Source organism: Mesoplodon bidens (genome assembly GCF_964165515.1).
Source record: "Mesoplodon bidens genome assembly, chromosome: 2".
NCBI classification, from domain to species: Eukaryota; Metazoa; Chordata; class Mammalia; order Artiodactyla; family Ziphiidae; genus Mesoplodon; species Mesoplodon bidens.
The window spans coordinates 41,838,272-42,051,190 of NC_138177.1; the positions used below are offsets into that span (position 1 = coordinate 41,838,272).

Sequence of the window (212,919 nt, forward strand, 5' to 3'; positions counted from 1 at the left end):
TTTATTTTCCTTTTGAGAAGGGAAAAGAACTTTCCTTCAGAAGTGGGTGTGTGTTTATAATTATCCCCCAAGGACTGTAACCTTTCCTGAAGACTACCATTATTTGCTATAGAAAAACTGCATCTATTATGGGCATGTTTGTTGTAGAGAATGGTGCTTGTTTATATGAAGTTATATACTGCTTGTCACAGGTCAAATTTTCTCACTCTCCTGAGATAATTAACGTTGATCATGACCAGTGACCTTGTTATAATTAATCTAAGCACTATATAAAGTATATATTGCTAAGATGGGGGGATCTCCTTTAGACCTTTCTTCTTATAAGGTTTGTAAGTTTAAAAAATACTTTTAAATAGAAGACTCATTTTCCAAACCAATGCAAAAATCAAGATTCTTTGATAGATCAACGGATTAAGGTTGGGAATGATTGTGTTTTGTTCACCTAATGGAGAGTGGGGCTACAGCAGCACATAGACATTGGGGAAGGATGTGAGAGGGACCAACGTTCTGTGTGAGTGTTCATAGTTAGTATCCTACGGAGGCAAGAGTACCGTTTTAGAATCAAACAGAAGTCATCTGAATCCTGGTGAGGCAGGCTGGTTGCACTGATGCCCCAGTTAATGGCTCCCCTGAACTCTTGCCCAATGCAGTGTGTGACTTTGCAGCTCTTCCATCTCTGAATCTCGCCCAGCCTTGTGACTTTTTGGCCAATAGAATATGGCAGAAGTGATGTTGCACCAGTTCTGAGCCCAGGTCTCAGGAAGCTTTTTGCCTCTCTCTCTCTTTCCTTCTCTCCCTCTCTTTTCCTGGCTACTGCAACAGGAATGCGCCTGAACCAGCCTGCTGAAAGATGAGAAACCCCACGGAGCAGAGCCCAGTTGCCCAGCAATGGATAGGCTCCACCAACATACAGCCAGTCACCTCCCACACATGTTGAGAGAGCCAGCCAGGATGAGAAGAGCCGTCTACCTGGTGTTTGACCCATAGACTTCTGAGCAATAATAAATGCTTACTGCTTTAATCCACTGAGTTTTGGAGTGGTTTCATTTTGTAGAGATTGCTAAATTATACACCTGGTTCAACTAGTTACTAGCTGTGTAACCTTCAGAAGTTGCTTAACTTCTTTGAGGCTCCTTTTATTCATTGTGCTTAAACGCACATTATCTCTTTTAATCCTGACAATAACCTTGTGATTGGGTGCTATTATTCCCATTTCACAAACAAACTAATTCTTATAAAGGTTAAGTGGCTAGCCCAAGTTCACACAATACGTTGACAGCCATACAATTTTCTCATAAAGGACTTCAAAGCAAGTAAACCAAGTTTATAAGCAAACTTCGTGAAGAATTCTAAATTGTGATCTGAAAGGCAGAAAGGTTCATGAATATTAAGAGTATTCCTTACATGGAATAATTGAAAATTTCAGTGCAGAAAAGATAACCCCCAAACTGAAGGTAGTGCTGGCAGGGGCTGATTGTTTTGTTCATCAGTATTCCCAGGGTCTGGCAGAGTCCATGGCACATTAGCAGATATCGATAAATATTTTTTGAAAAAAATTAATCCATGAATGAATCCTGTCAGTACACGGAAAACATCATTTACTCTAAAATCTGAATCAAAAATTTAAGGTTCAAAACTTGAAGCATCCAGCAGACAGAAATGAAAATACCTTCATTTTCCCTCACACGATCCCTCTCAAACTGTGCAGAAAAAACTGTCCCCCACGTGATTCAGGCAGGAGCACAAAGGAGGGTGAGGCAGGGAGTGGAGGTGTTGAAGTCTTACTAGGAGACGTCAGCTCTTAGCTTCAAAATCACCCCAATGCCTTGTAGAAATTCTCCAACACATAAACCCACTTTCCTACCCCAACAGTTACACTTGGAATTGCTAATACAAGGAGAGGTCTCACTACTACATATGCATACCCCTTTGTGTGGAGACCAGAGGGGGAAAAACACAACTGGATCTGCAGAAGGTCTGGAACAGCTTCCACAGAGGACTCAAGGTTCCTGGGAAAAGTGTGTAGAGACTAATAGATAGCAATCTCGATAAAAATTTTCTTCAGGGTATCTGTAGGCAGCTGGATTTTGGATTGTAGCTCATGACAGAGAAGAAATAAAAGAGGCAAGAAACAAAGGGCAAACGGTAATAGGTTCAACAATCAAACCTGCAATTTCTTGAGTAGAGTCCTCAGCTGCCACTTCTGCTGCCAGAACCCTTCTTCCTCTTCTTGCAGAACCACCGTTTTCTTCCTAGATTTCCCAGCTGGACTGAATTCCCCCAAATCAGGGACCACATCTTCTTCCCTGCTCCTTGGCCATCCTCAAGAAGAGGGCTTGCTAGAAGGAAGATGCTGTCCATTAATTCTCAGGCATTTGCTCATGCTTCACAGATTTGGATGCCATTCAATGGTAAACTTCTTAAACTTTTTGCATTGTTGACCTCATAGGGACCTCAGGAAAACCCAGTGGAGGCTACTTTCCTGAAAACTAGGAGGTGGTTCATAGTAGCTAGCTTGATTTGGGGGCAACTTGGCTCTGATGCTCCCTCACAAGAGGGATGGGTGTGCAAAAACCCATGATCAAGTCCCATCACTAAAACAGAACTATCTAAGTAGACTGAGGGTGGGTAAACTTCCCAGTATCACAGATCCTTATTATGTGCTAAGGGATCACCAGCTATATCTCCACTTGCCTCTTACATCTGGGATTGGGGATATTCATTCATTTATTCAACACTTGAGCACTTGCTATATGCAGGCACCTATGCTGTGCTAACGATTCAAAGATTAAAGGCAGGGTCCCTGCCCCAAGGCACAGGACGGGTATATGGCTGCAGCAGTGAGAGGAGATGAGCAGAAGTGAGCAAGTACATTTGGCTGAGAGTTCAGCAAAGTGTTATTGGGGGTGGGAGCGGGATGGGGAAACCGGCCTGACTTGTACTGACTCTTACAGGAGAAGTAGTGGGAATTGGTCAGGTGGGGAAGGGAGGGACAGATATTCTTGACAAAGGGGAGCCTGTGGCAAAGGTTGAGAGTTGTTCTTTCTCCAGCACTCACTAGAGCGCCTGCATACACAATCATTGTTTTTTGGATGAATGAATTTATGGATGAATGAGCAACTGTGGATATTGGTGAGTAAATATTGTTTTAATTATAATTATAGAAAGAATAAATATTTTGCTCAGTGTTGCCCATTGAAAACAAATTTGTTTGAACAGCATTTCAATTACATCAAGAATAATTGCCCATGGCTGTATTATAGACGTAATCCAACTCCTAGAGAAATCAGCATATGCATTTTAAAAGCATAATTACAACTGACATTAAGTGACTTCCCTGTGGCTTCTTTCCTGATGACAGAAAAGTAAAAAGTTCCATGATACAGCAACAGTGACTCACCTCTCTGTCTCTGAGGACTCCTTCTCCCAGCTCAAGTATGACCTATGCTTCAAAGATGAAACTAGCCCCATTCCAAATAAATATGACATTGGACACTTCTTCAAGGACAAACATTTTATTGCAATATAGGCACTTGGCAGGGTAAATATGTCGTTACAAAGTGTTTTAAGTTTATATACTTTCTATAGTGACCAGAAAAATCAATCCACAGTGTAGATTTCTTTGCTGAGGTTGCAGACTTCAGAAGGCAAATCGTAAAACCCATTTGTTTATGGTAAAGTAAGAAGGCACATGTAGCCAACTTTTTTACCTAGTGAAATCGTATTATTGTTTTAGTCAGTGATGTCCTTCTCTTCCCCAAATTAAAATTGCTATGTAGCATATATCACTTATCGCTTTTTATAAAGAAATAAAATCACTTGTCTGAGAGAATTGTGGAACCCTTTGAAATCACTAGCTCCAATCTGAGGGTTACAAAACCAGACTTGAGAATCTCTGTAATAAAATGTAGAAGATTGAGCCTGAAGACCTGTAGTTCTTCACACTCAGCCTCTTTATAAAGCTTTTGGACAAACTGGAACCTTATCCTTGTGGTCTCTAAAATACGTTTTTTTTTTTTTTGAAAGGAGTTTACTCTGCATAATGCAAGGCACTACTGTCTTTAAGCTGCAAAGGAAAAAAATGACAAGCTAATTATTTTTCAAGGAAAATATTCTTTCTTTGTGAAAAGTCAATAGTAACATAACTAAAGTCATGGAATTTTTGCTGAAGACCATGTCTTGAGGTTTCATGCATTTCAAATGATTTGCCCATAAGAGAGATCCCCAGAGCAGCCTGCAGAGGCTTTTCGCGCTGCTCATTTAAATCACAATAACCTTGCTCCAACCTGGAAACCACTGAAGCAATACAGATAAGTCTGTATTAAAAGCAAGACAAACTCATGGTACTATGAAGCTATTCCACTCAACATGTTAAAACAAATAAGGAAATTTTAATGCACTTTAATTTACTGTTCCATCTTCAAAGGGAACAATCATCGGACTTAATCTAGTGGACTCGTCTTTTGTGAAATATGTACAGAAAAATTCCTTGTGTTCTCAGCTACATCCTTCCACTTGGTGTCTGGTCGCCTCTGGTCTACGGATGGGTAAAGGGAGGGCACTGACTGATGTTCATCCATCCAATGAAGTGACAGGTACTCTCATTTAGGGTTGGAAAAACCTCTTAGCTTTCCAAGGTGCGCCAAAAGCCCCGAAGTGAGCAAAGGGAGGAAGCTGGGAAGCTCCGGTGTGGGCTCAGCCTGGGCCCTGACCTCCTCGCTTGCTTGTCACAATTCTCCCGGAGAGAAGGGCACTCCTTGGCGAGGCTGGGTACTGCTCCTTTGGCTCCTGGCCTTACTGGGCAGCACATCGGACCATCTGGCCACCTGCCCCTTGGACTTTGGACTTGATTTAAGAGAAGACTCCCCAAGGGCAGAAAGCCCAAGTAAAAACATCTCCTTGCCTGACAGCAAGCCCCAAATAGCCCCGGCACAGCGGTGTGGTGGGTGATCAGTTCTCACATTTCCTGAGCAGCGGGACACAAGCAGTTCCTTGTTAGGCACTAGGGATATTCAAGGGACTTGAGAAGGCAGGGAGCCATTATTCAAGGCTGTGTGTGCAGGAAGTACACAGGATGACTAAACCCTAGTGTCTGTCCTTGAAGGAAGGAGCCCCTGGAGAGACAGGAAGTAAACATAATTGTAATATTCTGAGCCAAACGCAAGGACATGAGTGAGCACGGGCACCGCGGGGACCAGGGGAGGAGTGACCTCCACCTTCCTTACCTACGATGAGATCCTTCACAAACGTGAGGATCTAAACACTGCAAAAGAAGTTGAAACAATTCAATATGAGAGTATACTGATACTGATTATTTTTCATCCCTTATGACCTAGAAATCCAAGCAATTCTTCATGGAGAGGTGGAGAGGGAGACATTTTAATTCCTGGTTAAATGGTCAAACTATGGGACACATTCTTTAAAAAACTGATATAAACTACTTGCTGCTGATGATCAGAACAAGCTCTTAGGACAAGAGCTTGGGATCTAATATTAAAATTTGTGGAAGGAAACTTCAAGATGTGGAACTGGGACTAAAGCTTTCAGGAAATGATCTGGTATTTTTCTGAAGGACAAGAGGACACATCTTTTTAATCTTTTACAAGTAAGTCCATTCCACCTTTAACATTAACAGGAAAAGGTCAAGATCCATTTAGAAGACGTATTTCCGTCTATTTCCATTGAAGTGTAAGCTCTGGGAGAAAGGAGCAGTCATTTCCAACACAGTATCCCAGCACCTGGGACATAACAAGATTCAACTTGCCGAACAACTGAACAAATAATTTCCATTTCTGGTAACATCTTTGGAATTTAATGATCTATAGCTTGGTTTTTTTCTCTCTCTCTCCTTCTTCCTTTCTCGTTCCCTTTTCTTTCCCTCTTTTCTTCTTTCTTTCTTTTTAAATTCATTTTATTCACTTCATTCCCTCCTGAGAAGAAACCAGGACTGTTTCAATGGAAAGACAGAAAGTTGTCATATTTTTCCTTTTAGATTAAATTCCTTTGGTCCTTTTAATTTATACTAGACAAGCACCTTATCTTTTCATTTTTTTCTTTCTTTTTTTGTTGTTGTTGTGACTGTGCCTAACACAGCATGTGGCCTAGAATAGCTGTTCAAATGATGTCTGTTTAATTGGTAGGCTTTATGCTCGATAATTCAGCTAAGCTCTTTCTCTGCACAGTCTAAGGCTAATTTGGAATGTTTTCAGGCTTAAACATGCCCAGGAAATTTCCTTGTCTCATCTGATTTTCTCTAGAAAGTGATTAATTTATAAGAATTAACAAGATTAATTAGTAAGAAATTGATAGCACAATTGGGAAGAGGCCCAGACAGCTGCACAGACCACAACCTTCCTCCGTTTCTGCTCAGCTTCCCCTGAGATGTCTCGGGCATGATCTCTCAGGCTCTGTGGGGCTGCACACAGCAGGGGGGACTGACGTTCACCACCTCCCTTTCTTGCAGCCTGAATGTGGACGAATGCTGAGTCCTTAAGAGACCGTGAGGCTGGTATAGTAAGCAGACGGTGAAGCTGCATTTACTGCATGCCTTTGCATTCTTACAAACAATTCAGAAGCCTTGAAGTGCATTAGAAGAGAATGTGCAGAACGCTCCGACTGTCTTCTCCGCAGCACCCTCCCTCCCGGGACACCCTCAGCTGCCTCTCACCCCACACACTCCGTTACCTTTGTAATTCCTGTCAAAATGCTAAAGCAGTAATTCATGGCAGAACAGTTCCACTGCACAAAGGTTTGCCTCAGCGCTCATGCTCTACGCGCATTCCCTCTACCTTCATTACACAAATTAAGGAAGTACTTCATAATTTTGTTTTCTTTTTGTTCTGGTAACAAACTGCAGGCAACCCCTAAGTGTATCCTTGAGCTGTATCCTTTTGGCTGAGTTTGTTCAAAGAAAGACTTTTGGCAAATTGTCCCTTTCACTCCTCCGAGGGCTGCGCTGGGGGATCTTCTCTCTGTGAATCTAGGCTATAGGTGTCTGCGTCACTCTCAACCACCCACTGACACTCGTGAACGCGGGTGGCCTTACTCTCCTTTGCCTCCACGCTAGCGGTAGCCTGGGCTGTGCTGCGACTCCCTCCCACCGCCTCTTCTTCCAGAGAAACCTGGCTCTCACTGGGGCTGACGGGGTCAGAACTTAACTTGCAAACTTCTTGGGGCATAGCCTCAGCCTCCACAGCGCACCTGGGCCCTCCTCCTTCAAGGGCGTCCAGTCCGGAAGACCCCGCCGTGAGCTCCCTCTCCGTGGGCTCCCCGGCCTCCGCTGGCTCCTCTAAGGGGCCTGGGCCCCTGGCGCCCTCGCTGAGCAACCCCCAGGCTGGCTGAGCCTCTGGAGATGCCCCCAACTCTACCCCACCAGCCTCAGCCTCGGGAGAGGGAGGATGGGCCTCCCTCTCACTGACCTCACTTTCTTCGCTGTTGACCTGACTACAGGCAGCTGCTTGATTGGTCTCTGTGTAGATTTGGGTCGTTTCCTCTTCTTTTTCAATTTCTTGGGGAACAAGGGTCTCCTTACTTGTATCTTTTTCGATCTCAGGCGTGGCAGATTCCGCTGGTACTTCAGTGGTCACCGTCAACAAATTTCTGAGCTCTTTCAAGGAGCCCAAGGCGGAGGTGGGCTCTGGCTTTTCCTGGGTGGGCTCTTGGCCCTCATGAGTCTCTCCAAACTCCAGCTCTGAGGAGTGTTTGCCCAGGGCTCCTGCTGTGTCTTCTGCAGCCACAGGATTCACAACAGGGTCATCTGTGCTTGAAATGATGATCTGCCCGTCCCCATCTGGGGTCGGGCTGGGCACAGGGAAACAAAGGCTTTCTCCTTTGGCCAATGGACTAGGGACCCCTGGCTGTTTCTTTTCCCCTGACTCCTGGAATACCTCGTTACTCAGGATCTCACTATCTGGAACTTCTGGCAGAATGGCTGAGGCTCTCCTGGCAGGGCTGGCCTGGTTTGACCCTGCAGGAGTTTTTAGATCAGTTAAGCTGGACACGCTTTCACTGGGCAAGGCCATGTTGTCTTCAAATAAATTGTGTTTCTTCAGGATAGCAGCTTCCTTTATCACTGAGGGATACCAGAAAACAAAACATAATGTTAATACTCTGCCCTGGCCAACCCGGATTTTCTGATTTTTATCCAGAAGCCAAACTCCCCTCTCAGCTTTTCTGGCCATCAACATTTCCCAATTTCAAGTTCCAGCTTATATCCACCCTCTTCCAGGTGGTCTTCCCCGAAGACCAGAGCCTACAAACTCGTGCCAAACCCTGAACCTCTGTAATGTTCATTCATTCATTCCTTCACTCATTTACTTCTTCAGACAGCACACATTGACTGGACATCAACTATGGGACAGACTCTGAGAATCCAAAGATGAATAAAATATGGCCTTGGCTTTCAAGGAGCTCAAATCTATAACAGCATGACCTGTATCACCCATGGAGGTCCCTATCACATTTCATTAGCTGCTAGTATGTGTGGCTCCGGTTTGCCTACTTTGACTGAACTCCTTTAGGGCAGAACAGGCCTTAACTTTCTCTGCTTTTACTCAAAGTCCAGTCCTGAAAGTGTAATGGGTCCTCAGTACTGAGCATGCAGACAGAGCTCTGTTGATCTGCAGTGTCCAAACTGAAGGCCTATGTACCTCTAACTCAGCCCTAGAGGCCTTGAGAGGAGTCAAATTAACAATAACAACCAGTAGCTGACATTTATGACAATCAGCCTCCACCTCTGGCTGTGCAGGTTGTACAGTGCCCAGTGATCTCACACCCAAGGGGGTGCCATTCACATCAGAGACAGCATAGATGTGGGTATTCAGCGTAGTAATTTTCCAGCAGGCAGCAGTAGCATGTCCTGCTCGAACCAAATCAGTATATCGTGACAATTTTTTGACAGAGAGCAGTCAGGCGTCTGGAGGAAGGGAGCCTTTCTCTAATTTGCCCAAAGGTGGACTAGCAGTGGCCTTGACTGAGCCCTTTCTTTGTGCAGATACTGTGCTGACGTCTTTATACTCCTTGTCTCACTGGAGGAGCTACTTGGACCTGGGGCTTGTGCTTGGCCAGCTTTCTTTGTGGAGGGGTTTTGGTGATGCTCTTTGTGGAGACCAGATATACGTCTCAGGCCTATAGTTTTAGCGATGGCCCTCTCCAGCCTATTTCTATCCAAGTTTTCCTATCTACACTCCTATCCCAAACAAGGACTGATTCCATGGGACACTGGGTGCTAGAGTCTTAACAAGACTCACAGAGGACGGAGTCGTCGCCCAGTGTCTTTCTGTCCAGCTGAGCGGAGGTGGGGAATGTGCTGAGAGCAGAGCAGCTGGGAAGCCCTGCGACTGAATCACCCCCTCCAGGCTCGGGAGGGGTTGTGAGCCTGTGGCTAAGAAGAGAGCCCTTTTTCCTCTGTTCTGTCTGCAACAGCTGGAGGAAGATAGCTGTTCATGAGACACCCTGGGTTTAATCTCTCTAAGCCTTAGTTTTCTCATCTGAAAAATGAAGCTTAAAAATCTCATCTCACAGAGTCCTTCTCTGGATTGAAAGAGAAATAATATCTAACGGGCCAGTGGAGTATGAGACAAATCATGACTGCTCAGGGGACGTCCCTTCTGCCCCTGTTCTCTGTCTCCCCAGCTCCTCATGTCAATTTCCTCTTCCCCTTTCATTCCTGTTGATAAAATCTAGCTGGCCTCCCAGGGTCCACTCAGGGGTACTCCCCTCTATCTAGAGCTTTCTCCAGCACCAGGGAAAGCTTCCTTACCTTTCAGAGTTTCATCAAGGAGGATCTGATGTAAAATCTCCTCATAGACATTTTCAACATGGATCATATGGGTGTGATCTGCAAAGATGAACTGCTCATATTTCTGAAGCTCCTGTAGAGGAAGAGATAAGAAGACAAAGGGGACAAAGCATGAGATGCCAGTTCTCAGAGGAGCTATGGAAAGGACGGCTGTGACTTGTGATCCCCCCCCTTGGAGTGTGATGCATTGGTCATTCCCCTTCCCTTTCCGCAGGCACCATTCCCTGTACTGGGGACATGCTCTATGCCCTTCGAGGGGCAGACACCAGAGATTGTGATCATCTCAAGGCCTTGTCAGTGGGTCTGGGGCCCTCCTTTTTTTTTATCATAACCAAAACATTTCCTCCCTCTTCTGCTTCTGCTTTTTTTTTTTTAAATGCCAAAAGTAATTTACTAAGGTATAAGTTATACCCAGAAAAATGCACATATTTTAAAAGTACAGCTCAATGATTTTTTTTTTTTTTTTTTTTTTGTAGTACGCGGGCCTCTCACTGTTGCGGCCTCTCCCGTTGCGGAGCACAGGCCCCGGACGCGCAGGCCCAGCGGCCATGGCTCACGGGCCCAGCCGCTCCGCGGCATATGGGATCCTCCCAGACCGGGGCACGAACCCGTATCCCCTGCATCGGCAGGCGGACTCCCAACCACTGCGCCACCAGGGAGGCCCAGCTCAATGATTTTAAATGTATAAATATACTCATGTAACCATAACCCAGATCAAGACAGAAAACACTTCCATCACCCTCATACCCTTTTCTAGTCTACACTCCTCCCACCCCAAGAGATAAGCACTGAGCTTGTATCTATCACAATAGATTAGTTTTTCTTGTTCTTTAAAATTACATAAATGGAATCCTATATTCTTTTTTTGTGTTTGTTTTTTGAGATTCATCCATGTTTCCACATGTAGCAGTAGCTCATTCCTTTTTATTGATAAATGGCACTCATGGGTAAACTAAAATTGTTTATCTATACTCCTATTGATGGATATTGACTGCTATGTACATAACTGCTATGAATATTCTTATGCATGATTTTGTGGATTTAGGACTTATTTATCTTGAGTGTCTCACCTAGAAGTGAGATTGCTGGGGCCTAGAGTAGAGGTATGTTTAACTCTCTTAGGATGGGACCCCTTTTCAGGTGTGGAGAATCTCTAGTCAAGGACTCTTCAGAAATGTTCTCCTCTTTCCCTCCAACTGGCCCTGGAACTCACTGATTCTATCTAAGGCAATCCAGGCATCATGCGAAATCCTTTAACACTTCCTGCTTTCCAAGAGTCTCCACCTGGCTTGCCTGTTATTGGTATGAGGTCAAGTCGTGGATCAAAATGAACTAAATTATATCCTAGTGATTAACTCAGTAATCCTTATACCTGATGGTGCTGGAGGAGGGCTCCTGACACCTGGTTCTTAGAGAGCCAGGGACTTAGCAGTGGGATTCAATGCCTTTTGCCTGGAGGGAGAAGATTTACAGCAGGTGATCAGAAGCCACCATATTCAGACAACTCTCAGTGCTAGGACTTGGGGGTCTGTAGCCCCAGACCAGATCACAGTGGGTAATAATGGGACCCCTTTATACCCACCCTAGGGAAAGCCACAGGACTGAAGAGACATGAGCTTCCATGACCTCAAGAGGGTCTGTGAGACAGAACAGACACACAGAAAAGTGCCACATGGGAAGAGCATTGCCCAGGAACTGGACACTGCCCTGGACTAGCTGTGGGGCACTAGGCAAGCCAGGTCACCGCTCTGCGCCTCCCTCTACCTCTGCAAAATGAGGGGCACAGGCTCATGTCTGCAACACCTTTCATCTCCCCATGTGGTCTTCCGCTCCTTAGTCCCCTGACTGTTATTCATCCCTCAGGACTGGGTGAAAACACGACTCTGGGAAGTCCTCTCTGCCCCCCTAGGCAGAGTTGGGCACCCTCCTCTGAATTCTGCTATCACTCTTCCCCACAAGGCTTCTGCTGTGCTCATCACAAAGTCCACTGTGTACCTGTCTCCTGCCTCTAGGCTGTGAACCCCAGGACAGCAGGGACACTGTCCTGGCACAGCGCCTGGATCGTATTTGATACATATTTTATATATGTTTGCTGAGTAAATAAACAGTAGACCTTTAAACTTTCAACCAGCTAAATAATTCTGCAGAGAGGAATCATTTCTAGGGGAACTTATTGTGATGCGTACAACTTTACAAAACAGGTCTTCTATACTGAATTGATCAAACTGTGACATATATTTAATTCCCTGGATCCATTAAATTGGAATCCCTGAGGGTGGGTCTGGGAGAATCAGAATTAAAAAAAAAAAATCTCCCCAGGCAATTCTAAGGTACAGCTTGGGTTGAGTACCGCAGATCTTGGAAGCTGTGACTTAAAGGACCAAGGGAAACACACTTGAGTAAAATAGAGAATCCTTCTCTGAAGCAGATGCTCCCCTAATTTATTTATTCTGTAAATCCAGATGTTTTAAAATTTCTTGACCCTGATACAATATCCTTCATTACTGAAAACGCTGGGCCTTTCTCTTGAAACCAGTCTCTCTTGATTAAAAATCACAAGAGCCTCTTACAGATTGGGTACAACTCTGCGGATTCCTGGAAAAAGGGGAGCAGACTGGAAGGGGGACTTTCCTTACTCTTCTCCCCTCATGGGAGGACGTGGCTCCAAGGACCCCGAACTGCCTTTGGAATTGGAAAAGAAAAATAAGCAGAACATCTGCATGCAGACATGTCCAAGGTGGACTGAGTCATCCTTTGGATGGCTGGACTTTTCTATCCACATCAGGCAAGAGACAATCATATAGACAGATTCTTTACTGCCCTGATTTGATCAAATCCTTTTCTATGAAAGAAATATACCCTCAGAAATAAGTGCCAGGTACTAGAAATGCCCACGGTTTTCTGAAGAAAAACAGCATTTACAGAATATAAAAATGACCAAAGAAATTTCCGCAGTAAAATAACTCCTGCAAAGGATTGTAATGTTCCAATGCTTGGAGACTCTCTAAGTTGCCAAAAAGCCCTTTTTAAATTCTAAAAAGCTCTTTATCATTTGTGCCAAGAGGGAGCCGGCCTTGCAAATGTACCCAGCTCACAGATCATGTAGCGGTAGTAAAGGCAGTTGTAAATACCATTTTCTGAGTACATACCATGTTATCAGTGGGATCTGGGTTCAGACTCTGGTGGTTCCCAGCTCTGTGACTTTGGGCCCATTACTTAGCCCCTCAGGCTTCCTCATTTGTGCAATGAAGACATAAATAGCACCTCCTCATAGGGTTGTCATGGGTATCATGGAGACAATCCATACAAAGTGCCAAGCACATGGCAAGCACTTATCAAATGTTCACTGTATCACCCTAGCCTTCTCAGTCTTAAGAAGGATACTGCAAAGTATTATAATCTCCATTTTCTTGATGAAATCTAGGCCAAGAGAGAGGAAAAGTGACTTGCCCGAGGCCCCAGAGCTCATACACAGAGGAGCTGGGACTTGAACCCAGGTCTTGACCCAGCCTCCACAGTTGGCTCATCCATGACCCTGCTCTACAGACTAAGTCACATCTTCACAATCATGGCTGTCACTGGTTGCCTAGTGTTCGTGGCAGCTTTAAATGGTTTCAGTTTCATTGATTTCAGTAAGCATACATTACTGGATTTAACAGAACAAATAGCCTTCTGTAATCGTGTTACTTAAGGTCTCTTCATGGATGTAGAGGTCAAGTTTCAGAGGACACGTTGGACCTATGAGTCACACCATAATGAGGAACCCCTGGTATCCTCAGGCATTCTATGGCAACTCTTCACTTGGCTCAAACTCTGATGATTACCCTTTGAGATTTTGTCTTGTCCAAGGGTCAGCAAATCCAGCCAGCTGCTTGTTTTTGTAAATAAAGTATTATAGGAACACAGACTGCCCATTTGTGTATGTATAACCTATGGCTGCTTCAGTGCTACAACAGCAGAACTGAGTGATTGTAACAGAAACAGTATGGCCGTGAAGCCTAAAATATTTACTATCTGACTATTTATTGGAAAAGTTTGTTGACCCTTCCCTGGTCAAATACTGTTTGTAAGCACATCATGACCAAAAAAAATTTGCTTGAACTTCGTAGGCAACAACAGCAGGCTCTGGAGTAACCCATCCCCTTACCGGTTTGCACACGGACGCCAGTGCCTTCTGCGCGGTGGGAAGTGTGATTTGAACCAGCGCCTCTTGAAATATCCTCTTCCGGACGGTGCTGCTGTCATAATCATATTGCTGTCAACACAGAGATAGAAACATAGGCTAAATAGCAACATTACAATCTGTTCACTTTTGCTTACACAGAAAACTCAGCTACTCACTTCGTCTCCCTTTCCCCCCCTAATTTCTGAGGACCCTTGTGGTGTTCCAAGGTTTCAGAGATCATTCTGTGCAATTCTCTCACACTCTAAGTAAAGGTTATGACCGATAATGACCCATCTTACCCTCCCCTCTTACACATGTGGAAACTGAAGTAAGATTAAAAAAAGAGGGACGTCTGTGTTAGAAAGTTGAAGACAGAACTGGGGGATGAGTTACTATTTCATCACCCCATCCTGAGTTGGTCCATGGGAGTCACGATCATCTCCTTCCTTCACTCTACATCCTGAAAGTGGGATTGGTAGGTTGTAACGATTTCCACAAGGAAAGAGAGCATCTGGCTCACAGCTACATTAGCACCATGGCATGTTAACCAAAGAAGTGCAGTATCTGGAACTGGAAAGATGATGATTCACTCTGTTCTACGTGGAACATCCAAACCTAGAGGCCAGGGTTTGGTTTTAGGTGTTGCTTTAAAGTGGGGAAGGCACAGACAAACTGGAGCATAGTCACAGGCATGTGAGCAGAATGGTCAGGCCAAATAAAGAATGGTTAAAGAGATTTATACTGGAGATAATACCTTGGGGCAAAATCATAGCTCTATTCAAACAACCAGAGGCTACCATGTGGAAGAAGGACATGAACCAAGAGGGTAGAACTAGAATTGCCAGTGGTGAGAACTTTGGCTTAGCATTAGGAAGTATGTTCTTGTAGTTAAAAGTGTCCAGGGGGCTTCCCTGGTGGCGCAGTGGTTGAGAGTCTGCCTGCCAATGTAGGGGACACGGGTTCGAGCCCTGGTCTGGGAAGATTCCACATGCCATGGAGCAACTAGGCCCGTGAGCCATGGCCGCTGAGCCTGCGCGTCTGGAGCCTGTGCTCCGCAACGGGAGAGGCCACAACAGTGAGAGGCCCGCGTACCACAAAAAAAAAAAAAAAAAAAAAAAAGTGTCCAGGGAAGAGATGGACTGTCCTGAGAGGTAAAAATTGTGTTGATGTGGCAGGTGGCATTGACATTGGGACTATCTTTTCTTTCTCAATGGCAGGTTCAATATTTTGTGTGTTACCGTGACAAATACTGCTTTTAATCTCAATGATTTGGTTGCCAGAGTTTCCTACTGCCTGTGAGGCATTAAGTTCAGGTCTGAAATTCAGGGACCATCTCCTAGGCTCTGTGAGACTTCGATCTTCTGTTCCAAAGCCCTGCTTAGGGGAAGTAGGTAATAAAAAATTAGTGGACTAGGCTTAGGGATAGTTTTAGCTCTAAGCTCACCACGGACTAGCCTGTTGAGCTTATGTAAGTCATGTGATATCTTAGGAAGTCAGTTTCCTCATCTCTACAATGGAGACATATTCCAATGATCTCACAAGTTCTTGAGAGGATCAAATGAAACAGGTTTTTAAAAAAATTTATCTTGGCTGCGCTGGGTCTTTGTTGTTGCGCGAGGGCTTTCTCTAGTTGCGGCAAAAGGGGTCACTCTTCGTTGTGGTGCGTGGGCTTCTCATTGCAGTGACTTCTCTTGCTGCAGAGCATGGGCTCTAGGCGCACAGGCTTCAGCAGTTGTGGCACGTGGGCTCAGTAGTTATGGCTCGTGGGCTCTAGAGCACAGGCTCAGTAGTTGTGGTGCAGGGATTTAGTTGCTCCGCAGCATGTGGGATCTTCCTGGGCCAGGGATCGAACCTGTGTCCCCTGCGTTGGCAGGCGGGTTCTTAACCACTGTACCACCCGGGAAGTCCAGGTTGTTTTTAAAAAAGCTTAAAGATATGACCTATATAGGTAAGCTCCTATTATTACAGCCATTTTAATATACACTTATGCATGAAGCACATTTAAAACAATTTCATGGGCTTCCCTGGTGGTGCAGTGGTTGAGAGTCCGCCTGCCGATGCAGGGGACACGGGTTCGTGCCCCGGTCCGGGAAGATCCCACATGCCGCTGAGCCTGTGCGTCCGGAGCCATGGCCGCTGGGCCTGTGCATCCGGGGCCTGTGCATCCGGAGCCTGTGCTCCGCAACGGGAGAGGCCACAACAGTGAGCGGCCCACGTACCACAAAAAAAAAAACCAACCCCCCCCCCCGCAAAAAACAATTTCATAAAGCAGGTATCATGATGGTTAATTTAAATAGGTTTTACTATACTGTAAACTCCTCGAAGAAAGAGGGTGTGCCTTGCTTATTTTTATATTCCATGCAATACCTATCACAATCCTTTGCTTATAGTGGATAGCCAATAAATATCAAGTCCAATTGCTATGCAAGTAAGCCTGGACACGTCACTTCTGGCTGAGCAAGTGACAATGATGCTGAGGACCTGTGGTCCCTAAAGTAGCCACTAGATGGCAGAATAGGCATGAAAGTTGTGGTGGAACTGCTGCTAGGTGATAGTCACGGGTGTCTCAGGCAGGAAAGAGAAGGGGAAAGATTTGTAAAAGGCGAGGCAAGTGAAACAGAGAACTTGGTATTTTCCACTTAACAAAACAAATGGGTCACATTCTTGCTTCGTGCTTCCTACAAATGAGAGAACAATTTTACCTTTAAGACTCGGAGCTTAACCTTCTCGATGGCGACTGTGGTTTTGGAGGCCTCTCCTTGGAGATGTGGGGAAAGTAACTGCTCAAAAGTGAATACCGCATTCTCCATTAGCTAGAAACCAAAAGCAACACAGAAAGAGACCGCAGTTACAGGCTGGGATCACTACCCTCTCCAAGTCTAAATCAACTTGGAGAGAAGGAGACGATGACCACCAAAGATGGTCACTACCCTGTGGGTGACCCAGGGCAACAGGTCCTCATCCCACTACATGGATTGTGAGATGCATAGGCCCATGGCCACAGTGGCATCAGTAAGAGGCTGGGAAGCGCGCGCGCGCGCGCACACACACACACACACACACACACACCCCTATGCATGTATGTACACATGTATGTATCTTTTCTTCTCATCTCTTCTCCTTCCACCCTTAACTGGGAAACCCAAGACCGTGGGGTTGAGGATATCATCATTTCCTGTGGTCATCCCCCTCCTGTGTTCTCTGGTGCCTGTGGTCAGGGCTTAATGAAATGAGGTGGCCCTTTAGTTCTGCACCTGCACTTTCAGACGGAGGTAAACCATGCCAGCACATCTCTCGCTCCATTTCCCAGCCTCCCACCCTACTTCTCTTCCTTTCTCTGCCAGGCTGGGAAGGGAGGCAGGGTCAGAGCTCAGTGGAGACCGTGGCTGACATGCTCATGGGTTAGGGAACGGAAGTAGTTCAGATTTCTTATTCTCTGCACTTGTGCCTGTACCTGTTTCACCAGGGTCCAGTACTATCAAAGGGACTTCAGTCAAACCGTTGACCTATTTTGTTCCTTGTCTGTCTTTAATCCCTCACAACTCAGAGGTTAGATAATAAAGTGTGCCACTTAATCCTGCCTATAACTTTTAAGAAGAAAAATCTCCTTTCTTCCCCAAGCCTGTGATCCAAAAGCATCCAACACAATACCTTTCTCTCGGCACTTTCAACGCTGTAGCGAATTTATCTAAGAATCTGTCTCGCTATCAGCTCCCCAGAGTGGAATCTGGCACAGTGTCCAACCCACAGGAAGCTCCCTTCGAACATTTGTGAAGTAGAATTGTGCTCTTAACGGCTTCAATGATCACACCCTTCCTTCATTTAGAAAGCATTAGAATATGGAACGAGTTTGGGCTGTTCACTCCTGCCCTGGAGAAAAAGTTTCTTGTGGGAAAAAAAGGAACCTGTCAAGGAGACCCAAGAAATCCAAATTTAAAGCTGTGATCGACTGATGGATTGATTTACTTTTAACTAGGTTAGGGAATTGATTCAAGCCACTGGTTCTCCATCCTGGTTGCATATTAAAAGCAGTAGGGATGGGAGTGGAAGAAATTTTTTTTTAATTACCAAAAAGATAATATCAAAATCACTGGGGGTGTGGCCTAGACATCAGTATTTCTTAAAAGCTCCCAGATGATTCTAATCTCCAGCCTACATTAATAGCACTGATTTGACAAATCAAGTAATTATCAATTAATGTTACTTTATTTCCCTGAGATATCTCTTCCTTATGATGCTCATCAACATGGAAGAAAGATGAGCCAGCTGGAACAGCACAAAATATGTCCTCACTCAACATGCTGACTAAAGAAAGGGGCCTCATTTCCCTGAGCTACACTAGTACACCTGTCTCATTTGCCACACTTGTTTCTCTGCTCCCCCATCCTCATCCACATGGACGACCTCACCGCCCCTACCTCTTGCATGTAGTTCTGCGTCCTCTGGACCACCAGGTCAATGTGGGGGAATCTGAAGCGGGTCTTGAGATCCTGCAGGTGCTCCTGAAGCAGGTTGACTTTACTATAACAAGGTTCCATCTTCACGGAATCCAATGGAAGATTCATAAGCCGGTCTAGATGCTGCATTTTGGTGAAGGGAAAAATTACACACCTTCAGACTTAGGAACTATATTACATGACTATTACATATTACATAAATTCTAAACAATCACACGTTATTAGACTGAATCACTTCTCAGATCACTATATCTATGACATCTTCATTGTCTTATTTCCATTCTTGGATGGGTCCTTAGGGCAGCTCTATTGCTAGGATAGAGATTGGTAGAAGAACCAACTAGACGATGGAAGCTCCCAGGGCCGCATTCAGTGGGGCTCAGTCTTGTCAAGCTCTTGATGGACTCCAAGTACCCACTTCCAGAGCTCAAGAGTTCAGGAAGGCTCTTTGGCACATAGAACTGCTGTTGGCTCACAAGCCTCCAAAGGCTTCTTTAATGAGTGACATCCCTCTCAGAAAATCCCAGGGAGTTCAGGATGCCCCCTGGACTCTAAGAGTAAAGCCAGAGTCCCCACAGTTCTCTGAGGCTCTGTCAGTGCCCAAGGGCTTCCCTCTGCTAGTGGATGGGGAGGCAGGTGAGATAGGAAGAGGCCTAGCCTAGAAGAGGTATCCAGTTTTAAAACCTGAGGTCCCCCCTCCTCTAGTTTGTACAAGTGATAACTTGATCGATGAGGCCATACGACTTCCAGCAAGAGGACAGCAACTGACCTCATCCACTAAGGACCTCAAGTATTATCAACATAGTCTTACACTATGAGTGTTTTTGCCAACAGAATGCATCTTATTTTCAAAGCTTATTTAAAAGTAATTTTAAAATTGAATATTGGAGATCTAGAATAAACAGGAGGGTGGATGGAGAAAAAGAAGACAGAAAGAAAGGTGCTGAAAATGGAGGCCTAGGGAGAACTGGGGAGTAACACAGTAACAGGGTGATTGTGAATAATACAGGATGTGCTGTCTGAGTTTCAGGTCACAGAAAAGAGATAAATCTGGAGTTCTAGATTTCTCTAAACAAGAATTTAACAAGGGGACTTCCCTGGTGGCTCAGTGGTTAAAAATCCGCCTGCCAATGCAGGGGACACGCCACGACTACTAAGCCTGCATGCTAGAGCCCATGAGCCACAACTACTGAGCTTGCATGCCACAACTACTGAAGCCCGTGTGCCTAGAGCCCATCCTCTGCAACAAAGAGTAGCCCCTGCTCACCACAACTAGAGAAAGTCTGCGTGCAGCAACGAACACTCAACATAGCCAAAAATAAATATTAATTAATTAATTAATTTAAAAAGATACAGAAACTTGGTTATTTATAAGAAAAAAAGAGAATTTAACAAGGGCCCACTTTCATTGTGCTTGTAAAAGGAAAATATTACTCCCTTTAAGAAGTGAGTTCTGGAGAACCTCACTGAAGTAGAATTAATGACCAAAAGCATGCTGTCAAACTTGCCCCTTGACATATAATTTGTAATGTGTCTATTTTTTTAAATATCAATTAAACAGACAGGAGAGGAAAAATCGATTGGTTACCACTTTGCTCCTGTAAGATTGGCAGAAGTTAAACAAGTGATTCCCTAATGCTGACGGGAATATAAAGGAGAAAGTCCTCTGCCATGTACAATTGGTAGAATTGTAAAATTTTAATTCTTTTTTTGGGAAGCAAATGGAAACATCAGTTAACATTAGAAATATTCCTACCTTTCAACCTAGCAATCCTGTCCTAGACATCTATCCCATAGAAATAAAAGCATCAAAGTAAATGAATATATATAACAAGATTATTTATTGCAGCTTTGCTCATGGTGCTAGCAACATTTGGATGATTGAATAAATCATGGTGTATTCATACATGAAATATTATGAGGTTATTACAAAAAATGATTTAGAGCTAGAACAGTTAACTTAAAAATTGTTTCACGAGGTATTTTTGAATGAGAAACTGAAAAGCAGAGCAGTATATATAATATAATCCCATTTTTCTAAGAGCAAACTACCTAAAAAAACATAGCCTACAAAATGTGTGTGTTTTATAGGCTATATGAGCATGGAGAAAAGCACAGAACAACATATGCTAAGTTGTTAACACTAGTTTCTTGAGTGGAGGGAGGGGATATGGGGGGAGGAGGGAGAGTAAAGTTAAGTTCAAAAAAAGGCTACAATAAGAAACCTCAATATTTACAAATGATCTTGTTTATATACAATTTTGTGTATGTATGCATTAAAAAAAAAAGAAAGGGAAAGAAACAGGTGTCTGGTTTTATCCACTGACTTGTAGGGATGTCTACCGTGATACGGCAAGTGTAAAACAAAGCTGCCCAGTTATGTCTGTCAGTGATTCTCAAATTTTAGGATACATCAAGTCCTCTGGACGTCTTGTTAAAACAGACTGCTGGGCCCTACCCCAGAGTTTCTGATCTGGTAAATCATCAGTGGGGCCTGAGAATTTACATTTTAGCAGCCATATGATGATGACGATGATGGTCCAAGGACCATACTTTGAGAAACATTGGTTTTTATCATGAGTCCATACTTTTGGAAGCAAACAAACCAACAAACAGAATTTATATAAATGAGGATATACGTGTATATATTTGTATGAACAAGGGAGAAGCAGGTGAAAACACATACTATTAGTTATTTCTGGGAGTTGGAAGTGGAGAGGGCTTAGGAGTTGGGGGCGGACTAAAATTAGGTGGGTATGGGTGATGGTTTTTAATTTTGCCTTTATGTAAGTATTTTTGTATATTGTTTACCTTATACAAGCATGTTATTATTTTTGCGACTTGAAAACCATTAATAAAGGAAAGCAGGTAGATGGATGGATAAATGGATGAATGAATAATGTGTTTGAATGAATCGCAGAAAGGCTAGATGAATAGATGGAAGGGCAGCTGAATGGAAGGAAGGAAAGAAGGAAGGGAGAGAGGGAGGGAGGGAGGAAAGAATGAATGAATGCAGATAAAGACCCACAAAAAGGCAGTCCCAGGCAGACAATTCACACTCCACTCCCTGGCTTCATATCCTACCTCCTTTAGCTGGGCACTGTCTTTGGTGGTCTGAAAGTTCTGGTTAAGTTCATCCACTTCTTTTTCAAAGAGTGAGCGTACTTCACTGAATCCTGAGCTCACCGGTCCCATGAGCTCCTCCAGAATGGATGCCAGGAATGGCTGCACACTCTCTGCACAACTTCTCTCTGCTGGCTGAGCCACCATCGCTGAGGTAGGAAATAGCCAGAAAACTGTGAGTGACGGCAAAATTGGATTCAGAGGCACTGGAGCGGGGCCAGGCTGGACAGTGCCCCACAGAGCCATTTAACAGCCAAGGCAAGCTCAACTGGGCAAGACAGACCAACACAGTGAGTCCTGTGCCAGCAGTCACCAGAATGGAAAACCATCAAAGAGAATCTCTCTTTGAGAATTAGAACGAGGAGAATCTCTCCCCTCCCCAAGATTACCTCTCCCCTGGGATGACATGCATTTTTCTGCTTGGTCCCTATGACTATATAATGCCTATTACAAAAAAAAGAAAATGCCAATGACCCATCTATTTCCTATCAATCATCATCATTATAAATTCATCATTTGTCTTCTAAAAACACAATTTATTAAGTTTTAATTCATTTTTCTAAGAGTTAACCAGTCGATATAATTCAATTTCCCTCCCTGCTTCTCCAGGGCCTTTTTAAAAACTCAAGTACCATCTTTTTGTGGGGCAAATGGAAACAAATTCCAACTGGCTTGCCACTCTGCCTCCCATCCCCACCCCCAATTTTAAAACACATGCTATTTTTTCTGATAATCAAGGATGACATGCTTAGTGACAGAAACATAAAGAGTACAGAAAATCATAAAGAGGGATTTAAAAAAAATGTAACCATACTCTTACTTCCCAGAGGAAATACTGTCGTTTGATTGACTTATTTATTTAATTTTTCAACATCTTTACTGGAGTATAATTGCTTTACAATGGTGTGTTAGTTTCTGCTTTACAACAAAGTGAATCAGTTATACATATACATATGTTCCCATATCTCTTCCCTCTTGCGTCTCCCTCCCTCCCACCCTCCCTATCCCACCCCTCTAGGTGGTCACAAAGCACCGAGCTGATCTCCCTGTGCTATGCGGCTGCTTCCCACTAGCTATCTACCTTACCTTTGGTAGTGTATATATGTCCATGCCACTCTCTCACTTTGTCACAGCTTACCCTTCCCCCTCCCCATATCCTCAAGTCTATTCTCTAGTAGGTCTGTGTCTTTATTCCCGTCTTACCCCTAGGTTCTTCATGACCTTTTTTTTTTTTCTTAGAATCCATATATATGTGTTAGCATACGGTATTTGTTTTTCTCTTTCTGACTTACTTCACTCTGTATGACAGACTCCAGGTCCATCCACCTCACTACAAATAACTCAATTTTGTTTCTTTTTATGGCTGAGTAATATTCCATTGTATATATGTGCCACATCTTCTTTATCCATTCATCCGATGATGGATACTTAGGTTGCTTCCATGTCCTGGCTGTTGTAAATAGAGCTGCAGTGAATATTTTGGTACATGTCTCTTTTTGAATTATGGTTTTCTCTGGGTATATGCCCAGTAGTGGGATTGCTGGGTCGTATGGTAGTTCTATTTTAAGTTTTTAAAGGAACCTCCATACTGTCCTCCATAGTGGCTGTGTCAATTTACATTCCCACCAACAGTGCAAGAGGGTTCCCTTTTCTCCACACCCTCTCCAGCATTTATTGTTTCTAGATTTTTTGATGATGGCCATTCTGACTGGTGTGAGATGATATCTCATTGTAGTTTTGATTTGCATTTCTCTAATGATTAATGATGGTGAGCATTCTTTCATGTATTTGTTGGCAATCTGTATATCTTCTTTGGAGAAATGTCTATTTAGGTCTTCTGCCTATTTTTGGATTGGGTTGTTTGTTTTTGTGATATTGAGCTGCATGAGCTGCTTGTATATTTTGGAGATTAATCCTTTGTCAGTTGCTTCATTTGCAAATATTTTCTCCCATTCTGAGGGTTGTCTTTTGGTCTTGTTTATAGTTTCCTTTGCTGTGCAAAAGCTTTTAAGTTTCGTTAGGTCCCATTTGTTTATGTTTGTTTTTATTTCCATTTCTCTAGGATGTGGGTCAAAAAGAGGAGCGTAGTAAAGGTCCCGATTCATTAAGTCTGGATACGACATGGAAATCTGCATTTCTTTTTAAGTGCTAAGGTGATTCTCATGATTAACCAGGTTTGGAAGCAGCAATGCAGTAAAGGAAGTTTGAGTTGGAGGAGGCTTGAGCTCACTCTGTGGATGGAAGTCTAGCTTTGTGGAACTCTTTAAGTCACCTAACCTCGTACCGGATCAAAGAAGTACAAACTCATCTCAGTGTCCAGGCCCTCATTTTACAGATGTGAAAAAGGGGGCCTGGAGATGTTAGCTGATTCAACCAAGGTCACACTCTAATTTTCAGATCCAGAATTATAATTAAAATATATTTCTTTATTTTTATTGGCAAATAACTTGCTTATGGTGAGACAAATGGCCATGTTCTTATTTCAATTTGCAAAAATATTTCACACAGTTACAAAGGATCAGACTGCATCTTACTCTGAGAATCTGAGATGACCAATACTATTGATACTATGAGTAACTCACAAATATTTGAGATATAAAATATTAACCAGGTCATGCAATTACTAGGGAAAAAGCCCTTTTTATTGTATGATTCAAATATGAAACAAACTATGACTCCTAAAAATAACTTACTTGATACCAAAATGCAAAATTGTTTGCCAGGAAGATAAATGAATTATTTATAAATTAACTCTGAGAGAAGAACTATTTGAAAAGTGTCTAATTGAAATTTCAGAATAATCATGAACACGGGTAATATACATAAAAGATTTAGCAGCTGGCTGATGTCCGCTGCTGCATGGGGGCAGAGAGAGACACAGGGAGGGGTCGTGGAAGGCCATGCTCCTCTCTGCTGGATCCCCCCTTGCCTATGTACCACCATGTGCTCCAGCCCCCTCTCTGTGCCTTTATTCAGTGTTCCTTTCACCTGTGCCTTCCTTCCTCCACCTCTGCTTGTAAACATCCTACTCACCTCTTCAAGGCCCAGTTTAAATTTCACCTACTCAGGACAGCCTAATGCCTGGCACCACCACACAGCTTCCTGAACTATGGTCTGCTGGTGTTTCCTTAATGATCGAATAAATGTTACATCCCACACAGGTATGCTCTGCTATTTTTCAAGGATGCAGAGATGCTGCCGTAATGATTCATGTGTTGTGACACATTAATTCAAGAGCCATACATTAATTCAGTTGAGTAGAGTGATTAAGACAGAAAATGCTGGGGCTGGGGGCTGGGTTTGTCCTGACTGTCACACTCTACCTTTGGAATCTCAGGCAAATTACTTAATCTCTACCTCAGTTTTCTCATCTGTAAAATGGGGAGCATAAGCGTAATTACTCTGAGGGTTATGGTGAGGATTAAATGAGTTCACTGTGTTCAAAGTGCTCAGAACCCTATGTGACCCTCTGGAAGTACTCAGTAACTGTTAGCTCTTACTATACCTGTTAGCATTACCATCAACTGACACTAAAACAGTACTCTCATTGTGAGGAGCCCACATGGTTTCTTGAAGTCGAAATGGTTCCTGCTTAGGAACCGCTGTGCTCTCTGTTCTTGCCTCTTTTATGGCATTTGTAATATTTTTCCTTCTGTTTCAGTATCTGTGACATGCTTTTTATCCTCTTCTACTTGTAAAATCATGTCTTCTTCTTTGACTCTTCATAGACCTTGTATTCAGCAGGAGCAGAATAAATGCTTATTAAATGAGTCAGTATTTGTGGGGCAGAACTTAAGCCAGTTGCTTCACTCTCAAGAGTCATATGGGAAGAAATGGAGAGACTGCTACTTTAATACTCCCAAAGTTGTTTTCTTGAAATCCAAAGTCCTTTATCAATGCAGCCTGATGTGCACTTTCTTGTTTTAAAGGGAGAGAACCAGAGGCCTGGTTACAGTGTGTTTCTGACATTCTGTTTTAAAAAGACCTGATCACAATTTCCTTTCAAGGCTTCCTTTAGGAAACAAAAACTAGTCCAGGGCAGTATATTTTTCCATTTTATGTGAAATATACTGGAGCCACAGAGATTTAGGCAAGAGAGAAAGAGAGACCGGTTTAATTCAGGCCATGAGAATGGCCACTGTTAGGCTCAGCTCAGCTCCAGACAAACAGAATGTATCCGGGGACACGAGCTGGGTGTTGGCAGTTTTAAGCTGTATAAAGCATTTCAATATATAGTCAACTCTAGATCTGTTGAGCTAATAAAGGAATAAGAGATCTGGATAATAGGAAACAGAAAACACTCTGAAGTTAATTTGTATCTGGCTTTAGAAGGCATCACCTGAACAGATAAACAACAGATTCAGACACACACTCCTTTGCTCTAGTTATGCCTCCTCCAACCTCCTCTCAGGAGGACCTGTTAGAAGAGCCTGGAGCGAGCTGGGCTGCAGTATGAACAGGGCCTGAAGTGCAGAGGATAATCCACCAAGCAGAAAATCCCATTAGGTTCTAAGTCTCTTGAGCACAGGAACTGGGTCTTCCCTGTTCACTGCTAAAGCTCCATCGCCTTGCTCAGAAAGCACTTAGTGACTATTTTTTGAATGAATGAGCGAGTGAATAATTTGAAAACTGACTATATAAGAAGATTGCTGATAAACAATCACAGATGAGCTGGCATGCTTTCCCTCTGAAATGATGTTCAGTGTGGTGTGCTTTTGGGGATGCAGGAATGCAGAGCCATAGAATTTTATCCTGTCGGATGCCTCAGAGGTCATCTAAGTTCTCTTGTGTGAAAACACGCAAACTTCTTTCTTTCAAGGGCCAGATACTGAACATTTTCAGCTTTGCCGCCCCTAAGGTCTCAGTTCCAATGACTCAACAGTGCCTTTGTAGCATGAAAGCAGCCTCAGCCAGTACATCAATGAGTGGGCACAGCTGTCTTCCAATAAAATGCTATTTACAGAAATAGGTGGCAGGCCAGCTTTGGCCCAAGGGCCACAGTTTGCTGACCCCAATCTCATGGGCCCTTGTGATTTCAGAGGAGGACACTGAGGCACATAGAAGTCGAGTGACCTCCCTGAGCACACGTGACCAGCTAACATTAGAGCTGGGACTATAGACGGTTCCCTACTTAGGATGGTTTGACTTACGATTTTTCAAGTTTACAGTGGTGTGAAAGCAATAGGCGTTCAGCAGAAACTGTACCTCAAATTCTGAATTTTGACCTTTTCTGGGGCTAGTGATAAGCAGTAAGATTCTCTCTCGTGACGCTGGGCAGTGCCAGCAGCCGCAGTTCCCCGTCAGCCACCGCAACACGAGGGTAAACAACCGATACACTGACAACCATTCTGTACCCAGACAACCTTCTGTTTTTCATCTTTGGTACAGTATTCAATAAATTAAATGAGCTATTCAACACTTTATTATAAAAGAGACTTTGTGTTAGATGATTTTTCCCAACTGTAGGCTAATATAAGTGTTCTGAGCGTGTTTAAGGTAACTAGGCTAAGCTATGGTATTTGGTAGGTTAGATGTATTAAATGCATTTTCAACTTAAGATGGGTTTATTGGCATGTAACCCCATCGTAAGTGGAGGAAGATCTGTAGGATCCAGATTTATTGACTCTAAGCCAAAAGTTTTTTTCTTGTTAAAGGAAAACCCATTTTTCGCTGATTCAGATATTCACTGTGAGTCTGCATATACCAGGCATGGTACTAGGCACTAGGGATACCTGAGTGAACCAGAGCAGCATGGCCCTGCTCTTAGAGAGCTTACAGCAGGGAGAGGGCAGGAGCAGAGCCATTATAATTTGGTATGAGAAGTGCTACATCGGGAGAGGTGCAGGATCAGGATACACAGGCACCACTACAAGGCAAGCGGCAACGCTTCCTCCACCCTGTGTTGTTGAAGTTTCCAGGCGGAGGCCCTTAAGAGCACCACCGGCACGCTCCTATTTCAAGTGTTATCATCTCCTTCCAAGTCCCTCGTTTAATTCTCCTGTGAAACTAGGAATTCTCACTATGTGATGGAGCCTTAGATACACAGCTTATTTCGTTTGTAGGAGCGTGGATTATCTCCACTGACCTTTGATCTTTCCAATTAAAAAGTTCTTTGAGTTCACAATCTGATCCATGTCTGAACGGATGGTGCCTTCCAGGTCTTTCGTCAGAGCCCTGCATTCCTCCTTCAATGCACTTAATCCTTCTGAAACTTGATGCCGAACCAGGTTGTAGGCCTCTTCGAGGAGCTGCAACAGAGAACAACACATAAATTGGGGCTCTGTCGTGCGTCGGCGCGTGAGGGAGTCAAGTAGAGGCGGGTGGGTTAATCGCAGACAATCGCAACATAAACAAAACTGCACACACATTCTCATTTGTCTTTCAAAGTTTGAGTCTGTTTGGATTAGTCCTCATGTAAGTGAGACTGAGCAGACTGGGCAGTTCTCCACCCAGGGAAGGAATTACGTATTAAAAAAAAAAAAAAAACCCTAAAAAGAGAAGGGAAAGGAATGTTCACTTTGAGCAGCACAGCTGCAGAGCAAAATCATCGCTTACACCGAGCCAGGCCCTCTTTCTGTCGTTCTTCTTCCCCTTCATTTTAGGCAGGATGTCTGTCTGAAGGGTTGGCATGAGCTCCTCCATCACCAGGTTACTCAGGATCTGTCAAGAGGAAGAGAGCCTCAGAGCTGGTTCAGTTGGTGACGCCTAAATCTCAGCATCAGGCTAACTGAAGGTGTCATAACTGGCCACCCCCCGTCCTGGCTACATAAGATTGTCCTGTGCTACATGAAATCTGTTAGGTTAATAGTTTAACTCTGGGTCTGAGGCCACACAAATCTCTAGGAAGACAACCCTAGATGGTAAACGTTCTTAAATATCTGCAAGGAACAGTCACGCCTGTTGACATTTTCCCACTGGAAAGGACAAATTCCTCAATTCAAACTTCTACTAGTCAAACTAGAAGAATCTAGCCCATTTAGGATAAGAGGGGGAACTTCAATTATAGATAAGGTATCCTTAGCAAAATTGTGACGGGGGTCAGGCTTGGTTTGGGTGGCTTGAGTTCTTGTCTGTATCCCCTGACACCATCATTTCCCCTGGAGCTTTCTTGGGATCTAAGTGTCTTCATGCTCTTTGTCCCTACTGCACCCTGAATCCCACCTCCATCTTGTTTAAAGTTTAGAAAAAGAAGGGAATAACAAATACTTTGGAACAACTGGACATTGGTGGGATGAGTAGAATATGGGCGGGGGTTGTCTACAGTTTTCAGGGTGTTTTTTAAAAAAATATTGGTCCCAAGTCTTTCCTAAAATGCTGAGGTGAAGCAGCATTTTTGAGGAGTTTAAGAAGAACTTGACATGTGCAAACTCCATAGAAATCAGCAAGTCCAAAAATCAGGTTCAAGTACATAATCAATAATTCATGAACCTCATCTTGCCCAGTGGAGTAAATTCTTGTTTGGAACACATTTGCCCAAGAGTGATGCAAGTGTTGGCATGGGGAGAGTGAGCTGAGAGAGTAAGGACACTGAAGCCAGAACTTCAAATCAACGGGAAATATTGTCTTAGTTTAAAAGTATTAAATTCAAGAATCATAGTAATTGTCCAAATTCATCCTTTTGCAGAGATTGGCTTGAATCTGAGCATGAGCGTGTAAGGGATTTGAAAGATGAAAATGTTATACTGTCCAAAGAAAAAGAACATTCCATTTGGGTGGGCTTATAGTTTTCTTTTAGTCTTTCCCATACAATGTTCCAAGAAATTTGGTTCTATTTTATAACTTAAGGGATTGGAAAGGAAATATGTCTGGAAAAAAAAGGAGGGGGATGGGAGTGGGTTGAAAGCGGGGGGAGGGGGTTGGTGATGAGGGAATAGCTCTGGGGCAGGCAGAGGCCAACTCTGTCTCATCCCAACAGCTCTTCTTCCTGTAAACGTCAGCCCCACCACATCCTGACCTTGTGAGGATCCTCACCTGTCCAGGATCTGCTCTGAGCTTCCCTACCTTGGTTAGCCCTCCATGAGCAGGGTCCAAAGCCCTGGGGCTATCGGAAAGAAAGTAGCTAATCTAATAAAACCAATCATACTAATGAAGGAGTTTCCCCAACCTTCCCTCTTCAGAATAGAATCCACTGAGTTTTACCATAAGGAACCTAAAGATATCTCTCGTGCTTTAAAAAAGGGTGTGTGTGTAAATTTAATTGCTGGGATTTAACTGGGAGATTTTAAAATTCCACCACACATGTACGAAACCAAACCTGGCATTAGGTTGATCGAAACCAAGAAACGCAGGCCCGCTCCCTGAAGGCCACATCACATGTTACCTTCCAGATGCTGCAGCTGTGAGGAAGGTGTGAGGCCCAGAGAGACTGCCCTCCTTCCTGAGGCTGGCCCCATGGTCTGATCAGGCTGTTGGCCTTGTGCCCTTTGTGTTACTCAGCAACCATGGGTGAAAGAATCCATTTAAAAGGGTCACATTCAAGGTCATTAGACAAAAGCCAACCTATGGACAAGACCTAAAAAAATGTGGATAGGGCTTCCCTGGTGGCGCAGTGGTTGAGAGTCCTCCTGCCAATGCAGGGGACACGGGTTCGTGCTGCGCTCCGGGAAGATCCCACATGCCGCGGAGCGGCTGGGCCCGTGAGCCATGGCCGCTGAGCCTGCGCGTCTGGAGCCTGTGCTCCAGAACGGGAGAGGCCACAACAGTGAGAGGCCCGCGTACCGCAAAAAAAAAAAAAAAAAAAAAAAAATTTATGTGGATAGTCTTCTGGTCTTGAAACCACCCTGATCTGTGGGAATTTTGAGCTGTTCTCTTGGCCCATCTGGTTAATTTAAAGGCAAATAATAAGTATACCACATAGCTTGTACTTACATTTTACAAAATGCTTTCCCTCATGACTTCATTTGATACATTTTTTATTAAGTAGAAAATATACTGATGCTTTTACTGGTATACAAATATTTTCACCTTAATAGTCTGTCAGGCAAGTTATTCTAAGATATTTGCTTTGCCTAGACACTTGCCTAAAATAACCATCACCACGAGGGCATGCCATACTTGCTGTGTGAGTCATTACTATGAAGATAATAATGTAACAATGCTGAAAATCTTCTGAATACAGTCCCCTAGGATAGAAGGGGTTAGGACAATGTTATGATTAAGTTCTTAGCAGACATGAAAAAAACTGCAAATAAATTCAGTGCTTTAAACAAAAGATGTCATATTCTCAAACTCAGTTATGCTATGCCCTTTTCTTTAACTACTTGGTAGCTTCTTTGGGGCGCTGACCTCTTTTTCCTGTAGGTCGTAGGACGGACACTGCTTCAGCTCCACATGCAAGCGGTTACAGTGAAGCTTACCCTCACCAGGCCCCACACAGGAAAGTCTTGGAAGTTATTTCCTTTTACCAGCTTCTTAAAGGATCACCTGACATGGCTCAGAATGCATATCTGTCACAGACTGGCTTTGTGACTTGGGCCAACTTCTCTGAATGTTCTTTCTCTCGCCTGGAGGGTACTGGACAAATTATCCTGAAATGCCCTTCCAGCGCTCACATCTTATGAGTCTGTGATTTCACCAAAGAAACTTAGATTCCTGGGGGAGCAAAACTTCATGTTGGGTCACTTGATAACTCCAGATTTTACTGATTTCTTCTCTGGTTTTTGCTTTGTTTTGTTTTCCCCTGTAAGGTATTTTTTTATACAGCAAAATTAGCACCTTCCTGTGACTGCTTTGTGCTAATGCTTTATGATGTCCATATATGAACAGACCCACATATGTACCCACACACACTTCTAAGGCTGCCTTGTTCTCTGGATGCTTCTAGGTATGTCTTGCCTCACCATGATGGCAAGGGATGAGTCATTTCATGCTTTTACACCTTACAGCAATTCACACCTATCAGCCCAAAGTAAAGAGCAGAAAGTCAACAAAAGAAAACAAACTCAATACTTAACTCCCAGAAAGGACTTAGTACCTGCTTTCAATGCAATCGTGAAGGAATGTGAGCTGATGTGAGATTTTGAATGAAAGAAAAAATTAAGTACCCTAGCTAAACTCAAGGAGCTAAATAACTGTTTAACTTGGTATAGTCCCATGGTTGATGTTGATCTTTCACTGGACCAGAAGTCGGAAGCCATCATTTCCTTTGCCATTTATCCACTTAGCATGTGACCAAAACAATCAGCTCCACAAGGCAAGGACCATGCTGCCTTGTCCATCTCTGGTTCACTAGCACCCAGCATAGTGCCTGGAATATAGCAGCTCAATAAATAATTGTTGAATGAATACAACTGGGCAAGTCACTTAATCGCTCTATTCTTCCCTCAGTTTTCTCATTTACAAAATGGAAATAATAACTGCTCTACATATCTCATGAGATTGATAAAACGAACAGAGTGGGCTTCCCTGGTGGCGCAGTCGTTGAGAATCTGCCTGCCAATGCGGGGGACATGGGTTCAAGCCCTGGTCTGGGAAGATCCCACATGCTGTGGAGCAACTAAGCCCGTGCGCCACAACTACTGAGCCTGCGCGTCTGGAGCCTGTGCTCCACAACAAGAGAGGCCGCGATAGTGAGAGGCCTGCACACCACGATGAAGAGTGGCCCCCGCTTGCCGCAACTAGAGAAAGCCCTCGCACAGAAACGAAGACCCAACACAGCCAAAAATAAAAAATTAATTAATAAATTAAAATGTGTCTTAAAAGGAAACATTATAACACCAGGTTTTGGTTTAAAACAAACAAACAAACAAACAAACAAACAAAGAAACAAAAATGAACAGAGTTAGGATTTGAACATAAAAAGTACCATACAATGGCATTTTAATACTGGAACATCTATTAAATATTCATGTTTATATAACAGGCCAATCAATGGCAAATGGTTCAGCCTCCCCTATGCTTTCATTTTTCTTTTTGGCATAAGTATGGATAGTCCTTAATCCTCTCAGATGTATAAATGGATGTGCTTCCTCCAAATATCAGAAACCAAGAATTGATTAAAGTTCTTGAGTAAGTCTCAGGATGGGAAATAAATGAGTTTAGAATCCACCAAAAAAATAAAAATAAAAATAAAGAAAATAAACAAATGGGACCTAATGAAACTTAAAAGCTTTTGCACAGCAAAGGAAACCATAAACAAGACCAAAAGACAACCTTCAGAATGGGAAAAAATATTTGCACACAAAACAACTGACAAAGGATTAATCTCCAAAATTTACAAGCAGCTCTTGCAGCTCAGTATCAAAAAAAACAAACAACCCAATCCAAAAATGGGAAGAAGACCTAAATAGACATTTCTCCAAAGAAGATATACAGATCGCCAACATACACTTGAAAGGATGCTCAACATCACTAATCATTAGAGAAATGCAAATCAAAACAATGAGGTATCACCTCACACCGATCAGAATGGCTATAAGCAAAAAATCTACAAATAAATGCTGGAGAGTGTGTGGAGAAAAGGGAACCCTCTTGTACTGCTGGTGGGAAATGTAAACTGATACAGCCACTATGGAGAACAGTATGGAGGTTCCTTAAAAAACTAAAAATAGAACTACCATACCACCCAGCAATCCCACTACTGGGCATATACCCTGAGGAAACCAAAATTCAAAAAGTCACGTACCACAATGTTCATTGCAGCTCTATTTACAACAGCCAGGACATGGAAGCAACCTAAGTGTCCATCGACAGATGAATGGATAAAGAAGATGTGGCACATGTATACAATGGAATATTACTCAGCCATAAAAAGAAATGGAATTGAGTTATTTGTAGTGAGGTGGATGGACCTAGAGTCTGTCATACAGAGTGAAGTAAGTCAGAAAGAGAAAGATAAATACCATATGCTAACACATATGTATGGAATCTAAGAAAAAAAAAAGGTCATGAAGAACCTAGGGGTAAGATGGGAATAAAGACACAGACCTACTAGAGAATGGACTTGAGGACACGGGGAGGGGGAAGGGTAAGCTGTGACGAAGTGAGAGAGTGGCATGGACATATATACACTACCATCGTAAAATAGATAGCTAGTGGGAAGCAGCTGCATAGCACAGGGAGATCAGCTCGGTGCTTTGTGACCACTTAGAGGGGTGGGATAGGGAGGGTGGGAGGGAGATGCAAGAAGGAGGGAATATGGGGATATATGTATATGTCTAACTGATTCACTTTGTTATAAAGCAGAAACTAACACACCATTGTAGAACAATTATACTCCAATAAAGATGTTAAAAAAAAAAAGAAAAAGGAAGAAGAAGAAAAAGAAGGGGGAGAGGAGGAGGAGAAGATTCTGAGTCATATGGTAAAACAGTAAAGAACAGCCCACTACCACGAGTAAATGTTTTTGGCTTTAGATGTTTAATGACCATACAAAGGCAAGACACCATCTGGCATCTTCCAAATATTGTTCCCTAATAACAAATTTCACACTTGTTATTCTGGGATATGAGGGGAAATTAAAGAATAGCATTCTTGGACCCTGTATGCCTTTAATTAAATAATGCCCATACTCAGCCTCCTCTTCCTGGCTGAATCAGCTATGTGATTGGTGTCCTTATGGAGGATGAGGTCATATCATGAAATACAGTCTCCTTGTAGATTTGTAACAAAGTGCCTGGTACCAAACCAACCAAGACACTTAGCCTATGACTGACATTTAATCAGGGTCTTGGGAAATTATACTGGACCACAGGGAATAGAGTACCAGAAAAGGTAAATGAAACATATAGAAAACTATCTAATGCTTTCAAAATTTGTTTCCTTTAATTACTTCATTTATAAATCATTCCATAGATAAAGACAGCTATTGGCCAAATACTTTTCCAACAGCATCTCATTTAATTCTCACAACCCTTCAACACAAACATTGTCATTCCTATTTTTTTTCAGAGGAGTAACCTGAGACTAAGTTAAATAAGGTTGGCAGGCTTTAACCCAAGTCTTCTGACCTAAAGCCCCACCACACAATTTGCACTATGCCACACTGCTCACATTTGCTTCTAGTCTGGAAGCACGAGGTCATTTGAGAGAATATGCATTTTCCAGAAAGAAACTGGAAGTAGCTCTTCCATTGCAGTTGCAGTATTTTGGGCTGCCCTATTTAGTACCTGGTCTGGAGGTCTTTAGAGGTGTCCAATAGTTGGCTGACCAAACACTTCTAGACAATGAGAGAAATGGCCTTTGGAACCACATCCTCCACGCTTGCAACTTTTTAAATTTGCTTGTTTATTATGACCCTGACCTCCTACCACTCAGATGGAAAATAGGATCCAAAATTCTGAGCCCCTTGTTACCTGGACTTCATCCCCAGTGATCATTTCCCACGAGCCATAGTGTCCCTTCTCCTGTCGGAAGAATTGCACAGCTTCTAAAAAGGCTTGGACTTCAAATGTCGTCTGCTTCATATAATCTAAAAGAAAGAGGCAAGGGCATTTAGCAAACAAAACCACTTTATTTTATATTTTTCCATGGTTCAGAGACCTAGCATTACCTGAATATTACAAGGGATAGAATTATGAGACACAAAAAAGTTAAGCAAGTACTGAATTCCAAATTCATCTGCAGGTGTGTATCACATGACTTGCTCACTATACCAGCTGATTAATTCTATCAGTTACTAGACATGCTGGTTACGACCAGAGCAAATCTATCCCCCTTTATCTCTCTTGTATTTCCCTCAGACACCCAGGCACTTAGTGGCTTTATGCCACCAACTATAACACCTCAGTAAGGCACACTATTCCTCTAAGTGCCTCATGTACCCAAGGTATCCCCTCCCAGTTTCCCAAATAAAACTCCAATTTCTCTGTGACCTGATATCAACTTTCTGTCAAAAGGACATCAATATAATAGGCTGATTTATACAAATGAAGGATAATAATTGCTAACACATATAGCAAGATACTGTTCTTCTAAGCATGTTACATATTTCATTGAAACCTCACAAAAACCTCTGAGGTGAGTATTATTATCATCTCCAGCTTGTAGATGAGGAGACTATAGCACAGAAAGCACAGAAAGGTGAATTAATTGCCAAAGGTCATATACCAATAAGGGTATGAACTCAGATAGTTTGACACAAGAGCCTGCTTCTAAGCACTACACTATACTACCTCACATACTAGTTTTTTGATTTGCCTTTCCAAACATATTGGATTTTAAAAGGTGTTATATCTGAGAGGTAATATCCTACCACAAAGGAATAGATACCTAATGGTATAGGATTTTTAAGCATGCTAAATGGCCTTCCTAGAATTCCACAAATCATACCGTGCATGCAAATACCTTCATTTCTGCAATGGACTGAATGCTTGTGTCTCCTAAAATTCATATGTTGAAACCCTAATCCCCAATGTAATGATATTTGGAGATGGAGGTTTTGGGAGGCAATTAGGTCATGAAGGTAGAGCCCTCATGTTGGACTTAAGCCCTTATTAGACAAGGCTCGCTCTCTTGCTCTCTCTCTCTTCTCTTTCTCTGTCTCTGTCCAGACACTGGATCTGCCACTGCCTTGATCTTGGACTTCCAAGACTATGGTATTTTTGTTAGAGCAGCCCAAACTGACCAAGAGAATTTTCATCACATAAAACTAGCTCATGCGGGCTTCCCTGGTGGCGCAGTGGTTGAGAATCTGCCTGCCAATGCAGGGGACACGGGTTCAAGCCCTGGTTTGGGAAGATCCCACATGCCGCGGAGCAACTAGGCCCGTGAGCCACAACTACTGAGCCTGCGCGTCTGGAGCCTGTGCTTCGCAACAAGAGAGGCCGCGATAGTGAGAGGCCCGCGCACCGCGATGAAGAGTGACCCCCACTTGCCACAACTAGAGAAAGCCCTCGCACAGAAACGAAGACCCAACATAGCAAAAATAAATAAATAAATTAATTTTAAAAAATCTTAAAAAAAAACACTAGCTCATGGAGGATACAGTGATAACCGAATTATAGAAATATTAGCAGGAAAGTGAATTTTAGAAATAATCTAATCTAACAATAAAGAAATCAAATCTTAGAAAATGGAAATAAAGTAGGCAAAGTGAAGTGACTGAAAGGGTCAAGTCTCCTGCCTCCTGCTTCTCCCCTAATAGGACACAAAGTTCTCTTGCTAATAGCATATGATCTGTATTAATAGAACAATATTAGATAGGTCAGTTGAAGGCAGCTGATTCACTGGTGGGGGGGACGTTCAGAGCTTTAAGCCAGTAGGATTGCTCAGTCAAGGATTCAGTGGTTGATTTGGGGACTGAGCAGAACTAAAAGAGCATCAATCTGCTCTAAAAGGGGACAATCAATTAATGGATTGTAGATGACTCTTTTCAGATCGGCTTTCTAGGTCATAAACCTCAGGAGCGTGGAAAAGAGAAAATACAACTCAAGGAATAGCCTCTATAAGAGTACAAGCAAAATTCTTCACAGTGAAGATACCATGAAGCCCAGAAGCTCCACCTTCAAAAATGTGGAACAGTAACTGACATTTCTAATATCAACATAAAGATTTAGTTAAAATCTAAATCAGAAAAAGGGCATGTCCCAAGAATCAGGTTTTCAAATTGAAGTGTTTTCTTCCTTGTCATTTATTTATTTATTTATTTTGGTTTGGCAATTGATTTAGTGTTTAATCTTAGAGGTCTGGAAAACACAAGTTAAGGTCTTGGTATAAAATTGACAACAAGGGGGCTGTGATATGGGGCTCAGTACACTGGGAGGAACTATACCAATTGAGATGGAAACTGTAATTACTACATTGAGATTCAAAACTGACTCATGTGCTCTTATTTTTAACAGCTGTTTTCATTTCCAGTCTAAGGAAACAAAGAGATGGAAGAAAATGTGGTACTTAGATGGAGTGAGTATTGCCAGACCCACGAGCCTGGGAATGAGGTTTAAGTTCTTCAAGTCCTTACAAGAAGCATCAATTTACTTCTTTCTCCCCTAGCTGACCTCAGTAACCAGAGGAGGTATCTGAAATCATGGCCATACCATCTATATCTATATACATATATATGTAAAGAAAACTATGACACTCCCTCTGATGGCTGCTTTTTCAAAGACCTTTAGAGAAAACAACTGAAGAAATGAGATTTGGAGGCAATGATGTGGGAGCCAGAGAGAAGTCAAGGAAGAAGTGGAAGAGCTAGAATGCAGCAGTGGTGCAGGATGAGGCATCTTAATATAGGCGGAGAAGAAAAGTATTAGCAATCAAATGAACCATAAAGGAAATTATAGTCATTGAACAGTAGTAATGAAGTTTAAAAGAATAAGGGCATGAATCTCCATTCTGGACTCTACCATTAAGCCAGACTTACACTGGATTTTAACTACTCTTTTTCCTTATGGTAAAAAGGACCTAATCACTGATTTCATCATTAGATTTTTAGATTATAAAAGGATTAAAGTAATTTATATAAAACTTTTAGAACACTACCTGTCACATAATAAGTTGCTTTATGGATATTGGTTCTCATGATTATAAACAAAGTCCAAAAGAAACTGCCAGATCATTAAGGAAATAAAGACAAAGGTTTGCTTTGTAAAGGACAGAGCTACATTGCAATGCTCATATGATCTTCACTTCTTCTAAGTTGTTTGCAAAGGCATTGCTGAACTCAGCCAGAATGTACAGGTGTTTGAAAGAAACCAGATTTTCAGTTATTTAATCTGCTTCCTGCCACAGATCCCATGGGAACAAATTCTGGGATCATAATCACCCATGCTCCTGCCAACAGGAACTTGAGAGTTAGTTCCATGGCCCCCAGAATCAACAATGGTTTTTGATCTTTCGGCCCTCTCCTGCAAGCTGACTTAGAAAAATGGCAGGCATCAGCTCAAACTCTACTTTTCCAACATGCTGTAGTCATGAGGATGCTCAAGGAGACAGACGTGCTGGGGAGAACTTAGGCATCATTAAATGCAGCTCCTTCAATTTACGGATGAGGAAACTGGAAGAAGAAATGGTTAATTTCTTAGCTGAAGGTCACACAGCTAGCTGGTCAGAATCAGAGCCAAGAGTTGAAAAAGTGGCTCTGGCATGTCATAAGCAGCCTTGGCATTCATGCTTACTTAAATCATAGACTATGAGAGTTAGAACTGATCTCAAAGGTCACCCACCCCAAGCTCTTTTCAATGCTGGGAGCCTTCAGAATCCCTGAGACACTCATCCAGGCTTAGCTTGAATATTTCCAGTGACAGGAGGCTCACAATTTAATGAAATAGTCTTTTTTGTCACTGAACTGTTGTAATTATTTGAAAATTTTTCCTTCTGTTGAGCCAAAATCTGTTTCCATGAACTCATTAATCCTGCTTCTGCCTTTCAGAGCAAAATAGACAAGTTTACTCTTCTTCCATATGGTAACTAAAAGATAGCTGAGTATCCTTATTTTCCTGCAATCATTCTTTAAACAATATAGTTTGGGGATTTTTAAAAACTTGGCCCTCCTTTTTTCTTCCTTCCCTTAGTGACCAATTTGAATCTGTCAATATCTTTCTTAAATTTGGACCTAGACTGAATACAACACAAAGAGTATTGTCTAACTAGTGCAAATTAGGTAAAGTAGAAAGATCACTTTCCTTTTTCTGGTCCCTAACCTCTTTTTTAATCAACCATAGCATACTGTTGGCTCATACATTTCCTGTAGTCCAATAAAATCCTGACAACTTTTTCATAAAAAAACCCTTGTCAGTCTAAGCCTTTTCTAACCCATACTTCTGCTTTTGATTTTGAAGTGCAGGCTTTAACATTACCCCTATTAAGTTACAACTTACCGTGATCAGTTCAGTGCCCTAGAGCCTGCCAAAATCATTAAAAAATTGTAATTCTGTCCCCAGAGTCCCTTTTACCTTGGTATCATTCGAAAATTTGGTGGGCTTAACCTTCTGTGTTTCTATCCAACTCACTGACAAAAACATTCATCAGATCAAAGGTGAGGACAGAGCCCTGGGAAACTCTAAACATTTTAGGAGACATGTGGGAGACACATCTTGGCCATTCACTCAACAATCACATCCTCGGGACCAAGACTATTATTGAAAATAGAAAATAGACTATGTCTATTTTCCTTATTCCCTCCCTAGTTCTAATCTGTGCAGCTGCATGGAAAACTCATATTTGGGAGACATGATTAAGGACTTTTGCAAGGGAAAGAAAGCTTCTCTAGGCCCCTTGGGGACAATTATTCAGGGGGCCAGCCAGAGAGAAATCGTTTTTGGTTTTTTTCCACTTATATGGATTTACTGCATGTCTGAGTCAACTGAAACGCCAAAGCTCCAAGGCCTATGTAGTCATTCTGGATTTTGACTCTGGCTGCTGTGTCGGGACTCCCTGACTCGGGCTGGGTTTGGAAGCTGCCTTGTTATTTTATTTTATTGGTAAATGGTGCCAAGCCATGTTAGCTGATCTGCCTGGTGATTTGTGAAAGTTATGTAACAGCATTACTCACTACACTGCTATGGGGTTCATCTCACTAATGTATGCTTCCAAACTGTCTTCAGCTTCAGGTCATATGTTGTCTTTTTTTAGGAGACCTGCGGCAAGGCTGTTTGTCCTAGTTTCTCTTCCAGAGCAGAGAAGCAGCACTGGGGAAAGTAACCAACATTTACTGAATACTATCATGGAGTATGAACCATAAGAGATGTTTACACAGACTATCTCTTATAATCCTTCCAATAATCCCATTAGGTAGGAATTCATATTCCCACTTTAAGGCTGACAAAGAAACTGAGTTTCAGAAAGGTTAACTAATCTGTTTAAGCTAGTATATGGACAAGCAAGGCCTATTTGCTTCTAATGTCCTGTTATAACACTCTATGGTTTTATTTTTTATTTATTTTTTGCTGTACGCGGGCCTCCCACTATTGTGGCCTCTCCCGTTGTGGAGCACAGGCTCCGGACGCGCAGGCCCAGCGGCCATGGCTCACGGGCCCAGCCGCTCCGCGCCACGCGGGATCCTCCCGGAAGAGGGCACGAACCCGCATCCCCCGCATCAGCAGGCGGACTCTCAACCACTGCGCCACCAGGGAAGCCCCTATGGTTTTATTTTTTTAACTTTTTATTTTGAGATAATCATAGATTCACATTTTTATAAGAAATAATACAGAGATATCCAATATATCCTCACCCAGTTTTCCCTAATGGAAATATCTTGCAAAAGCTATAGTACAATATCACAAGCAGGAAATCGACACTGATTCAATCTAGCCACCTTATTCAGATTTCATCAGTTTTACATGCACAGGGGTGGGGTGTGTGTTGTGGTTTAACTTTTAAATTATTTTATTTTATTTTTTTATATCTTTATTGGAATATAACTGCTTTACAATGTTGTTAGTTTCTGCTGTATAACAAAGTGAATCAGCTGTATGTATACATATATCCCCATATCCCCTCCCTCTTGTGTCTCCCTCCCACCCTCCCAATCCCACCCTTCTAGGTTGTTACAAAGCATCGAGCTTATCTCCCTGTTCTATGCAGCAGCTTCCCATTAGCCATCCATTTTATAAAGTTATTTTAAATTTTATTTCTTTCTCAAAGTTTAGAATCATGTAATTCTGGAATTTGACTATATCACAGGGATCATTTAGTCCAAACCACTCATTTAATTAGTGAGCAGATTGAGGGCAAGACAGAATGTGATATGCATTAAAGAAAACCCTCTCATTGGAATTAAAAATGAATGATGTCTGTTCTAATGAAATGGTAATAAAAGTTTTTATTTTTATTAAAAAACTTATTTATTCATGACCAACTTAAGCAAATATTTATTACCAAATTGTAAATAATAACTCTTATGAGAACTAGCCCCAGGTTTACTTAGAAGTCCCTGAATAGTATTCTGTAAACTGCCAGATGAAAATATTCATCTACTGGCCAAATCATGTCTGTGTTAGTGAGCACAGATCTACCAGGAAGAGAAGAGGAATAAGCCAAGAAAGAATGTACACTTCCTGAAGATCCAGGGACCCCAGAATGAATTATAATGGTGTTACTCTAGTTGAAAATACAAAGATATGAGAACTCACTCTGAGGATATAAAAGCCTTCTTAAATAAATGGAAAAAAGGTGTTTCTATTGTTTTGATAGAATGTTTTAACCATGCAGAAAAACTGTATGCCTCATCTAGCTAAAAGTGGTACATCTCATGAATTTTTGACTTGTCAATAAATATTAAAAGGCTGTTTATTAACACAGAAAATGAAGTGGGGATTACTAAAACAAGTGAAGACTAACCTCATTTCCTTTAAATAAATTACATTGGTAGAATAGCTACCACTGACTTTGGAGACATCCTGCATCTAGATTTTAGCAAGACAAATATTAGAGTTTTGCATAATTTTGACTGACACACTGAAGAAATTTAGATTAGTTGATAATGCAAACAAACATAATGAAGTAGGTAAACAGCCTAAATGATGGGTGCTGGTTAAAGGGCTGATGCTACTGACATCTTAGAGGAAAACATTTTCAATTACTTAGAAAAGGTAATATATAGACAGACAGACAGATAGAGATAGATAGGTAACCAGGGTTTCACTTAACTGTGAGCTCAGTACAAGTCAGTGGTATGATACAGTTGTACATAAAGCAGGGGAGGTTGGACCACAGGAATGTGGAATATACCAAAGACAATGACGGTTATAGATAGATTCTGAGATACACTACTCTGAGCTTATCATTATATACTTCCAGCTCATGCTGAGCAACAGAATATTTTACAAAAAATTTAAAAATAAAGAAAAAAGGTGGAGTATTCTGAAGAAGACCAAGTAAATGAGGAATCTCACGGCCTTGGAAAGAAAAAACCTAGAGGGAAGAATTCTTTATCTGTGTGAAGATCTGCAATGTAAAAGAGGACTGGATTTGTTCCTTGTAGATTCCAGATACTAGAGTCAGGATAGAATGGTCCAAAGTAGAGTGTGGCAGATTTTGACTCAATATTTTGACTCAAAATTTCTAACAATTAGATTTATCTTAGAGTGAAATAGGCTCCAATAAGTTGTCAAAAGTTCCCCTCCCGGGCTTCCCTGGTGGCGCAGTGGTTGAGAGTCCGCCTGCCGATGCAGGAGACACGGGTTCGTGCCCTGGTCCGGGAAGATCCCACATGCCGCAGAGCGGCTAAGCCCGTGAGCCATGGCCGCTGAGCCTGTGCTCCGCAACGGGAGAGTCCACAACAGTGAGAGGCCCGCGTACCGCAAAAAAAAAAAAAAAAAAAAAAGTTCCCCTCCAAGAGGAAGTGCTCCATCAGGGCTGAGTTACCTTGTAGAAGGTGTACAGACTTGCTTAAATCTCTCTATTATATACTATCATGACATTGTGTACCTCCTCACCATAGCACTTAGAACAATTATAATTTCATAGTTGTTAGTATAATCATTTTAATATGCCTTTTCCCTAGACTGTAAGCTCTAGGAAGACAGGAGACTGTTGTTTGCATTCATCACTGCATCCTCAATCCCTGGTCTAGTGTCTGGCACATAAGATAGAAAGAGAAAGAGGGAAAAGAAATGAGGGAAGGAAGGAGGAAAGAAAGAGAGGAAGGGAGAAAGGGAGGAAGGGAGGGATTCAAATACTAGAGAGGGCTGGATTAAATCTCCTTATAAATTTCCTTCTAAACTGAGATTTCTGGATTACAAACAAAACCCAAGCACTGCAAATGAATCACATTCTCTTAATGAGTCTTTTCCCTACCGTTGTAAAGAATTTCTGAAGGAAATGGATGTCCTCATCCCAATGCTTCTCGGACTTTGGTGAGCATCACAATCCCTTGCAGGACTTGCTGAAGCAGACTGTTGGGCCCCACCCCAGAGTCTCTGATTCAGCAGGTGTGAACTAGGGCCCAAGAATGTGCATTTCTAACAAGCTCTCCAAGTGATTCTGCTGCAGGTGGTTTACAGACCAGATTTTGAGAAAACAAATTACAGAGAAGGAAGAGATACAGTAGAAGACCGTGGCTCTTGAATGCTTAGGGTCTTAATGAGGGTTTTCCCTCATTATCAGGTTAAGAAATGTCCCCTCTGTCAACTGCTCACCTATTTAACACAAATGAACCCTTCTACTTACTCAAAGTGATGTATAAAAATAGTACTATGACGAAGATTTATCAGAGGTATGTGGATAAGGAGCCACTTTAGGCAGGTTCATAAGGACATCATCTCATGCAACTAGAACTCTACCCGTGGAAGGGAACTCCCACTCACTTCAGAGGCAATCATCATTGTCTGGACATAAATCCTCAGATGCAACCCTAGTTAAACCTCATTTTCCCTTTTTTGGTACTCAGTGGATATGTGGACTATATCTTCTGTGGCAGCCTTCTTTTCTTCAGCATATATTATCTCACTTCATTTTTCTTAATTTTTTTCAAAGTCTCAAAGAGATAAAAATGACCTATGCTCTCATCTCTTCCAAAGAGATGAGAGAGTCTCAAATGCTGCAGAATAGAACATATTATATCCTTTATTCAAATCAGAACTATCAGGTGGGATATAGGTCAGTTCTTGATTATCTTTGTTGACTAAGGAAAGCGATGACAATGATAATTCTTAAAACTTTGTTTGCTTCTGTAATTTTATTTTATTTTATTTTATTTTTGCGGTACGCGGGCCTCTCACTGTTGTGGCCTCTCCCGTTGCGGAGCACAGGCTCCGGACGCGCAGGCTCAGCGGCCATGGCTCACGGGCCCAGCTGCTCCGTGGCATGTGGGATCTTCCCGGACCGGGACACAAACCCGTGTCCCCTGCACCGGCAGAAGGACTCTCAACCACTGCGCCACCAGGGAAGCCCTGCTTCTGTATTTTGTGTCTACATTTTAATTCAGAAGAGTCTGATGTCCCAGTGATTCACCCTCTATTAAAACATAGAACAAAGTTGCCTGATGGGGAACCAATTTGTGCTCGGGTCGTCCTCCTTCCTTACTTTAAGTGATGGCATCTCAGACCGATGCTGGTTGAAACTACTCCCTTCCTTTTCCTTCTTTTGCTCCTTCCCCAGCTCCACCACCCCTACATGTGCAGTCACATGTATGCACACGTGTACACACACCCAGAAACAAATCTTTCCCTGGGCTGCGTGAAGTAATCAATACTGGCTCTAAAGGTTTCCCCCAGGGTAACAGAAGGGAAAGTGGGAGGGCAAAGAGACTCTAGACCAGCGCTGTCTGGTAGAAATATAATGAAAGCCACATACGCGATTTTAAATTTTATAGTAGCCACATCATAAAAGTGAAAAGAAAGTTAAGATTAATTATATATTTTATTTAAACCAATATATCCAAAATATGTAAGCAATATAAAAATTATTAATGAAATAGTTTACATTCTTTCTTTTTCTTTTTTTTTTTTACTAAGTTTTCGAAATCTGGTGAGTGTTTTACACTTTCAGCACATTTCATTTCGGACTATCCACGTTTCGAGTGATCAGTAGCCGCATGTGGCTAGTGGCCACCGTGTTAGACTGCACAGCTCTGAATGTTCATGGTTTAAGTTCGATTGTTTATCTGAGTGGGGGCAGAGGAAGGAGGCAATAAAAGAGGGCACGCCACTGCACGCCTGAACGGTATTCAAGCAGCATGATTGCAAAGGAGATGTATTCAGATGTATTCCTACTCTAAATCAATAAAGAAGGAAGAAACCTGACTTTATCTTTAATTCATCATTACACACATAGCACAGTTCGTCTACCAGAATAATCCTAGGAGCACAATAATGCACAAAAATAAGAAATAAGATGACTTGCAACAAGTCCTTATATGGATTAAGGTTAGAGTTTAAGACCCTTGACAATTATATCTCACTCATAAGTCCTGCCCCATGGGCAGTGAGGAATCCTTATGGCTTTAACTTTGAGGGCTCTCTAACAACAATGCCGTATCATAATAGTTCTGCATAGTGTGGCTAACCACCAACGGACATATTAGATGAGATCATTTCCAAACAGGATACAGCCTTACAACAATCTGCTATATTTGTAGCAGCAAATTGTTCACCCCTCTCTTATGTTCCACCAAAAAGAAAAAAACAGTTAAAATGCTTGATGGATTTAGGTGCCTCCTGTTCCTATTGTAGACAATCTCAGTAGTTGCTATAGACTTGAATTACATGATGTAATCAACTCATTCCATGGAACTATTTGAAAGAATTGGCCTGATGATCTAATTCTCTTATGGTAAAACAGAGAAAGAGGAAATAAAAAGAAAACCTCAATTCCTGTGTTGGAAGTATGAAAGCTTCTGAATGCATGAGAGAAAGAGAGAGAGAGAGAACATGCATGCACATCTCTTACCTTGATGTGTTAGTTATAAGCAAATACCTCTTGAGTATTCACAGCTCTTAATGGTATTTTTACCACTAAAGAAGACATGATGGAATCATAGAACTAGAATGGACTTTTAATGTCTAGTTCATTTCTCTACTAGTAGGGTAGCATTTATTTATTCAATAACTGAAATACTACATAAATTATTCCAGACCTATGATCATTATTCATAATAGTAAAAGCTAATACTTATTAAGTAGTACATTCCATGTGTGGGTTTACAAATCAAAATTAATCAAGTTTAAGTCATTCAGAAGACATTCTCTCAGTCTTTCCATACATCACATTTTAGAACACAAGAGTTCTCGTTCTCAGGCAGTTCTCCCTTATGGGGGACCTACATTTCTCATGTTACAATTGAGAACATTTCTGCAAGTAGCATCTTCAATGGAGTTAGAAACACCATTGGAAAATCATTATTGTGTCTTCCCAGACCTTTTCTTTCAAGCTGGGTAATACAAGTATCTCTAAGATTCCTTGCAGTTTTTATTTTTCAACCCCATACTTACATTTTTGAATCTCCTCTGATAGCATTCTACAACTCCACATTTCTTAAGTTTTAGGCTCCCTATTTAACTTAATATTAATATAACCTTATTTAATATAAACTTATTTTATACTGCAGCCTGCCCTGACCCTTTCACTTCCAGCACCCTTAAACCCCCTTAATCTCCCCTACTATTTTTCAATAGCACTTATAACCTTTTATCATATTTCATAATTTGCTCATTTACTATATTTATGGTTTATTTGCTCTCTCCCCCATCGGTCCCTAACTAGAATATAAGTGCACAAGAACAGGGATCTTTGTTTTGCTCATTGCTGTACCCTGAGTTCCTAGAATAGTCCCTGGCACACAGTATATGCTCAATAAATATAGACCTGATCAATGTAAATTCACACAGTTTCTAATTAAGTTAATGTATAAGTATTCATACAGACACACGTTTCTAACTGATTGGTAAGTATATCGGGCAAGACACAATTAAATGTCTAAATTTAAAATAAATGTTTATTTTATTACAATAGAGAAGAAAGCTGGGTTATACTGGAAGTACTCATTCTTTAAAAAGTTTGTTGCTCTTCAGTAGCAAGGATTGGGAGTACTGATTATTTCTGTTTTATTCCCATATTTTTCTAATTATGAACACTAAGTCCACAAATCTAGAATATTCAGAGTTAATGTTCACTCACTTCTCAATTTAAATATAGGTATCAAATATTAAATCTATTTTAGGCTCCTAACACCTTTACCTGTATTTTAAGTTAGACCTCATAATTTTAGATTAAAAAATATTGTGCCTACATGCTATCTGGAGAAAACAGACCCAACTTCCATTTTTTAAACAGCAATTTTATTGATGTGGGTTTATTTTTGATCCCCATTTTATCCCCAATGCTTATTATGGTGCCTAAAATATAGTAGGGGGAAATCTTAAATTATTTATTTATTTATTTTTTAAATGAAAAATAACTCTGGCAAACTAGGAAAAATTTGACCGAAGACATTTGGGGGAAAAGCAACAAATACAGTGTATTCTAAAAAATTTAAAAGTAGGGAAAAAGTGATAACTGATTGATGTAGAACTGAGAAAAATCATATTTCAGCCAGAATCATTGCACCTATGGCCTAATCCCTATCATATATTCACTCACTCACCAAACACTGGTTGAACATGTTCTATGTATGAGTCACCGTGAAGAATTCTCTGAATAGAAGGGGAAAAGATTTGGTTCATAGGCATGAAGTTTAGTGTAGGAAATAACGATAAATCCAACATCTCTTCCCCAGCACCCCAAACAGCCACAGGGCAGATGTTCAATTTGGTAAAAGTGGTACAAAGAATGGCTAATTATCCATAAGACAATAAAGGGTGTAATAAATGCTATCAGAGAAAGCAAAGGGCCATGGGAGTTAAGGGAAAGGAGTCCCTCTGGTTTGGGATGGGAACGTTTTCCTGGAACAGGGAGCTAAGTGGACAAGGATAGGTTGAATTGCGGCAGGTGGCGGGTGTTCAAGGCAAACGGAGGAGCATGATCCAAAGCAAAGAGGCAAACCACACAGAGCACATACGAACTGTCCTCACCAAACAGCATTTCCTGTTTTCAAATATCTGAGCTACGAAATCTTCAAACCTGCCTGCAGAAAGGGTTTTTTAATTTATATTAAGTGCAGATATAAAATTATGTGGTTATAAAGGCTTCCAAAAGAGTACAAGGCAGTGAGCTCTGGAGTCCAAGAGGCCTAGGGGCTTCCTAACTGTGACCAAGATGCTGTTGTGTTGTATGAGGCACCGTGCAAAGGACTGAGGACAGAGACTGGCACTTGTGGCTTCTCTACAGCTGCTAGTAGCTTTCCTTCCTCTCCTTCACTCAGTGTCCTAACTGCAGCCTTGAGCTTACTTGGCAGGAAAAGCGCACATTACAGGAATACCTTAGAGATACTGCGGTTCGGTTCCAGACCGCTACAGTAAAGCAAATAGCCCAATAAAGGGAGTCACATGAATTTTTTGGTTTCCCGGTGCATATAAAAGTTATGTTTACACTATACTGTAGTCTATTAAGTGTGCGGTAACATTATGTCTAAAAAACAATGTATATACCTTGATTAAAAAATATCTTATTACTAAGAAATCCTAACCATCATCTGAGCCTTCAGTGAGTCATAATCTTTTTGCAATAGTAACAACAAAGATCACTGATCACAGATCACCATAACAATAATAATAATTAAAAAGCTTGAAATATTGCAAGACTTGCCCAAATGTGACACAGAGACATGAAGTGAGCAAATGCTGTTGGAAAAATGGTGCCAACAGACTTGCTTGATGAGGAATAGCCACAAGCCTTCTTCTATGTGTAAAAAATGCAGTATGTGCAAAGTGCAATAAAGCAAAAGCACAACCAAACAAGGTTTGGCTGTACAACACTCTAGTGTATCCCCATCAGTGTGAGTCTGGTCTTTAAAGAGTTTTTATAATCCTCCACTGAATATGACATGTAATAAGTTAATACTTTCTAAAGTAATTTATAAATTAATGCGATTGCAATTGGAATTCCAGCAGGCATTAGGGGATACTTAGCTACAATGAGTATGAATTCATAAAAAAGACTATATGCCTAAAGTAGTCAAGAAAAATATAACATGAATGAATTGTAAGGGGAAACTTCTCTTATCAGATATAAGAACATACAACAAAAATCTACCATAATAGAATCAAAATCTCATTAACATGGGAATAAATAGATCAATGAAAAATAAAAGAGAATATTTAGATAACCTAAAGATTATATATACAATGTTATATGGCAAAGATAGTAGCTTATTCAGTTATTCAATGGGGAAGGTTAGATTTAATAAGTGGTGCTGGCACAACTGGTTATCCACTAATATACATATATACACGTGATTTTCAGGCAGACTAGAGATTTAAATATTAAAAATAAAGCAATATAAAAACTTCAAGAAAAATCAAGGGAAATTACATAATAAGCTAGGGGTAGGGGAAATCTTAACAAAGGCAGAAAATCCAAAAGCCATAAAACAAAAGATAGACAGACACATTTGACTGTATAAAAATGAGACATCTTTGCATGGCAAAATATATCGTAATTAAAGGTTAATGACAATATGATTAAATTGCTCCCAAATCCCTATATAGGTCCTTGATGTATCACATCTAATCTGAAAATATCTTGTTTACATTTATTTCACAGCTTTTCCTTCTTTAAAACCTGTAACTCCTTTGAGAGAGTGTGGGTGACAAAATATGTTAACTGTATTATCAGTGCTAATAAATTAGATTTTTTCATCTTTCTCTGGATTATCTGGAGGGGTTCCATTCCAGACACATGTGTGTCTCCTATTGTAATCATATTTTGTAACTGTAAACTGACAGGTTCCTTTTGGTGTCTGTAATCCTGGTTCATTTAAGAAAGATTACTATTAAAAAAAAAAAAGAAAGATTACTATTACAGAAAGTGTAAAATTTTCTCAAAAACTTTCCCTATGCCTCTGTAGAGAAAAACATCTTTAAATAAATGTGAAATATTCTCATTTTTGAAATATGGGTGGCAAAAAACCCCAATATGATTGGCTAATGACAACAGATAAATGATGAATTTGAGAAAAATGTTTTTAATGAAGAGATAGAAAAGAGTTACTATCTGCAGATGAATGGATAAAGAAGATGTGGCACATATATACAATGGAATATTACTCAGCCATAAAAAGGAACGAAACTGAGTTATTTGTAGTGAGGTGGAGGGACCTAGAGTCTGCCAAACAGAGTGAAGTAAGTCAGAAAGAGAAAAACAAATACCGTATGCCCACACATATATATGGAATCTAAAAAAAAAAAAGAAAACAAATGGTCATGAAGAACCTAGAGGCAGGACAGGAATAAAGATGCAGATGTAGAGAATGGACTTGAGGATACGGGGAGGGGGAAGGGTAAGCTGTGACAAAGTGAGAGAGTGGCATGGACATATATACACTACCAAAGGTAAGGTAGATAGCTAGTGGGAAGCAGCCGCATAGCACAGGGAGATCAGCTCAGTGCTTTGTGACCACCTATAGGGGTGGGATAGGGAGGGTGGGAAGAAGGGAGATGCAAGAGGGAAGAGATATGGGGACATATGTATATGTCTAACTGATTCACTTTGTTATAAAGCAGAAACTAACACACCATTGTAAAGCAATTCTACTCCAATAAAGATGTTAAAAAAAAAAAGGTTATTATCTGAATTTTCACAGAGCTCTTACAAGAAAATAACCAAAATAGGGAGTGGAGGTAGAGAACAAAAAAAAGAATGAATGAATGAATGAAAATGGTCAAAGAACATCGATGGACAATTCACATAAAAGGAAATTCACAAGGCCAATAAATACTCTTATCACTCTTTTTCCCCTCTCTCATGATGTAAGCTTTACTCAACTATCAGGCAAATGACAGTTATTTTCTATTTAAGAATGAGCGCAGAAAGCTCCCTAAAGTCAACGATTGATTGGTTTCTTATGCAGGAAAAAGCAGGGCAAATAAATACTGGATAAGATGCTTAGACTCTCTGGTAGTCAAAGAAAGGGCACTCTATGTATCAAGGAGATTCACTCCCCTACCCCCATCAGCTTGTCACAGCAGAAAAAAGAGCAAAAAGGCCTATTAGTGACAGCAATGCAGAAACAAGAGTGCTCTCATACACTGTAGAAATGTGAAATTTTACAATTCATCAGAAAATTAATCTGGCAACATCTACTAAATTAAAAATACATTTACCTTTAAAGTTAGTAATTCTACTTCTTTTTCACTGCCTCAGAGAAAAAAGAATATAAGGATACATGCACAAGGATATCTATTTCATCATGAATTATAGTGGTAAAGCAGGAAACAAAGTTAGGGCTGTCAATAAGAGAATGGTTGAATAATGTAGGACACAAACCATGAAATATTATATGGCCACTAACAAATGAATCATAACTATGTCAACTGACTTGGATAGATTTCCATGAGGCCCTATTGAGTAAGAAAAACAAAAATGCAGAAAAGTATGTATCACATACTTTTAATACAGTCTTATTAAAAATAAACAGTGGGGCCTCCCTGGTGGCGCAGTGGTTGAGAGTCCGCCTGCCGATGCAGGGGATACGGGTTCGTGCCCCGGTCTGGGAGGATCCCACGTGCCGCGGAGCTAATGGGCCCGTGGGCCGTGGCCGCTGGGCCTGCGCGTCCGGAGCCTGTGCTCTGCAGCGGGGGAGGCCACAGCAGTGAGAGGCCCGCGTACCGCAAAAAAAAATAAAAATAAAAAAAAATAAACAGTGACTACAAAAACCCCTATAATGTATATATGAATATGGAGAAAAATATGGAAAGATACATATAGGGTTTTTAATATTGTTTACAGAGAAATGAAGAGAATAGGAAGGAGAGAGCAAACAAAAAAGCCTAGAATTTATGATATCCAATTTATGCATTTATATAAACTTTATATATCTTTTATATATATATAGATGGATAGATAGATGAGAGAATTTTAAATAAAATAAAACAAAAAGGAGGAAACAACATTTGTCTCAAAAAAATCATGTAGTTCACTAAGCCCTCTGCTGCCTGCAAATTGGTCCTCCTCCCACCCACGTTTATCAATGCTGCTTCTCCTCCATGTGATCCTGGGTAAGGCACCCAGCCTCCCTGTGTCCTTAATCTATCAAATGATGGCGGTGGAGCACATGATCTCAAGGTTCTCTCCAGCTTTGGCATCATCATCTGATGCCTCTGAAAACACAAGTCTATGTTTGTATTTCCCAGGTAACCATGTAGCCTACAGAAATAAACCAATAAGGGTCAGAAAGCAGAAGCAGACTATACCCCACTACCTGATTTCTGTTTTACCCGTTCTCTTTTTAAAATTTTTTCTTGACTAGGTAATCAGGCCAATGCTTATTTTCATGTTGCTGTGAAACCATCACCACGGTGTGCAAGCAGGCTCACTTGCTGTACATTGCTGATGTGCTTTGCAGCGTTCACTGAATTTCTGTTGGATGACTTCTGGCCACCAAATAGGCATTTTAAGGGAAGCGCTGGGTGCCAGTTTCATGAACAGCATGGTGAGAACTCCATTGCTCAGCAGGGAACTGAGGCCTGGAACAGGAGAAGGGACGCTGAGCAGAGTGCGTGCAAGACAATCAGCTTTCACTGTTGTCACCCCATCACCTCGCAGTTTTTCAGATGATAATCAATCAGCACCCATGTGTCCGGCACATCAGAGTCACAGGAAACTGGAACCAAAGCTGGAAATTTAGGGCAGAATGGGCTAGGGTGAGATGGCGGTGGGAGGAGTGGACAGATCAGAACAGGGACTATAGACAACAAATAGAGAGAGAGAGAGAGAGAGAGAGACAATAAGAAAAGGTTACAAGAATTGGCCCTCCTTCCCTGGTGGCGCAGTGGTTGAGAGTCTGCCTACCGATGCAGGGGACACGGGTTCGTGCCCCGGTCCGGGAAGATCCCACATGCCGCGGAGCGGCTGGGCCCGTGAGCCATGGCCGCTGAGCCTGTGCGTCCGGAGCCTGTGCTCCACAACGGGAGAGGCCACAACAGTGAGAGGCCCGCATACGGCAAAAAAAAAAAAAAAAAAAGAATTGGCCCTCTCTTGAATAGCTGAAAATAAACCCAAGAACTGTTGTGTTGGGTGGGGTTGGACTTAAAGCTACAGGGTTAATACAGGCTGGAGTTGTAGACTGAGGAAGCAGTAAGAAGGAAGACATGCCTCGATGGACATTCACAGATACGCAAAGCTGCAGGCAGTTGGGAATATGCAGTGAAGTTCAGTAAGAAGCACACCCCCCCTAAATATAGCACTGGGAGAGGGAGATGCGGGAGACATAGCAGACAAAACCCTCAAATTTCCAGAGTTTAAAAAAAATTTAACTTTGTGAACATGCTAAAATTTTCAAAATATTATAACATCAATTCCAATCATTGCAAAATTGTGACTTAGATGTCACCTCTTTTATTTATCCTCAGACATCATGAAAAAAATGTGTTTATTAGAATAGAAAATAAAAGAAAAACTGTGAATACTGTTTATGGGATGACATTACAAACACTGATGTGTCATTTTATGAAAATGTTTTTGTATCTTAAAAATAATTATAATGTATGATATGTATTCAGCATTTACTTTATGTTAGTCATTGTACTAAGTACTCTTTTGCATTATTATCTCATGGAATTTTCACAGTAATTACATGAGGTCAGAACTATAAGTACTTCTCTCTTACTGATGAGAAAAGCAAAGAGTAATAAGGGTAAATAACACAGCACATAAGTGAAGCTCCTAAGTGGTAAAGCCAGTATTTGAATTCAAAATAATCTGATTCCATGTAAAGCTCACCATCACTATGTCATAACACTCTCCACAAATAGAAAATCCACTTGAATTATGCAATGTCAAGTTTCAGAGAAAGCTTTTTTGCTTAAAGCCTACTTCGTGAAGAGACATACGCCATCACGTCCAAAAAAAAACAAAATTGTGCCCACAAACATTTCAGTCATGCAAAGTCTATGGCCCACATTGTCTGAAAATGCATGGGTCAAACTAAATATCATAGCTCTTATTTTCAAGTATTTTCTAGACCAGGGGTCAACAAGCTTTTTCTGTAAAAGGCAAAATAGTAAATGTTTTAGGCTTTGAAGGCCATATCGTCTCAGTCACAACTACTCAATGCTACCATAGTATTGAGAAAGCAGCCATAGGATACCTAGGTGAACAGTGTGGCTGTGTTTTACACAAAAACAGGTGGCAGCCAAATCTGTCCTATAGACCATAGCTTGCCAACTCTTGCTTTAGACCACACGTTCTTCAAGGCTCATTTGCCATGTTACTGCTTCAGAGAATCTTTCCCTTGAACCAACCTAAATCAAGCCCTTCTATTAAAATGTTTGGGTGCATCTTTTACACACACATCTCAATTTGTAATTTTTTTCTTTATTATTACTAGTTTGTAAACTCTAAGAAGGTGGGGGTCATATCTGTTTTGTACACCATTGGATTCCCAGAACCTAGCAAGTGCTCAAAATAAAAAAGGTGCTCAGTGAGTATTTGTTGGCAGAAGGAAGGGAGGGAGAAAGAGGAAAGGAGGAAGGAAGGGAGGGAAGGAGGAAGGATGATGGCAGCTTCTCATACTTAACGTATTTCTGCGTTCTGGAGTGGAATTAGTGTGCTTCAGAAAGCCACCTTCCCCTGCACCACTCTGACTAGCACTGTGCAGTCTTTTTTTTTTTTTTTTTGCGGTACGCGGGCCTCTCACTGTTGTGGCCCCTCCCGTTGCGGAGCACAGGCTCCAGGCGCGCAGGCTCAGCGGCCATGGCTCACGGGCCCAGCTGCTCCGCGGCATGTGGGATCCTCCCGGACCAGGGCACGAACCCGTGTCCCCTGCATCGGCAAGCGGACTCTCAACCACTGCGCCACCAGGGAAACCCTGTGCAGTCTTAATGGTATCATTAGATATCAAAGTGCCCCAGCATCCTTTTACATGAAAGGAAAACAGATTCTTACCCTTTTATCCACAGGTGCAAGGGCACCCACAGTTATTCTACTATTCAAGGAGAGGAAAGAATGATAAGATTCACCTGGTATTTCCATGTACCAAGCCAACATCAGGCCATGCCAAAGTACACAGTATTAGAAAACTGCAGACCTTCCCTTGGTGCTTCCTGTTTATCCTTAAATTCTCCCCCTGCCCAGTTAACATCAGCCACTCTACTGTGATGGGAAGAGACTAGCCAACCCACCAGGCCAGCCAGCACTGGGTTTCTTGATCCTCTTCACATCACTTCCTAGTCAGTGCACAATCTCTCATCAGGTTTTATTAATTTAACATTACATGCCTCCTCTCATGAGCTCCAAGAACTTCATGTTTAGTGGTTGACTCTCACCTCAGCGCCACAATATTGTAGGTGTTATTAGTTGACTTGTCCAATGTCCTCTGCCTTATGAAGGCTTTGAGCACTAAGGCAATTCTCCATTCCTACCTCCCCAGTTGACTTTATCTTCCTTTAGAACTACTGACACCTTATTCATAGAAGGACAAAAAGAAGACAGATGAGATTATTTTTGTTTTCATTTTGGCAGATATGAAACAGACTTGAGGCTTTACCTCCGTCATTCAGGAAGTATTGTTCCTTCTAATATAAGAAAAATGTGATGGCATACTTAGCAGATGCATGTAATAGATGCCACTCAGAGCCTTTAACTGAGCTCAAATTTAATTTTTAGTAATTTTGAATTATAGATTCAATGCCTACTTTTAATTAAATAAAACTCCTAGAAGCGAGTAACTGCACTTGTGATTTCAGAATCTGGATTGCCTACATTTACAAGAGATGCTTTTGCCTTCTGGAACAAAACAAAATATGCCTGATCCTTCTTCTTTGTGACAAAAGATAGTTGAAGATTTTTTTCCTCTCCTCAATCATTGTGAGGCCACATACCCAGTTTTCTCATCACACAACCTGGTTTCCTGACCTCGTATTATTCATCACCTCTTTGAACACACTCCAATACATTGCAGCAGCAAGAACACAGATCTATGCATGAATCAGGCTGAGCTATTTAATAGTCTTGTGAACTTAAAACAAATTTCTTTGTTTTCCATGAGTCTCAGTTTCTTCATCTGCAAAATGGGGCTAAAAATTAATTCTCCTTAGTATTGTCATGGGGACTGAAAGACCATATATCAAGCACCCAGTACATTGTCTGGCCTGGATGACATTATTCCACTAAAGCTTTTTTTTGTTTGTTTTTTTTTTTTTTTTTTGCTTTGCGGTACGCAGGCCTCTCACTGCTGTGGCCTCTCCCGTTGCGGAGCACAGGCTCCGGACGCGCAGGCTCAGTGGCCATGGCTCACGGGCCTAGCCACTCTGCGGCATGTGGGATCTTCCCGGACCGGGGCACGAACCTGTGTCCCCTGCATCGGCAGGCGGACTCTCAACCACTGTGCCACCAGGGAAGCTCCACTAAAGCTTTATGGGGAGGATAGGGGTTTCAAAAACCACTTCAATGTGAGAGAAAAGTCTGTGCAGGTGAAGAAACATTCTTGTGTTCTTCTTTTGTTAAGTTACTTATTCCAAAGTGACTCTACCAATTACAATTACCAATGTAACTGTAAAGGATTATATGTAAAATGACCACCAATGTACAAAAATAATTTTTTTTTTTCTCCTTCTGCGGTACCCGGGCCTCTCACTGCTGAGGCCTCTCCCGTTGCGGAGCACAGGCTCCGGATGTGCAGGCTCAGCGGCCATGGCTCAGGGGCCTAGCTGCTCCGCAGCACGTGGGATCCTCCCGGACCGGGGCATGAACCCCTGTCCCCTGCATCGGCAGGCGGACTCTCAACCACTGCGCCACCAGGGAAGCCCCCAAAATAATTTTTTTTAACAAAAAGAAGGAATATTTAATGGGGCACAACCAGCAAAACAATTAATTTAAATAATAGCACAATGCAACAAATTTCACTTTGCTTGGCCAGTCGTAGTAGTCAAGTAAGATAGATTTTCATGAATTATCCAAATAATAAGCTAAAGGTACTCTTCTATACCAAGAATAAAGACTAAACAGGGATCATAGGAAGTGATAAGGAGCATGAGAAGAAGTTGCAAAGTTGATGCACCTTTGGAGAAATGGAAAACAAGCAAATAATTCATAGTCAAGTGGATAGTCAAGGAAGAAAGCTGAGTCTTCCAAGGAAATTGCCTTTGCTGTTAATACAAATAAAATGTACCTTCCTCCCAACCTCTGGATAGCTTTAATAGCTACTCATCATTTTCAGATAATTCTTCAAATAATGACATCCTCCTTAAGGTCATTCATTCAGTTAAAAAAAAAAAAAAGAAAATGTGTGCGTGCTTATTATACCCCAGGCCTGGGGCTAGCGCTGAAATGCAATAGTAGATGGGCACTGGCCCAGCCTCCAGGAGCTTCTAATTTTGGGAGTCAGGAAAGTAAGCAGTCAGTGATGATATAATGTAGTTAGTATTGGGAGGAAGGAAGGATGGACAGACTGGAAGAAGGATATCAGAAGGGCTTTCATCTAGCCCTTATAAATTAAGGAAGGCTTTCCAGGGGAAATAACACATAAGCTCAGGCCTTCAGAAGATGAAACTAAGGAATCCCCAAGTGAGCTACTAGCCCAGGATTTATTCCTAAGGCAGAAAGAAGCAAAAGGCAGTGAAAATAGTGTTGTAATTCTAGGATATATTCTTTGGAGGAAAATTAAGAATACAAGAAATATAATTTCAAGATTATAATGTGTAACAGTCCATTTATTTCCAATTGTTAGCTCCCTATTATAATATTTCAATTTCATATCTGTTCCTTTCTCTTCAGTTATGAAATTCACATTTCTAAACTATAATTCAAAAAGAGTCATGTACCAAAATGTTCATTGCAGCTCTATTTACAATAGCCCAGAGATGGAAACAACCTAAGTGTCCATCATCGGATGAATGGATAAAGAAGATGTGGCACATATATACAATGGAATATTACTCAGCCATAGAATGAAACAAAATTGAGCTATTTGTAATGAGGTGGATAGACCTAGAGTCTGTCATACAGAGTGAAGTAAGTCAGAAAGAGAAAGACAAATACTGTATGCTAACACATATATATGGAATTTAAGGAAAAAAATGTTATGAAGAACCTAGGGGTAAGACAGGAATAAAGACACAGACCTACTAGAGAATGGACTTGAGGATATGGGGAGGGGGAAGGGTAAGCTGTGACAAAGCGAGAGAGAGGCATGGACATATATACACTACCAAACGTAAAATAGATAGCTAGTGGGAAGCAGCCGCATAGCACAGGGAGATCAGCTTGGTGCTTTGTGACCACCTAGAGGGGTGGGATAGGGAGGGTGGGAGGGAGGGAGACGCAAGAGGGAAGAGATATGGGAACATATGTATATGTATAACTGATCCACTTTGTTATAAAGCAGAAACTAACACACCACTGTAAAGCAATTATACTCCAATAAAGATGTAAAAAAAAAAAAAGAAATTCACATTTCTAGGAACATCTTAATTAGACCATAAGTGACTGAGATTCCTAACCTGGTAAAAGGAAAATTGTTTGAATAGAGTAGTACCATGTTCATTTAAAATCACCAAATATGGAATTAGAAATCAGAAGAGGAACCAGAAATGGAAAAACTTTAGACCACCATCTCTATCCAATGGCAACTTACTCATCTGTGCTGGGAATTTCTCTATACTTCGTCATGACCAAAGCCAACTATAAATGTCAATCAACCTATCACAAAATTAATGATATTCATGATATTTAGAACTTTCTGGCAGTCCTAAGAAGGTTTTGTTTGCAAGGTAGCTATAGAAGAAATAATGGAAGTTTTGCACTTGTTTCAGCCAACAAGAATTCAGTTTCTTTTCCATTTTAATATGTTGCTCATTGACGAGCACAAATGCAGGTAAATTGATTTATTTTAAAGTCAAACACTAAATATGATGACCTGCATCTGCAGAAAAGATACACAGTGCAGCACCTGTACTAAGGCTGCGACATCAGTGAGGCCAACCAGAAAGCTGGGATGTAGCCCCCACTACACACGGCACACACACACACACACACACACACACACACACAGACTACACATATCAAAAGTGGCCCAGCTGTAATACTGAATGCGCTTAATGAATGGCCTTGTTGCAAAATGTTGTGGCTTCTGACTAGGGTACATAGTGCCAGGAAGTACAGCTCACTCTGTGTATGTTAAGCTTCTGCTGACAAGAAGTGCTAGACGGATGCAAACTACCTATGTTCTCGGCAAGAGTGACTCATTACAATTGCCAAAAGGAGTCTACAACTTGGTGGAAAGGCTTTTGGTGCTCAAAACTTGAAAATATCTAATTTGATGTCTTAACGAGTGGAGAAAAACAGAAGAGGGGAGACCTTCAACTACCATCCTCCTCACAAAGAAGTGAAGAAGGAAAGGACAGTGGCTTAGATGTCTTACAGAAGCGCATTTGGGCTGATTCGCCATGTTCTCGGGAACCAAACCACTTCAAGTTGGGCAGGAGTGGCCTTGAAATGAGATGGAATGAGGTAAGATGATGTTCCTGGTCAACTTTCCAATTCTGTTATTCCATCTATCCTTGACAGTCAGAAGAAAATAATTCCAAAACTCTCCACTATTGATTGAATGGGCTAGCCTTACAATAGAGTCTTGCTTATAAGCAACAGCTGTATGTTTTTGGTTTGTTTCCTCCCACCAGCATCTAAGACAATGTTCTGGATATGGTAGGCACTTAATAAGGGTTTTTTGTTCCAATTTTTGCCTACCTCGTCACTTAAGGTGTCCTTTATCCCTGGCATATATGCACAAAACTAGAAGAAAATTGGTTATACCAGTCCAGGCATTTGGGCAGTCCTCTACCTTCTATGGAAAGCTAGGGAAGGAACAGAGAAGTACAAATGAAGAGAAGTCTCAGTTCTTTTCTTAGTTGGTACTTGCATAGGTCGTGCCCTGATCTCCCACAGGAAAGGGAGCTTGGTAGGGAGTGGCTTGGTCAAAAATGGGTATTATGATGTCAGTTCTCCTCCCTGACTTCCTTCTCTTTCACTCCCTTTCTAAGCCCCTTAAAATAGGAATGTCCCACTAACAGGCAGATGGTGGTCACTTGAAGCATAATTTGTGGTCTCCAAAAGAAAACACTAAAAACATATCAGGTCAAGTCAGGACTTCCCTTCAGCAAAAGCCAATATAGGAATCCAGCTGGCATAAGAAAATGCTGAAAGGAAAAAAATATATAAAGGCTAAGTACTTAAAACATAAGGAGATGGTGATACAGAAGTACCATGAATTTTCATTTTCACCCCTGCACTATACCCCACAAAATTATTCTCAGCTGTGTATTTGCATAAGCCAAGAAAATTCTGACTTTGGAAGAGCATTTTTATAGTACACAGTTTACCATGGGAACACCCATCTGGGTTAGGACACAACTTCATGCTTAAAAGCAGAGAAAAGACTGAACTTCTGTATCTCAATTGCTACCTGAATTTCAACAGATGGACATAAGCTCACTCCCCTCTCGGATAGATATTAGGAAATCAACCATGCTGGTATGGTGCAGTGAGAAGTGACTAACCTCAAATCATCTGGGCCTGAATAAGGAATTGGACTAGATTTTTTAAATAGCAGCTAGTCAAATAAAGAGCACACAATAGGTGCTTAATAAGTACGTGCTCACTGAGAAGCCACAATGGTACAGTGGCTGAGATAGAGCGTGGACTTTGGAGTCAGATTGCCTGGGTTTAAAATCTTGTACTGATCACTAGCTGTCTTCCTGGCTGCCTCAGAATCCTCATCTATAAAATGGAGATGTGATGATAATGGTGTCTACCTTACAGGACTCTTGTGAGGGTTAAATGAGTTAATACAGTGGTTTTCCAAGTATGGTCACCACACCAGGAATATCAGCAATACACAAGAACATGGTAGAAATGCAAATTCTTAGGACCCAATTCTTAGACCTATTGATTCGTGAATTTTGGAGGTGGGGCCCAGCAATCCAGGCTTTAACAGGCCTTCCAGGGGATTCTGATGCCACCAAAGTTGCAGAATCACTGAATTTATGCCTGTAAGCAAACAGCACAGTTCCCTTTGTTCCCAAGCTCACGGGAGCACTCAGGGAGCCCTCAAGACCATTAACATTTAAAGGCAACAACTAGGATAACTCAAGTTTTCAAAACCCAAGGTTCCTCTCCTCTTGTGAGAGGTGCCTTCCCTATACCCAGAGGAAGGAACTTCCTTACCCCCCAAACAGGGGGACACCAAGAAGAATCCGAACAAACAGACCATGCTAAGGTTCCTCCAGTTTACTGAATTTAGCTCATATCTTTTCATGACTTTCCACTCCTCATCACACTTAAAAACACTCAGGTTTAACGGTTTCTTCAGGTCTTCATTTCCTTATGAAGGTTCCCATGTCATCTAAAACTTATATTAAATAAATCTATAAGCTTTTCTCCTGTTAATCTGTCTTTGTCAGTCTAATATTCAGAGCCAGCCAGGAACCCTAAGAGGGTGCAGAAAAGCTTTTTCTCCCATACAGTAGTTAGAAGAAGAGAACACAGGCAGAAGGGGAAAGAGTCCATCTTTTAAAGGAGATCATCTATACACACATACTCAAGGTACAACTTGGCAGAGGGAGCTTTCAAGCAAAATTAGATAATTCAGTAGAAAAGAAAAAGGCTCACACTGGGAATGTAAAACTCAGTAAGTAAATAAAATACATCCCAGTTTTACTTGCTGTTAGATTTAAGATAATTTTCAAAAAGGAAATTCTATGAAGTTGTAGTACCCTAACTGAAATATTATAAATGGTTCAAGTTTATCACATAATTGCTAAGCACATTGTGGCCCTTCTCCGCTTTTTAACTATTAATTGAATGTCATTTCAAACACTGATTTCATATTATAAAAATCCTGACTATCAGGAATGTAATTTAAGAAAAATAAAAATTAAGTTGCTTAAAGCAAAATATCTTACATTTTAGAGGAGACCTTAGGCAGTAACCATTCTCTAACTTTGAAGGGATGCTGGTTTAGAATACAGATTTCTGGGCTCCACTCCTCAGAGATTCTCATTCAGTATGTGTGGGGTAAAGCCAGGGAATCTGAAATTTTAAGTCTCTTCACCTCCACCCTGATCCCACACCTGGTCATTCAGGGACAAGTGGTTCACAGACCACACTTTGAAAAACATGGCTAAAAATCCTTGTCTACAGATAACCCTAAACAAATAAGAGCTTCAGATTAAGCAAAGTTTTCAGAGCTGAGACTTAACCCTTTATATACAGGAGAGGTTTGAACTATTTTTAATGTAAAGCTTTGTAAGATGTAGTCCACATTTTTCTGTCATCTTACCCATAGCATATAGGGTATAATTTAATCTTGATGACAGAAGACTTTATGATTATTGTCATGGCTGATATGTGCTATAGTTGCAGACAGCATTCAACACAGAGTTGACCAAAACACTGATTCCTAAAGTGGCCCTAGAACTTGAAAATGTTCTAAGTGTCAGCTTTAGTTTTTAAGTCTTTTCCCCAAGGGCAAGGAGGCAAATGTACAGCTGCAGAACCTCAAGAGCAATAAAACACAGTTGCAAAATTAATGGGGGCTTAAAAGATGGAAGTGGCCTTTGTAAAACTGCTATTAGAGACAATTAACTTTTGAACACTGTTCAAATTTTATCTGTTGGTATCCAACAATATGGTAGGCTGTCTACTTTAACCAATCCTCTAACTGAAAATAAAAATATGTTGGATAAATTACACTGTAAGTAATATTTTAAAATGCCTTAATGAGCTGGCAATAAAGTAAGTAATCTGTTATGGGTTGCACTGTGTTCCCCCCAAATTCATATGTTGAAGGTCTGACCTCCAGTATTTTAAAAAGTGACCTTGTGGGCTTCCCTGGTGGCGCAGTAGTTGAGAGTCCGCCTGCCGATGCAGGGGACATGGGTTCGTGCCCCGGTCTGGGAAGATCCCACATGCTGCGGAGTGGCTGGGCCCGTGAGCCATGGCCACTGAGCCTGCGCGTCCGGAGCCTGTGCTCCGCAACGGGAGAGGCCACAACAGTGAGAGGCCCGCGTACCGCAAAAAAAAAAAAAAAAGTGACCTTGTTTAGAAATAAGGTCATTGTAGAAGAAATTAGCTAAGATGAAGCCATTCTGGGGTTGGTTGGGCCCTAATACAATGATGTCCTTATAAAAAGGGGAAATTTGGACACAGACATGCACATAGGGAGAAGGCTTTGTGACGATAAAGGCAGAGATAGAAGTGATGCTTCTATAAACCAAGGAGAGAAGCCTGGAATGGATCCTTCCCTCGTAGCCCTCAGAAGGAACCAACCATATTCTTGCCTCCAGAATGATAAGACAATAAATTTTTGGTGTTTTAAGCCACTTAGTCAGTGGTACTCTGTTATATCAGCCTTAGCAAACTGATACAAAACCCAAAAAACAGTCCTACGAAACTAATATAAAACACCAAAATGTAAGCCAAGCCTTGAAGCCACTTTTAGAAAAGTGAAGGCATTATTAGACCTAATGCCCTTACTATCTTTCAGCTAATAACCTTTAGCTACTCTTTTCATAGCCTCCCAGGATGCTGAGGACCACAAAGTCCCAACCTGTCACTGGCAAAACCTACCGTGGTCCCCAGGAAAAATAAGATGGAATCTAAGTGATAAGGTCTAACCTCTTCTTTTGTGCTTAGTCTAGTTTCACGTGCCTATAGGGGGCCAGGTGCAGACGCTTTGTGCCTAACACATCGGATTAGAGTTCCCAGTGAAGGACTGCTGCGCCTGATGCCTCGGCTCGGCAGGCCGCGTGCAGAAGCCCTGCACGCCATACTGCAATTCAAGACGGTGGTGGCAGGCCATGGGTAGAGATGCCCTGCCTGGCTCTTCAGTCTGGCGCACCATGCGCACCATGCCTGTGCTGCCAACTGGCAAGAACTCTGCCCCCTCCCTCCACAGACAGGACCCTCTAAAGCAACCCCACCAAGGGCCTGTCCAGGAAAGCGTGAGTTGTAGAGAGCAAGTGTCTCCATTCTTTGATCAAAGAATAAAGCTTTCCTTTGCTTCTGAACCGAAATCAATCTCATTCTATTGGCACAAGCGACACTAAGCAGGAGGACCCTTGTCAGGGCCCAACTCAAAAGGGTTGGCAACAAATCCATATAAGGTACTAAATTAAACTGCAGAAACCACCTGCATACAAATGGTCTTAGACCATTACAAGGAAAATTACCTGTCTCAAAACCTTGGCACTGAGTGAAGGAGATAAATATTTCTCATGAGAACGCATATTCATAAGCATGTGCCCACAGGCTTTATGGCCTAAATTCACATGAGATGAGTGGTCCAAATACCTAGCAGTGCCCTCAAGCATCTGGTAAGAGGTAACACAAATCGTCTCTAGAGGAATTCACCTTCAATTGGCCTCAATGTGATATAAGCTTATCATAAAAAATCACAAAGTACACAAGTTAATAAGGTGCCATGAGCAAGAATGAAGAGAAATAAGAGATAGAAGAATACAACCCATAAAGATCTCAGATGTTGGAATTAGTAACCACAGGATACAAAATATATTAAGTTTAACATGTTTAAAAATAAAAGAAGGAATTGAAAGTGTGAGTGAAGAGAAAGAGACGATTTTAAGACTATTCAGGTTAGAAAAAAAATCAAACTAGAAATAAAAAATATAAAAATTAAAACTCAATAAATGTGTTTAAAAGCAGATTACAGTTGAGAATAGAGATCTGTAGAAACTGTTCAGGAAAAAAATATGGAAAATCTTAAATAAAAGGTTAAGGGAATAAGAACATATAATATATATCTAATCAGATTCCCCAAAGGAGAAGAGACAGAGAATGAGGGAGAAGAAGAGATAATGGCTAAGAGTTTTCCAAAATTGATTAAATAATAACCCACAGATAACCTCAAGCAGTATAAATAAATAGGAAATCACAGCTAAGACACATTCTTGTGAATTTGCAGAATACCAAAGACAAAGAGATGTTTAAAAAAAAATAAGAGAGAAAGGAATCAAATTACTCTCGAAAGAACAGCAATTAAGCTGATAACAAATTTCTCGACTTAAGTGACAGAAGCCAGAAGATAGTGTAATGAAATATTCGATGTGGTGATAGGAACATAACTGCCACCCAAGAATTTCATATGTAGTGAAAATATCTTTTAAGAATAAGTATGAGATAAAGACATTTTCTGATAAACAAAATCTAAGAACGTGTGATCCCAAAGTAAAGAAAATTCTACAGGATATACCTGAGGAAGAAAGAAAATGCTCCCAGATGGAAGGTCTGAGATGTAAGAAAGAATTATGAACAAAGAGTGTGGCAAACATTAAAACTGTATAAAGCAGTAACAGTAATATACTGGAAGGTTAAGATAAAAAGATACAATTAAAATTCAAGCCAACAATAGCCTGCCTATCAGTGGGGGGCGGGGAGGGTTAGTGTTAATGGAGTTAAATATTTTAAGTTCTCTGTACTTTTTGAGAGAAAATTAAGGATACTGGTTAATTTTTGACTTTGAGAAGTTAAGTTATGCAAGCTAACAAAATATAAGTGGAATATACACATATCTATTGTAGAGCGATAATAATCCAGAAGAAGGCAAGAATGTAGAGAAAAGGCAACGGGGGATATATAGAAAATACAAAATAAGATGGTAGGTCTATATGAATAATTATAGTAGATGTAAATGGACTGAATGCTCCATTTAAAAGATTGTTGTTTTTACTAACTAGATATTCCATGCAAGCCCTAAAGAAAAAGAAAGTTAGTGTAGCTACATTAATATCAGACAAAATAAACTTGAAGGCAAAAAGCATTAAGATAAAATGGGTCATTTCATAATGATAAAAGGTTCAATTCAGTAGGAAGATAAAAATGTCAAATATGTATTCATCTAGTTATATATATGTTACAAAATATGTAACAAAATATAATTCAACTGTTAATAGAAATGAAAATAATCTACCATCATAGTGGCAAATTTTAACATACCTCTCCTAGTAACTGATAAACTTAGCATAATAGAAGATAATTAGTAAAAATACAGAAGATTTGAATGACACAATTGACACACTTTAGCCAACGGGTGTATGCAACTGTTGAATATATATTCTTTTCAATTACCTATGGAGCTTTTATAAAAATTGACCACATACAGGGCCATAAAGTAAGGTGCAACAAATTTTAAAGGATTATATCATATAGACTATATTTTCTGTTCAAAATGCAGTTAAACTAGAAATCAATAACAAATATGCAATATATATTTGGAAATTATGAAACATAATTCTAAGTAACTCATAAGTCAAAGAAGAAGAAATACTGGAAATTAGAAAATATTTAAATCTTAATGATAATGAAAAATACTGCCTATCCAAATTTGTGGGATTTAGTTAAAACAATATGTAGAGGGAAATTTATAGCATTTAAATGCTTATGTCAGGGTAGAAGGGCTGGTGATTAATGAATATATTGTAACAGTTTCTACTGTTGCAAGACGAATTACACCAAAAGCTAATGGTGTAGAGCAACAATAAATATCTATCCTCTCTCATAGTTTTTGTGGGTCAGGATTTCAAAAGCATGGCTACGTGGTTCTGGCTTGAGGTGTCTCACGAGGTTGCCGTCACATCATCTGAAGGCTTGAATGAAACAGAAGCATCCACTTCCAAGGTTGCTAGCTGGCAAGCTGGTGCTAACTGTTGGCAGGGAGGCCTCAGTTTCTCTCCACGTGGCCCTTCACAGAGGGCTGCTTGTGTGTTCTCACTAGATGGTGGCTAGGTTCTCCCAAGTGGGTGATTCAAAAGAGAAAAAGCCAGGCAGAAGCTATTCTTTTTGTGACCTATTCTTGGAAGCCACATACCATCATTTTTGACACATTCTATTTGTGAGAAGTGAGTCACTAAGTCTTGTTCACAAGAGGAGGAAAATCAGGTCCCTTTTTTTTTTTTTTTTAAGGAAAGGGTGTCAAAGCATTTTAAAACAATCACAATGAGCTGAGCACCTATTCATTGTAGAGGTGAGAAAAAAACTCTAGCAAAATAAGCCCAAGGAAACAGAAAAAAGGCAATTTTAAATGACATCAGAAATTAACAAAATAGAAAACAGATACACAATAATCTGCAAAGTCTAAATTTGGTTTTTTGAAAAAGTTGACAAAACTGATAAACTTCTAGTGAGACTGAACAACAAAAAAAAAGAGAGGAGGTACAAATAAACAACATGAGAAATAAGGAAGGAACAAGTACAGATGCTACAGAGAATAACGGGGGCACTGTGAGTATATTCTTTAAAAACAAGAGGATATTATACATAACTTTATGCCACTAATTTTTTAAAATCATAAAGAAAATGGATACATTTCTAGAAAACTGTAACCTACTAAAACAGACTTAAGAAACAGAAAAACTGAATAATCCTATAACAATTTAAAAATCTGTCAGTAGTTTAAAATCCTCCCTCAAAAAGCACACTAAATTAAGGTCTTACAGGCAAGCTCTACCAAATGGAAAAATACACTAGTAATTCCAGTCTTAAACAAACTATTCCAGATTATATAAAAGGGAAAAGTAGAGGTAGGAACACTCTAACTCCTTTTCCGAAGCAAGAATAACCTTGATAGCAAAATCTAAAAATGTCATTGTAAAATAGGAAAATTACAGGTCAAATACACAATGTGAACATTCCTTAAGACGTTAGCAAATCAAATCAAAAGTAAATTTCTATAAATAAGCATCAAACAGAAAGTGTTCACAGCAGCACCGCTAATAATAAATAATGGAAACAGCCCAAATGCCCATCAACAGTAAAATAGATACTAGAAATTATAGCATATTAACATAATGGAATGTATTCAGCAATGAAAATCAATGAAATACAGCTACAAGCAATAACACGGGTGAATCACTGGAATATAATATTGAAAAAAAGAAGCCATGAAAGAAGATGTAATAAAATTCCATAGGATTAAGTCTAAAAACATGCAAAATGATTAAACACATGTGACAGAACTACAAAATCCAGGATGGTGCTCTCTCAAAGGGAAAAGAAGTTAATAGGATCAGGGAGAGGCACATAAGAAATAACAGAGGTAACAGTAATGTTCTTTATATCTTCTGTAAGCTTCATAAGCTTTCTTTTATAGCTACTCAATATTTAATTTAAAACCTCAAAACAACTAACAGAATGAACAATAGCTCCTAGTATGGTCTCTTCCATCTCATATGCTCTAAATTTCTTTACAGCATAGGAAGGAGTACTGTAGCTCACCATTCTATAACAATAGGTGAGAATTTTCTCCAAGCTCTCCTGAATGTTGATTTTTAAAAGAAATTTGGAATACATGCCAGATAGAACTCTTCCATAATGTTGATTATCTAGCCACATATTAAAACAACCATACCATTTGCTCTGTCATTTTAATAAGTGTATTTCAGTCTTAACCATTTTCCAGCTACAAGTGAAAAAACTGGAAAGCTATTCAAGCTTTCAGTCATAATAATGTCAAAAACTGTCCTGTGGTTTTTGAATTTACCCAATCCAAATGGTAGAGACAAAAATTTTTTGCTTGAATTCACTTTGACTCTCTGGTTGTTCAATCTTTTCTATTATTGCTCCAATTTGTCACCCTTAACTACCATAATAACAAAATTTTTAGACCTTCATACCAAAATAACTACTTGGTTCCTTGAAAGTGGAGGGGGAAGGTGGGCAGGAGTCCATGGTTTCACTGAAACTATAACGTGTGTTTGACAGGCCAAAAAAAATATTCAAGAGTAGTTCCATGGCAACATAGCTTTAGACAACAAATGAACCAAAGACTATATATGAACTGGTGGTGATAAATGCTAAATGGCTGAGAGGAGCAGTTCTATTTTTTCTGGTCTCTGATGGAGACCTGTTCTTTCAGGTCCAACTCTTAAACTGTTTTGAGAGCTTCAAGTAATTTAAGTAAATCCAGAAGTATAAACACTATGAATAAAACATGTTTAGACCTATTATTTCAGCTTTATTGAGGTATAATTGACATAAAATTACAAGACATTTAAAATGTACATCGTGGTGATTTGATCTATGTGTACACTGTGAAAGGATTCCACCCATCTCGTTAATTAACACATCCATCACCTCACATATTTCTCCTTTTTGTGGGGAGGTAAGAACATTTAAGTTCCACTCTTTCAGCAAATTTCAATTATACAATACAGTGTTATCACTACAGTCACCATGTTTTTTGTTAGATCCTCAGACCTTATTCATCTTATAACTGAAACTCTGTACCCTGTTACCAACTTCTCCTTATTTCCCCCACCCCCCGCCCTGGCAACCACTTTTCTGCTCTGTTTCTAGCCTTCGACTTTTTTTTTTTTTTTTTGCGGTACGCGGGCCTCTCACTGTTGTGGCCTCTCCCGTTGCAGAACACAGGCTCCAGACGCTCAGGCTCAGCGGCATTGGCTCACGGGCCCAGCCGTTCTGCGGCATGTGGGATCCTCCTGGACCGGGGCATGAACCGGCGTCCCCTGCATCGGCAGGCGGACTCTCAACCACTGTGCCACCAGGGAAGCCCCTCGACTTTTTTTTTTTAAGATTTCACATATAAGTGATTCTATGCAGTATTTGTCTTCCTCTGCCTGGCTTATTTTAGATTAATTACATTTAAAAAATATTCCAACCCATGTCCTCAAAAGCTGTATAATCTTCCTCTACAAATAAGAGTTTTTATTTAAATTGTATAAAAACCATATATAGTTGGCTTTTTTTTCTTATTAGTCATCCATTTTATACACATCAGTGTATACATGTCAATTGCAATCTCCCAATTCATCACACTACAAGCCCCCCCGCCACTTACCCGCCTTGGTGTCCATGTTTGTTCTCTGCATCTGTGTCTCAATTTCTGCCTTGCAAACTGGTTCATCTGTACCATTTTACTAGGTTCCACATATGTGTTAATATACGATATTTGTTTTTCTCTTTCTGACTTACTTCACTCTGTATGACAGTCTCTAGATCCATCCACGTCTCAACAAATGACCCAATTTTGTTCCATTTTATGGCTGAGTAATATTCCACTGTATATATGTACCACAACTTCTTTATCCATTCGTCAGTCGATGGGGATTTAGGTTGCTTCCATGGCCTGACTATAGTAAATAGTGCGGCAATGAACACTGGGGTGCATGTGTCTTTTTGAATTATGGTTTTCTCTGGGCATATGCCCAGCAGTGGGATTGCTGGGTCATATGGTAATTCTATTTTTAGATTTTTAAGGAACTTCCATAATGTTCTCCATAGTGGCTGTATCAATTTACATTCCCACCAACAGTGCAAGAAGGTTCCCTTTTCTCCACACCCTCTCCAGCATTTGTTGTTTGTAGATTTTCTGATGATGCCCATTCTAACTGGTGGGAGGTGATACCTCATTGTAGTTTTGATTTGCATTTTTCTAATAATTAGTGATACTGAGCAGCTTTTCATGTGCTTCTTGGCCTTCTGTATGTCTTCTTTGTAGAAATGTCTATTGAGGTCTTCTGCCCATTTTTGGACTGGGTTGTTTGTTTTTTTAATATTGAGCTGCATGAGCTGTCCATATATTTTGGAGATTAATCCTTTGTCTGTTGATTCATTTGCAAATATTTTCTCCCATTCTGAGGGTTGTCTTTTCGTCTTGTTTATGGTTTCCTTTGCTGTGCAAAAGCTTTAAGTGTCATTAGGTCCCATTTGTTTATTTTGTTTTTATTTCCATTACTCTAGGAGGTGGATCAAAAAAGATCTTGCTGTGATTTATGTCACAGAGTGTTCTTCTTATGTTTTCCTCTAAGAGTTTTATAGTGTTCGGTCTCACATTTAGGTCTCTAATCCATTTTGAGTTTATTTTTGTGTATGGTGTTAGGGAGTCTTCTAATTTCATTCTTTTACATGTAGCTGTCCAGAGTTCCCAGCACCACTTATTGAAGAGACTGTCTTTTCTCCATTGTATATCCTTGCCTCCTTTGTCATAGATTAGTTGACAATAGGTGCGTGGGTTTATCTCTGGGCTTTCTATCTTGTTCCATTGATCTATGTTTCTGTTTTTGTGCCCATACCATATTGCCCTGATTACTGTAGCTACGTAGTATAGTCTGAAGTCAGGGAGTCTGATTCCTCCAGCTACGTCTTTTTCCCTCAAGACTGCTTTGGCTATTCGGGGTCCTCTGTGTCTCCATAAAAATTTTAAGATTTTTCATTCTAGTTCTGTAAAAATGCCACTGTTAATTTGATAGGGATTGCATTGAATCTGTAGATTGCTTTGGGTAGTAGAGTCATTTTCACAATGTTGATTCTTCCAATCCAAGAACATGGTATATCTCTCCATTTGTTGGTATCATCTTTAATTTCTTTCATCAGTGTCTTATAGTTTTCTGCATACAGGTTTTTGTCTCCCTAGGTAGATTTATTCCTAGGTATTTTATTCTTTTTGTTGCAGTGGTAAATGGGAGTGTTTTCTTAATTTCTCTTTCACATTTTTCATCATTAGTGTATAGGAATGCAAGACATTTCTGTGCATTAATTTTGTATCCTGCAACTTTACCAAATTCATTGATTAGCTCTAGTAGTTTTCTGGTGGCATCTTTAGGATCCTCTATGTACAGTATCATGTCATCTGCAAACAGTGACAGTTTTACTTCTTCTTTTCTAATTTGTATTCCTTTTATTTATTTCTTTTTCTTCTCTGATTGCCATGGCTAGGACTTCCAAAACTATGCTGAATAATAACGGTGAGAGTGGACATCCTTGTCTTGTTCCTGATCTTAGAGGAAATGCTTTCAGTTTTTCACCATTGAGAATGAGGTTTGCTGTGGGTTTGTCATATATGGCCTTTATTATGTTGAGGTAGGTTCCCTTTATGCCCACTTTCTGGAGAGTTTTTATCATAAATGGGTGTTGAATTTTGTCAAAAGCTTTTTCTGCATCTATTGATATGATCATATGATTTTTCTTCTTCAATTTGTTAATATGGTGTATCACATTGATTGATTTGCATATATTGAAGAATCCTTGCATCCCTGGGATAAATCCCACTTGATCATGGTGTATGATCCTTTTAATGTGTTGTTGGATTCTGTTTGCTAGTTATTTTGTTGAGGATTTTTGCATATATATTCATCAGTGATATTGGTCTGTAATTTTCTTTTTTTGTAGTATCTTTGTCTGGTTTTGGTATCAGGGTGATGGTGGCCTCATAGAATGAGTTTCGGAGTGTTCTTTCCTGTGCAATTCTTTGGAAGAGTTTGAGAAGGATGGGTGTTAGCTCTTCTCTAAATGTTTGATAGAATTCACCTGTGAAGCCATCTGGTCCTGGACTTTTGTTTGTTGGAAGATTTTTAATCACAGTTTCAATTTCATTACTTGTGATTGGTCTGTTCATATTTTCTTTCTTCCTGGTTCAGTCTTGGAAGGTTATACCTTTCTAAAAATTTGTCCATTTCTTCCAGGTTGTCCATTTTATTGGCCTAGAGTTGCTTGTAGTAATCTCTCAGGATGCTTTGTATTTCTGCAGTGTCTGTTGTAACTTCTCTTTTTTCCTTTCTAATTTTATTCATTTGAGTTCTCTCTCTCTTTTTCTTCATGAGTCTGGCTAATGGTTTATCAATTTTGTTTCCCTTCTCAAAGAATCAGCTTTTAGTTTTATTGATCTTTGCTATTGTTTTCTTTGTTTCTATTTCATTTATTTCTGCTCTGATCTTTATGATTTCTTTCCTTCTGCTAACTTTGGGTTTTGCTTGTTCTTCTTTCTCTAGTTCCTTTAGGTTTAAGGTTAGATTATTTGAGATTTTTCTTGTTTCTCGAGGTAGGCTTGTATAGCTATAAACTTCCCTCTTAGGACTGCTTTTGCTGCATCCCACAGGTTTTGGATCATCATGTTCTCATTGTCATTTGTCTCTAGGTATTTTTTTATTTCCTCTTTGATTTCTTCAGTGATCTCTTGGTTATTTAGTAATGTATTGTTTAGCCTCCATGTATCTGTGTTTTTTACGTTTTTTTCCCTGTAATTGATTTCTTATCTCATAGCGTTGTGGTGAGAAAAGATGCTGGATATGGTGTCAATTTTCTTAAATTTACTGAGGCTTGATTTGTGACCCAGGATGTGATCTATCCTGGAGAATGTTCCATGCGCACTTCAGAAGTGGAATCTGCTGTTTTTGGATGGAATGTTCTATAAATATCAATTAAATCTATCTGGTGTATTGTGTCATTTAAAGCTTCTGTTTCCTTATTTATTTTCATTTTGGATGATCTGTCCATTGGTGTAAGTGAGGTGTTAAAGTCCCCCAGTATTACTGTGTTACTGTCGATCTCCTCCTTTATAGCTATTAGCAGTTGCCTTATGTATTGAGGTGCTCCTATGTTGGGTGCATATATATTTATAATTGTTATATCTTTTTCCTGGATTGATCCATTGATCATTATGTAGTGTCCTTCCTTGTCTCTTGTAACATTCTTTATTTTAAAATCTATTTTATCTGATATGAGTATTGCTACTCCAGCTTTCTTTTGATTTCCATTTGCATGGAATATCTTTTTCCATCCCCTCACTTTCAGTCTGTATGTGTCCCTAGGTCTGAAGTGGGTCTCTTGTAGACAGCATATATATGGGTCTTGTTTTTGTATCCATTCAGCAAGCCTGTGTCTTTTGGTTGGAGCATTTAATCCATTCACGTTTAAGGTAATTATCAATATGTATTCCTACGACCATTTTCTTAATTGTTTTGGGTTTGTGTTTGTAGGTCCTTTTCTTCTCTTCTGTTTCCCATTTAGAGAAGTTCCTTTAGAACTTGTTGTAGAGCTGATTTGGTGGTGCTGAATTCTCTTAGCTTTTGCTTGTCTGTAAAGCTTTTGATTTCTCCATCGAATCTGAATGAGATATTTGCCGGGTAGAGTAATCTTGGTTGTAGGTGCTTCCCTTTCATCACTTTAAGTATATCATGCCACTCCCTTCTGGCTTGTAGAGTTTCTGCTGAAAAATCAGCTGTTAACCTTATGTGAGTTCCCTTGTATGTTATTTGTCATTTTCCCCTTGCTGCTTTCAATAATTTTTCTTTGTCTTTAATTTTTGCCAATTTGATTATTATGTGTCTCGGTGTGTTTCTCCTTGGGTTTATCCTGTATGGGACTCTCTGCGCTTCCTGGACTTGGGTGGCTATTTCCTTTCCCATGTTAGGGAAGTTTTCAACTATAATGTCTTCAAATATTTTCTCGGGTCCTTTCTCTCTCTCTTCTCCTTCTGGGACCCCTATAATGCGAATGTTGTTGTGTTTAATATTATCCCAGAGGTCCCTCAGGCTGTCTTCATTTCTTTTCATCCTGTTTTCTTCCTTCTGTTCTAGCAGCAGTGAATTCCACCATTCTGTCTTCCGGGTCACTTATCCGTTCTTCTGCCTCAGTTATTCTGCTATTGATTCCTTCTAGTGTAGTTTCATTTCACTTATTGTATTGTTCATCTGTGTTTGTTTGTTCTTTAATTCTTCTAGGTCTTTGTTAAACATTTCTTGCATCTTCTTGATCTTTGCCTCTATTCTTTTTCTGAGGTCTTGGATCATCTTCACTATCATTACTCTGAATTCTTTTGCTGGAAGGTTGCCTATCTCCACTTCATTTAGTTGTTTTTCTGGGGTTTTATCTTGTTTCTTTCTCTGGTACGTAGCCCTCTGCCTTTTCATCTTGTCTATCTTTCTGTGAATGTGGTTTTTGTTCCACAGGCTGAAGGATTGTAGGTCTTCTTGCTTCTGCTGTCTGTCCTCTGGTGGATGAGGCTATCTAAGAGGCTTGTGCAAGTTTCCTGATGGGAGGGACTGGTGGTGGGTAGAGCTGACTGTTGCTCTGGTGGGCACAGCTCAGTAAAACTTTAATCCTCTTGACTGCTGATGGGTGGGGCTGGGTTCCCTCCCTGTTGGTTGTTTGGCCTGAGGCAACCCAACACTGGAGACTACCTGGGCTCTTTGCTGGGGCTAATGGCAGACTCTGGGAGGGCTCACGCCAAGGAGTACTTCCCAGAACTCCTGCTGCCAGTGTCCTTGTTCCCACGGTGAGCCACAGCCACCCCTGCCTCTGCAGGAGACCCTCCAACACTAGCAGGTAGGTCTGGTTCATTCTCCCCTGGGGTCACTGCTCCTTCCCCTGGGTCCTGATGCAGACACTACTTTGTGTGTGCCCTCCAAGAGTGGAGTCTCTTTTCCCCCCAGTCCTGTTGAAGTCCTGCAATCAAGTCCCACTAGCCTTCAAAGTCTGATTCTCTAGGAATTCCTCCTCCCGTTGCCGGACCCCCAGGTTGGGAAGCCTGACGTGGGGCTCATAACCTTTACTCCAGTGGGTGGACTTCTGTGTTATAAGTGTTCTCCAGTCTGTGAGTCACCCACCCAGCAGTTATGGTATTTGATTTTACTGTGATTGTGACCTTCCTACTGTCTCATTGTGGCTTCTCCTTTGTCTTTGAATGTGGGGTATGTTTTTTGGTGAGTTCCAGTGTCTTCCTGTTGATGATTGTCCAGCAGCTAGCTGTGATTCTGGCGCTCTCACAAGAGGGAGTGAGAGCAAGTCCTTCTACTCTGCCATCTTGGTTCAGGCCTTATATGATGGTTTGCATTTTATGCTACACAAAACTTAACCAGTAAACAGCTACATTACCAAATATTTTATTTCCTGAGCATATCTAAACTAAAAAATATAGTCATGTTTAGCCAGTGGACAAAATACCAAGTTATCAGTTGTTGCTACTTATGAAAATAACAGACATATCCCAGGTCTCAGATGACCTCCAATGAATGGTACAGGTTTGCTTCCCTTTAGATCAAGCAAATGTATCACAAGAGTAACTTGATTTAATAGTAATGTGCTTTAATTGACCAAAAGATGAAAAATTCTTTTAAAAAGTAATGTTGAAAAGACAACATGGTAATGTATAACTGAAACAGAAGTCAAGGACTAGGTGTCAGGACAACTGGTCCTCTACCACTGACTAGCTGGGACCTTGGGCAAGTAAGTTACTATCTGAGCCTTATCACAAATAAACTCTGAGGAGATAGAGTAGGCAATCACTAAGATCTCTTCCAAATTTAGAGTTTTATGAACAGTAAAAAAGGGTCAGAAAGCGGAAAATGATAACTTCCTAAGAAAAAATGGCATATTCATATACGTCACATATTTATAATGTGTCGAGTATTAACTGTGTGAGGCAAAGAGTACACACTAAACTCAAAGAGAGACTAATCTCCAAGCAGAGAGAATCCTTTTAAATATGTTTGTTTGGGACAGTTTATGAAAACTAGAAATTGGTATCTAGTTATTTATTAAACAGTAATTAGCAAACATTTTTGTTTACAATGCATAGAGGTTTTAATGCATTGAAACAAACATACACTATGAAATACCTTTTATAAGTAAAAGCATTCAGATAGATGTTTACAAAAATTGTATTTGTTTATCTATGTCCAGTCAAACATTATTCATTTGCAGTAAAGTGTCCAAAAGAGCCCAAGTACTGTTAGCATTTTGTAATTCATAGATATGTGTGTGTATATAAATATAAGTATGTGCCATAAATTCAGACATATGTTTTCATATATTACAAAAGAAAATTCATTGAATATTTTCAGTTAAAATTTATTGATGCCCACGTCAGACACTTAATCCCTCAAGTAATAAACTTGTTTCATAAATGGTAATGGGTGTTCAAATAAACATACCAAAAAGGATTTGCTCTAGCTAATTTGAATCATACGACCCTTTCCTGTTTTTTGGGGTTTTTTTTACTTCATTTATTTATTTATTTTTTGGCTGCATTGGGTCTTTGCTGCTGAGCGGGGGCTTTCTCTAGTTCTGGCAAGTGGGGTCTACTCTTCGTTGCGGTGCATGGGCTTCTCATTGTGGTGGTTTCTCTTGTTGTGGAGCATGGGCTCTAGGCACGCAGGCTTCAGTAGTTGTGCCATGCAGGCTTCAGTAGTTGTGGCACGCGGGCTCAGTAGTTGTGGTACGCAGGCGTCAGCAGTGGTGGCACATGGGCTTAGCTGCGGCATGCGGTATCTTCCCGGACCAGGGCTCGAACCCTTGTCCCCTGCATTGGCAGGTAGATTCTTAACCACTGTACCACCAAGGAAGTCTGACACTTTTCTGTTTTAAAATTCAATTTAGGGGCTTCCCTGGTGGCGCGGTAGTTAAGAATCTGCGTGCCAGTTCTGGGGACACGGGTTCGAGCCCTGGTCTGGGAAGATCCCACATTCTGCACAGCAACTAGGCCTGTGTGCCACAACTACTGAGCCTGAGCTCTAGAGCCCATGTGCCACAACTACTGAAGCCCACACGCCTAGAGTCCGTGCTCCGCCACAAGAGAAGCCACCAAAATGAGAAGCCTGCGCACCACAACGAAGAGTAGCCCTGCTCACCACAACCAGAGAAAAGCCCGTGTGCAGCAACGAAGACCCAACACAGCCAAAAATAAAATAAATTTATTTAAAAATAAATAAATAAAATTCTATTAAATTCAGCAGCATTACTTGAACACCTAAAACGTGTAAGTGTCAAAATCCAATCTAATAAAGGCATTTGATTTGACATGGGATTTCTGGGATAAGAGCTCAGGGCATACAACCCTGACAGCAACCAATTCCAAAGTTTAACCATCTATTATAGCTCCACATTCAGCCTAACTCACTCCATCACATGCACCCTTGAATAACATAAATGTCACAGGTGATTGAACTAGTCCAAGTTAAAGCAGAAGTTTGCAAAGTGTCTTTACATGATTGTGTTCTCTTCATCAAGAAAGATGTGTTTTTTTTTAATAGTATCTTTTCCAATGCACGTGCCCTTATGCTTCCCAGATGTTCTACTGTGCCCTATTTCTTAGTGTTCATGATGATGGGAACCACTGGCGTTTGTTTAGTGGCAGTCCTGACTGTCCTTCAAGCTAGCAGAGTACTGCTGAACAAAACTTTGCCACCATTCCACCTTCATTCCAGAATCACCTTCTTCTGGTGATGGCTGCCTGACATATGACTCCTTTATTCCTCAAATCCTTTATGCTTTGTATTGACAATTCTCTCACTTACTCATGCCAGTGTGTTTATGAATTAGGCCAAACCACATTTATAACTGTCATCTCTAAAATCACACTTCAATTCTGAAATCAGGTTTACTTTAGTACTAAGTTATTAATTCATTAGTGTCTTCGAACCATTTTATGAAACACAAGATATTTGTCTGAGCGCTACAGAGGGACACAAAAGATGGTACAAGATTCCCCTTCAGGAATTTGCCATAGAGTTGGAGAAATAGGACAACTAGGCATGAAAATGAATAATGTAAGGCAGACTGTGGTGAGCATCCAATCAGTGGAACAGATAATAGGCGCTAGTGAAGTTATCCCTGTGGCCTTCATGGCAGGGGTCAGACTGAAGCTTGTTCTTAAGGAAATAAGAGAGAATTCGAATAGGTGAGGAGTGGGTGTTTCAGGTGTATGAGAAGGCCAAAAAATGTCTAGGTAAAACTTTCATTAAAAGCAGGTGGGTGGGGTAGGGTAGCAAGGTTGGGGGAGAGGAGGCTTGTACTTGAGAATAGTGGGAAATCAGGCACACAATAGCCAGTCTCTTTGGAATTTTCATCTTTTTGAAAATGGCAGTGCCACTTAAGGATTTTAATCAAAAATTGTGTTTAAATATGATTTATCTGACTGTTACACATGGAAGGAGGTGGCAGTCATTGGGAAAAGTAAGATCAACTAAAAGCCTCTGGGAATGTTTCTTATGAGTCCCAAAACAGATTGGTAGCAATGAACTTGAAATAAAATACAGAAGAGACACTGGCATTTGAGTATTATCTCTATGAAGAGGGTGAGTCAGAGACCCTGATTTACTGAATTTCACACAGACTTTGTATTCCTAAGGAACATGTTGTTTAAATACTCAACAGTAAAATCATAGGCCCATGTCGTGAGTGAAGTTAGTATTTAACACAAAGTCACCAACCTATTTTACATAAATGCTTACAGATTTTGGATACAAACATCTTTAACCTACTTCAACACACATGCCCCATGCTTCTCCCACATGGGCATATTTGCAACTATACATGAGGATGGAGGGTGGACATGTTTACAGAGCCTGTACCAGATGCCAGGCCCTCAGCCAATTCCATGACCACAGACAGGTTCTTGACTTCCCATCTGTCTCTACTCTAGATTGTGCTCCTGTTCTCCAGCCTTGTCCAGGCATCTGTCTATGAGACTCCCTCACCTGGATGTCCCTAGACTTCTCCAGCTCAACATCTGAAACACTGAACATGTCGTTTCCTTTCCCTGGAGGCTGCTCCTCTTCACACAAGGTTCCCATCTCAAAGAATGGCAGAAAACTGGGGCTCTTCCTTGGGTTCTCCCACTGCCTCACTCCGCACATGATCTATCCTTAAGTTCTATTGATTCTACTTCCTGGATATCTCTCTTATTCAGCTACCTCTTGCCATTTCCATTGTCACCTCTTTGGTGCAAGCTACCACCATCTGTAGCCTGCCAAAGCTTCCTAAGTGGCCTCCTGGCATCCCAGCGGCTACCCTCCCATCCACTGCCCACACAGCAGCCAGTACGTGTGACCTTTCTAAAATGAAAATATGTTTGAGTTGCTTATCTGCTTAAAATCCTTTAATGGTTTCCTACTGATGCTAGAATAAAGTGCAAACCCCCTAATATGCCCCACAAAGCCCTTTATAGTCTGGCTCCTGCCCATCTCTCCATGCTTGCTTGGCATCTCTCTCCTCTCTAAGCACCAGCCACATGAAATTTGTTCAGTTCCTCTAATAGTCCATGCTCTGACTCTCTTCCTGGCCCCAACATATCCTATTTTTCCTGCCAGGAACACTTTTTCCCCTTCCTGAAAATTCTTATGCCAAGGAATGATTATCCTGAGCTGGAAGGACAGATTCACATTGATAATGATCATTATTCCACATTGCATGTATACAGTCTTCTATATGTGTTAATAGTTTTAGCTATATCCCTGTAACTACAAGCACCATATTTTGCAAACTACAATTCTGAATAGGACTGAATTTTGGACAACAGGACTGTCTTAGAACATTTTGGCTTTATATAAGTCCCATTTTTTGTAGAAGTGGACATTTGGAACCCTGGACTTCTCCCATCAGGGACAAGGGGCTGCAGTAAGATTCCAAAAGGACAGAGGACAGCAGCTGCTCTAGGTACATGTCACTTGATGGGGTTGAGGGCAGGCTGCCCCAAGTTGTGCTACTCTAGCATGAGGATTATTTTGAGCTGAAAACAATCAAAGCCCAAAAGACTCAGGAAGAGCCTCTGAACTTCCCCTTTACTGCCTAAAAGAATTTAAGGTAGGAGGACTGTCCCAGGAAGAAGCTATCTCCATAGATAACTGTAACAAAGTATTGAAATTAGGAGTGGTAGACAGGGAGGAGCCTAAGCAAAGCTGTTTGATCAGAGTCCTCTCTGTGTCCCACTGTCTTTGGATGGCCCAGCAAACATTAACTCTTCCTATCTTCCTGTGAATTATCTTACTTTCCCTCAAGGAAAAAGAAGCCTCAGACCCCCAGCTCTTTCTCCTTAGTCCAGAATATATATAAGCCTCACCTTGCCTTGATGTCTTTGAAATTCTTCATACTTAAGTGAATTCCCCATCTACATGTAATAAATTTGACTTTTCTCCTGTTAACCTGCCTTGTGTCATTTTAATTGCCAGCCAAAAGAACCAAGGTGGGGAAGGGGAAATTTCCCCTCTCCCTCAAACAATGGGCTTGGTATTTAGTCCAGTGTGTTGCAGAAGATTAATCCTGTGGAGTTTTCTTATGCCTGCTCAGTGAAGGGGTGCCAAAAACAACACACACACACACACCCCTCTATGCCCCTTATGAGTGTAAATCATCTTTGAGGCACCCAGAGGAAGATCTGTCACTTGAAGGAAGGAGGAGCAGAAAGCCCTCTACTTGCCCTTACCTACCTCAGGATATAGCCTTATTGTCCAAGAGCAGGGTGTAATTAAGCCCTTTGTCAGGGTTAAATAGGAAAAAACCCATTCCATAAGGAAGAACAGGAGAAGTGGTTTCAGATTCAGAATGAATGGACATGGGTCTAGACCGTTTGAACCCAGAACTCCCGGGGCAAGTGGCCTGGGCTGTGTGGTGGGATTTGAGCACCTGGGAACCCCAAGTAACAGAAATCGTTGGCAGAACTTACCATGAAGGCAACGAGATGATCTTCCCTGAAAGATCCCTTAAGGGCATTATGCTAAGTAAAATAAGTCAGACAGAGAAAAACAAATACTGTATGATCTCACTTATATGTGGAATCGTAAAAAAATGGACTCACAGAAACAGAGAACAGATTGGTCGTTGCCAGAGGAGGTGGGGGGAGGATGGGTTAAAGGGGTCAAACTTCCAGTTATAGGATAAATTAAGTCACAGGTTGTAATGTACAGCATGGTGACTATCGTTTACAATACTGTACTGTGTATGAAAAGTTGCTAAGAGAGTAGAGCTTAAAAGATCTCATAGCAGGCTTCCCTGGTGGCGCAGTGGTTGAGAGTCCGCCTGCCGATGCAGGGGACACGGGATCGTGCCCCGGTCCGGGAGGATCCCACGTGCCGCGGAGCGGCTGGGCCCGTGAGCCATGGCCGCTGAGCCTACGCGTCCGGAGCCTGTGCTCCGCAACGGGAGAGGCCACAACAGTGAGAGGTCTGCGTACCGCAAAAAAAAAAAAAGATCTCATCGCAAGAAAAAACTCTTGTTAACTACGTGAGGTGATAGGTGTTATTGTGCAGATCACTTTGCAATGATCATACATTAAATCATTATGTTGTACACCTTAAACTAATACACGTTATATGTCAATGATATCTTAATAAAAGTGGGAAAAAAAGATCCTGAGGACTTGTGAATGGACAGATCAATAGCGGCCCAGCATCAGCTGCTAGAATATCTTGGACCTAGTTGTCAACGGCAGCACATGCTGGCCTGAGAGCCAGTGGGGCAATGACAAAGGCATACGGCCCTGGCTCTGGTCGCCTGGGGATAGAAGTCAGCAGCCTCTCCAAAGCCCCCCTCAGGGTTTCTGGCCCTTATCACAGCACTAGTTTTACACGTATTTCTATACTCTTCTGGTTATTATGGAAACCATAATGGTTAACTGGAAGTTTGTGAAATCTCTTACTGGTTTAGTCAAGATCCCACAATGAGTAACAGGCAGAGATTGAAACCAAAAAAAAAAAAAAAAAAAAAATGTGACACAGTAAAGATGGGTGGTACATTGTGCCGTCAAAAACAAATAGAGGCGAGAAAGGAGAGACCCATGAGCTCATTGGCCCATGACAGTCAAAGACAGTTCCCTACAATGTTTTGATGGTCTCTGGTTCTGACTGGAGCCACTGGAAGCTATGCCAAATCACGTTAAGTCTGCATAAAGTGAGGTTTCTGGACAGAGGAATGTGACACAGAACCAGGGCAATGTGACTAGACCCCATTATCTCAGTGCCTTTGATAACATACTGGAGAGCAGAGTGGGGCTGTGAATCGACTGAAATCTTCCATAAATGGACTCTAAATACAGGCTACATAACTTCCAAAAACTCCCCAGAGAAACTCCTATTATGTACACAGAAGGGGGAATGAAGCCAGTCCCATCTGGCTGGGTGGAAAACATTCTCTGCTTAGTGAAACTTCATGGTTCTTGTGTTTAGTGCCAAGTGCATGTTCATACTAGACCAAGGCCCTGCACACAGAGGTGTAAGTGTACGAGTTAGATGGTGCAGGCAGTGCTGGGGAATTCTTTGTCTCTAAAACATCAAAACCACAAGGTAAGATATTAATAAGGTTATCATTTTTATAAAGTCCCTAATGAGTTATGAGCCAATATTATGATGAACGTTGGTCAGGGTTGCTAGAGCAAAACAGAGTGACATTATCTTTTTCCATTAGCCTTCTATCGTTACACAAGCTAAAATCAAGAACAGACTGAGATGCATCACTAGTGACTTTTGCTCAGTGGCACTGACACTCTCAGGGAAACCTCAGAACTTTAAAGTAAATGTACAGTGAAAGTATTAGGAAATACAGTAAAGGCACAGATGGATGAGGTGACTCAACTCAAATGTCACCTGCCCAGAAAGGCCTCCCCTGACAAGCCTTCTCCCTGCTTCCCTACGTAGTAACCTCTAGTTACTCTGTAACACATAACTTTGATAACAATCAAGTTTTCTTGTGAATTTGTACGTGTGTTTGCCCCTCTTTCCTGTTTGAATGTAGACCCCAAAGAGGGGAACTTTGCACGATTCATTACTCTGTTCCTAATACCTTTATAGGTTGGCACAGAGTAAGTCCTCAGTAACATTTGACTGGTTACCTTTCCAACTGCCAAATAACAAAGAGCTCAATTATCTGTACCTGAAGGTTTTGAGGAGTCCAGAAAAACCAGCATTCACATCGATTTATCAAAAACATCACATACTGGAAAGAGAACTCTTTTTTATTATGGACCCAATAGTAATTAAATCAGTACGTAGAGGCAACATAGTCTGAAGCAATGCAACTCCAAGTGTGGTCCATGGATTAACAGCATCAGCATCCCTTGGCAGTTTGTTAGAAAACCAAAATCAGGGCCCCAGTATCAGTATATCTGAAGGTGGATCCAAAAAAAAAATCTGTTTAGCAAGTTTTCCAGGCGATTCTTATGTACCCTAAAGTTTTGAGTAACTTCTTCAGAAATAAAGGTGAAAATAAGTAAGAAATGTCATAAGGACTAGGATTTTGCCAGGGACAACTGGTACATTCTTGCTGTCACTGAGATTTTTAAAAATCAGGAAAAAGGAAGAGGAGGGAATTATACTCAAAATTATATGCATGAATATGGTGCTCTGTCTACATGTGCCATCAGAAACCTACTCCATGTCCTGTTGCGCTGAGGCTTCCCTGCCCTGACTGAACAACCAGCAAGCTGGCCACGCTCTTTGTGTACAACACCCTCACTTCATTCGATTTCCCTCTCCTTCCAGAGGCAGCACCATCCGTGGCTCTTTCTAGGAATCATTCTAACAGATGACTGACCAGACCAACTGAGAAAAGGCAGCCTAACTGGGGACCAGAGGGCAGCCGTGCCATACCATGATTTAGATGTCTGATGCAGTCACTCAGGAGAGCACTGAACTTCTTCTGGTCAGCGGCATCCTGGAAGCAGAAGTAGCCATGTCTGAGGAATGGCTGCCACAGGTACACCGGGAATTCCTTGGGCAGGACCACAAAGGGCTGCGTGTTCTCCTTCTCACTGGACGCTGAAGAAACATGGAAAACACAAAGATGTTTTAAAATGTGTATCTCTCATTTAAAATATTTATTTCAGGCTGTGAAGGTTTATTTCCGGCTGGGGGGCAGCCAATGCGATGGAAAGGTGGTGTGAGAAGTCTTCACAGGGTGGGGGAAAAGAAGAGTTCAGCTTCACCTGTCTCACTCTAGCAGGTGGCCTCACCTCCTACCCACAGGGACAACCAAGGCCATCAGACATAATCTATCTCAACTTCCTCACCAGGAATGAGCCACAAACAGAGCTCACTCCTCCCTACCGGTCCTTGGCAGTTGATGCGTCTACCTGTCAGGCACTCACCCTGCTCTCCCCCGGGCCCCCATCCCACCAGGTCTGCTCTCTGCCCTGCACTCTCTCCCGTCTCCTTGTCACTGCTACACTAGCATTTGCTGCTTTGATGCCATCAACCCCTCTTCTCACCCTAGTCTTGTTCCTGCCCCACCAGTCCCAAAACCAAATTGCCTGTTACTAATGTCATCCTGACTGCCGGCCTATGGCTTCTTCATTACCCACCCTTTCAACCCAACTGGAAACATCGGTTGCTGTCAATTACCCCTTCTTCTGAAAACATTCTCTTGACTTCCAGGGGCCCCTCTCTCCTCACGTCCTTATTGTTTCCCCTTTTCAGCTTTATTGTCTCCTCTGCCCCTTCTCTCCATCTCCCTCTTTACGTGTTGGTATTTTACCCTGTTCTGTGCTGGTTTCTGCTCCATTCTCGTCTCTACTCTCCTGAGGTGTCCTCATTCTTCCCATGACTCTGCATATTGCTTCTGCAACTCGTATTTCCTTTTCCTCCTTCCTTTCCATCATGCTTTTGCATAGAAAACTCTCATTCGTCCTTCAAAAGTCAGTCCAAAAGCCACCTCCTCTGGGGTGCCTTTGTTGGCACCACCCTCTGCCACCAGAGACAGAGTTGGGTGCTCCCTACCTTGTTCTCCCAAAATAATGTAATGATCTGTTTTCGTGTCTGGTACCCACACTCAGAGTAAGAGACATAAAGTGAGATAAGCCTCCCCAGCCAAATAATTTTCCCTGGGAAGTAGAACCACTGCCCCGGAGCTCCTAGAGGATGGAGGCTTCATCTTACTTATCTTTGTATGCTTAGCCCATAGCAGAGCCATGGGACCTAGTAGATGTTCTACTACGGTTAGTTGAATGAATAAATGTGCTGTGTTGTCCTAGGAAATTTTAAAAGCCTTAAACAATGGGACTTTCACCTCTTCCCTCAAAATCAATTCCAAGAAACTCATGTGAACCCCTTATCATTCAGATCCCGTCTAAACTTTATTCCCCTCCGTGCATTCCAATTCTACGATATTGCACTCGGTTAAACGAGCCCCAGCTTATTTCCAGAGTTACAGAAAACAAGCAGAAGAAAAAATTAGTTCTGTGCTCTCAGCCTACATAATGGGCACAATCTCAAGGAAAGCAAGGGAAGAGGGACCCAGTAACAGGCACTGAAAGCACTGGGCATACCAAGAAATGGATCATAACCATAAGGAAGGCTCCAGAACTGAGTCTTGCTACTGGCAAATGAATAAATCAAGATTGGCTTAGATAAAGAATAGATTTCCTGGGGCATACATTGGTATTCTGTTTCTGAAGGTAACAGAGTCAAATGCACTGGGAGCACAAACTTTGGCCCACCAGTCCCTAGCAAAATGCCTGGCACATGATCACATAAGAATGAATCAACACATGAATGACAACAAACAAATAAATGATTGAATGCTGTAGTGGAGACTTCTTAGTTGTAACACATCTCTATTCTCTCCTCTTTCTCAGTAATAAAACCCCTGATTTTTATTTTAGCAAGTGCCAGCATACAATAAAGACTACATTTCCAGCCTCCATTGCAGTTTCGTGTGTCACAGCCACTAAGTTTTGGCCAATGAAATGTGACCTAAAGTGGCAGTGAGACTTCCTAGAAGCATCCTTAAGGAGAGGGAATGTGCCTGCCTCCTCATCTTTTCTCCTTCCTCCTGTCTGGAATGAGAAAGCCATGGCTAGAGTTCCAGCAGCTACCTTGGACTATGTAAATCTGGGCCAAAACCCAGAGATAAAGGGGCAGAAAGCTAAAAACAGTCCCTGACATTTATGGAACTGCCACACCAGCCTGTACTGGTAATATCCAAATATTTTTAGCAAGAAAATAAAAACATATGTATTTAATTTGAGATTTTTGTGGTGTGCAACAAAGTAGATGCTAGCTAATAAAATGCCAAACAAGTGAATCACTTTAGCAAAACATGGGACCATTTTTGAACATCATCTTAGCACACTACTGTGTAAAGAAGACTTATATTGATAAGCCTCCAGTGCTTTACCTCTAGTGAGGTTAATTTCTCCCATCTTTATTGTGCCTTTATTCTTTCCAATAAAATTAGAATCACACTGCTGTTAACAGTGTGATTCCTGTTAACATAGTTTTGCGAAAATACTCTCCTTGCCCTTTCCAAGAGGTCACAATTTTGTACAAACAATTAAAAGCAACATTCACCCCTTACATTTAAAAAAGCCTTAGGAAGCCCCATAAAATTCATTCCTATTAGCCTCTTGTTGTCACTCATTTACCATTTTACAACTATTTTCCAGATACCATTAGTCTGCATTTTTTCTGAGTTGAGTTATAAGGATATCACAAATGATCTACTGTAGAATATTCTATTTTTAAAACTGAGAAGGGCACAACATACAATTTAAAAAGTCTTTGAAATGTCCAGTCTGAAGCCCTGGGCCAAATGGCACTAGTCACACAGGCTTTGTGTTTTTTATTCCTTTTCATTCCTTCTGATATATTTCATCAATAAATCAATAAACATATTGTCAGTTCTGACTGATTTCATTGGAAAGTTCTTTTGAAGTGGCTCTAAGAGTCAACGTATTGGCATCCCCATTTCTAAGTGGCAGCTCCAAAGCCAACATAACATGTAAGTAGATGTTAAAATATAATAATATGTATAGTGTACATAAAGTGCTGTTTTAGCTTGAATTACTTAGTAAGAGTTTGTTAATCTAGGTTTATGGTTCATGTACTAATCCTATAACAGTGTCATTAAAAACACTATGCTAAGCATTCTGCACTGAAATAACAATTGATAAAATAATTCTATATTGTCCCCATAAATTCCAGTGAAATGATTATACCTATTAATAAGAACCAGGGCTCTCTTCAAGAAACTAAGTAATTACTGTGCAGTGTGATTTACACAAAGCCAGATGGTGTTATTACATTATCCACAGTTCATGAATCTCTATGAAACGCTCTATTTCGTCTGAATATTATCCATCACACTCTCCACATGGAAAAAGTGAAATGAATGAGAATCAAAGTATGTTAGAGCTGGTAATGTCCTTCTAGATTTTCAATTTCAAGGCCCTAGAACTGGGAGAAACAGAAATCAGAGAGGTTCAGCAACAGCTAGGGAAAATGCTTGATAAGTGTCACAGATAGAACTAGATAAACATCCAGCCTTCAAATTCTCAGTTCAATGCTCTTTCCATGGTAGCATCCAGCTATTATTAAAGATATGCTAACTAATGCAATGCTTTTTTACACAGTTGCTATGAGTTACTGTAATGCTTGTTAAAAATATTTTGTTGATTTAGGATATTTTATTGCATATCATCCTAAAATTAGAAAAATAATATTCTCTGACAGGTCTTACTGAAAGATGGGATTATACATTTCACAGACTGGGCCCTACATATTTATTTCTGCTGTCTTGTGTAAAGCTTGCAATATATTCCAAAGCTTCAAGATGCCTGACCAATGGTATATTTTCCATGTGCTAGAAGCACAGTGACTGACTTGTGTATTACCAAATATGATTTAAAGTAACAGAATTGTTACGTTTACCTGAATTAGAGAAATTATATCTTCCATTTGCCAATGGAGAATGTGTGTCTAGCCCAGGGTTTCTCAGCCTTGGCAACTACTGATATTTAATGCCAGATAATTCTTCATTGTCAGGGGTTGTTTAGCAAGCATCACTGGCCTCTACCCACTAAATGCCTGTAGCACGATCCTCCCAAGTTGTGACAACCAAAAATGTCTCCAGACACAGCCAACTGACCCTGGAGAGTGAAATCATCACCCCTTCCCTTGAGAAGCACTGATCTAGCTAAACAAAACATGTTTAGGAATTTTGTCTTGGGAAGGAATGCTCAGCAACTCACCAATAGGGTCTGGGAAATGCCGATCAGATAATAAACCGTATTCATCTTCTGAGGTTAACACCTTGCCACCAGCTGGAAGAATTCGGCTTTTAGGGGGAGCTCCTCTCTGATAGGCCTGGGAAAGGAAAGGCATAAATGATTGGATTTTTTCCTCATTTGGATTTTTGGAAAATATCAGGAATATTAGAAATAGACAAATATACTCAGAGATAGAAATTCCCACACTATTGCAACGAGTAAGGGTCATTTATTCAAAAAATGTGTTTTGCACTGGAAGCCTCTGTCAAATACAGCATCAGGACTTGCTCCAGGACCAAAAGCAAGAAAGGCTATTACACTTTCCACTGGCTATGTTTTAGCTGCAGTGATTGGGTCAGGGAAGGTCACATGACCTCAGCATGTCCAATCAGAGTGAGTGTTAGGGTTTGTCCCAGGGCCAGCAAGAAAAGCTCTTATAGTTTCCACTGGCTATATCCTGGCTGCAGTGATTGGGTCAGGGTCAGTCACATGACCTGATTCAATCCAATCAGAGTGAGCTTCAGGCCCTGGAAGAGGGGCTGACAGGAAAGCCTCAGCTCTGCGAGGAGGTGAGGATAGGACACCACCACCATCTTGTTACTGTGGAGGACTCTGAAGGAGCCTGACAATGGAGATTGTGGCCTGTTAGGGAAGTCAGGCTGAATGAAGGCAAAGATTTGAGATGGAAGAAAGAACAAACTGAATTCTGATATCACTGGAGCCCTGGATCCAAATGTGCCTGAAACCGGACCTGTGCTGTGGAGATTTCAAGTCAGGAGCCACCAATCCCAGCCCCTTTTTCTTTTTTTTTCTAATCTTAAGAAAAAAATTGTTTTATTGAAGTATAGTTGATTTACAATGTTGTGCTAGTTTCAGATGTACAGCAAAGTGATTCAGTTACATATATATATATTCTTTTTCATATTCTTTTCCGTCATAGGTTATTATAAGATACTGAATACAGTTCCCTGTGCTATACAATAGGTCCTCATTGATTATCTATTTTACATATAGTAGTGTGTATCTGTTAATCCCAAACTCCTAATTTATCCGTCCCTTCCCCTTTCCCCCTTTCGTAACCATAAGTTTGTTTTCTGTGTCTGTGAGTCTATTTCTGTTTCGTAAATATGTTCATTTGTATCATTTTTTTTAGATTCCTCATATAAGTGATACTGTATATTTATCTTTAACTTACTTCACTGAGTATGATAATCTCTAGGTCCATCCATGTTGCTGCAAATGGCATTACCTCATTCTTTTTATGGCTGAGTAATATTCCATTGTACATATACACCACATCTTTATCCATTCATCTGTCATGGACATTTAGGTTGCTTTCGTGTTCTGGCTATTTAAATAGTGCTGCTATGAACACTGGGGTGCATGTATCTTTTCAAATTAGAGATTCTCTGGATATGTGCCCAGGAGTGGGATTGCTGGATCATATGGTAACTTTATTTTTAGTTTTGTAAGGAACCTCCATACTGTTCTCCATAGTAGCTGCACCAATTTACATTCCCACCAACAGTGCAAGAGGGTTCCCTTTTCTCCACACCCTCTCCAGCATTTATAATTTATAGACTTCTTGATGATGGCCATTCTGACTGGTGTGAGGTGATACTTCATTGTAGATTTGATTTGCATTTCTCTAATAATCAGCAATGCTGAGCATCTTTTCATGTGCCTTTTGGCCACCTGCATGTCTTCTTTGGAGAAGTGTCTATTTAGATATTTTGCCCATATTTTGATTGGTTTTTTTCTTTTTTTGATATTGAGCTATACGAGCTGTTTGTATATTTTGGAAATTAATCCCTTGTCAGTTGCATCATTTGCAAATATTTTCTCCCACTCTACAGGTTGTTTTTTCATTTTGCTTATGGTTTCCTTTGCTGTGAAAAAACTGATAAATTTGATTCAGTCCCATTTGTTTATTTTTGCTTTTGTTTCTATTGCCTTGAGAGACTGACCTAAAAAAACATTGCTATGATCTATGTCAGAGAACGTTTTGCCTATTTTCTCTTCTAGGAGTTTTATGGTGTTAGGTCTTATAATTAAGTCTTTAAGCCATTTTGAGTTTATTTTTATGTATGGTGTGAGGGTGTGTTCTAACTTCATTGATTTAAATGCGGCTGTCCAATTTCCCCAACACCACTTGCTGAAGAGAATAATTTTTCTCCATTGTATATTCTTGCCTCCTTTGTCAAAGATTAATTGACTATAGGTGTGTGGGTTTATTTCTGGGCTCTCTATTCTATTCCATTGATCCATATGTCTGTTTTTGTGCCAATATCACACTGTTTTGATTAATGTACTTTTTTTTTTTTGGCTGTGATCATGTGACCAGCTCTAGACTAGACCAATCACTTCAGTCAGGGTGGAGCTTTACTTGACCTGATGTGGGTCACAGCCCCTCCTGGGCCCAAGGGTGAAAAAAATGTTTTGCGTCCTTGCTACTTGTGGGTAGTACTTTAATACTTTTGTGTGACGGTCACAAGATGGTAAATCAGAGTCCCTAATGTCAGGGAGATTCACTGCAGATATGTTTCTCAAACGGGGTGAAACATAATCTCAGTAACTTCAGAAATTCTGCACCACACTTATCATTTTAGATGCTAGCGCCTGAATCATTCTAATAACCAAAAGGATGATGATGCATACAGACATTTACCACACAAAATGCTTGGAGACTAATGACAAATGAGACTGTGGGACATGTAACTTCAAGTATGATTGCCAAGAATTTTTACCAAAAACATAAAAATGTAACCATGATAAACTATGCCACCACTTTGCCCTCAGGCGTGAGACTGTTTTGCAGTAAAATAATCTGGGATGGAAGTGTAATATCATGACATGACATCAGAACAAATTCTGGCCAGCAGACAAAAAGCTCTGCTGTTTGAGAAATGTAAAAGGGGCGCTAAAAGCAGTGAAGCAGTTGATTAAACAGATATACTCACATGGACATGCAGATAAGATAAAATGTAAGTATGTGCATCTGATGGGAGGGCATAAGTCAATGGAAAATTTTGAGACTAACAAGCTAAAAGCAAGTTGAGAACTGAAACCACGAAACTGTGGGATCCAAAATCTGGAGTGTACTCTTGGGAATAACTAAAATAATGTTGATCAGGGCCATAAAATCAGAGTAACAATAACACATTCTGCATCAATAAGATAGTGACTGAAGAAACCCAAACAAAACAAACTCTTGTATACCTAAGAAGGTTGTTTTCATTCTTGTAAGAACTACTGATCAACTGCTCAAGCACATCAGGACCCAGAGCAGAAGAGAGAAGAATCCAAAATGGTGTGATTTTGAGAAAGTCTAGGAACAGGTTGATTAAGACTGGCCTCAAATGTGAATTGTGTTATCTGTGAAAACAGGCCTAATCTAGGCTTTAATAAACATTATATATTATATTATTTAATCCTCAAAACAGCATTGTGGGGCTTCCCTGGTGGCGCAGTGTTTGAGAGTCCGCCTGCCGATGCAGGGCACACAGTCCGGGAAGATCCCACATGCCGTGGAGCGGCTGGGCCCGTGAGCCATGGCCGCTGAACCTGCGCGTCTGGAGCCTGTGCTCCACAACGGGAGAGGCCACAACAGTGAGAGGCCCGTGTACCGCAAAACAAACAAACAAACAAACAAAAAACAGCATTGTGAATTAGACATTATCTCCATTTTATAAACAAGAAAAATGAAGCTCAGAGAGGTTAAATAACTTGCCAATGACCCAGTGGTGAGTAGGTGACAAATCCAGGATTCATACCTGGGTTTGTCCAGCCCCAGCGCAAGTGTATAGGAAGTAGGAAGTGAGAATGAGAATGCTCATTTTTTTCCTCCTCAATTACCAGCCAAAACTGGATTCTCAATAAAAGAATAGGCAGTTTATAGATAGATACTTCATGTATAACTCTTAGGTGTAATTTTTTTAAAAAACCTTCTGTAATTAAAAAGCAGGATATCATTAAAACTTTAAGGAATTACGGCACACTGCATGGGCATTTTTCTTCCAAGTTTAAGAAAAAATTGGTTATTACCAAATTCAGTGACCATATCTTAACAATTGGAACAAGTTCACCTGAAAATGATGAGCAAAGTAAAGAAAGCAATCTAGTCCATAAATTGCAAGTTGAGGGAGCAAGCGTAAAAAAATGAAAAGGGGAAAAAAAACACCAAAATTTGATTCAAGATGAAACTTCCGTTAGTGCCAAATGTGGTGAAAACCTTAATAAATACAAGAGTGAGTTCTATGAGTGTTTCCTCCACATTAGTTAGTTGTCATACTGACAACTGCTCTATATTGGGCTCTGCCAGCACTTGGCCATATGCTAAGGGCTTCAATGCATTCATGTCTTTAATCCTCACAACACTGTGATGAAGGAATCATGCTCACCATTTTACAGATGAGAAAACTGAGGCTCGAGATTTATAACTTATGCAAGGACACATATCTGGTAACTAGTAAAGGTGTGATTCGAAGTGCATAATATTAACCATTAGGCTATACTGCCTCTTCTCAAGCTTCCCTGAGAGGACAGTATAACGGGCCATATGAAATCTAAAGTGATTTATTATTATCATTATTTGTACTGTATTTATCATTTGCTTCAGAGAGCAAATCAAATGTTGACTGAAATCCTAAAATAGATAAAGCAGAGAAGATACTGGCTTAACAAATGTTGTAAAGAATAAGACTACCCAAGAAAGCACTTGAGTACTGCCTGGTAGGTGGCATAATAAGTTTGTATTATATTTTATTTCTATTTTCCATCAAAAAGTGGAAGGAGACACATTATCTGTCAGCCTGAAGCCTCTTCCTAAAGGTTTAGCATCAGGGGTAATTACTCAGTGTATCTTCAGAGGATGCCCTGACTAGTTTTGAACTTAGAGTAAAGAGTGCAGAGTTTTAAATATGTTACTAACTTTAACACATAAATAGTAACTATTCATTTCAAAGGGAGCTTGAGAATCTATGTAGACTGAATATGTGTACAGTATGAGATCTGGAAGGAATCAGTGGGATCATTCAGCCTCACACTCTAGTTTAATGGAGGCCTGACCTCAAGTTTAGTTTTCCAAATTCTCTGCCCAATGTTCTTCCATTTATACCACATTACCTCCCTTGATGGGGAAAGAAATGGGAACCAATAAAAACTAAGGTCCTCTCAGGTGCTACTAGGCACTGTACATATGCTACCTCATCTCTCCACATTTTACAGACAAGGGAAAAAATGAGATAACCAGGAAAAAGCTAGTGAAAAAAATTCAGACGTGTAAGTGAAATAAAGTATGTGAAAAGTTCTGAATTTTTAGGAACCCATGCAAATCCAATCACAATCTTAACAAATAATTCCTCTGCCACAGAGGAAGCTTAAGAGTGGGAAGACATGGAGACACAGAGCAGAGAGGGAGAGATATCAGGGAGGTGACTAAGGCCTCGAGGCCCAATGATCATAGGAAAGGCTCCCGCACTGGCCACTCAGTATAACCTTCTATCTTCACACTCGCAATTACTTGTTCGAAGTCTACGTTGCCCACTAGACTGCAAGCATCTGTCTAATCTACAGTGATATGCCTAGAACCTACTATAACCCACAATAAATATCTGTTGACTGAAATGAATACCGGAATCTGTTAGTGCTCACTGAACCAGTCAGTCTCAAAGGAGAGGGCTTGCCAGTCAACCCAGCCAACATTTAAGAAAATTGCAAGAATCAGTGGTAACAAGGAAATGTCTTACCTCTTTGTTCTCATAGCTTTCCACAGCAAAGTCATTTTTAACCACAACATATCTCTCCTTCCATTTCTTTATGTCCTCAGCAAACTGTGATAGCTCTGCTTCATACAAAACTGTTCCAGGCTCCAGTGGTGGCTTAAAGAAGATGAATGCAATTAACGGTCACAACAAAAGATAGCATATCCTGCTACCACTAAGTCTATTCATGGTATTTCAAGGAATATTTTCAGAAACTATCTTGTGCTGAGATCCTGGGGAAATTGTTGCTTCCCCCCACCTCCCTCCACATTTCCATTTCCTACTTCTGACCAAATGCAAATTATTTGTCTTATTGATATTTTTGTGATTTGCATTCCCTTTGTTATGCTACAAGAACAGAAGCATATGCTAGAAGGGATTATAGTAGCAAGGTTATGCCTTGCATACCTGTGGCACTTAATAAATCCTTGGTAAACTCTGTGGAAGAGATGGAGTGAGGCAGTTAACTGTAAGTTGTGGACATCTATCCCAACACCCTGAATATACCTCAGGGTTAATTCCTGAAAAAACAGGGGAGTTAACAGGCTGTTCCCCTCTTTGTCAACCTTCAGGGGCTGCCTCAAGAGTCAGTGTTGAGTGGTTTCTCCAGACCGAAAGGTCTGGGAACCAAGGCTAAAAACACTTAACCCACCTTTGTGCTCTTCAAGGAGACTCTGTTTATTCTCTAGTTAAAGAACAAGCAGGCAAGCCAGCAAACCTTCATTCTACCTCTTCCACTTAAAGGTCTAGGGATTTCTCGTTCATAACCCCAGCTAAAAGCCAAGTCATCACTGATTTCTCTCTTCTAATATTCGTGCTGTAGGGAAGTCTCTGTTAGATACCTAGTTAGGTCTTCTATTGGGCTAACCGTGTAAGGGGTAATTCCCATCCTACCTCATGTATTATCTCAAAATATAGGAATGGGCCACCTGTCTTTCACATGTCACTGCCTTTACATTGATGTTATTCAAACACTATAGTGCCTTTAACACAATATTGTAAACCAACTATACTTCAATCAAAAAAAACCCATAGTCGCTTTAGAAAATCATGCCTCCCCTTTGAAGTAAAATTTACATGAACCATACAGAGAAGAGTGATATGCTAATCTTTTTAAGAATCTGCTAAGGGTTGAAATAAATAGCCTTATAAATTCCAGGGCTTAATATTGAGGCAGATAATGAGGCACTCTCCTATATGGACTCATTAACATGTAAGAGGACCTCCTCTTAAAATGAGACTGCAACCATATATAAGCTGAACTTTATAGTTCTTAGGTACAGCATTTCTTAAACCTGGGCCACTTTTTTTCTTTTATTTATTTATTTTTAGTGTATTTATTTATTTATTTATTTACTTACTTATGGCTACATTGGGTCTTCATTGCTGCGCACAGGCTTTCTCTAGTTGTGGCGAGCGGTGGGGGGGGCAAGCGGGGACGGGGGCAAGCGGGGACTACTCTTCGTTGCAGTGTGCGGGCTTCTCACTGCGGGGCACGGGCTCTAGGTGCACAGGCGTCAGCAGTTGTGGCATGCAGGCTTCCGTAGTTTTGACTCACGGGCTCTAGAGCACAGGCTCAGTAGTTGTGGTGCACGGGCTTAGTTGCTCCGCGGCATATGGGATCTTCCCGGACCAGGGCTCGAACCCGTGTCCCCTGCATTGGCAGGCAGATTCTCAACCACTGCACCACCAGGGAAGCCCAAACCTGGGCCACTTAGATCAACTGATACGCTTGTTAAAAATGCCGCCTCACCAACCATCCAGATAGTGGAGACTTGGTCAAACTGTGTCCCTGAACGAGGACCCTGTGGAGCAGGGCAGCCCTCTGCAATCTACACGGTGGACACGCAGGGCATGTGATATGAGGGAAGAACAAGCTACTGTTTTTAAGCCAGTGAGATTTTGGTGTTGTCTTTTTACCATACCATATATTACTGTATCCTGATGGGTTTAATCTTATTCATTTAAGTCCTTCATTATACTGAGTATTTTTTATTGTGGTAAAATACACATGAACACAGGATGCTTTTCCATTTATTTATGTGTTGTTTAATTTCTTTCAGCAACATTTTGTTTTCAGTGTACAATTCTTTCAACTACATGGTTCAGTTTATCCCTAAGTATTGTATTCTTTTTTTCCTTATGTTATCTCTTATTGTGGTAAAATTAATACACATGGCATAAAGTTTACCATTTTAAGCATTTTTAAGTGTACAGTTTAGTGGCATTAATTATATTCACATTGTTGTGCAACCATCACCACTATCTATCTCCAGAACTTTTTATCACCACAAACTGAAATTCTGTGCCAATTAAATAATAACTCTCTATTTCCCTCACCCCCACTCCCTTGTTACTACTATTCTACTTTTTGTCTATATGAATTTGACTACTCTGGGAAATTCATGTAACAGGAGTCGTACAATATTTGTCAAAAAAAATGCAGCTTCACCTTAGACTTATATACTATATACTATACTATACTGATACTATATCAGAATCTCTGGGGGTACAGACCAGAGCTTGCATTTTTATCAAACTCCCAAAATTTTGTCAATCACTGTTTTATGGGGATGACAATCAGTTATACCTACAAAGCCATGCTGCTAAATCTATTGGTCAACTTTCAGCAATATCTGACCTAATATCACTCCCTCTTTCTTGAAACCCCTTCTTTATTTGACTCTGGCACATTGCACTTTCCTGATTTTTTTTTTTCCTACTCCACAGGCTATTTTTTTTTCTCAGTCCATCTTGCTGAATCTTTCTCCTTTTTCTGATCTCCACATGTTGGAGGGGTCAGGACTTGGCCATGGAAGCTCTCCTTTTCTCTGTTTATACTTTCCCTTGATTATGTCCCATGACTTTAATACCAGTTTTGAGCTAAGAACTCCCAAATGTCTACTCCCTAGCCTCAACCTCTCCACTGAGCTCCAAATCAGAGCAGTCAACTACCTAGTCAGTATTTCCATGGGTGTATGTGAAATAAGTATCTTAAACATAACGTGGCCAAAAGTGAAATGATTCCCATCCACCTCTGACTCTTCTGAGTAAAAGACAAGTCCATCTGCTTATTTGCTCAAGCTAAAAGCCAAGTCATCACTGATTTCTCTCTTCTTCTATTATCTCACACCCAACCCATCAACAAGTTCTGTCAGCTCTGACTTGGACTCTTCTCACAACTGTTTCCACTACCACTCTAGTCCAATTGGCCATCATCCTTCTCTTGGACTGCTACAGTGTCTTCCTTGCCAGTTTCCAGTTTCTTCTCATGTCCCTCCCCATAGTCTATTCTCTATTGAAAGGCCAGAAGATCACTTAAAATTATAAGTCACTCTGTATTCAATACCCTCCAATAACTTCCCATCACACTTAAAAACTTTTATTGTGGTCTATGGGCCTCCATGATCTGGTCCCTATTTGTCACTCTGCATTCCTTTTTCAGCTCTCCTCCCTTGCTTATATGGCTGTCAGCACACTAGCCTTCCTGGTATGCTTCTGACTGCTGCAAGGTCTTTGCACTTCTGTTCCATGTGCCTGGAACACTCTTCCCACAGATATTCACACAGCCTACTCTCTTATTTCACTCTAGTTTCTGCTCAGACGTCATCTCCACAGAAGGCTTCACTGACCTCCTTCTCTGAAATAAGACTCCTGCTTTATTTTACTTTGTAGCATTTCTTATTACATGATATTCATCTGTTTATTTGTTTATTGTCTGTCTTCTATTTGAATATTAACAGGAAAGCAGAGAATTTGTCTTGTTCTCAAGTTCTTAGACTAGGGCCTGACACATAGTGTCAATAAATATCTTTTTAGGTTGTGGATAATTATTATAATGGAGCAAAGGAGAGAGAATAAGTTACAGCTTTAGAAGATAAAATCACGTTTGATCAATGACCAAAATAAAAACACCCATAGTATGAGGCACTGAAATTATGACTTTTTTTTACTGTACTTCACCACAGCAAGTCAGATTTCTGACGTCAAAGCATCAATGTGGGAAAAACATAGTAAGACTGAAATCATGTTAGTTTTCTTTTTATGTGGATTACACCATCAACAAGAAATCATATGTTCTAACTTCCAGGCAAATAGTTTTTTGAGCATGAAATGATTGGAGAACAGATTTTTTAAACTGTCATTCAAATTATTGTTTATTTCAGAAATATTATGAGTTATAAACCATTCTTCAGTGGGAGAAATATGAACACCAAATTCCATGGGTTACCTTGGTCTTCAAAAATTGTGATGTTAAATCTCTTTGCTGTTCTACTTCACTGCGTACATAATTGCAGAAAGCCACAGAGTACTGGCGACTGTAGTAGGGACTGAAGTTTTTGATAGCAGCCTCAGTTTTCCCTGGAAAAATATGAAAATTAGAATTTAAAAATGTAGCATCTGTCTCCATAACTCTATATATACCCCTCTAGGCTCCCCAACACCTCCACCTCCTAGGGATTCGTTATTAGCCCACATGCCCTGAGAACTCTGATACCTGCTGCCATGACTTCCTCCCCCTCTGGCATCGTCCTGAGAGACTTGGAGGTCCTTAAGGTCCATCTATCCGTAACCAACTTTCTTCATTTTACATTAACAACCCATTGCCATGACCATAAACTCAACCATCTTCCTAGTTCTTCTACAACCACCATTCTACCTCACCCTGTTCTCCACTTCAACTTGCTCATTATCTTCTACCTCCAGTCATTCAACTTCTCCTACCAGCAATACAACAATAACCCCAGAGTTCACCATTTCAACTCTGCACACACATCACTCCATTTGTCTTCAGATCCTGAGGCTCCACTTCTAGTCCTGCTGATCCACAGCCCTGGATAAAATCAACAAACTGTTTCTTCTAGTTCTGCTCCTACGTTTCTGGGCTTAAATTTTTTTAATTTAATTTTATTCATTTATAGATTTTTTGGCTGGGTTGGGTCCTGTTGCTGCATGCGGGCTTTCTCTAGTTGTGGCGAGTTGGGGCTACTCTCCGTTGCAGTGCGCGGGCTTCTCATTGCGTTGGCTTCCGTTGTTGCGGAGCATGGGCTCTAGGTGCGCGAGCTTCAGTAGTTGTGGCACGAGGGCTCAGTAGTTGTGGCTTGCGAGCTCTAGAGCACAGTCTAAGTAGTTATGGCGCAGAGGCTTAGTTGCTCCACAGCATGTGGGATCTTCCCGGAACGGGGCACGAACCCGTGTCCCCTGCACTGGCAGGCGGATTCTTAACCACTGTGCCACCAGGGAAGTCCCTAAAATTTTTTATGATTCAAAGAATGATATAACTACCATGGTGTAGAGGTAAAAACTTTGGATTAAGAGTCACGAGACCGGGCTTCCCTGGTGGCGCAGTGGTTGAGAGTCCACCTGCCAATGCAGGGCACATGGGTTTGTGCCCCAGTCCGGGAAGATCCCACATGCCGCGGAGCGGCTGGGCCCGTGAGCCATGGCCGCTGAGCCTGCACGTCCGGAGCCTGTGCTCCACAACGGGAGAGGCCACGACAGTGAGAGGCCCGCGTACCGCAAAAAAAAAAAAAAAAAAAAAAAAGAGTCTCGAGACCTAAATTCTGGTCCCAATTCTAGAAGACAGAGAAGTGAACCAGCTGTATGACCTCAGTTGTCACTCATTCTCTCTAGGCTCAAGCATCCTAACTGTAAAGGAAGATGCTCACTAGTCCACACTTTTCTTGGAATCTATGTGACAGTGAAATATAAGCATGGAAGTACAGCTGCCTCACAACTGTGACCAGCAACTACAATATGACCTCTTAGCACCAGAAGAAAATTAATCTGAGGAATAATCATGTGGGAGGAGCTTGAGGACTCGAGATGGAGGGAGAGGGAGAGTCAGGCACTGGAATACTCTTGAGCTTTTCCAACCTATGCTTAGCTTTAGAAAGTAGGGAAATTGCGAAGGCAGGAAAGGAGAAGAAGAAATAGGGGAGAAAGGGCAAAGGGGCATTCTGAAGCAGATGAGAAATCCTCACAACATTTCAAGGACTTGCCACAGAGTATACAAATAAATACAGGTCACCCTGACTGTACTTACAAGCTGTTAGTCCTTGGAATAAGAATATTAGTTTGAGAAAAAATAAACCTGATATAACATTCCAAAATATTTAAAAATACTCTCATGTGAACTTGGCATAATTTTTGTTTTCAAATTTGATATTATAGTCAACAGAGAAATATTAAAATATAACATACATAGCTACTTATAGCTCTGTATGTTACATTTTATACTTAATTTTATGTATAGCTGTTTACAGCTATTACACATGTAAAATTTCAAAAATAAGTGAAGGGTTCTAACCACATAGATCAAGATACTCAATATGAGAAACTTGAATTCATAGCTGCCAACTTCTATGCCTATGGAATCATTGCCCCAAACACCCACAGTGTATAAATACTCTCTCTATAAGGAAAATCCTTCTTTAGTTCAGGCATTTAGATCTCATGATACATATGAGGTAAAGGGGAATTCTTGCTTATTCCCTCAATAAAATGACATTTTCTGGTTGTATTTATGAGCTTTAATAATTATTACTTGTAAGGTGCTTTGATACCCACTAATAATAGGTTCTGTAGAAATGCAAATAAAAGTTCCTATAATTTGAATCAGGTATACTTTTGCTTGCTTTGTGAGTTTATGGTATTACTATTAATCAGTATTTGCATAATACTTTAATATACTCAGGCTTTATGTGTCTAATTGGTTATTATTTTTTTAGCTTTTATACAGTGCATAAGGAATAAAATTCTATATACTTGTCTATAATTTTCTTGTATAGGCGTGGGACATCTTTGAGAATCCCCACAATGAGAATGGTCTCACCTCACTGAAACATATAAATAATTAACAAAATTTGCCCTTAAGATCCAAGTAACCACTATTTAGTCTAGCAGGAGAGCAGCCAGTTAATTTCTGATTAATTTTTACACTCTTGCAAGCAATTGGATTTAAATAAAAGGAGGTGGATGTCATTTTATGATGAGCTTTACAAAGCCTTGAAACCTGACATCCTGCCACATCACCAAGCCCCCTCAAGGATGCCCTGCTTCTACTGAGATGCAACAATGCCACCACTCCCTCCCAATGTATGAGAAAAATGTTTCTGTGATTTGAATATCTGCATATACTATCAGCACAGCATCCACCAGGGAGCATTCATAAAAAAGAGATTACAGCTTCCTAGGGGAATTAACCTAAAGACTGGTTCAAAATGTAAATAAAACAGCTAACAACATCACAAGTTCTAAGAGGAAAAGAACCTAAAGCGATTTCCAAAATGTATCTGGATTTTAGATCAAGCTGATCTAAACCCAAATAAAGGAATGCCCAGTGTAGGGATCTTGACAATTTGAGAAAAGCCTGGTGTTGGGGCAAAATACCGCTGTAGTTAGGAGGATGGACTCTGGAGTCAGACAGACATGGGCTGACTCTAAAGAGTCCCATCTCTGTTACTTACTAGTAGTGGGACCTCACACCAGTTACTTTCCCTCATATAAAAAGCCAACAAGAGTAGCAATCTCATGGATTAAAATGTTATATTACTCAATCATAAAAAAGAAAGAAATACTGCCATTAGCAGCAACGTGGCTGGAACTAGAGAGAATTATTCTTAGTGAAATGTCAGACTGACAAATACTGTATGATATCACTTATATGTGGAGCCTAAAAAGTAATACAAATGAATGTATATGCAAAACAGAAAGACTCACAGATATAGAAAACAAACTTGTGGTTACCAAAGGGGAGAGGGAAGGGGGAAGGACAAATTAGGGGTATGGTATTAAGAGATACAAACTACTATATATACAATAGATAAGCAACAAGGATATACTGTGCAGAAGAGGGAATTATACCCATTATCTTATAATAACCTATAATGGAATATAATCTGCAAAAATACTGAATCACTTTGCTGTACACCTGAAACTAACACAATATTGTAAATCAACTATACTTCAATTTAAAAAAAAAGTAGCAATCTCATAGTGCTGTCTTAATCACATGAAACAACACAGTAAAATAAGTGTTCAGCACTGCATTTGGCACATAGAAAGTTTTTGGTAATCCCTAGTAATTAAATTGATGATGAAGCACCCAAGCCAAGGAAGGTCCTTAAACTAAACTGAGGAATCAAGGAGAAGCCAAAAGCAAGTTGTCTATTGTAACTCTTTAACTGGGGCTATCCTGCCCTGCTGCATACAGAACAGCCATCCTACTCACTGCAAGCTCAAGACAAACATAACCTACATTTTCATAGATGTTTTAGGAATGCTTATCAGCACGTAAGAGGCCCTCAGTGCAACCTGACTTAAAATCAACTAAATCAAACATTAGCCTTAATGAGTCAAAGTGAAAAGCGAGTTAGTAGCTGCGTTACATTGAGCTCCTCTCTCCGAGCCTCGATTTTTTTATACTGAGGTATAGTTGATTTATAGTGTTGTTAATTACTGCTGTACAGCAAAGTGATTCAGTTATACATATATATACATTCTTTTTTTATATTTTCCATTATGGTTTATCATAAGAGATTGAACATAGTTCTCTGTGCCATACAGTAGGAACTTACTGCTTAACCATTCCACATATAAAAGCCTACATCTGCTCACCCCAACCTCCCACTCCATCCCTCCCCCAATCCCCTCCCCCTTGGTAACCGCCAGCCTGTTCTCTATGTCTGTGATTCTCTTTCTGTTTCATAGATAAGTTCATTTGTGCCATATTTTAGATTCCACCTGTAAGTGGTATCTATGGTATTTGTCTTTCTCCGTCTGACTTATTTCACTTAGTATGATAATCTCTAGTTGCATCCATGTTGCTGTTGCTGCAAATGGCATTATTTCATTCTTTTTTATGGTGGAGTAATACTCCACTGTCTATATGTACCACATCTTCTTTATCCATTCATCTGTCAATGGATATTTAGGTTGTTTCCATGTCTTGGCTATTGTGAATAGTGCTGCTATGAACATAAGGGTGCCTGCATCTTTCTGAATTATAGTTTTGTCCAGATATATGCCCAGGAGTGGGATTGTTGGATCATATGGTAATTCCATTGTTAGTTTTCTGAGGAGCCTCCACACTGTTTTCCACAGTGGCTGCACCAACTTACATTCCCACCAACAGTGTAGAGGGTCCCCTTTTCTCCACACCCTCTGCAGCATTTGTTAATTGTAGAGTTTTTGATGATGGCCATTCTGACTGGTGTGAGGTGATACCTCATTGTAGCTCTGATTGCATTTCTCTAATAATTAGTGGTGTTGAGCATCTTTTCATGTGCCTATTGGCCATCTGTATGTCTTCTTTGGAGAAATGTCTATTTAGGTCTTCTGCCCATTTTTGGATAGGGTTGCTTCGTTTTTTTGTTGTTGAGTTGTATGAGCTGTTTGTATATTTTGGAAATTAATCCCTTGTCAGTTGCATCATTTGCAAATATTTTCGCCCATTCTGTAGGTTGTCTTTTCATTTTGTTTATGGTTTCCTTTGCTGTGCAAAAGCTTGTAAGTTTGATTAGGTCCCATTTGTTTATTTTTGTTTTTAATTCTATTGCATTTGGAGACTGACCTAAGAAAACATTGGTACTATTTATGTCAGGGAATGTTTTGTCTATGTTCTCTTCTAGGAGTTTTATGGTGTCATGTCTTATGTTTAAGTCTCTAAGTCATTTTGAGTTTATATTTGTTTATAGTGAGGAGAGGGTGTGTTCTAACTTCACTAATTTAAATGTGGCTGCCCAATTTTCCCAACACTACTTGCTGAGGAGATGGTCTTTTCTCCATTGTATATTCTTGCCTCCTTTGTCAAAGAATAATTGACCATAGGTGTGTGGGTTTATTTCTGGGCTCTCTATTCTGTCCCATTGATCTATATGTCTGTTTTTGTGCCAGTACCATGCTGTTTTGATTACTGCAGCTTTGTAGTATTGTCTGAAGTTTGGGAGGGTTATGCCTCCTGCTTTGTTCTTTTTTTTCAGGATTGCTTTGGCGATTCCAGGTCTTTTATGGTTTCATATGGATTTTAGGATGATCTATTCTAGTTCTGTGAAAAATGTCTGAGCCTTAATTTTGTCACCTGTAAAATGGGGATTATAAGACACCCATTTTCATAGCATTTTGTGAAGATTCAATGGGATATTCTACAGGTTAAAAAGTACCTGTAGCAGTGTCAGACACTTTAGTTACTCAATAAATTTTGACTATTATTACTATTATTTAATATTCCACCATGAGAGCATTCAAATAAGTGGATCAGCCCACAGGCACCACACAAAATAACTTCAGCTTAAACCAGCTTGTTTCCACAGTTTCCAAGATGCTTGAGTATTGAATTGCCACTATTTAGTATAATATTCCCTTTCCTAAACTGTTTGTAAAACACAGTGCCAGGTCTTTCTCTAAAAGGAAGTTACTCAATAATATAAAGACTAGAGCCACAAAGGGCTTCTTCTGCATTTTCTTACACAAGCACTTTTGGCACAGGCATATTTCTTCTAATCCTACTCAATTACTGCAGCATACTATGCTGGGTGTGGTGCTGCTACCATTTACTTGACCAGGCTGCTCTCAACACCCTTCAGGGTGATCATCACTAAAGTTAAAAGAAGCCTCCATGACAGGTCTGTCCACAACACGTAGCTTCAGTTCAACTTTGTAAAAATAAGAAAAGTATCTTCTGGACCTTTTAAAACCATTTGAATTCATACAGACTCCAAAACTCAGCACTATTATTTGATTCCTTTTCCCTTGCTCCCATATTCAGTCATCAGGTATTGTCACTTCTACTTCTACAATATTTCTTGAATCCATCTCCTTTTCCCCATCCCAACCCTCATGACTTCAATCAAGTCTTTATTATCTTGAAACAACATTGTAAACGTCTCTTAATCTACCCTATCTCAGAAACACAGCAGAGCAACAATGCAAAACAAAACATAGCAAACAAATCAGAAAAACCTTTCTAGCTTTCAGTTCTAAAAGAGGAACAAAAAAGTCAGAGCCAGAGTGGGAGGGGGCAGTGCCACTGCCGATACATAAATCCTGGAGGATTATGGGAGAAAGACAAAGCTTGGTCTGTGTTGCAAAGGCAGATTCTAGGGAGTGGCCAGAGCGAGTCCAGAGTTGATGGAGCAGAACAGGAAAGACTGAATCATATCTGGTCACCATGGTTCCACTCAAGAGAAAGCTGACACGAGTTATCAAGGCCCAGATGTTAGACTGGGGAACTTGCCTTCAGAACCAAGTCTTGCCATTAATGCTCCCAGGAAACTCTTTTGAAAGCCTTAAGAGACACACCTCATAGTCGTAGAACCATAATCCTCTGCATCCCCGCCTGACAAGTTTCATTTGACATGTTGTTGCAGGATCACGTTAATTCCTTTGTAAAAACCTTCAACGGTTCCCCATTGCCTAGAAAAGTAACCACTTAGCCTGGCACCGAAGGCCCTGTGATCTGGCTCCAACTATCTTTTATTTCCCACCTCTCTACTCAGACTAACCCTCCTCATCCCCTGTACATGGCCATGATTTCTCCCTCCCTTAAAGCCCAGGTGGCAATTCCAACCCAAGAAGCCTTTTTGCTCTCCCTAGCTGGAAACACTCACCTTCTTTCGTATTCTCCCAAAACTGCACCACTTTTGCTACAGCTGTTTATATAGCTTATCTCTCCTCCAGGGGTACAGTGTATTTATGTACTCAGCAAATATTTGTTGAATGAATGAAAGAATGGCTAAGTAAATATTTAAGAGTAAAGCAAATTACAGTGCATCACAATCATGAAACCCATGCTAGTACCCCAAGAAAGGAGAAAGGTCCAGTTCTCAGCTTGACTATTTATTATTAAAACTATGCACTCTCATAGCACAATTCTTTTGTTTAAAAAAAAAATTTGACTCTAACAGGTTAACTCCGTTTAAGCTTTTAACTGAATTTTGTCCCTGAAATTATAGGTGGGGAATTATTTACAAACAGAAGCTTTTACTGGTTTGTTTGTTTTTCTTGACCAGTTTGTAGACATGGGAAATATATAAGGGCCTAGGTAAAACTTATATAAAGTCTGAAGAACCTGACAGATTTGTATATTTTCTCATTCTAGAAGGTTGTTTGTCAATATTCCAGTCCTTCAGTAGTTTATCTCAATTCTACACTTTATCAATAGTTTTCTTCCTTGAAAGATACTGTTTCTAGTGGATTATTCCTAGTTCCTTCATTATTCCCAGGGTCAAAACAACTATGGTATATTAAAAAATCTTCTCCAAAATATTCAGATTCTATGCTGTTTCAATCACTTTTAGAAATGTAGCTCGTAAGTACAGCAAGATACAAAAAATCCAAGCACTATTTTTGCTATATATCCTTCTTATCTTTTTTCAATTATTTTTTAAATAGTTGAGATTATTACATTTTGTATCCAGTTTTATTTACTTAACATTTCACCTTTGGTTTTTCCTATGATACTACAAAAAACAAAAAATTACATTTTTCAGATGTTACATTTCTATTGTTACTATGAAGGAGAAAAATACAGAAATTAAAAAAAAAAAAAGGTTCCTTTTAACAAAGTGGCTGTTTCCTGAAAACTGAGGCAAATTCACACATGAGAAGAGGGTTAACTAGGCCTTTGGCGCACTATCCTTTTTTTTTTTTTTTAACATCTTTATTGGAGTATAATTGCTTTACAACAGTGTGTTAGTTTCTGCTGTATAACAAAGTGAATCAGCTATGCATATACATATATCCCCATATCTCCTCCCTCTTTCATCTCCCTCCCACCCTCCCTATCCCACCCCTCTAGGTGGTCACAAAGCTCCGAGCTGATCCTGTGCTATGCGGCTGCTTCCCACTAGCTATCTATTTTACATTTGGTAGTGTATATATGTCCATGCCACTCTCTCACTTCATCCCAGCTTACCCTTCCCCCTCCCCATGTCCTCAAGTCCATTCTCTACGTCTGCATCTTTATTCCTGTCCTGCCCCTAGGTTCATCAGAACCATTTTATTTTTAGATTCCATATATATGTGTTAGCATACGGTACCTGTTTTTCTCTTTCTGACTTACTTCACTCTGTATGACAGACTCTAGGTCCATCCTGGCACAGTATCTTAAAACCTTTCGAGGTTTCAGGTGAAGATTAATTTGGGAGAATGACAGAAGTAGCTCTGAAAATAAAATATTTTTAATATTTATAAAAGTATAATAATATCCACTGTTGTTTATTTTCCCCAGAGTTTCTCAGATTATAAAAGTTTAAAAGTCCTGATGAGTTATAACATCAGCTTTAGTTTCAGGTTTCTAAGCACCATCACTTTGCACCTTAGGGTGGAGATATCAGAAATCCCAATTCACAATACAAAGGTGCAAAAATCTAATTACACAAAATACTGCCCAAGGGCTCTCTCTTTCTTCTAGTAAATGCGTTAGAGAATGGGGATAAATTGGATTCTCCATAACTGAACTAAATGATGTTTTATTTTTTAAAGCACATTTATTATTGGTGCTTGAGTGACAGGTTTTCTTAACAGACTCTACTACAAAAATTCTTCATGGGCAGCATTGATGCCAGCAGGTCCCTGCATCCTAGCTGGCAGAAACTCCACTTTGAGTTAAAAATGAGACATATAAACCAACTAAAGTTCTCTGTGATTTACTTCAGATATTAATCCACAGAAGAGAAACACACACTTATGCTCTCAAGAGCTTCTATTTAATATATCAGAGTCATGCCAGGACCCTCCCCGGACTCAAAAAGCATCTGATAGAAAGCAGATATGCTTAGGAACGAACAATAAAACAGTTTCCTTGTTTCCAAAACTTACACTCATAGAAATCCTAAACTCTGAGTGTACTTGCCCTTGGACTGTTAGAGACCCTCATTTTTTTCCAATCCCTATTCTAAAAGCAGGCGCATTATCTTTAATATAGCCACAAAGCTTAGCCCATTAAGGCATTCAGGGAGTCCACAAGTACTTACAGATGCTACATAAGGGGCCAGGCACCAGCTCCAGTTGGTGAGGCAGAAGCAAAAACAGTGTTTTCTACAAATGATCACAGCCACTGAAATGAATTAAGGTTCCCATCTGCACTACATATTTAGTAGAACAATACTTCGACAGGTTAATATAAGAGAAATGGGAGGAGCTATCTATGGGGGGGAAACACTATCATATTATGTTACAATACTCACTACCTTGACTCTATGGAAAAATAAAAATCCTACTGTGGTCAGCTATTCAAGAGAACAGATCTTTAGAACCTGTAGGACCTTAAGTCTGGTTTCCTCTTTTTTAGGGGAAGAAACCAACTGCAGTGTTAGAAAAATACATATGCCTGTACTTTTATGCACACATTTTTCTTTAGCCATAATTAGATGGAAGCTAGCTTTAAATTTTCTTCCATTTCATTTGGGAAAAGTGCTTGGAAATTTTCAAGATTATTTTGCCATTACTTCACAGCATGTCTCCAATTTCCTCATGACACATTTGATGAGAATAAATCATGTTTATTTTGCTACTTCTCTAAATTGTCTAATTTCCCCTAAGGAAGTTGCAGATTGGCTGTCTTTTTTTATTTTTAAAAAAAGGAGAGGGAAGAGTGTGAAAAAGAAAATTAAACCAATCTGATACAGCTACTTTTTCAGAAAGCATCGCAAGAACTATGAATGTAGGAAGAATACTCATATTTTGCCCATTAAACAAACTTTTTTGGTTTTGAAGAAAATATAAAACTGAAATGCAGAAACTGAAAAAATGAAATTCCCTTTGCTCTTTTTGAGTCTAATTATGGTTATTAAAGTTTTTGCACATATTTTATCAGAGGTTCTCAGATTATTCCAAAATCCTGAAGATAATCTTTGCTTTGAGATTGCAGCCATGCAAATGAATACAACATGCACATTAATAGAAGTCAGGCCATACTTAAATGAAGCAACAAGCTTAGGAATGTTACTAAGTGATTCCCCTTCCAACATAATAGGTTCTCTGGTGTCTCCTTCAGATTCTCTTTTATTTTCCTAACTATGCCCTTTCTTTTTTCTTATTTTATTCCACTTTTCTTCTTTCTGCACAGAAGTATGTTTGTCTGAAATGCTTTCTGTTACAGTTTTTACTTCTTCTCTTCAAGAATTTATGCTATTAATGTAAAAAAAAAAAGAAAAAATTCAAGAAAACTATGTTTGGGACCCAGATACGCTTGTGCTTTGTTAGTCTGGGGAGACAGGTAACAATAAGAAGGAGTGGACTTTGCTATAAAATGAAAGGTGGCATTGCTAGGTTTGGGGAAGTCCAGGAAAACTTCATAAACTATTCAACATTTCTGCAGGCCAGCTAACTTTCTGAAACCATTTACAAGGTAGATAAAGTACTCATTAGGGAAAGTTATTTTAGCATGATCTAACTTATCCTCACACAAATTTCAGAACTGCCAAAATGGTTCTGACTCCTGTCCACTTGATTCAGTCAGGCACTGAGTCCTCTGAATACAATTTTCTTGATGATAACTCAAACACCTTCAATTTTGCTTTTTTGACAACCTAATGATTGCCAGCCAGTGTATCAGTTAATCACTAAATTTAAAAATTCTTGAGTAATGTACGTTAGTGAAAAATTAACTGAAAGCTATTGTATGCGATGTTCTAAAAGCAGAAACAGAAAAACCCCACCAAAACCCCCAACAGTACTATCTAAATAGTACCAGGTTATTTAAAGTCACACATTTTTACTATGGGAATTGCTCTTCCATAAAGTGAATTCGCATGGCGCTTAATAAATGTGCTAAAAGCTCATACGACTAGCTCTGCTTGGAGTCCAAGCCTCACAGGTAATTCACTTACTCTAAACTAGCATTATATGCACCAAGGGGGTTAAATATGAAGTAGAACTGTAAATAACTGAGACTACCCTCCACAATAATCTGTATAAAAGCAACTTGAGTTCATCTGGACAGTAGCACAGACATGCCAATGTCAGTCACATTCCAACTTCCATATATTGATGAAAAGACCAAAGATTACAGACTTCTAGAGCTGGATGGGATCATAAGGGTCATTTCCAACCTTCTCCTATTTTCAGATCAAGAAATTAATTGGCCCATGGTCACAAAACTAGTTAGTAATAGAACATTTATGAAATTTTTTAATGATCATTGTCAATGTTTTTAACAAAGTTTTTCTCTCTACTAAGACTACACTGATTTTTATGGAGGAATTCAAGCACTCCCTTTTTATTAATGGAGGAATGTAAGTACTCTTTCGTAATAAAAACCACATTGTCAAGAAGCCTTGTGAAATTATCTTAAATTTAGGTAAAAAGATGTTGTTATGGTTAATCTTATGTGTCCACTTTAGTGGGCCATGAGATGACCAGATATATGCTCAAACATTATTCAGGAGGATGTCTTTGAGGGTGTTTCTGGATGAGGTTAGTATCTGAATAGGTAAACTGAGTAATGAATATTGTCCTCCCCAATGTGGGTGGACCTTATCCAATCAGTTAAAGGCCTAAATAGAACAAAAAGGTAAGAGGGAATTTCCTCCTGCCTGACTTTTGAGCTGGGACATTTGTCTTTGCTGGCCCCTGGACTTAGACTGAAGCGGCTCTTCCTGGATCTCTAGGCTGCCAGCTTTCAAACTGGAGCAACAACATCAGCTCTTCTGGGTGTCCAGTTTGCTGCCCTCAGATCTCGGGACTCGTTAGTCTCCAGAATTGTGTGAGTTGATTCCTTATTTAAAACATCTCTCCTGTCTCTCTCTCTTTCTCACTCTAATACAGATATAATCAACTGAAATACATTATTGAATGCTCACAAAAGTATCAATTTATTTCATTAAATGTATATTAAATTGTTGGGTCAACAAGTTAAAAGTAATGAAAATGTCTAGGGCTTCAATGTAATGAGTTCTAAATTTTTCAGTAGAATCTGCAAGCCAGTGTGTTTCAGAATACTCTCTGAAACACATGGAATCTGTATTTAAAACATTCCATTTAGTGATTTATGAAGGACAGTAAAAGCATTTGGCTCAGCTTCATCCAACTGGCAGAGGTTGCCAGCAAGAAGGCAGAGACCCAGCAAAGCTCTGGGTAGAGGGGGAACAAGCTGACCTTATCTGAGTACCCCTTAATCTCATTCAGGTGTTCCAATTAAGTGGTATCACTGTCTCAATTAAAGCTGCAGTGTCTATTGGCTAATACCATAAAGCTTCCTGGGAAATACACTAATTAGGTAGATTTTCTTATCTGCTGATTAAGAATCTGTTTTGCACCAAATCAAGGTTAAAACTTACTGCTATGGACCAACCCCATCATCTGTAGGATATTCGAAATGTCTTTAACAAAGTTTCTCTCATCTCTTCCCTATATTCTACTTTATCTGAGCCAAGAGATGAGGTATGTTGAATCACAGACCACTAATAACAAGGGTTTTGTATATGTGTATATTTCAATTATGAACCATTTCAACATAATGAACAATAAAGTGAGTAACATATATTCCCACTATCCATCTAAATAAAATTTACCATTACCCCATATTTACCTCAAAAAAAATGTTAAGCAAAACACTACAGCTAGAGAAAAACAAATGCCGTATGCTAAGACATATATGTGCAATCTAAAAAAAAAAAGGCTCTGATGAACCTAGTGGCAGGGCAGGAACAAAGATGCAGACGTAGAGGATGGACTTGAGGACATGGGGGTTGGGGGGGAGGGGAAGCTGGGACAAAATGAGAGAGTAGCATTGACATATATACACTACGAAATGTAAAATAGCTAGTGGGAAGCAGCCACATAGCACAGGGAGATCAGCTCGGTGCTTTGTGACCACCTAGAGGTGTGGGATAGGGAGGGTGGGAGGGAGGCTCAAGAGAGAGGGGATAAGGGGACATATGTATACATATAGCTGATTCACTTTGTTATACAGCAGAAACTAACACAGCATTATAAAGCAATTATACTCCAATAAAGATGTAAAATAAAAAGAGCATCAAGGATTGCCAGCAGCCACCAGAAGCTACGAAAAGGCAAGGAAGGATTCTTCCCCAGAGCCTTCAAAGATCATAGCCCTACTGACACCTTGACTTTGGACTTCTAGCCTTCAGAACTGTAAGAGAATAAATTTCTGCTGTTGTATGACAAAAAAAAAAAAAAAAAAAAAAGAAGAAGGAAAAGGCAGGAGAATCATAAAGTGCTTCCAGTAAAAGTAGAACATATGTCCAAGTACCTTATTAATTAACCAGAGTAGAGAAATTAGGTATTATCTATAGAGGGATATAAAATGAAGTGAAGGCATTTCTTTCTAACTCTTAAGACAGGGCATATTTGACCATATTTCCATGTTGATGAGAAAGATCCACAATGAGGAATGCTTGCAAATACATCCTTGCAACAGTAGTACACATTTTTCACAGTCTATGAAACATATATTTTACTGTGTCTTCAGTGAAATAAATGAAAAAAATTTAAGAGGTAAAAAGGGGTATGCTGGGCTTCCCTGGTGGCGCAGTGGTTGAGAGTCCGCCTGCCGATGCAGGGGACACGGGTTCGTGCCCCAGTCCGGGAAGATCCCACATGCCGTGGAGCGGCTGGGCCTGTGAGCCATGGCCGCTGAGCCTGCACGTCTGGAGCCTGTGCTCCGCAACGGGAGAGGCCACAACAGTGAGAGGCCCGCGTACCGCCAAAAAAAAAAAGGGGGGGGGTATGCTAATGACCTTACTTTGCAATTATTTCATTTCCCATGCATCTGAAAATATATGTAGATCTTTTAGCCATTTACTTTATCTCAAATTATCTGAGTCCTTTGATTTACACAGTCGGATCAGAGAATTTTTACTCCTGATTTTGACTGCAGTCTTTCAAACAAAGAATTAGAGGTTTTTTTAACAAAGTGGCTCTTTGCCTTTTCATTACTTTATGTATGTATAGATGTACTTGAGGAGAAATAAGTGTATATAATTTTGTGTGGTCAAATTTATAAATCAGTCATACTGTGTTCTCTCAAAAAAATACTAGGATCAGGGATTTATAAACTGAATTTTAATTGAATACCTAATACACAGTAAATGCTATAATGAATACACTTGGTAATTTAAGCAACTTTATCTATGGTTTTTATTTATCTTTTTGAAATTTGGTACAGTTGTCAAAATATTATATCTTGAAATAAACCAGTAACCCTGAAAAACAAAAAACAAACAAACACTACAGCTACATTTGTAGGCCCCTTTACCCTGCCTCACAACACCACTAGGCACCACTATGCTCAAAGTGATGTTTATTCCTTTAAGGCATTTTAGACTCTTACAAACATGTGTAGGTATCCATATGAAACTAATAGCATTGTTATGCATATTTTCAAACTTGATTCTACCTGTCATTCTGCAGCTTGTTTTCTTCACCCATATTATGGCAGATAGACAGACATCATATGTCATATACATATATATAAGGTATTTAACTCTTACTCATTTTTACTGCTATCTATACTTCTAGATAGACATCATGTGTCATATACATATATATAAGGTATTTAATTCTTACTCATTTTAACTGCTATCTGTACTTCTGACATATACTACAATTTATCTCCTTGTTGATGGATCTCTCACTTGTTTCCTCTTGCTTTGCTGTTATAATCAATGCTGGCGTGAATATTTACGGTGCAAATACACAAGAGTTTCTCTAGCGTTGAGTGTAGAATTCTGGAGCAAAATGTGAGCATCTTTACCTGACTTGGTATTGCCAGATTTCTCTCCAAAGTGACTGTGGAATTCATATCCCACCAGCTGAGTATGAGAGTTTCCTCCTCGCACGTCATTAGAAACTCTAGGTATTGTCCCACTACACATCTTTGTCTATTTGATATGTGAAAAAATGGTGCCTTAATTTACATTTATCAGATTACTAGTGAGTTAAGCATCTTTTCCTACATTTATTGGCCATTCAGGTTTCTTATTCTGTGAATTCACACCCTCTCTCCATATGTATTCTTACTGATGTGCAGACATTGTTTATCAATTTTAGGTGTGAATCCTTCTCAGATATAAACATTGCAGTTGTTTTTTCCCAGTCTGTGGCTTGCCTTTTCCCATTGATTATAGTGTTGAACAAAAGTTTTAAAGTTTAATGAAGTCAAATTTAACTACCCTATCCTCTCTGGTTTGTAATTTTAGGGTCTGGTTTAAGAAATCCTTCCTTACTATTTTCTTTGTAAGGATGTTTTCCTATATTTTCTTCTAAAAGTGCTTTAGCATTAAGCTTTTACAACCTGGAATTAATTTTTGTATAGAATATGATTTAGGAATCCATACTTTTCCCTACAGATAACTAATTATTCCAGCACTATTTATTGAATAGTCCACATTTCTCCCAATATGTATAACCACAAATGATATGTATCAAGCTCCCATACATATCATGGGTTGTTTTTGCACCCTCTACTTTGATCCATTTGTCTATTGTCTATCCCTGTATCATTAGGCTAAAGAGTAATTGCATTTTACACTTGCAATTGCCTTTCCAATTCAATCCGATAAATAATTAGCTCCTTTTATGCTTAAGGTCCTTCCCAGGTACTACAACTGTTAAAGCCAAGTAAGAGTCCATGAGGTCAAGGAGCACACAGCCTAGAAAAGAGAAATAAGTTGTATTCAAATGACTATGACATAAGGAAGACTATGAGAAGCATTAAAAGAAAAGCATCAAAAACATGGTTTCTGGCTTCATAAAGGAGGGATATTTGACTGGACCATTTAAGAGTTTTTAGGTTTTTGGTGAGTGGAGTGGAGATGATGAGATTATCAGCTATGAACTTTGCACTCCCTTTGACACTATATGGAGTTCTGGGGCTTCTACTGTTGTACAACTAGATATCTCCCAAAATGAGATCCTTGAGCCTGGAGTGCCCCATAGAAGGGACCCTTGTTCTACCCTCCTAAGTGCAGAATGTATGACAGCCAGGTGCTTATGAGAGTGTGTAGGAAGAGCTAAACTAATGTTCAAAGAAGTATACGAGCACTAAGAAAATAATAATAGTTTGCATCCTAAACCCTTTATGTTATTAACTTATCTAATATACCTATTTTACAGATGAGAACATTAAAGCAGAGAAGAAATGCTTATAGTTTGGGCAAAAGTAGAAATTGAATTGTTTTGAATCTTGCACATCTCAGAAATAGCAGAATTCTGAGGATCAAAGGAATAATTCATGTGAAACCTGGCAAAGTGCCTGGTACATTATAAGCCCTCAATAATTAGTAGCAAATATTTGAAAAAGTGCCATTAAAAAAATTGTGAAATGGCCCTTCTAGTCCTTATTGAGAATCACTGACCTTGAATGATTTCTTTTTTATCTTTCATTCATTTTATTTTTAATTGTGTTTATTTTATTAAATAGGTAATATTCATATAGTTCAAAAATAAAAGTAATATAAAAAGATATACTTTGAGATATCTTCCTCCCACCCCATCCTTGTCCATTCCATTTCCACCTGTCTCTTAAATGCAATCACTTTTATTAGTTTCTTATATATCTTTCCTGTGTGTGTGTGTGTGTGTGTGTGTGTATTCTAATTTTTACCTATGTATTATGCAAAGGTTAGCATATTTATACACTGCTTTGAAACTTGCTTTTTCATTTAACAGCATATCCTGAAGACTTTTCAATATCAATACACAGTGTTCTCATTCCTTTTTTTAACTTTTGCATGGTGTTCCATTATATGGATAAACCAGTTATTTAACTTGATGATCCTTGAAGTGTGGGCCCTAGACCAGCCTCATCAACATCACTTAGAAACTTGTTAGAAATGCAAATTCTCAGGCCCAGTCCCAGACCTACTGAATCAGAAACTCAAGGGGTGAGGCCCAGCAAACTGTGTTTTAGCAAGTCCTACAAGTGATTCTGAAACACAGTGAAGTTTAGAACCATTGGTCTATTCAGTCCTCTACTGATGGATACTTGGACAGTTTCCTCTGTCTAGTGTAAGCAATGTGGTAATGAATCATCTTATATGTGTCTTTTGTACCTGTGCAAGAATGTACATTAAAATGTACACTGTACAGTCTCACAAAAGAAGAGTGGTAAATGGTAGGTATATGTAACTAACACTGTTTTTATACTTCCTTATTACAATTTAGGTGCATCCATTTCTTTTCTATACATTGCAGATTCTTGTAGGCCAGGATGGAAACCAAACTAACAGTTATAACGTTGTTTCTACAGGGAAAGGCCTTCCTAAATCCAAATCACTGACTTATAATTGAAACATTTGGAGTACATGAAGGACTATCTAGATATGAGAAGAGAAACTGTTACTTCCACTTTGCAAAAGGGAAACACTTTAAAAGGAGATTCTGTCTTGAACAAGATGAACTTCTGTGGTTGACTGAATGTAGATCAGAGGTGGACGGCTCCTATGGATGCAAATTTGACTTATTGTGTAATCAGATTAGTGGCTGTCATCTGTCCGCAGTCCCCCAAATATGTCACCATTTGAGGTTTACACCAAGAACTCAGAGGGCTCATTTGGTTTCAGAACTAACGCCCTAAATGAGAGACTTCTGAGGTTTCAGATACATCTGAAGAAAGCTGGCTCAGTCTCAGCACTGAGCAGATCCTCAAGTCTTTCCCTGGGGCAGATTCTCCTGAACAAGGCTGGACTTACAGTGGCCAAAAATTCTGTTTCAGAGAGGTGTGCATCCAAATACCCATTAAGATGGTTCCACCACTTATTCATTATATGACCATAGGCAAGTTACTTTATCTCTAGGGCAGTGTCATTTAATAGAAATTTCTGCTATGATGAAGATGTCCTACATCTGTTCTACGTAGTATGGTAGCTACTAGTCACATGAGGCTACTGATTACTTGAAATGTGGCTACTGTGACTGAGAAACTGAGTAATATTTCAGTTACCTATAGTTAACTTTAATTTGAATAACCATGGCTAGTGGCTACCAAAAGTATTGCAGCTCTAGAAAACCTTCATGTCTTCATCTCAAAATGGGGATTAAAAACCACCCATCTCAGTGTTTTCCTTCATCTTTCTGGTCATAAGATTCTCCTAGGCTGCCTGATTAAAACAACAACAAACAAACAAACAAACAGAAAATTCCATTTCCTACATCAGACCTACTGAATTGGAATGCACCCAAGAAAGGCTAGAGATCCTGTACCTTCAATATCTTCTTCCAGTTGATTCTTATGATCAGACGAGTTTGGTATTTAATAATAGCATTATAATGAAGAGTAGATATGGATGCAGAGAGAGAAGAATCTGGTTCTGGAGAAGTCAGTTTGTTGTGTAAACACATGTGCTCACTAATATCTAAAGTACTGAAAGGGATCAGAATATGCAACAAAAAAATACGCTACTTTGACATAAGGATTATTTTGAGCTGAAAGCAATTAAGAAGCAGCAAACACAGAAAGAGCTCTTTTCCCTTCCCCTATCCGCCTAAAAGCAGGACATAAATTTCCCTTTGTGAGTGTGTTCCCCTTCGCATCTCCCATACAAGAGAGAGAAAACAACCATTATCACTGGAGAAAGAAAGTTAGCACCAAAACGGGTCTGTACAAACAAACCTTACTAAGATAAACCTTGGGACTTCCCTGGTGGTGCAGTGGTTAAGAATCTGCCTGCCAATGCAAGGGACACAGGTTCGAGCCCTGGTCCGGGAAGATCCCACATGCCGTGGAGCAACCAAGCCCATGCGCCACAACTACTGAGCCTGCACTCTAGAGCCCACATGCCTCAACTATTGAAGCTGGCGCACCGCAACGAAGAGGGCAATGAGAAGCCCACGCACCGCAACGAAGAGTAGCCCCTGCTCGCCGCAACTAGAGAAAACCCTCGTCCAGCAACGAAGACCCAACGCAGCCAAAAATAAATAAATAAATAAATTTATAAAAAATAAAATAAACCTTAACTTTCATTATTTTCCCCCATATATTTACCTTCCCACAATTTACTGCCCTAGAAGCCCAAATCCCTTTTCCTTTGTCTTGTCACTTCTCTACAAATTTATCACCCTTTGTTAAGGTGGTATAAAAGCCCAAATTCTAACTACCCATCTGATATGCAATACTGAGTTGAATGTATGTGAATTGCATGCTTAAATAAACTATTTTTTCTCCTGTTATTGTCTCTTGTCAGTTTAAATCATAGGCCCCAGCCACCGAATTTAAGAGGGTAGAGGAAAGTTGCTGCTTTTTTTCCCTCCCCTACAGCATCCAATTCAAAGCTCTCTGACATATGGTAAGACAGTGTAGTACTTCTGGGGGTGGGGGATATTCCAGAAGGCTGAGGGCACTTTATCAGTTTTCCTTTGTTTGTTGTAATGGAAAGGAATAGAATAATATAAGCAATGAATCTCTTAATGTTAGCTTTAAGGCTGGATGATCTTGGCACTATTTGATGGGGTAAATTATTTTGGAAATTTGGTGAAGGAAGTTGGAATGGGGAGGTAAGAGAAAACTAATATGTAATTATACCACCAAGATAATTTGAAAAACAGATGTAAAAGAGGGATGGGGGAAAGAGAAGAGTTGAAAGAAAATCTTTTATAGCAAAAAGTTTCTTTAATGTCAAAGTTGTTAACTTCATGAAATAGAAAAAAGAAGGATCTCAGTAGGATTAAAGGACGGCTTTTTGTCAAATAGCCTGCATTCTAGTCCATTCCTAAATTTGTTGCTGTTTCAATGAATATATTACATAACCACCAAAGGGAATTCTGATATCTCAATATAGTTCCAGAAATCTGTGAACATTCCCATTTTGTAGATGTGGAATTCATCTGCTCATTTACTTTCCTTAAGAGAACATAATGACATTCTTTCAGAGTACTTGAAGCTCTCCTAATAAAAGATACAAACAGTACAAGAAAGTTTGTTATTTGTAGAAGAAACATCATAAGCTAATAAATGTGTCTATTATTGCTCTGTGGGCTCTTCTCATCAAGGAAACTGATCTGGAATAGTATAAATAGATACCATTGGGTCTGCTTTATAGTAGATATACAGAAACAGGAATAAAAGATGGTAATTTGGGGAAGAAGAAAGCTGCAATGAGGTAAATAAATATATATGTGTAAAGCTAAAAGAAGCTCAGGTTGGGAACTTCACTTGAATTTCCATTCTAAATTTCACTTTAATTGTAACATTCAAATTATAATGTTAGACTAACTGCAAATTTTGACTTTTATTACTACAGTAGATGGGCGATAACCTAGCTATGAGCAAAAATGTAAAAGAATTCATTAATTCTTCTTTATCCCTTTTAAATAATTGATTTATGTTTAAAAAACCAAATAAATTATATATAATTTGGTCTAAAGCTTTAAAATGAGGTGTTTTTTTAAGTAAAATATCTAATTTCCAAGATAAGATTGGAGGTTGTTTGTTCCATCTAATATAATAACAAAATATTAATATTTTATATTATAATAATATAACAAAAATAAATATTTTTAGTGAATGAATGAACTGGCTAAGTATGAAAACACTACTCTTTTGCTCACAACATCCTTTCTTCCTTCTTCCTCATTCATATTCTCTTTCTGTCTCTATCTCTCTCTCTTTCTTCGTTTAAACCTAATATTCTACTATTCACCTCCCACCCCTTAGGCACCTGTCTGTCCTGATTCTCCCAACCAACCCCTAGGATGCCTCCAAGCTTAACTTCCTGCACTACCTATCCTAGCACTCTGGGATACCATGATTTAGCCTTTAATACCACAGTCAGGAACACCTTTTATTTTCTTACCCCTAACTATCTACAAAATCTGCCACATCAGTTTCTAGCCCTGGATCAACTCCTCTGCCCACTTTCTCCAGCTGCTTCTTGCAGCCTCCCCAGCAGTACAGAAGACATCACAAAGCCATGCATTTGGCTCCACTACAAACAAATGAGCTCCAGTCTGGGCTGGACACATCACTATTCAGCAAACCTTTTCTCATCCTTGGTGACTGCCTCTTCCACTCTCCACAGCAGCTATTGCATCTTCATCAGTATCCTCACTCCCTCCTCCAATTTCCCTTTACTCTCAGACTTCCTTTTTTTAAGAAAATAGAGATAACAAGTGTCACTTCTCTCGTATCCACTTCCAAGTCCATCTCATTGTCAAATATACTTTCCTCCTTCCTGCCTGTCTCAAAGGAAGACATCCCAACTTCTTCCTCCAAACTCTTACCCCATCAACTATGTCCTTTTTCTTGCATTGTCATTATCTTCCTCTCCACTGGTTTTTACCTCTAAGCCCACAAATGTGCTCAAGTCCTGAAACGAAAGCAAAAAATCCACTTCCAAATCCCTCACCTCCTATCTACTTCTTAATCAGCCACTTTCCCCCTTAGAAACACAACCCCAAACCACAGGCTATATACCTTGATGACTCCCCCATGTACGTCTATCATCCCACCCTCTCCTGAACAGTCATATATTTCCAACTGCCTCCTCCTAAAGACTCCACATGGACGTCCTTAGAGGCACTTAAACTTGCTTCCTATGTCACTTAACAGATCCACCATTACCTGGGTGCCTGCAGTAGAAATCTCAGTCATCCTTTCCTCCTTTCGGTGCTACAGACACCAAATCCTTCCCATTTGACCTCAGGAATCGCTCCCAATTGCAGCCCTGCTACCAATGATTGTTCAGACCCTCATCTCCTGCAAGAACAATTCCTGGGCTCCTATCTTGTCTCCTCCCTCTGACCTCTCCCTTTTCAAATCTGTTTTTCACACCACCAACAAAGGTAACGTCATGAAAAGTGCGTGACTGATGAGACCCCTCCCCTGGTAAGAACTATCCTGGGTTCTTCAGGCCTTTCTCAAGTTGTCCCCAGCCCTCCTCTCCAGGCTCTCCTCTATCCACAGAGCACAGTGTGCACTGGCTACGCCACGTTCCCCACTGCTGTTGAACATGCGCATCTCTGACCCTTAGGCTCTACCGTTCGCTCTTCTCGGAACCCGTAGGTCCAAACTCCTATTCATCTTCAAAGTCAAATTGAAAACCTACCCTGAAGCTTCTCATGACTTTCCTTCACCCACCACCTCAGTCAGAATTAATTGCGCCCTTTTGTATGTTTACAACCCAAATCGAACCCCCAGTTTGCCCCTTTCCACTGTAGTGTACTGTAGTGTAGTTAATTGTTTACATCCCCTCTTTCGCCAGTACAGCAGCTCAGTGAAAACTCCTGAGATCCTAGAGAGGTTAGTACCAGGCATGTAGTATGCCTCGATAAATATCTGAGGAATGGATATTGCAGATATCAGCGCTATTTTGAATGCATTTTCTGCCCATCCTCCCAACATCCATCACCACAGGACTAAGGAAGAATCAAGTAGAAAATTAATTTGGCAAACAAATGGAACATTTACACTAACATTTAAACTTGTAAGTACCTCTAGAATTCTTTAGAAAGCTCCATTCCAAAACTGTTCTGTTTCTTGCATACTGTGGGCTTATTTTGCCTTCGTTAGAGGATGAGGAAGCCTTCATTTAAATAATAATTTGTCAGAAAAAGTCATTCTAAAGCAGTATGTTTAGCTATGCAGGGATTTAGTACAAGACAAATTGCAAACAAACAAAGAAACAAAATCAGTAATCTTAAGTGTTTAGGTAGCTGGTACAAACTGGACTGTCGTGACCTCCTGATGAATCAGGCTGATCTGCTCCCCACAGCCTGGGGCTCCAGAAGAGGAGCTCACAGAGGGAGCATTTTATTCCTTTTCTCCAAATCTGATCTGAAGTTTACTGTTCTACTGGGAACAAATCATCAAAGCTACCCATTTACAAAGAAAGTTGTGAGGTAGAAATTTAGATTAAGACCATGCTTAGGTGGCACAAAAATACTTCGTTGATTTAATCCCATTCAGCATGAAGCAGGGGGCAATCAAGTTTAAACAGTGTGAATATCAAAATTCACTTCTTATTGGAAAAACAAACCCAAATTTATGCTGGAAATAATTTTAAAAGAGAGACCTTTAAGAAGAAAAGAAGTGAGCTCCTCTGTCATCTGTTCTGCTGTTTCCCATGAAAGGTTTCTATGGTGCTTTGGACTTGTCTATATTTGGGTAATGGCAACAGGTGAGGAATAAAGAGCAGCTGCATATTGACTCCCTGGGGGAGAGGGAAATTCTGCAAACATCCTAGGTAATGAGTATAAAACATATCTCTACACACAATGCCTTCTATGAGTCACAGGCTCTTTAAAAATCTCCAGATAAACAAATAAAACAAACACTAAACAATAACCAAAAAAAAAAATTAACCAAACATACTCAAAAATAATTTTAAGATTGAAGGAATTTCCCTTAGGAGGGAAAGAGATGAAAGTCTTCTCTCAGTTACCCAGGGCTAGAAAAAAATATCTATATATATTTGTTATTAAGGCTTTAAATAAATAACACCTGCCAACCAAAGCCAGGGAAATGAATGCACAGGAAATGAGGCAAACTTTAAAGAGGAAGTGGTTTTGAGCTGTCAACTGGAGTGGATTAAGGAGTAGGAAACCCACAAGGTGTGTAAAAGTGGTAAATCCAGGACCTCATCTTAAAAGAGAAACTCAAAGCCCAAGGCTAGATTATCACAAAGATGAGTAATACAACATATTAGACTTTTATGGCTATTTGAAAAGACTATAAGAAGAAAATCAAGAGACATCAAGAAGATAGAAGGTGTATTATATATAAAACCTTCTAAGTTTGCCATTAAAATGTATGTAAATCATCAAATCGTTAAAAATCTAAAAGAAACATTTTAAAAGTAGAATAAGAACACCTTTTGATTATATAATTCTCCTGGATTATTTAAAATTCAGTAGTCTGAACAGATATCTTAATGTTATAAAACTTGGTAGTTTATCTGCTGCTTTAAAGTTATAATATAAAAGTTGAAGCAAATAAAAATTTCCTTCCATTGAAAAGCAGTGATTCCCTATCTAATTATGCATAATAAAGTATAAGAAAGTGGTACTGTCAGGGAAGTAAAGTATGGTATATGTTAAATTGAATGCAACCACTGAAAATGTATTTGTGAAAGGGAACTAACATGTAAAAATGCATGTCATAAAAGTAAGCAACAATAACCAAAAAGTGAACATAGAGTTTTATAGAGAGAGAGTTCACAGAGAAGTAAACAAATGAAACAAAAACAAACAAAGAAACCCAGCTGGACAGAGGGGAAAAAATGACTGAAAGAAACTACTAAAACGATAACAGTGATTATTATTGAATAATAAACTCATGGATGAGTTTTTTCCATCTATTTATATAAAGGGCTATGCTTGGTAGGTATGTTTTATTTTTAAATGGGTAAGAAAGAAAACTTTCTCTAGAGAAACAGTACAAAGTAATAACCTGCTTAGTTAAGGTCTAAAAAACCAGATTAGAGAGCACACAATTGCCCAAATAAAACCATTACATATTATTAAATTAGTATTTGAAAATCAAGGTAAATGGGTGTCCCATTAACTGACAAAGCATGGCATAATCAATTCAATCATTTTAAGAGTAGTAGTAATCAATAGTAATCTCTCAAACAGCATCGATTCTGCCATCATTTTCAAGAATATTTATACAGTTGAAATAAGGGATTGATTTAGCTAAGCTATGATTCTGTGCTGTGGTTATTTTAAGCATGTAGTACCAATTTTAAAGAACAAGTAATCACATAATAATAGCAATTTTAACTGCTTCTTCTATATTACAGTTTTAACACGATTCTTTCAAAATATATTAAATGTTTATTATATGCACATAATTATAGTAAGTGAATTGATAGGAGTAGAAGGAATGATTCTCCCCACTTTCTACCCTTTTTACCTTCTTCATTCTTTTCACATTTCTGTGAGGCACACCCACCACCCACTCCCTCATCCCCATCCCATTCCACCTCCAGACATACAAATGATTATAATGTCACTGGGGAGAGAACTCAAACATACTGGGAAGTATAATAAGCATGTAAAATATAATGACACTAAATCATTTTTCTTAATAGTTTCATTACATTTGACTTCTAATTAAAATAATAATTTCTGTTGCCATCTATGACCTTGGTGTTATAGTTTATCCATAGAAACTCCCTTCTTTGGAATTCCAGCCAGTCCTTTTCTAATTCCCAAAACACTTAATTTTTTTGGTCAGCATTTTTTAAGTATAATTTACATACCGTAAAAGTTACCAACTTTATGCTTTGTGACCACCTAGAGGGGTGGGTTAGGGAGGGTGGGAGGGAGACGCAAGAGGGAGAGGATATGGGGATATATGTATACATATAGCTGATGCACTTTGTTATACAGCAGAAATGAACACAACATTGTAAAGCAATTATACTCCAATAAAGATGTTTAGGGCTTCCCTGGTGGTGCAGTGGTTGAGAGTCCGCCTGCCGATGCAGGGGACACGGGTTCGTGCCCTGGTCCGGGAAGATCTCACATGCCGCGGAGTGGCTGGGCCTGTGAGCCATGGCCGCTGAGCCTGCGCGTCCAGAGCCTGTGCTCCGCAACGGGAGAGGCCACAACAGTGAGAGGCCCACGTACCGCAAAAAAAAAAGAAAAAAAGATGTTTAAAAAAAAAAGCTACCAATTTTAAGAGTACAATTCAATGAGTTTTGACAAATGTTTATAATCGTACAACTATCACATGATCATGATGTAAAATATTTTTATCGTCCCCAAAGACTCAAAAAAAAAATTCAGGCCATCCATCAACAAATAATAACACTTAGTCCCATTTAAATGTTGTAGTACTCTAAAATCATAATTTTAAATGATTCCAAACGGTGTTGTCCTTTGACTTGCTGAGATTTAGTAAGTCTGGTTTCTAAAAGTTTGAAAAGAAGGTCTATGCCACTTATTGTTTGTAAATAACAACTTACTAGAAGATTTCTTTTCAAAAAGAAGAAGAAATATTAAGTTTTAAAGCACTCATTTAGTTTTTAAGAAATCTCACTGATTTAAGAATTTCCTTCTGAAAGTATGTCTTTTTCTCCACCAAACAGATTTTATACTTAAATTTACATTTTGGGGTTTTTCTTAATACAAAAATAGCAAATGCTGGCTATTTGTATCAGCTCCATTAATGCTTAGTCAAAAATGTTGAAGTGTACTGGATGGATTAGATTATCATGAAATGTGAATAGGAATAAGATTTGTCTAACTTTTTTTTTTTTTTTTTTTGCGGTACGTGGGCCTCTCACTGTTGTGGCCTCTCCCGCTGCGGAGCACAGGCTCCGGAAGCGCAGGCTCAGCGGCCATGGCTCACGGGCCCAGCCGCTCCGCGGCATGTGGGATCTTCCCGGACCGGGGCACGCGCCCGTGTCCCCTGCATCGGGAGGCGGACTCTCAACCACTGCGCCACCAGGGAAGCCCGATTTGTCTTTTACTGAACATTGTGCTTGGGGCTTTAAACATTATCACATGTCATCACTTAACCAGCCATAATACCACACCCAGCAGGTTAGAGCACAAGCAACCCTCCAGAGATAGTAATAGGCATAAGATCAAAAACAGGAATCAAGAACCCCTCCACCCCAAGGGAACATCCAAAGGATCAGTACATCCAGCTCCAAGCTGCAGTTGTCCTCTTCATGCTTCAGTGACCTTGGCTGCCAGAAACCAAAGCCACTACTGTGTTGTCCTTACACATTGTCTCTCACAGACTTTACAGGACTATCTGGTTTACTGGGCTTTTCTTTATCCTCTTTCACAACTTCCTACTCAGTGACTATTTTACCAGTAAGAGACTGGAGAAAAATGGATAGGGTAAAACTCAAACCTATTCATCTTTCAAATAAATAATCAGCAATGAAATAAAAGCCTTCGGAGATTAAACTCCAGGTAGACTACTGAGAGGAAAGTTTGAAATCTGCTCAGTTCAAAGTGAAGGCTGCTAAAACACATGTATCTATCAACCTTCAGCCTGGAAGACAGAGAGACTGACAGTCTGATTTCTTTTGGCAGATTTCCCACGTATCTATCTGTGGGGCACACTCCTTAGTACAGAGATGGCCTGAAATGAGCATGCTCAGAATAATAAGAATGAAACGGACCCAAGAAGAGCAAATTATATGATTTCAACACACGCTTTCCTGTGTGTATATGAAAAGATATGCTTTTGTAAATAAGGAATCAACAAGAAGTAAATCAGACAAGAAGTAAGTCAGACAAAAGCACAAAATCATCCATTAAATAACTCCTAACAAGTGCATATTATGGGTGGAAGGGAGTAAGGGCAAATATGCCTATGATGACTCTATGTAAACATACAACCACCAACTTGGGAAGGAGAGTTCAGGAGTATGGATGCTCAGTGCTTTGGCCTCCCTCCTGGAAGAGCCTTTGGTAAGATGACTGCAGTCACAAATTTACATTATGGTTTTAGGACACGTGTTAGTACATTTCAAGAAACCAGAACCACAAAGGGATGTGGCTCAACTAATTTAGTCTTTAGTGATAGAGGCAATACTTCAGTAAGAGGTAGATTGGTCCCTGGCATGTTTTAAAGTAAGTGTATTTCATTGCTCCTAAAATGCACAGTTTCTTCATATTTTAACATCTTTAAATTGGGACTGTGTTTTATAATCAATGGGGCCTTATAATTGCCTTCCACGAAGTTGCACTCATGGCATGACTGCATGTACACAAACGAGGTCATAGCTGTTCACACTGCTGTCACTGTAACTGAGCTTTGTTTATAGTTAGCATTAAATTTAATTGGCATTTTTATATGTCTTTAAAAGATTATACTGATTTGACAACAAAACAAAAAATCATTGTACAAATAGGCATGGAAATGGAGTTGCAGGATAAATTTTAAGTTAGTGGAACAAATATTTACCTTTGGAGAAATGATCATAATTCCTTATTTTGTTGCGAAGCAACAATCAATTTTTAAATGAGATTTAAACAGGAGGCAGTGGAATTTGAGTTGCATGTTGTTACAATGATACAGGCAAAGGACTGTCCACCTCATGCCAAGCAATACAACTGAGAGCAGGTGGAAATGCCAAATACCTCAGAAGAGATGCAACCAAGCAATGATAATCCAATATGGCCAAATCGTGTATAGTGCAGGATGATCATTAAACATAATTAGCAGCACTTTTTTTTTTCATAAAATAGTTGTGCACTCACAATTGAGATCATACACAAAGCAGTGAAATACTATAGTTAGATTTGGCTTCAGTACCCTCTCCGTGGTTCTCCCCTTCTTCAGGTACCTCAAAACACTCCCAGCTGTTCCTGCACATTAGGGTTAGGGTTAGGGTTAGGGTTAGTATCTCTGGGAGATACTAATATTTGAAACATAATATCTAATTATGAAATAAGTTATGGACACAGCTGGCTAAAGCTATAAACTGTTTTGCATTATTCCTTGAAACCATCTAGAATACATGGAAAATCATAGGTTCAAATATATTTGATTCCCTTATTGGTGGTTCTAAGCAGAGTGCCAATTCAACCAAACATGATGAATTCTTCCCTTTTGTATGTTTGGCTTCTTTGACTTGAATTTATGATTTTCTAAAAGCTTGAAAGTTATTAATGTTTAGCACAGTATTTAAGAAAGACAAAGTTTGGGCATAATCAAAGAAAAACTTAACTGCCTCTCTATTCCTTTTTAGTACCAGTCTCTTTATATCTGTTTTCTTTAGCATATAGAAAAATTTTCCCTTTATCCCTACTAAGGACTACGTACAACCCTGCCAACAAAAAATAGAAACACAACAGATGATCATTATAATGGTAAACTTTCAATAACCCAGAAAGCATGACAAAGAAAAAAAAACCCTCCCCCCAAATTTGACTGAAGACATTGAAATTAAAAAGTAACCAGACTGAATTAAGTACAAACTTCCCTCTCTAACACTGGAAACCCTTTAAATACCCATATAAATTCCCAGCTTGCATTTTACTCTTACTTCTGCTACTTCCCTACACTCCCATCAAACTAGACCATTGTCCTGCCAACAAGACTTGCACCTTCCCATGTCCATGCTGTGCCCTCTGTCTAGAATGCCCTTTCTTCAAGTCCAACTCAACACTCCAGAAATCCTACCCATCCTTCAAAATCCATTCATTCAATATATATTAAGCACAGTCTAAGTGTAGCACACTAAGCATTAAAAAAAAAGTAATTTGGAAGGTTCCCGTCCTGAGGAGCCACCAGTCTGACTTATATTAAATGCTACATCATCCACAGAGCCCTTTTGGACCCACTCAACCACTTGTGATCTCTTCTTCCTTTAACTCCTCTTCTCTAGTATTATTTCAATTTAACAATCTCTTACTGATCTCCTATTCTATACCAGAGATAATACTGGGCACTTGCATATGCATTTACATCATTTAATCCATATAACAGCCTAACTAAATAGTGTTACCACAGAACCACTGGTCATATGAAAAAAACTGATGCTCATAAATTCACATTCATGGCGAGTGTCCTATTAGGGACCAGAAGCAGGTTCTACTGACTTTTGTATCTGGCATCAATATTTCAGCAGCATTCACTTGATCTTATTATTTGCATAGTCATCTTACCTTCTCTATTACAATGACATCTTAAAACAAGAATTGAATCTTACTCGTTCTAACGTGTAACTTGACCCTATATGAAATATCTGACTTATAGTAGGCACTCAAAATGTGTTTACAAGGAAAATTGTGTCCCAGGTATTCTGGTGAATGCCAATGATGGTTCATAATGATGCAAAGATGAGGGTCTTAGGCCAACTGATCTCCTTGACATTGTGAGAAGTGGGGATGTACCAAACCCTTATCAGAAGTTGGAATGAGAGGAAAGATGAGGGTTGTGAAGAATCTCAGAGTGTATGTGGGAAAATCATTGGTTCACAAAAGGGAAAATATGTTGACCTGATTAAGACTGGAAGGTCTAAAGTAAATAACATACTAGAAAAAGTATTAAAAGAAAAAAATGTGAACAAGAGAAGAAAGTTTGTGAGAATTCAGACTGGCTTCATCAAGCTCTGTTCACAGATGCTGAGTAAAATGTAGATCCTGGGGCCAAAGAAAGGCTAGTTGAATAAATTTCAAAGTCTGAATCCAGGGACACCAAATTAGTCAAGAGCTAAGGGTTTTTTAAGCCTTGATTAGGATTTGAGACCCAGAAAGAAAAACAATCTTCCTTCTCTAGGAACTTAAGTAGCTGAGAGACATCTTAAGTTACTCCGAGAGCTCAATTTGAGTCAGGAGGTAGAAGCAGCTACACAGTGAGAAAGAGCTACAGGCTCATGGTTGAAAGCAAATGTAGACTAGGGAGAGGCTGACAGGATTTTAGAGCTGGAAGGGACCATAACTGCTATCTAATCAAAACTATTCTTATGATAGACACAAAAACGAGAAAGTTGAGTCTATTTAAATGTTTACACTTATGCTAAACTAAGTAACATGAGCTTGCCCACTTATAACTGACCTCATCTAAGTATAGCTGTGCTCCCACATTCCATCACCAGGCAGTGAAAGCCATATGCACCCAGAAGGAATGCATATATGCCTTGCCTGAACTGTGATGGTTACTGGGATCAGAGGACCACGAGAGAGAAAAGAACTACTGGAGAGCTCACAAAGTCCAGGAGCATAGTTCTGGAGGCAAACATTTTCCATTTTTGACCCCCTGGAAAGTGAAAGTAGAACAGTTTCCAAGGGAAGTGGGATGGAGAGCCATCCAAAGGAGCTCTCTGTTGGGACTTCCCTGGTGGTCCAGTGGCTAAGACTCCGTGCTTCCACTGCAGGGAGTGCGGTTTCGATCCCTGATTGGGGAATTAAGATCCCACGTGCCATGTGGTGTGACCAAAAAAAAAAAAAAAGGAGCTCTCTATTTATGGGGTCTCATGTTTATCACACTCCCAGATTGCTGCTTCCCAGTGTATACTAATTTCCTATGGCTGCTGTAAAAATTTACCATAAACTTAAAATAACAGAAACTCATTCTCTCATAGTTCTAGAGGCCAGAAGTCTAAAATCGGTAGCACTGGGACAAAATCAAGATGCAGCAGGCTCCCCTCCCTCTGGCAGGGTCACACTCCCTCCAGAGGCTCTAGGGGAGAATTTGTTCCTTGGCTCTACCAGCTTCTGGTAGCTGCCAGCATTCCTTGGTTTGTGGCTGCATCACTCAAAACTCTGCCTCAGTCTTCACATTGCCTTCGTGTGCGTGTGTATGTGTGTGTGTGTCTAATCTCCCTCTGCCTTTCTCTTATAAGGATACATGTGATTGCATTTAATCACCTCGTGTCAAGATAATTAATCACATCTGCAAAGACCCTTATTTTAAATAATTTAACATTACAGATTTCAGGAGTCAGGCCCTGATATCTTCTCTGAGGGACATTCTTCAGTCTACTACACCATGTTAACAAAAGTCACTCCCACTGTTAGCATAAAAATATTTTCAAATAAAGAAACTGATGGTCTCATATGAAACCACACTACAAGACTCCATCCTGTTTCTATTTCTCCTATGCCCCTTTGTTACTTGCACATTTCTTTGAAAGAATTAAGTATAAGTTCATCTAAGGAAGCACGTTAGGCAGTATAAACATTCAAAAGATCTAATAAAATTATCTAGGTATTCATTCCTGACTTCTTTTAGCAGCTGATTTTTAAATCCGTCTTAAGATGGTTCTGGAGATAGCACAACCCTTCTGTTGTCCTCCAACAGCCCTTCTACTCTAGAAAATGGCCCTCATTAGTTTTCCCCTTCTTCTGCTTCCCCATACCACCATACAGAAAAGATCAAGTTAGATTTTCCTTCACAGATAGTTAAAATTTATATATTGTTTGCACGTTGTTTGTTTCATTCATCACCTCAGTAAATATTCTTAACTTCCTACCATGATCCAGACACTGTGCTAATCCTTGCAGATACAAAGACGAAAGGCAGGCTGGTGTCCCCAGTGAATGTAGCAGATATGGAGCATTGCCAGCACAGTAAACGTGATGAATGCCAGAATGAAAGTAAATACAGGTACCAGGGGAAGCTACAGCAATGGAGCAACACATTGCAGAAAGAGCTCAGGTTCTTGAAACAGAAAGAACTGGATTCAAATCCCAGCTTACCACTTACTGCCTTACTCTGGGACCTTAGGCAAATTACTTAAGCTCTTTGAGCCTCACTTTTCTTACCTGTAAGATGGAAACAAAGACTACTCACTTTAAACAACTATCATGAGAACTAAATAGTATAATATATATAAGGCAAGGTGCAAGGAGCATCTAAGTGGCCTGAGGGAATTGGGGAAGCTTGACAGAGACGTAAGGCTTAAACTGAAACTCAACATGCACGTAAAGGTTTGTCGGGCCAGTTCAGGCAAAGACTAAAATCTCAAGGTAATTAGAAAGAAGGTTACAAGGTGAGGCTGGAGAGGCGGGCAGGAGTCAGTCATGAGGTTTACAAAGGGCCACTGGAGACCTTCTAAGGCAGAAGTGACATGCTCAGATTTATGCAGACGTGTCAAGGATGGTTTGGGGTACACACAAAAATGAGAGTTGGGAAGATCAGTTACAATTCGGTGTAATAATCCTGGCAAAAGTTCATAAAGGCTTGAAGTTGGGCAGTGACATGGAAGAGGATAAGAGAGGAGGAATATTAAAGACACTCTGGAGGTAGAATTTACTATTTAGTGGGGGATTGTCCGTGACAGGTAACAGAGAGTAAGGAGATCAGGATGGCTCCAAGATTCTCAAGTGACATCTGCATATCTGTGTTTTTCTATGTTTTCTTCCTAATAAAATCAAACAAAATCTTTCTTTTTGAATCAAAGAAGAAATTCAAACTGAGATATAAATACAAAAGTATGTTGAACATACTTTTCAGCTTTCAAGTAGTTGTTTTGACAGCATGAAGCACTATAAATGTATTTTTAAATCCCATTAAGCTTTCTTTTCAGAAATTAATTATTCTGATGGAATTCTTTTCTTTTTTTTCTTATTAGTCATCCATTTTATACACATCAGTGTATACATGTCAATCCCAATCCCCCAATTCATCACACCCCCACCCCCACCCCCCGCCGCTTTCCCCCCTTGGTGTCCATACATTTGTTCTCTACATCTGTGTCTCAATTTCTGCCCTGCAAACTGGTTCATCTGATGGAATTCTTAAGCTAAAGCATTCTCTTCACTAATAGGAATTATAGAGTGCTGAGAGGCTGTAGATACCAAATGTAAATACAATATTAAAGGTAGAATTTTAGAGTTCACCCTAGTAATCATGACCAACATCCCATGGACGGCAGATAAACTGTAACTTTAAAAGTTAGCTTCAGCAGCTAAATCAAGTTACATTGTAGGTTACATTATCAAACATCCACTGGCTAATTTACTCCTGAACTAAATTGATTACCACTACCTCTGGCAAGGATTTTGGATTATTTTTGCTTTCCCAGTAATTTTACTTTTCTTGCCCTGATTAACATTCATTCAGTATTCAGTAAATGTGTATTGGGTTGCTATTACATGCAGCCCCACAAGAAGCCACAGAATTATATAGAAGAACACAATTTGGTGCCAAGGTAGAGGTGAGATACAGCATGTTCTGTACAAGGCAGGATGCACTGGGCACCACGTAAGTGCCGTAAACAAGGCTCTGAGAGCTCAAAGGAGAGTTACACTTTCAGGGCAAATAACTGAAGGCAGAGACAAAGGGAGAAAAACTCTCAGGCAGAGAGAACCACAGAAACAAAAAGGCAGAAGGTAATAAGCCCAAGGTTTCTCCCCTATTCTTTCAGTTCCTCCAATAGAGCTTGCTCCTTCCCACTGAGGCTACTTTGGCTAAAATGCCTTCCTTCCTTCCTTTCTCCCTTCTGCTGATCTCATTTCAAATGTTACTTCCCCTAGGAAGCCTTCTCTGACAATTTTAGGTAGAATTTAAAGTTTCCTTTTTAACTCACAGGGCCCCTCCAAACACATTTTAAATGCATGTATAAAGTATTATTTGAGAATGACTGCCTGATTTTAAGTCCCTCACTTTTGCCACTTGACATCCAAAGGACTTTGGGCAAATTACTCAATCTTTCTGTGCTTTGATTTCCTCATGTATGAAATGGAGATACCTATATTATTGGTTAGGATTACACGGGGTAAATTATGTCAAAGGTCAATGCTCAAAAAGTGCTTTATCACATACTTACAACTGTCTCTGACACTAGATTGTAAACCTCTGATGGGTAAGGATATATCCTATTTGTCTTTGTAGTTCCAGACTCTTGCACAGCACTTGGGAAATGCTGAATAAATTAAAATTTTCAGTTATCAATACCTGATTCTGGGAGTGTCTCGAGAAGATCTTGAGGAGAAAATATCAAATAAGCAGATAGTGATTCAGAATTAGCACTCAAAAGAAAATCATCTACATTGATGTGTAGATTTGAGTTATGTACACAGTAGTGATATCAAGAGGTGGAATACAAAGACAGAAAGAAAAAGAGAGAATAGAGCCTAGAATAATCTCACATTTTCCAGTTTGGAGAAGAAAGGAAAAACAGGGATGGTACAAGAAGGGAACTGACTAGGGAAAGAGGAAAACCATAGGACAGCCTTCTTCATGGAAACCAAGTTGAAAAAGAGATTCAAATGAAAGCAATTATCTCAACAGTGGGGAACAGGCAAAGGAAGGCAAAAAAAAATGGATTTCATGAATAGAGGTCACTGATAATATGAAAGTAGTAGTTTTAGTAGACAAGTGAAGGTGGGAAGAGGAATATAGGGTGATAAGTGAGAGTGAGAGAAAGCAATGAATACAAAATTCTACTCTTGAAAAAAGGTTGGTGGTGAAGGAAAAGAGAGATATGTGATGGCAGCTCAAGGGATAACAACGCAAAAGGTCAAAGGAAGGATTTCCTGGTGGTGAAGGTGGAGGTGGTGATTATGGTGTATGTGAGATAGGAAAGGCTTTAGCCGGTTTCCAAGATCAGAAGAAGAAACCAGTGAGGAGGGAAAGGCTCCGGACAGAGAGGAAGAGGGAATGGATGAGGAGGTCAGGTCCTAGGCTAACTTGAGATTAAAAGGAGACTCCTCGTGCCCTGAAAAAGGACAGTGTGGGTGAGTGGTCATTCAGAGACCATCATGACAAGAGAGTCCAGAAGCCAAAGCCCCTGGATTTTACTAGAACAGCTCTTTCTGGTGCTGGCCCAACAGAACTGTAGCTGGACCTCAGAGACTAAACAAGAATTCCCACATCCACTGCAGGACACCTGGTTTTGAAGATATCAGCAATTGTGAATGGTAGCAAGGAAGCAAATTTACTTTTGCAGACCTGGCAGTGACTTGGAACTTTGAAAGTTCCTCAAATCACGTAATACCACAGACTACCCCCATACCACTTTTAAGCAGCAAGAAGCTTAAAAATATGGGAAAGAAAACAATTTATAATGTATTGCTTTAAAATGTTTTTCTCATGAAAGCACAGTGATAGGTATACAGGATCCTAATTAGTATAAATTTGGTATACCCTAATTTATTTTAGTAGAGGGCGAGCGAGAGGACTACTATTGTCCTATTGTCTTAAGACCATGTGACAGTAATACAGTTCATATTAACTTACTATTACAGCAGGCATTTGGCAAGAAAGTTAAGCAAAATACTTGTACAATATTTTTTTAACTTGTCCTCATTAGTTCTGTGAGTAAAAATGCTCAGGCACATTCTGCATTCTAATAGACAAAATAGATAATTTTTGTAAAAATGTGAGAAGGCTCTTTCTATTTCTGAACGGAAAATAAGTGAAATCATCAACATTTTGTCACTTACTCTGCTTGAGATGCATCGAAGGGGTTACTTCCTACATCTCCTGGCTGCCTACATAGATACAACTGAAAAGGCACTGCACCCCCTTCAGTCTACCCTTTCTGTGTCCCAATTATTTCCTGGTTCACATTGTGGAAAATGTGATAAACATTTTATTGACTCTGGACATCACTTAGAACAATACCCAAACCACTTTGGGATTTGGCAAACAGAAGAAGGAAAAGGAAAAAGGAGAATTTAAAGGAGAGAAGATATTGAGGCAAGTAAACTAAAGCCCACTGAAGCTCTTCGGCATTCCTTTCCCTCTCAATGCCAACAAGTCTTGTTCTAGATTATGAAAGTTAAACCTCTAAAATGTCAACACTTTTATTTAAAGAATCTGGGAGAGATTCCATGGACCTCCTGAATTCAGATGGGGGTGGGGACATAATACATATATCTTACAATACTAGTTACTTTACTGTGGTTACTTAAAACCAATTAGAAGTGCTTCCTTATGTCCCATGCTAAATGATATCATAGATTTGTGCCTGTTGTCATGTTCCTGCAACATTCTCAGAGATGCATCTATAATTTGGCTTAAGGTCTGCTGCTGGGAGATGAAGGAGACTATATTTGCCCTAATTTGTAGCAAATCTTCAACCATTCATTTTGCAGCTCTCTGACCTCCTCACTCCTAATTCAGGTCTTGTCTTCCCAATTCTATTTAAGAAAGGAGTTGTGTAAAGATATTAGTCTCACCATGAATTGTGTCTCTAGGACCTAGAAAGGTGTACAATAGTGTAAGTGATGATAGCCAAGTCTGTAATTAAAGTGTTTGAGGTTACAGCTAGGTTTACGGGGTCGGTTGCTCAAACGGGGAAGTGCAGAGGGCGTGTGAGTCTCCGATAAGAAGGATGTTCATAGTTCTTAGGAGAAGGAGGAACTTTTGAAGTTTTTAACTTAAATTTTTAATAGGGAAGGATACAAAGACAGCTGAAATGCAAGGATGTTAAAATAGAGGACCAATCTTGACTCAACTTCCCACAGCTCGCAGTCCAATAACAGAAACTATATTTAGACAATGCATAGTACATACAAGGCCTAAAGTTTACAAAAACAAATTAAGTGGTACAATTTAAAGTCTCCTGAGGTCCCCGAGTTATCATTGATTCAAATACACAAAAATTATTGATCTGTAGAATAATTTCTCAGGGAGCCTATAGAGTTCATAACGAAAGCTGGGTAGGCCAAGAAATACAACAGTAAACTATCAGAAAGAGAACATAGTAACCACTGTATGTTTACACTTCCTGTGTGCATTAAAGTTACACTTTTTTAAGTCCATTTGGCTGTTTTCAGCTTTAAAAAGGAGATGCATTTTGCAGGTTATAAAATACAACAACACTTAGCTTTAGAGAAAATCTGTAGCACAGGAGGAAACAGACAGGAGCCTTGAATTTTATCACCTCTTAGAAGAAATCTTTATAAATAAATTTAATGGGTAAACTTTAATCTCAGACATATGTGCAGTAAAAGTATGTTTAAAAGTTCCATTTTTAAAAGAATCACATTTCTCCTGGATGCTCTCCAGGGATATGCCTGACTAACTGTCCACATGTAGTACCAAGGTAATGACTGGTGGGAACAGTCTCTCATACTCAAGCTCTGTAACTGTGCACTAACAAAACAGCCAGCCCCCGTGATTTGTCACATCAAATATGAGAAGGCACCTCCATGTGACTTGAAAATCAGTGATGTTTTAGAAAAATCCTCAACCCAAAACAAGAAAAAGAAACATGTGAAGATAAGAACATCAACGAGAATGTGAGCTGCTTTGTTTATTTTCGAGAGAAAGTGATACTTTTTGTTGTAATCTAACATATCTAGAAAAATGGTTAAGCTTTTTGGGTCACAGGCCCATTTAACAGTATGCTGAAAGTTTTGGATACCAGAAAAAGGTATATAGACACAAAGTTATGCCACTTTAAATTCCCTGGCTCCAAGTCAAGACATTTTGATTTAGATGTCTGAAAAGAATCCTTCTGAAGCTAGCATCACTAATATTCTCAGTTACAAAATTAGACCAGAATGAGTTCTGTGGGAAACCTGCATTGGCCAACAAATGGAAAAATAATGGGCTTGTCCTGAAAGAGAAGAGGAAAAGAGGAGATTACATCTAAATTTTATTAATATTTTAGCTCAGACTTAAATTCAATATTTAAAATGGTGACTCTCTGGAATTAATATAGGCCCCAGACCACTGCAACTTGAATATAATACCAATGCATCAACGCCATTTCTTAAGAGAGAAAATTCTATTTTCTTAACGGAAACAGAAAGGTTGCAGTTGAAGTTTGTTAATGAAGCTAGCAAATGTTACTGCTGAATAACACAGAAAAAGCCATCCATACTGTTTAGAAGTTGACCACATATCTTGAGGTTTGAATATTTGCAACCTGCTAAGAAAATGCAATGTAGCAAGTCAAAACCAATAACCCAGCAACTGCAAATTACTGTTCAAAAGTGGATTCCAAAATCTTTGCTCATATAGTTAGTGGGCTCTTTATGAATTAACTAACTTAAAAAATCTTTATTAAGTGCTAAATTATCTAGCACACTATGTTAAACAATGTGGGTGATACGAAAGAGTGTAGTTCACTGTGGAAGATTATGCTCCAAATGAAAAAAAGAAAGCTCAGCATTTGAAACTTACCACAAAAAGAAAGGTAGGGAGGGTAGGATGAAATTCCAAAAAGAAATATGGAAAAATCATTTACTACATTTATCTCTACCACACTGTATAGCAACTTCTACATAGTTACCTCTACAGCCACTGCTGATTTCTGTCTTTGTGTATGTGCAGCACCGAGTCACATCCAGAAGATACCCAAGCACCACTAGAATAAAGAAACCTGCTACTGCCCTGGGAGGAAAAGGGTGGGTGATGGTTATCACTCTTTGTTGGGGGTATTAAAGGCTCTGTGCAGACAAAATAAAGTCAACCTTGCTTGCTGTCCATCTTTCTGGTGACTAGCTCTGAAATATAATAGTCTACTGAAACATACTAAGCCCCACTAACCCAGGATTCAGTCCTTGGATCTTCATGGGAATGAATGCTTGAAGACAGAGGGAACATCATCATCATCTAAGAAGTCCCAGGCTGGAGACTAAGAGACCCAAGAGTACAAGTGGGATTCTCACACATCTTCCTTTCAATGGTTAGGACTTTGGAAAAGTGAGAATATTAAGGAAGTGAACTTACTAGGAAGAGGTGTTTAGCAAACAGGATGTCATTTTCTGTTTGATGACTTTATGTAGTACAATGATGGACTTTGGGTAGGGCTGGAGTACCTCTCATGAGGACGTGGAAGAAAGTCTTGGAGACTATTAGGTGGTCTTTAAATTGAATATGGAAGAAAAAAAGAAAGCAATATTCATGCAAAATCATGAAACCAGTTGCCAGAAATATCTGCAGTCTTGTCATGGGAAAATGAAGAATAGTTCAGGAGAAGCCATGAGACTCCTATAAGAAAACAATAGGGAAAAGTTCCCAAAATGATACTCTCAAGGGTCTCATAGTTGTATGGGACCAGAACAGAGTATGGGAATTGGAGAGTAAGATGGTAAATACAACCTCATAATGATTACTGGGAGTTGGTAGCATTCCAAAGAAATATCTGTAAGGAAGGGTGCTAAAGAAATATCACTTATCATCTGTGTGAAAATCCATGAACCTAGGCGGTAAGGGTGATGAAAAAGCATTTGAATGAGGATTAAATGAGAGGAAAAGATATCATCTTGTTGATGAAATCCATATTAACAGACTATCTGGCCAAATGGAAGAAATGGATGATATGTTCCTAATTTAGTTTACAGTGCTGGCACAGAGGTACAAGAGTTGTGATGGGAAACTTCAACTACCCAAACATTTGATTGGAGACTCTAAACTAAAAACAGAATGTCTGACAAGTTACTGGCTGTACTGGATAGCAACTTTATTTTTCTATAAAGAGAAGCAGTAACCAGGGGAATTGCTACTTGAATCTTATTCTAAACAACCAAGATATCAGCTAGTGAAGTAAAATAAAGAAAGTTGGGTGAAGGCAATGATGTCATTGTATCACATGTAAAGCCCTCTTAACCATCCTTCACTCACCCAAGGCTTTTCACTCTCTTCATAAAACACACTTGCTGATTCACAGAATCCCAGGGCTCAGGTTTGATAGACTACCCTCTAGTACCTCCACTTCACCTGCCAAACTGTGTGCTTTTCAAACATCTGTTGTGTTTCCTTCCAAACCTATTCATGCCAGTTGTACTGGCTATTGTGGACAAGTAATTTAAATTAAATATTATACAAACTGACTAAATATTAGTACAAAAAGAAAAGGATTGTTGTTAACTAAGTTAAATGTTTGGGAAAGTTTTGATAGAGTTCTAATGAGAATTGTTGTTAAATTAGGTGTAAAGCAATTCAACAGTAAACATTGTTTGAAAACCTAAAAACCACAAAAAATGGACCTAGATGGATTTTGTGATCAGATTTCTTTACAAGATCTTGCCCAACTCAAAGGAACTCAAAATTGAAAATTATAAAAATTATAAATGATACAAAAATTATAGATGATAAAAAATTACTGATACAAAAAAAACTTTTGCCCTATGTCAAAGATTGGTGAATGAATATATTTGTTTCATTAATATATTTTAAGTTAAAATACAATATTCAAAGTACATGTATCTTGTTATAATTTTCTATTTTAACTGGTTTTGATAATAGTTCCCCTCCATTCCAACAGCAACAGATAAAAGGCATTCTTGATAGCCAGGTACAGGGTGGTTGAAAATATGATGATAAAACCTGGACTTCTGTAAAGCAGACTTCAAAAGGCTCAAAAGAAACAGAACCAAGACTTTGGGGCAAGAGACTCTGAAAGAGGGTTGAGTGGCACCTACGTGTCCACATAGTCTGTAATTCTGTCTATACATTCACAGATAGTGATTCCACCAAGGGAAATGATGGGAGTTCCTACATAGTTCTATCATGACCTCTGATTTTGACAGCCTAGGATAAAAAAATAGATAGATTGAGACCTATAATTTATAAGAACAACAAAAAGGGTTCTTTTAGTTATGTTAGGAACAAAAGGAATATCAGGAAGAGATAAGCCCAATGTCTGGCACCAAGGCCGTGATGTTGCTGGAATAACAAAGAGAAACAACTGCTCCACTATTATTTTTGCCCTAGTCTTCTCTTCCAAGAATGATTTGGGGACTTAAAATAGTAGACTAAATATGGTAAGAGAAAAAGAAAGCCCAAGATTGTTAAAGAGATTTAAAGTGAGCAGTGGAACACTATAAAATAACTACAATCCAGTGTACTGAGAAAATTCACAATTAAGATTGCTAAACTGTTGGAACTTCCCTGGCGGTCCAGTGGTTAAGATTCTGTCCTTCCACTGCAGGGGGCATGGGTTCGATGAAGATCCTGCATGCTAAGTGGTGCGGGCAAAAAAAAAACAAAAACAAAAACAAAACCAAACAAACAAAAAAAGATTGCTAAACTGCTGCAGACCAGTAGAGGTGCTGGAAGAGTTGAATGGATAAATGTAGATCTGATTCTCAAAAAAACGAAAAGAGGAAGAATGAATGCAGACTTTGCAATCTACAGGACTTTGAGCTTAATTTTAAAACCAGGAAAGCTAACAGAGTCAATATTAATGAGATAGTTTGAAATTTCAAAATTAAAAAATAGATCATAAATAGTATCTGTTTCAAACTAAAAGCAACTATCAAATTTATTGGGGAAATAATAGAAGCACTTCTTTTAAAAAGCAGGATCAAAACCAGAATGACTGCTGTGGGGGAGGGGAGCGCATTCTCTCCATTCTTCATATTTTTGTAAAAGGGAATCTGGTACAACAGAAAGGAGAAATTGCCTAAAGATGAGTTTAGAGTCCAAGACAAAGAAATGCATTGTTTCTCCTGTCCTGCTTTCTATTGGAGCAACTGACATGCAGTCAAAACTTTTGAGATCTTTGTAAAAATGCAGCAGCTCTCGGAATTAAATGAGTTTAAGAAAATTTATACAGGCAAAATGCATTAGTAATAGCAAATGATGCTATGAAGTTAGGTGCTGTAGTAAAAAGAAGTCTGGCTTTAGATACAGAAGGACAAATACTGTATGATTCCACTTCAGTGAGGTACCTAGAATAGGCAATTCATAGACAGAAAGTAGAATAAAGGTTATTACTTAATGGGCACAGAGTTTGCATTGGGAATGATGAAAAAGTTTTGGGTATGTAGATAGGGGTGATAGTTACACAACACTGTGAATGTACTTAATGCCACTGAATTGTACACTTACAAATGTTTACAATGAGAAATACTGTATTATGTATACTTTACCAAAATAAAAAAATAAAAGATGTCTGGCTTTGACCAGACAGACCTGGGTTTGAATCCTAGGTTCTTACAGATTGAGAGCTCCCTTCTTTTTTTTTTTTTTTTTCTTATCAAAGTATAGTTGATTTACAATATTATATGTTTCAGGTGTACAACATAGTGATTCAATATTTTTATATATTATACTCCATTTAAAGTTATTAAAAAATAATGAATAGGACTTCCCTGGTGGCACAGTGGTTAAGAATCCGCCTGCCAATGCCGGGGACACGGGTTCGAGCCCTGGTGCAGGAAGATCCCACATGCTGTGGAGCAACTAAGTGTGTGCCACAACTACTGATCCTGCACTCTACATCCCGCGAGCCACAACTATTGAGCCCATGTGCCTAGAGTCTGTGCTCCGCAACAAGAGAAGCCACCACAATGAGAAGCCCGCACGCTGCAACAGAGTAGCCCCCCTCACCACAACTAGAGAAAGCCCGTGCACAGCAACGAAGACCCAACACAGCCAAAAATAAATAAATAAATTTATTTTAAAAAATAATGAATATATTTCTTTGTGCTATAATATATCCCTTCTTATATACACAGGAGCCTGACTGCTGACCAAAGGCCAAAGACCAGGGAGAACTAGTTGGGGCTGGGCAAAGGAGGTGGCAGAGGGCCTGGTCCAGGAGCCAAGTGTGAGCCAAGAGGCAGAGGGTGGAAACTAGGAAGAATTCAGTTCTAGCACAATTCACTAACAAAATAATAATGCAAACACGCATAAATTGGCTTTAGGAGATAATGAGTTTCCTGTTACTGGAGGTATTGAAAGCTCCTCACAGCCTTATAAGTGCATTCAAGCATAAGATGACCTTTAATAACTTTTAAATTCCCTTCCAAAGGGGTAAGCAGGTGATGTTTATTCCTTTACCATAATCTCCTTAAACTATGGGACATATACAGTGATGCCCCCAAATAATGGTGAAGTGGAAAAATAATGGGGATGGAAAAAGAGCTCTCAGATTATTTGGTTATTCAACCTACTCCTGGATAAGTACAATCAAGATATTCAAGAATATGCAGCAAGAAGAAAATATCCTTAAAAATAAGAATTGCCAAATACAATAATCACTATTAAATATGCCTATGGAATTTTTTTTTCAAGAGATCCTTAGGTATACACGGTGATTAGAAAGGTGCTTAGATTCCGATACATTTCTGTCTGAAAAAGGTCTGGAGATTCAGGTAACTCCAGTTCAAAGCAATTATTTATTCATTTCATTCAATAAATAAGTTTTGAGGACAGATACCATGGAATACAAAGGGGGTAGGAAAATGCATAAGTAAAATTTCTCCTCCCAAGAGCTCGGATTACTTACTGCCAGAAATTCACTGTGAGTGATACATTGCGCATCTATTATGCCTTTTGTTTTAAAGCTATAATTAAAAAATTTTTTCACACTCTTTTGACACCCAAGAAGTATTTCTAAGAGAATAATCAGAGATGCACATAAATATTAATGCATTAGGATGCTCACTAAAAATGAAAATGACATGTCCCACAGAGGAGAATGGTTAAATAAATTATAGGATATAATTTACAGAAGCTGATATCATCCACAGCCAATAAAACATGCTTTAGAAGAACATTTGGTGATGAGAGAATTGTTTGTGGCATAATGTGGAGTAGCAGTATACAGACTTGCATGCGAAATACGATCCACAGAAATGGCACACGGCACTTCTCTCTCATAATGAAGCAGTTATTAATTTTGTGATAATGCTGTCCTTCAGAGTAACTATGAAAACTGAATTAGGATGATGCTAAGGGGCATGAATTGCACCTATTCAAGTGTAAAATCACAAGTTAGAATTTAAGTCTCAGTTCGTAATCTGGAAATTGGGGATGATAATATTTGTAGGAAATTATGTATAACTGAGTTTGGATCCCTGCTCTGACACAGACCAGCCATATATACGGCTCTAGCACCACCAGGCAGACAGCAACCATCACCATCACTACTGCCGTTATCATTATTGAGTGGAGGCCAGAAAAGAAGCAATAGGGCTTCCCTGGTGGCGCAGTGGTTGAGAGTCTGCCTGCCGATGCAGGGGACACAGGTTTGTGCTCCGGTCCGGGAAGATCCCACGTGCCGCGGAGCAGCTGGGCCCGTGAGCCATGGCCGCTGAGCCTGCGCCTCCGGAGCCTGTGCTCCGCAACGGGAGAGACCACAACAGTGAGAGGCCCGCGTACCCCCCCACACACACACAAAAAAAAAAGAAGCAATAAAGAGATAATTCAATGGAGTGTTTATTTAAAACAACTCAATCGAGACAATGATTTTTTTTCTTGTAATTTATTTTATTTTTGGCTGCATTGGGTCTTCGTTGCTGTGCGCAGGCTGTCTCTAGTTGCAGCGAGTGGGGGCTACTGTTTGTTGCAGTGCGCGGGCTTCTCACTGCGGTGGCTTCTCTTGTTGCAGAGCATGGGCTCTAGGCACGTGGGCTTCAGTAGTCGTGGCACACGGACTCAGTAGTTGTGGCTCGCAGGCTCTAGAGCGCAGGCTCAGTAGTTGTGGCGCATGGGCTTAGTTGCTCTGCGCCATGTGGAGTCTTCCTGCACCAGGGCTCGAACCCGTGTCCCCTGCATTGGCAGGCAGATTCTTAACCACTGCACCACCAGGGAAGTCCCCAAGAGAATGATTTTTTTATCTGCTTCATCTCCAAAATAGTTTTTTTAAAATCCAGGGTTATAGGGGAGTGATCAAGGTTACCAGTGAAGAGGAATCTTCATTAATTTAGAAGTTGATGGTCTCATGATTGACCACCTATTAGCTTAGCTTGATGCTGAACAAGGAATCTGAGCCTGTTGGTGAAAAGGTGCACAATTTTTTTTCAGGTCATCCAGCACTGTTTAGCCTCATAAGATGAAATTTGCAAAAGATAACTGAATAATAAGAAAGAGTAATGTAATTTATTCCCCACTATAATTTACTCCATATTCTTAAGAAGGCAGGCCATGGACACACTGCCTTTTCGCTCCATCATTCTCCTGATATGTATTAGGGGCCATTAACCTAGGTAAGAAGATGAATTACTAGAGATGATTATGCATGCCTTCAGCAGCCCATGAAATGTACCCGAGAACAATAAAGATATCTGATGACCTGTCAGGGAGATGCTTATGGAAATGAGAACATCATGATCACACTTCTGCTTGTTCATCTAAAGGCTATCATGATATATAGATGGAAAATTTTCCCTTGCTCAGTAGCATCACAAATAAGAAGCTGGTTTCAGATTAGGATATGCTAGAAAGGAAAATTCATGACCAAATTCCTAGTTCAGCAGTAAAAGAGGACAATAATGGACATAAATCAGCATCCAAGCTTATTTCCTTTGAAAACAATAATTTCACTAGATGACAGTTCTTACTGCTCTTCTGAAATTATAGTATTTGGCACTAAAAATTATTTGTAATCTCAGAAGTAAAATATATTATAAATATATGTATCATCAGCATCTTTCTGCTCTTAAATAATAAATGATATTTCTGACTGGAATTCAACAACCTTCAAGGTATCCATGAGAATTAAGACAAAAAGAGGATGAGGCAACTGATAGCAAGCCATACAGCAAACTCCTTTTGGGAGCAGGAACTCTATTAGGTTATTCTGAAGCCCAGCCTCTTCCTCTCATGGCAATACAGTGACACTGTTAAGAGCAGGGCCTTGGCTTCAGAGGGAATTCCATGCACTAAATAACACACATGTGGCCTTAACCACAGACATAATCTCCCTGGGCCTCAGTCTTACCATCTGCAAAATAAGCATGATAATAGTACCTTTCTCAGAAAGTTATTGTGAGGATTCAAATGAGATAATGTGTATAGGTTCTTAACATAGTGCCTGGCAGGTAATTAAAGGCTTTACAAAACAGAAACAGAGTCACAGACGTAGAAAACAAACTTATGGTTACCAGGAGCGTAAGGGGGGGTGAGGGATAAATTAGGAGGTTGGGATTGACATATACACACTACTATATATAAACTAGTAACGAATAAGGACCTACTGTAGAGCACAGGGAACCCTACTCAGTACTCTCTAATGACCTATATGGGAAAAGAATCTAAAAAAGAGTGGCTATGTGTATATGTATAACTGATTCACTTTGCTGTACACCTGAAACTGACACAACATTGTAAATCAACTATACTCCAATAAAAATCTTAAAACAAACAAACAACAGTTATTATTAGAGGAGACATTCATTGTCTATCTGAAATCTCCAATTGGATCTCAAACGTAGCATGTCCAAAAATGAACTCTTCACTCTCAAATGTGTTTCCCTCAGTCTTCCCTGTTTCAGTAAGTTTCAACTCCATTCTTTATGTTGCTCAGGTCAGAAATCTTGGAGGTGTCCTTGAGGCCGCTTTTTTTTCCTCCTATACCATAGACCTCATCAGCAAATCCTAGCAGGTCTACCTTCAAAATGTATTTATAACGCAACTACTTCTCACTACCTCCAGCTACCCCCTAGTCCAAGCCTTCCCTAACCTGGATCACAGATCTAGCTTCCTAACTAACCTCCAGCTTTCTCCCTTTTCCCTGTTACAGTCTGTTCTCTACACAGGAGTCAGAGAAATAGATTATTTCACCCTTCTGCTCAAAACTCCCCATGGTGTGTCTTCTTATTCAGAGTAAAAGCCCAAGTCCTTACAGTAGCCTGCAAGTCCCTCTGTGATGTTGCCCCACCTACCCCCTGCCCTCCGTCTTCCATTAGCACGCGTTGCTCATTCCTCTCTAACCACACTGACTTCCCTGCTGTTCCTAAGGCAGGATAAGCTCCCTTCCAAATTCAAAGCTTTCGAACTTGCTCTTCCCTCTGCCCAGGATGTATCTCCCCCAGATATTCCTGTATCCCACTCTAGCACTTCATTCAAATGTCAGAGAGGGCTTCCCTGGCCCCTTATCTGAAGTAGCAGCCCTCATCACACCCTCCTCTTCTCTGTTCTTATGTTTCTTCAAAATACTCATTACCACATACATCTTATTATTTGTTTATTTTTCCCCACCAATACCTCCATGATAAAGTCCCTCAAGAGCAGTTTAGTGTGTTTTGTTCATCTCAGTTCATGGAACAGGGCACATTCTATTTGATGACTAAAAGGAAAGATACACAGTGAATGCCTCACCAGAAGAAATAGGTCTGTTCCGTGACATTTTATAAGTTCATCCTAAGTAAGATTCTTCGGCGAGACTTAATCAATTCTATGACTTGTTTCACTAATAGTAAAACTGAGGCCTAAAGACAAGCCCAAAGTCACATGGTAAGTGTTAGAACCAGGACTCAAACAAGTTCTTCTGTACCAAGCGTCATGCACTTGTCCCTAAAGTCCATGCTTTCTATTGAGTATGGAGCATGCCGTAGTCTCAACTCCATGAATTATAGAAAATGTGTATCAGTTCAGTTCTGGTTCTAACTGGCTGACTAAGGATTTTAAGGGAAAAGACTTTATATGCTGTACAGTTTATTTAAAACCTTTTACTTTGGTTTTAGAATAAATAAGATAAACTATTGTAAATGATAAAACAGCTAACAGTTGAGAGTCTAAGTCCCTAAGAGTGTTAAGTATTTTGCAAGGATTAACACGGTGAATCCTTACAACCTCCATCTGGGGCAGTACTATGATCCCCATTTTACCGTTGAAGAAACGAAGGTCAGAGGAGGCTAGGTAACTTTAAAAGCTTGCACAGCTAGAAAGTGACGGGCCAGAACCTGAACTAGTAGTCTGCCTGCAGAGCCAATGTTCTGTTGAATCACAAAAGCTGCAGAGGTAACATGTTTGATGAAAGTTTTATAAGGATTTATCTGCTCTGTAAGTTCATTTTATTTTGTCCACTTTCCTGAAAATGGAACAGATACATATTATAAATACCATTTTGAAAATTTTTATTACAAACTTAAACGTCTTACACTCATTTGCAAAATATATCATTTCTCCTTTTAATTCACAATGCAAAGTTGAAAAAATATCCCTAAAGAAACAATGAGTTTGGCTCTCAACACATCTCAAGACGTCAAATATTTTCATAAAAACCGTACAGAGACACTAAGAGTTTGTGCTCTCTTTCTCAGACATCCATTGATGTTAATAACTGTGATGATCTGAAATAAGCAAAGTAGTTATGGTATGCCTCAAGAGTTTCTCATGAAAGCACCACAGAACAATACTGAAGAGAGAAAGTGCCAAGACAGGAAACACATTGGTAAGTGGGTCACCAAGTTGTCATGGGTCAAGAGGCATTCCTTATGGCTCTTCCAGAACTTACAATTCTAGGGACCACTGAAAATGCAGAGAAATGCAAGTTTAGAGACATCCCAGAGTCTAGGTGACACATAATACTTTCCAAAGAGTGTTGAGTAAGGGGACTATTTATTTCAATTGCAACAGCAAATTATATGATTCAAGAAGCACTTACATTTTCTTAAATTCCTAAAAGGGGAAAAAAAAGATTTATTGGCAATGCATCATTTAAGGTAAGGGTTTTTTGTCTAAACTCTTATCTTAAATATTATTTAAATATGCAATGGCCCAAATGTGATCCTATGAAAATCAGTGCATCATAGAGGGAGAAGGAGCTGGAGGAAGGAAAAAACCTGGGGGAAGGAATATTCTGGAACAGAAAGGTCAGTAAAGACTCAAGACATCCTCTCAAATTTGGCTATAGAATCCACAGTGGGAGCCAAGAAGAGAAAATGGGAGAAAAGAAAATGAAGCCCATCATTTAGTTCTTTTAATTGCTCTCCACTGTGCTCCCTCCTGGCTGGAAGAAAGGGGTGATCATGTTAAGTACTAGGGTTCCACATGTTTCCATTCCTTCAAGACAAAATCCAGAAGAGATGAGAATAGTGTAGCATTTCTTTATGAGCTTAAACATTCAACGGAGGGAAATACAGGGGGGAAGAATGATCTCAGGGCTTCTTTTATCTGGGATCATGAGGGAGGAAGTCAAGTATGAGCCAGTCTGTCTGCCCACCTGTGCCTGCCATTCTTCAGTAGCAAGAGGAAGCTGTACTTAAGTTTTAGACCTGGGGCTGAACAAGACATCAGACTGAAAGAAGAAAGTTGCCATTTTCAGGATTTTATGTATAACTCTGAATTAGAGTATATTCTGGTATGGACTGGAAACTTAAAGTTAGAGCTTTTTGGTTTGGTTGGGTTTGACTGAAATACCATGGACTACGAAAAGAGCTCTGTCCCAGGATTGTGGGGACCTGAGTTCCAGTCCCACATCTGCCATTACTAGCTATGCAGATAGGAGCAACTCAGTCTCTCAGATCACAATAAAGTGATTGGGTTAGATGTTTATCTCTAAGGTCCCTTCCAATTCTGTGAATCTTTATTCAAGAGCAGGAGCCTAAAAGAATTATGTGAGCCATAAACGTGAGTCTCAAATGTAATTTGAAGTTTTCTAGTAGCAGGTTAAAAATTTTAAACGGATTGGATTAATTTTACTTTATATTTAATGTATTTTATTTATATATGTATTTAACCCAGGACCAAAATAGTATCACTTCAATATGTAATTGCTATTAAATAATATTACTAAGATATTTTACATTCTTTCCTTTGTACTAAGTCTTCAAAACCCGATGTGTATTTTATACTTGCATCATATCTTTATTTGGACTAGCCATATTTCAAGTACTAGCCATATTTCATAGTCAAGTTTAGAGGGCTTGAGCTTTTCTTACCTAAAGATAAAGATATAGCTTATCTTCAAAGTGAGATTACATTTAAAGTAGAAAAGCTATTCATTAAAATGTTAGGGTCAACATATTGAAGATGTAAGGGAAGATGTGATCAACAAAGGGATTGGACTTTTGATGGCAATTGCCAAATGGAAAGATACAGAAGGAAGCTGTGTCATGTGGAAATTCAAGGGTTAGACAGAAATGATGTATGCCACCTCCAGGCCTAATAAAATGTTTGCACCTAATTCACCACTGTCCCTGACATATGCAGGTGTTCCATTAAGATCTATGTGGCCATAATAATAATAGAGCCACCAGATCAGGGGTTTCTAATCTGGGGTCTATGGATGTTTATGGAATCTTCAGATAGAATTCAGGGAGCCCAAAAATTGAATGAGGGTAAATAACATCTTTATTTTTATTAACTTTCAACTCAAATTCAGCATTTCCTTCAATTATGAATGTAGGCAAACCACAGTAGAATTCAATAGTACTTGTGACCTCATCCTCAACAGAGATCACAGATGTCTTCTTAGCACATTTCATAACTGCATATCGTACAACAGCACTTCATCAAAGTGACAGCAGTTATTAGACCCACCACGAGACCTTGTCATTGACTGCATTAATAAAGAAGCACATATATTATTATGTCACAGATTTTTTTTTTTAATATTTATTTATTTATTTTTGGCTGTGTTGGGTCCCCGTTTCTGTGCGAGGGCTTTCTCCAGTTCTGGCAAGCGGGGGCCACTCCTTATCGCGGTGCGCGGGCCTCTCGCTATTGCGGCCTCCCGCTGCGGAGCACAGGCTCCAGACGCACAGGCTCAGTAGCCGTGACTCACGGGCCCAGTTGCTCCGCGGCACGCGGGATCCTCCCGGACCAGGGCCCGAACCCGAGTCCCCTGCATTGGCAGGCAGATTCTCAACCACTGCACCACCAGGGAAGCCTCTGTCACAGATTTTTAATGTACTTCGATATCTGTATATCAATAAAATTGGTTTCTTTTGTAAGTCTGTGTATTTTTTTTAATTAAAAAATATTATTCTGAGAAGGGGTCCATAGGTTTCAGCAGACTACCAAAAGGCTCCATGGCACAATGCACTAGAGGGAAAGACTCTGGGTCCTTGAATGACCCGAACCCCCTTCTCTATCCCACACCAAATCACACTGGATTGTGTAATGAGTGAGAAATACATCGTTATCATGTCAAGCCACTGAGATTTGAGGAATGCTAGTTTCAGCAGTTAGCCCACTCTAATGTACAACTGAATATGTGGCTTCAGGCCAATGCCAACTGGTTACAACTGTGACCAGATTCCATACACTGAAGAGACAGGCACTGGCAGTTACAAGCTGGTAAACTGGGTCTCAAAAAAAAAAAAAAAAGGCCCCTTCATGGTTGATTTATTTATTTATTTTTGGCTGCTTGGGTGTTCATTGCTGCGCGCAGGCTTCCTCTAGTTGCAGCAAGCAGGGGCTATTCTTTGTTGCGGTGCGCAGGCTTCTCACTGCAGGGGCTTCTCTTGTTGCAGAGCACGGGCTCTAGGCATGCGGGCTTCAGTAGTTGTGGCGCATGGGCTTAGTTGTTCCACGGCATGTGGGCTCTTCCTGGACCAGGGCTCGAACCCGTGTCCCCTCCATTGGCAGGCAGATTCTTAACCACTGCGCCACCAGGAAAGCCTCACCATGGCTGATTTTAAACTACCAATATGATGTCACTGAACTCTGAATTAGGAAGGATGCCCAGCCAGCGTGAGTTGACTCCTGGAACATCACTGGGACTACTCTCCCTATGACATTTCCTAGAAGGGTGTCTTGCTATCACCCTCCCCTGGTTGGAGGGGAGAGGTGTGTGCAGAATCTTGAGAATAGTTGTCTAAAGGCTCCTATTTAAATCATCGTATCTGACTTTTTCATGATGAATAAATAAAGCAGAATACCTTAGATGCAGTCATTTGTACATTCAACAAGCTGTTGAAAAGAATCTAATTAGTACTAATTACAATACTAGAGTGTCCTAACAAATTATAATGCCATTGCTTCTGTAGAGGCATTGTGTTTAAACACTCTGAAACATTAATTAGTCTACAGAACAAATGTGGGAGATAGGTATTATTCAGCAGTGCCTGAAAGCCAATTATTTACTCTGGGAAAGCCTGATGTTGTTCCTGATAGTAAAAAAAATTGATTATCATAATAGTAGGATTGGGAAATTCCAGAATTACTTGACCTTCATTTCTGACCTTCCTTTATTTCACTGGGCATTACTGCTGTCCCCATTTTACATGAGAAACTGAACACTGCCAGTTGACAGACCCAAAATCTACAGAGAATCCAGCTTCAGATTCAGCAAGTCCTCAGGAGATTATCATGCCTATTTTTCAAATTTGAAAGCTCCATTTATGAGTCTTTTGTGCCTTACTTCCCAAATATATTCTTTTATAATGAAGAAGTTGTTTAAAGACACCATTTTATTAGAGTTAATTTAAAGTGACCTACTATGCCTGCTTTCACCTATTTGTAAATTCCCTGCTATGTTTTGCTAACATTTAGACAAATTTTACTTTCTGGATTAAGCTATTTATAATCTCATCCACTAAAAATATTCACTTCAAAAAAATAGTCAAATCATTTGGGGTTAAGATACGGAATCAAGGGTTTAGTAAATGTTTCAAGGGATAAATTACTGGCTTATCTCATTTAAAGTTAATAAGTGACTGTTCAAATCTTATTAAGCTGATGCTCCTTTCCATCAGAAAGGAGCTATGTGGACAAGAAAAAGCTATGTGGACAAGATCTGTAATTTCTGGAAGAACACTTGATATTCCATTGTTTATTCTCTGAGAAATATACTTGCCTGGAACATAGTAGGCACTCAATAAATATTAGTGTTTAATGTTGTTATTATTATTATCATTCCTCAGACCAGGAGTTATCATTTTTAGTTAAGAACTGACATCCCAGTTGATATGCACAGGTCTTAGTTATGCTCTAAAATTATCTGCTTTAAATGTAAATAGTACAATATATGTATATGTATAGCTGATTCACTTTGTTATAAAGCAGAAACTAACACATACACAAAAAAGTTAATAAATCAAAAAAAGTTAATAAACATAAAAAATGTAATAGTACATTTCAATTAATGTTACTAATTTAATCCTTCTTTACAATGAAACCATTTAAAATATTTATACTCCAGATATTATACAATATTATTACCATTGCTAGTAAAATTTACCTTTATTCTAACTCTCAGCCTACATCTGTTTTGTTTAGGCCATTATTCAGACATACCTAACTAACTCACTCAGCATGACTTACATAGGAAATAATTTTTAAAACAAACACGTTCACTCGAAATTGGGAAAACTTCTGAGTTCTTTTGAGCTAATCATAGACATTGTCACTTGCCCTATGTGAGCCCCAGAGGTAATGGTACGTGACCACTACTAACAGTGTCCTTTTCGAAAGAACATCCACACTTTCCCTTTGTTTCTGAACTGACCCTGCTCATCTGTCCCAGCCCCAGACCAGCGCCATCTCAGCAGTTCTTCACGAAGATCTGCTCTGCGCCTCTCCCAAATCTACTGAGAATGTTGGTAGCAGGTAGTACGGCTACATTCTCCAACAGATGTTCCAACAGACTTCAAAAACACAGTATTCATATTGTTCTTTCCTAGAGACTGGAGACAAGAATTATTATTTCTATCTTCCATGTCGCTCCTCATTGTGTTCATGTTTTCCTCTACTTTAGGAAATGGAACGTATTTATAAAAACTGCCTTAACATCCTTGTCTGCTAATTTCTTCATGTCTGTAATTCCTAAATCCATTCTATTGATGGATTTTTTTCCTTTGAGTTATGAATATTTTCCTGCTTCTTCATTTGCCTGGTAATCTTTGATCAGATTCTGGGTATTGTGAATTTTACATTGTTGAACGTATATTTTATTGTATTCCGATAAAGAAAGTTGGACTTTGTTCAGGCATGCAGTTAAGTTACTTAGGATCAGTCTGATCCTTTTGAGGTTTGCTTTTACACTTTTTATTAGACAGGTCCAGACCAGTGTTAACATCTAGGGCTAATTTCTGTTCACTACTACAATGCCCTATGTAATAGAAGGTCTTTCTGTTTCATTTTGTTGTTGTTGTTGTTGTTAAGGTCTTTATGTTTTGGATGATGGGAATGTAAACTATTCCCAGCCCTGGATGAGCGCCAGGAATTGACTCTATAAAACCAGATACACATGATCTTCTATTCTAGAAAATGGTCTTGTTTTTTTTTTTTTTTTGCGGTACGCAGGCCTCTCACTGTTGTGGCCTCTCCCGCTGCGGAGCACAGGCTCCAGACGTGCAGCCCCAGCAGCCATGGCTCACGGGCCCAGCCGCTCTGCGGCATGTGGGATCTTCCCGGACCAGGGCACGAACCCGTGTCCCCTGCATCGGCAGGTGGACTCTCAACCACTGTGCCACCGGGGAAGCCCTTGTATTTTTTTTTTTTTTTTTTTTTTGCTCATTTTCTCCTCTTCATTTTCTTTGTTCTCTATTTCCTAGGACTTCTGTGAGTCAGATATTGAAATTTTTGGATTGACCCTTGAATTTTTTTTTATTATTGCCTCTTCTATTTTCCATATTTAGATCTTTTTGTTCTATTTTCTCCAAGATTTTCTCAACTTTGTTTTCCAGAAAACGATTGGATTTTTAAAATTCTTGATCATTAGATTTTTAATTTCCAAGAGATATTTCTTATTCTATTATTGTCATTTCTTCATTGCATCCTGAACTTGTTTTCCAAACTCAATACATCTCTTATTTTTTAGGATATTCACTATAGTTAAAATTTTTTTCTCCTTTCATTCATTTATTAAGCAAATATTTATTGGTAACAAACCATATACCAGACACTGATCTCTCAAAACAAAGACCCTGCTCTCGTGGAGGTGAAAGTGCTGATAGGCAGTCAATAAAAAACTAACAAATAAGTATATTTTATGTCTGCTAGTAATAAGTGCTATGAGGAATCCCCTCCATCAAAAACCTTTCCTTCTTGCTCACTACATTCCACCCATACCACCCTTTCTTCAATTCCTTCAGGTTCCTTCTCCTCTTCCCTTTCTATACACTGTTCTCTCTACTCAAAATATTCTTCCCCATCCTCCTGAGCACTATATCTTAAGTATATCTCATCTCCTTGCTCTATCACTACCATCCGTTTTCTGTCTCAATACCCTTTTTACTCCGTTCGTAACATTTATCAAAACTCGTAATGTTGCTTACTTACCATTTAATAGCCATTCATGCTTCTCCCTTGCCAAGTGAGCCTTATTTTGTTCAGGTGTCCCTATAGTCATGTGCTTCAGTGAGGATAGGGCCCAGCCCCAGGCAGGGGTGAATCTGGATTAGTCTAACCAAATCATGATAATTCCATACTCTTGCCAGTAATAACTTAGGAAGGAATGTGTGACCCTGTTCTGATCAGTGGGATATAAAGGCAAGTCTGCTTGTAAGGCATCTGGAGAAGGTTTGCTCTTATAAAGAGACTCACAGAATAGATAGTCCTCTTCTTGGCCTCTGGAACATTGCTTTACTTAAGAACGTGATATCTTTTGCTACTCTAGTCATCTTTCAACCATAGGAGAGCTAGCCCACAGAAAGCAGAAAGATAGAAATAAGCTGACCTTTGATGATATCGCTGAGCCACTAAATTAGTCCTACCTTCATGTTTCTTTATGTTCCCATGAGCTCTACTTGAGAAATCTACTAGAGCTTCAAACACCAATGAGACACCAACATAAGGACTGATGTATTCAGTAATACTTACTTGGAAAACAAAGATTAAATGAGAAAAAAAGAACATGACATAATGGTTATATGCCCTGACAAAGTAAAATCATAAAATAAAATTGGGGGAGAATTGGGATAGCATATACAAAAATTTTGTTACTAATTCTTAAATCAGCTTGTTCAACAGTTTTCTACAATCATAATTGATGGTGGTAGTATATTCTCTGAAATAGTTGTATATATTAAGTGGGATAACATAGATAACAATTTGAGGATATTTAATTCTACCGTCTATTGTGCCTTTGAGAACCAAGAAAAAGGAGATAAAAATATAATGTAGGAGATATACCTTTTTTTTTCACAGTTCTGTCCACTAAAAAGGTCCAGAAACAATGGCCAACCCAGTCATAGCAATGAGCCTCTCTAGGCCCGAACTGTCTTCTTTTTTTTTTTTTGTGGTACGCGGGCCTCTCACCGCTGTGACCTTCTCCCATTGCGGAGCACAGGCTCCAGATGCACAGGCTCAGCAACCATGGCTCACGGGCCCAGCCGCTCCGCAGCATGTGGGATCCTCCCGGACTGGGGCACGAACCCGCGTCCCCTGCATCGGCAGGCGGACTCTCAACCACTGCGCCACCAGGGAAGCCCCCGAACTGTCTTCTTGAATACCATTTTCCAGTAAAAGAAACCAGGGATTCTTATAGATATTGCTTATTCCAAGTATGGAATAGGAAATAAATGTGATGAACCAAGAACATCTTGACCTACTGGAAGGCAAGGAAGCTATTAAATACTACTAGGGTAATTTCAAAAGGACTCAGGAGCCAACTTGAAGAGGCTTTCATTGCCAGTGAGGGGAAATTCAGGCTTCAACAAGGATAAGACTTACAGTGGAATTCATAAGTTTACAATGATGTTTTTTAAATTAATTGATCACCTTCAGGGGATGACAGGAAACCAACAAATCATCTTGAAAACTGGTAAATAAAATGAAAGGGTAAAGTTTTTATCCTGCCTTTCCTATATGAACTATCATATGAGGCAACCAAATAGTAAATAAGGAAAGTATCACTCTATAAAACTATTCCAGCTAATAAGTGAAAACAAACTGACATAATTAGAATATCACCATTCTTCAATCCCAGTGAATTAATGGGTCCTGGCAATGAGCATCAGTAACCGCTAACATCACAAAAAGAGACAACCAAATGTTAGGTGCCTCCAAATGAAGAACACAGCACCACCTATAGCCTTGACAAAAGTATTAATCCTCAGTCTGATCACATCTCACTATCTCTCTGTCGATCTGTAGAAAATACAGGAGAAATGCGTGGAACTGCACCATGAACAAATTCCAGACCGTGGAAAACCCTACATGTCCAATAGCGCAGATCTGTCAACAGATCATTTGCAAGTAAAAGTCATAGACGTAAGGGAAACCTGTAGATTAAAAGAAACTTAAAAAGATATTTTTATAATGGGCAAGACTAAACTATAGTGTTTAAAAATGCATTGTTGGGTGATAAAACTATAGGAAATATAAGAACGTCATAACTATAAAATCCAGGATGAGTAATGTGGTCATCTGTTACATTGGCAGCCCCGAACGAACCACAGCTCATGGTATTCATGACTTTGTGGAGTCCCCTCCTCTTGCATCTGAACTGGCCCTGAGACTTGCTTTAACAAATAGAATGTGGCAGAGTAATACTGTGCTGTCCTAAGGCTAAGCCATAAGAAGCTCTGGCAACTTCTAGAAGCTTTTGCATTCTTGCAAACCCTAAACTAACATTTTAAAAGTTCAGGACCCTACTGGAAAGACCATGTAGAAAGTCCACCTGGAGAGACAGCTTACCCAAGTTCAGACCAGCCACCAGCCAATCTGCCAGCTGAATGGACTCACAGGACTGACTACTAGGAAATAAGTAGAATCACCCAGTGGAATCCGAGGCAGATAGCAGAACTGCGAGGAAATAAATAGTTCTTTTAGGAGCCAGTATCTTCAGGGGTAGTTTTTTTTGGAGAGACAAAGGGGTCTCAGATTGGGATGGGGTACATGGAGGCTTCTGGGATGGCTAGTAAAGTTCTTTCCATTTCTTGACCTGGGTGGTGGCTACAGGCCATTTGCCTTGTAATCATGCACTAAGCTATGCATTTGTTTTGCATGGTTTTGAAGCCTATGTTTTATTTTTAAATAAAAGGAAAAAAATCCACATGATTTGGCATAGAAACTTTTACTCTTTTTCCAAAATTCCTTCAGACTATGGACTTTTTAAAAAGCACTTCAAGCTTCCTAGTAAAAAACTTTTGATTTATTCTGTTCCTATCTACAGCAATATCCAAACAACATCAAGCATAGAAGTATAAACTTCTTTGGGTCTTAGACCTTGCAATTTGCAAAACTGAATTAATTTCTTTCATATATCTAGATCTTTTCTTCTCTCCTGTGAGAAAAAACATGTAGTACCAAAAAAAAAAAAAAAAAAAGGAGGCACTTTTATAAGCTGGCCTGCAATTTCTCATTGGCAGCAACTTGCTAGTCTCTTTTTAAAATGAATTTTCCAGTTTCAAAGGAGAAAATCTGTATTGCATTTGGGATTGTGTGTGTGTGTGTGTGTGTGTTTTAGTTTGGAACTGTTAGAATTTCAGCCCTCATGTCATATGTTTTACTAAAGTGCTTTTAACAGACTGTGGCAGATGAATTGTGCTCTTTTATTCTTTTGTCTTCCTTTTCATTATTATCCTCACCTCTGACTTCATTTTCCATTTCACAAGGCAAACTGCTCTTTGTACCTTTTTTCTTAAAATGGTGTTAGTTAGCTTTCTGATTAGGAGATTAAAATTCACTGTCATAATGCACGTTGCATATTTTGTAAAACTTTCACAGTACATTTATTTTAATTAAATTAGAAACTACTGTCACAAATTGTGCTCCTCCTGTTGCACTTCTTACCTGGGAACCCAGTTCAGATCTTTCCAGAGAACAACAGAGTAAAACCATAATCAGTTCAGTAGTCCACAGCAAAAATAAATAAAAATCACTATTGTCATTCTAGGAGTTACTATTACTAAAGCACCCGTGATGAAGTGATCCTCTTGTAGCCAATGTCCATAGGCAAAAAAAAAAAGTGTTTCTTCAAAACCAGATCTTGATTTAGCACCTGACTCTATGCGTTCATCAAAACATGAATTGGGACCAAAGAGGGAAGATCACTCTTTCTTCCAAAAGCACGGGAGAAAATATTGATTTGTCTCAGCCTAGGGTCTTTATTTTTGATGAATCTAAGAACCTCAATTCACATTAAATTCCCAAAGTCTTGATTTCCATTCGCAAAGACTAAAGGTAGTAGAAAGTAATCATTGCCACCCGAAATTCCTAATCTGCAATAGTTTTCCTAATGCAAAACTCCTGCCAGCTTCCTTAGTAGATTGTCATTTTTTAAATTAAAACATAATGGGATCAATATACCTTTGTGCATTATTTACACAGGGCCCTCTCCTTCTTCTTTTCTCCCGTCCCTGCTTTTCCCACCTGAGGCACTGCAATTCCTCACTTCTTAGGAGAACCCATTTATTTCTACAAATTAGGAACTGAGACAAATACTAATGGGATAATTCTTACCCATTTCCTACTTTCTTTGGATTAATTTTTCTTGAGGGGGACCTAGTAAGGCAGCACTTAGTGTACTGGCTAGAATGCTTTGGGCCATAAATAACAGAAGAAAATTATATTAGTTAGGATAAGTTTGTGGATAACAGTAATAGCACAGATAACACTAGCTTAAGTAAGATAGAAGTTTATTTCTCCCTTATTATGGTCCAGAGGTAAGTAGTCCAAAGCTGGTATGTAAGTTCTACTACATTAAGTCCTCAGGAACCTAGGCTCCTTTGTCCACTTATTCCACTTTGCATGAATTCCTTCTTAAAGGACAAGCCATAGTCCAAGATGGCTGCTCCAGTCACATTCGCAATCTAGCCAGCAGTATGGAGGACAGGACAAAGAAAGGCACACCCTTTCCCTTTAAGGTCACTTTCTGGGGACTGCATACAGCACTTCTACCTACATCCCATTAGCCAAAACTCAGTTACATGACCCTATCTAGTTGCAAAGGAGACTGGGAAATATCTTTATTCTAGGAGTTCATGTGGCCAGCTAACATTTGGAGGTTCTATTATTTTAAAAAGCAAGAGAGACTTATACTAGGCGATAACTAGAAGTCTCTACCAGCCCAACTCAAAGAGGACTTAGTATCTATCATAACAAGAAGTACTCAAGAGTAGGGCAGGCAATCAGCGAGGTTTGTTGGGCTCCAGCTTCTCCTCTCGGAGACTGCCTCAGCCTGGCACTGCTCCAGGTGTTGCCTATGTCTTAAGCTAGTGCCTCTCCTGCTCAACAAGATAAAAACAGCAGTTCCAGGCATCACATTTCAGATGCAACAAAATCCAAAAGAAGGAGATAAAGAATACATCTCTTCCCTTTGTCTCCTTTTGAAAAGGGAAGAAAGTTTTCTTAGAAGCAGCCTGCAAAGTTCCCTTCAAGCTTCAATGGACAGGAACTTCCCTGTTGACGCAGTGGTTAAGAATCCACCTGCCAATGCAGGAGACACAGGTTCGATCCCTTGTCCAGGAAGATCCTACGTGCCGCAGAGCAACTAAGCCCGTGTGCCACAACTACTGAAGCCCGCGCGCCTAGAGCCCGTGCCCCACAACGAGAAGCCACCGCAATGAGAAGCCCACGCACCACAATGCAACTAGAGAAAAGCCCACACGCAGCAACAAAGACCCAATGAAGCCAAAAAAAAAAAAAAAAAGCTTCAGTGGCCAGATTTCATCACAATCCCATGCCTTGTATACAGCTGACCCTTGAACATGAGGGTGGGATGGGTGTGAGGGGCGCCTACCCTCTGCACAGTTGGCCCTCCATATATGCGTTCCTCAGTAACTGCAGTTCCTCCACATGCCCAGATTCAACCAACTGTGGATCATATAGTACTGCAGAATTTACTACTGAAAAAACCCTGCATATAAGTGGACCCATGCAGTTCAAATCCATGTTGTTCAAGGGTCAACTGCAATCACTGACAAGAACACACCACCATGATAGGCATGGACCAACCCGCACCCATCTCTCAGAAGCCATAAGTGGGGCTAGCCTCTCTGAAACAGAGGGCTGCCCTAACAAAACTGGGGCTCTGTTATGAAAGAGGAATGGGGAAAGGATGCTGGGTTGGCATCTAATAATGTCTACCACACTCTGTATCCTAAAATTCCATTACAATATACAGTTGACCCTTGAACAACATATGGGTTTGAACTCCGTGGGTCCACTTACTTTTTTTCAATAGTAAGTACTACAGCACTACATGATCCACAGTTGGTTGCATCCGTGGATGTGGACCCATGGATAGCAAGGAACCGCAGTTATGGAGGGCCTACTATAGGTTATACACAGATTTTCGACAGTACCGAGGGTCAGCACCCCTAACCCCCATATTGTTCAAGGGTCAACTGTACTTTTACTAGAGATAAATTGAACTCTGAGATTACATCAGACCAGTTCTTTTGCCCATCTCCTACCAATAAATTACAGCTGAAGAACAAGCAAATGTGTGGACAAATAACTACGCATCTAGGTTGAGTAGACTGCAAACTCCCTATCTTCCATTTACCTGGTCTAGGGAGACTTCACTCCAGACACTATAATCAGCATAAATTTCACATACAGCCACCTAAGTTAACCCTTATGGTATAAATATGAGAAAATTCCTCTGAGAGAAATACATGTTGTTTTTAAGCTGAAACTCATTTCTTACTTTATAAGCATCAGCTCACTGATGACTATTTCAGAGGAAGCTGCTTTACAGGTTAGGTGTGGCTGACATTGCGATAGTAAGTCTAGGAGAAGAACAGTTTTCCTGACTGCTAGTTGCTGCTACCAGGCCTACAGGTGTCCTCCAGCATCCCCCAGCCCACCCCCAAGAACCCAAGTATCCCTCAGTTCTCAGCCGCAGCATTGATTTTCCAGTACTTTTCCGGCCCTCCACAGGACATATGTGAGAGAGTTTTCAAGTCTGTTTTCTTTTGATTCATCAACAATTCAATGGTAATTTTTTAAAGGAAATAAAATTATTGCTTTAACAGGAAAACACTGTGCTTTTTGAAGCTGTAGTTCACTTTTAGGCATACCAAAAGTTTAAAAGGAAAAAAACACAGGGCAGAAAAAGAGAAAAGTGCCCTAAATTGACCACTGATGCCCGGATTTTATGAGGTTTCTTTCTCATTAAAGCAAGACCCTTTTAGGTCACTGCTAAAAGCATTCCTGACGGCTAACAGATGACACTACCCATGTGATTACAAGCTGGCCTTAGTATTGTTTATTAATAGCAACATCTCATCAAGGGAAGTTACTGAAAGACTTATAGACACATCCCCAAAATGTATTCTGTTGTTAAGAAACATGAGCGCGGTACTAATTTTCAAAACTAACATCTTTAGAAATGAAGTAACTCCTTTAACACTTCTGATGCCCCTTTACCTATAGATTTACCAAATCTTAAGAAATAACGTACTTTCAAAATATCCATGGGACAAAGATCACTATTAACACAAAGTTTTGAGGCACACAAACCAAGTGACAGCTGTTAAATGATTTGGCCAAAAGTAAGTGCTGATACAGAATCATTAGCCTACTAGAAATACTGCTGCTCATAACATGTACAAGATTAAGTTAGCAAAATTCACTCCAAATGTATTGACTAGTTATTCTCCATGTTGGCAAAGTTTATAAAGCTTGAAAGAAAGTTATTTTCTCAGCTACAGGAGCTTTCAAATCTATATTTCACTGGCGGCTACTTTATGAGAAAGGTTATAAAATCGTGCTTAAACTTTACTGTCATACTTTCAATTGTTCTGCTTACAATTAAATCAAAGCTTGAGAATATTTGTGGGCTAACGGATGGGCAAAGCAGTGAAGACAGGGTTATGGTTTTTTTCAGGGATCTGGGGCTTCAAAACCATCAGGAAATCACAGCCTCATGAACTTCTTTTGCTCATGCACTAACAATTCACACCACCATGCATTTTTCCAGTGCTCTTTTCTCTTTTTGGCAAGACTAGTATTCTCAAATGAGGCAACTTCTCATTTTCTCTGGAGGTATTCTAACTTTAACTCTTCTCTTCCCTCCACGCCTACATACCTTGAAAGTGCCCTCCCAAACAAATAATGAGGAGATATAACTGAACAAGACTAGAGGATATAATGACTGTCACACAATCTGCTCATAGTTTTATGCATTCGGAATGCATTTATTACAAGTCCTTACTGTGTACTAGATAGCTCATATTTTTGTATGTCATAATTTAATTTCAGAATGAAAAAGGTAACACATTTTCTTATCACATGAGTACAATGCTTGCATCAGCAGCAACATCCATGATAACCATGAAGTGTTCTTCAAGCAAGTTAACCCCCTCACACTGCGGGACTTCCACTGATTACCGTAGAGGCCATGCTGCAACTTGATGTGTTTCTATGCTTTTTAGTGAAACAAAGTTTTATAAAATAAATGCCATAAACATATTTTGCTAATAATTAAATGCAAGCCCCTTCTCACAACGTTCTAGTACATTGTTCTTTCAGTCCCCTGCACATTGGTGTAAATAACAAGCATGTAGTCAAATTTGTAAGATTAAGGCAGACTTGGTTTAGCTCTTTTTCTAATGTAAATAAATCATCCATCTTTCCCCCATTTTAAATAAACAACAGCAAAGGGATACTTGACCAAGTTTTATTCCCCGACAGTAAGGGTTGTTGATGATCTTCTACCTCTCAAAGCACCAGAGCAGAGTCTGGAAAATCAGTTAAATTGCTCTCAAGTGCCCTAATTTGATATCCTTTTTAAATGGTTTTAAATGTTGTGGCGACTGAAAGCAAATTTGGAATAAGGACACTAAATAAATGCTTTCCTCTTAGGAAATGGTTCAGGGGCCAGAAAGAGGTACCAGAAAGAACTTTTTTTTTTTTGCAGAATTAGGGTAAAGCCAGAAAAACACTAAATTCACAAGATAACCAACTGTTAGGTAGTGGTTGTCGGCAAGGTTTGCGGGGGAGGGAAGAGAAAGAGGCCAATTACACCCAGGAGATAAAGAATCATGATTTCCTGCAGTTTCAGCTCAGTTTGGGTTTTGTTTTCTTCTGCCTCACACTCTTTACTGTATCACTATATCCCAGAAAGGCTCTCGAATGAGTTTCTCCCCATAAACAACTTTAGCAACTGTTACCCAATATGCCAGTGTTCCTCTTTCGGTTTTCCCCAACCTCTCACCCCCGGGAAGAGAAGGGAACCGCACAACCTGGGGGCCTGATACATTGTCCTTTCTGCCTCTGATGAAATCATCCCACAAGTGACACTATGAAGCTCAAGTAAAGCTGTGGCCGACGCTGCGTCTTACAAAACCAGGCCAGGGAAATTCTGCCTTATATGCCGGGAATCCCCAGGGGAATCTCTAGAAGCGAGGGGACATCCCCACTGTTCTCTCTGCGGCAAGTTCAGAAAGAGCTCAGAACTGATCCCAATGCCAGGTACAGGACGGCGCGGTGTTGCTGGGCCGGGGGCGGGGTGTGCAGAACAGACACCGAGGCGGCCCGAGTGGAGGGAGCTGGGTGGTCCTCCTCTCCACAACCTGCACCTGCGTCTCCCAACCGCCCGGCGGCGCCTCCCTAAGCACCCCCAGCCCCTTCGCCCTGGCTGCCCCGCACCCCACCCGGGCCAGGGCGCGCGGGCCGAGCTGCCGTCCGGTTGCGGGAACCCTGGCTGAGCGTCCCGTGCGCCCCTGTCATCCCCGCGCACGCCGGTGGAGAGCGGGCCGTGGCGGGCCGTGGCGGGCAGGGGCGCTGCGGACGCCGCTCGGGTCGCCCCCTCTGGGACCAGTACCCGGGGGCCCAGCCTGGCCCAAGGCTCCGGGCGGACGGGCGTCGCGCTCCCGGGAAGCCCACGGCGGGCGTACCTCGGATGTAGGCGCACTTGCCCTCGTCCAGCTGACTGGAGGCCGAGCCGCCCATGGCGACGGTGCGGGAGAACGCTGAACGCCGCGGCTGCCTGACCCAGTCCCTGGGCGGGAGGGACTGATACTCCCGTCGGCGCCCGCTGCCCGCTCCTGGAAGTTGATGCGACGGAGATCTGAGCTCTGCAATTAAAGGGCAAACTTCCTCCAAGAGGCGCGGCCTTCTGGGGCGCCTCCTCCGGGTCCGCGCCCTCTGAGGATCTGTGGGCCGGCCCGGGGCTGTCTTCCCGCCTTCGTTTCACTGGGGAGCTCCGAGGGGATGTCTGGTCTGGAAGGACTACTTCCCGCTTCTTCTCTTCGCTGGCTTCTTATTTTCACCTTGGGGTAAGAGGACAATGTCCCTAGCGACTGGAAACCTCTGTGAGCTGGAACCTTCCCCCTCACATCTCACAAGGTGGAGTTCCAGAGCTCCTTGCTTTGCACGCCCTCCTCTCTGGTACGGAAGCAACAGTTCTTCTCAAGCATAACCTAAGAACTTGTTAGAACAATCTCGGCATCTCTACCGCGCCACACACACACACACACACACACACACACACACACACACACACACACACACACACACACACACACACACACACACACACACACACACACACACACACACACACACACACACACACACACACACACACACACACACACACACACACACACACACACACACACACACACACACACACACACACACCCTCTGGGAGTGGAGCCCAGCAATCTGTTTTCACAGGCACCCCAGGTAATTCTGATGCCTGTCGACGTTTGAGAACCAGTGGTAAACTGTCCCTTCCTGCAGCCAAGAAGTTGGACCAAGGAGGGAGTGGGGGATGAAGGGAAAAAAAGAGAGAAATAGAAAAAGCTAGGGAGAACCGAAGGCTGGGCCTTGATCAGAGTCTGCTCTTAACATCTTTAGGTTCGGTTCCTCCCCTCCGCAAACTAGAAATAGTTCATTAGAAAGTGCACTTGTTCTTTTCCCACAACCACTGTTTAGCTTGGCAGCTTCTCCCAGACAAGAACCAGCTTGGTAGAAGGGTCACCACTCATTTCTTCCTATTCTTAGCAGTCAGATTTTAGTGATTCCTGTTGACTTAACCTCCAAGGTCAAATGGTCTGTTCACACAAGAACCAGGCATGTGGAGGACTTTGAAGGCTTTTCCCTCCAAGGTTAATTATCTAGCATTTTAGCACAAAGATTTCTCATACCTCACACCCAGTCTCTCACACCTTACGTTCCAATCCATCAGCAAATCCTTTCAAATCTACTTTCAAAATACATCCAATATCCAACCGTTTCTCATCCCCTCCACTGCTATCAACCCCATCATTTCTCACCTGGATGATTACAATAGCCTCCTAACTGGTCTCCCTCCTTCAGAGAAAAAACCACAAAGTCTATCACAGACACTCAGCAGGACTTCCTCTCTGCCCTCATCTACCACACACTCTCCCTCCCCCTTGCTCTCTCTATTCCAGCCCTACTGGCCTTTTTGCCTCTTCTAGGACACACCAAGCTCAGGGCCTTTTTTGCACATGCTCTTTCTTCACCTAGATTTCTCTTCCCTCAGGTAATTCACATGGCTTACTCTCCAATTCTCTCACTTCATTCATAGCTCTTCTTAAATGCTAACACCTCCGAGAGGCTTTTCTTAACCCCCTATTTAAACACCAGCCTTCATCTCTCTGCCTCTTACCCTTTCTTATTTCTATTCATATCACCTAGCATCATCTGACATATATTTCACTGTCTGTCTCTCCCCACTAAGATGGAAACTCCATGAGGTCAGGGATTGTCTTTGTTGATACTGTTGTTTCTTGGGGTTTTAAAAAAATTATTTGTTTTCTTTTTTATTATTATTATTTTTCTTTAAGGGCAGGGATTTTTATGTTCTCTGATATATCTTAAATGCCTACCTAGAACAACACCTAGCACATAGTAGGTGCTCAGTGGATAGCTATTGAATAAGTGAATGCGTGAAATATAAAATATAAGAATCTGCAGTCAATGAAAGCTGTGATCTCAGTGGATAAACAGCATTTCCAGATAACTATTCAATGATTTAAACAATTCAATGTTCAACTCTTTTCTCAATATTCTAGTTGGCTCTATTAAGTATATTTTCTCAGAGTAATAATTCCTTTCATTATATAAATTGCTATAATTATGCCTCAGAATACTGTTATTGTTATTAAAGAAAACAAGTCTGGATCTCCTGCCAGAGTACAGTTTAAGCTTGTCTTAGCTCTTTAGCTCTTATTTGGGAATACACTGAGAAAAGACTGATGACACTGATCTATCATTCTGTGCTCATTTGTAACATTCACAGAATGAACAAGATACAAGGAAGGACTTTGTATGGTGTACTTATTAACAAGCTTTGTAACCAGACAGTTCCAGCTTGGAATCCTAACCTGATAGATAACTTAATAGCCATGTGACCTGGTCAAGTTTCTTAACTTACCTGTCTTAGTCTCCTTATCTGTTAAATGGAGCTAATAACACTTACCTCATAGTACAGTCAAAATTAAATTTGATTGGGTCTGTGAAGCACTTAACATATTCCGAGGAACATAATAAGTGTTCAGTAAATGGAAACTAGGATTGTTATTATCAGTAAGGACAGAGTGGTCAAAGAGGCAGTTTTCTAGAGAAAGTGTATTTTAATTGGACCTTGAAAATCACTGATGTTACATTAAGCAAGAAATTCTGCTCCCTTTTTTCCCCAAATAAAGCTCTTTTTCCCCAATCGGTTTACAGGAAAAACTAAGGAATTCATTATTTTAGTCATAGTATTTAATATTTGCAAATCCTATGTGGGAATCATTTTATTAATCACACACTAAAATGAGTCTCCAAGCAGTTCAATAACGTTATGAACCAGATTCAACTTCATATGATTCAAATCAGCTAGTTTAGAAAATTTCCTTTGCAATGTTAGTTTTTGTATTGCATCAGTGTTTTTGGTCTTAAAATACTCTTGAGACCATTTCTTTCAGGTAAGTTTCACATACTAAAATGATTACCTTTTTTTAACATCTTTATTGAGATATAATTTGCCCATTTAAATTAACTTTTTTTAAAGGAACAAACTAGTTTAATAGACATTTAGCACATTGAAAATGTGTCTGTGTCTTGGGATTCCCTTGCATGTCATAGAACTTTGAACCCCTTGTTTGCCATGTTCTCATTTGAGTTACTGACATCTGTCTATTTGGAAATTTAACTGCCTACAGAGCAGGGACAATCTCAAACTGTGCATTTCCCCAAGTACCTTGTACTTCCCTGTAATATTGGAGTATAAACTCTGTAATGACTTGATTGACTGGTAAGTATAAACAGTAGGTCACATCAGCTGTCTAATTTAATCTTCACAAAACCCCACTGAGGTAGGCACTATTATTATCACCATTTTACAGGTGAGGAAACCAAGATTAAGAAGTTTAAGGAATTTATCGAGGTCACCCGTCACCTGGGCTTACCTGACTCCAGAGTTCATCCTCTTAACCACAATACTGCTTCTTCTATTTTGAATCTTGCTTTTGTTTATTTACATAAGTAACCAGGTTTTACTATAGAAAAATTAGACACTACTGATAAACAAAAAGAAAAAAGCTGGAAAATTCACCCAAATCCCAACATCAATATCTTTAGATAACCCCAATCACCAGTTTGATGTAGATTCCTACAAATTTACATACAAATGTATATGCAATTATAATTTATAACTATATATACATTCATTTATAATTACTTATCAAAATGAAATGATGTTCTATATGTATTCTGTAATCTGTATCATAATTTTTCATCTGGAATATTTCCATCTAAATATTTAGATATAGGTCCATGATAGTTCATTGTATAAATGTAAATTAATTCACCTATCTACGAGCAATGGATGCATACCTATTTCCCTACTCCTCAATCACATTGGACATTGGCATATCTTTTATTATTATTATTATTTTCATTATCCCATTTAATATTTGGCAATTTGGGGAGTTGAAATTGGTATAATGTTCTATTTAATTTTGAAATTCTTAACAAGAAGGTTAATTATTTTTTCCATGGATTTTCTGGCCATATGTGTTCCTTTCTGAATTGGCTATTGTTATACTTTTCCATTTTCCTATTGATTTCTTATTCTTACTGATTTGTAAGAGCTTTATATATATTAAAGACATTTACCTGTTTAACACACACTGCAAATTAAACACATTTGGCTTATTAAAACATATTTCCTTATGTTCTTTATTGAATAATCTTCTTTGAAGATTGTGCTAAACATAGGCAAATTATAAAATCAATTTGTCTCTGACCCTCTCCCATCTTTACTTAACACTCTCTTCCCCTCTCCTCTTTGTACAATTTCTAAAGAAGGCCTAATCTTAATATCTGTTATAGGTTGTTGTACAAAATAGGGTTAACTATTGAAAGTCATTTTATGAACTGTTTGTTTTTTTTTTAATGAAGCTCCTTCACTTACTAACAAGATTGTTGCAATACTCTAATACGTTCTGTCTTTTTCAGGGGTATAAGCTTTAGAAATCCTCATTCTGATACTGACTTGCCACATGACTTGGGGAAATAAAGTTTGTAAGCTTTATATTTCTTTTCTTCAAATTGGGTATCTGAAAGTTAAATGAGATCATATATGTAATGCACTTATTACATATGAATATGTCTAGCACATATTTAGCACTCTCTAAACGCTAGCATGGTAAGAGGTAATAAATGAAAAGGTGTTTTACTGTTTGGTTATTATTTGCTTTTATTAACATATCAGTGTTAGTTCTTTTTACTCTTGTTCTTATTACAGTACCTTTAATTTGTGACCAGCAAATCACACTTTCCAGGAGGCAGGACATTAGGATCAATTTTTAAAGGGAAAAGATGTGCCCATTATGTTTTAATTGTATATTTGAAAGACACAAAAATCTGTTTTCGTAAACAAACTGTAGAAAATTAACTGGATAAAATCTTTTCTAGAAAGAATATGTAGAAGATGGAATCCAACTTCTTCTCATCAGTGATTCCTGAGGGGAAGTTTCAGAAGCTCCAAGGATGTGTGGAATTTTTATTAGAAAAATATTTTTTTAAATTGAGAAACATTACTTTTGCTCAACCTGCTTTTCAAATATGAATCATCACAATTTTATGTAGACCTCCAGCATTGTGCAAGACCTTAGACATAGAGTAGAAGTCAAAGTATTTTAACAGAAACCGATAAAGGCTTAAAACTAAGGATGACAAACTCTAGACCCAGTGGGGCAGTTAGATGTGTATGGACCAATCTTCAAATCTGACAAAGACCAAAAGTGACCAAGGCCACAAGCGAGATGCTGGTGGCCTCGAGTCCCTATGCACAGTTCCAGCCAAGCTGCTTCCACCTCGTGAAGATGGGTTTTGTGATGGGTTGCACGGCGGGCATGGCGGCGGGGGCACTCTTCAGCATCTTTTCCTGTCTCAGGATCGGAATACGGGGTCGGGGTTTGATGGGCGGTGGCAGGAAAACCATGATGCAGAGCGGCGGCACCTTTGGCACATTCATGGCCATCGGGATGGACATCTGATGCTAATCAGGGCAGTGGTTGCCCACTACATCCACCCCCTCACATCAGTCCCAGTCCGTGTACCATAATAAAACAAGTCTTTGATTTAAGAAAAAAATTTGACAAAGACCAGACCAGCATAGTTGCCCTTGTGAAATCTATAACCATATTATTGCCATAGATAAACAGATTATAGGGTTCTTCTGAAGGCGGGACTCTAAACTACCTTGTACTTGGACAAGTTAGTTGTTAGTTTAGTACTAGTGCACAAAGAAAAGAGTGCCACCTGCTGGACCAGCAATGATACTCCCTCCCGAGCCAGGGCTTCATGGCAAGGAAGACAGACACTGATCCAAATCAAATTCATATGCTTGCCTTTAAATTAGTTTAACAGACATTTGGCATTATTCAGCTATTCCTTATAAGCTTCTTTTGCTCAGCTGACAAATGAATTGTTCTTCCAGAATAGATTTTTCCTGTCAAATTTATTTGGGGGGCTAATTCAATTATTTTATATTTTAAGGTTATACTTACTGTTTATAACACACAGTTTGACCTTAATTATAATCCATTTTGTAAAGCACTGTCTCTTGAATTTTTCCTCTTGCAGTCTCAGTTCACTCTTTTCTTTATAATGCAAGTCACCAATACATTAATTCCCCTAGTCATGTATCAATAGTTGTGAAAAGTAATATGCCAGGGCTCTGACTTCTATTCTGGCATGCTTGAATGGGGAGATGGGAGGAAGTATTGGCAAGGAACCCCAGGGGGATGCAGGAACAGTGGGACTGGTCCATCAAGGTGGGGATGGATATTACATCACTGATATTGTTTAGAATTTCTGTACATGATGATAAAAAAAAATACAAGCTTAGTTTTATTATTTCTTTTCCAAGGACAGACCACTCTCACAGCATCTTCCCAATACACCGCCAAATATTTGCACTCACAAATAGTGTGAGGAGAAGGGCAGAGATGTCCAGATTTCTATGCCTTGTGTATGAAAGAATGTATCCTTCTATATTGGCATGATTTAGTGAACCTGATTAAAACTGTCTTTATCCACACTGCCTTAAGTCCTTTTCTTATTTTGACATTGTACCAATTATCAGTTCATTTATTGATAAGTTGCAAATGATTAAGCTATCATTTTAAATACCTTAAGGTGAATCAATTTAATCAGATTACATTCTCCTAAAATTTAGCTAAGATCAGCTCACTGCAAGAATAACAGTTTTGAAAGAGAAAAAGAGTAATCTAGGAGTGTGAGGACCTTTGAAACACATTTTGTTAGTTTGTTTCCAAACTGGGCCAGTCAGAATCTTGCCCAGGATTTCTCTTGTAGCTACTGAAAAAGAACCGGTCCTTTCCCCTTGGGTTGATAAACTGGTAGGATATGAATCCTGAGCTGCTAGTGAACATTAGTTACCAGGAGAGCCCCTGATTGAAAGAGAATTCTCTGATGACATTACATTAGTTGAGTTCTGGCTTTCCCAGTTACGTGAAACAATAAATATTCCCCATTTTTGTTTAAGTAAGTTTGGATTTCTGTCTTCCTTCCCAACCAAAAGCATTTTGACCAATATATAGTGCTTTAAATATAGTGCTTGTATGCAATATTAAAACATTATATAGCTATACTATATCTCTTTATATAATTGATTAAAGCAAATATAAGTAGACATTGCTTTCTATGAGTGATTTGTAGCCTGTGCCAACAAATGGCAGTTAGCACAATTTGCTTTTCTTTTCTTAATCATTTTTCATTCTCTACAGTTTTGAAAGTGATTTATTTTCATTCTAGACATTTGATTAATGATTGGCTCTACATATACACTAATTCTAACTCAAATTTAAAACCAGCTGGCTCAAATTTTGGCAAGAGAATTAGCAGTCCTCTGCACATCTCGAGCTGAATATATACGAATTTTGTTCCTTATTAATCTATTTTTTAAAAAATTAGATTCATAAAATTCAAAATTTTAGTTTAAGTCAAGCTGCAATTAAATTTGGAAGCATGGCAGAGTTCAGATTAAAATTTAAAAAAAAAACTAAATCAGATTGGCAGAAAATCTGCAGCCTTAATGGCTATGTTTTACATGGTATTATTAAAGTTATAGCCACATAAATTATGTCACTTTATCCTAGAATTCTTGGAAATTAACTATGGTAATAGTGATAATAACTTTAACTTAAAGGGAGCCCAGTGTAGACAAACTAAGCAAAATTGAGAAAACTGTTGTGAAAGTGAAGTATCAGTAGAAAATCAGCTGGAGAACAAGGATAGCATTAACCTTCTAGCTTTTCTGTTTGTTGAGACTGATGCGCTATAATCTTGATGGCAATGACTTGGCCTCCAGTGCCTAGAACAGTACCAGGCTATGGTCAGCACTCAGAAGAAGCTTGTTGAATGAATGAATGAATGAATAAATGAATGCTCTTCATGGGACTTCCCTGGTAGCCCAGTGGGTAAGACTCTGCGCTCCCAATGCAGGGGGCCTGGGTTAGATCCTTGGTCGGGGAACTAGATCCCGCATGCATGCTGTAACTAAGAGTTCGCATGCCGCAACTAAGAAGTCCACGTGCCACAACGAAGATCCCGCATGCCACAACTAGGACCAGAAGCAGCCAAAATAAATAATTTTTTAATTTTAAAAAAAGAATGTTCTTCAGGAGATACAAATCTTTGATACAACAAGATTTTTCCTGTAATTACTGTAGGTTTTAAGACATAGTCATTGCAGACTGAGACAGAAGGAATTTCAGGTATCCTTTTCTTCAAGCTTCCTCATCTTAATATTGAAGGAACTGAGATCAGAAGAGGTAAAGTGACTGCCCAGAACAAAGATGGGGTAATAAATCAGTTAACAAACATTTACCGAGTACCCACTACTTGATAAATATTTGGAACTGTTTCAAATAATGGGAATACAGCAGAGCATAAGACAGCCCAAGTCTCTGCCTTCAAAATAATTTATATTCCAGTGGAGAATGATGATTAACATGTCAATGAATAAATAAGATTTCAGTTCCTGATAAATGATGCTTTGAAAATACTAAAATAGAATATTGTGGTGGAGAATGACAGAGGGTGGGGAAAGACACAAGTGATTTAGTAGAGTACTCAGCACAGGACTCTCTAAGAACTCTCATGTGAGCTGAGCCCTGAATGATGAGGACACACCCACACAAATATAAGGAGGAAGAATATTCCAAGTGCAAGTGCAAATGTCCTGAAATGGGAACAAGCTTGGTATGCTTGATGGAAAGAAAAATAGCCATAGTGCTTCAGCTGGAATGAAGAGGGGATAAAATGGACAGAGATGAGGTTAGGTGGGCAAATACCACACACTGCAGAACCCTGGGTATCAGGAAAAGGAGTTGAGTTTCATCACAGAGGGTGATGAGACACCATTTAAAAAGTTTTGAGGAGGGAAGTCATATAACTTAATTTTCATTTTAGAAAAATCACTGAGACTGCTGTATGGAGAATGGACCAAGGTGAAAAAGAGATGAAGCTGGAGACTGATTAGACTATCCTAGTAATCCAGGCTGGACGGTGGTCACTTGGACTAGGATGTAGCAGTGGAGAAGGGAGAGCAGTAGCCAGACTAAAGACATATTTTGTTAAGTACCTATAGGACTTGCTGATAATTGCGTGTGGGCAGTTGGGCAAATGAAGATGCCGTTTACTGTGATGGGAAAGACTCTGGGAAGAATAAATTGGGAGGAAGGGAAAAATAATTGGTTCTGCTTTAGACATGTTATGTTTGACATTTTTATTAAATACTTAAGTGGAAATGCCAAAAGGTAATTAGGTAAATAAGTCTAGACCTCAGGATAGAGGGGAAGAGGTGTGGATTTGGAAGTCATCCATAAATAGATGATATTTAAAGCGTGGCTGTAGGAGAGAGTGCAGGTAGAGAGCCTGGAGCATTGCTAGAGGTCTGCAGCCAGAAAAGGTACTGAGAAAGCTACCAGGCCAGTCATAAGAAAATCAGAAGAGTCCGAATGCACGGACATCTACACTGGCAGCCTTAATAGGAACTGTCTCTTATCAATGTGGGGATGGTAGAATGGAGTAATGAAAGCCTGAACGAAGTGTGTTGAGGTGGAATGGGAGGCAAGTACAAAAAGGTAGCAAGTTAAACTTGGCTTTCAGAAATTTTTCTGTGGAGTGGGGAAGAGAAATGAAGTGGTGATTGCAGGAGACTGGAGCACCAAGAGACATGTTAGACTGCTAATGGAAGCAGTGCAGTAGAGAGAAAGAATTTGATGATAAATGAGAGCAAGGGAAGAACTGAAGATACACAGCCATGTGGAAGCATTGGCCTTTGGCCTTGGCTGGAGCAGGGATGCTTCTTTCACTGTAACTCAAGGGAAAAACAGATGCCTAAGTTCAGAGGCACGTGAGCTGCAGGATTGGGTAAGAAGCTGAGGCAGTTCTTGGCCAATTCCATCAAAGTTGTATCCAATTTTGTCAAATCCCACTCCAGAGGGAAGCCACATACATAGCCTCCATTAGAATGACAATGTCATATTTCTTGTATTGGACACAATAGCTGAAACTTTTGATAGATGTGATTCCTACTTCAGTTAATTTGCAATGTGAAAAATATTCTGCAAATCTGATAATAATATGTTCAGTGCTACAAAAGCGTCATTATCGACATAAATGGAATTCTTATAGCACTAACCTTGTTTTGAGGACAATGTAGAAGAGACAAAGCCCTTTGAACTAAAAATTCAAATTTTTAGTCTGAATAAAGGAATGAAGTCAACGCACTGAAAATGTGGAAAGAATCTGGGTCCTTGAAATCATTGTTGAATCACTGAATTCACCAACTCTGGAAAAACCCTACCCCAGATTTCTTGTTGTGTGACTTGGTAAATGTACCAACTGCTTAAGCTGTTTTTTGCTGGTTACAATCACAGCTGAAAGCATTTTAACTGATATAGTATTTTATTGGGACCACTGATAGCCATCTGGAAAAAAATAAAATAAAGCTCAAACTTTATGCAAAATCGATACCAGATAAATTAAAATATAATTTTAAAGGTACTAGACAAAACTATGAGGGAACTCTTCTATAATCCTGGATTAGGAAAAGCCTTTCCAAGCATAACACAAAATCTAGAGGCTCCATATGGATGTAATAATGATTCAATAAGCCATGATACTTTATGTTGCAATGTTTATTTGAACAAAAAAGAGAGTAAACAACATGTACAGAACATGTACACACTATATATACCTTATATAAGAATATGGCTCTATGTTCATTGGGTTCTTTTTTATTTTACTATAAAGTTTCTCAGATTTCTGATTTGTTTTAAAGATGTCAATCTAATTATCAATATAATGCCGCCCCCCCAAAAAAATCTAGAGTCCATACAAGGAAAGATTAATGTCCATATAAATATTTTAAATTCTTCATTAAAAAAAATTACAAGTCAAATCTAAAAAAACAAAAAAAAATGGTTCTGATGAAACTAGGGACAGGAGAGGAATAAAGATGCAGACGTACAGAATGGACTTGAGGACACGGGGAGGGAGAAGGGTAAGCTGGGACGAAGTGAGAGAGTAGCATGGACATATATACACTACCAAATGTCAAATAGGTAGCTAGTGAGAAGCAGCCACATAGCACAGGGAGATCAGATCGGTGCTTTGTGACCACCTAGAGAGGTGGGATAGGGAGGGTTGGGGGGAGACACAAGAGCGAGGGGATATGGGGATATATGTGTATGTATAGCTGATTCACTTTGTTATACAGCAGAAACTAACACAACATTGTAAAGCAATTATACTCCAATAAAGATGTTAAAAAAAAAGTACAAGTCAAAAGACAAATGAAAAGTTGGAAAAATTTGCAATTTGAACCAGAGATGAAAGGTTAATTTCCCTAACATATGAGGAGTTCCTTTAAGTCTACTAGAAAAACACCACCACCAAAATAGAAAATGATATAGGATACTGATAGAGTGTATGTCAAACAAATGGTTCTTTCCTTTCTTTTTTTTTTTTTAATTTATTTTATTTATTTATTTTTGGCTGCACACATCGTTGCTGTGTGTGGGCTTTCTCTAGTTGTGGCGAGCAGGGGCTACTCTTCATTGCGGTGTGAGGTGTCTTCTCTTGTTGCAGAGCACGGGCTCTAGGAGTGCGGGCTTCAGTAGTTGTGGCTTGCTGGCTCAGTAGTTGTGGCATGGGCTCTAGAGCGCAGGCTCAGTCATTGTGGCACACTTAGTTGCTCCGTGGCATGTGGGATCTTCCCGGACCAGGACTCGAACCCATGTCCCCTGCGTTGGCAGTTGGATTCTTAGCCACTGTGCCACCAGGGAAGCCCCACACAAATGGTTCTTAAATGTAGGAAAAGACGGGGCTTCCCTGGTTGGCGCAGTGGTTGAGAGTCCGCCTGCCAATGCTGGGGGCGTGGGTTCGTGCCCCGGTCCGGGAGGATCCCGCATGCTGCGGAGCGGCTGGACCCGTGAGCCATGGCCACTGGGCCTGCGCATCCGGAGCCTGTGCTCCGCAGCGGGAGAGGCCGCAGCGGTGAGAGGCCCGCGTACCGCAAAAAAAAAAAAAAAAAAAAAAAAAAAAAAAAAATATATATATATATATATATATATATATACAAAAAAAAATGCTCAACTTACTCATAAAAGATAACTTCACATTAAAACTATACTGAAATACTATTTCCCAGGTCGTATCTTCTGTTCAGGAAAGTATGGGAAACAGGCCCTTTCATAGGTTGCCAGCCAGTGTGCAAACTGATACAGCTGAAGGGTAATTTGGCAATATCCATCAGCATTACAAATGTGCATGCTCCCAGAGGTAGCAATTCCACCCTGTGAATGTGCCCTACGGAGTTATTTGTACACTTGTAAAATTATATTTGATAAGGTTATTCTTTGTAGCATTATTAGTAAAAACAAAAGATTTGAAGACCAGGTAAAGGTCCATCAAGGAGCCAGTTAAATAAATTTTGGAGCAATTGTAAAATTGAACACTACTGTAGCTGGGAGTAAAAAAAGAATGAAATTTTCCTTTAAATTCTGGTATGGAAAGATCTTCATGATTTAGTGTTAAGTTAAAAAAAAAAAAGCACAAGATACAGTATGTATAGTATGCTACTATTTGTATAAAAAGAGGGAGAAATATATGTACATACTTGCTTGCATATACCTATCTGGAAGAATATACAAGAAACTAATAACGTAGACTGCCTATGGCAGAAATGTTGGAGACAGACAGGAAGGGGAAAAAGACCTTTCACAATATTTTTTATACATATTGGATTTTAAAGCATATAAATGTATTATATATTTTAAAAATAAATTTAAAGACGTGCAGATTAGACAAATTAATCTCTGTTATTAAATACTCATGATTTGAGAAATACAAAATTATTTTTGTTAAAACAAATGTTTGGAAAAAGCTTAAATGTCCAATAGCAGACAGATTAAATAAATTATGGGACATTCATTCCATAGAAAACTAGGCAAGCGTTAAAAGAGAAAGAGAAAGCACTTTATGTAAAAATATAGAAAGACCTCTAGGACACATTTTTTTAATATAAATTTATGTATGTATTCATTTATTTATTTTTGGCTGCATTGGGTCTTCATTGCTGTGTGCAGGCTTTCTCTAGCTGCAGTGAGGGGGGCTACTCTTTGTCGCAGCATGCAGGCTTCTCATTGCGGCAGCCTCTACCGTTGCGGAGCACGGGCTCCAGGCGCGCGGGCTTCAGTAGTTGTGGCTCGAAGGCTCTAGAGCACAGGCTCAGCAGCCATGGCGCACAGGCCCAGTTGCTCCGTGGCATGTGGGATCCTCCCAGACTAGGGCTCGAACCGGTGTTTCCTGCATTGACAGGTGGATTCCCAACCATTGGGCCACCAGGGAAGGGAAGCCCCTCTAGGATACATTTTTAAGGGGGAAAATAAAGATATGAGGTACTTCCCTGGTGGTCCAGTGGCTAAGACTCCATGCTCCCAATGCAGGGGGCCCGGGTTCGATCCCTGGTCAGGGAACTACAGGGATGCCATAGAACTCACATGTCGCAACTAAGAGTTCGCATGCTGCAACTAAAGATCCCTCATGCCACAAGGAAGATCCTAAGTGCCGCAGCTAAGACCTGGCACAGCCAAATAAATAATAAATAAATTTTTTTAAAAAAGAAAGAAAGATATGAAATGGGTCACATAGTAGCCTACCATTTATGTAAAAAGAGGGAAAAATGAATATATGCATGACTTATTGGTTGCCTGTGAGAAGGGGGAGTAAGTAGTTGGCAGATGAGGTTTGGAGCAAGCTTTTTTACTGCATATCCTTTTATACCTTTAAAATTTTGAACCACATAAGAGCATTGCCTACTTTTTTAAATAAAATAAAATCTGACTACATGCATGCTCATAGTGATGTCTCAGTATTTTAGGACAGTTAAAATAAATTCCCAGTAAGATGGTAGTTCAAAGGGTTCTGGAGTCAGGCTTTCAGGGTTCAAACTCTGATCCTACCAGCGACCTTAAGTAAGCTACTCAAACTCTCTGTGCCTTAGCTTTCCCATTTCCCAAGATGGGGATCATAAAGTCATTTTGAGGACTGAAGGACAGAATGCTTGCACTACTTAGCAACAATGCTAAACCCATCATAAGGCCACACCAAAGGTTAGCTAGCACCATTCCTAATTTGCTGTGATTATCAAAGCAGCAGAAATTTTAAAGCAAAAGTTGTTCTCCTAAGTCTTAATTTTGTTATTCTAAGTGATACTTAAGTAGTTTAAACCAGTCCATTTAACAAATAGAACATAATGGATGGATAATATAAATGCCAACACTAATAACTGACAAATACTTTGTTATTAAGATATTTTTTCATCTACTGTTTTCTTTTTCTCTCTTTTAGTATGTGGTATTTTTCTTAAGCTATAAAATATTATTTACTGGATGCTTACAGGTGACATCATTATCCTTTCCACAATTAAATATGAAACTACCAGTAGACCCTAAACCTACCTCTTTCTGTCCTCTCTGGTTTTTTGTGTCAGCAATCCTGGTCACCCTATCATCTTCTGTGAGCCCCTGAAGAACAAAGACCACAGTAAGTGATCAGTGTTGTATCTCCAGTACCTGTCATGATGCCTGGAGCACGAAGGCATTCAGTAAAGGTTTGTTGAGTGAATGGACAAATGAATGAATGCATACATGCATGCATGAGAGAAAATGGAGGGAAAGTAATCTTCTTTCTACTTCTGCAGTCTTGCAGAGTCAAAAGAAAGAGAATGAGATGCTGAGGCTTCATGGAAAGTTCAGCAACAAAGAAAGAGGTTTCCTCTTCTTAGCTAGTGCATGAGCTCAAGGAGCTGTTGCTCAGAGGTTCTCCCTGGTGGCAGTTATGAGAACTATTGTAGGACGAGTGAAGAAAACAATTATGGAGCACCGACTGCATATGAGGCACTGTACTAGACACATCAGTACATTGTTTAAACTTCTCAACAATAATACGAGGTAAATGTTATTCCTATTTTGTAGATAAGGAAGGGGTTATCTAAAGGAAGTACACAAACTATTCAACCATGGAAATTAGCAAATCCTAAAACATTCCATCTATAGCTCAATACCCTGAACTCTGCCTAAGTTCAAAATTAACTATCTTTCTCAAGCAAATGTTCTAACTTGGAAGCCAAATTGTAGGGTAAGATAAAAATAATACAGCAATACCTTTTTATTTATTTATTTATTTATTTATTTATTTATTTTTTTTGCTGTACGCGGGCCTCTCACTGCTGTGGCCTCTCCCGTTGCGGAGCACAGGCTCCGGACACACAGGCTCCGCGGCCATGGCTCGCGGGCCCAGCCGCTCCGCGGCATGTGGGATCTTCCGGGATAGGGGCACGAACCCGTGTCCCCTGCATCGGCAGGCGGACTCTCAACCACTGCGCCACCAGGGAAGCCCAGCAATACCTTTTTAAATAAAAACATTATACAGCTCCAAGGTAGCTGCTCAAAGGGTACTTGTAACAAAGTAGTCCAAAGTTCCACTAGGACTACCTTGGTAGACTTCTCTTTGACTTTCTATCCAGCTGTTTTGTGGGAGAAATTAGAGACACAATGAATGATTAGACTATGGCTTTTTGTCATCCTATGCTAATGAATATACTAGGGTAGCCGTGACAGTTAAATTTTATGGATCAATTTGGCTAGGCTATGGTATCCAGCTGTTTGGTCAAACAGTCTAAATATTGCTGTGAAGTTATTCTGAAAATGTGATTAACATCAGTAGACTTAAGTAAAGGAGATTACCCTCAATGATGTGAGTGGGCCTCATTCAACTGAAAGCCTTAACAGCAAAACTTGAGGATTTCTGGAAGGGAAGGAATTCTGCCTCAAGACTGTAACATAGGAGTCATTTCGGTGTTACCAGCTTGCTGGCCTGCCCTGTGAATTTTTTTTTAATAAATTTATTTATTTTTGGCTGCGTTGGGTCTCGTTGCTGCTGCACGCGAGCTTTTCTCTTAGTTGCGGCGAGCGGGGGTTACTCTTTGTTGCGGTGTGCGGGCTTCTCATTGCGGTGACTTGTTGCGGAGCACGGGCTCTAGGCGCACGGGCTTCAGTAGTTGTGGCATGCGGTCTCAGTAGTTGTGGCGCACGGGCTTAGTTGCTCTGCGGCATGTGGGATCCTCCTGGCCCAGGGCTCGAACCCGTGTCCCCTGCATTGGCAGGCAGATTCTTAACCACTGCGCCACCAGGGAAGCCCCTGCCCTGTGAATTTTAGACTTACCTGCCCCACAATCAATTCCTTAAAATGAATCTCTTTATATTTATTTACATATTTATGTATATATATATTTATATATAAAATAATTTGGGAGAAGAGCATTCGTAATACTCAGCTGTAAGAATTAAAAGCATTCAAAAATTTTGTTTGTTTGTTTGTTTGTTTTTAGCCGCACCTGGAGGCTTGTGGGATCTTAGTTCCCTGACCAGGGATTGAGCCCGGCCCGGCAGTGAGAGTGGCGAGTCCTAACCATTGGACCGCCAGGGAATTCCCTAAATACTTTCTCTTTTGATCAGAAGTCGCACTCATATTTTTTAAGCTTTGGGGGTAAAAATATTAATATGGGGGCTGTGACATGATTTATAATAAGAAATATATATTTGGCCTTCATCCCCATTTCTGGCACAGAGCTCCTAAAACCCCTGGAATTTCCTAAGAGTGAGAATGATAAAGGTATCTTTTTTATGTTAATGAGTGACTTTTGGAAAGCCCTAGGTAACCAAAGAAGGGGAGGGGGCGGGGGGCGGGGGGTGGGGAGCTGGTTGCCAGGGAAGCCAGCTCTGTGATTAGAGGGTTGAAACTTTGAATCCCACCCCTCTGACCTCTGGGAGGGGAGAGGGGCTGGAGGTTGAATCAATTGCCAATGGCCAACGATTTAATCAGTCATGCCTAGGTAATGAAGCCTCCATAAAAAACCAAATAGACAGGGTTCAGAGAGCTTGGAGGTGCTGGGAGAATGGTGCTCAGAGGACATGGAAGCTTTGTACCCTTACCACATGCCTTCCACCTGGTTGTTCCTGATTTACATCCTTTTATAATACACCAGTGATCTAGTAAGTAAAATGTTTCTGTGAGACACTCTGGCAAACTAATTGAATCCAAAGAGGGAATAGAGGGGCTTCCCCGGTGGTGCAGTGGTTGAGAATCTGCCTGCCAATGCAGGGGACATGGGTTCGAGCCCTGGTCTGGGAAGATCCCACATGCCGCGGAGCAGCTAGCCCCGTGAGCCACAATTACTGAGCCTGCGCGTCTGGAGCCTGTGCTCTGCAACAATAGAGGCCGCGATAATGAGAGGCCCGTGCACCACGATGAGGAGTGGCCCCCACTTGCCGCAACTAGAGAAAGCCCTCGCACAGAAACGAAGACCCAGCACAGCCATAAATAAATAAATAAAATTCAAAGAGGGAATAGAGGGAGCCTTTAATTTTTAACGAGTTATTCAGAACTACAGGTAACAACCTGGGCTTGACATCTGCATCTGAAGTGGCGGATGGGGACAGTCTTGTCAGACTTGAGCCCTTAACCTGTGGAATCTGATTCTATCTCCAGGTAGATAGTGTCAGAATTAAGTTGAATTGTAGGACACACTGCTGGTGTCCAAGATGTGTGGGGGAACCCCTGCCCACATTGAAACTGGGTCCCAGAGCGCTCTTTAGGGGCAATCAGAAATAACAGTCAGGTGCCCCAACTATCTGGCACAAATATTGGGGGACCTTGGTCCTGTACATCCTGACTCCCTTTGCTCCACTTCACTCCTGTTGTCTCTCCAGTCTCAGCAACTCTAAATGAAGCTGCCCTGCTCACACAAACATTATATAAATATACATATGTATTAGTTCTGAAATATATATTAGTCGTGTTTCTCTGGAGAACCGTGACTGATAAAGAAGCTATGCTATTTGCAACAGATCAAAAATAAACTAGTATTAAGAAGACTGAAGTAATTAGGAGTCTTTGTCTCTCTTTTGGTAGCATTTATTCAGAAACATTAACTCCAAATCTTCTTTGGAATCCTACAGTCTCTAATTATAGTACAAAAAGACCCAAGATTTAAAAAAATAAAATTAATTGCAGGTCATTTTAATTTTTAAAACACGTGATTTATTGCTTTGATAAAGTGCTAAGGTCATCATTAAATCACACAATAAAAAAGTGATGCAACTTTAAACACCCTGAAGCACTAATTTTAGGGATCCCGTAGGATTTTTTTTCAATCCTTAGGTTGTATCCAGGTTGTGTTGCAATATCCATATTTAGATGTGCCCCTAAACTTTTAAACTTTCCTAAGCTTAAAACCACTAAAATATGAAATAAGAACTATCAGGAAAGCATCTGGAGCAGCCACAAAAAAACTGGAGGGAAGTACAATTAGAACAAGGCTCTGAGCAGTTAGGTGAGAGTCACTTAGCAGAATCTAACAGCAAAGAGAGAATAAAACATAAAATGGATCGACTCTTCTGAAAAGTGTTTGAATCTCAAGTGTTGAAAAAATGTCTAGTTCTCTCAAGTTTATAGAGGCAGACACTGTAGCTCTTTAAGGAGCACCTACCGTGGACCAGGGTGCTGGCTGGGAGCTGGACACAATCCCCACCTCTAAAAAGATTAGAGTCTAGTGGAGGAGACTGTCAGACAAGTAAACGAGCAATTGCGATGAATTGCAACATGCTTTATAAAACTATTTCATTTACACTGATCTGAGAGAACACTTTTCCCAGGCAAGAAGGACAGAAAGATGACTGTGCTAGAGAGAAGGGAACTGACTGCAAAGGGAAGAGAACAGCCTTCGAGAGAAGGAGAACTTTCACTCAGGTCTTGAAGTAGAAGGAGTAGAGAATTTGAGGGTGAAGAGAAAAGAGATCAAAGCAAGGAAAGTCATTCTAAAATAGTCCAGGCAGGAGATTTCCAAAGCACAGAATTCAGTTTAGGGCCAGGCTAGCAGCCTAGTCTTCCTGTAGGGTACGTGGTGGGACATTGTACACGATAAAATGAGAAAAATAGGGCTTAGTGAGAGACCGGAGGTGGGAAAAGGGGAGAGATGCCCGAATGTCTCGTTTGGGAAACTGTGGCTGTAGAAAACAGAAGGCTAAAAACAGACAGAAGGATAAACTGCTCCGGGAGGAAGAGGATGAGTTGAGTGGGGGAATGATGAGATTGAAGAGCTAGTGGAATATCCAAGTGGAGATTTCAAGTAATCGCAGTAACCTGGGTCTGCCACTTGGGAGAGAGTTTAGGCTAAAAATTTAAGTTCAGTCCTCATTAGCAAACTGAATGAGATTCCCCAGAGGAAGAGGGCAGGACAATGAAAGGAGAGAACCAAGGAACAAAACTGCTGAATCCTAATATTTAAGAGGCAGACCAAAAGGGAGCAGCCCTGGAGAACACTGAAGAAGGTCAAGGAGATATTACTGTGCCTTTTTGTTTTATTGTGGCAAATTATACATGACATGAAACATATCGTTTTAACCAATGATAAGTGCACAATTCAGTGGCATTAATTACATCCACCATGTTGTACAACCATTAGCACTATTTATTTCTGAAACTTTTTCATTACTCCAAACAGAAACCCGGTAACCATGAAGCAATAATTCTCCATTGCCCCTAACCCAAGCCCTGGTAACTTCTAATCTACTTTCTGTCTCTATAAATTGGACTACTCTAGGTACCGCATATAAGTGGAATCATTCTTTTGTGTCTGGCTTATTTCACTTAGCTTAGTGTCTTCAAGTTTCATCCATGTTTTATCATTCCTTTTTATATATTGTGCCTTCCTAAAATCAGGAAATAGAAACAGGGAGAATAGTCAATATGGGTGTAATAGGACTGTTATTAAGGCTCACATGCTGGGGCTTGCCAGAGGGAGAAAGGAAGGAGATAAATCAACTGGGAGGCCAGAACTGAAAGCTGAGTGCAGAAACCATGATCCCTTAGCTAAGAACTCTGTGGTAGAGCAGACAGGCATCTGGGAGTTGGAGGTTGCTGGGCAAATCTTCATCTGAGAACCAGATAGCAGAGTGTATTTGGATGGATGACTGAACCCAACACAATATTCCCCTCTTCTGATGGGAAGTCCTGGTGGAAATAGTTCTGCCTGAACAGTTCCACAGGCCCTGGATGGAGGGGGTAAGGGGTGGGGAGGGGGCTGTGACCTACAGTTACTGTCTGAAGGAGGGTAAGAGCATGAGCCAGAGAAGCACATCAGAAAACAGGTCACCGAGCAAAGTTAGACAGAGGAGCTGAAGGGCAGGCTCAACCCAGGTGAAAGAGGAAGAGGAATATGCAGATGCAATGGTGAAATACTCAGAAGCTAACATCAGAGGCTAAATTCTATTAACATAAGCATTGTGTGACCAGGGCAGCTTCATTTAGAAGTGTTAAGACTGGAGAGATACAGTGAATTCAAAAGGAATAAGTAATTGGATCAAAAGGAATCAGAATGTACAGGACCATGTTCTCCAAATATTTATGCCAGATAGTTGGGGCACCTATGTATCATTCCTGATTGCCCCCGTGTTAATATTTTTGCCCCCAAGGCTTAAAAGATAACAGTACAACTCGTGACCCCCTGGAAAAGGTATTCTGAATGCTTTTAATTCTTACAGATGAACATTATAAATATTCCCTCACTCAAATTATTAAATTATTGGTTGAGAAAATTAAGTTTCTCATTATATAGCATCTATCTCAAATAATGTAATTTTGTCATATAGTGAATGTGTTCACTGGGCTTCTGAATCCATAAATCTATCAATTTTGCTGAATAATGAAGCCAAAGAATTATAGAAGACTATAGAAGATCTAAATAACAGTAACAAACATAACAGACATATACAGAACACTGGATCAAACAACTATAGACAACAAGGTATTTTCTAGGACACAAGAAACCTTTATAAAAATTCTCCATATACTGAGCCATAAAGCAAGTCATGACAAATTTCAAAGGACTGAAATCATATATGGCTGTGCTAGAAATCAATAATTTAAAAATGATAACTAGAGGTTTCCCTGGTGGCGCAGTGGTTGAGAGTCCGCCTGCCAATGCAGGGGACACGGGTTCGTGCCCCGGTCCAGGAAGATCCCACATGCCACGGAGTGGCTGGGCCCGTGAGCCATGGCCGCTGAGCCTGCGCGTCTGGAGCCTGTGCTCCGCAATGGGAGAGGCCCCCATACCACAAAAAAAAAAAAAAAAAAAAAAAAAAGGTAACTAGAAATTTAAAAATATACTTCTAAATAACCCATGGATCAAAAAAGAAATATGGAATTTTTAAAATGCCATGAATCAAAACTTAGAGGATGCTTCTAAGTATCCAAAAGAAAATTTACAGATTTAATTGCAAAAATTATAAACTCTAAATTGCTGAAAATGTATGAGCTAAGCAGACTTCTCAAGATGTTGGGAAAAATTACAACAAAATAAACCCAAAGAAGGAGAAGAAAGAAAATAATAAAGTAACAAAAAAAAAAAAGGAACTCCAAAATAAAAATATAGTAGAGTATCAACAAAACCAGATGTTTCCTCGAAAAAATTAAAAATTGATAAAATTCTATTGATATGGATTAAGAAAAGAAAGAACAAATAATCATATCAGGATGAAGAGGGGGACAAAATTATAGTTACTACAGACATTAGAAAGTTAATAAAGATTTGAATAGACATTTCTCAAGAAAAAGTATACAAATGACTAATGAACATCAAAGGATGCTCAACATCATTAGTCAGTAGGGAAATGGATATCAAAACCACAGTGATATACAATTCACACCCAGTAAGATGGCTATAATCAAAAACGACAGACAATAACAAGTGTTGGTGAGGATTTGGAGAAATGGGAACCCTTGTTTATTGCTTGTGGGAATGTAAAATGGTACAGTCACTTTGGAAAACACTCTGGCAGTTCCTCAGTATGTTAGACACAGAGTTACCATATGGTCCAGCAATTCTTCTCATAGGTATCCAAGATAAATGAAACCGTATGTCTACATGTGGTACATCCATACAATGGAATATTATTTTTCAATAAAAAGGAATGAAGTGTTGATTCTTTCTAAACCTGGATGAACCACTAAAATGTTACACTGGGTGACAGAAGCCAATCACAAAAGACAACACATTATACGATTCCACTTACATGAAAAATCCAGAATAGACAAATCTGTAAGAAGGAAGTAGATTTGTGTTGCCTAGAAGTGGGGTAGAGGGGTGGTGGTAGTCAATGAGGAGTGACTGCTAATGTTACAGAGAATCTCTGGGGTGTGATGAAAATGTTCTAAACGTAAGATTGTGGTATGATTGCACAATTCTGTGAATATACTAAAAATGTTGAATTACATGCTTTAAATGGATAAATTTTATGGTATGGAAATTACATATGAGCTGCGTTATATCTCTGCAAAATTCATATATTGAAGCCCTAGCCCCCAGCACCTCAGAATGTGACTAGATATGAAGACAGGGCCTTTAAATAAGTGATTAAGTTAAATGAGGTCATTAGGATGGGCCCTAGTACAATCTGACTGCTGTTCTTATAAGAAGAGGAAATTTGGATGCACCAGGGATGCATGTGCACAGAAAAAGACCATGTGAGAAAACAATGAGAAGCTAGCCATCTGCAAAATAAGAAGAAAGGCCTCAGAAAAAAAAAAAAAAAAAAAAAAAACACCAAACCTGCTGACACCTTGGTCTTGGACTTCTAGCCTCCAGAACTGTGAGAAAATAAATTTCTGTCGTTTAAGCCACTCAGTCAGTGGTATTTTGTTATGGTATCCCTAGCAAGCTGTACATATCTCAATCAAGATTTTTTTTTAAGTATTTTGCCAAACATCCTTGGTTCTCCCCTAAAAGAAATTGTGTATTCAGTTCTCCAAACTATTAGAACTATTTAGGTCTCATGTAGAAATTTCCCTCTTTTTTACCTTATTTCCTAAAATTCTTGCTTGGATTCTTTATTTTTCCATCCTTCCTCATGATAATAGACCTCATTAATATCAGCTCTGGTTTTCAGGGAATGGCTTATTTTTTGTTTGTTTGTTTGTTTGTTTTTGCAGTACGCGGGCCTCTCACTGCTGTGGCCTCTCCCGTTGTGGAGCACAGGCTCCGGACGCACAGGCTCAGCGGCCACGGCTCACGGGCCCAGCCGCTCAGCGGCATGTGGGATCTTCCCAGACCAGGGCACGAACCCGCGTCCCCTGCATCGGCAGGCGGACTCTCAACCACTGCGCCACCAGGGAAGCCCCGGGAATGGCTTATTGATTTAGTAAAGAGCTGGGGAAAAGGTACATACAAAGACATGCAAAATCACTCTACCAGAGCAAGGCAACAGATAATTCAGAAGCTCCCCTTGGTGTAATATATACCCAATCTAATGTGAAAATCCAAGTTCAGGCAATATAAATTTACTGACCCAGGCTTGGGAACTAATACTTTCTTACATTTACATTTCCTCAAAGTAGAAGAAATAGCTTAAAGAACATAATTTGTGCATTTGTCTATTTTCCATTAAAATAGCATCATACAGTAAAAGTTGTATAAAAAGCTATTTTAGAGGATATAAACTTTGTGAAATAAAGGGCACTTGTGAATTTGAAATATAAAAAATAAGATAATATTATGAACAAATTATGCCAAAAATTTGAAAGTTTAGATGAAATGGACAAATTCATAAAATATTACAGAGAATTAAGACAAATAAAATTTAACTATGTAAGCATACTAATTTAAGAGGATTATTTCTCCCAATAACTCTTCAAATATGTTGCAGTGTATTTATTACCTATAAACTTAATCAAAACCAGGAATACTTTACATGCACAGGATATGTCAGCTGGGATCATCCTGTCCATTGAAATATGGATTGGATCAGCTCGAATATTCACTGCACTATTAGAAAGTCCCATATCTGACTTCCCTGGTGGCGCAGTGGTTAAGAATCTGCCTGCCAATGCAGGAGACGCAGGTTCAATCCCTAGTCTGGGAAGATCCCACATGCCACAGAGCAACTAAGCCCGTGCGCCACAACTACTGAAGTCTACGCGCTCTAAGGCCCTCATGTTGCAACTACTGAGCCCGTGTGCTGCAACTAGTGAAGCCTGCTCACCTAGAGCCCGTGCTCCACAACGAGAAGCCACCACAATGAGAAGCCCGTGCGCCGCAACAAAGAGTAGCCCCTGCTTGCAACAACTAGAGAGAGCCCAGGCGCAGCAATGAAGACCCAATGCAGCCAAAAATAAATTAAAAAAAAAGAAAAGAAAAAGAAAAGAAAGAAAGTCCCATATCTTCCTCAAGATTCCTGAAAATTTCTAGGGAGATCATATTCATGTTGTTATCTGGCTCTGATAAAATTTGACCAAACTTTAGTTAAGCACCTCTGAGTCCTCCTCTCAACAAGGCCTCAATCTTGGCCTGTAAGAACTGCAACTTTTAGTACAATTTCATCCACACCCGTCCCCTTCACCAAAAGACTTGAAGAAACGCTAGCATAGTTTCTGAGTTAGAGTTTGTGTCCCTAGGACGATGACCCCAGTACCCTTAAGTTCCTGCCTAATAAAGCTCGATGCTGCCAAAAGAATTTACTGCTTGTTCCAGCCAACACCTGACTATAGGGCCCTGACCTCCTTTTTCTTAGAGCATTTACTTTAAAAAAAAAACTTGCAATCATAAATGCTTTCTCTGTCTCTTTGAGACCTATCTTCTACACTCAAGAATGTGTTTCTCGACATTCTACAGAATTTGTCAAATCTTTGAAACTTGGAATATATTGCTTTCATAATAATGAAGTTTATTGCCTATCTATCTGAAGTGTCTAATTTTTCAAGTTTGTACGTTTATTAAGTGATTTTAACGTTGGGTGTTTTTTTGTTGTTTTGACTATGGAAAGATAGTTTCAGGGGAAGCTGAATTCTATTAAAACATTTGAGGCAAAAAAAAAAAAAGAATGTGTTTCTCATGTACCTGGGAGCCATCTCTTTGAAATGTAGTCATCAGGAAAGATACAACCCCTGTCTCCCAGTTTCTGGAGGGTAGAAGCCTAAGTTCAATAAGCATCACTTAGCAAACTGATGACCTCATCATACTGACTAAACCTCCTCCCCACTGATGTTGTCCAGTACTTTTTCTTTCACACATTCCAGCATTTAAAAAGCCTCCCACCTTTGTTTTGCTGGAGTTGAGCTCAGGATATACCGAGGTCTCTCCTCTACTGCAGTGGTACTAAATAAAATCAGTCTTGCTGCTTTTAACAAGTGTTCAGTACAAAGTTTTTCTTTCATTTTTGCTTTGAATTTTTGCTTCCGCTGAGTTAATTTAGGTAAAGGAAGGTCTCACTGTCCCACATATGCCATTTCTTTTTCACATACCACGTGGATCCTGTTGCAAAACCCAATACCTCTCCCTAATTTCCTTAAAAACAAAACAAAACTTCTACAAGTAATTAGTGTGAACAGCCAGTTTTACTGAAACATGACGGAGAAAGAGGTAATTTACATCACAGAAAAGTAAATGCTTAAAACAGAGTATCATAGATCCTTTTACAGAGCCCTTTACCTTTTTGCTATATTGTTCGGCCATCTTCTCTCCTTCCTCAGCTCCTGTTCTCCTAGCTTCTCTGGACACCATTCCTTTCTTGTACCAAGCAGTCTGCTACCTCTTTTGTTCCCCTGTCTCCCGCTGACTCTGCTGAGATTCTCACCTTCCACCCCAAGAAGTTGATGGAAGTATTTCCTAAAGTAAGACAATTCCCTCCCTAAGATAAATTCCAGCGCCACTTATAAAGAGAATTTTTTACCTTGATACAATTCATATAAATCTTCATATTTACCTATTTGCATATCATTATTGAATCCCTTATCACCATGCTGATAAAAGATGATTGTAATACCTATAGGTACCAAGAAGCAAGTAAGTATTCTCTGCTTTATCAGAGAAGCAAAACCATCAACACACAGGGGAGAAATTTCACTAAATTAAAGACACTTACTAGTGGCAATTAAAAAGTCCATTACTTCACACATCAAAAAGCATTTAAATAGCTATTTATTTTGCTGCATAAAATACATAAAAATAAAAATCATGTAGCTATTTAACACATTATGAGTCTATTCAATGTAATACATGAAAGGCTTTAGCACTAACCTATGTCCGCTCAAAGTACAAAATTCCCTACACGTATCTAATGCTATTTCTCATTTTTAAATAAATGTCAGCCTTGAATGAATCCATTTCCTCAAAACCCTCCAAGAGCTATTTTTTATTCTATTGCCCATGGACCTTTAGTCTCCATTTTCATTTTTCATCTCTGGAGACTGGCTTGGATAACTATTAGCTGAAAACCACAAACTACAGATTGTTTACTTCACACCTAGTAGAACCTTCAGTGAGAATGACAACTTGTTATAAGTAAGCAAATTATGATGAGTCTGGAATGGCTACTCTATCTACCAAGAACACGCTGAATGATAAATGTAACACTTATTAGCTATCTATTATGTCTAGTCATTTTAGATGCATATTCTTTTCAAGTTTTACAATCTGGTGGCAGGTGAGTATAAGCATACCGATTTTATAATTTAGGAAATGACACTGAAGGAGGTTAAGCAACTGCCCCTTGCCCTCAAATTAAATAGCTAAGACATGACAGAACTTGATATAAATTCAATATTTTTTTCTGACTCAAAAGCCTATGTCCTTAATACAATAAAATTTTGTCATGTGCTACTTTTCACATTCTACACGCATTTGCACTATGGATATTTTTATCCAAAATTAGGAATTCAGTTAGCTCCACTGTAGATACTGTGCCTCAGTCTGTTGAACAGATATTAAGGTAGCACTGCATTGTTTACAAAAAATGTGCCACTTGTTTTAAGTAATTTTAATACCTCCAAGAAACATTTAAATTGCTTTTCACATAATAAACTTACTTGTGTTTTAGCTGATGAGCTACACCTATTTTCTAGACGTTACTTAAAAAAATCCTGGCAGTTTTTTTTTTTTTTTTCTGGTACGCGGGCCTCTCACTGCTGTGGACTCTCCCGCTGTGGAGCACAGGCTCTGGACATGCAGGCCCAGCGGCCATGGCTCACAGGCCCAGCCGCTCCGCGGCACGTGAGATCCTCCCAGACCGGGGCACGAACCCACGCCTCCCGCATCGGCAGGCGGACTCCCAACCACTGCGCCACCAGGGAAGCCCCTGGCAGGTTTTTATTTCTCCAAAAACATACAGAAATCTACAAAATATTTTTAAAATTTTATTTCTTAACAATTATTATTAGGAAAAATGTCACTTTTTGGAAGTATAGTGAATTTGCAATGTTTCAGGTGTACAGAAAAGTGATTCCGTTATATATATATATATATATGTAATATATATGTATTCTTTTTCAGATTCTTTTCCATTATAGGTTCTTATAAGATACTGAGTATAGTTCCCTGTGCTGCACAGTAAGTCCTTGTTTATTTTGTATGTAATAGTGTATATCTATTAATCCCAAATTCCTAATTTATCCCTCCCTATTCTCTTTCCCCTTTGGTAACCATAGTCTGGTTTCTATGTCTGTGAGTCTAGAAAAATGTCATTTTTCATCATTATTCCTTCCTTTTCCTAAATCTCATTCATATTTTACAATAGGTCACCTATCTTTTGCTCCTGCCCATACACACATAAGCACATACTCAGGACCACAAACACAAGAGTCCCTGATGACTTCATGTTTACAAAGAAGTTAAAGAATAGCACTTTCTGGAGAGATAGGTATGCTTCCAAACACATTCTATGAGGCCAGAATAACCCTGACACCAAAACCAGACAAATGTATCACAAAAAAGAAAATTAAAGGCCAATATCATTGATGATAATAGATGCAAAATTCATCAATGAAATATGAGCAAACTGAATTAAACAATACACTAAAAGAAAAATACATTAAAAGAATCATACGAGGGCTTCCCTGGTGGCGCAGTGGTTGAGAGTCCGCCTGCTGATGCAGGGGACACGGGTTCGTGCCCCGGTCCGGGAAGATCCCACATGCCTCGGAGCGGCTGGGCCCATGAGCCTGCGTGTCTGGAACCTGTGCTCCGCAATGGGAGAGGCCACAACAGTGAGAGGCCCGCATACCGCAAAAAAAAAAAAAGAAAAAAAGAATCATACGAGATTGGTTCAAGATGGCAGAGTAGAAGGACATGCGCTCACTCCCTCTTGCGAGAGCAGCGGAATCACAAATAACTGCTGAACAATCATCAACAGGAAGACACCAGAACTTACCAGAAAAGATGCCCACATCCAAGGACAAAGGAGAAGCCACAGTGGGACAGTGGGAGGGGCGCAATCACAATGAAGGCAAGTCCCCTCGAAAAGTGGGTGGGTGACTCACAACTGGAGAACACTTATATCACAGAAGTCCACCCACTGGAGTGAAGGTTCTGAGCTCCACGTCAGGCTTCCCAACCGGAGAGTCTGTCAATGGGAGGAGGAATTCCTAGAGAGTCAGACTTTGGAGGCTGGCAAGATTTGACTGCAGGAGTTTTAGAGGACTGGGGATGTGGAGGTTCCACTCTGGAGGGTGCACACAGGGAGGCGTGCACATGAGGACCCAGGGAGCGGTGACCCCATGGGAGACTGAACCAGACCTGCTTGCTAGTGTTGGAGGGTTTCCTGCTGAGGCAGGGGGTGGCTGTGGCTCACCAAGGGGACAGGGACACTGGCAGCAGAAGTTCTAGGAAGAAATCCTTGGCATGATCCCTCCCAGAGTCTGCCGTTAGTCCCAACAAAGAGCCATTAGGCTGAACTGCTGGGTCACCTCAGGCCAAACAACCAACAGGGAAGGAACCCAGCCCCACCCACCAGCACATAATTGGATTAAAGTTTTAGTGAGCTCTGCCCATGAGAGCAACACCTAGCTCTACCCACGACCAGTCCCTCCCATCAGGAAGCTTGTACAAACCTCTTAGATAGCCTCATCCACCAGAGGGCAGACAGCAGAAGCAAGAAGAAATACAATTCAGCAGCCTGTGGAATGAAAACCACATTCACAGAAAAACAGACAAAATGAAATGGCAGAGGACTATGTACCAGATGAAGGAACAAGATAAAACACCAGAAAAACAACTAAATGAAGAGGAGATAGGCAACCTTCCAGAAAAAGAATTCAGAATAATGATAGTGAAGATGATCCAGGATCTCGGAAAAAGAATGGAGGCAAAGATCGAGAAGATGTAAAAAATGTTTAACGAAGAACTAGAAGAATTAAAGAAAAAACAAACAAGGGTGAACAATACAATAACTGAAATGAAAAATACCCTAGAAGGAATAAATAGTAGAAAAATTGAGGAAGTATAACAGATAAGTGACCTGGAAGACAGACTGGTGGAATTCACTGCTGTGGAACAGAATAAAGAAAAAAGAATGAAAAGAAATGAAGACAGCCTAAGAGACCTCTGGGACAACATTAAATTCACCAAATTCGCATTATAGGGGTCCCAGAAGGAGAAAAGAGAGAGAAAGGACCCAAGAAAATATTTGAGAGATTACAGTTGAAAACTTCTCTAACATGGGAAAGGAAATAGCCACCCAAGTCCAGGAAGTGCAGAGAGTCCCAGGCAGGATAAACCCAAGGAGAAACATGCCGAGATGCATAGTAATCCATCTGACAAAAATTAAATACAAAGAAAAATTATTAAAAGCAACAAGGTAAAAACAACAAATAACATACAAGGGAACACCCATAAGGTTAACAGCTGATTTCTCAGCAGAAACTCTACAATCCAGAAGGGAGTGGCACAATATATTTAAAGTGACGAAAGGGAAGAATCTACAATGAATATTACTCTACCCAGCAAGGATCTCATTCAGATTCGATAGAGAAATCAAAAGCTTTACAGACAAGCAAAAGCTAAGAGAATTCAGAACCACGAAAGCAGCTCTACAACTAATGCTAAAGGAAGTTCTCTAAGTGGGAAACACAAGGGAAGAAAAGGAGCTACAAAAACAAACCCAAAACAATTAAGAAAATGGGAATAGGAACATACGTATCAATAACTACCTTAAATGTGAATAGATGAAATGCTCCAACCAAAAGACATAGGCTTGCTGAATGGATACAAAAACAAGACCCATATAAATGCTATCTGCAAGAGACCCACTTCAGACCTAGGGACACATACAGACTGAAAGTGAGGGGATGGAAAAAGATATTCTATGCAAATGGAAATCAAAAGAAAGCTGGAGTAGCAATACTCATATCAGATAAAATAGACTTTAAAATAAAAAATGTTAACAAGAGGCAAGGAAGGACACTACATAATGATCAAGGGATCAATCCAAGAAGAACATATAACAATTTTATATATATATATGTACCCAACATAGGAGCACCTCAATACAGAAGGCAACCGTTAACAGTTATAACACAGGAAATTGAGAGTAACACAATAATAGGGGGACTTAACACCTCACTTACACCAATGGGCAGATCATCCAGACAGAAAATTAACAAAAAAACACAAGCTTTAAAGGACACAATAGACCAGACAGATTTAATTGATATTTATAGAACATTCCATCCAAAAACAACAGAAAACACTTACTTCTCAAGTGCTCATGGAACATTCTCCAGGATAGAGCACATCTTGGGTCACAAATCAAGCCTCAGTAAATTTAAGAAAATTGAAATCGTCTCAAGCATCTTTTCTGACCACAACACTATGAGATTAGAAATCAATTACAGGGAAAAAAACATAAAAAACACAAACACATAGAGGCTAAACAATACGTTACTAAATAACCAAGAGATCACTGAAGAAATTAAAGAGGAAATCAAAAAATACTTAGAGAAAAAAGTCAACAAAAACATGATGATCCAAAACCTATGGGATGCAGCAAAAGCAGTTCTCAGAGGGAAGTTTATAGCAATACAAGCCTACCTCAAGAAACAAAAAAAAATCTCAAACAATCTAACCTTACACCCAAAGGAACTAGAGAAAGAAGAACAAACAAAACCCAAAGTTAGTAAAAGGAAAGAAATTATAAAGATCAGAGCAGAAATAAATGAAATAGAAACAAAGAAAACAATAGCAAAGATCAATAAAACTAAAAGCTGGTTCTTTGAGAAGATAAACAAAATTGATAAACCTTTAGCCAGACTCATCAAGAAAAAGAGGGAGAGGACTCAAATCAATAAAATTAGAAATGAAAAAGGAGAAGTTACAATAGACACCACAGAAATACAAAGCATCGTAAGAGACTACTACAAGCAACTCTATGCCAATAAAATGGACAATCTGGAAGAAATGGACGAATTCTTAGAAAGGTATATCCTTCCAAGACTGAAACAGAAAGAAACAGAAAATATGAACAGACCAATCTCAAGTAATGAAATTGAATCTGTGATTAAAGATCTTTCAACAAACAAAAGTCTAGGACCAGATGGCTTCACAGGTGAATTCTATCAAACATTAAGAGAAGAGCTAACACCCATCCTTCTCAAACTCTTCCAAAAAACTGCAGAGGAAGGAACACTCCCAAACTCATTCTATGAGGCCACCATCACCCTGATATCAATACCAGATAAGGATACTACTAAAAAAAAATTACAGACCAATATCACTGATGAATATAGATGCAAAAATCCTCAACAAAATACTAGCAAACAGAATCCAATGACACATTCAAAGGATCATACACCATGATCAAGTGGGATTTATCCCAGGGATGCAAGGATTCCTCAGTCTACACAAATCAATCAATGTGATACACCATATTAACAAACTGAAGAATAAAAACCATATGATCCGGCTTCCCTGGTGGCGCAGTGGTTGAGAGTCCACCTGCCGATGCAGGGGACACAGGTTCGTCATCCGGTCCGGGAAGATCCCACATGCTGCGGAGCGGCTGGGCCCTTGAGCCATGGCCGCTGAGCCTGCGCATCTGGAGCCTGTGCTCCACAACAGGAGAGGCCACAACAGTGAGAGGCCTGCGTATTGCAAAACAAAACAAAACAAAACAAAACAAAACAAAAAAACCCCATATGATCATCTCAATAGATGCAGAAAAAGATTGTGACAAAATTCAACACCCATTTATGATATAACTCTCCAAAAAGTGGGCATAGAGGGAAACTACCTCAACATAATAAAGGCCATATATGACAAACACACAGCAAACATCATTCTCAATGGTGAAAAACTGAAAGGATTTCCTCTCTAAGATCAGGAACAAGACAAGGATGTTCACTGTCACCACTATTATTCAACAGAGTTTTGGAAGTCCTAGCCATGTCAATCAGAGAAGGAAGAAAAAAAAAATAAAAGGAATACAAATTGGAAAAGAAGAAGTAAAAATGTCACTGTTTGCAGATGACATGATACTATACATAGAGAATCCTAAAGATGCCACCAGAAAACTACCAGAGCTAATCAAATGTGGTAAAGTTGCAGGATACTAAATTAATGCACTGAAATCTCTCGCATTCCTATACACTAATAATGAAAGATCAGAAAGAGAAATTAAGGAAACAATCCCATCCACCACTGCAACAAAAACAATAAAATACCTAGGAATAAACCTACCTAAGGAGGTAAAAGCCCTGTACTCAGAAAACTATAAGACACTGATGAAAGAAATCAAAGATGACTCAAACAGATGGAGAGATATACCATGTTCTTGGATTGGAAGAATCAATATTGTGAAAATGATTCTACTACCCAAAGCAATCTACAGATTCAATGCAATCCCTATCAAACTACCAATGGCATTTTGTACAGTACTAGAGCAAAAAATCTTAACATTTGTATGGAGACACAAAAGACCCCAAATAGACAAAGCAACCTTGAGGGAAAAAAATGGAGTTGGAGGAATCAGACTCCCTGACTTCCGACTATACTACAACGCTACAGTAGTCAAGACAATATGGTACTGGCACAGAAAGAGAAATACAGATTAATGGAAGAGGATAGAAAGCCCAGAGAAAACCCCACGCACCTATGGTCAACTAACCTATGACAAAAGAGGCAAGGACATACAATGGAGAAAAGACAGTCTCTTCAATAAGTGGTGCTGGGAAAAGAGGACAGCTACATGTAAAAGAATGAAATTAGAACACTCCCTAACACCATATACAAAAATAAACTCAAAATGGATTAAAGAGATAAATGTAAGACCAGACACTATAAAACTCTTAGATGAAAACATAGGAAGAACACTCTCTGACATAAATCATAGCAAGATCTTTTTTGATCCACCTCCTACAGTAATGGAAATAAAAACAAAAATAAACAAATGGGACCTAATGACACTTAAAAGCTTTTGCACAGCAAAGGAAACTATAAACAAGACAAAAAGACAACCCTCAGAATGGGAGAAAATATTTGCAAATGCATCAACAGACAAAGGATTAATCTCTAAAATATATAAACAGCTCATGCAGCTCAATATTAAAGAAACAAACAATTCAATCAAAAAATGGGCAGAAGACCTAAATATACATCTCTCCAAAGAAGACATACAGATGGCCAAGAGGCACATGAAAAGCTGCTCAGCATCACTATTTATTAGAGAAATGCAAATCAAGACTACAATGAGGTATCACCTCAAACCGGTTAGAATGGGCATCATCAGAAAATCTACAAACAGCAAATGTTGGAGAGGGTGTGGAGAAAAGGAAACCCTCTTGCACTGTTGGTGGGAATGTAAATTGATACAGCCACTATGGAGAACAGTATGGAGGTTCCTTAAAAACTAAAAATAGAATTACCACATGATCCAGCAATCCCACTACTGGGCATATACCCAGAGAAAACCATAATTCAAAAAGACACATGCAACCCAATGTTCACTGCATTACTATTTACAATAGCCATGTCATGGAAACAACCTAAATGCCCATCGACAGACGAATGGATAAAGAAGACGTGGTACATATATACAATGGAATATTACTCATCTGTAAAATGGAACGAAATTGGGTCATTTGTAGAGTCATGGATGGACCTAGAGACTGTCATACAGAGTGAAGTAAGCCAGAAAGGGAAAAACAAATATCGTATATTAACACATATATGAGGAATCTAGAAAAATGGTACAGATGAGCTGGTTTGCAAGGCAGAAGTAGGTACACAGATATACAGAACAAACATATGGACACCAAAGGGGGAAAGTGTGTGTGTGTGTGTGTGGGGGGATATACTGGGAGACTGGGATTAACATATATACCCTACTATGTATAAAATAGATAACTAGGGCTTCCCTGGTGGCGCAGTGGTTGAGGGTCCGCCTGCCGATGCAGGGGACACGGGTTCGTGCCCCGGTCTGGGAGGATCCCACGTGCCGCGGAGCGGCTGGGCCCGTGGACCATGGCTGCTGAGCCTGCGCGTCCGGAGCCTGTGCTCTGCAGGGGGAGAGGCCGCAACAGTGAGAGGCCCGCCTACCGCAAAAAAAAAAAAGATAACTAATAAGAAACTTCTGTATAAAAAATAAATTTATTAAATTTAATTTAAATAAATCCTAATATCAACAGGAAATGACAGACACATGTAAGTGAAAACTAACTTTATTAGAAAAATAATTGCATTGAATTCCTATAATTGGATGGCTCTAAAAACCACCGAGTTTCAGTTACTCAAGGATTGTGATGGAATTTCACCTCATGAAAATTCAGGAACATAACCAAATTATTTATTTCTTTTAAATGGTGTATACCATGAATAAATGTATCATTATGTTATTTAAATCTAATTTTAAAACATTAAAAAAAAAAGAATCATACATCATGATCAAGCGGGATTTATCTCAGGGATGCAAGGATGGTTCAGTATCCACAAATCAATCAATGTGGTATGGGCTTCCCTCGTGGTGCAGTGGTTTAGAATCCTCCTGCCAATGCAGGAGACAAGGGCTCAAGCCCTGGTCCGGGAAGTTCCCACATGCCACAGAGCAACTAAGCCCACGAGCCACAACTACTGAACCTGTGCTCTAGAGCCCACGAGCCACAACTACTGAGCCCGTGTGCTACAACTACTGAAGCCTGTGTGCCTATAGGCTGTGCTCTGCAACAAAGAGAAGCCACCACAATGAGAAGCCTGCACAGCGCAATGAAGAGTAGCCCCCACTCACTGCAACTAGAGAAAGGCTGCACGCAGCAACGAACACCCAATGCAGCCAAAAATAAATAATTAAAAAAAAAATCAATGTGGTACAACACATCAACAACTTGAACAATAAAAAACATATGATCATCTCAATAGATGCAGAAAAAGCTTTTAACAAAATTCAGCTTCCACTTATAATAAAAACTCTCAACAAAGTGAGTATGGAGGAAACATACCTCAATATAATAAAGGCCGTATATGACAAGCCCACAGCTAACATCATACTCAATAGTGAAAAGCTGGAAGGATTTCCTCCAAGATCAGGAACAAAACAAGGATGCCCACTCTCACCACACTTATGCAACATAGTATGGAAGTCGTAGTCAAAGCAATCAGAAAAGAAAAATAAATAAAAGAAATCCAAATTGAAAAAGGAAATGTAAAACTGTCACTGTTTGCAGATGACATGATACTCTCTTCAGAAACTCCTAAAGACACCACCAAAACCTACTAGATCTTATTAATGAATTCAGTAAAGTTGCAAGATAGAAAGTTAACATATAGAAGTCTCTTGTATTTCTATACACTAACAATGAACTATCAGAAGGCAAAATTAAAACAATCCCACTTACACCTTGAGGGCATTATGTTAAGTGAAATAACTCAGAGAAAGAAAAATATTATATGATGTCATTTATATGTGGAATTTAAAATAAAACACAAAAAAGCAAACTCATAGAAAAAGAGATCAAACTTGTGGTTAACAGAGACAGAGCGTGGGGGGAGGGGAGATTGGAGGAAGGTGGTCAAAAGGTACAAACTCCCGGGCTTCCCTGGTGGCGCGGTGGTTGAGAGTCCGCCTGCCGATGCAGGGGACATGGGTTCGTGCCCCGGTCTGGGAAGATCCCACGTACCGCGGAGCGGCTGGGCCCGTGAGCCATGGCCGCTGAGCCTGTGCGTCCGGAGCCTGTGCTTCGCAACAGGAGAGGCCACAACAGTGAGAGGCCTGCATAAAAAAAAAGGTACAAACTCCCATTCATAAGGTAAATAAGGAGAGGACCTTCAAGATGGCAGAGGAGTAAGACGTGGAGATCACCTTCTTCCTCACAAATACATCAACATCTATATGTGGAACAACTCCTACAGAACACCTACTGAACACTGACAGAAGACCTCAGACTTCCCAAAAAGCAAGAAATTCCCCACGTACACGGGAAGGCAAAAGAAAAAAGAAAAAACAGAGACAAAAGAATAGGGGTGGGACCTGCACCTCTGGGAAGGAGCTGTGAAGGAAGAAAACTTTCCACACACTAGGAAGCCCCTTCACTGGCAGAGACAGTGGGGGTGGGGGGGAAGCTTTGGTGCCACGGAGGAGAGCACAGTAACAGAGGTGCAGAGCACAAAGTGGAGAGATTCCCGCACAGAGGATTGGTGCCGACCTGCACTCACCAGCCTGAGAGGCTTGTCTGCTCACCCGCCAGGGCAGGTGGGGGCTGGGAGCTGAGGCTCGGGCTTCAGAGGTCAGATCCCAGGGAGAGGACTGGGGTTGGCTGTGTGAACACAGCTTGAAGGGGGCTAGTGTGCCACAGCTAGCCGTGAGGGAGTCTGGGAAAAGGTCTGGAACTGCCGAAGAGGCAAGAGACCACTGTTTCTGGGTGTGTGAGGAGAGGGGATTCAGAGCACTGCTTAAATGAGCTCCAGAGACAGGCGCGAGCCACGGCGATCAGCGTGGACCCCAGAGATGGGCATGAAACACTAAGGCGGCTGCTGCAGCCACCAAGAAGCCTGTGTGCCAGCACAGGTCACTATCCACACCTCCCCTCCCGGGAGCCTGTGCAGCCTGCCACTGCCAGGGTCCCGTGATCCATGGACAACTTCCCTGGGAGAACACATGTTGTGGCTCAGGCTGTTGCAATGTCATGCTGGCCTCTGCTGCTGCAGGCTTGCCCCGCATTCTGTACCCCTCCCTCCTCCTGGCCTGAATGAGCCAGAACACCCTAATCAGCTGCTACTTTAACCCCGTCCTGTCTGGGTGGGGAACAGACACCCTCAGGCGACCTACGCACAGAGGTGGGGCCAAATCCGAAGCTGAACCCCAGGAGCTGTGCAAACAGAGAAGAGAAAGGGAAATCTCTCCTAGCAGCCTCAGGAGCAGCAGATTAAATCTCTACAATTAACCTGATGTACCCTGCATCTCTGGAATACCTGAATAGACAAGAAATCATCCCAAAATTGAGGCAGTGGACTTTGCGAGCAACTGTAGACTTGGGGTTTACTTTCTGCATCTAACTAGTTTCTGGTTTTATGTTTATCTTAGTTTAGTATTTAGAGCTTATAATCACTGGTAGATTTGTTTATTGATTTGGTTGCTCTCTTCCTTTTATATATATATATATTATTTTTCCTTTTTCTCTTTTTGTGAGTGTGTATGTTTATGCTTCTTTGTGTGATGTTGTCTGTATACCTTTGCTTTTACCATTTGTCCTAGGGTTCTCTCTGTCCTTTTTTTTTTTTTTTAAGGATAGTTTTTAGCACTTGTTATCATTCGTGGATTTGTTTTTTGGTTTGGTTGCTCTCTTCTTTTTTTTCATTACATTTTAATTTTTTATTTCTAATAATTTAAAACCTTTTTTATTTTAATAACTTTATTTTATTTTATTTATTTATTTTTCTTCTTTCTTTCTTTCTTTTTTTTTCTCCCTTTTCTTCTGAGCTATGGGGCTGACAGTGTCCTGGTGCTCTGGCCGGGTGTCAGGCCTGAGCCTCTTAAGTGAGAGAGTGGAGTTCAGGACATTGGTCCGCCAGAGAACTCCCAGCCCCACATAATATCAATCAGCAAGAGCTTTCCCAGAGACCTCTGTCTTATTGCTAAGACCCAGCTCCACTCAATGACCGGCAAGCTACAGTGTTGGACACCCTATGTCAAACAACTAGGAAGACAGGAACACAACCCCACCCATTAGAAGAGAGGCTGCCTAAAATCATAAGTTCACAAACACCCCAAAACACACCACCAGACATGGTCCCGCCCACCAGAAAGACAAGATCCAGCCTCATCCATGAGAACACAGGCACCAGTTCCCTCCACCAGGAAGCCTACACAACCCACTGAAACAACCTTACCCACTGGGGGCAGACACCAAAAACAAAGGGAACTACGAACCTGCAGCCTGCGAAAAGGAGACCACAAACACAGTAGGTTAAGTAAAATGAGAAGATAGAGAAATACACAGCAGATGAAGGAGCAAAGTAAAAACCCACCAGACCAAACAATGAAGAGGAAATAGGCAGTCTACCTGAAAAAGAATTCAGACTAATGATAGTAAAGATGATCCAAAATCTTGGAAATAGAATGGAGAAAATACAAGAAACATTGAATACGGATCTAGAGGAATTAGAGAGCAAACAAAAAATCATGAACAACACAATATATGAAATTAAAAATTCTCTAGAAGGAATGAATAGCAGAATAACTGAGGCAGAAGAAAGGATAAGTGACCCTGAAGATAAAATATTGGAAAAAACTACTGCAGAACAGAAAAAAGAAAAAAGGATGAAAAGAATTGAGGAGACCTCAAGGTCTCTGAGGAAGTCTCAGAGACCTCTGGGACAACATTAAACGCACCAACATTCAAATTATAGGGGTCCCAGAAGAAGAAGAGAAAAAGAAAGGGACTGAGAAAATATTTGAAGAGATTATAGTTGAAAACTTCCCTAATATGGAAAGGAAATAATCAATCAAGTCCAGGAAGTGCAGAGTCCCATACAGGATAAATCCAAGGAGAAACACGCCAAGACACGTATTAATCAAATTAATCAAAAATTAAACACAAAGAAAAAATATGAAAAGCAGCAAGGACGAAACAACAAATAACATACAAGGGAATCCCCATAAGGTTAACAGCTGATATTTTAGCAGAAACTCTGCAAGCCAGAAGGGAGTGGCAGGACATATTTAAAGTGATGAAAGGGAAAAACCTACAGTGAAGATTACTCTACCCAGCAAGGATCTCATTCAGATTCGATGGAGAAATTAAAACCTTTACAGACAAGCAAAAGCTAAGAGAATTCAGCATCACCAAACCAGCTTTACAACAAATGCTAAAGGAACTTCTCTAGGTAGGAAACACAAGAGAAAGAAAAGAACTATAGTAACAAACCCAAAACAATTAAGAAAATGGTAATAGGAACATACATGTCGATGACTACCTTAAATGTAAATGGATTAAGTGCTCCAACCAAAAGACAAAGACTGGCTGAATGGATACAAAAACAAGACCCGTATATATGTTGTCTACATGAGACCCACTTCAGAACTAGAGACACATACAGACTGAAAGTAAGGGAATGGAAAAGATATTCCATGCAAATGGAAATCAAAAGAAAGCTGGAGTAGCAATTCTCATATCAGACAAAATAGACTTTAAAATAAACACTATTACAAGAGACAAAGAAGGACACTACATAATGATCAAGGGATCAATCCAAGAAGAAGATATAACAATTGTAAATATTTATGCACCCAACATAGGAGCACCTCAGTACATAAGGCAAATGCTAACAGCCATAAAAGGGGAAATCAACAGTAACACAATCATAGTGGGAGACTTTAACACCTCACTTACACCAATGGACAGATCATCCCAAATGAAAATAAATAAGGAAACACAAGCTTTAAATGATACATTAAACAAGATGGACTTAATTGATATTTATAGGACATTCCATCCAAAAACAACAGAATACGCTTTCTTCTCAAGTGTTCATTGAACATTCTCCAGGATAGATCACATCTTGGGTAACGAATCAAGCCTTGGTAAATTTAAGAAAATTGAAATCACATCAAGTATCTTTTCTGACAACAATGCTATGAGACTAGATAGCAATTACAGGAAAAAAATCTGTAAAAAATACAAACACATGAAGGCTAAACAATACACTACTAAATAACCAACAGATCACTGAAGAAATCAAAGAGGAAATCAAAAAATACCAAGAAACAAATGACAGTGAAAGCATAACAACCCAAAACCTATGGGATGCAGCAAAAGGAATTTTAAGAGGGAATTTTATAGCAATACAATCCTACCTGAAGAAACAAAAAACATCTCAAATAAACAATCTAAACTTACACCTAAAGCAATTAGAGAAAGAACAAAAATACCCCAAGGTTAGTAGAAGGAAAGAAATCATAAAGATAAGTTCGGAAATAAATGAAAAAGAAATGAAGGAAATGATAGCAAAGATTCATGAAACTAAAAGCTGGTTCTTTGAGAAAGTAAAGAAAATTGATAAACCATTTGCCAGACTCATCAAGAAAAAAAGGGAGAAGATTCAAATCAATAGAATTAGAAATGAAAAAGGAGAAGTAACAACTGATGCTGCAGAAATACAAAGGATCATGAGAGATTACTACAACCAACTATATGCCAATAAAATGGACAACTGGAAGAACTGGACGAATTCTTAGAAAAGCACAACTTTCTGAGACTGAACCAGGAAGAAATAGAAAATATAAACAGACCAATGTGATTGGTCTGAAGTGAACTGTGATTCAATTTAAACTGAAATTGAAACTGTGATTAAAAATCTTCCAACAAACAAAGGCCAGGACCAGATGGCTTCACCGTCGAATTCTACCAAACATTTAGAGAAGAGCTAATACCTATCCTTCTTAAACTCTTCCAAAATATAGCACAGGGAGGAACACTCCCAAACTCATTCTACAAGGCCACCAACACCCTGATACCAAAACCAGACAAAGATGTCACAAAGAAAAAAAACTACAGGCCAATATCACTGATGAACACAGATGCAAAAATCCTCAACAAAATACTAGCAAACAGAATTCAACAGCACATTAAAAGGATCATACACCATGACCAAGTGGGATTTTCCCAGGAATGCAAGGATTCTTCAGTATATGCAAATCAATCAATGTGATAAGCCATATTAACAAATTGAAGGAGAAAAACCATATGATCATCTCAATAGATGCAGAAAAAGCTTCTGACAAAATTCAATACCCATTTATGATAAAAACCCTCCAGAAAGTAGGCATAGAGGGAACTTACCTCAACATAATAAAAGCCATATATGACAAACCCACAGCCAACACCGTTCTCAGTGGTTAAAAACTGAAACCATTTCCACTAAGATCAGGAACAAGACAAGGTTGCCCACACTCAACACTATTATTCAAAATAGTTTTGGAAGTTTCAGCCACAACAATCAGAGAAAAAAAAGAAATTAAAGGAATCCAAATCGGAAAAGAAGAAGTAAAGCTGTCACTGTTTGCAGATGACATGATACTATACATAGAGAATCCTAAAGATGCTACCTGAAATCTACTAGAGGTAATCAATGAATCTGGTAAAGTAACAGGACACAAAATGAATACACAGAAATCCCTTGCATTCCTACACACTAATGATGAAAAATCTGAAAGAGAAATTAAGGAAACACTCCCGTTTACCACTGCAACAAAAAGAATAAAATACCCAATAATAAACCTATCTAAGGAGACAAAAAACCTGTATGCAGAAAACTATAAGACACTGATGGAAGAAATTAAAGATGACACAAACAGATGGAGAGATATACCATGTTGTTGGATTGGAAGAGTCAACATTGTGAAAATGACTATACTACCCAAAGCAATCTACAGATTCAATGTAATCCCTACCAAACCACCACTGGCATTTTTCACAGAACTAGAACAAAAAATTTTACAATTTGTATGGAAACACAAAAGACTCTGAATAGCCAAAGCAATCTTGAGAAAGAAAAACAGAGCTGGAGGAATCAGGCTCCCTGACTTCAGACTATACTACAAAGCTTCAGTAATCAAGACAGTATGGTACTGGCACAAAAACAGAAATATAGATCAATGGAACAGGATAGAAAGCCGAGAGATAACCCCACGCACCTATGGTCAACTAATCTTTGATAAAGGAGGCAAGAGTGTACAGTGCAGAAAAGACAACCTTCTCAATAAGTGGTGCTGGGAAAACTGAACAGCTACATGGAAAAGAATGAAATTAGAACACTCCCTAACACCATACACAAAAAGAAACTGAAAATGGATTAAAGACCTAAATGTAAGGCCAGACACTATAAAACTCTTTGAGGAAAAGAGAGGCAGAACACTCTATGACATAAATCACAGCAATGTCCCTTTTGACCCACCTCCTAGAGAAATGGAAGTAACAACAAAAATAAACAAATGGGGGGTTCCTTAAAAAACTAAAAATAGAATTACCATATGACCCAGCAATCCCACTACTGGGCATATACCCTGAGAAAACCATAAGTCAAAAAGAGTCATGTAACACCATGTTCATCATGGCACTATTTACATTAGCCCAGGACATGGAAGCAACCTAAGTGTCCACTGACAGATGAATAGATAAAGAAGATGTGGCACTTTTATACAATGGAATATTACTCAGCCATAAAAGAAACGAAATTGAGTTATTTGTAGTGAGGTGGTGTAGTGAGTCCTAGGTGGACTCTAGGTCACACATAGTAGTGACCTAGAGTCTGTCATACAGAATGAACTAAGTCAGACAGAGAAAAACAAATACCGTATGCTAACACATATATATGGAATCTAACAAAAAAATAGGTTCTGAAGAACCTAGGGGCAGGACAGGAATAAAGATGCAGATGTAGAGAATGGACATGAGGACATGAGGTAGGGGAAGTGTAAGCTGGGACAAAGTGAGAGAGTGGCATGGACATATATACACTACCAAATGTAAAATAGATAGCTAGTGGGAAGCAGCTGCATAGCACAGGGAGATCAGCTCGGTGCTTTGTGACCACCTGGAGGGTGGGAGGGAAACTCAAGAGGGAGGGGATATGGGGATATATGTATACGTATAGCTGATTCACTTTGTTATACAGCAGCAGCTAACACAACAATGTAAAGCAATTATACTACAATAAAGATGTTAAAAAAATAAATAAGTACTAGGGATGTAATGTAAAACATGACGACTATAGCTAACACTGCTGTATGTTATGTAGGAAAGTTGTGAAGAGAGTAAATCCTATGAATTGTCATCAAAAGGAGAAAGGTTTTTTCCTTTTTTCTTTCTTCCCTGTTTATTGTATCTATATGAGAAGATGGGTGTTAGCTGAACCTATTGTGGTAATTATTTCATAATATGTGTAAATAAAACCATCCTGCTACACACCATAGACTTATACAGTGATATATGTCAATTATTTCTCAATGAAACTGGGGAAAAAAGGATTTTAAATAAGAGAGTTAGTTTACATTGAAAATAAAATCCCATTTTCAGTCTCATCAAAAAGAATAAAATACCTAGGAACAAATCTAACTGAGGAGGTAAAAGACCTGTACTCTAAAAACTATAAGGCACTGATTAAAGAAACTGAAGCCAAACAAATAGATGGAAAGATTTACCATGTTCATGGACTGGATGAATTAATATTGTTAAAAAGACCATATTACCAAAGCAATCTACAGATTCAATGCAAAACCTATCAAAATACAAATGACACTTTTCACAGAACTAGAACAAATAAGTCTAAAATTTATATGGAAACACAAAAGACCTGAATAGCCAAAACAATCTTGAGAAAGGAGTACAAAGCTGGAGGTATCACACTCCCTTATTTCAAACTATAACACAAAGCTAGTCACCAAAGCAGTATGGTATTGGCACTGAAACAGACACAGAGATAAGTGGAACATATTAGAGACCCTGGAAATGTACCCACACCTATATGGGCAATCTACAACAAAGGAGGCAAGAATATACAATGGGAAAAGACAGCCTCTTCAATAAATGGTGTTGGGAAAACTGGACAGCTACATGCAAAAAAATTAAAGTGGACTACTCTCTCACACCATGCACAAAAATAAATTCAAATGAATTAAAGACTTAAATGTAAGACTTGAAACTATAAAACTCCTAGAATAAGAAATAGGCAGTACAATCTTTGACATAGGTCTTAGTAATATTTTGGGAGATATGTCTCCTCAGGCAAGGGAAACAAAAGCAAAAAAAAACAAATGGGACTACAACAAACTAAAAAGCTTTTGCACAGCAAAGGAAACTATCAACAAAATGGAAAGGCTGTCTACTGAATGGGAGAAGATATTTGCAAATAATATATCCAATAAGGGATTAATATCTAAAATATAGAAAGAATCATACAACTCAAAAGCAGGAAAACAAATAACCCAATTAAAAAGTAGGCAGGGCTATATGGGAAAAGAATCTAAAAAAGAGTAGATATATGTATATGTATAACTGATTCACTTTGCTATACACCTGAAACTAACACAACGTTGTAAATCAGCTGTACTTCAATAAAATTTTTTAAAAATAAATAAAGTGTATTTCATTGCTTTAAAAAAAAGTAGGCAGAGGATATGAATATACATTTTTCCAAAAGAAGACACACAAATGGCCAACAGGCACATGAAAAGATGCTCAACATTACTACTCAACAGGGAAATGGAAATCAAAGCACAGTGAGATACTCCCTGATACCTGTTAGAATGGCTATTATCAAATAGATAACAAATAACAAGTGTTGGCAAGGATGTGGAAAAAAAGGAACACTTGTGCATCGTTGGTGGGAGTGTAAATTGGTGCAGCCACTATGGAAAACAATATGGAAGTTCCTCAAAAAATTAAAAACAGAACTACCATACAATCTAGCAATTCCACTCCTAGGTTTTTATCCAAAGAAAATGAAAACACTAATTCAAAAAGATATATGCATCCTTATGTTCACCACAGCATTTTTTATAACAGCCAAGATATGGAAGCAACCCAAGTGCCCATCAATAGATGAATGGACAAAGAAGATGTGGTATACACATATGCAATGGAATATTACTCAGCCAGAAAAAAAGAATGAAATTTTGCCATTTGAGACAACATGGATGGACCTATAAGTCAGACAAAGACAAGGACCATATGATTTCAGTTATATGTGGAATCTAAAAAACAAAACAAATGAACAGACATAACAAAAGAAAAACAGAGTCATAGGTACAAATAGGTGGTTGCCAGATGGGAGAGGGCATTGGGGAGAGGGGAGAAATACATGAGGGAGGTTAAAAGGTACAAACTTCCAGTTGCAAAATAAATGAGTCATGGTATGAAATGTACAGTGTTTGGAATACAGTCAATAATTACATAATATCTTTTTAGGACAGATGGTAACTAGATATATCATGGTGATCATTTTGAAATGTATAGAATATTGAATCACTATGTTGTATAACATAGTTGTGATTCAAGAGGAACTAACATAGTGTTGTAGGTCAATTATACTTTAATAATGAACAAAGAAAAAGACAAACACAGGAAAAGAGATCAGATTTGTGGTTACCAGAGGTGGAGGGGTGGAGGAAGGGGAAATTGGATGAAAGCAGTCAAATGGTACAGACTTCCAGCTATGACTAAGTACTAGGGATGTAATGTACAACCAGAATGATATAATGAACACTGCTGTATGTTCTATATGGAAGTTGACAGTAAATCCTGAGTTCTCATCACAAGGAAAAAATTTTTTCTATTTCTTTAATTTTGTATTAATATGAGATGTTGGATATTCACTAAACTTATTGTGGTAATCATTTTATGATGTATGTAAGTCAGATTATTATGCTGTACACTTTAAACCTATATAGGTCAATTATATCTCAACAAAACTGGAAGAAAAAAAGAATAGTGCTTTTTTTTTTCTTCTCTCCTTTATAGAAGGAATTTCAGATATGGATTAGTCAAAAGTCTCCTGATGGACAAGTAATTGTCTTTGGCTGAGCAATGCTGCCGACCTGAATTAAATAAATTTCAGGAACTTAACATGAAATTCTTAACATAAATTTGTTTTTGTGGTTCAAGAGGGGCTAATGTTAAATATGCAAATGGGTTATGATTAATTACTGCATCATTTGTTATTACATTAAATACTAATACCAAATGAGGAACACCTAGGGCTTCTAGAAGACCACAGATCTAGCCAATTATTGTGGACTCCGAGTTCTTGAGGTTTTGCTGTTAGATCGACCAAAAATTCTAAAGATACAGTCCCCATTGTGTGAAGATTTCAGGGAAACAGTAACTTTTATACACTATAGGTGAAAGTATAGTTGATAAAACTTTTCAGTTGGAAAATTTTATTATGTTATCAAAAACTTTCAAATGTTTAAACTGTTTTGATGAAAAGTATTTCCTCTTTAAGGAGTTTGTCCTACAGAAATATTCACTATTAAAGAGATTCAGGTGTAAGGATGTATGTAAATCTTATGTACACAAGATTATGTGTAAGGATATTCACCATAAATTATTGATATTAAAAAATTTGAAGCAACTTAAATGCAACAACAAGGATTTTATTTTATTTTATTTTTTTATTTTTTGCAGTATGTGGGCCTCTCACTGCTGTGGCCTCTCCCATTGCGGAGCACAGGCTCAGCGGCCATGGCTCATGGGCCTAGCCACTCCGTGGCATGTGGGATCTTCCCGGACCGGGGCACGAACCCGTGTCCCCTGCATCGGCAGGCGGAATCTCAACCACTGCGCCACCAGGGAGGCCCAGGATTTTATTTTATTCACTGTTGGCACATCGACATGATAACATACAGTAGGAAAGGCAGTATAATATGCTAGTTAGAGGAGAAGTTTCCAAATCAGACAAACTAAGGTTTGATCCTTACTTGCTGTGTGACTTTAATATTTTCTAGCCTCATATTTTTCATCTACAAAGTGTTGATAATTACACCTACTTCATATAGATATAAAAATTAAATGAAAGAACATATGTGGGCTTCCCTGGTGGCTCAGTGGTTAAGAATCCACCTGCCAATGCAGGGGACACGGGTTCGAGCCCTGGCCCGGGAAGATCCCACATGCCGTGGAGCAACTAAGCCCGTGCGCCACAACTACTGACCCTGCGCTCTAAAGCCTGCGAGCCACAACTACTGAGCCCAAGTGCCACAACTACTGAAGCCTGAACGCCTAGAGCCCGTGCTCTGCAACAAGAGAAGCCACCCAATGAGAAGCCTGTGCACCACGAAGAAGCGTAGCCCCTACTCGCCGCAACTAGAGAAAAGTGTGCGCAGCAACAAAGACCCAACACAGCCAAAAATAAAAAAAAAAATTTTAATTAAAAAAAAAAGAAAGAATGTATGCTTCTAAACACTTAGCACATTATCTAACACTTGAGAAATATTATTTTCTGTCCATTACAAATGATATTTAAAGTAATATTTCAGAATATGGGAAAATGCTTACAATATTAAGATTTGAACTATATGCAGATAACAATTGCAATTGTAATATAATCCAAATATACCTGAACCTATGGTATGACTGTATTAAGGTCCAACATTTTTTTCTCATCAGCCCCTCTCTGGGTAACTGCAAGACCTCAGCTCTGTCTCTCCAGTATTCCTCGGGATTTCTAGGAAGCCCCAGGGTATATCTTGTGTACATTACATTCCCACAACATCCAGGCTACTCCTGGTGTAACCTAGTCCATAGCAACTGGGTTGAAATTTCTTCTGCCTCCGAGACCAGTCGTGTTATTAAATATGATCTGAAATTCTTTGCGTTTCTTGGCTTTGGTATCTGAAATTAAACTGAAATGTTCTTTAACTGTCCACAGAGAATTAATGTTGCCTGACTTCTACTAACTCTCCTAATAATTATTCTCTCCTTTCATTTACTTTTTTGTCATTTATACCTCTAAATCAATCTTATATGCTGCCCTACTTATATTTTTATTTTTTAAAATTTTATTGAATGAAAGATTCTTTAAATTCTACAGTGCTTTCCAATCTTCAAAAGTTTCACACACATGATTTCATATAATCCCATAATAACCCTTTCTCAAAATACCCTATTCCTATATTGCCCCTCTCCTCTTCCCTCTCCCCACTGGTAACCACTAGTTTGTTCTCTATATCTTTGAGTCTTATGTTGCCCTATTTTTTTTTTTTTTTTTGCGGTACGCGGGCCTCTCAGTGTTGTGGCCTCTCCCGTTGCGGAGCACAGGCTCCGGACGCACAGGCTCAGCAGCCACGGCTCACGGGCCCAGCCGCTCCGCGGCATATGGGATCTTCCTGGACCGGGGTACGAACCCATGTCCCCTGCATCGGCAGGCGGACTCTCAACCACTGCGCCACCAGGGAAGCCCTGTTGCCCTATTTTTAAATTGTCTTTCTTTCACAGTATATTTTTGCCCTTTATTGAGTTGACTTCTTTACTGTTAGTGACTTAATCTCCTAGATTATAAATTCCTTATGAGAAAAGACTAGGATTTCTTTTTCTTTAACATCCCCCATAGCACCCAGTGTAATTCTACCACAGACATAAAGTAGGAACTCAGGAAATTCTAATTAATGCAGCCCCAAAGATGCAGTAAGGAATAAATTATGTAATAGGTAACTATGACTCAGCAAGAAATCCCTTTATGCTAACAGAGTGGGCCTTCACATGTTGACTTCTCCCATCATTCGTCATACTACCATGATCCAGCGCAGCCTAAAATAGTGGAAAGGCAGCAACCCTCTGTTCTGGGCTCCTCTGACCTGACAAATTCCTCCCCTACATGGGCTGCTGAGACAGGAGCTGAATGTGAGACATGCTTCCATAAGGAACAAGGCAGGTTCAACATGCACTACCCTGTATTCCTGATCAATTTCGCATGTATCCTTTC

At 39.8% G+C, this 212,919-nt stretch overlaps 2 protein-coding genes across 2 annotated transcripts; one reads left to right on the top strand and one right to left on the bottom strand.

Moving 5' to 3' along the window:
• Positions 1-3,496: 3,496 nt before the first annotated feature.
• NIBAN1 (niban apoptosis regulator 1) lies at positions 3,497-164,123 on the bottom strand. The gene is made up of 14 exons (XM_081223507.1): positions 163,964-164,123; positions 98,508-98,638; positions 94,262-94,393; positions 88,497-88,611; positions 84,121-84,288; positions 34,837-34,952; positions 28,100-28,204; positions 27,630-27,792; positions 21,506-21,693; positions 18,383-18,544; positions 16,667-16,777; positions 13,947-14,054; positions 9,761-9,872; positions 3,497-8,071 (listed from the first exon to the last, which is right to left on the bottom strand). Exons 1-14 carry the CDS (start codon positions 164,016-164,018, stop codon positions 6,936-6,938), a joined length of 2,802 nt encoding a protein of 933 aa, XP_081079633.1. The 5' UTR covers positions 164,019-164,123; the 3' UTR covers positions 3,497-6,935.
• A 120-nt stretch (positions 164,124-164,243) lies between these two features.
• LOC308610197 (reactive oxygen species modulator 1-like) lies at positions 164,244-169,676 on the top strand. Its single transcript, XM_081223532.1, has 2 exons — positions 164,244-164,344; positions 169,005-169,676. The coding sequence occupies exon 2, from the start codon at positions 169,355-169,357 to the stop codon at positions 169,586-169,588; it is 234 nt and encodes a 77-aa protein (XP_081079658.1). The 5' UTR covers positions 164,244-164,344; positions 169,005-169,354; the 3' UTR covers positions 169,589-169,676.
• Positions 169,677-212,919: the final 43,243 nt, after the last annotated feature.

What these genes read in the sequence shown, in the direction of transcription:
- LOC308610197 (XM_081223532.1), top strand. Translation starts at nt 169,355, where the DNA reads ATGCTGGTGGCCTCGAGTCCCTATGCACAGTTCCAGCCAAGCTGCTTC.
- NIBAN1 (XM_081223507.1), bottom strand. Translation starts at nt 164,018, where the DNA reads ATGGGCGGCTCGGCCTCCAGTCAGCTGGACGAGGGCAAGTGCGCCTAC. An exon ending in GCATTTCCCAGACCCTATTG is followed by an intron (nt 84,289 to 88,496) that starts GTGAGTTGCTGA and finishes ATGTTTCTTCAG; the next exon opens with CGTCCAGTGAGAAGGAGAAC. An exon ending in CGCAGAACTACATGCAAGAG is followed by an intron (nt 16,778 to 18,382) that starts GTAGGGGCGGTG and finishes TTTGGTTTCTAG; the next exon opens with CTAATGGAGAATGCGGTATT.